Genomic DNA, 236337 nt, shown 5'->3' with positions numbered 1-236337 from the left:
TTGGAATTCAAAACAACACTAAGCTTGAAAACTAATTAAAAAGCTAAGAACCCAGCCAAATCCCCTGGACTCCATGGTTTAGTTTTAACGATGATTGACTGAACTTTTTGTGTTCAGTGCTTAACTGTTAAGTTATTTTCTTTGCATTCATTACATCTTCTTAAACAAGATTTGTCAAGACTAAGTTACTCAGTGATGGGAAGCGAGATGCATAAAATGTAGTTTGATTTGTCTTGAAAACAGACAGTGTGAATAGTTATTTGATGATTCCATACTCAGATTTGTGTTTCTACTAATCTTTCTTTGTGACTTCATAATGATGATCCTGTAGAGAGCAACAATATCCCTTTCTAATCTAAGGCAAAGGGCCTCCTGAAACTGAGGAGAGTCTTCCAGGGGTGGGGGATGGGCAAGCACATGGGGCTGAGTGCTTCTGCAGTATATGGCTGGGGAAACTGATGTGTGTTTCCAGTCACTGAGTTCTTACCGTCTTCACATTTAATAGACATCGCACACACACGCACACACACGCACACGCACACACACATAAACTTTTTCTCTCTGCACACACACAAACTTTATAAACGTTCTCTCTCAACACATACACACACATGCTAGCCTTCCAAGAACTGTACGATTGGGTAACAGCATTGTTTTCAATTATTGCATTATGGGCAAGGAGACATCTCACATCTGCTCCTTCTTAGCTGTTTGAAATGTCATACAGACCTTGGCCAGCTGCCTTCTACACAAACAAGACAAAATTCAACCTAGTTTGAACATTCAACCCAATGCTCTAACAAAATTTGAAGACATTTTGACTGGAAATGTCTGATGATTATGCAATATCTCTCTTGTTGTACAACAAATAATGTCCATTTTCTTTGTGTGGATGTAGTTTGTTGAACAATTTACCGACATAGGCACCAAGAGGAAGGCTTTAATGAAGTTTCTTTCCATTGCCTAATACAGGTCATTATAGTCGTTTGGTCGCATTGATAGCATAACTTGGTGAAAACAATCTGTTTACTAGTCATGAAGCTGCACCAGATGTGTGTAATCATCAATTTTCAATTAGTTATCATTATTCCTTAATTGTGTATTAATTCCAGGAATGTCTTTGTGTAACTGTCTTTTATTTGCATATCTCTCACACTGTTTGTTCAGCAGACTTCACACTTACATGTACAAGTGGGTGCAGTACCGAGGTTGGCGTTGTTTGGGAAATGCAAAAGATATCGCTAAAAGAGGAACTTATCGGCTCTTGCCTCTCCTCTCCCATACAAATCACAGCACTTAGTCAGAAACCTAGCCTAGCACAAGTGAATGCTGTGTGAGCTATTTTGATGTGTGACGAAACATTAATGAAATAAGACAAAATGTCTGATCTCAATATAGAGACTGCCTCTGGATGCAGTTTGATTGCATAAAAACATTCAGCAGATCTTGATCTCAACATGCCAACTGAGCCCAGGATACTGCGGTGAAGAGTTTTAGGTTGGGTATTCATGTCTGTTAGAATTGAGATAAAAAAATTACCAAATCCGTAAATTGCCACTATACGACCACACCGATCACACTGCTAATACTTTGGACTATCTTTGGACTAAACAAGCAATGACTCCAACTGCACGGCCCAAACTTTAAGAATGGTTTCACACTCATGAATCATTCCACAAAATTGTGTTCATCAAGCACGTCACTGTGCTGTGGGTTTTCTACAGGAATGGGCATGTTTTGTACAGGCACTGCACTAGTTTATCTTAAAACTGCTACAAGGAAAGGTCAAAATTTGATAGGTGTTTGTTTTCACTCAGTTGCCCAGTTAATGCTATTGAGAAAGATTACTTCTAGATTTTTACCATCCAGACAAATATGTAGTATCAGGATGTAAAGTGTTGAAGCCTTGAATTGTTGACATTTTGACCAATACACCTACTGTTCTACTTAATCCAATCAATTCCTTAGTACAGATGTAAGTCAAATAAAACACTAGACAAGGAGATTGAGCAGCCCACAACAACACAAATTTGTATATGCTACCTCACTGTCTTATGCATGCCCTGGAGACTATGAGTATGTGGGGTACAATTGTCTTTGCATATCTAGAATACATGGTGTCCTGATAATGTTTGTTTATTTCTGCTTGCTCGTCACTCACACACTGGTCATAAGGAAGAGGTGGCAGGGGCTGCTTCTTCCTCACGGATCACAGCCTCATCTGGACCACGAGGGCACTGACTCACACTCCGAGGCTCTGACAGTGGCCACAGGCCAAGGGCCACTTGGCGAACAGGACGCTCTGCAGTTCACCTGACTCAAAGCCACCTGCCTAATGACTCGCTGCTCGAATTGATAAACCCAGTGTGAGCGAGTGCATGGAGCGAGCTACAGTGAGCTAAATGGCAGTGCAGCAGCTGTGCTGGGTGCCTCATGTCTGCAGAACACAGCAGGTGAATTGACTTCCATCACAGCAAAGTTGCGCCATGTTCGTTTGCATATGGCCCCATGGGAAGGCTCCGTGCTTGTCAGTTCTCATTGTGACATGTTTGTGTCTGTTAAGAAGGCAGGGAATTTCAAGTGAAATCTGCTACAGAGTTCCGAGAGCCACCCCCACCCACTCCCGCCCACACACACCCCCCGCAATATTGCCTCCTTCCAGGAAGATATGAGATCATTAAGGGCAATGGTGAGACATTATTTCTTCCAGAACGAGCCAAGGACTTCTCTCATTTCTTCTGCCAGTCGTCTCTTAATCCTCCTTGACATGTTTAACAATTCCAGACTGCTCCAGTAACTCCAGTAACTGGACAGTGGCAAGACAAAAGGAGACTCCAAAACTACGAGAATGTGTCTGGAGTCTGAGCCCTGTGGCAAGTCACGGTCAACTGAAGTAATCATGTGAGCATAAAAAAATAAAACGTTGAATAATATATCAGTGTGAAGTTATCTGTAGGCACAGAGATTGAAATTGATTTCTCTGGCCAATAAGGGAGAATCAGCCTTAATAGCTTGGTCATTTAAAGATCTGTTTTGCTTTCACTTTGCTATCGTGCTACAACAGTGTTCTGTTAATGATATTGGACATGGATAAATAATGCAATAGGTTAAATATTGTTTGCAGCTGTTGAATAGTCTGATTTAGTCATGCGGTTTTCCCCTTTGTCATACATCTGAGGCCATATTCAACAAGTCTTCAGCTGCAGAGGTGTGATGGCCTCTTGGACCAATCCCTTGTCATCATAGCAAAAACGGCACAACAGAATGGCTCAACCTAAAATACGAAGGATATTTCTGAAATCAAGTCTGTTTCTGCTGCTCTTGTTTAATTCAAAGGGATTTGGCAGTGGATGTTGTGTTCCCCTGTTTTTTGTCACTAGTGTTGCCAAAATCAAATGTAGGACACAGGCATGAAAAGTGTTCCATGGCAGTGAAGGGGTTAAATGGGATCAGCTGAAGGCATCAACATCAAATTATAAACTCCAGGCTTGTGTGAAACTCATTTCTGTCAGTGTCTCAACACCTGCACAAGATGCTAATTTTTTCTTAACAGCTAAGAGAGGAAGTGTACATATCTGAGTCTGAAAAGTCAGAATCTCAGACTTTTTTATTTATGTTGGACCATCACCAGGTGCTGGTCTGATCCATTTGGAAATATGAAATGCTTTGGAGACAGAATGTTAGTGACTTGGCAGAAGAATTCATCGGTACATCATATAGACCTCTTCCCACAGTCCCACAGCTACAATAAGGGAAGTAACCCTGACTGCACCAAACAAACACTGATTATTAAAATGCACCATTAGATACGTGTAAATCTGGTTGATTTGACAAAATGTGCATATGATCCTTTCTTTAACTTGTCTATGGATAAGAACAGACTATACAGCCTTTTAGAGCATCCAAAATACACAACGCATCATTTGCATTAGCTCAAATCTGACCAAGAGTGGGTGTGTAGTGAATATTATTTTCGTTCTAAATAAATAAATAAAGGGAGAAGAAAGGCGGGGGTCTGATGAAAGCCGAGGCTTAGATTCACGGCATAGAAATGTGATGAGATTGGGAGCAACTGGCATGAGGGATTTCACTCCAGTGTTGAAAGGCTCGGTACAGGGAGGATGAGGGAGAAAGCACAAGAAAGAAAGAGAGAAGGAGAATGACAACAATGTAAGGAGACAGTGTCTACATTCTTGAATGAAATGACTTATGTATTCAGGGTATCAACACATGGTGATGTCCAAAATAAGACCTTTCTACTGTGAAATCATAGTTTCTGGGAGCTCACAGAGACATCTACAGATAACACTTTCTCTTTCATCCAATCAGATTATTTGAACATTCTGCTACTACATCTGAGAAAAGAAATAAGAAACCGGTGCCATTTCAGAAGTGTGCATGTGTTTTCCCCTCTAACCCCCACCTTCAAGCACGGCTCGCAATAAAGGCAATTAGGTGTGGGTGTTGAAGGTTTCCTCCTTCTAAAAATACCCAGCCTGCTGCACTGTGGCATCTTAAAGATAAATCCAGTCGGGACGTTCTGAGCCGCTGAAGCAGCCACACTTGGCTTTGATCTTCCCTCTCAATGATCTACTCCTTCATCTGGCTTTCTCTCAAGATCCTAATGAACAAATCTGTTTGACTTGCTATTTCGTTTTTTAGGACGAGCTGGCTGACCGACTCTTCATCTCATACAGAATGTGTGTGTGCGAGTGTGAGAGAGAGGGAGTAAGTGAGTGAGAAAGAAAGAGAGAGAGAAAGAGGGAGAGAGAGAGAGAGAGACGGGATGAGGTCAGATAGTGAGGGGTTGTGAGCCCTATTTCACATGCAGTACACTACATCATCATCAAAGGACTCACTGTTCACTCTCTCCCTCTTCATATGGCAGGTTGCCAGGGGGCAAAACCTTCAAGGTGTTTGAAGTGAAAACATCGTAGCTGCAATTGAAAAATCACATTAGGTTTCAAAAACAGTCCAATGAACAGAAACCTGTGAAAGATATGGAAAAATTCCCAGTTGATCTATCCTAGATAGATAGGACCCATAGGTTACTTTAGCATTGTACTGCTGTACTCACATACACACACATCTGGACTGGGTTTGTTGTACTATAATGTGAACAATGTGTAGACTACTAGCACAGCTAACAATACAAATACTTAATATATCTCAGGTATGACAAATGTAGCGTAACCTACATTATTAGCACTGTAACCAGCACGCAGAAACACAACGCCTTTTCTGACCATGATGCATTGGATAAACCTTTCAGCTACGTCAATAAATGGAAATGTCCTTATACAAACTTTAAACAAACTAAGGTTAGTGTTATTTGGCTACAGAGTGTCAGAGAGAGTATCTAAGGGTTGTGTAATATAACATGCTATTTAATTATGTTTCTTAGTTGGGATTCTGTGACTAACTGCATTCATTTCTGGTGTTTTATTTTTGGACTCCCATCTCATGCAGATGATTTTGCACACATCTCCTGTCCTGTTATGTATTCAGTCCTTACATGATCTGAGCTGTCTGCCTGAGCATCTCTGGGAGCCCTCTAGGGAGGGAAGGGGAGGGAGGAGATGGCTCGGATGCTGAGGTAAATATTCCCCCCTGATCACAGGCCCAGCCAAGTTCAAAAGGAGTGTGGAATACAACTGAAGACATGGCGTTTCTCTCCAGCCACCAATGGCAAACTCAGCCTGAGCTTTTTGTGATGTCTGCCCCAGAGTCTCAGCTGAGGGGAGGCGTTGTGCATGCCAGTGGTGTCCTGACTGTGCATGCTGGGTATGCAACTCAGTGCGAGTGTCATGGCATCCCCGCAGCACCCTCGTGCCATATGTCTAGTTCACGTGCTGCTGGTTGCAGCATCATTGAAGCTGGGGGAAAAAAACCATACTCGGGCACATCAGATTGCAGGCTGTTTCATACACAATACTTGCAGTCAGAGCTCTGCTCTGTGCTTTTGAATCATCTTTTAACTCATTTTGTCTGTTTTAAAGCTCCATGTAGACATTTTTGTCAATCTCAGCCTCATTCATTTTTCAGTGTGCGGAGTACTAGAGGCATCACACAAAGTAGAGTTCTACCAGTGATGTGAAAAAGAAACGGTGCGTGGGTCAACAGCATGTCCCAACCGAAGGGTCGAAAACATGTTCAATTTTTCTTTCAGCATAACCATCCTTTGAGAATTTTCAGTCACAACAAACTAAATATGTTAAGAACAGGCTCTGTGAGTTCGGCACTCCATTCCAATAGAGATGGTTGCATTGATGAGAATATACATATATCTATATAACTTGTATATAAGTTGTAAGTGCATAACAAGCAGATTGAATTGAGTCCAAAAAAGTCAAATACAATCATGGTTTCATTCTGTAGAGTGGGAGTATGTAAAAGTCAACATATGGTCTGACTTATCTTTGTAACTCCTGTATGAGTCATTTCCAGTAAGATAAACTGGTGCGCAAAGTTCATATCACCAATTTGGCCAAAATGTAATTGCAGTCTTAGTGAACCTGATGTTTCCATGAACTTTCAGGCTTCCAAACAGCCAAACAGCCTATTAAGATATAGATCATATTAAATCAAATATGCTTCATAATTGAAAACAAATGCATATTGATTTTAAGATCTTTTGATTCATGAATCATTTGATTCACTTATGAGAGAGAATGAAAAGGAGTGGCACCTCCACTGATAATATAGTGTGATCAGGGATCACTCATAGCCACATGTTATGCTTTTGTTCTTTCCAGTGTCTGTACTTCTCTACCCAAACCGGAGGAGCTGAACGGACACTTCTGATCATGGGTTGAAAACCCAAACCCTAGAGATAAGAAGCTCAGAGAGCTAGGAGGGGGAAACAGAGATGCTATCTCGCGTATGCGTCTTGAGTTATTTCAGCGGCATGAAGGATAAACGGCAGATATCTAGAGGAAATGCTTGGCATCAGAAAGATGAGAGGGAGCGGGGCAACATTATGCCAGTGGGCATGACACCAAAGGCAGAAAAGCACTGTGCCATGATATGGGGCTGATCAAAGCAGCGTAGTAAGCAGATGGGTTTTCTGCGTTGAGCCTTGAGCCTGTGCCAGTGTAGCAGTAAATTTATCCTGATATGTTGCAGGCAATAAACTATTCACCCACCTCTCCCTTGTAACACCTCCCCTCACCCTGCAACCCAAGCCTCCACTACCAGGCCCTCATGATCCTCCCCATCCCCCACCTTCCTGCTCTCACTTCTGCTACACTTCAGTTTGTTGAATGTTTAACAGTTGCACCATGTTTTCATCCGCTCTCCCCCCTCTGTTCTGCACACAAACGGATGTGAGATGTGTGCAGTGTGAGTGGTTTTGCTGCGAGAATGCTGTTAAGTCTGCCTCAGTGAGAGAGAGAGAGAGAGAGAGCAAGAGAGAGAGAGAGAGCGAGAGACTGTGTGCGTGTGGGGGAAGGGCAGAGGGAGGAAGGATATGCTCCCCTCCCCCAACCTCCCCGCCCCCACACCAGCAGTCTGGGCCGCCCCAGGGAGAGCGCAGAGGTAATACATCATCTATATTTTAAAACCACCGCTTGAGAGGAGGCGGGGGAACTTCCATCTTAAAGACACAGCAGACTCCTCGCTGACCCAAATTCTTCTCATAGTTTTGGGGAGTGCTGGGCAGAGAGACAGCCAGGGAGGGGGGGAAAAAACCCTTAGGGGTGGACCAAACCGTCGAGAGGGAAAAGTGCACAAAAGGCAGGCGTAACATTAGAGATTTGACAGTTTAACACACAGGAACTGGCATTTAAAAGGGCCTTTACTTTAGTTGTAATGATCTCAGTTGATGTCAGGCCCTCTATCTGTAAATTTTTCTATCAGAACTTTCTTTTCTCTCTCTATCCCCCGTCTTTCCATCTCCATTCATACTGTCCAGCTCTCTCTGAGTTAGCTGGGTCTGAAACCTGCATGGAGACCAGTGATTAGTTACCTTGGCAATTTAATCTTCGTGGCCAAGGCTCCACTGTCCTCGAAAAGGCACTTAACAGGTTTTTTTTCTGCCTAAGTGTAAACATTGCATGGCGTTCCCTCGGCTTGCCCTGCTGACCTCCACCCCCTGACACCCAATGCTTTTAGCCTTGCAGCTTGGCTTTGCCACCTTTTTACAGAAAATAAATGGAATCTCAGTGTGTGCCTTGAAGAGAGGCATCTCTGCAACAGCAGTTTCTGCTTTATCCTGAAATCTATCAGGAATAATAGTCAATGGCATCCTCATGATTGTCTCTGTACTACAATGAATCGCCAGTTTTGCTATCTGTGAACCAGAGGTCCCAAGACATTCATTTTTCTGACATATTCTTTTCATCCAAACACATGAGAGTTCAGCGACTTGCTCAACTGAAAATGACCAAGGCAATGCTGACATAAAGAGAAACGCAAAGGTGAGTGGGATTTGGCAGTACAGACACTATTGTCCAATGTGACAGGGCCTCGCAACATTTGGTCACACCTCAAAAGCTGTGCTGAATCAAGTAAAATTACTGTTTCTGTTCCACTTCATCAGAAAAGTTAGTTAGAGAAGACACCCCCAACACACACACACAATATGCGACATTGCAATAATTATGGGGGCTGTGACACTCTGCTATAATCTTAGCACTGATATGAATGAGGGAGCAGCATTGCTGTAGTTCAAAGCAATCAACTGTTATGAACATGAGATTAGTTATTAGTTACTATTATCTTTTGTGTTATCTTTGCATAGTAATCAGTGGGACAGCTTATCATTCTGTTCAGTAGCAATGCATTAAAATGAAAGCAAAATGAACCAGAATATAACTAACTTGACTACGGTCATAGATGTAGTGTATGTTATAACTTATTGCATATAGCCCACCCTGAACCATCACAGTGCTTTTCCTTCCCTTTGGTGTGATTCATGGTACTATCCAGGGTATTTGCACTTTATTTATGTGTGTGTGTGTGTGTGTGTGTGTGTGTGTGTGTGTGTGTGTGTGTGTGTGTGTGTGTGTGTGTTGGTGTGTTGGCAGGCAGCAAAGGTACAGTGTATTGGGGTTTATCATTAGATAGATAGATAGATAGATAGATAGATAGATAGATAGATAGATAGATACTTTATTGATCCTCAGGGGAAATTGCATTGCAAAGACCTGTGGGAGTTCCTCCTCAGCAAGGAATATCTGAGATGATGAGTCAAACTATAGGGTTTTAGGTGGGGCAGCCTTCAAGGCAAACATGCTGTTCTTTTTGTAAAAGGGAAACTGTACTTTCGATTTACTTGGTTGCACAGGAATGCAAGCTGTTGGGTAATTAAGAACGTCTGCAGTGTTCTTACCAACCTCTCACCTGAAATGATGCTTGTTCAGACACTTCAACATTTTAATAGGAACCACTCTGCAAGGGACATTAAGATCTTTCAGAAAATGTATTCATCTGTGTTTTCCCTTGGGGCAACTTGTAGTGTAAAATTATGCAGAAATATACTGTGAAATTCTCACCAATATAAATATCATACGCATAAACATTAAGACACAGCTCAAACGGTGTTAACCACAAAAAAGGTGTGGTTACATCTTTGCTAATCCTGAGCAGACTGCTTGAAAACTATTTGTATGATCCATTATCTTTGGGCAAGGACTCAAACAATTTGAAATGTACATATGTGTGCACTGCGCCATAAAAAAATGCATGGTGGCAAGTGTTAAGCCTGCAAGTGCTGCATTGAAATCTGATTTTAATAAGTCCCTCATCTTTGTGCTCTAGAGTGACTTTTTACTCACACTTACAGGAAACTGGAAACTCAGTGAGGTGACCTTAGAGTGCAGAGTGGCAGGCAGCCAGGAAAGCTTCTTGTGCTCTCCATAAAAGCACTGATTGAAATAGAGGAAGTCGGCAGGCTGTCTTTTGACTGTGTGGTGGGGGAAGGGCTGTGGTGTGTGTGTGTGTGTGTGCGTATGTGTGTGTGTGTGTGTGTGCGTGTGTGTGTGTGTGTGTGTGTGTGCGTATGTGTGTGTGTGTGTGTGTGCGTATGTGTGTGTGTGTGAGAGAGACGGCGGGTGGAAAAAATACAGAAGTGGGGGTTGGTAGAGAATGGAAGGGAAGGACGTTTTTTTTCTTTCACAGACCAGACTGCCTTGAAAATGAGTAATAAGAACTACGCCTTGATTGCATGCCTGTGCAGCTACAGTCTCATATTGCTCTGCAGGGGAAGAGAGTTTTTTTCTTTAATGTGCTTTCCCCTGAAGATAAGGAAAGTCTATATCATTCTTCCCAGAACATTTTTAGGTCTGCAGTCTTGCATGCAGAAAAGACATGTTTTTATATGCATGACTAAAATAATTCTCTACGCAAAGAACTCCCTCCTAGTCGCCCACTTCCCCAGTGTCCCGCCTGTACTCTCTCCCTGTCACCCTCCAACACTTTTCCTTTTGGCACCAGCCCACTCTTTTTTCACAGAAACTACAGCCACTACGGATCTTGATTGGCTGCCTTCAATGAGGATATTGTGTGAAATGAAAAAAAGAGGGAGCGGGGGAGAGAGAGAGAGAGAGAGAGAGAGAGAGTGAGAGAGAGGAGTGAGAGAGAGAGAGAGAGAGAGAAAGAGAGGAGGAGAGAGAGGGAGGAGAGAGAGAGAGAGAGAGAGAGGAGGAGAGAGAGGGGGAGGGGAGAGAGAGAGAGAGAGAGAGAGAGAGAGAGAGAGAGAGAGAGAGAGAGAGAGAGAGAGAGAGAGAGAGAGAGAAAGAGAGGAGTGAGAGAGAGGGAGAGAGTGAGAGAGAGAGAGAGAGAGAGAGGGGGAAAAATCTGCTTATCAGCACATTTTACAGTTTGTTGCTAAGAAGAAAAAAGACCATAGGGAAAACACATACCCAGTTGAACTATGACAACTAAAACACTTTCTCTCCTACATACACACACACACAGACACACACACAGACACACACACACAGTGAGTAGAAAAACAGGCTTTTAATACGGTGGTAGAGTTGAGGCCTTTGGGTGTGTGGAGTATTCTTAAATAGGATGTGGCAATGGGGAAAGCAGCTCTCTGGGAGTCGTGTGAAGTTGGAGTTGGACGGTGCTAATGCTCATGTTGGACAAATGTGAAGATAAATGCCAACCTGGGGTACGAATGAGTGGGAATAAGATGTCTAAAAGTACGAGGAGGTGCTAACTTATAGGCTTTTACATTTTCTGTATAGTTTAATAGCAAGCCATGCCCTGTTCCAGCACCTACCGTGTCATATGAATGAATGAGAAGAGTCATGAGTCATACTCAGTGTATGATGCATTTCATATAATGGCATTACTGTATAATTATACATGCATTATAATGTGTAAAATCAACAAGCATAATAGGTGAAGACAAGCAGAGATTCATTACATCTACTGTATTACATGTAAGGGAAGCTGAGACAGTTGGTATAAAACATATCTTTTTTCAAAATATATCCCCTTAAGTACATTTAATATGATAATTTTTATTGAAATGTTTAATTTAGCATTGTTTTATTATTTGTTGCTTATATTTTATTATCATTTATCTATTTACTTTCCTTTTTTATTGGTTGATAGTTTTGTCTTATTTTCTTTTTTGTGAAGTGTATTGAGATCATGTTGCATGGTGATACTCCACTAACCAACATAAATTGATTGATTGATTGATTTAGAAATGAACTGCATTTTGCATGAGAAAGTATCTTATGCACTGAATGAAAAAGCTTCTGCGCAGATGGCAGGAACTGTTTGATAGCTTTCAGGTTTTGGGGACATATTGTTCCCTTTACAGTGTCTGTATGGGAAAACAATAGCCAAAGGAAACCGAGAGTCTCAGAAAAGAATGAACAAAATTAAATTCCAAGGAAGACCATAACAAAATTAAAATGTGTTGTGAGCTGTTGTCGGTTAGCTTGGGTTGCCAGGCTGCACCCTATTCCACTGAGTGGTGTAGGCCTGTCACTCACAGAGCTGGACTACCCTGCAGGGGGTCTGGCAAGGAGGCTGACTCATGGCGGGAGGGGGATGGGCGTCTGGGAGAGGGGAACTATCTCTTATCCCTGACCTTGGTGGCTCACACAAGGACAAAACCTATCAGAGTATGTGTGTGAGAGGAAGGAGATATGAGTGTCTGTACTGCAGACTATCCAGAAATGGAATGGTTTGTATGTGTATTTGTATTACTTTATACGTATCGATCAAAGCACCTACTACCAGAATGTTGATGCTGAAAGGGGAACACCAGTACACACAGGAATGACAAAGTGTGTTGTATTAGTGTGCAGGTATATAAGTGAGGGTAACTGAGGGTATTTAGCGTGCACGGACTGTACACACACACACACACACACACACACACACACACACACACACACACACACACACACACACACACACACACAAATAAACAACATTTTTCATGCTCTTGTCAGAGGTGCCACATCCTCATAAATGTAATGATAAGAGCACACTGCCACAGATTATTCGCCACCTTCTGTCCAATTAAAGGGAATGTAACGCCTGAGCCTCCTGCAGAGCTGTGCTATGGTGCTCATCCTGGCCTCACTCTATGGTGCTCATCCTGGCCTCGCGGCTCCTTTTCCTCTCTGACTCATTTTCCATCGCACACTCTAATTGAACATAAATATGCACACCAGCAACCCACGGAAAAGCGTGGGTGCACTGTCAATGTTCAATCAAATGGAGAAAGAATTAGGAATGTTGCCACTTGCACAGAACAACTCGGTGTGCTTGGCGAGACCTCGAGTGTCTTTCAGTGGAGAGTTGTGGGGAAGGGGAGGCTGCATTTTCACTGTAGTTTCTGTCTGCAATGTGGCGGTTTTTGGTTTTAATCCCTCAAAATATCTCAAGCACACACTGAGCGGCAATGAAATTCATACTACAAGTGTTAAGACCAGTTCCCATGACGTTAAGTTTGCAGGTGCTAAATTTGACTTTAATGTAACAGTATCTGAGATCACATGAGTATACTCTACAAGTCATGGGCCTTTTGCGTGCACTGAATCTGTAGCTGAACTTGCCAAACAATGCAATGTCTTAAGATAAATGCTAGTAAACTTCTGTTTTGCCTTTAGGCTTCAAAAAGAACTACCTACTAGCTGGAAAACAGCATATTTCTTACCTTAGCCTGCCATCACAAGCCAACCCTCTTATGCTACAATTAACGGACCTATATTCTGTAACTTAGGCTATAATTATGGTGTGGTGAGCAGGCAGCGAGGCTGAACTTAGCCTCAAGAACAGAAGGAGCTACGGTGTGCCCAGAAGTGCAGCCAATAAAATGCAGTAATGATTATCCACCTTCACACAAAGCTGGTCAAACAGAGTTGCTTCACCAGCACATGGCCATTCCGCAACTTAAATCAGTTCCAGAGTAATGTTACCAACATCTGCCGTATAGCCACAGCCTGAAATCCATGTCAGTGTCTACTGTCTACTTCATATACAGGTCCAAAAAATGTATTGCAAATATAGATTCTGACTTTTGAACGTTCTGAATATACTCCAATTATTGTCCACTTGCATGTACGGTTCTTTTGATATAAACAGGGTTTCTGCACATGTGGGAAGTAGGAATCAAGCATGTACCACACATATGAATGTTATGGTAAAAAGAAGGCCATTATTACTTAAGGGATACTGGTAGTTAAATATCTTAGCTATTCATAGATTACTATGTATAGCTAGCTATACATTCAAAGATTACTACTATTAGAGTTCATAATGAAACGCAGTATGTGGAAGTGCCAAATTGGGTGAGGTGCTTGTACAATTTGTAAATTCACAAAATCTAAGTAAATGCCATGTATATACATATACCTAATATTTAAATAGCTAAATAGGTACATTATGTAACCTTGTTTTTTCAACATATCGTAAAAACGCCATTCTCTATATGTGGCCACCCTACATATTATATATGCATGCACCTACTGTTCCTGTAACAACTCAACTAGAGATGTGTACAACATGTATGCTCTGCTATGACATTTATACACACAGTGTGGCTTTGTGCCTAAGCTGAGTCACCACTCCCTGAATAAAGCTGTGCACCTAGAATACTGTACAGAGGGCACAATGAGCCTCTCCATAATAAAAAAAACAATGCCTGTCTCTATTAGTGTGAATGGAATCGGTGAGCAGAGGGGCACACGGCGCTGCCACATTCAGCTGCTGCTGCTGCATGCTACAGCCCAAACGTGGCGTGCAGTAGGGTTGGAGGGCTGGGGGGAGGCAGCGATGATGCCTGCGCTTTGTCTAACTGCCTGGATACAGCTAAGCCAATAAAAGCCACCGCTGTTTCCCTAGCAACAGCATCAGTGAGTGTTCCGAGTGAAGCAAAAATATGAAGAAAAGGAGAGACAGAGGCTGAGAGAATGAGTGACACCTCCCCTCAATAATCAACATGATCAACATTGGCTTCAACACATGACTATTATATCACTAACAGTTCCATTGACACTATCTGTTTTCTACCCTGAATCCTAATCACTCCAGTTCTTTTACACAAGGGGATGTGTTTTCTTTAAACCAATGTTTTCAGCAGTCTTTCATAGGAGGGAGATGAAAGTAAAGGAGTAAAGGGGAACATGGATGGATGGATGTTAGGGGGTTTTCAGTGCCGGAATCAGATGGGGCCAAAAACACAGCTGAGGAAGGGCTAATGACAAGAGTACACACTCACACAGCTGCCTGTGGAAATTGTGTGTGTGTGTGTGTGTGTGTGTGTGTGTGCACTGGGGGAAAACATAGCAACCTGTGGCTTTTTCAGGAGGAGCACTGTCAATCCAGGCTTCTGAGAATAAAGCCTTGGAGGGGCTCTATGGATGAACTCCATCGCTTGTGATGTGGTGGTGGTGTAACATCCGTCACCAAACACAAAAGGGGAGAAAAAACTACGGCAGAGATATTTCTCAACAATGACAACACCCTAGCTGAGAGTGACTGTTTCTAAAGCTGTTTTTGCATATGAACTCGGAATAATGTCCAGAGAATCAGGTCCATTTTCTGGAGTTGCCTTTTGACACCTGTAGCACACAACACAAGAATGTCTGGGTCAGAACCCGCTCACTAATTTAAATATTAACCTAAGGAATAAGAAGTGTAAGAATTGAGGTAAAAATATCCAAAAAATTAGCTACACGCATCAAAAGAATGAGAAGAAATAAGGGCGATGATGTAATTAAAAAAAATGACAAGGTATAGTGCTGCAGAGATATCAACCTGAATTAGCATGCTAAATTACTAGCCACAGCCCGACAGGTATCATAATACCAGTTTCGGCCATGGGAGGCGGTATGCGGGCAACATAACCGCCAGCCAAACTGCAATACACGTTTGTCAGTTGTTACTTTAGGGTAGACCAATTCACTTTCTGGAGGTATACTGCCCCCATCTTTTATGGAATGTGGAGTATGAATTGATTTTTTGGCGGACATTACACATGGCACCTTTAAGTTGTGTTCCTAGCTTGTGGTTACCAGGCTATGGAACTAAACAAGCAGGCTACCAAGGGTTACTTCAGTCGACAAAACGTAGCTGAATATCAGTAACAGGTTTGCAGTTGTAAACATTTTCTTGCTATCAACCAGCTAGCTAGCTACGTAGATAACATACATACATGCCTATGTTCACATTTCTCTTGAATTGTGCTGAATTAAATTTGAATTAATGTGTGGGTGTTAGGAGGTTGTGCTATGTATAAAGCTATATATATAGCTTTATATATATATATATAAACTGAATTTGTGTATATATATAAACTGTTTGTGACAAAGTGTGAGTGAAGGCAACATGCAATAAACAGGACTTTTCAGAGGAAGATGGCAGGGTCATGTCCAAGTAATGCCTGGAGCAACTGATCTGTGCATCATGATCAAGATTAGTTTTATGTACCCTTTGAATCATGATCAAATCTAATCGTTCGGCCACAACATTGTCTGGTTTTTGTGATGGAACAGATGTAATAAATATTTTGGCCACTGGTGGAAACTCTGGTGCTGTTCGGAGGCTGCCATTGTAAAACATGCAAAGCTAGACTACATCAGTGGTCTAGTAGTCATCAGGTTTTAAAAGTGAATTGTTTATATTATTTATAATCATACACTTCTTGATAGACCTTATTAAACTAAGATATCCAATACATTAATTACTCATGATCATATTTAAGAATGAAAAATATTTAGTAAAATGAAATTACAAAAGTGACTTTGAATCATAAAATGTAAACACACTCTATACCAATTACTGAGACTAACAGACCAAACATGTTTTCTATTTATTTTCTCTTTCTTTTAAAACGGAAACGGAATTCAGTGGCCTCTACACTTATTTTGTGTATTGAAATAGTATTGAATTGACAAGCATGGCTTTGAACTGTACTTCAATTTGTGTATTGCTAGACCAGGTCTGCACTATTAAAACATGCTATATGATACACATTCCTCACATTCCCCAGTTGCCAAGTAATTTCTTTGCTTCTTTGATTAATAAAGTATATCTATCTATCTATCTATCTATCTATCTATCTATCCTGTATTATATTCACATATCTTATAGTTCATTTCAAATGTAAATTCAAAAAAGACAAATGGACAGATGTCTACAGAAGAAATTACCAGGAAATACCCTGAAATTACAGGCAAGTGAGTGTACATTTAAATGAATAGCCCTATCAGCATTTCAGTATATGCTTTTGAAATTCAAAAATATTGAGAAAATATAAATATAATGCTAATATATAAAACAGTGTTTGGCCATAAAACAGTGTTTGGACAGCACAAGTTACATAACGAAGAGACAATCAATAAATCTGTGATGCGAGTGGTGCGAGGACACATGTGTGATACAAAGTAGTTTGGTTCTTCCACATACTGAACATATCTCCACACAGAAACAATAAAACATTCCACTGCAGTCAGGCTCACAGTTTAAAAATAAACTCCCTGGCCAGTGGTCCTTGAGAAAAAAGCAGCCTTCAAACTCAATCTCTCCCACATAACAAAACAATGTACTTTTGTGGGAAATAAGGCTTTATAGTACACAAATGCTGCAAGTGATATTTAATGCAGAAGTAGCAGTTCAACTCCTCACCACCAAGAGCATGGGTCAGATGGTTATAAAACAACAGGATCCAAAGTGCCTCAGAGTGCAGCTTCCCAGAAATGGACAGGGATATTAAACAGGAAGCTATGCCTTTTGGAATCAACCATACACCAAATGCAGGTGGTTGTAAAATAATGCCACAAACTATTTTGCTCAACCTGGTTCTCCACACATTCATTTATTTGTGGCTTGGCCCTTTAAGCTTTTATCACATCTTGCAAGAGGGCATTAGGGTTCAGTGTGTATCAATATTACTCTTCTCGCTATCTCTATGTCTCTCTCTCTCTTGTTGGTGCTTCACTGTCTGGGAAATCCCTGATGAGCCGGTGGCTCTGCCGTGCACACGTGGACCATGCACTGTGGTTCACTCGAAAGAGAGAAAATGTCACGCAGTGTCTTTAGTGAAAGTCGATACCACACCAGCCTGCCTGCCTCTTGCTCTCCCCTCCCCCTTCACTCTGCCCTCATCACACCAAACACTGTCCCCTCCCCCACCCTTTTGCCTGCAGGGAGTGAGCGACTGAGTGAGTGAGAGAGTGCGGGAGGGAGGGAGAGAGAGAGTGGCGGATAGAGAGACAGAGGAAAAGAGAGAGCCCTTTCACCTACATTTCCAGAAGGGCAGGGCCTGCCTGTGCTTGCCAGGCAGCACTGCAGCAGAGAGGAGAGATTGTGTCTAACAGTCTCACAGCTCCCCTGTTCACCGAGGATCTCGCCCTGTCCCTGCAGACAAACAGGGAAACGTGGCGCTGAATGCCCGAAACGTCCAAATGGCTTTGACTGAAACAGCACAAAAGCTCCCCTGGCCCTCCATTTCATTCTTGGTAATCCTCACTGGTTGCCTTGTCTGCTGCTGCCGATTTTGTAGGCAAACTGCCATAGGACTTACGCTCACTGCAGGGTTTTGCTATGATAGGGTAGAGCTTCTGTTGTTGCTGTGCAGTGGGATTTAAGATGACTGATACTCTCACTGTTTAAAATGGTCTACCAATACTTACGCGCCCATGTTATTCACAATCAGTATGCGACAAAAACAACATATTCTGAAAGTGAGGCGACAACTGCCACTATTGAATCATCTATACAAGACACAAAAGAGGTTTGAAGAGTGAAGAGTGTTTATGAAATTCCCATTTTTCTGTTATAATCCGTGGTCATATCTGGGGTATATGAACAATACGAGCCAAGCTCACACGGTACAGAATGTGTGTTTATATACAATATCTCAGGAACATTAACAGTCACTGAATAAACAGTTTCAGATGATACAGCTTGGTTTTCGAGAACTTCAAACAAAAGATACTGTCTACAAAAACACAGATTGGCCAAACACTCAGTGTACTCTGTACCCTGAAACCTCCTGTCTTGCATCAAGCTGACGGGAGAAAACATGAAAGTTGAGGTTCAATTTTCTATTACCTAACAGAGCTGTAGAGGTTGGGGGGGGGACGATTTGTTCAAAAACACGCTGTTGCCTAGGCAACGCTGTCCGGTATTAATTACGCAGCGAGAGGGCACAGAAGAGCTGAGACACAGCAGCCTGCAGTGATGCTCCACTACTGTTCTCCCTCATCTGATGGCTTCATGAAGCTTTGAAGAGATCACACCAGGGGCAATGGACCTTCAGAACACACACACACACACACTGCTCAATTCTAGGGAAAAGAACAAAATTACTCTGGAAAGAGGTGGACAAAGTTGTTGTTATCACACAGTCCATGTGAATCTGCGGAAGATTCACATTGAGATGGCCATTGTGTAAGAGCATTACAAGATCACAGTTGATACAAGGTTGTCAAGAGTAGGTCGTAAGGTCTCCTTTCTGCTTTAGTTGTCAGAAAAAGATTGTGAGCTATTTTAAGGGTTAGTCCCTGAGTAACCACCTCAGACTTCATTTTCACCAGTGACAAGTTTTTAAGACGAAAATCAGAATTTGTATGGTCTGTCTATCATGAAATTGAGTTGTGGCTATCAGGCCTATTTGATAACTATTGATGACTCTGACCATACAGTATCATCTTTCCTATACTGCCCTACAGATCAGATGCTCAAAATATTACCTCATGTTTCATTATTTTTTATTCACAATGCTACATGTAACAGTCTGGCTTAATGCAACACCAAAGCACTTTTCCTCTGTCTCACGCAAGGTATTTGTTTATCCAGCACCGGCTTTGCAAATAATGATGTCCACAGACAAGGTAAAGTATGTTGCATGATTTTATGAAAGTATGATGTATTGCGAGATCAGAAGCAAGTCAAATTTGTAGTTTCTTATGTCTCATTCCATCGAATTACAGATCCGCTACCTGATCTGGCAAACTTGCATAGTGCGGTTATAGCCGATAGAGGGTTGCGAAGCAAATGCAGTGCTGTTCACCCTGTTACTTGTTGATGAACCACTGAAACGATTTTGGAAACATTATTTTAAGTTACAAAAATTATGTTGCTTTAAATTAAAGTTAAATTAAAATATCCTCCCATGTCATGCATTGGGAAATCTATGCATTTCTCTTGATTTTAATACATTTTCAGAAGTACACCTCCTAACATTAGCTCTCTCTGATTACACCTCTTATATCACAACCCCTGCCAAGCTAGTGAGACCCCTCAATGCCAACCAGGGAGTGGCTGGTCAATTATTTATGAACTACATGTATGCTGGAAAGAGGTATGTCTCTGCAAGAGCCACCCTTAACCATACTAAAAAGCTCTGGAACCCAAGCACCTTCAGTTCATCTGATAAGAGCATTGCCTTGCCTCAACACTTGTCTTTTGGCAAGGACAAGTACAGTCCATGGCAATCCTTGAAGATAGCAACAGTTACATACTAGATTTGACAATACAAATAAGGTGTTATTTAACACATTTAATCTTGTTTAAGCTAGTGGGAAGAATTTCAGGAGAGAGATAAAGCATTGTAGATCCATAAATAGGTATTCGCGGCTGCAGATTTTGAGAAGTGTAGGCGGACAGTGTTGCTCCATGGTTGGTGTTTTGTGTATGTGTGTGTGTTTGTGTGTTTACATAAGAAGAGGAGGTACACAGAGGAGCTCAGTTGGCTTTCTATAAAACTGTAATACAAGCGCACACCAATGCCACAGAGTAGTATTCAGAGTTTGCACACTCTCTGACCCATCTACCATAGTGACGGTGTCTAACCACCCTTTCTCCACCTCACTGATTCTCATTGTGGCAGAAGTGTCTCTAAGCATTAGGTTAGGATGATGTGAACAGCCTCCTGAAATCCCATTCAGCGCATTGTTCTCACTGAGGCTTTCGGAAAATCCACTTCCATAAATGGATTAAAACTTCAAGCCGTATAAGGACAATAGCAACATTACATAACATACATTACAGAATATGTACACACACTATTAATACACACTACATATGGTACACACATAATCATTTTATTAGATTAACTGAGCAGTCTGTCTTATGCAAGTTCTGCATTAAAAATATGCCCATGTGTAAGACTGCTTCACCTGCTTTGCACCTGCAAATGTTTTCAACTCCAGCCTTCGAGCCTCGTTAGTCCTGCCACTGATGTAGTGATGGACTGATGGAGGTGTGTGTCTCAGCACAGCAGCAGCAGAGCTGTTTCATCCTGGCATGCATTTTGCATTGCTGCTGGAACACGACACATTATGTAAGAATATGCTCAGTCATAATCATGCTCCTTCTCTGCAGTTGCTAAATACAGACCACAGCCACAGGCTTCTCCAACACAACGTAAGGAAACAAACACGTTTGGTCTCAGCATGCAACCCATGAACTATCATGTCAAAGCCAGCTGGAGGAAATGCTTATGGTTTGAACACAAAGATGTTTTTTCTATACATCTATACAGTCAGGCAGTGGAGACAATGTTCTAATGGATGACTGCGAGGGGAGGGTTGAGGGGGGACTATGGTTGGAGGCGTGCTATGCCCCTGAGTCCACAGAAAAGCCTCAGGGAGTCATTGTTGATCCTCGCAGCCAGTGGAGCAGGTCATTACGACATCAGACAAAGGATGATAGATGGTGATCAGCGCGCTGGCCGCTCCGTCCTCTGCCCCTGCATTCTAAACAAATACACTGGTGGTGGTGACTCAGCATTCAGCCCCAACCCCCCACCGGGCCTCAATTATTAGAACCCTGATGGAAGCAGATCCTGCCTGCAAATAACTAGGACTGCAGGCCCAGCTCAACTGGATGTTGGACGATAATTGAGTCCCCTGTAGCAGAGCAACTTCACAGGGTTTTCAATCATAGAAGCCCAATGCTGTTAGGCCCACATGGGTTTGGATAGATCAAAGGGTTACGTAGTAAGGACTTTCTCAGTAATGATTTATACAGGTCAAACATACCACTATGCATTACTTTTATCTGCCACTGTAAGTGAATATGCAGTTTAAAGTAGTATTTAGTATTATGTGGACAGCACTTAACTCACTTTATTGTGTAAAGACAAGGTTCCAGAACCTTAATCTTAAGTGCTTTCAAACATAAATGCACAAATTGCACTGCAGGTCATTATAAATGAACAAATTCTTCCCTTGAGAAGAATATAAATTCTCTCAGAGAAAGGCGTCACAGAAACATTGCAGTGCTGTGACATCATCTCCCCAAAAGTCTATTATCCCCCATTACCTCAGACATGGACCAGCAAGTTACTGACGGCTCAAGTTCAGATCAATGTGGGCCGGGTGCTGCAGCAGCCTCCCAGTTCCCAGGAATGTACTGGCACACCATGTGGCATCTGCTGAGGCCAACCTCCCCGGCCCGGACTCCTTAGAACACACTGTTTTTCCTGGCTCCTCCATTTTTTCCGAGCTCGAGAATGTCAAACAACTGCTTGCCTGCATGGGTGCAGCAAATCCAGTGTGAACACTGAGCGCATAGGATATCTTTTTACCCCTTTGATCAAAGATGAAAAGTTTCATTCAAAATGGAAGGAAGAACACTACACACCATGGAAGCATAGAAGATATGGATTATGTGTAAAATGAAACTATAAAAGCCTGGTTTGATAATCATTCCCTTGGAGTGTGTTGGATCAGATACACAACAGCAGCCACACCACACACACACACACACACACACACACATTCACACACAGTTTACTATTAAAACTGAATTGCCTTGGGGTATAGGGGAAAATTGTATGTTACCGTAGAGGTAAACATTTTCAATAAGGTTAAGGTGTTAGGAAGAAAGGCAGTAAAGATAGCACACATATTTTGCATTACATCTTTGCCACTGCCATTGCTCATTACATAACATACTTCATATTCAACATGACCTCTGCCGAGAGGAGACTGCCTGCTGCTGGCTACAGATATTACTCAACAGTAGGCGAGCAATTCATCTGCTGTGATTGAAAAAAAAACTTACTATAACTATAGAAAAAGAGAGGGACTGGCAGAAGGAGGTGATTTAAAAGAGAGAACGACAGAGTCAGAGAGGGAGAGAGAAAAAGATGGAGGGAGGGAGAGTGAGAGCAAGCAAGTTCTCTCCCAGGGGTTGTGTTGTTTATGGCAGCATAGAGCTGCAACTAGGAGAGAGAGAGAGAGTGGCAGATCCACAACAAAGCGGAGGGGAGGGGCGAGCGCCAGCTAAACGGGTTTCTTTGTGCTCAGTTGGGTTTTGATAATGAATGCTGACTGTATGCAGGGGTTAGCCAAGGCCACTTTCCCTCAGAGGAAGGGAAGATCGGCTGTGCCGCTTTACAAATCCAGCCAACCATTCCACGACCTGCTTACATAAAGAAGTCAAATGGGGTAGGAGATACCTCAGCGTGGCAGTACAGCAGGTCAGGAGGGGCAGCCAGCTCTGAGGTGAAGACGACGTAAATTTGGTCTGAAACATCTAATCATGCAGTATGGGACCTCATATGTGGTTTTAGGGATTACCGTGGGGAGGTGGAAGTCTATTTTTAAAATAGCAAGGTGGCAAGACTGCACCAGTCATGCAGTGTTCCAACAGTGTTTTGATCATTCATCTTTGATCATTCTTCTTTTTTTGTACTGATTTATATGCAAATATATGAACTATATTTGAACTTCCATTGGTAATATACAGCTCAGCAAAGAGTTTTGGGCAATATCTAGTGTTAAGCATTGCCAACAGTCACAGCATTCACCCAATTAGCGATTGTAATGTTCAAGTCAATGTTTCTTTGGTCTCCAGGAAAAGTTTTTTAGATGTCTCAAATAGCTCAGCTCTACGTAAGCATCAAGCAGAAACGCTGACAGCCACAGCAATTCATTTCTGTAGGACATAAAGATTGCCAGGTTTATCCCTAAGGTCAACTCATCATCACTTGGCAGACTCAGATGGTATTCTTGGAATGTGCAGAATAATTGGATTGCTTAGAAGCTGTGGCTGGACACTGTATTATATCACTGCAGTGGTGTCAGGCCAATATCTCTTGCAAATGTTTAAATTCAGGTTTAAGAATAACTACATGTCAATTCTGAATGCAGATGCAGGAAAAGAAGTTCTCTACCATGCATCTTGTCCTTGAAAAAGCAGATTGTAGCATCATTCCAATAGCTGTTTTTCATTGATTCATCTTTAAAGCCATCATTTTGTGTTCAGTTGCAGTTCAAAGTTGTTATCTTCTCTAATTGGCTAACTAGCACCTCCACAAAACAATGGGGTACCACTTTTGATCGATGCCATTACTTCTGCCGCACGGTGCTGCATGTGCTATCTGAAGAAAGTAAACGACACTTCTCAACTTCTCTACACCCCCTGCTTCTGCTCCTACTCTTTGTAAACTGTCTAAAGTCTAACATGGTCTTCCCTTGGTTGCTCAATAGTTGTTGAAACTCAAATTTCTGCTTATATATCTATAAAATATATATATATATATATATATACATTTCACAAAAATATAGAATATGTGTTCTAAAACCACACTCATCTTTATATTACAAACTTATGTACTTCTATATTTGCATATTTGCACAAGTATACGTCTGCATGATATTGCACATATGTCTACATTTTTACCATAGTGTGCCAGCGCGTGTGTGTATCTGTGTGTACATTTGTAAATGTGCAGTGCACCTGTGGGCATGTATGTATGCATTTGTGTGAGTATGTATCTGTGTGTATATAAGGACTTGTGCGCTGTGCTTTTGTTTATGCCCCTGTCTTTCAATGTTCCAGGAAATATCGGAGAGAAACCAATCGTAAGAAACCCCATTCAAGTAATCTGAAGATGCATGCTATCTAGGTTGTAGGCTATTTTTAAACCTGAGCCCTGTTTATTAGATCCAAATTTTTACTAGGGACAAAAATGTTGAAAATCAGTGGACACTGATTCAGTGAAACTGAATTCCACCTGGCCAATCACAACCGATTATCCGATATGAGATGGCCTTTACACAACGACAAACATAACAAGTAACGTAGCAAATGCTATATGTAGACTGAGGAGTTAGGCCGGTTAAGAAGGGACAGATAAACGCATCTGGACCTGTGAAATGTGTAGACTCACACAATGTAGAGATTTTTATTTCAAACTCTGTGATGAGTGATAGAGCTTGTGTGCAGATTGAAGTGTCCATAATAGTAAACCAAGCATATTTTGAAAACACTGTTGCGCACATCTGTATCCATATATTATACAAAGCCGTATCCACAAAAATATTAAAAGTGTAACAGTTCTAACAGTTTGATGTCTTTTTACCAGTCACAAATACTACTATTCATTAACAAGGTCACAACATCAAGGTTGACACAATCAGCATAAGGATTACGTCATTAGCAATGGCATGGTTATACTGTACATGTGGAACAGGTCAGTGACCAGCAGGCATGCTTCAAAAATCCATCATATGGAAATGGGGGTTGAAGTTTTTGCTGTAGTCTGCACTTCCTCCCAGACTGACGCTGTGCTCACATACCGGGAATGGATCTGAGAACACATTAGTTACAAGATAATTGGTTCATGTATGAACCAGAAAAGATGGCAGATGTGTGATTAGATACGCAAGTGAATTATCCAAGGGGTGATTAACCTTTAGAGGCAGGATATGAATTCCTTTTTCTGCTTAGCAAATGACTAAACATCTGACCAGCATTGTGAAACTGTACCATGACAGTTATCAATGAACCGTTTTCCGGGAAAACTTCTCACCTTGTGATTAACTACTACCTAACGAGAATCACTTTGTACATGTCAACACTAGTAGCAGGGGTTATCAGATTGAAAAAAATGAATGTTCCACAAAAAGCCAGGAAGGGAGGAGAGGTACATTATTTAAAACCGACATATGATTCTTTGGCTACTTGTTTTCTGTGACTTGTGCTAGGAATAATAAGAGGCTAGATAGCGTTTGAAGGGGACTGATCACAGCATTTTGTGCTAATGCCATTCTTTTTGGCTGTGGCCATGTCAGGTTCTGTTCATCATGGCTTTCCGTTTGTCTTCATTACACGACTGCCCACTCAAAACACAATGAAAATGTCTGAGTGCCCCATGCCTAAGTAACGTCTCTGATTCCATCTCTCCATAACTGCTTTTTTATTACCCAGCAATGGGCCTCTCCATGCACCAGTATGTGCTTAAAACACATTACCATTCATCATTGGAGATGGACTCATGAAAACAAGCATTGTAAGAATTAAAAAAAAAAAAAGAAAAAGAAAAAACAACAATCTCATACCTTTGTCATCACGGACACAGCACTCACACTACAACATGGGGAAGACTGCAAATTCAAAACAGAGTACTTAACCAAACACGGGCAAACGATATATCAACTGGCTGGAATGAAAGGCGGCCTTTGTTGTCGATCTTAAGTTTTCACAATTAGATTAGTGATAAACAATATCAATGCCAGCTGGCAGAAAGGGAGACTAATTTTACCATCTGCCAAGGAAAATTCTGGAAGGTCTCCAGTAGACTTTAAAAAGGCAACCAAACAGCCGCAACTATATGTGAGAGGGAAAGGGGCAATGGAGAGGATGGGGATTGAGATGAGATGGCTGGTTGGTACTTAAATATCAAGGTGTAATAGAATGGCACCTCAACATCCTGTAGATGCAACACAGCAGAAGGAAGTGGGGAACTGCAATCAGTCACAGGGTTTCTGAGGCTGGTTTTGGTTTTGCTGCCTGAGTGTGGAGATGGTGAACATGGAGAAGTAAAGCTTACAAATCTGTTCTTTGTATTGCTCAAGATCTGCGTCATCGAAACTACTTTTGTTTCCCAGAAATAATCACTGTGCCTTGCACTTAGTATAACGATTTTTCCAGCCTGAAAGATTGCTCACCATGGGGACCCATTACTGGGAGCCAGGGTACATCTGACAAAGTAGTGTTTGTCTTTTTTGGAAGAATTCTCTGTTTCAAGTTGAGGCAAGCCCATCAAACGCAGCAGAAAAAGACTGACTTGTTTTCTATGTCTGTTTCATGGTGGTTTGAGCTAACCTGACTGGACATATTTTTATAGGAGAGAAAACCCCAAGCCTGACAACAGCAGCATATAGCATGACCTCACTGCCCACAAAACCCACCAGTGTCCTGCTCCATCTGGCAGTCCACTGTATGTGTGTGTTTGTGTGGGTGTGGGTGTGGGTGTGCATATGTACTAGCATAAAGCCTCTCCTAAGAGACACAGCGTTTGACCCAGTTAAAAGACTATATTAATTTTGTTTTTATAATTATGGGTTATACAAACATAAATCATACACAGATGCTGAGATATTGGAACATTTTCAGGAAAGTTTTGCTTTTTGGATATCACCTCATTGATTTTAATGCTAGTGGGCTTATGCCAAGTCCACAGTCTCCAAAGCCTTTCATTCTTTCAAGCATTTCTTTCATTCAACGGGGAAAATAATTATTTCTCTCTCCTCGCTTGAGCAGGTCTCTCTTTGGATGATGTTCACTGATATCATGTTATGGGTACTTTCACTGATATACAGTACCTCAGTGATGGCTAGAGGGGAGCACAGTACTGGCAATGCTCCCTGATCGCCATTGTGTGTGATGATGTAATCAAGCTGGAAAAGCTAGCAAGCATAGAGTTATTCCCTCTGGTATCTAGATTCCCCAGTCCAGAGGGGGGAGGGGCAGACGGCTAAAGAGCCAGACAATAACCTCTCTGTTTTGCTAAATGGTTATAGGTCCCCAGTGGATGAGACCTCTAGATCAGCTCTCTCCTTCCCGTTGCTCAGACGATACATTTATCACACAGCCTGGAGAAGGAGTGTCTCAAACAAATACAGTGTGATGAGCACAGCATTCATCACTAGGCTCAAAGGAAAAACAATGGTGTGGTGCAGAAAGCAACATCTTGGTGCACATGAGGACTTAAAGAGTCTTCATATGACTGATAGTGGTCTACATTAGCTATTTCATGTGTAGGTCATTACCAATAACACAGCTGAGTTGCTCATAAACAGAATAGCTGCTGTGAAGGTTTCAATGTAATCTTAACCTATATTGGCAGTACAAACACAAATTATATACTTGACCAAACCTTATATGTTTCACTTCCTAAGCAAAGAAAATGCATTGGTTTAATCCACAATCATGTCTAGTTGCCTGTAGATCTTAAAGCCTTTAACATGGTTTTGGAAAATATGAAAGTGGAAGTGGTTTGACATTTAAGAGCTGGAACAGTTACGAATTTTACATTTGAACCATGCAATCAGGGAGCTCAAACTGCGTAGCCAGATCACCCACTGCATTGTGATAGATCTCTATCTTTACAGTTGATAATGACATTACTTGTTTGGATGGTTGAGGTAAAATGACAACCATCCATTGGGAAAGTGAGCATTTATCAAATAATGCTGTGCCTCTTCAAGGTGAAGCTTCAGGGCTGAACTGGAAAGTGTGAAAAGGCATCAGTGCCATCCTCTCATCTCTTCTCTCGCTGCAACAGTTTGCCAAATCAAATGGCCAAAACTCTTTTAAGAGCTGTGCAGAGAGAGCTCAGAGTTGACCTTGATGTTGAGGTCAGCACATCCTCGGGCGGTTGGGGTGAGGTGGCTGAGAGGGGGGCAGCAGAAAATCAATCTCAAATGTGGTGGGAATCAATAACTGAAACAGAATGCTAGAAAGTCATGGCAGGCGGGGGTGGGATGCTTCATGCTGTCAGCCCGCTGAGGATTCATGACAATTACTGTCAGCGAGGTGACCCATGCAAAACAAGTATACAGTATTAAACACGTTTTGGAACAGCATATCTACATTGTAGAATGTACAGCAGGAAGTCCTACTTACCTCTTCTGAGTCATATCATCTGATATTATGTCACTTGCGTACACTTTCTATTAGCCTTCATATTGTAAAAAGGACAAATTATTGGGCTCTATCAAAGCCGGACAGACATTGCACGATACTGGCCTGGTTTTAGCCCCAATTTAGTCACACCCGAAACACCAAATTCCCGTCTTTTTGTCGTGCAGATTGAGCAGACTCATAACACCCAAATAGTAGAGTAACAATCAATGTTCCAGCTCCAGTCCAATTGGATTGGATTTCTAGCATGGTAGATTTTGTTTGCTGTCTTGCAATGTGAGCAAATGTATAACATGAGCACAGTAATTGTGACCGAGCAGTGTGAGTAACCACGCGACTGATAAAAAACGCAGTGTCTGCCCAGCTATAAACGTTATGCTTTTATATCTATCTTAGGGAGGATATCTTTTCAGTTATTTATAGGCGAGAATGTCAATCAAAACCAGACTACTATACCATACTTCGTTGCAAAGATTAGCAGCTAGCTTAATGTGAAAGGGGTTGCAGTAGTAGTTCAGAATTCCAATGAAAAAACATTCAATACTTTCTGGGAGTGTTTTTCAGGGTAGACCAATATGAAACCTCTCTGGTTATACAATATTACACTAACTCATTTGATTGAGTCACCATTGAACCACGCATACATTTTTAAGCTCAATAGATATTCTGTCAAGTAGGCTTGTACTCTGGTACTATAGTACTCTTGTCTCTGTTTCCAGGGAGGTATTCCAGAAAGGAGGTGTAACAAACACTGAGATAAACTCTACCCTCTAGGTTGTCTGAACCTGAGATGACTAAACCTGAGCTGTCGGTTCCACAACACCGGATACGAATTAGTTCAACCAACCCCGTGTTGGTTAATCTAGAGTTGTGAGCGTTCACGGCGAACTTATAAAGAGTCTATTGAGAGTCGAAACCATGAGTGAAAACTAAGAGCACCGTATTTTTCAGAGCAGCAGCAAGTTCTCTTTGAGGCTTATGAGGAGGAGAGAGCTGTAATAACGAAAAAGAGCGCCTGCTAAGGAACGAGACCTTGCTTGGCTTGCTAATCGCGTAAATCTGTAAGTTTAGGATAGCCTATCAATGTCAAAAGCACAATATTAAATACATCAGTGGACATTACATATCGACTGCTTTGTATAATGCTTTCGTAGACTACACTATAAATTAATCTATATCCTTGTCACTGTTTGAGTGCGCCAACCCACGCTGGCACTGAAATCTCTCTTAGGCTATTTTAAAGGAATACGCCACCCCTAGGTGAAATTGGGTCACTCCCCGCAGTCCCTAGAGTTGGATGAGTGAGCCAAAACGTTTTATAGCCGACCCAGCCACTGTCCTAATCTAGAAACGGCCCGGTTAGCTTTAGTTAGTTAGCATAGTCGCTGTAATCCGGAGAATCCAGCTAGCATGTCGTTGCAAAAGTGAATCAAATAACTCAAGATTTTTTATAATTATTTCTCGTAACCTGTACATTCACATCGAGTACAAATATCAATGCAAATTAACATGAAGGGATTTACTAGACCAATTTAGATTTGGAACTATTTTCGGGCATAGCACCGGCAAAGCACCGCTGCCAGGCGCAAAGACATCACGCAGCATCTGTAAACCCTCAACTTCCTGGCAATACACCAGCGTGACTACCAAGTTCTTTGCTACTAGGTTGACACTGACAGGTGGGCTTTCTCTAAGAGTTCTAATGGCGATGAATATGGAAGATTACACGATAGACGAAGATGATGACTTCGACTACCAAGATCCAAGACCCTACCTTTTCGAACCTGAGTTCACTGAAGAGGAGTTGCGAGCTTTGGATCTGGGAAGAGAGGACGTTGTGACTAGTCAAGGCGGGTCGGATGAGAGAACGAGGGCAAACACGAACTGGTGGTGTGAGTGTGGAGTGTGGAAAAAACCATCGATGCCAGTATTTTATCCCACTCTGCACAGCATAAACACTCCATTTCAGTCGGCATGGGTTGGCACACTCCACACTCACACCACCAGTTTGACTGCGGGGAGTGACCCAATTTCACCTAGGGGTGGCGTATTCCTTTAATGTGGGTTCTGCTGTGGGCCACGTTAAACTTTGTTTGCGCTACAGCAGATCAGGGTACGGGGTGATGAGTGTTGGAAGGCATGGGTACCTATCTTGTCCCCCAGAAGATACCCATCAAAATCTCCTGTAATCGCACATAGGCCTATAACATTTAAGTTAGAGTGTACACATTAATTAGCCTACAGGGATCTGATAATATTCCCATAAGGTATAACGCACCCTGTTGAAATTTGTTGCTCAAATTCCCGGAACACCCTGGTCATTTCACCTCCACGTTTGTGGTAAGATATAGAGCATCACATATCATCTGGTAATTATTCCAATAAAATTGGGTTTTAAACATCAACAACATTAAGAGAGCATCCAAAAATAGTGGCCTATAGCCTATCCATTAGACCTACTTGGAAATGTATGCCGTAGAAACCTTTCCTATTGACATGATCTGCCTTGTTTATGGATGGCTCTTTAATGTGAACTTGCATCCCATCAATGCAGCCAAACAGGTTTGGAAAGCTTGAAATAGCCCATTAATGCCAATTAATTGAAAGCTCACCAGCAAAGATAATTTCGGTGCAAATTTGGGGAAACTTAAAACAAGTGATGCTGACCTGCTGACCTGATTTGGTGAAACTCCACTTTAAAGATCCTTGTGCGTTTGTGGCCAGGAAAATGAATGAAGTTGCGCAGAAACCGCTTTAACGCAAGGCAAACTTTACGCACCGATCGACAAACCGTTACTTTGCTGATATGTTCTGCATCTCCAACACTGTACCACTTTCCCAGTCACAAAAAAACAGAGAGCGAACGCCAACGCAAATAATTTGGAGGGAGGCAAAAAGTGTAGGCCTATTTAAAAAATATTTATCCCAATACCATCAGGATTTTTAAACAAACTAAGGGACACATACCTGACTGAGCTGCTATTTTATGTATTTAAACTTATTTATTACTTTTCCATCATTTTTTTAAATTACTATTTTAATTACATATTCAATGTGTCTGAGATGTTGTCTGTAGGTCCATCTGTCTTGTCTGTCTGGTGAGCCAAGGAAAACTTTCCACCATGGGAGACATTAGATTTATTCTATTGTATTCTATTCTAATTGAGGGCATTGCATATTAAGGATTCCAGTGAAAAACAGTAGCACTCTCACAAACAACTCTGTTTTGGTCTTATCTTATCACAAACATGTTGTGGTCTTATCACCCTCTCTCAGTTAATAGTACGGATGATTTGTGCTTCTATATCAATCGGACCTTCCTAAAAAAGAAGAAACGCCATTGTGTGACAAGTAAGCAGTGGCCTTGTGGAACGTACATAACATAACCTGATAACCTGAACATAACCTGAACAAAACCTACCCCCTACCAGGTTAAGTTCAGCCTCAGGATGTGAACGTCACCCTTGGAATTGGCTACCCTAGCATTATTAGATTAAGATACATTTAGGCTACAAAGCAAAAGCAATGAAAAATAACTACAATTTACAGTGCCCTTTGCCTGTGATCCGTCATAGCAGATTTTTGTTACAAGGTAACCTATGTTATCATAGTGACTTACAGTACATAGCCTGATCATTTTGGAAATGAAATCCCAGGTTTACCGCTTATCTGGGTTAACATACCCAGATATGCCAGTAAACCCGTTTTCTGGAATACCCCCCAGATCATTATTTAAAGCCAAAATACTGATCTTAGTAAACCCTTTGATAAACAGATAAGTGATAAGCACACAACACTGTGAAATCAAACCAAAGTTAAATTATGCATTACCGGTACATTCATTTTGCATCCTTGTTTGGATGAATCAAAAAGAGTCCCAATAAGCAGACAGATACAGCTTTCCTTTTAGAAATTGTGCTTTAAACATTCTGTCTCCCCCTCAGTAAAAAACTGTATTGAGAGCTGAATTCTGATAATCTGTTTTTCATGACCCTCATTGAAATCTTACATTTCCTGAAATATCTAATCAGTTTGCATCTTTTTTTTGTCTCTCTCTCTCCCTCTCATGACCACTCTCTTTATCTCCTAGTGTCTTCCCAATGCCATTCTACAAGCAAAGAGAAACCAAGACTGGATTGAGCTGCCTCTCTTCTGTGAAGGCGTAGAAATCAGAGCCGAGTCTCTCTGATAAGTCCTCAAGGTCTTGTTGTTCTAACGTGGGATATGAATTCCCTTATACGTAAGCCAAAACATATTTTTTTTAAAAGCTATGTGTGTGCTGGTCATATAATCTCTCTCACTGTTCCAAGTTTAGAAATGCTCAGGGCTATGAATGGTGTGTTACATAGGCTGAGAGAGAAGCTCAAGCAGTTTGAGCCACAGGCTCAGGCTCCTTTAGCCTGAACATACAATATTATGTCATGGTGAATTCTGTCATTAGGGCAAACTGCACAGATGATCATCATGAAAGCTGTGCAATGCCAATGTCCCACAAAGCCACATAATATGCAGTAAAAGAGAACCTGCCATTTGAGAGACACTCACTCTTGTTAGATATTAATAGTTAACAACTGAGATAATAGTCATTTGAATCCCACGATAATATTCCATATATTATCACACAAATGGAAGTGCTGCTACAGGGCAAACGACTGACTTTGAGTGTCATAGTCCCATTGTAGAACTAACGGAAACCCATGGTTGAAAAAAAAAAAAAAATGAAAAGAACTAGTGAAAACTATTTATAGACTGATAGGCAACATATAGACAATAAATTATGAGCTTTGTCATTCTTTTTGCTCCACTTACTAAGCCTCCTGTAATCATTCCATCTTTTCACAAATGTTGCCAAGCAGCAAATTAGCAGTTTCCTTACAGATGGCTGAATAGCCCTTCTACCTGTGTGCATTGTAGAATTGCTGTAATGCTCTGTTAAGACCTGTAATGGCAGTTCACAAAGATGAATAACTGAATTATGTCTAGGTCTGAAATATTTTTACCCATATCCATGTGACAAAAAAGGAAAATTAGATTATATGAAGCGTAATCTTAAATTGATACCTCTAATTTAAAATCTTTCAATCCAAACACAGTCAGGTAGCACTTATAAATATTGCATGGCACTTTGAATATTGGTAACCTATTTCAACTGAAGTAAAATAGTAAAGCCTCTATCTGATATGCAGGGGAATGAGATGCTGTCCAGGGAGCCGAGCTATGGTGCTGTCAGATATACTGACATAGAACAGTGGAGTGGATGTTAGAAGTAAGCCTCAGGAAAGAACCCCTCTGTTCCACACTCCAGTATTTTGGAATGATATCTGCATAAAACATGCACAAGACTTAGAGCTGCAGTTCAGAGGAATCTTGGAGATAGATTTTTGGCATGGATGTTTACCTAGTTGTTTACTACTGTAAAAAGTAAAAAAGACATCTACAGTATAATAGAATTGGGCTGTTTGCTGCATACTGTATACTCAATAGAAGTAACTGGTATATATGACATGCTGCGAGTGCAATCGATAGAGATTAACAGCAAAGGCTATACCACTGGAAGACAAGGGGATGGATGTCCTTGACCCTGAGTTTGAGGGCAAAAACGGCTGCCAGAAACTAAAGACGCATGCATACTGTTACACAAAAAGGATGCCCCTGAGAAAGCAGTAAAGGTGTGGTAAAGCCTGGCCATGAAAGGTTTGGTTAAAGTCGGGGGATATCATTGCAGAGTAATAGAATAGGACAGCATACCATACTAATAGGACAGCATACCATACATATCCTAGAGGCATAGGATACTCCAGGTAGTACAGAAGAATAGACTCACTGCAAAAGAATATTCGGTTCGTCTCACGTGGTGTTCAGCATGAATTATGGTAATTTTTGTGTTTCTTTTATGTAACTCTGGGAACAAAATGTAGGCTGTGTTTAATGCTGTCACTGCATCTACAACCCCAGCAGGAACAAGGGAGTGAAAGCCTGGTTGGCTGAGCACTTAGTCATCGGGAGAGAGTGGACATGGATTAATTTATCTGCCAAATGTGAGGCTACTGGTGACTGAACATGTGTAGATGGGCTAAGGCTACCGGCACCTCTCTGTGTGATATGTAAATGCAATATGTGTGAACAGAAGGGATAATTAGCCTGCATGGATGAGGAGTGGTTTGAGAGATTGGGAGATATGTTTATATTGATGAATTAGACACATACAGTAGATCCACATAAATGCAATTTCTAATTGCATTCTGATGTGGTCATGTCCAGAGTCTTTTTGTGGTGGCTCTGCATTTCTGTTGTAGTGTAATTATACTACAAATAGCAGGAAAAGTTATTATGGAGCATTTACAGAATGGATGAATGGATACAAATATGCAGGTATAATTTGCCAGTTTTTTGTCAGTCGACAATTATTTGTCAGATAGATAAATCAGAATTGGGAAGTGATAACTTATGATTGGCGCATGCAGATTTTTCCTGTCAGAGAAAACATTTTGCCACATCTATATCCAAAATTCATGCATCGGTAGAAATGTAAGTTATTGCAATGTCCTTTCCACCAAATTTCCACCACCAAAATAGAGTCCCTAGTGACATAATGCAAACCTCATTCTCAATTGCACCATAACATTTGTTTTTCATGTACAATGAAAATCTGGTCAGTGCAGTTGTGTTTAGACTTGGCACAAGGGAACATGCAGAGAGAAAGATCTGGGCACCTTGTCAGATGTCAACACTGACCCTGAAATCCCCAGCAAGTCTCTTTGATTAAATCTGCAAAAGCATCTCCCACAGAGAGGTAGACAATCTATCTGGGAGCCAATGGTGTCGTGTGGAGATACAACCTACCCAATGATTCCTGATTCTGACAGAATTGTTGGAGAAGTTACTGCACACAATCACAGGGAGGCATTGTGCTATTATCATTCTTTCTTTTTTTGCAATCTTAAAGGTGCAGTGAAAAGTTTTTTGCTAACAAACATAAATAAACAGTTTTTTTGTTCATTTTCTTTACATTTTCTAGACTCAGAATTGAATAACTTCAAACAGCATGTACTAAGACATGACAATATTTGCATAATAAACACTGTGCATAGGCTGTGCTCAGACTATATCCGCAGAAGTAAGCAAATATACATCTATGTTATAAAATAAAGACCTGTCTGTAATACAAGTCTGCCCCCAATAAAGGCCTGCGTCTTCTTCATCTGAAATAAGTAACTGAAAGCCCTAGCCCCGATTATTCAAGGAAATAGAGTAACTGTCAACAACAACAAAAACTGGCAGTGCCTATACATTTGTTTAAGAATTTCTACTCTGTTCTGCGAGAATGCTTAGTACCCATAATATACCTTAGTATGTTTTGTTGGGGAAGGATGAGATACAGAAGGAAAGATAAACAAACACAGTCGATGACAGATGAGTGGTGGCTGAGAGCAGTGGAAACAGATCAGAGACAGACAGGAACTGCAGGAAAGAGGAAATGGGAAAATAAAGGAGGCGGGCAGAAAAATAAACAGACAAACATGAAAAAGAGGAAGACAGGAGCAGTGAGAGAGAGAGAGAGAGAGAGAGAGAGAGAAGAAACTGCATGATCCAGAGTGCTCAAAAAGCCATGCACATCTTTACTGGAGTCAGCTGCAGCAGATTTGACCTGCCTGCTCAGCAGTGGCTATTTTTAGCATGTGGAAACAAGCAAAGCTGGACTAGGAGTACTGCAGATAACAGGCAAATGTATGACTTCTAATCTCCCATTACAATGCGGCTGATTGCACTCCAAATGGACATGTCTCTCTCCCTCTCTCTCTCTGGTCTCAAATTCCTCTTTTTGCTGCAGTGTTCAGTGAGATGTTTTTATTTTATACGACATTAAATATTCAAGCATAAATCCTGCCTGGAAAATGATCATGCTAAATTATACAGTCATTCCTTTGATCACATGATACAGCATCATAGCAGCTCTACCTCTGTGAGCCTTTCCAAGTCAACTGTCAAGCTATCTGGAATCATTTGTAAAATATTTCCTTGGAACATTTTTTCAGAATTTTATTTTTCTTTGCATAACAGAGACCATTACACAGCTGTGTGGTGTTGGCCTAGAACCCCATTCTGACACTTGGAAGAGATATTCTAGATTAGGCTAGGCTAGACTTCTTGCCTCTTTACTGGCAAGCCCAATATCCGTGGCAAGGTGGCAGGTTGGAGCCCAGGGAGGGACTGTGCCCTTTGCCATTTAGAGGAAATCTACATCAAAACAGTGAAACATCACTCTACAATACTGAGTAATAAACATTCATGTGGGATGTAGAAACTTACAGTAAGCAAATGAGCACACTTACATCATGATAACTTTACATTATGACCTATGTCATGCTAAAGTTTTATAATACATCCTGTAAAGACAACCACTCATTTAAAATACAACATGCAGATAAAATGGCTATGTTCACTAGAGCTCAGTGGTGAACATATGGGAGCTAAGCTTGTAGCACGGAATGGTATTCACAGCTACAGAACCGCACAACCCTCAGGGTGGACTGTGAATATTAATAGACCAAACTGACAGGTGTTCAACAAAACATAGGTGTACTAGATTATTAGTCAATCCAAGATTAGGAGACATAGGCTAAAACAATGAGAGTACACACACTCCCAAAACAAGCGTTCAACCGATGAAGGAGCCTTGATGCATCTGCTATCACTCATTATTTTTAGCTGTGGCTTAGTGGATTACACAACCCCTCTCTCTCTCTCTTTCTGTGTGTGGGTGTGTGTGTGTACATGCTCTACTGATTCAGGCTGTCTCTCATCTCCCATTAGCCACGTCTATCCTTGTCCTCCTCCTCTCCTCTTTGTCTTCTGTGGCTTCAGTGGCCAGTGTCAGCCATGATACGCTCCCAGACACCTCCGCCTCTCCCTCTTTTTTCCTCCCTCCATCTTAATTACTCTAAAATAGCCATCAGTAGGAACAGAGTGGTAGACATAATGTGTAGGCATGGCTGCGCTATTATTTCTCGGAAGAATCTCCCCACTCTCTCCCTCTTCTCCCACTCTCTTCGAAGGCTGCAGTCAAAAACAATGTTTCCAGAAGTCACTCACCATTTTCAGGTTCAGGGAGCAAGAGGCTTGGTGAGACATTTTCCCCTGCTTGTCTGTCAGCTGCTCACAATTGTATGTACACACACAGGCTATATGTTCAATGAGGTAGTGGTTAGCTCACCTAACCTGTGCTGAGGGTCAGTGATTGTCCATGTTTCAAGGATTCTAGTATTATTTACATTTACAATTAAAAAGAAAAGAAAGGGATGTGGCAAGAGCAATAAATGGGGTAATACCCCAATTAGTACAAATTGCCCTAGAGACTATGAAGGTCAACTTTAAATGCACTACACAGCAGACGTGGATTCTGTGAAAGTCCTGTTAAAAAGTATTTATATTAACCTATTAACCATATCATTTATTTATATCTGGCAAAAGAGAGCTATAGGACCCACATTTTTCACATTTAGGTTAGTCACATGGTGACACTAAATGCATTCAAAAAGGTGCCGTGTTTTGTGTGGTCTAATTAGACAGGATTATTTTTAGAGTTGGTTTAAGGTGAGGACTAGCCTAGAAATCTAGACGCACCCTAGCGGCGGCAAATTAATTTGCTCAGCCTGTACGTCTAGTATCAAACCATAGGGATTTCTATTGGCTGACGCCGTGGACGTCATCCAATCACAGCCTATTTTGTTAGAGAGTCTTAAGGCGGGCTTAACAGGATAACGACAGTCCTGCGACGGTGAACAACAAGGAAGGTGGCTATGGCGAACTAAGAGCGGTTGTTTGAATCGGCGTTGGCCAACTTTGGAGGAGTTGGACTTGTGCTTTTCTTTGAAAGTTGAGCAACACAATGCACTTAAAAGGGAACTTGGCAACTATTTCAACGTAATAAACCCGTTTAGAAATCATTTGGATGGTTAAATGACCTGTTCCGTAAAAATGGTGACTTTCCTGGCGCTTTAGCGCCCCCAGGCGGAAAACCAACCTTGCAACATTGAGACTACCGTCCCCGAAAGAGAAGTGAGAAACAAGAAACTCGTTTTAAATCGTGTTTTTACCTTGTAACATCGTGAACCAAACTTATGCTAACCGCTCGCTAGCTTGTAAACAAATCCATGTGCTTTATCGTTACCTTTTTCCACAGTTTGAAATAGCATAATGCACAATTTCTCCAGCAGAGGGGGAAATCCTGCCAAGTTTCCCTTTAAGTCATTCCTTTCGAAGAAGGATGTATTTTCCGTTTTGCCTAATCGGATAATGGATATGGTCAGAAGCTGGCCTATTGCATGCCTAGGCAGTTTGAAAGACAATTCTCTGCCCGCCTCTTGGATTAAGCAAGGTGAATGGTTCAATTCCAGACTATACATTTCAATGATATAGGATGGCCCGCCAGGCTAGGTGAGGACATCAGTGTAAATATACTTCAAGCAATAACAAAATACAAGCATTTATAATGTGGAATATGCCCTCCCAGAATTGTCATACGTTGTCACTGCCAAGTACGTATAAAGGTTTAACTTTCAATATTTCCCTCCCTTTACTTTCTGACCCCCTCAATTTAACTACCACCATTTTTGTTGGATGCAATTATTGAAAATAAACTGTCAAAACAAATCAGATTTTGGGAGATCCGTTGTAACATTTATATGAAATGACTATCGTGAGAAGATGAAACTCAAATTCACTTGCATGGCATCACTTCATGGAAACAAAGACCATTCACGTTGTGCTTTCTCCACTGTGACCATTGTGCCTTGTGGAGTTTCGACAAATATCGCTTTTATTTTGTGCAGCTACTCATAACCTCAATAATAAACACCTCTCTTGCAACTGACATCACCCCTGCGTCAATCTCCAACTAGCAAAGACACTTGCATCTGGTGCCATTTTGTACTACTCACATCTGGTTTGTTTGGAGTTGAAGCGGAACGCGGAGTGCCTCCCCCAAAAGTCCTAAGACATAGCCTTAACTATTCCAGTGCTAAACCTTACATTACATTACATTACATTACATTTGGCTGACACTTTTTTAACCAAAGCGACTAACAACATGGTAAACAGTAAGTTTTAGAACAATTCTCACAATTTTAGGACAGTTTAAAAAAACACATTAGAGTACAGTAAGAATAAGTGCATCGGTGAGTGCTGTATTTTAACAGTTACTTGTCAGTTTAAAACGGCTGGTGAGTGCTAGGATCAGTAAGACTTGTTGTAAGTGTTGCTATGAGAGTAGATGTTCTCTAAAGAGCTGGGTCTTCAGGAGTTTTTTGAAAGTGGAAAAGGATGTCCCTGCCCTTGTAGGAACTGGCAGTGTGTTCCACCAACGAGGAACAACAGATGAGAAAAAGTTTGGATTGGCTTGAGCGCACCGGTGGTAGAGCTAGACGCCGTTCGTCAGAGGAGCGCAGCGGTCTGGAGGTAGTGTAAGTCTGTATGAGGGCATTCAAGTAGGTGGGAGCAGAACCGGAGACTACTTTGTAGGCAAGCGTTAGAGACTTGAATTTGATGCCTGATTTAAACCTTAAAATAACATTAGAAAATAATAGCAAAAAATAATCAGCAACTAATATTCGATAGATAAGATAAGATAAACTTGACAAACAGAGCTGAATTACAGTTGTCTGAACATTCATATACTGCTGCAAAACTACCTAATCAAAAGAGACTGTTTCAAAGGTCGAAGTTGAGGGGTTCCCCTGGCAACAAATATGATTCTAAAAGACATTTCCACAACAGACGAAATGTCACACTGTGCGGGTGAGAGGAGATGGTAACAGAAATGTTTACTTTCAAAGGAATGCAGACATGACTAAACCTAGCGCCAGGTTTGATACTGTTGAGAGCCCCACACTAGTGTTTAGTGAACATTGGTGTAAATATGATCATTCTTCCCAATGATTTAAGAACACCATCAGGTGCTTTGGCAGACTGCTTGTAAGTCCACAGATTGGGTGATAATTATTTTACACCCTGCACATGATTCATCATTTTTATTGCTCTTCCAGAAATTACATTTGAAAAAAAAAATGTTTATAAATTACCATGAGCTGCAGCTGGGTCTTGTATCAACATTCCCCCTCTTTATTTGGGATTTTATCAACCAAATACAAATCAATGACCAATGCATCATGTAACTACAAAACAATCATAGAAATGATCCTTTTCTCTCTTCACACACACACACATACACACACACACACAAACACACATACAAATATCCGATCTGACATTTCATAGCCATTACAGATTCAGATCATTCATCCTGCTCAGGAATTCCCACTAGGTCTTGGCTGTTGCTTAGATTACTAATGTCAAGCAATTAACAATGCTTATGCAATGCCACTGCAAAGCTGACTCAATATACAGCTGTCCTTGGCACACTACCAATATACAATATATGTGGCCATTGCAGAGGTTCAGATGAGGTTGATAATAAATTAATGGATGGGTATCTTTTCCAAAAAAAAAAAAAAACTACCACAAATCAAACAAACAAAAAATTGATAACCTACACAACAATTTGTGCAACAAATATGCAGTCTTTGCTATAATGGCAATTTAATGAATAAATGTACCTCAGCTGATAAGATATGATGTGTTGGCTGCCAATATAAATCAGTGTCAGAAGAATTTGTCTAGTCATTTAGTAGTTATGTACCTGCTTATACAAAACAAAACAGGAAACATTATGACAGAGAAGAGTGTTCTTTGTTGTGGCTACACAAGCAAAGCCAAAGTGCCATATCTTTGGAAAGATTATTTGATGTAAGAAATTCTCCTTAAGTGAGTTTGACAACACTGTCCCACACAACATATTCTATTTCTTCTGGACCACTCAATTCTGTCAGTTACTTTATTTTGCCTTGCCTGTATTACTCTACTGTAGCAATGCATGTTTTGCTGATTGTAGTGATCACTTAAATAATATAGTGTGCATAATTTACAGCAAGCCTGTCCATGTTTATGCTGTTCTCTCCTATTATTGCTAAGTTGCCATAGCAACACTTACAGAGTTGGGCTGAATGTGGTGCGTTTTAGCTGTCAAGTGCAATAATTCTTAAACAGTACATTGCACCTGTCTTCTCTGTCTGGTTCTGTACTTTTATAATACTATTACTGCTGCTTTGGTGGTTTGGGCTGGTCTACTGTCATTCCAACACAAAATATTCACCTTTTCACAGTGGCAATTTAAGAATTGCACAAATGCATGAGTGTCTCCCTCTCATTCACTCATCCCAAACCAACACCAAGTCTCAGCCAAAGCAGTGAGTGTCATCACAACACATGTAGGAATTTCAGTTGGTATGACTGACTCTGAAGAAATAAATTAAATGACACACCTGAAAATGAATATGCCATGCTGCCTTTTTTATAGAGACTAGATCATGATTCTTCATTCTACAAATAGCGAGGTCTGCTCTTCTGTGTGCATCCAACGTCTTATGATTTCAAATTGGGGGCCAGTGTATGTTAATTTGAGGTATCCCTCGACCTTCGGTTTACCTCAAGATTACGACTTTCATCACACGACTCCCTTTTCACTGATGTGTTCATTTTGGCTCAGCTGTCAATCAGCTAGTGCAATGATGTGAATTTAGAGAATAAGCCTACTTCAATACATGTTTAAGAGATCAGTAGTAAAGGTTAAATACTATAGGCTTGGAAACACTAAAAAATGGGCTGTAGATAGAAAAGACAGTGCTTCCTAATATTTCTGCATCATTTCCATATCCAAGATAGCTTCAGCGAAAGTTCTACTAGGAAGACTCGTAGTGTAGCTTATTCCTCCCATGCTTACACGGAGCCAATCTTAGCTTTGCCTACTTTCGGGAAAGCCCTGCAATCTGATCATTCACTCATTCAATCAGCGCTAGCCTATAGGAATTCAGCGGGCTCTTTAAATATGTACTACCTAACACTGCTTCTGCTTCTCAGCACGCTGACTTTGACGCCCCTCCACCTCCTCCCTCCAGCCACCTCTGCCAGCAGTCCACGCCCATCGCACGGTCTGCCTACCACATCATCTTCCTTCAGCCACCGCCACCAGTTGGTCCCGTCGCCGTCGTGGGGGTAGGCTCCCCGCCCTGCCTTCATCCATCGGCAGGAGACGAGATCCGCCATCGCTGGGACGGATCGAGACGGGCCTACGCCAAAGACTGTTACCTATTCAGGACTCTATCATGCTTGCATCCAAGCCGTTCCTTTACTAATTAAATTGTTAACTGATTCTATTCTGTCTACTGAGTCTTTCTGGTAGAAATACCAGTTACATTCCGGCTGAGAGCAACTACCATCAAAGCAATAGATTCCAGAGCCTAAAACACAATTTAATTTTATGAAAAGTGAAATCGTCATCATTTTTTACAGTTCCCTTTGCTGCAATCACAGCCTGAATTCGATTTCAACCCAATGCTACTGTACATCAACATTGATTTATTTGATCCATACTCCCTCACATCTCACAAGAAGTGTTCACTCTTTGATTTGCTGTAAGGACTACATAGTAAGCCTGTAAATCCAGCTAATTTCAGGCTATGCTTTGCCCCTTTGGACTTGAGTTGCTGTGATGAACAGATGAGCCTAGTCCTGGGGAGTCTGAAAGATGTCCCCTCCTCGCTCTATCAGGCAGCCAAAGCACTGACAGCAATAAATGAGAATAGGAAATCAATGGTGGGCTGAAAAAAGCATTAAAATGGAAGTGTGCCAATGGCCATTTTAAGACACTGATGTTCTGGAACATTTGAGCCATCCACAAGGTGAGGAAGAGGAACATTAGAATATTAAATGAATAAAATATGACACCTCGGGAATGTAGCCAAGCCCGGAATGAAGAAAAATGTGAAGTGCACTCTTGTACCAGAGTGAAAGAGAGAGGCTTGGCAAAGCCAAAACCAGGGACAATTTACTGCCTGGCCTGTTATAGCGTACCTGTGTGTTTTTCGCCTACTCCCCTGTATATTTACAGAATCGTTGTTCCAAAGAATGTCTGAATCACTTGCTTTGTCCTTGAATGTGCAAGCCAGTGCCAGAAAAGTAAAGTTTGCTTGCTGTGAAGAATCAAACAATTGCAGAGAGTTGCAAGAATAGAGGCACTCTTAACTGATGGGCGTGCTTTATTGTTTTACATTATACTAGTGCAGTGTCAGCTAAGCATTCAAAACTGAATATTATATTATAATACATTATAATAAATGTGCAGTGAGCAAAATTTAAGCATGGCTGCATGTGACATTTCAAAATGACGTAAGATTAACAGCTGTTTTGAGTTAAGGCTATATGTTTAGCCTGTTGAATAACTTCATGATAGAGAAGACCAACCATTTTGTGGAATGACGCACTATTATGAAATGTGGGACTCAAAATCAGTCTCTGGTAGCCTATAAGTGACATCACACTCTGCCACTCATTGCCTGCAGCTGGTATTGCTTTGCATGTGTGGCATTCTGAAACATCCTTAAATTTGGGACCATTATCGCTTGTTTCAATTTGTGACCTTGCAGTTGGAATTGTTGATTGTTTATTCAAAGTCTAGTGGCAGTCCAAAGTAGCTGCCCTGGGCTATTGTTGGCTTAGCCTATTGCACATCACTTTTCACATCACACTGCAGCCTAGCCTAACCATCTTTGTTGGCGTGTTGTTGCAGATCCGCGGAATCATTTTATGCAAGCAAACTGCATACAGAGGCCTTTTTTTTATTGTTGACATGATAATCATCCAAACCTCTTGCATTTTGACTACCTGTGCCGTGCATGATTCAGTGTTACAAAAGCTCCAATTCTATCCTCTATGTCTCTGGTCCTGCGCTGTACTGTATGTTATGCCATAGTAATGTTGCCCGCCCCTGGCACATGCTTCCGTGACTGCTTCCGTTGCATAGTATTCAGTCTGGACCTCAGCCTGCGCTATCAAACCAAGTAGCAAAGAAGTTTGCCAAGTGTTAAATAATGGTGATTCTCTGCTAACTGAACATAGCTCTGAGTCTGTGCATGACCACATGGCTACATTTCAGCCACATGGATTTGGCTGTCTGGTTATTTTTTCCATTCCCATTAGATCTTATATAAAATCAGTCCCCATGGCTATTGGAAAATGTTAAGGGCAATTTAACTAAGCCAGCCATTTAAAACCCAAACTTCTAAAATGCTAGAATGTCAAGGAATGTTGGCCAAAGCATTGCATTCAGCATTGCAGTGCTTGATGCGATATGCCCACTAACTGTGATATGCGGTACTTATGTAGAGGGTAATTGGCCGCAGTAATCATTCTGTCTTTGTCGACGAGTGAGCTGACGCTTTCTTGTAGGACTCTGAGCCTAATCGAAAGTGGAAGAAAAACATCATCTGAGAAACGATGCATGCACGCTCGCTGGTATTATTCATGACAAAATCTAGTGGAGCTGATTGGTGGTGTAGACAGTACCAGGATTTTAAACAGAGAGCAGCAACTGACTTACACAAAAGAACTGTCCAACAAGTACTAAGGAAATGTACTTGTGAGACTCAGCTGCAGTAGTAAGTCATATGGCCTGTGCTATTTCATTCCAGGAGAATCTTTAAATGTAAAATAGACAGTGGAAGCTATATAGAAATATACTGCATGTAAGTCTTTATGAATGGCTTGTTATTCAGAATGTAGAGGCCACTTGGCTATGACATGATGAGTGCGCAGAGAACTGACACATATTTTGCCGTCTCTTTTTCAACACCCCAAGGTCGAAATGCACAATATAAAAACAAAAAACATTCCAGTGTTCCATCATAATTGACAGTTTCACCATGAGAAATTTGCAGACTTGTAGAGTGGTTTTAACCATTCCAACCTCATTCTGATATCAGATCTGCTCATGTGTCACAGATTTAAAATTAAAGATGGCCCAATACAACACAACATAAAAGTTGAATGGTTGACTTCACCACACTACTATCTTTTGCATCATTCTTTGGTAAAACATGAGTGAAATCACATTCATTCTCTTCATCATCTATGTTATTATGTAATACACATCAAATAGATGTCTATGGCAACATCTGAAACATACACTGGAACAGCCATAAGGTGTTTCATAAATGAGCATCATTGCTGTGACATGCACCAAGACATTCGCCCTGTTAGCACAGAGGCACAGGATAGTTTTACAGATTCTATTTTGAAATGCAAATCCACAGTGAGAACATACAGTGTGAAAATGGCAGAGATGAAGCGTTCTGTCTCACACCCTATCCTCACTTCTTTTGTTGGTGTTATTCACTGACGACCTCACAGTGAGAAAGCTTGTGAATGTAATGCCAGTTCTTTTCTACCCTTTATTCTATGTTTATTTTAACAGACGGTTTTGTTCCGATTCATTTTAATAAAGGGACTACATGCATTTAGGTGAATATGCCAGTCACCCACAGAATTCAAACTACCTGCCAAACACAGTGCATCTTCTCGCATGCTGCCAAAACAGTTCTAACCCGTCGAGGACTCCACAAGACCATGTCCTGTAATACCTAGCCCTAAGAGGTTAGTAGCAGATTCTTTAAGACCATGTCCTGTGGTATCTAGCCCTAAGAGGTTAGTAGCAGATAACTTTAAGACCATGTCCTGTGGTATCTAGCCCTAAGAGGTTAGTAGCAGATCCTTTAATCCTGTAAGTTGTGAGGTGAGGCCTCCATGGATCTTCAACACATCCCACATAGTCCTTGAGCCAAAGTCTCATAGTGATTTTGGTAAGGTATATACTACCCTAGAACTATATGTGATAGCAGTGCATTTGCGGTAGCTTTTTGTGTTTTATCATGTTTATGTCCATTATATGTCTACGCAGGGATACATTACAAAACTCTTTATCATGTTACTCAAACAATTCTGAACATGTTTTCAGGGTGACAGGACACATTAGGCCACTGCTATGCTTTTGTACCTGGTCAGAGACAATAAATAGGTGGGTGGTATGTCATAGTAACATCCAGATTTATGCTAGGACAGGGCCCAAGGTATCCAGGGCCCAAGGTATCCTAGGTAACACTGCCCCGAGCATCACACTGACTCTGCCAGCTTGCCTTAGTGCTCCCACTGCGCATCCTGCTACTATCTCTTCCCCAAGGAAATAACACACTTGCACCCAGATGTCCACATCAGTGTCATTTTAAGCACTTTGGGCAGTGGACAGGGGTCAGCACAGGCATTCTAACCAGACTGCAGTGACACAGCCCCATACATGGCAATTTAGCTAGTATATCTTCTGTGAGATTAGACCTCACAGGTACAGTCTTTGCCTCCTAGGCACATCAATGAGCCATGACCCTGTTCACCGGTTCCTTCTTTGGAAGATACCACTGCATATCATGAACACCCCACATGAGTTGCTGCTTAGGAAATGCTCTGAGCCAGTTATCGAGCCATCACAATTTGGCCCTTGTCAAAGTCACTCAGATCCTCACGTTTGCTCATTTTTCCATTTTCCAACCTCGAGAACTGGCTGTTCCCTTGCTGCCTAATATATCCTACTCCTTGACAGGGGCCACTGTAACAGGATAATCAATGTTATTCACTTCACCTGTCAGTGGTTTTAATGTTGTGGCTGATCAGAGTATGCATTCAGAACTTGGAACCTAAGACCCTTACATTAATATTGACTAGTTATTAGACAATAAATGATTACATCTTCAACACATTACGCACATTGTGAGTACTGAGTAAGAATATTTGTCCTGTTTATATTCCTGAATGAATAATGAACCTTCTAATGCAGGGGTTCTCAAAGTTTTGATTGGTGAGGGCCAATTCAGGAACCCAACATTGAACTGAGGGCCGCCAAAGGGGTGGGGGAGAAAAAAACCTGGAAAATAAATCCTATTTGTAAACATTTTAATGACCAGGTTGCATCTCTACAGTTTACAGTATATTTATTGCATTAAACACATTTTAATTCATAACTGAGGCTAAACCTGGCAAAACTTGTGAAAATCTTAAGAAAAATTGCAATGCACACACAATCCCTGGGGTTCATTACCCTCAACAGACTAATGTGGGATTTAACAGTCCTGTGTGCAGTCCATTTCAAGTACAAGCTTACCAGTATTTAGAACAAACAGTCTCAGTGTGCCTTGCTTCTTATCAGCATAAGCCTTATTCAGGGCCAATTCCAGCTACCAAAGCACCACAGGAAAACCTGACGACCACTAAACACCACTAAACGGAGATTCATTCTTTTCAAAGCACACAGTACAGTTGTACAGTTTTAACAGTTTTACAGATGTTATCGCGGGCCGCCAGAAATGTTTCCGCGGGTCGCCATTGGCCCTTTGAGAACCTATGTTCTAATGGCTCACTCCTAAACACATTATGCTGGAAAGTTTGAATTTACTGTTTATTATTAAGTTAATAGAACATGCTATTCCTGTAGAAAACCCGTAGCCCAATTACATGCCCACAGGTAGGCCTGCTTTAACAATAGAATGATAGGGGGGAAAGCATTCCAGCTAAGCATTCAATAATGAATTATTGAGTATTGAGCTATTATATTATAATAAATGTGCAGTAGGCAGAATAGAAGCATGGCTGCATGTGACATTTATTTCCAGATGCAAGTAGATTTATAGATAGATACAGCCTTCGATGCAGAATTGTTTTAAAATTTTAGATGGATATTTACAACACAGCTATGTGTGCTAGTATTGTAGCCTACTGTATATGCTACCCTCTGCCACAGTAACATTTTAAATTATAAGTTCACCCTGTTGGCAAAAATGCTGGCCAATAGTCAATTTCAAATAGTCAAAATATACAATTTCAACAACTGACTTTACTCTAGATGACCGATCAACATGAAACGCTGCATATCAATTCTGTCTTATTTTCTTATTATTTTATTTTTATACATAAAAGCAAGCTCCATTTTGGTCAGCCACTTCAACAAAGTTTAGAAAATATATGCTGATTTCGGACAGTATTCATCTTGGCACAACAGAAATTCTACATAGTCTTTCTGTTGGTTGGAATTCACAAATATACTTACATCAAATTATAGATATCCAAAAACACCAAGCTTCTATCAATGCATGCCAACAATAGTCTAGTCGTGATTTCATGAACCCAGAAATGTTGAGTACCCTAAAGTTTTATTGCAGAAATGTCATCTATAGGCCTAGTGGGTGGAATTCAACTTGGTTGCCTAAAGTTGCACTTTGGGCAATTTGCATAATTAGCATAAATAGGCAATTAAGGCGAGGCAGTACAGGTGAATAAGGTAAAAAACTTAAATAATAGATATCACCATGAAACTTTCTGAGTTGATTACTTATGTTAAGATGAGAAAAAAATGTATTGCATGTTTTTTTATATTTTAATGTTTACATATGCAAATGAGGCCCTATCTCATTAAAAATGCTCTAATTTGCATATACACACAAAAGCAGATAGTGTGATAAAGCCAGGCTCAAAATAGTTTTTCCAAGGTAAACACGTGTACTTGGTTGGGTGAGTTGGTGAAAACCTTTAAGAAACTTGGTAAGGAGGCAGTGTTGACCTATGGACAGACAGATTAAGAAATGAAGTGTGCCATGCAAAACTAGAAAAGCACTCCGAGAGTGCAGACCTCCGCCAAGCGAAAACATAACCGCCTCCTGGATCCAGACGGTGATCCGGATCACTCCCAAACTTTTTGAGTTATCTTGCGAACAAACAGATGAACAGACACACAGACAAACAAACAAACCCCGATGAAAACATAAACTCCTTGGCAGAGGTAATAACTATATAACAGCATGCACACTCACAAACCCACAAGAACTATATACAATATGCAAAATAACTATATCCAGCATGCACACATACACAAATGCACAAGAACTATATACAAGAACTATATACAATATGCAGCGCGCGCACGCACACACACACACTGTAAACTATATAACTATATACAGTATGCACACACGCGCTCACATACACACACACACACACACATATTTAACAACAACCACACAATCCCACTCAATAGCCTTCACCATCTTCATCATTTCTTTCCTCATTCCCTTCAGTCTCATCATCTTCTTGATCTTTATCTGAATGTAGTGTGAATGGGTTGCAGCAGTGGACCTCACCCCCTTCACACTTGCAATAGTCAGTGCAACTGAGACTTGCAGCATGGCAGCTGCAGTTTCATTTGCTGCAGGCTTTCAATGTGCTGCAGCTACAGCTGGTGACATCAAGCAAATTTACTGGAGCCACTGCATGAATGGCAAGAGCGGACATGACAGCCCCTTCACTAGCAACCTCCCACCCAAACTGTGTGATGTCTCTGGCCTCTGCAGGAGGCTCTCTCTGACCTGCAGCCTTCCACAACATGACCTGAAGATGAGCATGCAGTATGTGCAGCATCAGGTTGTCATCTGTTGGAGGAAGCTTTTGAAGCTTAGGAGGCTTTTTGCTGCGACTGTAAATCTGGTAGCGAGTGTTGTTCATTGAGACCAGGAATGGTATTTCCTAGGAGTACTTTCAGCGCAGATGTCTTACCCTTCCCACAGGGATAGGAGGCAGTGTCACATCCCATGGGAAGGGTAAGACATCTGCGCTGCACTGTTATTAAACCAAATCCCTTATTGTTGTATGACTAAAATAACTGTCACTAATTTCTCCCACACTGTAAAAAAAATATTTCCCTTGGTTTTATCTTAACTTCTATTCTTTTGTCAAGTTGACTGTGATTCACCACTATTGTTCAAATAACTTAGAATTCGGTGTTATTGTCCCATAAACTAGTGACACAGTTGATACAAAGCAGTTAGGTATTATGGGTAAATGCTACTTTCCTGTTTATAATTCTTTTTTTTCTCATTACTGTTTATTGTGGCTTTTTTGGATTTGTATGAGGTAGAACTGATAAACAAAATCACTGTGTAAGAGTTTAAGAGTATTGTCAGGATTACCATTAAGGTGAAGACCATTATTAAAATATATAGAATATTTTAGAAAGTAGACATACAGTATCTCCTTTCCGGGTTCAATGCTAAATTGATTACTTTCTCAATTAGCTTTGACCTGTCCACTTGGAGGTGTCACGAAGTTGGGCACTCAATGCTTACTTGCATTATGTGTCTGTGTACTTCCTCCTGGGATGGATTTGATTTTCACCTTATGTGGTGGTTCTTGGACCTTATCAGTTTACTATGCATATGTATTTCAACTAACGATCATATTTTGAAACAACATGTAAATGAATCAAGTTAACTTGCACACCTTTTTTTACAAGAGTTAATGTAAACTTTTGTTGACTTGACTAAGTAAGGGAAGTTCATTTAAAATAGGTGTTATTGTCAAATTAACTCAAAAACGTTAGGCAGCAGGGTAATAAACCTTTTTAAGTTAAAAGGGCACATTATTTTTTACAGTGCATTTTTTGTGCAAAACTCCTACAATGCATATGTTTGACAGGGAACATGGCAATTGCTCTTAACACCTGGAGGGTTTAATATTGTTTACACATTTTGGGTAGCTAAATGCACGTTTTAACCTAAAGGAATTGACAAAAAGCTAAATAAACCTAGCCCCATGTTGTTATTCCACTGGAGTAGAAACTCCTTTGGTCATATGTATTACAGCTTCAACACACGCTTGTTATCTAAGCATTGGTTAGTTTTTTTAATCTGGCATTTGGGGAATATTACATGAGTGTCAGTGACTGATGGGGCACAGCACCAGACAAGAGCAAAAGTGTGTGGATACCCTTTTGCTGTTACAGAACATTGATGTCCAGTCCCCCAGACACATGGTGTGTCAGAGCAGAGATTAAACCGTCATACCTCTGGGAGATCTCTCACCGTCAGGACTGAGGAAATGTGTCTACTGATAAAAGCTCTTGTCCTGCGGATTTGCAGTGGAGGGGAGATGAATGGTGAATTCCCTCACTGAGGCATCATGGGTAGCTGGGCGTCCAAGCCATGGCATTAGCCCCCTGCTGCGGCGACCCCATCATCCCCAGCCAAGTTTACTTTCTGCAGCCCCTCAGCAGACTGCCAACAGAGCAAATCAACCCAAGTCAGCTTAGCGATGAAATGTTGAAGAAAACAGAACCCCAACTGCACTTGGCGAGACCATTTCATATTTTACATTGTGTGCTTTACCACAGTATGATTTCTTAAACTTCAAAATAAATCGATTTCACTTCTCCTCAAATCTCTTTTATGAACAAAATAGGGACGTATTCCTAAAATGTGATTTCATCTAAAGCATTCTATGAAAAGGCTCTGAACACAAAGCGCTGAATTCCACAGACACAAAGATTAGCTGTCTCCAAGTGCACCATGTTACATTTTCAGGACTCTTCAAAGTATTTGCTTGGCGGGTGATGGTGGGGTTGGGTGATTCCTGTGAAGCTAATGCAGCAAAGCAAAAAAAAAAAGAGCAAAGCCAAGAGGCATCCTGCTTGTCTGAATGTCTGTGTTCAGGCATGGAGTGAACTCTGATTTAATTGCATATGACAGATCCAGGCCATAGTTCTGCTATCATAAAAGAGCACTGAGTGCTATTGATCCTGGTATTATTGCAGGAGCTTTGCTGGCTGCCCCTATTAACAGTCAGGCTCTAAAAGCAGTGAGGCAGGAGCAGAGTGTCGGGGGTGGCGGGGGGCGGCACTTGAGCCTGCTGGAGAGCAATGCCTCCAATCTGAGACGCGCTCCAGGAAGAGAAGAGAGGGGAATTCTTACATTTGATTGGATTTTCCACTGCACTCGCTGTGACATCAGCGCTGTATGATTACGACGCTGCAACATTGTTGCTAGGGATTCATTCAAATACTTGAGGTATTTATAGAATCCCTTCCTGTCAAAGGACATTTGGAATGTAAATACTAAAGAATGCATTAAGCTCTATCTAGGTAAAGTTTATAAAAGAGCCATTCCCAGAGAAATAACGCATGTCGGTTCACTACAGCTCTTTACATGACATTTACATTGCCAAGATATGATCTCAATCTGCCAGTATCAACACAAGCATAATTTAGTGGCTGTTGCACCAAACAAACTAAAACCAGCATAAAGCAGACCAAGGGATCACCCACTGTGAAATAAATACCAAGGTGCTGCTACTGACCCATCTCTTCATTCATCTCACTGCTCTTGGATTCTAATGATTCTGGTTTGCTTTTTTATTTATGGGAACAATTCCTTACCATTATTGTGATGGCTGCGGCCAACAGTTTGTAATAAATCCAGCCAGCAATGGACAAGCCTATGCCTAATGAATACCAAATCACTGCTTATCTAAGAACTGGCTGCTCTGGCAAATGCTACCTTGGCTCTTGCAGCTCATCATTGTAAGTACTAGAACATGTCTGGCATTTCTATCTTGTCTTTAAAATTCCAGATTTCATCCCCAAGAGATGGATCCCTCAACATCTCTGGCTGATTGACCTATGCCTATTTGATTTAAATCTCTCTGGTAATTACCAGCGTATAATCTTCTAATCTCAACCTAAGACGTGCTACCATGGCAAGCAGTTATAAATCTCAAAATGTGGCAAAAGCCATCAGCGGCGGTTAACACTGTGTCCCTCAGCGTATAGATTCGCTTTAAGGCTTAGAGGGGTATAGTGCAACCCTCTATGCTGTGCTCTTTATTGTGCAGGGCATAAAATTTGACAGAAAAACAGCCATAAATCCAGTTGATACTACACTAAAACCCCCCTCTGGTGTGTTTCAGATCTGCAACTCAGAGGGCTGTTTGGGAATCGGAGGGCTAAGCCGTGTGTAAAGATATGGGGGGAGGGGGGCATAACATGAAAAAAGAAAAAATACAGAGAGAGATCAGGAGTGAACTTCTGTTGGGGAAATTCAAAACCTTCCATTGTCCTGCAGGGCCTCTCCAGATTACTCAGCCATTTAATGCCATTCCTGATGTATGCCCTTACATAACACCCAGCACTGCCCGGCAATGTCGACTAAAAATACTCCACTACAGGGTGGCTCTGACCTGTTACAAAGCATTGTGGGTACCTAGCTGCAGGCTATACACTATCTGTTTACAGTGGAAAATAAATAAACTTTTGCATAAAACATTGTAAACTCTGTAAATGCCATTGTTTCTACTGAAACGGTTGAACACTTGCACATGCAAAGTCGTTGTTTAACCATTTGATTATAGTGTTGTTTGTCAGCAGCCATTCTTATATCCTTTATATCTGACTGATTCTGTCATGCTATGAGGGTTTGTTCGTATGTCATTCCATGACATGGCTGAAGTATCTGCAACTGCTGTGACCAGTTAAACAGAGAGAGAGAGAGAGAGTCTCAGTGGAGAGGAGCACAGTGCTGCTCAAAGGCAAGGCGATTAGTAGCTCAGAGGGAAAGGACAGTACCAGAATTCCTCTCCCTCCACACCAGACAGACTATTGTCATGGAAGAGTGCACACACTTATGGGGGCTAGGCTCCGAGAAGGAATAATAGCCCTTTGCACCATGGGCTAAAATACAACACAGATTGAAGGGTAAAATTGGTTGGCCGTTAACTCACACAACTACATACGCTTGTGTATTAAGATGATTACAACCAGAACAAAACTATGGGCTGTAATGTATGTGAAAAGTTCCTCCGTGCATACTATGCGAGGTAAGCATCACACTGCATGTATGTTATTTTGCTACTGCCCCTCCTCCCTGAAAGAGGATATCTATGTTTGTTATCCAAGTTCGGCAGAAAGTACTTTTTAATTCCGATGTGTATATCAGATGTTTGGTCCGTCTCTACACCACAGCAATTTTTAAATGTAAACACATTATTTAGGGCTTTGCTGATCCCAGGAGCTGTGCCAGACTACATTCTGCCTGTGGACCACATTTCTGAAGTAGACGTGATACTAGTCCTCAGCCAATTATAGACTTCACAGGGCTCCATGGGCTATTCCTGGCAGGTACACTGGAACGTTTCTGGAATTCCAAATTTGCTTTGTTTTTATTTAAACAGATATACACAGAGCCATTCATTAGGTGTGGTGTTACATTCAATTATTCCACACATTTTCATCAGTAATGTTTTATGGAAATTGTTTAATTTTCACTCCACGATCAGTGGTTTAAAATGCATTTACAAGATTAAAAATAAATGCTACCCTGTCTTACTTCCCTAAACATCAGCACACCATTTCTCCGTCAGTTACAGCCTTGCCTTTGTGAGGGCTCATGGTCACCACCAGAACAACTCTTCAACCAACTCTCCAACCACTATGCTTTCATAACACATATTTAGCCATTGAGTTGTGCTAATTTCCAGTGACATTTAGATTAAAGCTCCACCCAATTGGCTTTGGTGTTGTACAGTAAACCTTGACTAGATCCACAGTGACTTCTGTGTCCCCTCTGTCCAGTTTGTTAATTCACAAAAACAATTTGATTCCAGCAGTTATCTGATTAAAATTCAATACAAATGACATGGGAATTAAGTGTCAGGCACAGCCGTCTTAGGATGACAAAGTTGCTCCAAATGTGTGAGAGCAGACTAGCTCTGGCATCATTAACCACCATCTAAGCTGGATCTCAGTGTTTGTATCTATAAATAACTGGATTGTATCTATAGATACAGATATGGATATAGCCTAGAAGGGTAAACAGGTGATGTGTGTATGTGTATAAAAGTGTACTGTAAGTCATATTCTTTTCATTTGGAACTGCGACCAATGGTTAGTAATGCAGATGGTTAGTAGTGGACATGGAGGAGGAGGAACATGACTTTTTGGAGCTGTTAAAAGCAATTAACCAATTTTGACATGATGTCGATGTTTCAAGCTGGACTGGTGCAATGGGATTTATTCTGGCTCAGCTGAGACAAATAAATAAAGAGTGAAATTTACCTCACTGTCTGGCACAAATCACCCTTAATGGTGAGCTCTAACTAGGCGTAAGATATACGATAATCATTCTTAATGCGATGTTGTCACATGCTAAACTGAATCGAGTCCAACTCTAGTAAAGGGTAATTGGATCATGCCAACACAGGCATTCCTTCTCCTCCAGGCTCCACACACACAGACATTTCCCTTCAGACAAATCCTGAGATGTTTCCTTCCATGTGCAAATAATTTTGCTGTTAAACTTGAATTATTCCACACACCCAAAACTAATCTATTGAAACTCTACTAAAATAATTGCATGAGACTGGGTCAGCATTGAAATTCTATTTATGTATAGTATTTTTGACAATTATTTGAGCCATTGGTTTCTCTTCACACCACATTTTGGAAATTGTTGAGGTGAAAAAAGGAATCAACATGCAACTGCACATATGCAGAGTTCAGCGACTGAAGTGTGGTGGTGTAGGAATATTATTAGTAGTAGAAGTAGTAGTAGTGGAAATAGGCACCAACCAGGCCAGCACTAAACTCCGAGTATTTCAGGCAGTAAAAGCCCCGGTAAGAACCAAACTAGATTGTGTTCAAATCTACACTCTACACACCTATGACTACTGAAAAATATAAGGTTAATTTATCAAATGTTATTTTGAAGTATTAAAAAACATTGTTGTTTTAGAATTTTCGAATGAAAGGGTTGGTAATTGGTGGTTTTACGATAGTAGTGGCGGTAGGTAGTAGTAGTGGTAGTGGTAGTAGTAGTAGTAGTAGTAGTAGTAGTGGTAGTAGTAGTAGTAGTAGTAGTGGTAGTAGTAGTAGTAGTAGTAGTGGTAGTAGTAGTAGTAGTAGTAGTAGTAGTAGTAGTAGTAGTAGTAGTGGTAGTAGTAGTAGCGGTAGTAGTAGCAAAGTCCTTTTAGGCAAGTCCCTTCACGCGGCGGCCATATTGCAACGCTTTTTGGGCACTTATCGGGCATCTATTTCGGCAGAAATGCGCGTGAGCAAGGCTTCACGACACCAGTCTTGCTCCAGCGGCGAGATCACAACACATGATTGGCACGATGTCTTCACAACACACCACATGATTGGCTCAATGTGTTCAAATGTCGACGTTTTGCCGCAGAAGGGGTGTGATATGCGTAGACAACTGCCATATTGGCGTTACCAACTAACCCCATGCATTTCTATGGAGGATTTTTTGAGTACTGTGTCTCTGGTAGTAGTGGTAGTAGTGATAATAGAAGTAGTAGTGATAGTAGTGGTAGCTGCAGTCTTACAATGTTCAACAAAAAATTGTCATGGGACAATAATACAAAGCATATTCTATAATGTCACTTCAGTTGGATCAAGTAGGCCCATGCCAAGCATTAGATGATGCATACATTTACACTTTCACAGTAAGTCCTTTCGCACTTACACGGATTAGATCATCACCCAAATGATTGTGAACTATTTTGGTCTGAGCAGTGAGAAAAACGAGACAGTCCTAATTGCTCCTTCAGCAGCACCGAAGAAAGTTTAGGGTTTAAATCTCTCATTGCCAAGTTCTATTAATGGTGTCATTTTTTAGCGCTTTCATCAATTAAACACAGATGAGCGCAGTGAGGGTTTGTCAGATCGTGTTTAGTTCTCTCATACTTCCTGTCTTGACAAAGGTGAGAAATCCCAGACATACCACCTCATCTTCAGAGACAGCAAGCAATAGAGCTGGATGGTGTGTACTGGTTACACCTCTCACAGATCCTAGCTTACACCCTGTTCTCCATTTAAATGCATGCCAGCATACAGTAGTATAGGTCGATGAAAGGTGTTTTGAATATTTATTCAGTCTTTTTATTTTGTCAAAATGCTCCTAAGAATAGGAGAGATGATGAAACAGTGTGTGTTTTAATACATTTCTCTGAATCTGTATCTGTTACTTTTGGATATACACTAGATGTTCACATAACTACTTTTAACTATTATTTTACTATTTAGTATAGATCCAACCTTCCTTCATACCATTTCTTCCAAGTGGCCTCACTGGAAAACAAACTTTGATGTTTTTGGTTATATATCAAACCTAATCCATTCACAACTAAACTCAGTTTTAAGCAAAACTCCACAATGCTCCTGTAAGCCTCTCAAGAATACCTGAATATTAAACTCATCTGTCGGATTATGGTTCAGGCCATAGGTGCCAACACTGTACCCTGCACACTGAGTGCCAGAAGCTATTTTTCAGGAGTCAATATGGAAATACTTGTCTTGCAGTCGGTTGAGCTCCCCAAAAATGTTATCATGAAAGGAGAAACACTGCTGAGAATTGGCATGCTGTTCTACAGATCCCCTTGTCCTATCTCTGCTCAGTAGATAACAGGACTTCAGAATCCCTAGATGTCAAGGCATACAGAAGCCCTTCTTACAGAGGCAAACAGGTTCAATCGGTGCCCTCATCTACCCTCATTAACCTTATTGCACAAACACAAATGAATGACAGTAAGGGGCAGCAGACCATGTATCTGTGAAATTTGACGATCTAAAACGTACAGTATGTGCATTATAGGAACACGCCGACACACCGACGTAGCAGTGCTTCGCCTGAATGTGAACATAGTACCAAGTATGGCACATGCTTACAAAATGGCAGTGTCTCATTTGACATTGTTATTTGTACGTACGTTGTAACAATACAAATCACAGCATGTAAATAGGAAAATGTTTGAGTTATTTTGTTAGTGCATGATCTGACGCACATTTTATTTTTTAGAACAGCTTTTTCTTAGTCAGTTTCAGTGGCATCAAAATAGCAATGTGTGATCGATGTGCGGGATGATAATGATAACTTTGTTTGCCACAAACTAGCAAAGACAGTATAGCTTCGTGCCTGGCGCATATAACCCACATAAATATAAGTATATATACTCTTTTGATCCCGTGAGGGAAATTTGGTCTCTGCATTTATCCCAATCCGTGAATTAGTGAAACACACTCAGCACACAGTGAGGTGAAGCACACACTAATCCCGGCGCAGTGAGCTGCCTGCAACAACAGCAGCGCTCAGGAAGCAGTGAGGGGTGAGGTGCCTTGCTCAAGGACTTCAGCCGTGCCTACTGGTCGGGGTTCGAACCGGCAACCCTCCGGTTACAAGTCCAAAGCGCTAACCAGTAGGCCACGGCTGAGATGCAAGAGACACATACACACAGCACAGTCTCATGTGTGCCATAGTTATCGGACAAACAGAATGGTATAAAGTAAAATTGAGCAACCATATGTTCATCTTGAGGTTGCACGGCAACATAATGATTTTACTTTACACATGCAGGCATGGCTGCACACTTGCAGATGATGGCCTGCAGGACTTAGAGGTGCAAGGAGGTGAGAGCGCTAAAGACCTTAAATAGGTTAATGATAAGGGAGTTTAAAGTCAGGCCGAGGGTGGTCATCTATTTTCAGAGGATAGCCTTGACAAATAGCATTACAGAGGCTCTCAGAGGTGGAGAATCTTCAAATAGCTCTGTAAAAGGCACAGCATCTGAAAAGGGATTTGGTTTAATATTGCTTGCAGATTTTATAACACAGATATTGAGAGTAAGAGAAAATACAGGTCACTGTAATTAATGGTTACAGGATGTTCTTTGTTTTTGGAGTTCAACACTTCAAATTCAATCTTTGTATTACTTGGTGGCTACAAAGGACTTGTGTATTTTACAATATGGTGGCATTATTTGATTAATGTCACCGTTCACTACACATATGCATTGCATATGCATTAAGGCAACATGAGAAGTATCCTAAACAATGTCAAAATACTACTTATAAAACTCACTCATTTGGATGTAATCAACTGACCCATAAGCTATACAGCATTAAGAAGTATAAACACAAAGGTCTATGGTTTCTTTTGTCTTTCCTCTAAAAATCCTCAGTCTATTTGTGCGAGTTTAAATGCTGATCTGCTCTGATGCTGGTGCCGTTAACGGATCAGAGAGGGAAGGGGGTGAAGATCGGGCCTATAATGAATTCTGCAGTGCCCTTGGCCAAGGGAGGTGTCAGCACTCTTCCGTAGTGTTTTATGTGTGTGTGTGTGTGTGTGTGGGAGACAGAGAGTAAGTGGGTTTGTATAAATGTGTGTGTGTGCGTGTGTGTGTGCCTGTATGGGGGACAGTGTCAGAGAGGCAGAGAAGTTACAGTGCACTCCCAATGTGACAGTCCCTGCAGGTCCATTAGAGCATCTCAGGTAACATACTGTGACACAGCTCAGTGACTGGGCTCTCCCAGAAGGCTGTGCGTCAGACTGCTTCTGTTTCGTTTCTTCTTCTCCTACTCTTCCTCCTCCTCCTCCTCCACCCTCACTAACCCTCCCACCCCCACACTCCCACCTTTTTTAACAGCTTGGCCGCCACTGCCACTGTGCATCATAAAAATTGCGGCGCCAACGAGTAGCCGGAGAACATTATCAGTAATTACTGCTTAAATGAGACAGGGATGAAAAGTGCTCTCTCACTGGAACACTGTGTACTAGAGCAGTTATGGAATAGATAATGGAGCCTCATCATCACAGCAAAAATCACTATTCCAGTCAGCGCAGAGCCCCTGTGTCAGCCCCCAAAGCTCAGAGCAACAACGCTGGTTCCAAACATTTCTTATGGCTAATTGACATGGATTAAACTAACTGTATTATGTTGCCCTTTCCCGTGTTTATTTTATTTTGGAAAAAAATCACATTTGTTAATGCCCACTTGTAAACAGATTGGTTAAGAAATGTGTAATATTTCTGTGGTAAACCAAGTCCATCATTGTGCCTAAAACAATAGAATGTGCTGCACCTAGCAAGTCATTTTTTCAGTAAAAGCAAGAGGGGCCCAAAGGGTGAACAAAAGATTGTTTTCATACATGATTCACAGACAGCAAGCAGTGCAAGCCCATCCCACAATAGATTATAGAAATGAAAAAAACTAAAAAAAACAAGCTGAAGGGTGTATGCTTCTTTACCAGAAAATGTTTAGTCGCGGAGTACATTTACAATATGTTCTTTCTAGTAGAACCACTATTTTTATTTAAAGACGTTCTACACTTGCAGTGAGCCCCTTTGGAGGTTTTATTGGTTTGTGCTGGCAGACTGCACACACACAGCAGTGTGGGCACCACACTCTGGCACCACACTGCCCTTCCGAAACAGCATTAGCGTGGGCGTGCAGAGCATGACGAGGGCCGGGAACACAGGAGTCGGACCACAACCCAGGTGGAGAAAGTACTCTTCTTCACACTAACTCATGAAGCACTATGCCAGGATTGCACACATGGGGAGTGTATATGGCAGGGGTTACTAGGCTACAGCGATGAAAAACAAAACCACAGCAGTTGCTTTGTCACAGGTCTGAAGGAAAGGCGATCTGAACGGGAGCTCTCTTTGCTCGCCTACAGTACGTGACAAGCTATCCTGCCACTGTCATTAAAAGTTAAATACCCCAAGGTCTATTCAGATGTTAACGCCGAGGGACACGAAGGGAGTCAGCTCTGCATCTCATTTTCAATTTCCTGCGAGAGCGATAAATTAATAATTCATGGGATGATCTTCTCACCTGCGAGGTTCTGCTACACAAACAATGACAACAATGCATGGTAGGCAAAAGTGGAAGAGAATAATGTGTTAAGAAGATAGAAGAAAACATCTGATTTGAAGCATGACACATTTTATAATATGGGCATTATTAACTTCCTCTGGCCCAATTTTCCTAAAAGCATTTTTAGCATGACGATCCCATGACTCAAAACGAGATTGAGACATTCAGTCAGGACAGTAATTTCAGGGTGATCGGTTACAATATTCTGCTTCAGAGTCCTGATAATTAACTCAAATTGTTTATTTACATTACACAATTAGAGCATCACTTCATCTGATTACCAACAATGCTGAAATTCTCAGTATTTTTCCATGATATCAATTTTCTTCCACCCCCTCTTGCAGTATGCGGCCACATAGGAAATGTTAATGGACAGTCTTGTGCACTCATCAGCATTGCAAATATTCATGCAAATAGTCTTCATAAGGTCGCAGAAAACTTCCGCAGCAATGAGAATTAAAATCAGCTTTATGCCCCTCATCGAAGATGGCTGTCCCTGCCTCATTATGTAAACTCGGCATGTATTCTCATCACCGGATCGTTGTGGAGACTGACACTGAAATAATGACAGTGCACATTTTTTAAATCGAGTGCGCGTCCAGAAAATTATTCATCAATTCATGGCCCCCAGTGTCTAGTCAGATAATCACTTCTACACAATTTCACAAATGTGTGGGTAAACATAGAATTGACAGTGCAGGTTGTACATGTCATTTAAAACAAGTGAAGACATCTTTGAGGTAAACAACCTAAATCCATAACATCTGCACTTTTTTACAATTATGGATTAATATATCATTTAAATTAACAAACAAGGTTTCAGGGGTTTTAAAGGAAGGAGGACACAGCAGCTAGAACTTGAAGCATAATCACAAAAAGCAGAAGTAGTAGTGGTAATGGTTGTGGTAGTGGTAACAGTAGTTTAAACAGAAGGCTGGGCTACAGAATACCGGTTCACTTTAAATCAACCGGAACCAACTTTCGGTACAGGAGGAGACCACTGCAAAACACTACTGATGCCACTTTTGGTGCTGTTTTCTTTTTTTTAAAAAGACTCACAGTGTCTGAGAGTGGCAAACAAACAGAAGAAGAGATTTACAGACAAAGTGAAATGTTTCCATAAACTTGTTATGCTATCTAATATTTTACTGTTCGTTGTTAGTTGAAATGAGAACTGATTGGCTTTTCTCTCTCAAGCAAGTTTGGTAATTACGTGTTAAGTAAGGGATAACAGCCACCGAGGTGCCCTGCTATACGGAATTAATGGACGGGGGGGGAGTCAAATAACTCCCCAGCGTCCGACCGAGTCCATTCATTCCGTATAATAGGCCACTTTATAAGTAAGTATAAGTATAAGTATATATACTCTTTTGATCCCGTGAGGGAAATTTGGTCTCTGCATATATCCTAATCCGTGAATTAGTGAAACACACTCAGCACACAGTGAACACACAGTGAGGTGAGCACACACACTAATCCGGGCGCAGTGAGCTGCCTGCAACAACAGCAGCGCTCAGGAAGCAGTGAGGGGTGAGGTGCCTTGCTCAAGGGCACTTTAGCCGTGCCTACTGGTCGGGGTTCGAACCGGCAACCCTCCGGTTACAGTTCCGAAGTGCTAACCAGTAGGCCACGGCTGCCTGTAAAAATGTTTATCGTAAATATATTCATGTGTATAGGCTTTAGTGTAGGCGACGCGTCCTGATGTTAAACTATTTGCTGACCACAAGACTTAATGACATATGGAGTCCCTGGGCCTCACTTGGGGCCAAATCTCTGTCCCAGAGTAGAGACTGTGAGGGATGATATGGTTGCCAGATTTCATGATTTGTCACTCGTGGGAACCATTGATTTCAGCCTACTTGCCAAAACAGTTCTGCAGTTATTTACTTTCACTTTTGACTGACAAGGGGTTACAATCGAAAACACAGCCTTAACTTACCCCAATAATGTCCGAATGACTGAATAAAAATATCCTGAATAACTTGGGTGTATGACTATGACTTGCATCGGTGATTATGTTGCTCCAGGTGTAAGATAGGGCCCAACAAGTTCAAATTTTTTCGTTGAGGGCATATTACATTAGTTTTGAGATCGTTGTTTGTATTAGCAACAAAATGGCTTATAGCTTGTAGTAGTGGGCAAGGAGCCACATCAAAATAAATTGCTATTTTCAAACTACTACCACAATACCCGTACACTTCGGTGGTAGTGTGGAGAGGGTCCCTACAAACAAATTGAAGTATTATAAACTGTATAAGTGTACAGAGGGGTTATAATAAGGGCTGCTAATGAGGTCAGTATATAACCTTCCTTCATATTCCAGTCGCTTCAAATCAGTGGGCGACTTCGATATTTTGCAACGCTGCACTTATCTGGCGGAATGTAATGCATGTTTACAATACAAACATGCATCACATTCAGCCAGATCTGCCCAATGCTGCAAGAAGTCGAATGTGGCCTCCAGTTTCTCTAATCACTGGCCAACTGCTACTGTTACAGATTCAGACAGAGTTTACCAGTACCAATGTCGGTTCAAATGTGAACAGTGCTCAAAAGGGCTGTAACGATATGCAGTTCGAAAACGAAATCGCGACACCCATATCCACGAACCTGTGTCGCGGTGTGAAAAGGCAGAACCGCGACACACCCTTTTTAGTATTTCACGCAGTGTTTTGCAGCTTACGCGGCCGCATAAGCAACACACATCTCCCGCTTTACTTACCGGTAGTTGTCCAAAAATATAAATAAAATATAATTTCATACCTCTCGTTGCTTTCATTGTAGACTATGTGTTCAACTTTACCAAACAGTATAGAAGTAAACCCCCTCTCCTTGCCCCGCTCTCTCAGTCTCCCTCCCTCTCCCTCTTTCGCTCAATGGACACATGCGACTCGGCCAACACAATCCAAATAAAACATGCACAATCGTGAAAGCAAGGACGCATATAAGACGACTAGCTAAATTACTATTAAATCCGCTTAGCATCATTTGCATGCTGCATATATTTGTTTAAAACTATTGCATTCAAGTTGACTGATCATCTCAATACCAATGTTTCCCAAAAGGGCCTGTCCCAAGGAGAACAAGTACTACCTTGAAACTTAAACACACATGGGGAAACTGAACAGTCCAATCAGTAGACTATGATAAGCAGCCAACTGTGCTACTTTGTTTACAATATTTCCAGGCCTCAACCAGAGGTAGAGTTGTAATAGAAATAGTAGGCCTAGGCTATAGGCTAATCTGCATAAAGTGTGCTGTCATAAATATCAGACATTCAGTATTCTCTCTTTTTATATCAGGATATAAAATAATACAGATGTATTATATTGTAATCCTCTGGTGTTCTAAGGTAGGCTATTAAAATGTTATTGTTATTGAAATGTCTAGCACCACCCCAAACTACCCCCAAAAAAAAAAAGAAAAATGGATCGAACCGTGGTTCAAAAAACTTTTGTGAAATAAGTGGAGATAGATAAATGAGTGATGGGTGGGAGTATGTAATCGAAACATGAGAATGCTTCAAGAATTTCCCTGAGCACTGACACTTCCTCTGAATAAACTGTACCCTGCAGAATGACAATGATACACATAATATAACTGAACTGCGTACTGCAGTTCTGGTAACCATAGAGACAGAGAAAGAAAGTACATAGAGAAATAAAAGAGGAATTGATAGGAACAGCAGCGGGGTCACCTGAGATGAAGCTTGCTATGGTTTTATCTAGAGCTGATACATGTATTTGAGTCATTCAAATAGACCATACAGACTTGCAGTTCAGCACCAGCAGTGAAGAAACAGCCAGCCTTCTAATCAACTTAAAGTACACAATGGAGGCAACCAAGGAGATAAAAAGAGAGATGTATACCCTATTGATGCAGGTTACTATGTGTGTGATACTTGCATGTGTGCATATGCTGAATGCATTTCTTATTGTTGGCTCACATAGTCTGCATGGTGATTGCTGACTGTCCTGCCTTGCGACAGCTGCTGCTACAGTAGCTGCTGCGTGAGGAGCCTGTAAATGCATCTAGTGCATGCACCTTTAAAAGCTTTCAACATCCCCCAGGCTCCTGAGATGAAAGGTCTATCCAGCTGGTGGTATCCAGCGAGGAATACTTATTTGGACCTTAAAAAATAAGGTGGTGTGTGTGTGTGACTTCCCTACATATAAACATATGTGTGTAACTTCACTACATATAAACATATGTGTGTGTGTGTGTGTGTGTGTGTGTGTGTGTGTACAGTATCTGTGTGTGTGTGTTTGTGTGTGTGTGTGTTTGTGTGTGTATCTGTGAGTGTGTGAGAGTGTGTGTCTGATCTTTTGCTTCCCTAAGACAATCCAGGCAGCGATTTAGGGGGAAAGTAGGTCATCCACGCCAGCCAGAAATTATGCAATACAGGAAAAATGCGGCTTTGGTCACCCAGGAGCTGTGAAAGACGACAGTTCACTGCTCTACAGCAACACACACACACACACACACACACACAGGCACACACAGACACACACACTCCAAGAAGCAAGCACAAGGCTGAAACAACAGCGAGACCCTGGCAAGGAGACCCAGAAAGCCTAAAGACCACAGAAGTATTTATGTGACAAGGCCATCCGTCCCCGTGCTGCCAGAGAGCTCTGTGGCCAGACTGTGCTCTCTTCAGACAGCACACAAAATGAAGGACTGGGGGTGGGAACAGGGTAGCAGTTGGGGAGGGAGGGGGGTGATCTGTGCCATGCAATAGGAAGCCAGCGTCTCAGGGGTGACTGTAATTCTTGAGCCAAGATTGCAACAGCACAATGATAAGTGAAGTGGGTCTATGCGCCGTTGCCATGGCAACCAGTCACATGGCTTCTGGGAAATGCCAGCGTGGACCCAGCGTTATTACATTAGTAGCAAGCAGCCCTCCTCTCTCTCTCTTTCTTTCTCTTCCACTCCATTTTCTCTCTCCCTCCCACCATCCCTTTCTCAGTGTCTCTCTCTCTCACATAAAAACACACACCAAATTTGTCTCTCTCTCACTATTGCTCTCTCACACTCACCATCTTCCTCTCTCCTCTGCAGTCCTGTCAAATTTATTGCTGGCCATGCCCATGGAAAAATGCTCAGCACACGAGTTGTATCGTCTGGTAATCAAAACTGACACAATCTATTACAGGGATAAAAATGCATTTACACTGAAGAAACACACGCAACACCCTTCCTCACACAAATTTATTTTCATGTGACGACTGAATGTTATTATATGCAACTAGATTCATATCAATTCTAATCCAAAGTGTTTGGAGGATTTAATTGAGAGGGCTTGTAGGGTGAAGAAAGGAGAGTAAATGCCCACAATTAATAAATGTTTTGTTGCTGTGAGTGATTTCATTTTATTTTTCTATTACATTTTCTTTATCTTTCAATTTATTTACATATTTATTTACATGTTTTTGTTTTGTTTTCCATTATTAATTTGTTTTTGTAATGTTTATATATTGTCTTATTGTCATCATTGATTGACCTAGTGTCCAATGCATAAATAAGCACATTGAATGATAATGACAATGATAATGCTATATTAAAACTTGAACTTTGAACTTGAACACACACAATTACACAGAGAGAGAGAGAGAGCAAAAAGAGAGAGAGAGAGAGAGAGAGCAAAAAAAAGAGAGAGCTCACCAGCCTGAGTGTACACTTCACCAAAATAAACTCTTCAATTAATAAATCATTGTCTAATTATGTCACCCTGAAAACTAATGGATGGTGCCTGTCTGTGGAGGTTAGAGAGAGGGCCACTGAGCTGGGAGGATAAATTGCATAAGTGGTCATGCCACTTAACAAATGGCAGTGATTATTGCTCTCTACAGAGTCTGCCTTGATAAAGTCCCTTTAATAAGACAGTTGTTGTCATCATGATGCTGTGGTTTGTTTGTGGTCACAGTAATCTTAAAGCCAAGTCAAATGGTTTTGCATGGACTGGCTTGCTTTGGACTGTGCTGCTGCTCTTGGATGGATGTACACTTTTCATACCCATGGTAAGAAGGAGAAAATAATAGCCTTCGTTTAGAGATATATCATTATGCAAATATCAGAATTCCATTGCAATTACTATGAAATGTGTTTTGTTACTAAAGAAATCGCTTTCTTGGAATGTTGCCAGAAATCCCAACAACCCTTATGAACAGGGAGACCAGTCAACTGGCATGGTTAGAAATAATATACCTCAAGGGCTAAGCACATCACTGGCAACAGTAAAATGGCATTTCCTTTGTTTACAGAGCTGGAACATCCATGATATATTTTGTGTTCTATGGCGGTCGAGAGTCTGTTTAAGTGAGTAGCACAGACCCCGGGCTTTTCTCTCACTGAAGGTGGCTATCTGTGTTCTGTGAATATGCGGGTTAAGGAGCCCCCAGCCCCCCTGCGCTCTGCCTGCAAGGACTGGGCCTCTCCTCGTCCCTCACTATGTTTTACAGCGGGATGGCAAAAGTGATAGGGAGGCAAAATCCATCTTGCTGTCATGGAGCCTACAGCTGTGTGAGCTGCAGCAAAACACATGCATGTACACACACACACACACACACACACTCAGACACATACACTCACACTGTCTTAGTAGGCTTTTGGCAATAGGCTTTTTCACAACAAAGAGCGTGACTGGGTTGCCATGCCAACAGGACAGAACAAAGACTAACAGCATAATGCCAGCACTAGTGCAAGATATTCCACCTACAGCTGCTTCTAAGCCACAGGAGACAGTCGATCCCTTACTGTGCTATTGCACAATGAATGAAAGATAAGGACACCCTTACTGGTTTGAGGAACATCTCCCTCCCAAAAAACGGAATATATTTCATCCTGCCTTAATCGATAAATGGAAAAATGATCCAAAAATCATTTGAAAATCCAAAATCATTACAAATGTACTGAACTGAATGACACTTTTCCAAACACTAGGCCTATTCCCTTATTTTCCCCACATGCTGAAGATGTAAACTTGCTGTCCAAAACAAATGGTTTTAGCTTTTCGTATGCTTCTGTGCTCAAAGGAGGCTTCCTCCTCTGTCTAAATCACTATTTAGGTCATCCCTTTCGGCTGTGTCCAGGGAGACATGGCAGAGAGAGAGAGAGAGAGAGAGAGAGTCCAGCTGTAACCCTCACAGCAGGCTGGTTTTCTGGCCACTGCCAGGACTCCTACCACTCCCGATGCTCTGCTTCCCATTGTCAACTCATCCTTCTCACTGGCGGCTTGGCATGCCTGCATCTCCTTACCAGCCCACCCCCCCATCACTGCCAACCACCATGGCCAAGAGCACCTGCCAGTCCCCAGCCATGGCTGGTGCCACTGGTGCCACCTGCTGCAGCCCAGCGAGTGCCAGATCAGCACTCAACGCCCTGGTCTCGTGGGACCCTGTGCTGTCTCAGCGGCTCCTTTGTTATTTAACAGGTGACAGGCGTGGCCCGCCGACGGTGGAGCCTTGGGGAGCGGCTGACGAGTGATGTGCTGGGTGAGGTGTATGGACAGCAGAGAGAAAGGACTTCCAGCTACAAGCTGCGTTGATGGAGGAGATACTGCTAACATCCCAATTGCTTTGATCAAGCTCTTTAACATCCTCTGACACAGGGGTGGCACATACACACACAAACGCACACCAACACATGCACACATACACCAACACACACACACACGCACGGTGAATTATACACATCCTTCTCACTGTTCTTTTCTTGACAAACTGTCTGTATCAGATAGCCAGGCTATTTTTATCACTGTCTCTGTCTTCTTCCCCAGTAGATTCACTCCAGGGGGACTCGCAAGGCTTTTTTTGCTCTCCCCTTCCTTTATTCTTTAAGACAGCCAGCAGGGATGCAGAGGCAATGCTTGTCGGTCTGATTGTGTCATCCTCCTTCCGTCTCCCTCTCTCTGTCTCTGCTGGATGGAAAGACGCACTGGATCCTGATGAAAGTGGCCAGTAAGTAGGGCGTTGTTGATGTTTTCTCTATTTATTCCTCTCAGCTGCTCTAAAAATGTTCTGTTGTCACACTGGTGGCTTTCCAAGTATTCTTCAAAGCACAAGATAATTATCCAGTCCCATGATTTAGCATTTACTCCAGTCACACATACACACACACACACACACAGAGAGAGAGAGAGAGAACTGCTGAACTAGTTGCTATCATGTGATTTATTCTAAGCGAATGGGTAACAGTAGAAGTTGTTAAGTGCAGGGCAAACCCATGGCGGTTCGTGCTGTATACAATGGGACAAACCACAAGAGGGTATAGAGTTTGCCACATACGGGGCAGGAGGGCCCCTTCAGGGAGCTGCATAGTACGGCCCCCTCCCCTCCCTCCTGCACAGAAGACTGCCTGGCCACCCCCATCAGCCCCCATGCCTCTTAACTTAGGCCAAAAGATCCCTTTTGCTGAAAACCAAGCCTGGCCATATAAGGCTCGGATAAAAGCCTTGCCAAGAAAGAAGAGGTGAAAAAAAGGAAAAGAAAAGAGTGTTTGCGTCTCTAATGCTGGCCTACTCATTTCTTCTTCCATGCTCTGTATCTCTCTGTATACATACAGTCTGTAGGTCTCCATTTTCTTCCCTCTTTCTCACTCCCCCCGTTTCCCTTTTTCAGGAATGCGCTTTGGTTTCGCTGCTAGTAGTCAGATGGCTCGCTTGTACATGTACACCTCACACACGTAAACACTGCAGCTCCCTGGGCTCCTCATCTGTCTTGAGATTCCAGGCACTTCCTCGAGCAGGCGTGTAAACAACACTGAGATGGAGAGCTCTGGACTCCTGGGGCCGCATGGCTTGTAGCAGTGCAGTAGCAGTGCCCATAACCCGGCACTTCTCTGACCCTTATACACACATACACACACCTCACACACGCACACACACACACACACTCACACATGCACACTCCTCTCTTCAATGCTCATAAAACGGCTTCATTATTTGCTTTTTGTTTGCTATTTAAAGCTTTTTTAGGATGACAGAGGATCAAAAGTTAGCCTTAGCGTAGCTGTTGACAGTACAGCTATAAGAAAATGTTTCTGCACATGGATGCAGAAAAGGTTTTAATAAGCAGAATAATGTCCAGTCCAGGAGGATTCTCTTGTACAAAGCTCAAAGGACATCACAAGGATAGAATACTTAATCGGGTGGATCTAAGTAGCACCTTTTACAGCGTATCTGGTAAAACAGGCCAATAACTCTCTAATTCCTGCATGCTGCAACAGTGTCCAGAAATAACTTTGCAGACTGATTTGGTGGACAATATTATTCACTGTCAAGCCTGTGATGCTGGTTTCACCACATGTATCTATGATTAGTCAAGCTCATCAATGATTGGCTATTATTAGAAACTACAGTAGATCATTGTGCCACAATGTATCTTTCCACACCACCACTGTAATGTCAACAACACTCCACTACAATGACATTTTCCAGAGACAAACACGTATGATACATTCCTAAAGGTAAACGCAAAGCTTAGAAGGCACAAAGGTATCAAATGAGTCCTTTCAGTGGAATGTAAATGAATTACAAGCAACTATGTAACTAGTAGTAGTATGCCATGGTATGAAATAAGACACCAAAGTAGACTGGACTGTGACATGTGTTATCACACAATGATGCCCCTTTTCACCATTTCAATCTTATACTCCACTCCTTCCTATGAATTTGAATGCATCCGTGGTCAAAACCTTCATTTCAGAGTAACCACAGGAATAGAATTTTCTATTAAGTCGATTCTCTCAACTGCCCTGTTTTGATCATATGTGGGAACATTGTAAATCAATGTTAAAGCCGTGTTTTTTGAGAGTAGAAGGCCAAACCAAAGCGAGTATATGTGAAAAGGGGGGAAGGGCGATGAAAGGAGAGAGAGAGAGAGAGTGAGTGAGTGAGTGTGTGTGCGGTGTGTGTCTGTGAGTGGGAGAGGGAAGTAAACACAAGGGCTCCATCCACTGTCTTTTTATGGAAACAGAGACCCCAAATGGTAATCCGCTGAAGTGCAGGTTGCTCTGTACTAAAGGACTAATAAAGATGATGGAGAGCACTATGCATACTGATATATCTTCCCACGTTATATAAAAATAACCCATGACTGCACATGTCTGATGTTTGCTGTAATTAAAGACAACCACTGCTTACCTTCAAAATGATGTTCATTTTCAAATGGGCACTTTTAGGTGATCTTACATGAAATGTGTTGATCCATTCATGGTGATAGCAGATAGTGGGAAACAGGGACGCTGAGTGTTGAATGGTCAGTTTTAATCATGTCACACACAGCAGGCGCCAGCAGTCTGATTCACGTCTCAACTGGTACACCTAGTGGTGGAACAGGCACAGGGAAAAGAGAAGACTCAGTGCCACCAAGTGGTGAAAAGGTGACATGTCAAGGCGTCACATTAATACTGCACTGCTCTAGGAGAAACGGAAGCTGATTCTTCCAGATCATTTCAGGACCCCCTTGCCTATGCATAAACATGTGGAGTGTTCAGTACCTTCAGCGGGCCAATTGCTGAACTGAAGGATTCACAAATGTGGTCACATTATCAATCCCTTTCACATGTATAACGTTACTCCACTGTGGCTGTCTGAATCCCAATTCCTTCCACATCCACAGCCCTTGTGTAGGTTCAGTATATGCATTTAGTGTCATTTTGGACAGAATATGTTTCCAACATCTTATATTAACTAACAGTGCGTAAAAAGCAGTAGTACCCTGAGTGTGTTAAAGCAGTAGTACCCTGAGTGTAGTACCCTGAGTGTGTTAAAGCAGTAGTACCCTGAGTGTGTTAAAGCAGTAGTACCCTAAGTGCCCTGAGTGTGTTAAAGTAGTAGTACCCTGAGTGTAGTACCCTGAGTGTGTTAAAATAGTAGTACCCTGAGTGTAGTACCCTGAGTGTGTTAAAGCAGTAGTACCCTGAGTGCGTTAAAGCAGTAGTACCCTGAGCAGTGACTCCTGTCAGTGTTGGCCGTCACTCTCACTGAGACAGGATACTGGGAGGAAATGAGTGGTGGGACGGAGCTGTGAGTGGTGGCGCAGTGGAGTGGTGGCGCAGTGGGCACTGCTCCCTCCAAACAAATGGGCTGCTGCTTCCTTGTGGAAAGGAAAGGAAAAACCCCTGCGCCAGACATGCTCCCCGAGACACGAGATGTACAGCACACACATGCGAGACGCGTGGAGACAGGGGTAAGGAGATGATCTTTTCACTTGGAGAAACTCTTGATTCTCTCCTCTGTGACCCTCCAAGTTGGTTTCATTTTACTTTGTTAAACAATCGAGTTCTTTTGTCTGTTTGTGTCTCCCACTTGACTGAACACGCCAAACCTGTGCTTAGCAACCAAATGAGAAGGATATGATTCAAAGGCATTTAAAACAGACTACATGATAAGGATCTTACTATATTAATTCAAACGATGAATACAAAAACAAATCAAAAGGAGATAGCCAATTCTATGTGGGATTTTATACTTTAGGACCTGATACTTTTGGCCATAGCAGTGCATGATCTATTACTAAATACTACATGATAGAGTAGGCTTCTACTTCTAGTGTACTTTTCAGTCCTAATTTTCTGTTCAATGAAGGGGTGCTTAACAAAGGCAAACATTTTTAATGTCATTTTTATTTCTAAATCAAAGCCTGCTTTTCTGAATAGGCCTGCAGTACCAATAGCTCACCTCTAGATGTCTAAGTCAATCACACCATTGAACTCAAGTTCAAACTGGTTATCAGAAGAAAATATATTAAGTTCAAAGCTGTTCAGAGACATTCTCGCTCAGTGCTATGTTCTGTACAAACAGTAGATTAGGCTATTTAGCTCATACATGATGATTCAGTATTTCTTTTATAAAATAAACTGCATGCAATTTTACGGTATAAAGTATGTTAGACTAACAGGCTAACCTCTGTAACTTGAACTGGTCATATAACTCATGCTATGTATGTCTGTGTCTGTACACCTCTAACTGCAGCAACTGGATTATTCCTATTCATCACTTACCAACGTTCGTTTCCCATTCATTCTTATGATTGTATCTTTTATTCATGATCACAATTGTATGTATTTTCTTACAATATAGCCTATAACCTTTGTTTATAGCACTTTCTTTGCAAAACTTTGCTTCTAATCTACTCTGATTAGATGATAATTCTGCTTCATTGTGCTTCATTGAGTACTGTTCTGTAGTGACAATAAAGTTGAATGTACTGAAATCTGATCTAAATTCAGACAACACTAGTAAAACTCATCTTTCCTGACTATTTATCACAACAAATATCTTTAACATAATCTAACAATTAGCCTAGTTCTGGAGCCCAGGTATTTGGTTTTTCTCATGTCTCCAAAATATTTACACAAATACACATACAGACAAGCACACGCCCCCAACATAGGCTACAAATGCACACAGCCTGACTAATTTTAAGCATGAGGGAGCGAGTGCCTATGTCTATTGTGCCTGTCACTCTTATTGCACCACAAGCTATGTGAAACATTTTGAGCACAGTGGCTTAAGTGAGGAGTTAGCAAGGCTGTGCCACCATTAGGTTCTCTCAGAAACAGGCTTAACCAACTAAGGCAACAGAACATCTACAGGCAAGTTAAAACAACTCCTGACAGCCATACTCTTCATCTGGTGATGGGATTATCAAGCAGCAAATGTTAGGCAGAATAACGAGAAAGCCAAAGGTAGGACAATCACAGAGGCTTTAACTTGCATTCGCTGTTTCAACACCAGGTTTAGCTAAATCAATGAAAATGTACACAGCATGAACTCTACATGGCAGCAGCCTTTTGTCATGTTCAGGCTACTGGATGTATTGTATTGTTGTGGACCGACTTGGCTTGCTGGCTGTTCTAGAACTATTGTTTCTGGTCTGCCAGGATCTTCCGTTACCAAAGTGCCCATTTACTTTGACAGCAGTAGGTAGGAATTTGGAACACTATTGCGTGTGTGTGTGTGTGTTTGTCTGAACCAAAGAAATAGAGAGAAATGGAGGCAGAAAAACAGAGGTAGAGACTATGCTAAAGAAATTATGATTGCCATGCAAAAACAATATGTTGTTTCATTTCTAAGTTTTATTCCAAATGTTACAGTGAAAGTTTACATTTTTCTCCATTGCATCTTAAATACCTGCAGAACCACCCTGTGTGCAAATACCTCTCTGTCTAATCTGTGGGCCTCTTTGAGGAAGTGAGCTTCACACAACATGGACTCTTGTTGCCCTAATTTGAATTATGGGAAAAGTGCAAAGTGCCTAGCTAATTTAGGTTGGGCCACATCAACACCTTAAGCACAAATATTGATGAATCATCTCAATACTATTACATACCACATGATAGCTATAATTCATGCACAAGAATTCCACTATTTGACAGACATTATTACACTTTGCCCACCATTTTAGATAGGGCCCTCTGTGTATTTCCATATTGACTGACCTTCACTCTGTCTCGTGACACACACTGAGGATGGACAAGCCACCTCTGACTTGGTGACCGACACGGGATATGACCCTTGCCCTTTGACCTCTCTAAACAACAGACTCTGATCCCTCTGATGCCATACTCTAATTTTGGCCTTGTGAGTATGGTCCACACAAGCACAGCGGGCAGTATCACTAGCACTCACCCATTAGCGCTTTGCACACTAGGGACTCAATGGGACTCCAGCCGGTGAGGATATTAGCGCTCCATCCAGGCACACGCATGGTGTGAATGAATGGGTGTGTAAATTTAGCTGGTGTGTAAGGTTTGCCGCCCATTGGCTGGCAATTAGGAGATTGCCTGTTCATCCTATGAGGATGAAACATTTAGATGACCTCTGAAAACTGATATTATTTTGATGTCTCTCCTTTATACTCCCAAAGAAGAGAAGAACCTTGAGTTGAATGACATTACAGATGCTGTACATTCTTAACTCTGTTTAATCCTTCAATCACATTGTGGCATGTCTAAGGACATACTTTAGGGTAGACTGTCTCCAGATAATGTTTGGATTAGATCTGATCCAACATCAGTTTACAAACTACCTGAGGCCTAGTCCACACTATCTGACATCTTTCTCTACTGTACATCTGGTCCCTGACGTTATCATACAGGCTTGCTCTGGCAGTGAGCCCAAGGCTTTGTGGAATGGTTTCATTGAATGCTCCATGGCAACATGCCTTGATATATCATCTAAATTCCTTTCCAGAGTTACTGTGAATGACTGTACAATGACAGACAAGCTAAAAGTACACGTCAAAAGGTAGTGTCATTGCTTGCTTGACAGGCTCAATCTTAGGAGGGGGACATGACAGTAGAGTCTGACCGTTAAATCGGTGTGCCAATATTAGATATTTGCCAATCTAATATCCGATGCCGATACTGAAATGAAAGGAAAGGAAAGCCTAAATCTGATCCTTCATTTAAATGACCAGTATTGTCTTTCCAGCTTAAAATTATGTCCAACAGTAAAATAATGCTGTGTGATGGAGGCTAACTTTATTTATTGTAGGCATATAAGCAGAAATTGGGAATTGGTGGTCACCATATTTCTCCTACTTTATAGTACACGTGGCCTCCACTTCCCCTTTTAAACACAAATTATGACCATCAACTGGTCTTTTCAATGTATTTCTGCACAGAACCACTTACGTCAAGCGGAACAAAATAGGCATCCCCTCTATTCTCTAGCTAGGTCGCAGTTGCAGCATGGTTCGAGGCAGAGTGGCTGCTGTAACCTGTTAACATGGGAACCGGAATGAAAATCAACACGCAACAGAGCCATTCCAGAGACGCGACGCAGGCAATAAGTTCAAGCGTCATATTCGACTATGGACATTAGCTCACATTATGAAAAAAAAAATTATTATGAAAAAACACTGTTATTTAAATAATAATAATCAAGATCTGTGAACAAAGATCTGACACTATTATTCATAATAATGTTTTCATAGTTTATTGTATAAGAACCTTTCATTAGAATACCAGATAGTTAGGCCTATTTATTATTTGTCACCTTGTACATTTTTAAATTGTATTTGTTGAAAATGAATACCGCCGATTTGTCGTTCATCGATTTTTGGAATCAAATATTGAAATCGGTAATAATCGGTCGGGCTCTACATGACAGACAGATGGAATAGTCGTATCTTCATCTGTTAGATGAGTCTTGAGACAACTGGAACAGGAGTGTTCTATGAAGACTATGCTTCCGCTATGCACCTATTAAATGTATATCCATAGCAAGCCCTGAAAAAGCACCTAAACAATCACTGACAAAACTTGTAACTTCCTGCCGCTATTCCTGTCGATCAATATCAATCATTATTGGCCTTACTTAACATACTCAACACCATCAATGATGAGGATAAATAGCCTAATAAATGATATCATGAAAGTTGACCACACATGAAATATTTTCAAAATTGTAAGACCTGGTGTACAATATTATATGTAAGACCATGGTAATACAATATTAAAAGCTACTTGTGCAATAAAAACTTTTACAGGTCTATACTCTTACATAATCTAGTGTTATATTCATAGATTATGTTTCCACAGCCTTGTTCTACTGCCATTTTAGTCCAATGCTGAATGGCAAGCATGTAACCTCATCAAACATTTCCAAATGACCTGCCCAAGACCTGCCTATAAAGTCCCAAGAAGTGATGACATGTGTTTTTTGTTGTGGCGCTATATTGGGAAGGGTGTGTAAATAACCAGCGCGCCCTTCGCTGCTAATCAAGTTTTTAGATCACAATGGCACCAGGGGGGCCTACTGGATGCCACCTGATGGACCAGGCCAGACCATGCCTTCTCAGAAATCCCTGTTTTTAACAGTGGGAACAAGTGCAGCCCATCATTTGACGGTCTTATGTTACATTGCACTGCCAGGGGGGGTTGGATTCCTCAGGCTCTCCAGACCACAGAACTGGCAGATGAGCGCATGCTCTCTCACCCTGTTTGGTGCCAGCTTGCTGGCTGCCATCCACCAGACTAGCACCGCCATTGAGGGAATCCTCCTCCGCGTCTGTGAGCATAACGGGAATGGACTGGTAACCACAAAGTCATAATCATGCTACACAGCTCGAATGAGAGGACATCAAGTGACCTTTTAGAAAAGCTGAATGAATGGACTACTAAAAATAACTTGCCAGCCACTTGAAATGAAAGTATATGTGGTCATCATGGTTTTCATTGCAAGGACATGCAATGTGTTTGCAACAGTATGGTGACAAAAATGGTCACCATACTGTTGTTGTCGTTGCTGATCTGAACTGTATGTAATTAGGGGGCAATCATGCTTCATGTTCTGCAACAGCACATGAAACTAACCATATTAATACAAATATAATGTGACCATTATGTCTAAATATGTGTATAAAAAAAAATTATGATTTAATCATAAGAAACTTTGATTAAAAATTGTTGCAGCCCTACTACAGAGTTAAATTATGATCATCCCTACAAAACAATACTCAGGAATAAGCTCATACTCATAGACTGCATTTTGCTTAATACCTATACATTTCATGCCTACAATAAACAATGAGGAAATTTATAATCTTAAATAAGATTAACCTTGATTAATCATCTCAAATTGTACATCCTTTGGTGAATGGTGACATATCAGTAATGGGGATCATTTTGTTGGCGATATCAGCAGTATTCAGACAACAGCTGTGTTTTAATCATGTTCTGTGTTTAACCTCTGCCAACCTACAACCACTGCAGAGTGGGGTTAAACACCTGAGCAAAATCATATCTCAGAAATCAAGCTTGGCAATCAAGGATAGACAACAACTTGCTCTGCCCAACACCACTACTCTGTGATTGAAACAAGAGAAACACCACATGTGATCACCCACTGCAATTTCATCTGCTAGGAGGGTTGCTGTTACCGCAATAACTACAAATCGTCGGTAGCCACCAGCTTGTAATAGCTTTGCAGTGAGCTCAGAGGAGACAGAAAGGACAGGCAGGGCATCTGTGGTGCTTCAAGGGGATTAGGGAGCCATTTAGCAACATTGGTTTAACACTTGGCTTCGCAGTGTTCCCTGAATGTCACCTCACACAGGTATGCCTCTCTTTTTATGTCAGTGATGCCTTTTTACATTGTGAATTTCCAAATCACAATGTAATTGTAAGCTTATTAATTTGTCAGCCTGGTGCTGCCAATGCCTTCTCGTTTGAAAGTATCTCTCTTAAATTATCTCGGTAAAACTTTTCATTGATGTTATCGTAAAGATCATGCCTACTAGGCTATTACTCATAAAATACTCACAATATGGATATGGATATATGAAAATGCAATGACGAAATTACCTCTGTAAACCTTCTTCTTCCTTCTGTAGCTTCTACTAGCTAAACTAGATCATGCCAACTCAATTTTACTACAATCAGCCAAAACATACTGAACCCAAGAATTCACTGCATGAATAATGAACACAACAAACTAAAAGAAAATGCAATGGCTATGCTCTCTAATATGCACAACCAGATGTGCCTCACCAGTATTTGCACCCATCCCATCATACTGTTTCAGGAGTGGCATAGCCCGTCTGCAACATGAAGCTTTTGTCAGCTGCATAAACTAGCTGTTGCATATTGGCTCCTTGCCCTGATTTATCACTGTTGTTTGAGGCCCATTACACGGCTGCAGCAGCGCCCTTCCTGAACAGGCCCGAGTGTTGACTGTGATTAACAGTCTGCTGAGTGGATGCCTGACCAGAGGCTGGGCCACAGGAGCAAAAAAACAGACTTCACATTTACCAATTGATGGCTGCTGTCGAAAAGCATACACCTACAACAAATGAACACACTCTGATGCTTTCTCAAAAAACAATGCAAACCGGTAGATTGTGCAGACAGAAGTGGTATGTGGTATCAACCTTCTCTGGTCGTTTTGTTGGATTTTATTTGACTGTACAGAGTGGGATTTAGTTCTACTCAATCCTATCAACTCAATACAATCTTTGGAGAGTCATCAGCACCATTATAAAAATATGTTATATTACAATATGATGACCATGACCATGACCAGTAAGTAAACAACTTCCAAATATTTTTTAAAGATAATCTGAGTGACAGAAAATCAATACCAGGAAGTAGACAATAGAGCCTGACCTTAAACAGCCAAAAGCGATGTAGTGGTTGTTAGCCTTTCCAACAGTTTTGACACCTTTGGTCAAGTAATGAGTTTAAGCTAAACATTAGTAGACATTCTCTGATAGGCAGCTGTCTTGAAGCTGTTTACATAGGGGCAGCAACTATCTATGTTAGGCAAGTTATAGCTACATGTAACTCAGCTAGTAGTATATTATTAGCAAAGCGCCAATCATTAGCAGTAAACACTTTGTGCTTGGATAGATGTTGCTAACAATTGTTAGTTAAACGTTGTGATTATAAAATTATAAAATGTGAGGGGAATGATTTTACATTACCGGCTTTTGAGAGACAGCTTTGATAAATAAACCTAGATAGTTTATTGATTAAAGATAGTTTAGCTAGCATTTATTAGCTAAAATAGTCCAGAATAGATTTGTCTCGATGCACTAACAAATAATTGCTAATGGCCTTATCTGCTTACAGTCGTAAGTTATCCATTAAGGTTATGTTAACATATAACAATAGGGTAGGCCTACTGTAATTGTATTGTATGGCACTTTACCAGTCACTCCAAAACGGTAGCATGCTTCTCTTGCACATTGCCGAATGGTATGTTGCCAGCTGTAAACCAGAACCACCTGCTGCCTAAACAAACAATAGGTAGCACGCACTAGCCTCTAGGTCTGGTTCTTTGAATTTGCAGTGTAGTCAGAGAATGTGGTATAGTCTAGTTGCATCTCCCATAGGCCCAATAGTGAACCCAGAAATGTTGAGTAAAGGTTTATTGCAGAAAGCTATCAACATGAAACTTTTTCAGTTGATTACTTATGTGAAGATGAGAAAAAATGTATTGCATGTTTTTTTCTATTCTAATGTTTAAATATGCAAATATATATCTCTCATTAAATATGCACTTATTTGCTTCCAAACAAAATCAGATCGTTTGATAAAGCCAGGCTCAAAATGATTTTTCCAAGGGAAAACACGTATACTTGGGGGTCTGAGTTGGTGAAATTTCATGGTGATAGCAATAATTATTTTTTTTTACCCTATTCACGCTTTAATTATCTTATTTTGCTAATTATGCAAATTGCCCTAGGTGCAACTTTTAGCCACCAAGTTGAAATCCATCCACTAGGCCTATAGATGACATTTCTGCAATAAAACTTTAGTGTACTCAACATTTCTGGGTTCAAGAAAATAGACTAGTATGGAATTTACAGTATGGAATTTGCAGTGGAACTTTTTGGCCTACAGTCCATCAACACAGCTAGGCTAGGCCTGTCTTGAGATACGACTACAAAGTACTGCTGAACTCCTACAGATATGCATCCTCAGGATTTTGGGTTGTATTTGGTTTTGTTAATTTTTAAGTATTTAGAGTTATTCTGAATATAACACTCAGATATTGAAAAAATATATATATTTTCAGTAGCCTATACTGTAGATGTAGAAACTGATGCATTCCTAGGCCTATAGGCTAATTTGCTCACAGCATGTTTTCAAGATGGCATATTGTGGCCATCTTCACCATAGTTTGAAAAAAAGCCCTTAGTATTTGGAGCAGAATTTTCTTATTTTGTGTCATTAGTCTTACTTAACTGTTTGATTGTCCCAGACTAACCGTATAATTTACCAGATGAGGACCAATCTGGAAGGTGTATTTTTAGCAAGCTGATTTTTAGCTTTCAATGTCTGATGGTAAAATTAGAGGTTACAGTCAAAAGGAAAAAGGGCTTAAACAATTGCAATTACCCTAATGTAACAGTGTGGGCTCCAAAGAAGTCAGTAATTCAAACAAATATGTAAGTGCCTATGGTGGTCTTTTAGTGCACTGTGACATACGTCATGACAAGATGATAAGATAGGCCTACTGTATCTCCTATTTGAAAGCATGTTAGAGGGTGCTGACTGGTGTTGCTGTGTTCAGCCCTCATTCTCTATTCACCCAGTCTGTGGATAGCTCTCGCACTTTCCCTGTCATTACAGAAGGCAGTGGTGTTGGAGTCTGTCCTGGTCTGGGGGGGAGAACATGGCTATGTGGTCCAACCCTGCTATTTATGGCACACAAATAACTCAGGACACTTGTCAAGAACACCCATGGATACAAGATTCCTCCTACTCCCCCCAACCCCTCCCCTTGCACACACTGCTCAGAATACCCCTGCTGTCCCAATGGTCTCTATCACACGTTCAAAGGAGACAACGTGGTGTCTGGTTGTAAATTACATGTTTTGAAATCCTTGGAATGTTTCTTATGCTCGCCGCAGAGCTTTGGTTAACACAGTGGGTATGGATACATGGACAGTTGGCTTTCCTTAACAAGGCTGTTTCAAAATGAATCCCATCAAGACTATTTCTGATTTGAAGTAATAATTTCATACTTGTGTAGCTGTGGCAAGTGAGAACGATAATAAAAGCAGGATAAAAACAGGATAAAATGAGATCTAAATACTATAAAGAATATTGCTATAAAACTTTTACATCTTGCAATTATACTCATTGCATAACAGTCATGGTTAAATTTGGTACAACGATAAACACCAACCACAGAAAAAAAATAGATGTGCAACACCAACAACACTGTTCCCCCTAAATACAGTAAACTGCTTCTTTAAGGGAGTGCTTAGACAGTTTGTGCTTTATTAAAAATTGAATAGAATGGATTTGTTCATATTAATGTGACAGTGAATGGGCCCGTTTGTAGTAGTTAATGTTCAATTAACTTGAAATTACTGGAGCCATAAAGTTAAAAGCACCACTTTGAGCCATTCTAAAAACAGAAAAAGCTTTGAAATCCTGGCAATTTGTTAGACAGTTTGTTGAAATATTGCTACAACCTGCAGTTTAATTTGCTGACAGCTTAACGTGCTACCCCCCCACACACACACCCCATCCCCAGTCTAAAACTTTAATTACATTACAAAATGATCCTTTTTGTGCGGTGATTTTATTTTTGTCAACACAACCATAGATGGGTTTTAGACTGAAATGCTAACACGTTACAGTAAGAGGGTTCCTGTACAATGAGATGGATCCCTTGTTTAACAAAACTGGCATAAAGGGATTCAAACACACCATTCTGGATCCCTCTAAATGAATTCAGTATCCTCACACTCTTCAACTATAACTCTATGCATTTGACAGGTCCTCAGTGAGGTCTACTATATGTTGAAGGACACATGCCTATCCTCACCATAAACACCTTGTTTTCCTCCAGGTTTATGTTAAGATTGGTGAACACTTTGCCCCCGCTTTAAACAACTCTAAAATTGCAGCTCCCATATATGCCAGGGTCGACTATGCCCTCTTAAATCAAGGTGGTAACAATGTTAAGGCATGTGAAGGCCTCTCTTTGTCACCACCCACTGCTTTTGCTAACTGTGTATTCCCTGCTGTCTCGTGAGCGTGTGTTTAAGTTTCACAAGCATGCCTGTCTGACCACCAGAGGAGAAAGTTTCCATAATAAAAACCTCATTAGAGTAATAGACCTGAAAGTGCTTTCATTAAAAGATAATTTGCTTGATAATGACAGAACATAGAATACTTGGGCTTTGTGACATTTCAAAACAAAACCCACACACATCCAAGTCTGTTTTAATGCAAATTGATGGAAAAGAGCCTACATCTGTCCAAGTGCATTTGACTACAAATCTCAATCTATAGTCTCTCTGAAGCCCATTTGCAAAAATATAAAAATATGAAACAGGCTCAGGAATTGCTCATGCACTAATCGCTAAATATTTCAATTCATTAATTATCAGCATCATTGAATCAGGTTCTGGAAATAATATCTCATTAATCTCCAGCTATTTCCCAAAGAATGAAAACACTCTGGTAATTGTCATAAGGTGTTTAATAGACTCACTAGTCTATATGAGTGCCAGGGGTAGTTTTCTTGGCAGGTTTGCCTGTTAGCAAAACAACAAGACCTATCATCATTAATCTACTTAACCAGATTGTATTAAAAAGGAATGGAAAATCAATGTAAAAAGCCAATTATGCATCTCAGGTAGCATTTTACAATGACTTTATCTTGTATGTGATATATTGATCCATCGATAGCTGATTGGTACATAATGAAGCTTTGTGTTTATCTGCTCTCTCTCTCTTATCTGCTCCTAGAGGTGCAGGGTTCAGTAGTCATGCTGCCAAAACTGAGGATGCATTTATTGCAGCTTATTTCATCCTTGTGGACACGTTTTTGTTTGGTAAAAAAAAAAAAAAAAAAAGCATTTTATTTAGACCATATTTAACCTCTTTAGCATATGCTGTCCTCTTGAGTTTACCTTCCTTGCAATTAGTGAAATAATTTCATGCAAGATTAGGCATGTAATTATGTGTTAAATAAATGGGGTAGGGGGATTGCTCGGCTAATGAACATCACATTACTAATGCAACTCAATGGATTCTGCACTGTATAACCTAGGCTATCTAGTGAGACTTGCTAACATAGTCAACTTACCAATAAATGAAAGCGACCATGTTAGCTGACACATGCTCATCTAGAGACCTTTATGTGGATGTTATGGACACTGTGGCTTTTTGCCAATGCTCCTCATCCATCGTCAGCAGTCTTTCCAAAAAGCACCAAGCTTTTTTAATTAACTGAAGTACATTGCACATGAAAGGCCTATTAATTACCGTCTTTATATAGAGAACAGCTACATTCAGTGGAGAGATTTCCTTTTTTCAGTTACAGTTGTAGCAATTTTCCTGATTGCGGATCCTTAGTTTGAGTTATTGTTTAAGATAAACAGGAACATTTCATTAAGATCCTCTTCAGTTGCCAGGGCACATTCAATAGTCAGTGGTGGCAGGGATGAACTAATATGCCCTCATTTCCATAATTAAACAGTCCATTGAGCTTAACACCTGCAAACATATACTGAGGTCCCTTGTTAAATAGAAACACTGTTTGAAAGAAAAGGACATTGTCTCAATGAGAAAAAACATTTAATTTGAATCACTTTGGCATACTTATGGCCTACACCTCCAAGTAGGCTGTCCCCTGCTGGAAGGTGCTTATCACTGATCATATCCTAATGTTTCAGTAGGCTTCGTTGTTTGTTTGTTTGTTGCTTGATGTTTGGAAATAGCAGTCTAGAGACTTGCCACTTAAGATGATAAAGGATTGCCCCCCAAATAATGTGCTTCCAGATGAGTAATGATTGTTGAGGAACCTCTGCAATTAAATGTCAGTGAGGATTAGTGGCCAAGGTGATAATTTGCATCAATTGAGGCTGACCTGTCCAGATGTTTTCAAGACCTCTCCAGGTGCTACTGTCTGTTGGAATACTGATAAATAAACAGCCTATTTGTTTCCAACAAGGTCATTACAAGGGTAGAAATGTGGTAGTAAATGCAATCCACCCCCCACGCCCACCCCCTCCATATTTCCATCATACTGCATCATACTATTGGGATATGTCTGCACACATGACCCACAGATGAAAAAGGAATATAAATGACAACTTCAGCTTTAGCTCCACAGACATACCAGGATCCGAGAGTCTCCCCTGTCAGTCATCACAGCAGACGCTGTTGGGCCGACGTCTGCTGAGACATTAGGAAGATGTGGCCAGAAAGAGCCTCATGTCTTATCTGTGACATCCAACATGCTCTACAGCAGGCAAAAGCAATCTGTGCTTTTACTGGGGGTTATCGAAAGCACTTTATCCTCAGTGAAAAGTGGCAAAATGACAGCTTCCTCCGGCACAGTGGTGAGGAGCAGGCTGTCATACGTAAACAAATAACTCTGTCAGGAAAGCAGACACTTGGTAAATGGAATTACATTGCCACAAAGCCAAAAGCATTATTCTGAGTAGAGAAACAGTTATCTCTTGAATATGTACATGCAATGCACAAATGTTTGCTCTTATCTAAGTGGCAAGGAACGGCTTTTAGAGCAGCAGGGGCTAATTAAATGTTTGCCAATAGTCACTCATGCACAATGCACAAGTTTTTCCAAGCTGGCCCACCCATGAACACAAGCGAACACGTGTGCACACAAAAACTCTCAATTAATACAAGGAGGCCGAATGGAAAACATTATCCAGCCAGTGAGCGCTGCCTTGGCACATTGCCTGCATACGCACAATACATAAAGATACTGTTAATCACACCCCACCTCCTCCTCCCAAACACCTGTGTCACAATAATGTTATAGGCTCTTTGGGAAGACCATTCACCCAGCAGGGCAGGGGTGGAGGAGTGGTGGCTTTGAACAGCACCCGCCTCACACCATTTGAAACGTTGGAAGGGATCAATGTTGTGGCGAGGGTCTGTTGTGCCGGCAGACCTCATCATTATTCCATAGTCCCCACAGCCCCGCCGCCTATGAATAGGCAGTGGCAAATGAGAAGGGGCAGGAAATGAGGATGCATGTGATGTGAAGCGTGCGGGCTCAGAGACTGCCACTCATTCCATTCAGGTGGTGGGGGCACCACTGCTTTCTGCCCCTCCCTCTCTCTCTCTCTCTCTCTCTCTCTCTCTCTCTCTCTCTCTCTCTCTCTGTTTCAGTCTCCCTCTCTGCATCCCTCACTCACTCTCCCCATCTCTCTCAACTCACACGTGGAAATGGCACTGGCACTGCTTGCTCTCAGTCGGAAACAATAGGATGACCAGTCTGTCCAACACTTCTCAAGAGCCCTAACTTGCCTCGTTCTGGTAGTGCTTGTTGTCGGCAACTTAGGAACATTGTCTTGGAAAAACTGAGCTCGAACCCCATGTCTTAGAGACTCCAGTGGTCTTCACTGTTGTCCACCTGTGTGCATGTGTGTGTGAGAGGGGAAGAGCACTGGACGGCACAAAGGGAGGAGCAGGATCGGGGGAGTTAAAGCTCACGGATGCCTGACTGACCGATCGTGCTCTCCTCTCAGGACCTTCCAGCAGCACCAGCAGCCTTATCTGAAGCCTTCACTGAGCCATAGCCACTCTGGAGCAGCAGGGAGGATGTTCCTATGGGCTGGAGCCAAAGGCGGCGCTCAAAGAACAGGACATGAGGGAAGGTATGGTGGTGATATGCTCATCTTTCAGATAGAAGTGCATGCAGACAGGATGGAACAAATGGTGGTGATGTTGTATCCATGCTATGATGTGTAAGAATAGAATAGAAACCACAGTGGTGGCATCATGACAGTGATACAGTGTTTTAGGAATGGCTTTAGAGGTGAGGAGAGGGCAGGTCATGAGAGAGGGTGGTTTCATAACTAATCATGCTCATCATGGGAATATGAGACTGCATTTTCATACTGTATTCTTATTGAAGCCAAACTTTTAAAGAAACTTTAAGTGGTGCATAACATGGCAAATTTGTTGTATACAAATTTGTACATTTATAGTTATAAGGCGCATAAAAAATCTTTCCTGGAGTCATGTACAGTGTTTCTCACACATTTGGTTTTTAAAAAGAAATAAGCAATTGATGAGAGTTTTAAAACACCTACAGTGCCCAACTGTAATGAGTTATGTACTCATTTGTTGTTGATAGTGATCAAACAACTTTGTGTTCATCAGTGTTCATCAGTCTGTCACATATTTACTGATGTCTTTTTCCTGAGGAGTGTTTACATCCATCATTACTTCTAAGGAAACATTTTGTTCTGTTTGAGGGACAAATGCATGATTAACTTTATATTGTATCCATAACCATAGGTTTATCTTTGTTGTCATTTTCACATCAGACACAATTACAATACATTGATCCTATAATTATCACTATCAAATGTGTGTCTATATAATATGTAGGGATGTGCATATAAGGTGGTTTTGAGTTGGTGTGTGCAGGCTGGTGTGTGGTGAGCATTCTGGCACTTAATGGCTGCTGTGCATCACCTGGGTGGGTGCTCCACATTGGTGGTGGCTAGTGAGGTTCCCCCTTCAATGTGAAGCGCTTTGAGTGTCGTGAAAAACGTTATATAAATGTAATGTGTTGCTATGTTCCTAAAACATAATGTCATATGTCAGGACAATATACCAAAAGATCCGTGAGTATGACATCTTGGACAAGAGGAAGACGGTGACGGCTCTGAAGGCAGGAGAGGACCGAGCCATTCTGCTGGGCCTGAGCATGATCCTATTCTCCGTCATGATGTACTTTGTCTTGGGCATTACTATGGTGCGCTCCTACTCAGACAGGTATGCCAGACCCCCCCACCCCATTCCGCTGTGTCAAAACACAGGTGTGTGAAATCAGCCGATTATTGTACTTCACAGCGTGCCAGCGTGCCAATTCCCCACTCATGCCCTGCCAGAACACTATTAATATAAATAGCCTAATTTGTTGCCCACATTCTGTCGATCTGTAATAGAAAGCGGACACACTTGGCTTCAGAACCTCTCTTCTGCTGCACCCAAAACATATCGCTGTGCCAGGAGCTGAAATTGGGAATTGTTGAGCATGCCCAAATGATGCTGACCTCTGGCACACTGGAGCAGGTTGTGTTCTTGCACCAAATTGTCTTCAGTGGTAATTAAAAAGCCAGCTGAGCATGGGAAACTCTGAGCTAAACAAGAAGGGTGACATTAATGTACCAATGAGGGTGTACAAGAAGGGTGACATTAATGTACCAATGAGGGTGTACAAGAAGGGTGACATTAATGTCCCAATCAGGGTGTACATGAAAAAGAAGTACCTTAAGCCATAAACTTAGCCACCCTAACACTGCTTGGTGCTGCTTTAGAGTTAATTTCAGGAGTTAATTTACCAAAAGAGATAAGCTCCATTTTAATGAATTTTCATTAATCATTTTTATTGGGAATTTCAGGTAATATCAGTCAAACTGAAGTTGGGTTGTTTTGATTATTTCTACTTAATAAAAGCAATTATTATGGAATAATTATTGGAATATTATGTTGTCACTGGGCAATGGGCAACTAGTTATTATAAAAAAATATGTAACATGAAATTGTGGCAGAGGGAGTTCATGAGGTAGCAATTGAAACTATGTGATCACTGATTCAGCCGACAATAACTGACCTAGTGCATGCATGGGTCTCTATTTCCCATGAACATCATAGAGTCTCTCATACACAGCATCTCATATACAGTGGAAACAAAAGAGCACCAGATGTTTCACTTTGAGATTGGATGTGAACAATGATAACAGCAACATAAAACAAACCTTTGGCCTTGTTATCATTTCATGTCATTTACGAGTCGAGTCTGTAAAATATACAAGGGTGTCATCTGGCTAAGCAGGTCAGTGACTTTCCCTCTTGTCTGCCCTATGCATGCTCAGCGTGTGGACGGAGGAGTCCAGCTGCACTGTGCTCAACTCTACTGTCGTGGCCGAGATTAACTGCACCTACAGCTGCGGCTCCGAGTGCTGGAAGAGTTCCAGGTATCCATGCTTACAGGTGTTCGTCAGTCTCAACACATCCGGCCGAGTGCTCCGGCTCTCCTACAACGAGGAGGCACAGGACTCCAACCCCGAGGTGAGCAGGAGCCTGTGGCTGACAGGTCTTTCTAGAACTATCTAGATCAAATTAAGGTGCTGATGTAAATCTCAAAATCCTCAGCAAGCTTATAAATAGTGTTTTGTATCCGTAGTTTCTGTTGCGCACACCTGCATGTGTCTAACAGTATCAAGTGTGGTGAACAAGTGATGGAGATGTTCAATCTGAAATGCAAGGTATTTTGAGATTTATAGCTATGCTTTATAGCTGTCTCCACTACTGCTAATGAATCACATTTACAACAGTTCAAGACCTTTTCATGTGTCAGCCATAACAAAACAGCTAATAGGATTGTAGGATTGCTGCAGTTACATCTTGGTTTCTGTAAGTGGCGTCAGAGGTTATTTATTGTCATGGCTCTCTCTGTCCCTGCAGTGTTTCTATGTTCCCAAGTGCCGCAAGGATCACACTACCATGCACTCAATGGTCCTGAACATCTCTGAGAGACTGAAGATGCACCAGCAGGTGCCTTGCTACTACGACCCAGGCGAGCAGCAGGACTCCGTGCTGCTGACCAGACTCTACGGCCGCGGCGCCGTCTTCCACTCCCTCTTCTGGCCCACGTGCATGTTCGTCGGGGGCACGCTCATCATCGCCATGGTGAAACTCACACAGTACCTGTCCATTCTGTGTGAACAAATCAGTCGGATTAAAAGGTGAGAGACAGACGTGATGACCGTGACTGCAGACTAGATGATCCCTTATTTCCTCATCTCAGGAAAGGTGGACAAAAAGGAGCTGGTGTGTGCTTTTTTATTTGGACTCATGATGACTCGCTCAATGAGAGGAGGATAAGAGCAAGAGAGATGTCTCTGACTGATGTGTTTCTCACAGGCTTGGTCTCTCCCTCTTCGAGGCTGCACGCCACAGAGAGAGAGTTGCTTCCGTTTCCAGGCAGAGACGCAGTACACCGGTCCTGGATACAGTGTGACAACTGCTTGCAGTGTCCAGGGCAGAGTTGACCTTCCAAATCAGCACTCTTCAGAGAAACATGCCCCCCTCCCCCAACATGCCCCCAGCTCCCAAAACATCCAAGCACCTCTATCCAGCCTGTTTTGATTTGAACACTTCTATAAACACTACATTCACAACACAGATTGGATGGAGCCCAATTGTACACCGAAGAGCAAAGGTCGACACAAGTGGCCAAATTGTGCCGCTCTGTTAACATATGTTCCCTGTCTGGATGCACAGAAACCTCATTCCAAGCCAACACTGTGGGATACCGCCTAAAGTGGAATCATGCTTCCTTCTAGACAATGTGGTGTAACTCTGAGCAATTGTAGTTGTCTGGGTGGCGATTCTAGACAAATTCCAGTGATTCCGTGCTGTGTGCTCTTTTTTCTCTCTTTTCTGAGTGGCAGGGGGTTGCAACATGACACATATCTTGTGCTCATAAGCATGCATTTTCTTAAAAGTAATCTGTAGTTGAAAAGAGTTGCCTAACTGATGCATATTTTATTAAAACAACTCCTGTGCATCCTGACCAAAGCACTGCATATCTTTAAGTTAACCATTGGTTGCATTTTTGCTTCCATAGTAGCAATCATCAGTTGCAGTCAGTCTTTTGAAATGGATGCTGAATCACCTGGTTATCTGTTTTACATGAAACAGTTCTTGCCCTCCTTAATAAAAAAAAACTTCTACAAATAAAATAGACTACTATTCATCAGTTTTACACAGCCAGTGTTAACATGTTTGGGTTTGTTAGAGTTTGGTTTGTGTGGTGTTGATGAGATCTAATGGTATAGCATGGCGTTGTTCGTAGACATATGAATTTTTATGTTTCTGTCAACGAAGCACCAAAAAGGGACTGTAGCTTTACTGCTGAGAAAGCAAATGTGAGAACCTGTGAACATGTCCCGTTCTCTCTTTACTGGTCTCTCACGGACATATGTAACTTAGGCACAACATGACAAGAGTTCACAGTCTGGGAACAACTTGTAAGAACTGTAATTAGAAACGTGTTGAAAACCAAACTAATGATGCTCGTCTGCAGGCTTTTCCACTAGGACAGTGACCTTGTTCTGCATGTCCCTGTGCTGTAAACCCCACATTTTCAGTTACACTTTGAGCTCTGTCTATCCCACCCATATTAAGTCCACATTTTACTGTGGGTGTCTCTCTTTTTTATACAGTCTATGTCTCCTAGAAAGACTAGCCTATACCAGTGATGGGGTTGTTGGTTCCATGGCCAAATGGGCTCCAGGTCTTGTGTGATATTGTCCCAGAGGTATTTGTTATCTGGATAAAGCAGTCAATATACTCGCGAGCCATAACAGTCTTGTGCATGCTACTCCACATTTGATGCATATCTGAATGAATGGCAATGATATGATTCCTTTGTGTGTGATGGAAACGGTGGTTCTCTCTTTTCTGTTATGGATGTGTAATTAACGTGCATTTATGTAATGTGACAGCTGGAAACCAAGCCACATCTGGACCAGCCATTTTGAATTTACAGAAACCTAAAATAACATCATTGAGATAGAACAGTTGTACTTGTACAAAACCCATTCTGATTACAAAAGCATCTCCAGGAGGAGTCTGTTTCCACAGTTGCGGTGAGGTGGGTTTGCTCAGGAGGACTTTCCTGCAAGGGCATCTTTCAAAGCCCAATCAGCTGACTTTTATGTCATAGTGATTCTGCTGAAGCAGAGATCTAATCAGTCGCCACCCTGTCATCATATCAATCAAAAAAAGGCCATTTTGACCATGTACCGTCTTTTTATGTGATATGTGATTAAACAGAGAGACAGAGACTGCTGGATGCTGTCACAAAGTTACACTATTGGAGCCTGAGAATACAATCTGCTGTGATTTTTTTATTGATGGAGGATAAATGTGCATTCTTATGGAGCGAGATGCACTCAGTAACCGAGGGATGGGGGATGGGGGTTGGAGAGGAGTGGACGGTGGTGGTGACCATGTAACCATGCAAATCACCTCATTATGCATCCATGTAAGAAGAGCTGCTGTGACCCGGATCAATGCCAGATCTGCGCTAGATCTGGCCATGGAGTCAACAGGACATGAGCAGAGAGCACAACAAGCCACGTAGAAGCCCAAAACAACCGAGAGCAGAATAACAGTCATTTGTGTGTGTGTGACCACAGAGCCGGGTGGCCATTCATTTACACCCAAATGAGCAGCCTTGGCAGTAGCAGCACTGACAACCAGCATCTCTGTGTGTAGGAAACTCTCACTTCCTGCTGTTCCCTAGCAACAGAAGAAAGCCCTGGCCTGGCGACTACTTGATGAATGTGGACTTCCTGTGCTTTTAAAGCGCAGCTGTGCTGTTTGTTTACCAGGAACATCTGCAGAGCATGGGCGGAAGGGCTGTAGAAATGGACACAAATGGGCTGAATTGAAACACTTGAGAAATCCTAGGGGGAATAAGTCTATGTGTCATGTACTAAAACTGTAGATGTGTATTTATGGTTTATATCTGTGGCCTCTTAAGCTATGGTTAACATTTTTCAATTTCACAATCCTGCTAAATCTTACAATAGTCTTTTATCCTCAACAACAGAAAAAGTCTGTCACAATATCAGCCAAAGCAAAACAATCCCAAATATGTAGTGAAGAGCATGATACCTGTTGTAAAAATCTCTTAATGAACTGCTGCTTAGATACCAGAGGACTTTGGGTCAGTGGCAGGCTTTCACTGGATTTGTTTGTTGACTTACCAATCTCTGTTGTCATGATCTGAGGGTCTGGCTGGTAGTTTTAGAGATGGGGGGAGGGACTCTCATATTGACGTCCAGAGATGATGTGGTGGTGAGTGGCGACAGAAAACATTTGAATAGAAACATAAGTGATTGCAAAATCAAGGTAAGGTAGGTACAGTAGGTGCCAGGAATTCAGACTGCTATTTGAATGTACAGTGCAACAGAATATGACTCATAATCGATAACAGCAGGTAACAGACAATAATAGATAAAAGTTTGACACCTTAAATGGTCTTGTATGAGTAAAAACTGCGTCATTAAAGATATCTGACAGACTTGGTGTGCTGGACCATGAGTACCTGAGCATTTCACTGATGGTCTAGCTCCCTCTGGTGTCTACTGTTAGGTAAAGCACACTTTAGTGAACCAATATATTACGGTGGGTTGTAGAGTTTAAGTTGCTGAAACCTGTCCCTATTGTATGTCCCTATACCATGTTTCCACATTAAGTATACAGTGCATTTGTTGACGCTTTAAACTTCATGTGAAATTCTTCTCAGAACTTTTTGTTTTATTTCTCCAACCATTAATCAACATGCAAGATAAAGATGAGATAAAGTAGGACAGTATCATGAATAATAAGGCTGTTTGGTTAGGTTGTCCTAGCAGGTCAGTTTTCACAATGAGATGCTTCTCAGATGACTTCATTTTCTCAGAGCGTTTCCAGTCAATTCTCATAAGATCTTAACCTTACGTGAAATTACCTGTGGACCATACCTGAAATTATGTAAGTTAAGATGAACCAATTCCAGTAAGTGAGCCCTGATAATTCCTTCCCTGGCCAGCTGCAGGAAAACTGCATAGTACTGCCTTTACCACAGCCATCCACGCGGGCCTGATGCTTTACTATATCGACCCAGGAACTCAGAGAGGCGAGAAGTGAGGGTGTCCCATTGCATGTTTGCACTTTATATTGTTGTAGTGGACTCATTGTCAGTTTATCAGTCAGTTTTCTTTTGTCCCTGTAGGATTTAGGGAGTGGGTGGACACACCCAGTTGTGCTGTTGATAGTGATAGAACTGAATTCCTGTAATACACAACATTTTTTATGATGAGGAGGCATGAGGGTGATACTGGATATTATGACTACACAACACAGCCTGGCATGAGCTCACACTCACCAGAAGAGGGAGCTAGAGCTAAGGAAGAGACTCTAACCCTAGGGAGATGGCGTGTGTCTATGTGTGTTTGTAGTGAGGGTGGGGTGTCTGTGTGTGGGAGTGTATTGGAGTGGAGTACTCTACACTAGCAGCTGTCACACTCTACACTAGGCTCTCTCTTTCTCGCTCTCTAAGACTTGGCCCTCAAGTTTTGTTGCTGTTTGTAAAACAAAAATCTCCCATGTCCTCTTTAGGCCTGCGGGTGGACGACGTTGATAAACAGAGAGGAACACCGGTCTGTCAGCTGACCCCCTGTGCTCACAATGCAGCCCACACACTCCCGCTCCCTAGAAGCCTTGCTGCTCCAGGAGGGGTGCGGGTGGGTGGGTGGAGAGTGTCCTCGCCACGGGCAGATGATCCCTCAGCATGATAACACAGTGATGAAAACATGCATTCTTTCCCCCTTTCAGACTGTTCTCGTGATAACGCCAGCCCCTCCTCTCCCAACCCAAACACACACTCAAAAACACAGTCCTGTACGCTGCTTCCCTAAGTGTATCCACATCTGCTGATACTGTGACATCATTACTCTCAGCAGGACTAAGCAAACAGGATGCCGCAGACAGGCGGCTTGTTCTCGTGAGTGAAAACATAAACGCACAGCAGACAGACAAGAGCACTGACATTAAAATATAGACACTATCAGAGCCAGGCTTGAGGAAAGAACAGAGAACTGACACAACTGACACTACCCACATCATTATATCCCATTAGCAGACACACAGTTATTAGATTATCATTTTTTTATTGAAATATTCATTAGATATTACATATTTCATTTATTTAGTTTTCAAAATAAGTCTTCCGATACTCTCCAATAAAGTCATCATTATTATTTTGTAAATATACATTCAAGACAGTACCTTATAAGTTTTTATTATTTTTCTCTAAAAGAAAGATTTAGCTAGCTGAGTCAATAATCCCTTTGTTCCAGCCACTGTATTTCACATCATCTATATTGCACCATGAACACTTCTGCCTTCCATGGGCACTATTGAGTGTTTTATATATGGAATCATCTTGTCCCCACGGCATCCATGAAATGACATGTGGGCTGAGAAGGCACTACAACTATCTTATTTCAATGTCTCTCCAAAGAAAGAAAATAAGCAACATTTCAATACTGCTTTGAAAAGAGAGGGAAAAAAACAAGAATGATAGAAAAACACTCTGTGTTCCAAATGACGACGCAGAAGAAGTTTTCCTGGAAATAGCTGTTATTCATCCTAGAAATCCTCACTGCAATACCAGATCAACGCTGGGGCTGTTCTAGTGGCAACCTCTTGGGGCTGTGCACGGTAGCCATCACAGCACCCTCTCACCTCAATTCCAGGCGTGATGTAATGGCCAATTGATTGAACGCACTGTGAACACATAAAAATGGATGAAAAAAAACAGTAACTGGAAAAAACAACAAAATCTCATATGGCTTATGAAGCAGGCTTATTGGTCTGCTTAAATCAGCTCCACTAAAAATTACAAGGACAGCAGAGGGGGGAGCACTGTCCTGTGGGTGACCAGTGGGAGCTGGTCTGTTTCCATGCGGGGTCACCACTTCCTGACCGCGTACTCCACAGATGTGCTGGTGACCATCTCACAACAGGAAGTGCCTCCTTCATTCCGTAAACCAGACCGCTTGTAACCAAGCGCTTGAAACAGCCCCCGGCACAGGAACAAAGACAAATCTCTTTCAGTGTTGAGCTTACTGGACAGTTGGCATGCGGTTAAATAAATAAAGGTGCTAAGGGTGGCTACGGCAATGCATTCTGGGACCTTGGGGGGGGGGGGGGGCACTTGCTTTGGGAAAACAATCTGTACCACAAAACACACAGGGGAACAAAACAACACAAGTGAACACTGCGTAGCACATACACATCATACTGCAAATGACTTCTGTGGTTTGACTTCCCAGAAATGTGCAAACAAATGTCACAAACATGTAAAAGTGGAAACGGCTGGCATGCTCTAGGTTGAGGCATATTTCTTGAGCATTTCAGAAATAGAGTTAGGCATGCAGAAGAAATAGCTCATCAAAAAATCATTGCGAAATACCCCCAAAATGCTTGACCTCAAGGGATACAGTCTTGGCCAACAATAGGGGCAGTGACACAGTGAGTGGACAAATATGTCAGGGACTCTACTTTGGCAGAGTGATACGGTGGCACAGTTGTTAAAACATACAAAACTACAAGAAGTGACCAACGCTGTACACACATTTTCAAAATCCTTAGCCACCTGTCTAACATCTACACATATGTATAGAAACTCTTAAAAGTGTTAGGATGAAAAAGATCCATATGGCTGTTCAATACATGACACCACTGTGTCACGATTACATTCCAAAACCTTGTAAAAACTGCACAAAGCTATTAGCCTACTCATAGTAATATAAATGCCATAGGGTTAGGATTATGGAAAAAAAGTTTAGCATTGTCATTCATATCATTCATTTTAACCAATATGATTGTTCATGGTATCAAATGACCGAGCTAAAAACCTTCTAGAACCATCTGCCACGTCTTGATTACTGTCTGACACATTTTGACCAGGGGTTCCTCCAGAGCTCCCTTTGTAAACATTTTATCGACATATTTACAAGACATTTAGATACAAACACCTCCATTTCATAAATAAAGGTAAAGTGTCAATGATTCATTACCAACTACCTCGTTGGTTCTTAGTACAGCACAACTACCTAGCCACCACCTCAACCAGTAGGGCACTCTTCAACATCCTATGGATATCACAAATACTCAGTAGGCAGCTACACTAACACACCATGCAGACAAATCTAAACTCACATACTTAACAGTACACTTAAACAAAACATTTCCTTTAAATATATATATATATATATATATATATATATATATATATATATATATATATATATGTGTGTGTTTGTATTTATAGATATATTAAATTAAGATGATAAACCTGATCAGGTTTTTCAGATATTGCACAATGAACCTGGGGGTGGAGGAGAAACTACAAAGACAGCTAAAAATCCCTCTGACCTATCAAAACTGAAATGTCCCTAAGTAGTGTCCAACTACTCTAGATGGCATCTTATCAATTGATAATGCCTGGAACGGAAAGACTGTAATGTTAGCAGTTAGAAGTTAGTCCCTGAACAATACTCAGCGCTGACATTTCCGTCCAGAGTGTTTGTCAGCAGTGCACCAGGCTGAACGTGGTCTAACTATTGTTGAACAGTCACTGAGCTGAGAAGATCTCACAGTATCTGATGTCATGTTCCCGTAAGCAAATCCACATGGATCACAATGCTACGCTCCTGTGGCCCTGGTGTTAGATACCACACATCCATTAATTGCTTTTCTTGGAGAGTCTCGTCACAATTATTAAAACTTTGGTAGCAAAGCTAAGTGCTGAGCTGAGAGAAATGGAGGACTTAGAGTCACCTGCACTTTGGGCTGCTTCATTAGCTTCTCCCAAGGTTTACTGCACTAAGAACCTCCCATGCACCCCAGCCAGCCAATCACAACCAATCTCACCAACTAACTAATCTTCGCTGTGCAGTGGCATACTTTCAAAAAAGTAGCACACACAGAAAATATACTCCAGGTTCTTGTAATTCCAGCACGCTGAGCATCTAGATGGAGGTACCTTCAAATAGACTATTAAGTCCGTTGTGGCTACAGTGTAAACACAACAACAAGCAACGCAAGGGAAGAGTGCTGAGGCACAAGAGAACTGATCGGCTGTCAACACTGCGTGTCAAAACTGGCCTTGTACATCGGAACACTGCTGGTCTTCCTCTTAATTTGTGCAAAACAAATGCAGATTGCAAAGCTGCTCTTGCTGTGATTTGTCACAGGGTCAAGTGGTGAGCACAATTTCAATTGCTCTTACTGATGACTGATGCCTATCAACACAGTCTCACAAAGGATACAGGGATCCGATGTCTTGGTGTTTAGAGAAGCCATCCCTGTTGATACGGAGTGGTAATAAAGTGCTGATGCTGCACTTAAGAGTCGACACCTAGCCTTCTCTGTTGGCTTCATGACACCCACGTAAATACATCAGTAAACACACATGATAGTAAACATACATGAACTGCAGCTTTGGGTACAAGAATGTGCGAATAACTTTTCTAAATAAATACTTAAATAAACATAACACTACTGCATTAGTTACAGCACATTAAAAACCGAATATTAGTCTCAAAAGTGGAATGGAGAAACACGCTTCACCTCTCCAGCAACCAAAATAACCAAGCACGCACACTCAAACACGCCACCACACACACACAATCAAGGTTTTACCCTGTTCCCTAAACTCCCCACAATTACAGACTTGTTCCATGTCCCTGATCCCACCATGTTAGCACACACACACACACACAAACACACACACCCATACACACACTGAGCTAGAAGCCCCTCTAGGTGTATCCCAGGGTCTCCATCTCGCTCCGGTAGCGCTGCTCGGACACCTTGCTCTTGTGCTGCTTGCTCTCCAGATGCAAGCGAAAGTCGGCCTCCTCGCTGGCCCCTGAGTTGCACATGGAGCAGTAGAACTGGCCGCTGGGCGTCACGCACATTGCCAGGTCACGTGGGATACGCTGCCTCGGCCGTGGGTTGTAGTAGGGCCCTGAGAGGTAAACACAAATACACACATCCACACACACACGCGCACGCACGCACACACACACACACACACACACATGCCACATACAATTAAAGGATTAGGAAAAAGCAGTTGTTCAGAAGTGAGACACCATCATGGTTTTTCTGTTTGAGTTTTCAACAACAGGCCCTGATGATATGAAGAATAAGTACATCTGCTACTCTCCGTTCCCCCACCCCACCCCCACAGAGACGTGGGCGAGCTTAACGCTTCTCATCAGCTCAGCACAGAGCAGCGTGCACTGATGAGTACAGATGCCCCATGCTGGAGGGCCAAGAGGAGCATCTTCCGTCACGCTGTCACAACTCCACATATCCTACGACTGCACACACACACACACGCGCACACACACACAACTACACATTCATCCCATTAGACATAAAACAGAGCCTGATGAATGTGTTTGCTTAAATCAAGGGCTAACGAGATGTGCAGAAGTTGCTCACAATGCTGGAGGCATCTGTCTGAGTAGACACTAAAGCAAGTCTTATTTACGGGGAGGAAATCATGCACAGCTATTTCTGGCTTTGTCCATTCGGAATATTATTAAATCAAAGGCCGAGTGGACCTTAGGAGATAATATGCATCTGGGTGTGTATTTCTCTGTGCATGTGTGTGTGTGTGTGTGTGTGTGTGTGTGTGTGTGTGTGTGTGTGTAGAGTGAGGCTGTATGGTATGAATCGTTCCAGACTGGGAAATGAAGTGGAGTGGGTGGAGGGAGTTAGGCAGTGAGTGAGTGTGCGTGTGTGTGCGCTTTATAGGCAGTGGAGCGTAGGTGTGTGGGACGACAGGAATGGACATCAGTGTGTCCGGTTGTTTGCATGTGCATGTGTGTCTGGAAGTGCATTTGTATATGTCTGCCTCTCCCTCTCGGAGTGTCTTCCTGAGTGACTGTGTGTGTGTGTGTGTGTGTGTGTGTGTGTGTGTGTGTGTGTGTGTGTGTGTGTGTTTGTGTGTGTGTGTGTGTGTGATTGAGATCTGCCATCTGAGCGACAGGTGTGACGTCTATGGCTGACTGGACTGACGTGGGCTGCAGTATCACTTTACAAACTCCAAAGCCTTGGCACCCAGCCTGAATTTAGTGAGAGCAGCGAGAGCGGCTGTCCAATCACACGCACGCACACACACACACACACACACACACACACACATACAGAGTCGCCACAGCCAACCCTCAGTGAGGCTCACAAACGCACGCAAACACACAGACACACACACACACACACACGCGCACACACACACACACACAAACACACACACACAGAGTCGCTACAGCCAACCCTCAGTGCGGCTCAAAAACACACACACAAACACACACACATACACACGAATGCAGTGCTGCCTGTCACTGTCTCTGTCCTCGGTGACCATAGAGAAAAGCAACAACCCCCTCCAGCAGCTAGCCTGGACAAAAGCACCGCAAAAGCACTGCAACATATGACTTACATTTGCTACAAAATAATATTTAAATAAAATGATGCTTCTACTTGACTTTGTCCTTGTACACAGGGTGAATAGTGGGAATACAGCCCTGCTCAGCTGCTCAGTTAGGCTTTTATAAGGCATCTATGTGAGAGATTATGGCTGCTATTTATACATCTATATTTGATTGACTAAAATAGATGTGTGCACCAGCCAACTGATATATATGTGTCCTACAGTAACAGTACATTTAGTTTGGTACTGTTGGTGGTCTGGGTGTTTTCAAGAATGATCTATTCTAACTTTCTAACACTCACCCAACAGAAAAAAAGAGACAGTAAGTCGAAGTAGATTGAAGAAAGTAGAAGATGAGATTGAAGAAAGACTACCTTAACATTACATATACATACATATGAATACAGCATCAGTATTACTAGAAAAAAATTGACTGAGACTCTTTACTTAAAAAAAACGTCAACCTGCCGTGTCAAGACATAGTGAGTGTAGGTGTGGTGTGCTATACCTGGTATGGATGCATGTGTGTGTGTGTGGGTGGAGAGGGACGTCAGCCGTACCTGGTATGACAGGAGGTGCATGTGGTGCTCTGCGGTTCTTGATCAGACGGAACTCACTTCCTTCTTTCCTAGTCCGCCTCTGGCCTGATTCACACGACTCTCTGAGGGACAGAAACACTGTCACTAACCTCCAGAGATGATCGCTTTACCTTAGTTTAAAGTTAGTTACACTACACTAAGGTTGCCTTAGTTTAACTGGACCAAACTCAAGTGTGATTAGTCCCCTCTAGCCCTGCCCCAGCTGCTGTCCATTCACATTACATGTCAGTTTGTGCACCTGGGTCCATTTGTCATAAACACAAGCTTCGATCTACCAATCACTTGGCGATGCCACAAAAAATAACATTTATTTCCTGGTTTTGGAACGGATTAGCCTAGAAATCTAGACGCACCCTAGTGGCAGCAGGCTAGTCTAGCAACTCTCCGTTGGCTTGCAAGCTGGAAAGATTAAACTTCGATAGGGCCAATCACATCGTGTAGAGACGTTAGGCGGGCTTAACATAATGATTGATGGCAGAGTTGCAATAGTTCGGCTTCAATTCCCTGCTACTTGAAAACAAATTAGACGGATGTTGCTGTTGGCGAACAGCGTGACACGAGTTAAGCTTTTTTTAAGTTGGCAAAAGTTTGAACTAGCCAACTAGCTCAGCTGGTGGGAAAACGCATGGGACTCATGAGTTGTAGCGCTGTCCTATTGCGTGCAGAGGGAATTTGAAAGACAACCGATTATCCTGCCCCTCGGACTGAGCACTGCGAACGGTGAGTGCCCAGACCCTAGATTTTAATGTGGGTCTGGCTCGTCAGGCTAGGAATGGATAGCATTCACACCAAAGCGAACCGCACAGGAGTTCTGAGTTTTAGCAAACCGTACCCCAGACTCTTTTCTCTGTCTCTTTACTTTGGTCCGGTCTCGGGTCTGCACCCGAGTTCGATACACTGCATTCACATTATCAAAAAAAACTGTGGTCGGGTCCGGACCAAAGTGTCTAGCGTAAGTGTGCCCTAAGACACTAACTGCCTTTGCATACTTATATAGGTGGTACTTCAGAAACATACAAAGCTACTTTACATTCCAACAAGACAAGTCCCTCATGAAATTGTCCCATAAGATAATATCAAACTGTTTCAAGCCATGGAGGAGGATGTAGCCTCCTAATCTAGCATTATCACTTCCACACAGTGATGAACCCCGTCACATTTACATGAAGCGGCCCCTGAGCTTATCAGTAGAAACAGGTCTTCAGATAAACCAACACATCCAAACCTCCTTCTCTCTTGGTGCATTCACTCAAGCACAAACAAAGAGCAAATTGGATGGACGAGGCCACACACAAAGGCCAAGGAAAGTTATAGGTACCAATGAGGTTTTAGTATCTTTAATGATTGAACTGCATGTTGGAGGGCCTGGGAGAGAAGGCATAAGAAGAGAGAAAAGGAGAGAAGAGGAGAGAGAAAGTGTAGACTCACGAGTAGCTGGTGCTCTGCTGGGCCTCTGCCAGGCGCAGTCGCTTGGCATGGTTCTTGCCCTGGTAGTGCGCCTGTGCCACTGCAGGTGAACTGAAGGATGCGTCGCAAAGCTTACAGTAGTCATTCTCTGTGGCCAGTATCACCCGCCCTGCGCCCTTAAAGGATACCGGCTGGAGAGAGAGAAAGACAGGGAAGAATCAGTAAGAATCAGTAAGGCATCCTTTAAAAAGGATTTATAAGATTATATTGTTGATCATAAGAACTAATAATATGACACAATAATAAAGAGTAGGAGACATGCAGGAAGGACTGAAATAATGCAGGAGGGAAGAGAAACAGTGTAGTGCTCAAAGTTTGTGGAGAAAAGGATCTCTGATGGTCACGTTTTCAGTTCTACCTTCACTACTGGACTGCCATATAAACATGACAATATTGCATTCTAAAGGATACCCATGGCACACTGCCCAAAATATTGTCCTTCAATGTGGTATATGGCTTTAGACTTTGACAGTAATTGCTTTGTGACTGCACTGTTCTGACATACTACTGTATATCTAAACAACGCTCACAGTCACAAACAACAGGTTTGTGTTCTAAAGTGCTTTACCTGCTTACATGTGGCACTTTCTGTTGGTGGGGTTGAGTTTGGTTGCTGGGAGACGGGCTCTGCTATCTCAGGTATTCGTATAGGAGGAGGCTGCTGGCTTCCAGCATAGAAATTCCGCAGTTTCTTGCTGTGGTTTTTTCCCTAGAACAAAAGATCGCAGGGCAATTACATTGTAATTACACTTCACATTCCAGAAGCATAATGATGAGATTCTATTGTGCCTCGGACACAGCAGGCCGCTAAAAAGGCCAAGAGCGCTGCCGGCGCTAATTGAGTGGGAGTCCCCACCTGGTAATGGGCTTGGGCCTGCTGCGCGGAGTTGAGCGTGACGTTGCACAGTTTGCAGTAGAGCGGCTTGCACAGCTCCTCCAAGGTGGCATCCTGCTCCGAGCCCCCCGTCTGGCACTCCTCTTCCAGGGGCCTAGGGCCCGGCACGGGCACGGGCAGCGCAGACACCGGGGGTATGGGGGGCAACGGGGGTACCTGCGGCGGGCTATGAACCATCTGGAGGTGGGGGTGCGGCTTGGCCGGCATCGCGCTACAGAGGGGGTAGTGCAGCACATCTGGCGAGGAGAGCATCACAGGCGGCGGTCCGAAGGGCTGAGGGGTGGACAGCGGCCGGAAGGGCTGTGCTTGTGGCTGGGGCTGGAGCGGCTGCTGCTGCTGACACATCAGACTCAGAGGAGTTTTGGGAACAGACTGCAGGCCTGAGGGGGAGGACAGAAGAGGGGATGGTGACGACGTGGGCGGGCAGAGTGAGAAGCCAGCTACCAGCTAAAGGAGAAGAGGCTACGGCTTCGTCACGACTGCTGGAGGACCCGCAAATCCTCACAGAAGATTAAACAATTGCCACAACAAAAGGAATATGCTGACATTTCTGTGTTGAAATCTAAATGGAAATTTACCTTGAAGTCACTGTCAGTTGTGGAGTTGTGCATGCATATTAGCTGGGCAAAGCACATGCCTGCTGTATTGGGCCCACAAACAGACCAGCTTCCTTCTAGTGCTATGAATTCTTTCTTCCCAGGTGCAAGTGAACTGACTATCTTCTATAATATATATATATTCTTTATACTTTTCATCAATACTCTTCAGGAAATGGTGGATGATATGGTGTGTGTGTGTGTGTGTGTGTGTGTGTGTGTATTTATTTGGGCAACATGTGTGCTCCAGAGGAGGTAGTCAGCTCAGCTGTTCCTTTTTTCCATCCAGTACATCATTTCCAATGGAGAGAATAGACAACAATGATTCAGTCCACTAAAATAACCTCCTGGAAGTGACCCCTGGGTTCATTTCCGGGTGCCAGTCGGGTGACATTATTGGAATGGCATCTCGAGAGACTGAGCCCAGCATTAAATTCCAAAGTAAGACCACCACTAATCAGAGAAGCAGGGGAGGAAAATGCACAGCATGTCTGGTCAATGGCATCAAACCAGAAGTTAAGCATGTTATAAACCTTACACTTGTGAATTGTTGTTGTAGTACTGGCATTGTTAATGTAAAACATGCAACATGTAGCATTGTTAATGTGAAACATTTACAATATATCGCTCCAAATGTAATTTCTCTTGTTCTGCTGTAAGATGAACCTGATATCACTTGGTCATAAGAGAATACCATCCCAAAAATAGGTATAAGGAGGTCCTAGCCTACATAGTCATTGCTCAAGGTCAGAGTTGCAGTCCTACTTTCCCATCACGGCCACATACATTGTTGCTCGAGACTCAAGAGTTTTCTTAGAACCCAATATTGAGGCCAAAGTCATGAAAAAAACTTTTAGGCTACTAATAAATGCAAAATTATTATTGAAATAATGAATAATCCTCAACTCACTCAATTAAACAGGAAACAGTTTGAAGTCTCTAAGACTTTAATACATGTGTCTTGTGACGCACAAAAGACAACTCAGACAGACAGGTATTTGTTACTTGATGAAAAGCAGGTTGTGTTACATGGCATGCCATCTCAAGACACTGTCTTTGCATGGAAACCGTGCAGACCACGGTATGCCGTTGTTTAGCCACATCAATAATTAAGGAAACAATGCTTAAATTACAAGCATGGTTGGTCTCGATGCGCCACGTCCACTCATTCATTGCTCAGGCTTTTTGCATCTTTTGTGCTGTGATTTTTCACCACATCACAGGTGGACTTGGAGCAGGGCAGCCTTACCTCCTGTCACTGTCTTAGTGATTTTACTTTTCACAACTGCATCAGCATTAGACCAACCGATTGGACCATGGTCATGGTTTATAAATAATACATTGGCAGATTATGCACTTCACTTTCTTCTGTTTTTACACAATAGTCCAGAACTTCAGAGCATATTTGAACATAATGTGATGAAGGGCAACTATGTATTCATGTGTTAATTTGAAATGTAGGCCTTCATTTCATGTCATTAACATCTCAAATCCTTGTTACACGAAAACACACAGAGAAATTATATTAATCAAAGGAACCAGAATACTTTATCCAGCACTCAATCACTAAAAGTTAATCAATCACTAAAATAAAGCTTAATAATTGTAGCTGCAGCTGTTGTTTACAGCTGTGCATTTTTAGTTAGTCTAGGTGGAACATTCAGTCAGTTCCAACACATTTGGAGTCTGATGCTCACCTGACGTCACTATCTATAGAGTCGAAGATGTCTACAGGAAGGAGTCACTGGATGTAAAAAAATATATATATAAACTCCTCACCAGATGATGATTTTCATTTAGTTTAAAATAAACATGGAACCGCTCATATGATGTTTTTGCCATATGAAGTTCACGGCTCCTGCACCAGTAATGCTGCTTAGTGGTAGGCGCAATAGTAGGCTATGTAAGAAAGCCTTAGAATATATGCTACTAGTGTATGTTGTAGAAATAAATGTAACGTTAGCGTAATGCCAGGCAATTGGCTAACATCTTGCAGCGCATCTATGCATTCGCTGTATCATTGTCATGCACTAACAAATCATAACGCTGTCTTACCTGTTATGTGGGGGAAGTAATGGCTACTGTTCCCATAGCTTATATGATGTGAACTGTAATTTCTGCTGTAGTCATTACTTTGAATTACAGCATCCTTGCTCTTCACGTTCATCGCCATCTTCACCGCATCCTACAGGCGAACTTCTTCCAGCTCGCTTCACAGTGCAGACCGTGCACTTTGGAATAGGGTATGTGAAAAGGGCGTGAATTTTTTTCTAAGGACATCAAAGATTAATTTCTTGGTGTATTTCCCTACCCTATTGATTTTAACGAAATATGTCTTATTATGGATCGACTACATCCTATCTGCAAACGACGCTAAAAAAATCATAAAAAAGAAATCGACTCATATTAGACTTGGCCCCTTAAGTTTGGTACAGTCCGATTTCCCTAATGGTTCAAGCAAACTCCTCACTGTTTACAGGCATAACAATTTTAGATTTTGATTTCCGAGTCACGTTCATTAGGCCTATCTAATTAGGCTGTAAAGTAAGCATAGGCCTATTCAACATTCCTCCGTTTAGACTGCTAGACTATTGATGTATTAATAATTTCCCCCTTTTCAGTTTTAGTAAAGCATGCCAATTAGGCCTATCATAGATACAATCATATAATAAAAAATACCTGAAAATAGCCTAGGCTAGGCTATAAACTAAGCCTAGGCTATATTATTATTTTTTTTTAAAAGAAAATATATTGCTAGTAAACTGGTAATTTCGTTACATTTTGCTCTCCAAACCCCTTGCTGAAGTATTTTTTCCTTAATTCAAAAGACAATCTGATTGCCTTTCCATTTATGATGCTGGGTCCCAACCATCTGCAATGGAATGGGAGGAGTTGATCAATAAAGTAGCTGTAGGTTGGCAAAGTAGCCCACTCTAGCCAAAGCCTATCAAAACTCGCGGGACAGTCGGTTTCAAGAAGAATTGGCGACGCTTTATCATACCAGTGTAGGTGTAGGGCTTCCTCTGCTGCGGCTAACTAGCGATTGGTTGCAAGCCCGGATTTAGCTAACACCATTCGTGTTTACACTTGAACTAATTACAAAACGGTTTATATGACAGTTAGTTCTACATGTGGTATGCAATGGGGTCGATGTGTGGGTCCATGCAGTCTATTGGATTTATCTGTAATGCTTGATTTCCACGAAACTCCATGTCCAGACAAATGGGAATCGTTGTTGCTATGGAGAAGCTGCGACTTCCAAGATTGGGGTAGGCCGTAGCATCGTATTAGGTTTGCATTTATGACTGAAGAAAGAAAACAGATAGAGGATTACCCACTTTAAATAGAGAAGGTTAGTATTTAGGGAGTGGTGACATGACAATATTTTTGTGCATATGGTCGCTGACCACCATGATCTTGCAGCTGTGGCTAGCTTCTAACTAGCATAATTTGATAGCTGGCTATCTAGCTATGGCTACCTAATGTCAAAGAGTATAGAAGCTAACGCTAACGTCTTTGCTAACAGGAGCTATCAATTATTTGCATGGCATTTTGTTACTTGCCAAGTTATTTAACGTCAACCCTCCAAAGCTTCACCGTTAACTAGAGCTATAGGAGTTATGGCAATGGGGTTTGAGCTTCTAGCCGTACTGTTTTTGCTACATTGATGTTAAGAAAGCTGGTCTGAGTTTAGTTTCTGAAGATCTTAGCCAGCCAGCGATAGCAGAGCATTTTAGTTCTGCCGTAAATGGAGCCTAGCAATCCTAGCATAGCAAGCTAATCTTAATCAAAATACTCTGTATGGCTTTACAGTCAACGGTACGGAGGCACTGATAACACGACGATTTGTCATCTATCATAATGCTGTTTGACTGCTCACAACATAACGTTACATTTAACTTGGCTACCAATATCCTATCTACCCAGGATTGTTTAGTTGTTTCAGTTTATTGTAAGTTTAACACCGCTAACGCAGCGGCACTACAGCTGCTGTTACACCAAAGAGGGCTTCTATACTCATTGGTTACACCAAAACATCCACTAAATGATGTAGCTAGCTAGCATACCTTACTAATCATCCCGTCCTTACATATTAAAGACAGGTGATTCGTTTTCTGTCCTAACCGTTATTGTGAGTAGTCGTTTGTATTAAATTATAGGGTAACGTAAGTGTATGACAGATTAACGTTAACATCGGTGAGTAATATCTGCTGTAATGTCGAAGTCGAACCTAACGTTTGCGTGGGTCGGCTGAATGTAACAAACAATTATTTTTGCAGAGCTGACATGTTAACGTTATTGCTAGTCAGCTAACGTAACGCAGCCTACTTTAACGTTAATATAACCTAAAAGAGATTAGATAACTAAACTGAACTAGCTAACGTTAAAGTGGGCATATGCCGCTTGAAATCAGCAAGCGGTCATCAACCAGCTAAATGTGGGCACTGTGACAAGATGTTTGTCAAAAAAGACTATCTAAATAAAAGTTGATCAAGATAATGCATGCATATGTTAACTTGTAAGGTTGTTTACGCAAAGTTGAGGCAAACTTGCATGTTACTTTTAGGTACTTGGGTTATCTGATGTAGCCTAATATACTACAGATGACGCCTCACCTGGCGCTTGACTGAACAGAGAAGGGCACGTTGTTGATGGCCAGAATATGAAGGCAGATACTGTACACATATTTTATCAAATGACACTCTACAGAGCAACTAGTATAAGTGTGAGTGTCACATCAGGCAGGTGATTCAGTTAATCCTACAGGACATAGATAATATGTTTATGAAGTGGTAAACTGGAGTATTGGCATTGGGCTTGTAGAATATGGTGTCGATACTGATAGTCATTACACCCATTTATTGTGTTGTTACTGAGCAAGGGGGAAAGGACGAGTCATCCTCTTCAGCATCCAGTGCCAAATGTTTTGGCTTCCTTTCAGTGGGGAAAGGCCTGGCCTCTACTAGAACTAGAAATTCTTGTCATAATACAGTGACTCACCTAGTGAGTGATGTCTTCCTGGAAGGAGGTGACTGGGACACAGGGACAACATTGTTGTCATGTTTACAAAGCAGTTGTTTTAAAGATTTGATACAAAATGCCTGTGTTTGGTATGCTCTTATATGATGAAATATCAACGTCAATATGGTGTCTTATTTGTTTATTTGTTCAGAAAATGCTAATTTCAACATGTGCCCTTATTTTTGATGGCCTATTTACCCATTGGTCTATTTTCCCTTTTTTTCAACAGAAGTTAAGGATATATTTTTCCTTCGAAGTAAAACTGTGAAGATTTAAGGAACATGCCGCCCAGGCCTTCTTCAGGGGAATTATGGGGCATCCACTTGATGCCCCCGAAAATCCTAGTGGACTGTCTGCTGCCCAATGGCATGATCCTTACCCTGGAGTGCCTCCGTGAGGCCACACTTATCACTATCAAACATGAACTGTTCAAGGAGGCACGGAAATACCCGCTGCACCATCTTCTGCAGGAGGAGACTTCCTACATCTTTGTCAGTGTTACCCAGGAGGCAGAGCGAGAAGAGTTTTATGATGAGACCAGGAGGCTCTGTGACCTCAGGCTCTTCCAGCCCTTCTTAAAAGTAATTGAGCCTGTGGGGAACAGGGAGGAAAAAATTCTCAACCGAGAGATTGGTACGTTTCCTCCTTCCTCCTTTCTCCATTGTAAACACAAACACATCGACTATACATAGGCTAATTGTTCATTTGGCTCACATGTTGAAAATGCAAGATATGCTGAGGTTTTTCCCATTCTCTTTCAGGTTTTGCGATTGGCATGCCTGTGTGTGAGTTTGATTTGGTGAAGGACCCCGAGGTCCAGGACTTCCGAAGAAACATTCTAAATGTATGCAAAGACTCTGTGGAACTCCGAGATGCCAATGGCCCTCATAGTCGGGCATTATATGTTTACCCTCCCAATGTGGAGTCTTCGCCCGAGCTTCCCAAGCACATCTATGCCAAACTTGACAAAGGTAAGAAGTTAACGGAAAGACAAAACCATGGACCCTTACACAAGGATTTTACGCTATTCTTGGCTGATACTATGTATGTTTATAACGATGCTCAAACAGTATATGGTCCATTTTTACCTTCTTTTAGTTTTTCTCCCTGTAATATCTACTCGCTCTTCATTCTTCCAATGTCCTGAATTACCAAGATGTCCTTTGATGACAAGATCAGCCTTTGTTTTTATGCATCATTCATTAATGTTTTTCTTTTCTTGTAGGTCAAATAATTGTGGTAATTTGGGTAATAGTCTCCCCTAACAATGACAAGCAGAAATACACACTCAAGATCAACCATGACTGTGTGCCGGAGCAGGTTATAGCAGAAGCCATTAGGAAGAAAACGAGGAGTATGCTGCTTTCACCCGAGCAGCTGAAAATGTGCGTGCAGGAGTATCAGGGGAAATACATCCTCAAAGTGTGCGGCTGTGATGAGTACCTTTTGGAAAAATATCCCCTCAGTCAGTACAAGGTAAGTACTCCAGTGTACAGTATATCATTCAAGGCTAAATATACAATAATATTAATATTCTTTCATCTGAGGGTGAAATAATGTAGGACTGCTCTTTCTGCTGGTTTAATAACCGGCTTTACAGATATGTTATTACCACAGTGTATTTGCCATTTCACAAAATGTATCACATTCCCATAGTCTTCTAACTCTTAGTAGAGAGGCAGAAAAAACAGAGGATACAGTATGGCCATGGTCAGCCTTGCAGTAAGGAACCTGATTTCACTTGTGTGATATATTTGGGTGAGGAGGGGCCTGTAATTAAAGGAGAATTCCGGTGTGATATTGACCTAAAGTGTATTGAAACATGATACCGAGTGTGAACGTATGTCTCATAGCCCATCTCGGCTTGTCCCCTGCACTCCAAAATCTGGCGCTAGTTAGCTGATGCTACCAAAAGCTTTTTCAATAGTGGTGCTTCGGCATCGGGCTAGCCATGCAAATAAATCACTGTTTTACACCCATTTACGAGGCTCAATGTATCTCCACACTTCATTGGTAGACTTCCGAGGGCCCTGACATTTAAAACGAGACATTGAGAACTTTGAAAAAGCACTGGTAGTTTACTTACAAGACGATTTATACAGACAGTATCTTCACAAAGTTTAGCGTTTGCAGCCATCTTGAATTTAGTCACGATATAAGTCGAAGTTAAATCCAGTAAGAATGAACAGGTATGATATAAGGGATCAGATTCCAAAAATAATTCAGTGGAAATGCATGGATTCCAGTTTCTTCCAGTAGCAGCAAGCAGCAACTGGAATCCATGCATTTCCACTGAATAAAAAATACAAATATATTTGGTTATATTTTAGTTGTTCGGTTTACAGCTTGCTTGAGTATTTGTGGTTAGCGCAACTTTGTAGTAGTCTCGAATGCTACGTGGTTGCTCTGAATATTGTACCATTCATTATAGAAGGTCATGGAAATTCAGTTTTTTGTCAGGTCATGGAAATTTACATTTGACTTACAGTGGGAACTCTAATACTGCTCATTAAACAGGGGCCAGCAGAGTCTGGGGAAACCTGTACAGTAGAAACAAGCATTTCTATTGCGGACAAATGAGCTCTTTACTGCTGAATCACTGGCTGCAAAAGAAAATATCTCATCTACTGGTCTAGAGATGGAGCCCTTTGCGGAAACACACGGAGTGCACCGAGTACTTAGATAGATAGATAGATAGATACTTTATTGATCCCCATGGGTACTTGCTCTTGCTTTGTACTTGTACTTGTACCATGAGTACTTGCTCTTGCTTTGTGTTATCAGTTGCGTCTTCATCAGTAACACTTCATGGTGGCCTTTTGTAACTGGCTGAGTCTGGGTTGCATACTTGCGTTGAGTAAGAATGACTGAGCCATTCTCAGAGTGTCTCTACAACCTTGGGTACTAAAAAAATCAAAACGAAAAATCAGTAAAAATACCCTCATGGTTGGTTTAAGCTTGTGCTTGCCAGTTACTGATAGATGTTGACATAGGTCTACTAATTTCTCATGAGGCAAATGTTGTCATTTGCCTTTTTTCTGAAGACTTAACCTGATGTGCCTTAAAAGAAGCACTATGCAACAATTTTAGCAAAAATGACCTTAATTATGCAGGTTGAGAGTCGTTCTGATGGTTCTACAACACTTTCTGCGTCGTTTGGTGGGTGCTTCGCCTCCTCCCTATCGCTTCTCAGCTGAAAAACCGAATATGCAACTTTCTGGACCTGGCCCGGGTAAGGTCCAGAAGTATCCAATCGCGAAACGGAAGTATCCAATCGCGCCTCGAAAATGTAGTCAGATTGTAGTTTCGAAGAAGACTGCAAAACGGATGCCGATTTGGCTTTGTTGCTGTTGAAATTGTAAGTAGCCTACCCTTGGGTGAACCTCGTCTTTGTAATGTGGTTTGATAGTCTCTTGAACAATGTGTTTGCTCGACCGTTTTATTGTGAGCCCTGTATGTGTTTAGCGTGGTTTCTTGATGGCTAGCTCGCTAGCTAGTGGGGGTTTAGTGTAGCAGTCACTTGCTACTGAAGCTGAAGGGGGAGCTGTGCAGTGAAAAATGCGAGCCCAAATCCGGCGAAAACCCAGAAACGGCGAAGGAATAACCAGACCTGCATAGTGCTTCTTTAAAGCCAACATTTTAGGCAAAACGTATTATATGACGTGAGGCCACTTATATTCTTCAGTAGGGAAACCTTTGTTTTGTTTGTGTTTTTTTGACACAGTTTGGCAAGGAAAGATTTTAAAATGATCCAGCTTTGGATCCACATTTGTGTTCAGCTTGTGTATTTTGTCCAAGTTGGCTAACTTGAATGAGCTTAATTCATAGTTTTGATCGTTGTGCTACTTAGTCCTTTGAATAGACTAACTAAGCAAACAATGGCAACCGTGAAACAATCTTGTGGGTCCATTTTAAAGGTGCAACTCATGGTTGTGTTGTGAAAACATCAACATTTTTCTACACTTACAGAATTACATTAGCCTCGCCCCGCCAGCCTGTATCTCAGCTCATTTTTATCTCACTGAAATACTAGACTGTCTGGATCAATGATTTCAAAGTGAACGCAGTCTACGGCCATTATGATGCTAGGGTTGGAAATATTTTCGGTTACACTTTACTTGACAATGTCGACATAAGAGTGACATGACACTGTCATGAACGTGTCATAAACAAGTCATAAAGGTTCATGATAACATTTCTGTCATTAAGTGTCATTCGGTTTTTTGTCATAACAAGTTAGGGTTAGGGTTCATGTGTTCATGACGGTGTCATGTCACTCTTATGACGATACTGTCAAGTAAAGTGTTACCATATTTTCCAATGGAGAGTAGACTCTCTCCACACAATTAAACGAAGTGAATGAGTCTGGTATTATCAAGCTACTGACTCATAACTGTTGACAGTTGTTCCTGTGTCATCTGAGCATGTAGATACTTTTGGGGTCTTTTTATGCATTGGCTTAAAATGTAGAAGGGTCTGACATGTGAACACAAAACAGAAACAACATAGTTAAAGTGCATGTAATACTTGAAAATACTGTTTATTTATTATGCACTCATCATTACACATACATGATCGGAAGCAATTTCATTTTGTCTGCTAAAACAAAACAACAAAACTTCAACAAAATCTGTTATCAGGTCCTATAAGTGCATAGTGATATTCCAGTCTTGTGACATTGTGCCAGTGTTAGTTGTTTTGGAAAATGTGAAGCAATAAACTGACATGAGGCTGTCCAATCTTGCCGTGCCTGTCCTTCACCTAAACAGGTTCAGTGAGGTTGTTTCCATGTTGCACATGGCTGGCCTATGGGTGTGGACATTAAGTTTATCCTCCATGTTTTGATTCCCTACGATCATATCTATGCTGTTTTTAAAAATCTGATGGAAAACATTGCTATGCAGAAATGGAGATAGTAGTTCAGATCTATTTAGGTTGTACGCAATCCTTCACATCCATGAAGTGATAATCTGTCCCAAAACAAAATAAAGACTTCAACGTATCATGCAAAGAGTTTTACAGCAAAACTCATGTCATCTTGTATCACAATAATGTAATTATACAATTTGTTGTTAATAGAGGTTTTCAAAATGCAAACAATATGAATTTCCTGATGCTACCATTATCACTTGCACAGCTTCTTGTGCCTTGGATTTCCATGTAATCCATCATTTCTAAACAAATAGCACCTTGAACTGCTTTTTGAACCCTTTTAGAATTGCTATCATGTACCTAATGCTACCTGGCCTCCTGTTTCTTTCAGTATGTGAGGAGCTGTATTATGCTGACTCGAATGCCCAACCTCATGCTGATGGCGAAAGACAGCCTTTACTCTCAGCTACCAGTGGACAACTTTACTATGCCCTCCTACGCCCGTCGCATCTCCACAGCAACCCCATACATGAACGGCGAGGCCTCCACAAAGTCCCTGTGGACAATCAATGGCATGTTGAGGATACGTGTGCTATGTGCCACATACGTTAATGTAAACATCAGGGACATTGACAAGGTTGGTTTCCCTTTTCAAACAGTTCCATCAACTGATATACATTTATCTATATATTGTGTTTTAAATTGTAATGTAGCTGACTTAAGCTGTATGTGTGCTTAGTGTGTAGTCTAAGTCTGTTGTTGTTGTTGTTGTTGTAGATTTATGTGCGGACAGGGATCTACCATGGTGGTGAGCAGCTGTGCGATAATGTCAACACACAACGTGTACCATGCTCTAATCCCAGGTAATAAACAGCACTTTAGAAGTCTATGTTTTCCAGTTCAGCTTTCGTCTTCATCAGCTGGATGGATGACGGCTCTTGTTAGCATGTTCTTATTTTATGTAAAGCAGTGATGCTGCTCTGTACTCCTCAACCACTGTTGATTCTGGTTCTTTCTATTTTGCATTGGCCTGCAGGTGGAATGAATGGCTGCAATATGACATGTACATTCCTGATATCCCGAGGGCCGCCCGCCTCTGTCTGTCCATCTGCTCGGTTAAAGGGAGGAAGGGGGCAAAAGAGGTAACTGCCTGACGGCCGCTGAGACTAAACAAGACCTTAATTAGGCAGCCGAATAGGTCAGTGCAGGCCAGGGTCTGTTTCACCGTCTTCTCTGCATTGGCTGATTAGTGAGCTCTGTCTGCATGTTTTTTCCCTGCTTAACCAAATGTGGTCGGATTACAGGTTCAAGCTCTCGCTTTTATTACATGGTGTGATTGTGGCAGTGTGGCAGGGCTTGTGTGTAACTGATATTTTTGGAGGAGCAATTGCCCTGAAAGAGTCGCACCCTGGAGCTTGAACGCCTATGTGGTACTACAAGGGACTTCATGTTGAAGTTTCTATTTTTAGCTAAGCTTTTGAAAAAGGAAAAAATAATGATTTGGGTGCACACATACTTCAGTTGCTATAGAAAACTGTCCTCGGTTCAAGAGAGATTGGAGAATAGATGCTAAGCAATAATGGTCTATGACAGCAGCACTTTTAAACATCCCTAAAATAACTTGTAAAGCTGAACAGTTACACTTCCTTATTTGTACAGCACATCTGCCCATTGCATGTCCTATGCTCAGAATATTATGTTGGTGTCCTGGTATTTGCTTGTTCAGAGTACAGCCTCTTGCCTTAAGATGGGTAGAATTACAATATGTTCAGCTGTGCACAGTTCTAGCTAGCTATCCATGTAGCCAGCTACATTTTAATGTGTATAGTCAATGTAACAGCTTTTGCGATTCAAGGACTGTATTTGCTGTCAAATCCATGTTTGTAGCTAGTGAAATGGCAAATAAGTAAACAAAATAGCTTTTTTTATCTGTACTTGTAGCAAGCACGGTTATGCTAGTAATGTGACTGGTTATTCTGCATGGCACAGACGTACACAGAAAGCTCACTCCTGAATTTTCCACTACACAGGAGCACTGTCCACTTGCCTGGGGAAATGTGAACCTCTTTGACTACACTGACACTCTGGTGTCAGGCAAGATGGCGCTGAATCTTTGGCCTGTACCTCATGGCCTGGAGGACCTGCTCAACCCTATTGGTGTCACTGGGTCCAATCCCAATAAGGTAAATGCCCAGCTCACAAAACCCTCACAAAGCATGTCCTGAAGTTCACCTTGCAGCCCTACAATATCTGTTTAACAGGTGTAATAAAAACACAGGGCTATGGCACACCTGTGCAAATTGATAGAATATTTGCCGTGCAGATCCTCATTTGTCTGCAGGTCTATGGCAGCAATGCAATGGCCACAATACAAGCTATTTCCTCAGTCAACGTAGAATTGACCTGTAGCTAAGCCCCGCCCTCCATTGTTACCGTGTGAAAACTCGGATAAACAAACCAGACTTGATTAGAAATACATTGTGGACAATGGCAGCTGGCAGTATATGAAAGCAGGCTTTGAGGATGTTTTGGTCGATAAAAGATTTACTTTCCTCCAGAAGCTATCAAAAGGGACTTAATTATGCTATGGAAGGGTGTATTCAAAACTTTAGAATACATACAAGGTGACAAGCAGTTGTGGCGAGTAGCCATGTAGCCAGCGAGTAGCCGTAATATTTGATGTAGTAAGAATATAGTAGTTGGTTAATGAGCATTTTCATCTTGGAATTTAACAGGGAACCTGTGCCCACCTTGTTGGCTTAGTAGCCTACATTACGTCGAGCTGTTGCAAACGCGAGAGACGTCCTGTAGGCTACTGTTGATGAAAATGTACTCCGTTTTCTAGCCTCTCGGGTTACCGGCTATCAGTATTACACGTCCCCCATGCGAAACGTTTGACCATGGTTATCCGTCGGGTTTTTTTTGAGTTAATAAACTCCATAAATAACCATTCATTTGTAATTGTATGCCTCCTCCCTGTTGTTTCCTATGGAGTTGTCCGAGCTGATGTCCGAGTCTTGTTGAGGCTGGACTGTCATTAGCTCATCAGCGTTCTAAGGGTGGCGCTTAGCGACAGGTCAATTGTGAGATGAGCGTTTTTACCTATGCCGTCTGCATTTCTTGGTTTTAGGAAACCCCTTGCCTGGAGTTGGAGTTTGACTATTTCAGCAGTCCTGTGAAGTTCCCCGACATGGCCACCGTGGAGGATCACGCTAATTGGATCATATCTAGAGAGATGGGATACAATTACTGCCAAACTGGTCAGGTAAGCACATTAGCCAAGGCCTATTTCCATTAACCTGTAATAAACATTTGTTGATGGTCATCATGTTCGGTGAGCTTGTCCACATGCTGCTAGAAGAGAATTCCAATAGCATTTGTCTGTATATTAACTCAGTACTGCCGAAATAAAGTGAAGGGAACGTGTGTCTTTCTTGGTACCATTGTAAGCAGTACTTATCTGACTGCATGTCCTGTAAGGTCTCATGGGATGTGCTTGCTAATTAGTGGTGCCAGATCAAAGAAGAAGATTGCACTGATGCTGATTGAAGCTAGCGTTGTGTGCTATCACTTACAGAGTTCCCGCCTGGCTCGCGACCATGCCATGACTGAAAGTGACATCGAGCAGCTTAGACATTTGTGCAACAGAGATCCACTCTCTGAGATCACTGAGCAGGAGAAGGATTTCCTCTGGAGACACAGGTACCCATACTGTGCGGCTTTCCTGTCTTTGCCATTTACGTCTCTGTGTTTCCTAAGTGCAGAATGAAACTAACTTGTCATACTAGTTCATTCTAACCATGGTCTCACCCCACTCCCTGAGTAGTTGTGTCTGGAAAAGATTGTAGTTGATTTACCATATGTATCCTGTTTTGTCCTTTCAGGCAATATTCTGCGAATATGCCAGAAATCTTGCCCAAGATTTTACTTGCAGTGAAGTGGAACTCGCGTGATGAAGTAGCACAGGTACTAGATAACATTGCTGTCATTAATATTACATTTGAATGAATTGGAAGTAAACTATTTAAATGGACACCAGGCAACGTTTTCGTGTTAATTAATCATCTTCGTAAGTCGGTATATGGTTAAATGACTCATTACGGGGCGAATGAAGGCTCTCTCGCCCGCCCCTACTGCCTGTAGGAAGAATATCCCACTTGCAAGTTCGGTGTATCCTACCCGCTGACCGAAGCAGGATCAGTTTACAGCACAGAGGCAGGCTAACAAAACGCTAGAGATTGTTGCAAACGTGTGTATAATGGCAGAGCCGGCGAAGAAGCAGCGAAAACCCTTGACAGAAGACGCACAGAAAAGGAAAAGAGCTTCAGACCGAGCGAGGGGGAATTTCGTAGAGAAAAAGCATCAGGCTTGCCTGGTGTCCCTTTAAAAGTTAAAGTTTGAATTACTTGTATACTTATTTGCCAATACTTGTTGAGGGAATATACCTTTCATGTCATATTATAAAGTAAACCTTTATTTTGATGACTTGACTAAGCTTGTTATTTGTCACGTTTAGATGTATTGCCTTCTGAAAGAATGGCCAGCAATAAAACCTGAACAAGCCATGGAGTTGCTAGATTGTAACTATCCAGATCCAATGATTCGGGACTTTGCTGTACGGTGCCTTGAGAAGTATTTGACAGATGACAAGCTGTCCCAGTACCTCATTCAGCTTGTTCAGGTAAGAGAACTCTGGAGAAGATTACAGGCTAGTGATTGTGGCTATTGTGGTCATGGTGGAAAACAGAGAAATGTAACCCCCTGCTTCCTTTCATTTTGATTGATTCTCAGATGTGTTTATTTGTCAGTCAGTTCTCACTGTCTAGTTTTTTCTTTGTCACATAAGGTCTTGAAGTATGAGCAGTACCTGGATAATCCTCTGGTCCGATTTTTACTGAAGAAAGCCCTAACTAACCAGAGGATAGGACACTTCTTCTTTTGGCACTTAAAGTGAGTCAGCCATTGCTGTGGAATTTGCCAGGGTGGTCGGGCATTGATAGGAATTTATGGCAGAAAAGAACATTGCTCTTGAAATGGTCACTGAATTTGACTAAATTACTGTAAATTCCTGCAAGACAAGCCTTGATGTTAGATTCTGATGCTTTTCTCAGCAGGGCTGTACAGTGCAACATGTATGTCGCAAATGCAACAAAACAAATCGAGTCAAATCACTTGTGTGTGTGTGTGTGCAGGTCGGAGATGCACAATAAGACTGTGAGCCAGCGCTTTGGGCTGCTGCTGGAGTCCTACTGCCGTGCCTGTGGCATGTACCTGAAACACCTGAGTCGACAGGTGGAAGCCATGGAGAAGCTCATCAACCTCACGGACATCCTCAAGCAGGAGAAGAAGGATGAAACTCAGAAGGTGAGGCCACAAACTGCACATTCTCTTCTGGTTGACGTTGTGTGCGCTAGTCCCAAAGCATGGAATCGAATGAACAAATGTTGTTTTCTTTCTTTCTTTTTTCTTTTTTAAACGATACACCAAGCTGTATTATTTCCCTGGTGAAGTAGTTGTTTAATTCACGTTCCTGATTTGAGTAGAAAATTGCTAAACATTAGATAGATTGCTTAGTAATGGCTTGGGTATGTATGATTCCAAGGCTGTATTTAGAGGTCTATTTACCATCTCATTCATCAAATTAACCCCGGTTCTTGCATTTTGGTCTCATGCCTATCCAGTTCTACAAATGACTGCACATCCACAAACCTAAGCAAACACAAGGCGTTAGGAATACCAACTACACTGATAGTTATCAGAAAGCAAATTCTCCGGGGACTCTGTGCATGCCAGATGAACAGAGCCAAGCAAGCGCGGGACAGCCAGAGCCAGCAAGCACCGGTCTGTTCCTGCTCACTGGCATGCCCATGGCTGGCTTCTAAATAAAGTTCCAGGTCTGCTGCCATCTCCCGAGTCTGCCTGCCCACACACTGGGCTCGGCTTCGTTAGCTGAACTAGTCAAGCATGGTGGCAGCAACGGCAGTCGGGAGATTTGGTTTCCAAGAAGACACAACCCTTGTGCTCCCTCATTGTAATGCAAGTCAAGAGGAACAAAAATGCCTGTCAAGAGACTGCATGTCCATTTTAATGAAACAGTGAGGAGTGAGTGGTGCATTAAAGTTAGCTTAAACCAAGAATTAGAATAAGGTATTATTCCTATGTCATAAATAATGCTGTACTTACATGATGGTCACAAAGGCCAGCTTTGATATGCATGCTTCATGTGCAAGGTTTTGGTAGGTTGTGAATTAAAATGTTACTCATTTTGTAGAATTGATTGTTACATGGAGCTAGGTGTGACACTGACACAGAAGTTGTAATGGGCAACACTGCTAATTAACTAGAATTTGAAAATGTATAATGTGAAAAATGGATTAGAGGCCGAGTGTTATTGGGTGTGTTATCTCCAGCATGTCTCTTTGCCAACATCGGCCATGTGCTCTCTTTCTCCAGGTGCAGATGAAGTTCCTGGTGGAGCAGATGAGGAGGCCAGACTACATGGACGCTCTCCAGAACTTCACCTCTCCACTCAACCCAGCACACCAGCTGGGCAACCTACGGTAAGCACGTAATAAACACATAAAGGGCACATGTGATAGAAGGACAAAAATGCCCTCCTCATTTGTTGCCTCAACATTGTCATTTAATTGTACTCTCATACTTTTGACTAAAATGTCCATAAGCTTCCAGTCAATTTTCATGAATCGTGTGAATGAAATTTGTGTGGAAAATCTCAAATGAAAAATGAAGCTGTGAATAGACAAGAAAATTGTTGGGCTGATTCAGCAATACAACAGACCAATTCAGTTATGTATTATTTGGAACAACGTCAATGAACTTGCATAATTCTGGGCAAGTTCCTCTTGTAATGAAGTTGAATCATAATCGTAACATGATGTAAATTGCAGAGTTTCAAGTGAAGTTGGTGTTCACATTCTTGGCCAATGTCTCTGGGCAAGGATCATTTCTGTTGTGCGTGCAGCCTCAATAACCTAACATCTGCTGACCTGTCTTTAATTTTTAGGATTTGGTTGTTATAGTAGTGCGTAATCTTCTAAGTGTTTTCTCTTCCCCGTCAAACAGTGAAGTGAAAAATGTCCTGTTGTCTTTCTCTTCTCTATTGATATAAACTCACTTAACTAATTTAACGTGACACAAAAATCAGGAAGGCCGTATGACCGGTCCGACTGTATTGACCATTACTGAAATGTCTGTATATCTGGCAGGTTTGATGAGTGTCGAATCATGTCGTCAGCCAAGAGGCCGCTGTGGCTGAACTGGGAGAATCCCGACATCATGTCAGAGCTGCTCTTCCAGAACAATGAAATAATTTTCAAGAATGGAGACGGTAACTTAGCCCTCCTCGGCACCACACCCCTACACCAGCCCACTACCAAATCTAAGTCTAACCCCTCACCTGTATCCTCTCTTTCAGATCTACGGCAAGATATGCTAACACTTCAGATCATTAGAATAATGGAAAACATCTGGCAAAACCAAGGCTTAGACCTAAGGTATTTCATGGAATAGGGATTGCTCTACAAATCCAAACGTTAACCATTCTCCCCAGCTTATGTGAGAAGTTGGTTTTGAACTGATGGTTTGTGGTGTGTTTCTGCTTTGCCTCAGGATGCTGCCGTATGGTTGTCTTTCTATTGGTGACTGTGTGGGTCTGATTGAAGTGGTGAGAAGTTCCCACACCATCATGCAGATCCAGTGCAAAGGAGGCCTGAAGGGAGCGTTACAGTTCAACAGCTCCACCCTACACCAGTGGTTGAAGGACAAGAACAAGGGAGAGATGTAGGGAGATTTCATTTGTGTTCATTTAATTTCCATTCCTACACTATTTAATAATGCCCCCCCCTCAAGTCTCTGTTTGATTGAGAAATATTTGTTTTTGTTATTTTCACTAGGTATGATATGGCCATTGACCTGTTTACACGATCATGTGCTGGCTATTGCGTAGCCACGTTCATTCTGGGAATAGGTGATCGACATAATAGTAACATTATGGTGAAGGATGATGGACAGGTAGGCTCATTGTCTTCACATGGTGCCAAGTTTCCCCTTAGTAAACCTTTTATAGGTTTGCCAGACAGTAACTGTGAATATCCTCTGTTCAGCTGTTTCACATAGACTTTGGCCATTTCCTGGACCACAAGAAGAAGAAGTTTGGCTACAAAAGAGAGCGAGTGCCCTTCGTCTTAACACAAGACTTTTTAATAGTCATAAGCAAAGGGACGCAAGAGTGCACAAAAACAAGAGAGTTTGAGAGGTTTGTGTTTGCTTCTATCTTTGTGTGTGTTTGTGTCTGTTTTCAGTCTGCTGGAGAGAATGCCTCTCTTGTGCTCCGAACCTAATCATTTGGCCATTGGCTGGCCGAGAGAATACCCGCCCAGTGCCTGGAGTGGAGGGAGTGTGAAGAGTGGGCCAAAAAAACAATGGCCCCTTTTATGTTTCCTAACAGGGCTTCCCTGCTTGCCTCTTCCCAGTACTCCCCATTCTGACAATAGTCTCACACGGCACCGCCTGCCAAGTTTCCTGTCTCCCTTTCACACTTCCGTCCTCTATCAGGTTTCCAATTCAGTTGCCCCTGAAAGAGCTCTAAAATGAACAGGCTCATCCAAGATTGCACTGAAAGGTGCACTTTGTCTCCTGTGAGGATGCTATTTGATTTGAGATGGTCTGGAGACTTAATGGGTGGAAATGGGTTCTGTGTTAAACATTAAAATGATTCATATATCTTTTCAATTGATGTCTTTTTGCATATATATATATATATATATATATATATATATATATATATATATATATATATATATATATATATATATATTTTATGTGTTTCAATATAGGTTCCAGGAGATGTGCTACAAGGCCTACCTAGCTATCAGGCAGCATGCAAACCTGTTCATCAACCTCTTCTCCATGATGCTGGGCTCTGGGATGCCCGAGTTGCAAAGCTTCGATGACATTGCGTACATCCGCAAGACTCTGGCTCTGGACAAGACGGAGCAGGAGGCCCTGGACTACTTCATGAAGCAGATGAACGACGCTCACCACGGCGGCTGGACCACCAAAATGGACTGGATCTTCCACACCATCCGGCACCACGCCCAGAACTGAGACGAGACTCTGAGCGCTCACACAGAGTGCGAGCATCCGCAGGTTGAGCGGAGAGTGGACGTACGGTCATACGGAAGGTTGGACGGACGGAACACACACTGCCCCCTCCCCCTCCCTCTGTAGGTTGGCACAGTGGCACACTCAAACCTCATGAACTCGTAGGGGAGCGCTGTGAGCGGCCTACAGAGCACTACACAATCCAGAGTGACCTTTTTTCTTTGTGTGTGTGTTTTGTCTTTTTACTCTCTTCATTCTTTGTTTGTGTTTCTCTCACCTGCAGCATCTCTAAAAGAAGAAACTTTACCTGCCTACAACCAATGGTTCACAGTGTAGTACCTGCCAATTCCTCTGTCTCTCCTCAGTGTTGGCTGCTTATTTTTTGGAATTACTTTCATGTTTGGAGAGACTGGTTGGAGTTGTTCATTCCTTTCATGCCTCTTTGTAAGAAAACTAAAAGAAACAAGCAAAAAAAAAACAGAAAAAAACCAACAACAATCGCCTCTTTACGTTTCAGGAGCTTTGGGGGTGTAAAGTCTTCCTCAAACTTTAAATGCCTTTCAAAATATGCACGGAACTCTGAAACTCCCAAGCGAAACAGGGTATTATTTCTTTTAGCCTGCTCCCCCTCCCCCTTTCCTTTCCATTTGAGGTCTACAACTTGTCCCTGTCAACTCGTGTACACACGCACTAAAAAGATGTTTCTGTGGAAGGGACTGATGTGCAGATGCCCAGCGGCGACACCTTGTGTACACTGCTGGTAACAACAGCATTTCACTGACACCAACAAACTAGGCTCCTGAAAGCTCCCCTAACATGGCTGATCATGCTGAGGTGTTTTTATTTATTTACAACTTTTTTTTTTCCTTTTGCATTTTTCCACCCCTCCCCTGTCTCTCTCGTATTGTGCTTGTTATACCTTAACAACATGGACCCAGTTTATTCTGTCAAGAAAGATGAATGTGCAACTAGAAAACCTGTGCAGTGTAGATATACAAAGCCTTAAATGTAAGTTGAAGTGCAATGAGTGCTTGGTTCTGCGCTCGTGTTTTGGATGCTATAGGAAAGGCAAGTGCAAGTCTCTGGAAGAGTGCTGCTTAGGTAAAGCGCATCATGCGTTTTAGATGACTCGGCTGAGATGAATGTCTGAGAACTGTTGGTTCCTTTTTTAATGCGGAGTCATATTTCATTGTGGTTGGTTGATGGTTGTGATATGGGCAGTCCTTGTATGAAGACAGAAAGGTGCTAAGAGATCGTTTCATAAAAGCAGCATCATTAGATAGGGGTGTGAGCAGTGTGCGATGCTTAAGGCAAAAGGAAACTGTGAAATCGGGATTGAGTGGATTTGTTCGTTGTGTGTAACACTATAGTATGTTTGGTCTAAATAGCTGTATATATATTTAACTGCTTTGCAATGATCCCAACCTTCCTTATGGTGGAAATTGTACAGTGAGATATTGTAAAGGAAAACAGAACAGAACTGTAACTACATTGTGTGTGTGTGTGTGTGTGTGTGTGTGTGTGTGTGTGTGTGCGCGCGCTAGTTAACGGTGTGCTTATCAACTCTGACTTTTATGCCACCAAACCAAAACGGGCGGATCTGAAAAGTCCTGTTGAGAGTGCTAGTGTTATGATGGCATTAGTCTGAGCAGTCTAATCATTTGGTTATGTAACGTTAGGTTTCCGACCAGCTATGGCCCAGTATCAGGAAAATGTACCCCTAAAGACAGATGAGCATGATTTATTAACAGACAGTTATGAACTTCTCAAGCTAGGGTGATTGGTGTATTTTAGACTGCCAATATCCCTATAGGCATACAAGGACTGATGAAATAGGGGTCATCCTCTAGCCCATTTGATGATGTCCATCACATCACCTAACCAGATGTGTGCAGTCAGTAGGAGCTCACTAAACAAATTGTGACAAAGATTTCAGCATGTTTTGAAAAACTGACAAGGTTATTAATGAGGTGAAATCATGCTTTGAGGTAGACTTCAGTCCTTTCAGAAACTTCTCTTTGATCAATGGAAGAAAAGGGCATTTGCTGTACAACCTTTCTGCCCAGAAAATATTTTTTCTTTGTATGAGCCAAAGCCAAAGTTTTTTTTGTTTTGTTTGTTCGTCCTCTTTTTAAGATGGTATTTCGTCTTACCATTGAGAACACAAAGCACTGAAGTGGTCAGGCAAAGTCTCCTCCATGAGGTGTGGTTTTGATCATAACATGCAGAGAAACAGTGTTTGCACAGTAGAATACTACAGAGTGTGTTATCTTCTCAGATATGCTAGAAAGGCACAAACTAGCTTTGTTCGAAGTTATAGAGTTATAAGCTCAGACAGAAAGAAAGCTGTAGTGTGTGTGTGTGTGTGGGGGGCAGTTTACTTTCTGAGGACGTTTCTGCCACTGACAGAAATCTTACAGAAACACAGTAATACAAAACTAATATCCAAATTCATTTGACGGTCAAACATGTAGCTATATTACGAATGCATCAAACATCAACACTTTTCCCTCCAGACCATTTCCATCAAATCTTGAAAGTTTTTGGATTTGATTGTGCAATTCCAGACTTCTTACGCATTCATCTGCGATACTTGAGGGTTAAAAAACATGTGGTTCTCATATGCAGTAAACCAATGAATAGGTATACACAATTTGACAATATTTGGTGTATGCAGGTGTTTATTGCACTATGTAATTGTTTTCCTTTTTGTTTGTTTTTCCTTCAAATGCCTTTTTGTTTTGTTTGAAAGGACACTGACCTTAATTCTCTTGCATGTATTTTTAAGCAATGTAACCAATTGTACTCCTTTACTATATGAAATGGATGGATCAGATGCATTAGAAGCTAGAAATGCTAAGTAGCCTTACTTTGGCCCCCTTTGAAGCCATTAACTGCATGGTTCTCCTCACTCTCTTTGGTGTTCTGTTGTCTGTACAGGCTACAGATCCTCCTGGGCTGGACCCACTAAAGGCCCATTGGAATTATTATGTCATTTTGTGGTTAATACTTTTAAGCCTTTTTTTTTTTTTTTTTACAGCAACTGGGACTATATTGAGATGTTGGACTTCTAGCATCTTTTCTATGACAAAAAAGAAGAAAAAAAAAAAACCTTTCATACTTCAGTTTCAAAATGTTTTACTTGAATTTCATGGCTCAGAACCATCTTTGTATGTCAAAAACAGAGCTGTTGTTGCCATGTGGTGTAGCACTGAAGGTTGGCTTGCATAGGCAGTTTCATACCGATTGTGAATGTTAAAATCTTTTAGGTTGTTTAAGTCGCACTATGGTTAGAAACACTAATGTGTGCCCATTTGGGCCCTATTTTGAAGTAAAACAAATATTAAAATGCATTTGACATATTTGAGGACTTTCAGAAGGTGATGTTGAAAAGCAAGGTCAATATAGGTTCCTGTGCTGTACTGAAATGTTTTCAGTGGTTACATTTCTGTATCATTCTGGAGAGTACTTAGCCATTTACATCTTAAATTCTATTTTCATACATTATTATTATTATATTATCGCCATCACTACTATGACTATATTATGGGCCAAATACTCTTACATACATTCATTCAGCATGAGATTTGAATAAGAAATCCCTATTTGGTTTATTTTCATGTACCTTTTAAAGTTTGGCCTAAGACTGCACTCTAGTAACCCCCTATTACATCTAAATTACTAACCAATAACAGACCCCCATTTTCATTTATGTACTTTCATTGTGCACCACAGTTAACTTGCTTTGTACCCTGTTTGTCTCCAGTATTTTGAGTGTTATGTGACGATGTACAAATAAACATATTTCAGTATAATTATACAGTACTTGAATGGTGTTCTTAAAAGTATCAGTTGTCTCCAAAATGCTAGTGACACCCATAGAGAGATGTTAGGCCAGAACAAGAATGCAACCAGAGTGTTAGAGGGTCTTTGATGCAACTGCATGGATCTTCATCTTGTGAGTGACAACAACTAGCCAATCAGCCAAACCCTCGTGAGGAGGCCGTTACCATAGTGATTTCAAACAAAGTTCATGCGGTGGTAAGAGCAGTCGAGGTAGCGGTAGCATCTATGTGCAATTACATTTTCTTCCCTGTCAAGTGATACATTTATATCTGAAATGTCTTCCAATACGATGAAAATGAAGAAACCCACTCTGAAAGTAACTCCGTAAGTTCAAATGCAACACATTAGTTCTGCGTTGTTTCTGTATGAGTTATAACATAAACGTCAAGTAGCTTTTACACTGTTGTCAACAACAACACAAGTTAGCGTTAACGTTACGTAGCGTTTTAAGTTAATAAAGTGGGACATTAACCTCCATTCGCATAACAAAAAATAGTTGATGCTATAAACGGAAACTTTGTCAACCTTGCAGACAGTATGCATAACATAATGTTCGATCGAGACTCAAACAATATGTCATAACCAATCAAGTCATAACTTAACATGTGCATGGTTTATTTAAGGTCTTCGAGAGTTCTTAATAACTCTACCTCAGGAATACTTCGTGCAAATCATAGTACAACACGAAGTGTCAACGCTTCAGTCAGCCGGAAAAGTCTGTCTTTGGCCGGTGACAGTAAAGTCCTCGAGAAGAGCTCACTACAAACCCCAAAGCATACGGTGCAGGTAATGTTAATCTCTAGTCACTGAAAGCATGGAACCATATAGTTCAGGTTGGATGTTGTTTAAGGATAAACACTCATTCGTCATTCATAATTTTACTCTCTCACAGGTGTTCGATGAGAATGGCCAAGATGTCACACCACAGCCTCTATTTCATCCAGACCCTGGGGGTCTACAACCTAAACAGAGCAAAATCTTCACAGGTCATGACAACTCAGGTGCTACTATTTCAGACTTCTTCTCAACTGCATTCCAGACAACCAATGCAAGTTTTGCTGGGCCCTTTACAAGGTAACATATGTGAAAGTTGCCCCCTGCTAAACTCAGTCACTCTGTAGTTATCCTCTATTTTTTAAATACATTTTTCCTGTGACGGTTGTGGTTGGTTATGGTAAATACACCTCTATTTTTCCTTAGGTCTGTTTTTGGAAGTAGTACAGTGTCTAGATCAAGCCAGTCTACTATGGATTCAATGACTGATGAAATTGAAGACCCATCTTCTAAACGGGATGTGACCATCAGTCTTTCAGGTTAGATTGCTTTTAGCTGACAGTCATTAAACCATTATGTCAGTTACACTGTGTACTGGATGGAACACATTACTGTAGCTTGAATTATTCTTTATTTTATATTATTCTTTATTTAACACCGATGAAGGAATTATTACCTATGCTGTCATGTAGTTGTGGCATGATAGAGAAGCATGTGAAAACTGTCCCTGAATGGTTCTCCAGATGTTCAAGTGAGAAGAGAAGAGGTGAAGGAGCAGATAATGGAGGACATGTTGGATGAGGTGGTGGATCACTACCTCACAGAGTCACACACCATCTGGCTGCTGGACTTGCCTGCGGTGTCTGTGTCTGTGGACTCTGAGGACGCAGAGGTTGTGAGGTCAGCACTTTCATTTAACACAGCTAATGTCTGTCATTGGCAGGTGCTGTGTCTTTCTATCTGCAGCAGCCATTGAAATACCCACAAAGTGTGTTTCTTTTTCTTACAGAGAGAGAATCAATGCTTACACAGAGTTGTGCAAAAATAGACAGGGGAATGATAAGTACATGGAACGGTCAATGCAGACATTCAATGGAGCCCCCAAAAACAAAGAGGTTCAGTGTGAGTCCATCTCCATGGCTGATGCAGGTGAGTCTCTCGCATCTAATCAATCAGTCAGTCAATCACTCAGTTACTTAATCAATCAGGTTTCTGCTCCTGTGTTGGAACAAACACTTACAGATAGACGTGGCCATGTTTTATCATGTGTCTGTGAGTTTAGGTTGCATTTGATGTAAAACCATTTGTTACTGAATTTGCATGGAAAAGCTGTTTCTTGCTTTTTTGTTGTCTTTTGTATGGGTCCAAAATAATGTGTGAAAGCTACCATGGCGACCACCTGGGATTTGTATGACTCATACTGCGGTGGCAGTGCTGTGGGCCAGGCGGCGCAGGCTGCAGATGGAGAGAAGCCTGGAGGCGCCGAGGTGATCTCCAGCCACAGGCTCGACAGCTCCGCAGCCCCAAACATGAGCATGTCTGTCGTCAGCTCCGCAAGTATAGGTGATGCCAGTACACTAAAGTGAACACAACACACACTGCACATAACAACAAAGGCTGACAGTAGAGAAATTCTATGTTATTGAGCTGTTTTTTTATTGATGTGATTTTTAATAAAGCCTGACTTATTTGAACATTAATGAGTATATTGTGGTATACTAAATAGTGCTAAAGAGAGATTCAGTGCAATGATGACAAATGCTATTCTGTTTGGTGTTCTGTTTCAGCTAGCAGTTCCAGCATTCGCATCCAAGTGCAGCCCTACGAGGTGCAGCTGGAGGAAGAACCAGACCCAGAGCTCATCCTCCAGTCAGACAAATTCAAGCTTGACCTGGTGGCCATGGAGAGAGTGGTGCTAGAGAACATCTATCAACCTGTGCTGGCTTTGTATAGACAGATAACAGTTTTTCAAGGTAATATACTGGAGTTATTTTATCATGGCATTAAATAGACGAAGACAAAATTGATTGTTGTGCTGCAAGATAACTGGACTATACAAAAGTAGAGCCTGCATTGTGTTTATGTATAGAAAGATATGTATAGAAAAAAGACCAAAATGACATAAAGGGCAGTTGAAATGTGGATTGGATTTTTTTTTTCTTTGATTAATTAGTGGGTCACATTTTAGTTCTCCCAGTGTGTAGTGGCCTTCTGACCGGTCTGATCCATCCAATTATTTTATGCAGATTTTGAGCATTCACAAAGGAAATCCTGGCAACTCTTGAAATTTGCATAAAATGTTGAAAATTGAACAAGAAAAATATTTAACAGAAGGGATGGATTAACACCTTATTCTCAAAGGTGAAATACAACTAGAGTTGGTGAAAATGGCTTTAATTGTATCAACATAAAGTTTTGTCATGATTTTATAATAGAATATTATGTGTGTCCGTAAAAGTTTGTACAAGTTAAGTTTCAGTCCGCAGCTTCCCGCATCTCCTCCCGTTATCATCCCTCTCCTCCTGTTATCAGTCTTCATTCCTTGTGTGTCATGGTATCATGATTCAGATGACACCCTGCCCATGTGCTAAGACACCTGCATGTCTGTGATGTGTTGTGTTTGGCCCAGACCCTGACTGTAAGCTACAGGTGGCGGTGGACTCGGTGAGCATCACCGATGGGGAGGAGGGCAGACCTCAGACCCCGGCCATGGAGCGCCTCTGGTCCTTCAGCTGTGTTCTCACTGCTGGACGAAACGTTAGCTGCATGGCCTGGAACAAGAAGAATCCGGTACTATGATGCTCATGCTGCATTCATCATTCTAACCAGCCGCCTTAACTGTTGGTCTGTTTAAATTTGCCTTTGGTTTTGCAGTCATATTTTGCTAGTAGAAGCTTTTATCCAGTGTCTAGGGGTATTGTGAAGATGCATTTTGTAGCACTCTTTTTTTGCTCTAACATGTTCTGGATTTGATGTGATTGTGAGTAGCCTACTGGCAAATATAAAGAAGGCTACTGTTTAATCCAAATTGGGGAAATAAGGAAGAAAGAAAGACACTTATTTTAAATTGCAATGGGAGAAGCCCTTTTATTTCTGATTTTAGCTAATCTATGAATATGAATGGGCCTCCTCCTGCAGGATCTGTTGGCTGTTGGATATGGACAGTTTGATTTCAAAGATCAGAAATCAGGCCTGGTGTGCTGCTGGTCCCTGAAAAACCCTAAGGTATCACTCACTGTCAATATGTCGTCCATGTCATACCATACAGTCAATATTACTCTATTCTTCATAATCTGTAAAATGAATTATTAGCCACCTTCTTGCAATTTTACATAATGTATTTAAAGCTAGAGTTTGTCACCATTTAGACATTTTCCAAATGATATAAATTCAACAATATAGCAATGCTATAGCATTTCATAATAATTGACAATCATACAAATATTTTTTTTTATATTTAAAGTCTCTTTGATACACTTGCTCTTTCTCTCTCTCTCTCTCTGTCTTCACAGTGGCCAGAGCGAATCTTTCACTGTGAGAGTGGAGTCACAGCCCTTGACTTCTCTGCTTATAATGCCAGCCAGTTAGCTGTGGGCATGCATGATGGCAGCATTGCCACATATAATATGCAGAGCACAGAAAACTCCCCCGTTGTAGACAGCAGGTGGGGCTAGATTCACTCTTTGGATTTGGGACTTTGTATAGCCATGAAGTCATTTGAAACGTATAACTTACAATGTGTGTGCTGTCAGCATATTAATAACTGGAATTTTAATGTTATACTGAAAGTAATAGCACTGGAAGTTTTCTGTGTATTTATTGCTGAAAACAAATAGCCATAGCCAATTACAGCAGCACATGTCAAATGGTACATGTGTTCTGCAAAACGTTTGGTTTTCTTTTCCTTTACTGACCGAGACCCTGAAGGGAATCATTTTCTCATAGAAACAAAACATGATATTACACATGTTCCATAGTCCCTTTTCATGTGTGTCAAGTCGTTTGTGTTGGAAAAACTCCTATACATCTTCTTTATTCCTCTGCAGTGACTGTGTCCATAAGCATACCAGTGCCGTGTGGCAGTTGAAGTGGGTCAACCAGGAGAGTGGTCTCTCGAGCGACGACAAAGGCGAGAGCCTCATCTCAGTGTCTGCCGACGGCAGGATCATTAAATGGTTCCTGCGCAAAGGACTGGACTGCATCGGTAAAGGGACACAGTTTCTGTCAGCTGACCTCACGCTGGGCTTTGTTTCCATCCCAGGTGTCTGTGGGCTGCTTTGGTCTGACTGTTTTGTTGTTCCTCAGATCTGATGAAACTGAAGAGGACCAGAAATGACAAGCCAGGCAAGCAGGCAGGAGAGAAGGAGAGGAAGACGGAGGCTTTCATCTCCCGACAGGCACCGGGAATGTGCTTCGACTTCCACCCCGAGGTGAGCCTGTAAGCCTGGCACTTTTCAAACTGCAGAGACCGTTTTAAGTGGGAGAGATTTGTACAGAAAGGATGACTGGATGGCACCAAGTGGGAGTAACAGAGTTCCCAGAGGTCATGGAATTTCTGGAATATCATGGAATTTTGGAAAGTCTATTCCAGACATGGAAAGTCAAGGAATTTGATAATTTTTGGTCATGGAATATCAGAGAATTTTGTTGTAGCTGTTTAAAATGTGCTTCCCAAAACACATTACTTCAAATATACAGTACAACCCCAAATCAGAAAAAAGTTGGGACGTTGTGTAAAATGCAAATAAAAACAGAATGTGAACATCTCGTAAACCCATATTTAGCTGCATTATCACATTCTGTTTTTATTTGCATTTTACATAATGTCACAACTTTTTCTGATTTGAGGTTATTTATTGTTTATTAGGTTTACTGCTTGCTTGAGTAGTTGTGGTTAGCCCAACTTTGTTTATTCATTGCCCATTTAGTCATCTTTCGCTCTAAAAAGGTCAAAGAGTCTTGAACACTATGTGGCTGCTCTGAAATCTTTGGTCGGTATATTGTACCATTCATTATAGTAGGTCATGGAAATTCAGCTTTTTGTCAGGGATAGTCGAGGAAAAGTCAGGGAATTTTCCATTTGGGTTACAGTGGGAACTCAGGAGTAAACACGAGCTCTCTCTCCCAGCTTCGTGTTTTGTCCTCCCTCCTCCTACAGTACGTTGCTGCTGTCTTCCGATTTGAAACTTGGAATCATTATTCTGTCTGGACACAAGGCTTATACGGCCACCTAGCTTATTGCAACATCACTCAGAGCCATATGAGATTATGAAGACCAAGCGTATCTACAGTGAGGAGGAGGAGGAGGAGGAGGTTAGTGGATGTTCATCCTCATCTCATCTTTGATTTCTTCTCATCTGGTAGGACTCCAACATTTACCTGGTAGGCACAGAGGAGGGTCACATCCACAAATGCTCCTGTTCATACAACGAGCAGTTCCTGGAGACGTACCGTGGACACAGAGTGAGTACATTTGTCAAGGGGCCATATGCGTTGGCTTAGTCTATGGAAGGGACCTGTTGCAGTAATAGTCTCAGCAGCTGGTGGCTTGCATCCCTCGTTCTGATGTTTAGTGAATGTCACCCATCTGAGTCCAGGGCCCCGTCTATAAGATTGAGTGGTCTCCCTTCTGCACTGACGTCTTCCTGAGCTGCTCGTCGGACTGGACGGTCCAGCTGTGGCAGCAGGACTTCTGCACACCCGTGCTGAGCTTCACTGCCACCCACAGGGCTGTTCATGACATCAAGTGGTCCACCACGTGGCCCACCATGTTTGGGGCGGTCAACGAGGGCAGGGTGGAGATCTGGGACCTTGCAGTGAGCATGTGAGTGTCTTGGTCTGGTTTCTGTGTTGATTAGTCTGGAAAAACATCTTAAAATCATACGAATGCTCCCAGTCCCAGGTGCTTGAGATACCTAGTTTCTTTTCTCTCTGTTCCCCCTCCTCCAGTATGCATATCCAGTGTCTGCATATTTTCTAATCAGACAAAGCACATCTGCCTATATCTCCTCTCTCCCTCTCCTGGCTGTGTTTCTGTCGGGCTCTTCCATAATGCGTGTCCCCTATGCTGTGGTGTCGGAGACCCAATCTGACTTTGTGTTTTCACGTCCCTCCTCAGTCTGGATCCAACCATAGTGAGCCCAGCTAAGCCAGGGGTCAAGCTCACCACCCTGCTGTTCGCCATGGGAACAGAATGCATTCTGGTAGGAGACAGTGATGGACAGGTCAGCGTCTACCAGCTCAGGAACATGCCAGTTAACAACCATCAAGTTAAGGCAAGTGTGGATGTATTTATTTTACTTGTAAAGATATCAGGACAATGTGGTTTCAGGTCTTGTTTTTTCGTTATTGTTTTCCAAATGGAGTTTACAGCAAAGCCCCCCTACCTGATTGTAACCATTAAGAACCTAAAATATTCAGAATAATAATACTAATAAAAGACCTATTGTGTTAATGTATCTTATTACTTTGAAATACACTAAGTGAAAATAAATGTCCTGTTATGCTCCAGAATGTGAGACCTTGCAGGGCTCTTTGTTTTTGTTACGGGACCATCAAATGATTTGAAATTGTACAACATAACATATAAGGCCAAACGGTGACGTTGCATAACAACTGAATTTAATAGACAATCGTGGTTTTACATACACAGAGCATGGTGGTAATAAAATAACGATAACAGACAGAAAGAAAACCCTGACCACACATAACTTGCATGAGCATAGATGTTTCTTGAAAAGTTACGTTAGGGTCTTGGAAACTTTCCAAATGTCTGCATCGCACAGTCTTACTCAACATGAACAGCTTGAACATCACTGACTACATTACATCCATTCATCTATTTAAGTTTTTATAGGCCAATACATTGTGGCCAATTTTGCTAAACATACTAAACATAACACATGTGTTAATGTGTGTAAACTGTCCTGTCAGCAAGACCATTTCAACAAAAGGCTGGGTCAGTTTGAGTGGCCCTTGTCTTTGAAATGAGTCATTGCACATGTGTAAAGTCCCCACTTTAGGTGCTAAATGTGTGTGTCATCCTCCCCAGCTCATGCCCTCAGTAGTTAAGTGGTCTCTTGGCCACCATTTCCCTCTCCTCCTCCTCCTCCTCCTGCAGCTCCAGCCAGAGGCTCAGTAATGAGGCGGTGGGCGGTGGGATCAGCATCCGCAGCCTTATCTCCAGTGCACACATTACGCTCAGTCTGCTCTGCTGTCTCTCCCCCTTTGTCTGGCAGGTGGAGATGTTGCAGGACATCATCAAGTCGTCCCTGGCCAGTCAGCTGTGAGCCAGGAGGCTTGGGCTCCGGTCCAGGGGAGGTTCTGGAGGCCCGTGTGGGGTGGGTGCGGTGCGGTGGCGGTCCAGAGTCTGCCAGTCTGGCCCGGGTCTCCCCTCTCCATCATCCCTGGGTGACGTTAATTGCGTTTGTCCGTCAGACTGCATGACTCCGCTGCTGAATTACAATGAGATTACCGCAAGCAGGAAAGTCCACCGAAAACCTGATTTGTTGTTTTGTATGAAAATAATAACAATAAAAAAACACAACTGCTCCTCTCTTCACATCACTAGAGATAAGAGACCTGCTGTTTCTGTGAGATAGGACATGGTCATTTAAACATGTTTATGAGCCATCGGCACAGTTTCAGGGCTAGATTCAAAGTTAATAACAGCGTTGTGAATACATTCACCAGAACCCCCGGATGACCCAGTGACAACTTTGTTGCACTTCACATCAGTGTCTCCATGTGGAAGGCCAAATGTATTATTCAGTGGAACAAAAACCCAAGCTACAGTAGTGTTTTTTGTGCTACTTGCGTCATGCATCCTCCCGCATAATCAACATAGACTTTACACTCAAATGGTCAATTGGGTTCATAGTTTTAAAAGGGATCCATTATATGCGACTTCCTGGTTTGAAAAGGAAAAAAAGGAAGCGATCATCATAGCTGTTGATTTGACCAAGTGAAGTTCACACCTGTGGCAGTAAGGGGTTAACTGTGTGTCCCTGGGGATGATTGCCAGGCACTCTGTCCAGATGACTGTGGCAAACACCATCAGGCCGGGCAATGTGTGCAAATGGAGCTCATTACTGACACCGCTGATGTGTCTCAGAGTCACAGTCTTAATGACACACCATCGAAAACACAATGCAGGTGTGTGCCACCTGAGAGTGCCCAGTCCTTATCACACTAAAGAGGATAGGTGTGGGGAGGGGGAAGAGGATGTCTGAATAACACCTCTGACCGCATTTCGTTCTATAGTACTGGGACACTCCAAATTGATACAAAAGTTAAGAGTAGCTGTGTCTCGATGAGGCTTATTGCTTAATTGTAGTGGGTTCTTGTATGCAGGACTGGACAGAAAAGGGTGGAGAAATAATTTTCTATGTTTAGACAAAGAGACAAGGTCAGTCAGCGTGCTTGTGATGACAGATGACATGTTTTATGGATCAGAAACTAAACCATTTTAGTAATAACATTACCCTGATGGGGATGTAACATCATGCCATGGCAATAAACAACTGGGTCCCCCTAAAATGTGACACTTGAGATGGCAAACGATTCTGAGCGCGTTGAACCAGCATAATCCACTTGTCCAATTTAGGTAAATGTGACTTGAAAAGACCAGAATGAAAAACGACCTTGGGTCAAATGTGTTTGCCCACATTCTCCTGAAACATGGAAATCCTCAGCAGCTCTCTGATTAGAGAGGCTATCAGCTCAGCTGATCAAGGTCCAGATAAAACGCAGGCCTGGCTGACCATAAGGGCCATCCTCCAGGCCCTGTGAGTCGATTAGCTGTACATTAGAGAAGGTCATGGCAATCATCATATTTAAGTAGTGATGTTAGGAGGCCACTCCCCACTCCAAAAGGGATGTAATTGAATTCTACATGACAGTCATAAAAACACTTATGACCTGATGGGAATCACTCTCTTCCCTTCCCAAATGGCATTGTAAAGAGATGAGCGGAAACATAAACCTGTCAGCCTGGTGAAGCCATGGCAGCGGGGGTGGAGGGTGGTGGGGCCTATACAGTGGGAGTGGGCTTGTCCCAGAGTGGACATCCCCAATATATATGAGGGACCAACAGCAGCACCAGTCCAGAGACCGACCATCCCCACTACATCACAGTCTGACAAGCTGCAGGGAAGGATACAGACTGTGCTCATCAGCTACATACCTAAAGTGCCTGGACATCGAGAGCTGTGGGTGCATCATGCGGGCGCGGAGTCTGCCAGTCCTGGCCTTGCTGCTGCTGTGTGCCTTCTGCACGCTGACGGAGGTGCGTGGCGACATGAAGGCCGTGAAGCTGTGCGGCCGTGAGTTCATCCGGGCTGTCGTGTACACCTGCGGAGGGTCCAGGTGGAGGAGGCTTCTCAACCAGCGAGACCTGGAGGGTGAGTCCTGCTGCTTTGCACCTCGTCATATCTTATTAGTGGACTACTGCACAGTTGTTCTGTGAAAAATAACTTTGAAAGATTTGTCTGTTTAAGAACTGGGCTCATCTGAAAGAGTTTAATTAGTGTGTGAAGTCCCTTACAGTAACCAAACTGTGTAACAGATGCTTGGCATGTGCTCTGGTACAGATGAAAACAGGCCAAGGAAAGGCATGTTTATTGTTCATTTGTAATCCATAATTCATATTTGTGGATTGATTCATTAAATCCCATTTAGTTTTGTCTGGCTGTCATTGTGTAGTTTTTACTTTTTGACCAGACCTTAGAATTGTGTAAAAGTGCATTAAAATACAATAGTAGTAAACATGCTTTGCTTGTACAAAACCCGGTCTAATACATCTCCCTTTGGCTGTGCATGCTTCATCAGGAATAGTCACAAGGAAACATGACTAATATGTATGCACTCTAGCAGTTAGTCAATGGTACAGAAGTATAACGGAGTTGTGGTGTCAGATTACTTTAATGAGTGCATGCCAAGCAACTTGAAATGGTGGTGGGGGGGCCCCGAATCCCTTGTGGTGATTAAACCATCTATTCAATTGGAGCTTCAGCGTGGGGACTTTCTCATGTTCATCTAAGTCTCTGAGTACAGCACCTACTTTAACCTCTGGGATGTGTGTGCCCCTTGCACAAATTTGGTGTAGAAATCTCCCATGCTCTTCCCCAGATACTGTAACATTAATTTGAGGTCAGCAAGACTGTTGATAACTTGGCTCCTGTGATGATGCCTTTGAATCCCAGAGGCTCAGCAGCAGCAGTGAGAGGTCATATGTGACGCATGCCCATTGTGTGTGCAGGCATGTCTGGTGGAGAGCAGAGCAGCATGGAGGGCCAGGGTGACAGTCTGGCTTCAGACCTGAGCAAACGAGACCTGAACCACGTGCTCACCAACATGTGCTGCCAGATGGGCTGTCGCAAGAGCGATCTCACCTACCTGTGCTGAGGAACGGTGGACCCGGCGTCTCCACCTACCACACATCCACCACAGATGTCACCATGCCTCTCTAATGGAGCTCTACGGTCTGATCCAGCACCATCACTTCAGCACCTGTCCACAGCTTTTACAATACAAATGATTTGATTTAGTGATCAATAGACAATTACAGCATGTGTGCTAATGTCAGACTGGGATTGATTGATTGCTCGCTCTGTACAATCATAATTGTGCATCTACAGTCTCAATATTGACAAGAATCAGGTCCAATTCCACAGAGCCACCAATCAATTGCAGTCTGACATTAGCACACATGTGTAACTTTAACTTTAAATAAACTGTGTGATGCTATGCACTGGACATCCTCCACTCCTACATAAATGGCTTTGATTCAGAGGGAAGATACTATACCCACATGCCTATGTGAATTTAGACCCATTATTTGAATCAAAGTGTCAAAACGAAGAATGAGATGCCATTCTGGACTAAATACATTTTTGCTGGTCTTAATGCACTGTATATTTTGCATGCTTTGTCTAATAAATACAATAGCAAAATATGCCAAAAGGAATTATTGAGTCACATACATGATCCATATGCTATCTTATTATATTCAAGCATTGCAAACACTGCTGCTCCATCTTAGAATGAAATACAACAATGAGGAAAACAACTACACATTTCACACACGGCCGTTTCAAGGAATTTGGGGGCCCCAAGCAAAATGGACATGGAACCCCCCCCCCCATTTGGTAAATAGATTATCACGGTCGAATAGTTAGTATAGCAGAGAAACTATGCCACTTTCATCAAAACCTATTACAAAGCAACTGTATAGCAATGTTGTGTCATTAAATACGATAAACAGTGATTCTGGAACAGATCTGCGTCTTCCTTATTCCGTTAATAAACATATTACAGTATGTAACCATATTCTGTCCGTTCCAAAAAAAAGTTGCGCTAACTGTTCTAGTTTGTTACAAGCAGCATGGGCCGTCAGGCAGGTAGTTAACATAAACATTTTTTGCTAGGCTAGCCATCCTGCTGCGACATTACACCATTTGTACGAGACAAGTAGAGCTATTTTATCCAGTGTAATTTATCACTTACCACTATCTTGGTTTTTTCTTGTCATTCTCTTCCTTTCTCTTCTGGCCTCCAGACGCATAACTCCGCTTCATGACTGCCGAGGTTTTATATTTTCGCGGCAGCAGCAGAGACCACAAACCTGAGAGGGGCCCCCTTGAGGGGGATCCCGGTATTGCCGGTAACAGTGTCGTTGCACTTTACTGCATTGGCTATCAAAGGGGCGCTCACAGTTTGTCGTTGCATTTTATTTTTAACCAGTCGTTGTCTTGGGGCCCCTGGCCAGCTCGGGCCCCAAGCAATTGCTTGGTTTGCTTGCCTTCTAGCGACGGGCCTGATTTCACATTTGGTCCAAACCATTGCAACGAACATAAATGTCCTGCACTGGTTTCCACAGCATACAGAGCAGGTCAACACTCTATTCTATGATTTATTTGATTTCTTAGAAGATTTAGATAAATTGGATCATTCTGATTTCGGAAAAGCAACACAACTCATCTGATAGTCACACAGCTTAAAATTGTGTCACAAGTGAAAAGCAAAACCGCAGTAGTCTCTGAGCACAAAGTAATATTCAACAGGGAAAGAACCAGACTACATAAATTAATTTTGTATTCCTTACTTTATTACCAAGAAAATTCACATAACATCTTCAAGAACAGCAAGTAGGGGTCAGTTTGCATCTTTTTTATAAAAGAAAACAAAAGAAAAAAGAATATGGGACATTCAAATGCATTGCATGAAACGTTTGCATATTTAGTATCTCTGCTATGGATATGATGATTACCATGGAGAAGGGGAGAGAACGCTATGCTGTGTGTAGCAGCTATTCTGGCCATAAATCAAGTCAGGGCATATTAATGGATTATAGCATTTGTTCAGTAACCATATTGACTGAAGAAACACCTGTAGATTTTTAAAAGCAGAGCAAACTATGTCAATTAAGTATTCAAAAGTACTCCAATTGTTTACAGAACCTGAATGGCTCCCTTTGTCTCTGTTGTACACAAATATGAATATTCAAATTGCTCTAAGTGCTAATGGCTGATGGTTTTAACCATTTTTAATTTGTAAGAGCAGCCAAACCGCATGGGAATCCTAGAGATTGTTATTGAAAATGGTGAATTTAGTTGTTTTATGTACAAAAAAGTGATGGGTATTAAATCATTCCAAGCATGACAGTAACACAGAACGAATGTCCAAAATGACAGGATGTATGTGTGTGAGCAAAACGAGTGCACCAAATGTATGTCCACCTCAGAACTTTTATTGGTTTGGGAAGAGCAAACTAGTATCTCTGTTCATCGTTCACATGGTTTATACAAACACAGCATATTTTGTTGGGAAGAGGTCTACAGCATTCTGTTACAGCACAAACCCGAACCCGCCACAACCCACACACACACACACACACACTTCCTCTCAGACACACGCATACACACTTCCTCTCACACTCAAGTAACACAACATAAAGCTCTATTTCTCTTCAGCTCATCAGGGAAACATTTCACTTTGGACAGTGGAGACATACATAGCTTCAGCATCTGCCACATAGAACTGCATAACACCATTCATAGGTACAAACCACACATTAGGTCTTCTTTAAATTATATGGTTAGCACTAGTTTTGGAGAGACCAAACAACACAGGAGGATCAGAGAATATGTAAATGTGTAGCAATGTCACACTCTGTTTCGACTTTTAGCCTATGAAGGTTGCTATGTAGCATTATGAAGCACCATGTTCTTTTTTAAACCTTCGTCACGTCTGCAGCAGACTTCCAAAAGTAAATGTCACTGATGTTTGTTCTCAGTATGAAATAGCAGAGCAACTGGGAAGTCCAACAGTAGCACAGTGGGATATTTTGTTCGCACATAAAACAATATTCCTTTTCTCTTTGTCATTTTAACATTTTTTAAAAATACTCAAACTTAAATTCCTTTCACAGGCTTTCCCAGAGTACACACATAGCATTAAATACAAAAAAAAAAAGAAATTTGGTCATCCAAACCGTTCCCCCAAACCTTACTCTTGTCATCTCACAGAGACCATTACTGTATGCAAAGTAAAGCCATGGGTTCAAGCACGGGTGGGTTTTGATGGGGCTCATGCTCCAGCTGATGGATAGAATGCACAGGGAGGGGGGAGCTGGGGACAAACACGTCAGCGTGGATGGTCAAAGCGCTCGCCATGTCAAACAGCAGACAATCCTCGTCATTGCTAACAGTGCACTTCTACTGGATGCAACACTGCTTTCAAAAAGCATGATTCATTCAGGTAGATCATGTTTTTTTTTTTATTCCTTGTGTTTTTTGTTTTTTTTTAACCCCCACCCATATATATATTTTTATATATATTTATATAGCTCAAATCTTCTGTTGCACTTGAGTTAAAAAATTATATCTGAAATAAAGTTAAAAATTATAGCTCAGCATTACACTGTACACAGTTTACCCAACTACACAGATAACAAAAAAAATCAGTTATTTATAACTTTAAGGACCCTAAATCCTGATACCATTCAAAGTCTATTCATATACAGTTCACATATTTATTTTTTTTACAACAAATTAGAATCGTCAATAAATAAAAATAGAATGCTGTCATGTACTCTGAAGTCTAACACTGCTGTTTCAAGAACAACAGAAAGGCTATTTAACAATACAACAAAAACACCAAACGCCTTTAAGATATACATTATCAATTTAAAATGACACTTGAACGTTTTCATGGGAAAATGTTTTTTCTTTTGTAAATATTGCAAGCAGGACTTTGTTCAAAACTGTAGCTGCCTGAGTACTCAGTTCAGTTCAGCTAACCATGAAGACAAACCAACAGAAATGATTCAATTAAATCTCTATGCCATTGTGGTAACACAAACAAACGATTATACCAACATCTCTGGATCATATCGTTATCTACTCTATGAAATCAGAAAATCTGTCCCTTAAATATAAATATGTATCAATTAGTTATGAATTAAACAAAAATGTGTCATATACTATTGTCCAGAACATGTGAGAAAGGCTATTCAGCCTGTTGCTGACTGCATTTGAGAGTGTATTGACTGTATTCAGCCTGTTGCTGACTGCACTTGAGACTGTATTGACTGTATTCAGCCTGTTGCTGATTGCATTTGAGACTGTATTGACTGTATGAGATGCTAACTATTAGTAGAACAACTCTTTTCTTTGCTGGATAGTGACACCACCAATATGATTCCTTGCCGTCACATTTTACTGGATTATTGTCACAGTGATGAACAAAAATGAAAGGTCTTGCAAACTGCAGGTCATACAACTGAATGAACACTCACTGGCTGGGCATCCAGCTTGCTGATTCATGTGGAGTTGTCAGGCAGCCACAGTAAGAGGGTCGGAGAAACACTACACGTCTGACAGAACACAGTCTAACTGCAAAGGAGGGGAAACCAGAGAGGGTCTAACTGCTGCAATATGGATGTTCTGAAATTAATACAGTTTACAAATACAAGAAGTAGTACACCCTAAAACGGCCAACAATTCTATATGCAAGTTATACAACACAATAGAACTGTCCAGTTTCTTGTATGTATAGAAAGGGAGTTTCTTACAGTGTAGGGAGTTGCTATGGTAGTCTGTCCTTGTGTGGGTTTTTTTCTTGTCATTTTTCTTTTCCCGTTTTCATTTTTTTACTTGTTCAGTCCAGAGAAGTGAATCTCCATTGTCTAGATCAGTAGTGTTTACTCGGCCAAATATTTTCCTGAAAATTACAAACACATTTGTTAAACTACCAGAGGCAAATAAACTTTTCATGAAATTTTAACAACATAAACAATCAACAATCAAATAAGCCCATATATTCAAGAATGTAGTTTACAATATTAAACAGCACTACAGTATGACGTCATTATTTGATAATCTCTCTGCTACTCTTTGCCAGCGTACCTGCAGCAAACCTCTTCTTGATGAGGGAGAAGCGGTACCCAGGACCCACAAGCTTGATGTCGCAGCCAGAGAGGTTGCTGCCCTCACTAGTGAACTGCACAGCCAGCGGAGCCGGCTTACTAGGACCCTCGGTCAACTGGAACCTGGCCAACAGGGACCCCACACCTGAAAGAGATGGAGTAGGTCAACATGCAAGCGTGTGCTCACACACACACACACACACACACACACACACACACACACACACACACACACACACACACACACACATATATGTGCATAGTCATTCTCACTAAACAACCAACCAACTAACAAACAAAAACATTGCAGAGAGTGATTGTCTGCAAAGAATTATGGCAATACTGTTTCCAGACACAAGAGGGCACTGCCAAACACAGTAGGAGTAGAGATGACATCAGCTGTTCAGCTTTAGTAATAAAGAGTGTGCATCAACATGATCTGGTCTTTTATGTGGTAAGAATGTAAACATGATTACACCTGATCATGTTTTTTAATGGCAACACATGTTCATTTTTGCAAATACTGGACCTATTCGCCATTGTATTATACTCAGTATTGATCCTTGGATACCTCTGTGGCTACTTGAATATATGTGGACAGAAGGCTTCATATGGTTGGAATGTCCATCAGTGGATGAGGGACTATGGACTGGCTTAGGAGTGTGTTTGTAATTTACCTCCATTCTCAGACTTGAGAGAAATATCTGGAATCTTCCACAGGATTCTCTGCTGCTCGGCATTCCTTAGGGATTGAAATGAAAGAGAATTCATTTATCTGCTCTCCTTTTATCCTGCCGGAATCCCATTCCCTCTAGCTAGTTTGAAGTCTGCACTTCTCAACTCTCATTAGCCCAAATGTTCAAGCGACGGGGTCAAATTCTTTAGTGGAAAACAGGAAAAGAACAACCCCACTCAATGCCAAGGGTATCGCGTTCAGACTTAGTTCTTCAAGGGGAAAGGATGAGTAATAGCATTACTGCCAAAAGGGTCTTGATTAATCTGGTTATATTCTAAAGAGGGGCTCAGGAGGGAAGAGAGAGAGCTACTCCTGACCCACACACCAGTCCTTACCAGGCAGCAGGTGGAAGCACTGCTTGCAGCTTGCTGACGCCTCCGTCCACTGGGATGAGGAACTGGACGTTGTTAAGGGCGACGGCCGTGGTCATGGCGTCTCCGTTGTATTTGTAGTCTATTCTGAGGTCTGTGCTGGTGGGCTCACAGCGCCAGTTAGAGGCCAAGCTCAAAGGAGTGGACTGGAGGCCTTGTGCCGACACCTGACACACACACACAGACACACACACAGTTCACTCACATAGCCTGATTAGATTTCTCTCTATTGATCTCTCATAAAAATACTCTATTCAGCTCAGCAAATGTGCAGAACAAACCAAAAATGCCTCCACGTTAACTGCATTACATTCTGGTGTATTTGACATAGAAATCCAAAGAGGTCTGAGGAGTGTTCCCTCTAGATGAAGGACTGGATGTTAAAGGCAGAGGTCATCACCTGATACTTCAGCATGTCCACGTTGTAGTAGGTGGCCTGTGGCTTTTGCTCGGCCACCTTCTTCAGGTGAGTCATCAGGTTTGGCATGTTCACCCAGAACTCCTTTGAGTTGGGATTGGACTGCGTGGTGTCACTGAAAATGAAGCACAGGTTAATGTGTGCTCACTAAAATGGCTTCTCAATTACAATAATAATAATAATAATAATAATAATAATAATAATAATAATAATAACAACAACAACTTGGACTTATATAGTGCCTTTCATAGTACCCAAGGTCGCTTAACAATGAGGGGGGGGGGCGTTAGGGGTCAAAGGACTTGGTGAAAAGAAATGTTTTGAGGTGCTTTTTGAACATGGGCAGAGTGTGGAGAGACTGTGGATTCATAAAGCTCGGCAATGACAGTGTGCAAGAGAAATGTTTTGCATCAAGACTGTGTACTGGAATTCAAGAATGCTGAAATGAAGGACGTTTTCATGAAAGTGTTGCAGGTTTGTTTCTATGCTTTTGTGTGTGGTGTGTGTCCTGTTCATTTGAAGTGATTATGGGGTGTGTTGCTGTTGGGAAGCAGCCAACACAATGTTGTAAATATGATATCAAACATACACAGTATAAGGTGATGTAATTACCTTTAAAATGGCACATTTGTGTGCACCCGTGTGTGTGTGTGTGTGTGTGTGTGTGTGTGTGTGTGTGTGTGTGTGTGTGTGTGTGTGTGTGTGTGTGTGTGTGTGTGTGTGTGTGTAGGGGAACAGGTGATGAGGAATGTGGTTTACCAGCACAGAAGCTGGGGGTTGGGCAGGACGTGCTCCAGCCGGCTGTAGTTGCTGATGCTGAAGGTGAGCACGGCAGGTGAGGGGTTATTGGCAAAGTGCCGGGTGATCCCTGCCGGGAATGACAGCACCATCTCTCCTGTGATCTTCACCACACACCTAAGAGACAGACACAGGGGGTTACGCCACAGCCAGCAGCCTCACAGCAACACACATGACTACTACTAGTGTGCTTCAGCATCAACTCCTCATTGATCCATTCATCTGTCTGTCTGTCTGTCTGTCTATCCATTGATCTCTATCCACATCCATTGATTCATCCATCTATCCATTAAACCTTGACAGACAGATCAGTGCCTAGCATAAAATCCTGTCTCAAGCACAAGAATGACATCAATAATCAAAGCAGAAGTACAGTATATCCATATCCAAGAGCTGGAACCTCTAGCCCATCTCCATATCTGGGATAAATAGCAGATTTCTTTTAACTGTGAGAACTGATGGTGTGTCCCCTCTGTGGCATTCAGGAGGTCAGTAACAGCAGCAGTGTCCATCACGTGGCCCTCAGTGAGGGTGGGACTTTGGTTGAGGCTAAAGCAGGTGAGCCCGGCTGACAGCCAGCTCTCAGATAAAAGGGCTACTTTGATGGACCTACTTGCTGGGGTCAGCCCCTTTGAAGTACGCGTTGACCGTTTCAGTGAAGGCCGCCGCCACCGGCAGTGTGTCCTGGGCTCCCATAGTAAGTGGACTAGGCCCTCGAGAGCAGCCTAAAGCGTGCGCACACACGCACACAGGCGCACACACACACGTGCACAGACAGACATACACACACACACACAAAATCCAGTCAATTTCACAGTTAAAACATAATTACAGTTAAGTGAAATGAAAGCAACAGAGGAGAAGAGTGTGTGATTGTGAAAGAGTGCGAGCTTAGAGCTCCACAGAAATAGAAAAAGGTGAAGGGAGCCAGATAAAGCAGTGATATAACAGGATCCTGCTACAGTAACAACATCAGTAGGCTACTAGCCTCTGTCTGAGCAACCTAAATGTTTCCTTACTGACAAGAGCAGCATCCCCTTTCACCTCAGAGAGCACTTCACAGCCTCTCCCTCCCTCCCTCCCTCCCTCTGTCTATTCTCCATCTCACCCTCACCCTTCATACTGTCTTTCTGAGTCCTCAGACAACACATGAGTGCACATGACCAAACTAAGGAGAGTGGGAATGCTTCAAAAGAACTTATGAGTGAGACAACAGCACAAACCTGAAAGCAATCCATGCAAGCTTGCTGACTGAGTTATGCCTGGATCTGGCAGTGGAGGAAAACTTTGGGAATATTATATTAAATATCAAAACATGTTACCTTTCTAGTGTTCTACATTGTAGAATTTTGTTTGTAATGTGGCAGTTTCCTTTTCTAGTGCATCTAAGTCATATTCCTCTCTAACTCTAGGCATTTATCCGTTGTCAAGGTTACAATTCCCCTACTCATATCTCCTACTCCTACTTAGAAAAGTAATCATAGACTAGAGATCGGACACTCCAATTTAATCTGTACAATCTATATGCACGCTTTGGGAAGACTTGAAGTGAATGAGCAGACAAACCAAAAACGTAAACAGAGATGTAAACAAGTATGTGTAGAGGAGTAAAGAGATGGAGAGAACCAAAGAAAAAGAGAAAGAAAAGAGTTGCCAAAGACAGACAGAAGGGCCATGCACAGAACAACATGTGGCTCATCTTGAATGATTCTGTGAGAACAGAAGCTGAAAGACAGACATACAAAAACAGACCCACAGGATCAAAGAGCAGACCCATAACAAGAGATGCAAAAAAAGATTAGTGAAGAAATGTGAAGAAGTATGAGCACGAGAGAGACGATAGGCTGCCACCGCATGTGAGGTGAGGGCCAACGGAGGAGTGACGGCAGAAAGGAACAGGAGGAAGGATGGAGGGAAGAAAAGAAAAGAAATGAAATGAACGGGCCGCAGATGGACAGCGTATTAAAGGTGAAAAGTGGCGTGACAGAGCAAGGGAGGCGGGGCGGACGAGCGCATGAAAAGAAGCGAGAGTGAAGAAGGGAGTGACCGTCAGACAGATGAGTGGAGGGGGGGGGCCACACGCTAACGGTACGTCCTCAGGGGCGCCACGTGGACTTACCTTCAAAGGTCAAATAAAACTTGCCTCTGTCAAACCATACGAGGGAGGGCTGGTCATTCTCTGTGTGGGAGGGATTAAGGGGAAGGAGGGTAGGGTGGGATGGGTTGGGAGGCAGTGGAGGGGGAGGGGGAGGGGGACGAGGAGAGAGAAGGACAGTAGCGTGAGTCACACGGCAGGTCTATCGTACGTCACAGTGGAGAGGATGGAGAGGGCCCGGGGAGGGGACCGGAGGGAGGTGTGTGTAGCACTGGCCAAAAGGTGGACAGGAAGTGGGAGTGGCTGCAGGTGGTGGGGCATGATGGAGGAGGAGGAGGGCTGGTCCCTGAGGAATGGTCCAGACTCATCCTAAACTAATATTCTACACTAATACAATGGACATATATCTGTGCTGTATCTTAGTCACAGTCTGTTGCATTAATGAAGCGAGTCTTGTGGGCGATACAACATTAATGCGATTTAAAAGCGTCTGTGGGTAGAAGCAGTGGCTGGAGTATGTTGCGAGGTGTGTGTGTGTGTGTGCTGTGGTGTGTGTGTGGTGTGTGGTGTGTGTGTGTGTTTATGAAGGATAGGAGGGGGCCGCAGGAGATTGATGACTGCAGGAAGTGATGTGAGGCAACAGAGGGCGGTAGAGGGCAGGGGACTGTACTGCCTCTGCTGGTCTGATTCAGCTGCGCAGGAGGGATGGAGGGGAGAGCTGCTGCTGGGGCGACGGCTACACAGTAAACACAACACCGGGTGGAGTGCATGGATGGGGTGGATGGGGGTGGATGGGGGTGGATGGGAATGGATGGGTGGTTCCCGGCACATCGGCGCATGACAAGGATGCTTGGGAATCATGGGTGTGTCTGGTGTGTGAGTGACCATGGAGTGGGTGTAACAGAACTGGAAAAGTACATGTGTGTTTGCTCTGTCTCTATCTGTTTTCTGTTTTCTATTCTTTCCACTCTTCTCTTTTCCTTGTGCTCATCTCCCTTTTTCCCAGTCTAGACGCTCTTTCTCTTTCACCCCCTCTGCAATTTGCCTCCATTTCATTTGCAACTGCAATTCTCTCCACTCTTCTCGATGCTCAGTCCACCTGCTCTCTAGCGTTCCGTCACACTCACTGGCAGTTTGGCTCTACGTCTGTATTCCTTCACTCTCAACCCCTCCCTCCCTCCCCCCGTCTCTCTCACAGAGGCTCACATGAATGCTGAACAGCTCGGGTGCCTCAGAGACTAATTCCCCTGCCAGACATCAGAGACAGGTCAGACATGAGTCTCTGTCTCTCTCTGTGTGTGTGTATATGTGTGCGTGCCTGTTTGTAAAGGCAGGTAGCTCGCCAGCTGAGCCCTGAGCCACTCGTCATGTGTGCGCACGCACGCACACACGCAAGCACACAAGCACACACACACACACACACATACACATTGAGCCCCCAGCACTCATTAGCCATGTGGTCAGATGTGTGCATGTTTCCAGACAAGAACACATGTCACACTGGGGGTCCAGTACATTAAAGGATGGAGCTGTGACGATGCAGACAGCCAGCCATACAAGTCCAAAGATGTAAAGGACAGTCTGTTCACACAAAGGCATGCTCCCATTCCGTCCTTTCCCTTATGACTGATGACCTTCATGACATCCAATCTTTATTCCACTATTATATGGCTGCTGCTTTGTGAGAATGCATATTCTGGCAGCCGTGGCCTACTGGTTAGCACTTCGGACTTGTTACCGGAGGGTTGCCGGTTCGAACCCCGACCAGTAGGCACGGCTGAAGTGCCCTTGAGCAAGGCACCTAACCCCTCACTGCTCCCCGTGTGTCGCTGTTGTTGCAGGCAGCTCACTGCGCCAGGATTAGTGAGAGCACACAGTGAACACACAGTGAGGTGAAGCAGAGTGTGTTCCACTAATTCACGGATTGGGATAAATGCAGAGACCAAATTTCCCTCACGGGATCAAAAGAGTATATATACACATCCTTCCTATGTGTGTACGTTTGTGGATGTGTCTTTGCTCTCTAGATGCACACACATGAAAGCACAAAGAGAGGGATCTATCTGTGTGAGTGAGACCCAGACAGGCTTCAGAGGGACATCTGGCTGAGCTTCCCGGGAGTGTGGGAGGTGGGTGGGGGAGAGGAGAATGGGGAAGTGGAGACCATGACTGGGGTCAGCATCTAGTCGCCCTTTGAACTCTGTGGCTCCTCAGTCAGGACACAACATGGAGAAAAGGCGAGAGTGCTCTGACCCAATGCGATGGCTGCCATCTCTACCACTGAGATGAGACTCGGAGGGAAAAAAAACATCATGGATGACAAAGGCCCTTGGGGCCTGGTGGATTGTGGGTAGAACTGGCCTGTCTTCAGGCCCCAGTGGGTTGTGTGAGACCTTTAAAAGAAGGCATCCGTCCAAGACGAGACCATATCATACCTGCCGGCAGGTCGACACGCCTCTCAAAGCTGGGCAGTTTGTCTACATAAGCGTCATCTTCTGACATCAGACAAAACCGTCAGCCCACACGCACAGGACACGGAGACAAGAACAGAAACAAAAGACAGAAATCATAGTAACGACAATGCCAATCCAAACAAAGAAAAACAAAAAAAATCAACAAAATAACACAGCTGTGAAACGCAGACAACAGTTTTAACAGGTTTCAGAGACGCACAGCACGGACGTGGATGAGTGGCATGGATGAAGAAATACCGGAGAAAGGAAAAAACACAATGAGAACACTACATGGTGGAGCACAAGGGAGAGGTCTCACAAAGACAGCGGGACAGAGGTCCAGGGACCTGCCTCTTAAAGCTCTGCTCATCAGCCCTCCACACACGCACACACACACACACACACACACACACACACCAAACAGCAGAAAAAGCAGCTAGGCACACAGATACACATCTGCAAAGCTTCCTGGAAAGCTTTTTATGAAAAATGACTTCAAATGCATGGTTCACATGGAAACCACGTTGCTAGTGTTTTCAGACATGCAGAAACAAGAGTCTTTGGAATCTATTTACTATTTATTGTCTTAACATCTAATAATAATAATAATAACAATAATAATAATAATAAAAAAAAACAATTCTGGCATTCACTCACATACAGTTTCTACAACCTGAGGAACTAGACATTGGGTCAATCAACATAAGCACCAGACATGCCAGTACATGCCTTAAAGGATAATTCCGGTGTGATTGTGACCTAAAGTGTGTTGAAACATGATACCGAGTGTGAACGTATGTCTCATAGCTCACCTCGGCTTGTCCCCTGCACTCAGAAATCTGGCGCTAGTTAGCCAATGCTACCAACACAGTGTTTCGTTGTGGTGCCTCGGGCATCGGCCTAGCCATGCAAATAACAGTACCTTAAGGAATTTTACCGTTCGACGCCGTGAATTTAGTCACGATAAGTCGAGCGACGAGTACGAACAAACAGGTATGATAAGGGATCAGATTCCAAAAATAATTCCGTAAAAAGGTGAGCTATGAGACATACGTTCACACTCGGTATCATGTTTCAACACACTTTAGGTCAATATCACACCGGAATTCTCCTTTAAGGCTGTTTCACATATGAATATACTACTGTCCAATCAGTGTGCGGAGTGAAGAATTGAGTGTGTGTGTGTGAAAATCAGTCCATTCATTGCTGAGAGGTAAACATGCATAATGATGATGAGGTTCTCAGCAAAGGTACAGCATAGTCATTCAACACCCTTATAAGCTCAGGGCTACTACCCACAGCCATCCTCACTAAAACACTCTGTCCACCAGAACCCATTATGGCTGTACACTTCATAAATACTATACTGGATGACACTGGAAAGGTAAACTTTCTGATGTAGCGGAAGACAAAACATCTCGTGTTAATACAAGATGAATGATTTAGCCTCTAAGCTAGGCCTCCTTAATAGCATTTACATTTAAAACAGCATACAACCTAGCACACACATTAGCAGAGGAAGCTCTTAGCACTAGCCTGCAGCAGCTGCATGGAAAATGAACCCCTATGTTAACACCACATCGACCATTCTTTATTAACAGGAGAGTCGACAGACTCTTTCAACAAATATCTCTTGGATCAGCATTTCCTATCACCTAAATAAAGCCTGCAGAGGACGATTTCACTAGTCATTTACAGAGCATCATAGAACTGCAGAAAGTGATGACACTGTTACTATTATGTACACTTTCTAAGCTCCTCAGTACTAACAATGCCTGTTTCATAAGGTCATCTGAACAGATTGTTATAGAAGCTACCTGTCATTTTTTGGGTCACTGAAACACTAAAACTGATTTGAGATCAGCAGCGAGGCTCACAATGCATCGTGTATACATCATCTATGCACAGAGGCTGAGCAACAGTGCAGAATGAGCAGCAGAGAGAGGGATGGGAAATGGATGCACACCTGACACAGACACGGAGAGCTCTTTACCGACGGTAGGGGTGGTGGCGGCACTCAGCGAGTTGGTGGAGGAGATAGAGGAGGTGCTCTCGGCCCGCGCCAGAGGGGCCATGGGTGGGGGGCTGGAGGAGTGTATAGGGGGACTGAATGGGCGACTCTGGAGGAGAGAACATAAGACATGAAACAAAATGATTAAAGTGTCTGAGAGTTTGACAGTTACCCAACAAGTGTACTATTTTTCGTAGAAGAACAATTGTTTATGTTGTAATCATTTCTTCTTAAAGGAACACACTGATTACAACTGGTTACAACAGTACAATAGCTCCCTTCTAGCTATAGCCTAGACTAGCTATAGGCTAATTGGTGTGGCCCACTTCCAGTGTATTAAGCTAGACTAACAGTGTCAGACTGAGTTATTACACAAACAGAGAAGATAAGGCTATCCTGTTGTGGAACTCTGGGGTAGACAGCAATTAAGCTAATTTACTAAAAACTCGAAGTGTTCCTGTATTAAATAAACTACACTATAGTGCAAATGCTGCAACTTTCTCCACTATACACACTGCATACGACTCTAAACTGCATTTTAATGTCAACAATAAATTGCCTTATTTTCAATAAACCCTTCATGTGCTCATCAGATCTCTAATGTGTTCCTTTTCAGATGACGATGTTGGGATTCTTAGATTATTAGTCCTGGCACATTAACACTTCAATTCCCTGCAGGCTGTCTGCTATGTGCTGTGGGGTGTTGGACGTTGTTGACACATACCACATCGCCCACGCTGGGTTTCCCTGGGGGCAGTTTGGGACGTGAAGGGGGGCGTGGAGGGGGAGGGGGCGGTGTGGGGCTACTGGTGGTGCCCGAAGGCGTGGCAGGACGGGCAGGAGAGGAGGAACCTGTGGACCAATGACACCTCATTAGAATCGTACCAGGTCACATCTTGTAAAATCCATACTCCAAAAATGTCAGACCAAATATAGATATGATGAGATTAGAGTGATCAGCCTACACAGCCTACTCACTTTACTCTCTTGTGCTTCTCTAGGTGGCAGGGATGTACACGTTGATTCATATTCCACAGACTAACATACTAAAACTGCTGTCCAGGATTACGGAGTATGCAGAGGTACAGTATGATAAATATGATTACCCCAAATCCTTTTATTCTATTTTATCCAAAGGATTACCCCAAATCCTTTTATTCTATTTTATCCATGCCTATTAGTCAAAAGAAATGTCTACAGCTCAACAGAGGAGTAAACCCTGTGATCTTGGCCACTGGTCATTTTTACTACTGCACTTGCTGCCAGACCAGTCTGAGCTGTAAGGTGCTTACCATAAAAAACATCCAAGAACCCGTGCTGAATGTGCTCTAGTCTAATTCATCACTGGTGCCACCACTGGCACAGTGGCAGTTTAACACACTAATCGAAGGGCGACCCTCCATCATGCCATGTCAGTGGCCATGTGTAGCTTGCCTTACTGCCATACCTTCTACTCTGGAATGGTGACACAACTTCATAATTAGTCTTTTGTGGAAAATTGTAACAATGGAAATGAAATGCTAGCACAATTTAAGTATAATTGATAACTTGTGCCTTTGTGCGTGTGTGTGTATGTGTGTGTGAAAGGAATCCCTCTGTTTGAATAAAAAGCTCAGTGGCAGCTTGGGACCCCCGTATGACAACAGCTTTCTCGCGCCACTCCACACACACACACACACACACACACACACACACACACACACACACACACACACACACACTCACACACAGACGTTCACACGTCTCTCGTCCAGCTCAACCAGAGCCAGTCTGCTCTCCCTAATCCCACCCACTGCCCAGGTCACTTCACAGCGACAATACATTACTATCGCCCACCGCCTCTCACTGACCGCCGCTTCTCTTGGGTCCAGTCCCACCCCACATCCAACACCACCCTTGGACTCTTGGGTAAATGCAGAGGGGTAACTCTTTCTAGAGGAAGAGCTGCGAGCACCATTGCTCTTGTGCTAAAACTGGGTAGTATGTGCTGGTCTGCTGCAGGTGCTTACTGTTCATCCCATTTGAATAATGTGTTTGTCTCTTGTGGACCACAGTGCTATTAGTCATGGTCCTCAACAACAACAACTACTGTGCTTTTGATTCCAGAGCAGATTGCATTCATTATCATTACATAATGATGCTAATTTTGCTCCTGTGGGGATGGAATAAAGTACCACAAATCTCTGTGTATAATGTGTGATATTGTGGTGGCAGGCTGGTGTATAATGTTATATTGTGTATAATGTGTGATATTGTGGTGGCAGGCTGGTGTATAATGTTATATTGTGTATAATGTGTGATATTATGGTGGCAGGCTGGTGTATAATGTTATATTGTGTATGGTAGGCTGGTGTATAATGTTATATTGTGTATATGGTGGTAGGTAGGCTGGTGTATAATGTTATATTGTGTATAATGTGTGATATTGTGGTGGCAGGCTGGTGTATAATGTTATATTATTGTATAATGTGTGATATTATTATGGTGGCAGGCTGGTGTATAATGTTATATTGTGTATAATGTGTGATATTATGGTGGCAGGCTGGTGTATAATGTTATATTGTGTATATTGTGTGATATTAGGTGGCAGGCTGGTGTATAATGTTATATTGTGTATATTGTGTGATATTATGGTGGCAGGCTGGTGTATAATGTTATATTGTGTATAATGTGTGATATTATGGTGGCAGGCTGGTGTATAATGTTATATTGTGTATATTGTGTGATATTATGGTGGCAGGCTGGTGTATAATGTTATATTGTGTATAATGTGTGATATTATGGTGGTAGGCTGGTGTATAATGTTATATTGTGTATAATGTGTGATATTATGGTGGCAGGCTGGTGTATAATGTTATATTGTGTATAATGTGTGTGGTGGCAGGCTGGTGTATAATGTTATATTATATTGTGTGATATTGGTGGCAGGCTGGTGTATAATGTTATATTGTGTATAATGTGTGATATTATGGTGGCAGGCTGGTGTATAATGTTATATGGTGTATAATGTTATATTGTGTATAATGTGTGATATTATGGTGGCAGGCTGGTGTATAATGTTATATTGTGTATAATGTGTGATATTATGGTGGTAGGCTGGTGTATAATGTTATATTGTGTATAATGTGTGATATTGTGGTGGCAGGCTGGTGTATAATGTTATATTGTGTATAATGTGTGATATTATGGTGGCAGGCTGGTGTATAATGTTTATATTGTGTATAATGTGTGATATTATGGTGACAGGCTGGTGTATAATGTTATATTTGTGTATAATGTGTGATATTGTGGTGGCAGGCTGGTGTATAATGTTATATTGTGTATAATGTGTGATATTATGGTGGCAGGCTGGTGTATAATGTTATATTGTGTATAATGTGTGATATTATGGTGGCAGGCTGGTGTATAATGTTATATTGTGTATATTGTGTATAATGTGTGATATTATGGTGGCAGGCTGGTGTATAATGTTATATTGTGTATAATGTGTGATATTATGGTGGCAGGCTGGTGTATAATGTTATATTGTGTATAATGTGTGATATTATGGTGGCAGGCTGGTGTATAATGTTATATTGTGTATAATGTGTGATATTATGGTGGCAGGCTGGTGTATAATGTTATATTGTGTATAATGTGTGATATTATGGTGGCAGGCTGGTGTATAATGTTATATTGTGTATAATGTGTGATATTATGGTGGCAGGCTGGTGTATAATGTTATATTGTGTATAATGTGTGATATTATGGTGGCAGGCTGGTGTATAATGTTATATTGTGTATAATGTGTGATATTATGGTGGCAGGCTGGTGTATAATGTTATATTGTGATATTAATGGTGTGTGATATTATGGTGGCAGGCTGGTGTATAATGTTATATTGTGTATAATGTGTGATATTATGGTGGCAGGCTGGTGTATAATGTTATATTGTGTATAATGTGTGATATTATGGTGGCAGGCTGGTGTATAATGTTATATTGTGTATAATGTGTGATATTATGGTGGCAGGCTGGTGTATAATGTTATATTGTGTATAATGTGTGATATTATGGTGGCAGGCTGGTGTATAATGTTATATTGTGTATAATGTGTGATATTATGGTGGCAGGCTGGTGTATAATGTTATATTGTGTATAATGTGTGATATTATGGTGGCAGGCTGGTGTATAATGTTATATTGTGTATAATGTGTGATATTATGGTGGCAGGCTGGTGTATAATGTGTATAATGTGTTATTATGGTGGCAGGCTGGTGTATAATGTTATATTGTGTATATTGTGTGATATTATGGTGGCAGGCTGGTGTATAATGTTATATTGTGTATATTGTGTGATATTATGGTGGCAGGCTGGTGTATAATGGTGGCAGGCTGGTGTATAATGTTATATTGTGTATAATGTGTGATATTATGGTGGTAGGCTGGTGTATAATGTTATATTGTGTATAATGTGTGATATTATGGTGGTAGGCTGGTGTATAATGTTATATTGTGTATAATGTGTGATATTATGGTGGCAGGCTGGTGTATAATGTTATATTGTGTATAATGTGTGATATTATGGTGGCAGGCTGGTGTATAATGTTATATTGTGTATAATGTGTGATATTATGGTGGCAGGCTGGTGTATAATGTTATATTGTGTATAATGTGTGATATTATGGTGGCAGGCTGGTGTATAATGTTATATTGTGTATAATGTGTGATATTATGGTGGCAGGCTGGTGTATAATGTTATATTGTGTATAATGTGTGATATTATGGTGGCAGGCTGGTGTATAATGTTATATTGTGTATAATGTGTGATATTATGGTGGCAGGCTGGTGTATAATGTTATATTGTGTATAATGTGTGATATTATGGTGGCAGGCTGGTGTATAATGTTATATTGTGTATAATGTGTGATATTATGGTGGCAGGCTGGTGTATAATGTTATATTGTGTATAATGTGTGATATTATGGTGGCAGGCTGGTGTATAATGTTATATTGTGTATAATGTGTGATATTATGGTGGCAGGCTGGTGTATAATGTTATATTGTGTATAATGTGTGATATTATGGTGGCAGGCTGGTGTATAATGTTATATTGTGTATAATGTGTGATATTATGGTGGCAGGCTGGTGTATAATGTTATATTGTGTATAATGTGTGATATTGTGGTGGCAGGCTGGTGTATAATGTTATATTGTGTATAATGTGTGATATTATGGTGGCAGGCTGGTGTATAATGTTATATTGTGTATAATGTGTGATATTATGGTGGCAGGCTGGTGTATAATGTTATATTGTGTATAATGTGTGATATTATGGTGGCAGGCTGGTGTATAATGTTATATTGTGTATAATGTGTGATATTATGGTGGCAGGCTGGTGTATAATGTTATATTGTGTATATTGTGTATAATGTGATATTATGCAGCAGGCTGGTGTATAATGTTATATTGTGTATAATGTGTGATATTATGGTGGCAGGCTGGTGTATAATGTTATATTGTGTATAATGTGTGATATTATGGTGGCAGGCTGGTGTATAATGTGTGATATTATGGTGGCAGGCTGGTGTATAATGTTATATTGTGTATAATGTGTGATATTATGGTGGCAGGCTGGTGTATAATGTTATATTGTGTATAATGTGTGATATTATGGTGGCAGGCTGGTGTATAATGTTATATTGTGTATAATGTGTGATATTATGGTGGCAGGCTGGTGTATAATGTTATATTGTGTATAATGTGTGATATTATGGTGGTAGGCTGGTGTATAATGTTATATTGTGTATAATGTGTGATATTGTGGTGGTAGGCTGGTGTATAATGTTATATTGTGTATAATGTGTGATATTGTGGTGGCAGGCTGGTGTATAATGTTATATTGTGTATAATGTGTGATATTATGGTGGCAGGCTGGTGTATAATGTTATATTGTGTATAATGTGTGATATTATGGTGGCAGGCTGGTGTATAATGTTATATTGTGTATAATGTGTGATATTATGGTGGCAGGCTGGTGTATAATGTTATATTATTGTATATTGTGTGATATTATGGTGGCAGGCTGGTGTATAATGTTATATTGTGTATAATGTGTGATATTATGGTGGCAGGCTGGTGTATAATGTTATATTGTGTATAATGTGTGATATTATGGTGGCAGGCTGGTGTATAATGTGTATAATGTGTGATATTATGGTGGCAGGCTGGTGTATAATGTTATATTGTGTATAATGTGTGATATTATGGTGGCAGGCTGGTGTATAATGTTATATTGTGTATAATGTGTGATATTATGGTGGCAGGCTGGTGTATAATGTTATATTGTGTATAATGTGTGATATTATGGTGGCAGGCTGGTGTATAATGTTATATTGTGTATAATGTGTGATATTATGGTGGCAGGCTGGTGTATAATGTTATATTGTGTATAATGTGTGATATTATGGTGGCAGGCTGGTGTATAATGTTATATTGTGTATAATGTGTGTAATATTATGGTGGCAGGCTGGTGTATAATGTTATATTGTGTATAATGTGTGATATTATGGTGGCAGGCTGGTGTATAATGTTATATTGTGTATAATGTGTGATATTGTGGTGGCAGGCTGGTGTATAATGTTATATTGTGTATAATGTGTGATATTATGGTGGTAGGCTGGTGTATAATGTTATATTGTGTATAATGTGTGATATTATGGTGGTAGGCTGGTGTATAATGTTATATTGTGTATAATGTGTGATATTATGGTGGCAGGCTGGTGTATAATGTTATATTGTGTATAATGTGTGATATTATGGTGGTAGGCTGGTGTATAATGTTATATTGTGTATAATGTGTGATATTATGGTGGCAGGCTGGTGTATAATGTTATATTGTGTATAATGTGTGATATTATGGTGGCAGGCTGGTGTATAATGTTATATTGTGTATAATGTGTGATATTGTGGTGGCAGGCTGGTGTATAATGTTATATTGTGTATAATGTGTGATATTATGGTGGCAGGCTGGTGTATAATGTTATATTGTGTATAATGTGTGATATTATGGTGGCAGGCTGGTGATATATAATGTGTGATATTATGGTGGCAGGCTGGTGTATAATGTTATATTGTGTATAATGTGTGATATTATGGTGGCAGGCTGGTGTATAATGTTATATTGTGTATAATGTGTGATATTATGGTGGCAGGCTGGTGTATAATGTTATATTGTGTATAATGTGTGATATTATGGTGGCAGGCTGGTGTATAATGTTATATTGTGTATAATGTGTGTGATATTATGGTGGCAGGCTGGTGTATAATGTTATATTGTGTATAATGTGTGATATTATGGTGGCAGGCTGGTGTATATAATGTGTGTATAATGTTGATATTTGGTGGTAGGCTGGTGTATAATGTTATATTGTGTATAATGTGTGATATTATGGTGGCAGGCTGGTGTATAATGTTATATTGTGTATAATGTGTGATATTATGGTGGCAGGCTGGTGTATAATGTTATATTGTGTATAATGTGTGATATTATGGTGGCAGGCTGGTGTATAATGTATATATTGTGTATAATGTGTGATATTATGGTGGCAGGCTGGTGTATAATGTTATATTGTGTATAATGTGTGATATTGTGGTGGCAGGCTGGTGTATAATGTTATATTGTGTATAATGTGTGATATTATGGTGGCAGGCTGGTGTATAATGTTATATTGTGTGATATTATGGTGGCAGGCTGGTGTATAATGTTATATTGTGTATAATGTGTGATATTGTGGTGGCAGGCTGGTGTATAATGTTATATTGTGTATAATGTGTGATATTATGGTGGCAGGCTGGTGTATAATGTTATATTGTGTATAATGTGTGATATTATGGTGGCAGGCTGGTGTATAATGTTATATTGTGTATAATGTGTGATATTGTGGTGGCAGGCTGGTGTATAATGTTATATTGTGTATAATGTGTGATATTGTGGTGGCAGGCTGGTGTATAATGTTATATTGTGTATAATGTGTGATATTGTGGTGGCAGGCTGGTGTATAATGTTATATTATTGTATAATGTGTGATATTGTGGTGGTAGGCTGGTGTATAATGTTATATTGTGTATAATGTGTGATATTGTGGTGGCAGGCTGGTGTATAATGTTATATTGTGTATAATGTGTGATATTGTGGTGGTAGGCTGGTGTATAATGTTATATTGTGTATAATGTGTGATATTGTGGTGGCAGGCTGGTGTATAATGTTATATTGTGTATAATGTGTGATAATATTATATTGGTGTGATAGGCTGGTGTATAATGTTATATTGTGTATAATGTGTGATTGTAGGCAGGCTGGTGTATAATGTTATATTGTGTATAATGTGTGATATTGTGTATAATGTGTGATATTATGGTGGTAGGCTGGTGTATAATGTTATATTGTGTATAATGTGTGATATTGTGGTGGTAGGCTGGTGTATAATGTTATATTGTGTATAATGTGTGATATTGTGGTGGTAGGCTGGTGTATAATGTTATATTGTGTATATTGTGTGATATTGTGGTGGTAGGCTGGTGTATAATGTTATATTGTGTATAATGTGTGATATTGTGGTGGTAGGCTGGTGTATAATGTTATATTGTGTATAATGTGTGATATTGTGGTGGTAGGCTGGTGTATAATGTTATATTGTGTATAATGTGTGATATTGTGGTGGTAGGCTGGTGTATAATGTTATATTGTGTGATATTATGGTGGCAGGCTGGTGTTGTTGTACTGGTGGCGCTGGCACTGCAGACGGGACGGGGACTCACCACTGCCGGTGCCTGCAGCTGGAGGGCAGGGCCCGGGGGACGACACCACTGCCCGGTATGTAGGGGGTGGGGGCGGGGGAGGGGTGGCACGGCTGGCCTGGCCGGCATCTTTGGGCGAAGCACTCGTCTCCGTCAGCTCGTCTTTCTGTTGGTTCCCCTCCGGACTCTTGAGCTCCTCCTGGCTCAGGACGAGGGGCGGTGGGATTGTACGCGCAGCCGTGTCCGGGGGGCTCGTCGCAGAGTCCAACCCCGCCTCTAGAAAAGGGTCCGGCGGAAGGCCAGGGGGGGATTTTAAGGGTGGAGATTCTGCAGATGGAGGAGGAGAAGGAGAAGAGAGAGGGACTATATCCTCAGGTGGTGGAGGAGGAGGCGCCGGGTCCTCTGGTGGAGGTGGGACTGCAGCAGGAGCAGTGTCTTTGGGTGGGGTTTGAGCTGCGGGAAGGGGAGGGGCAGTCTCCTGTGGAGGTGATTGGACAGGTGGAGGTGACTGTGGGCAGGGCTCCTCTGCTGGGGGAGGGGAGATGGGCAAGGGTGGAGGAGTGGGATCTGAGGCGGGGGGAGGGGAGGTGGGTAAGGGCGGGGCCGGCTCATCAGGAGGAGGTGGGGATTTGGGGAGAGGTGGCGCAGGTTCCCCAGGTGGAGGAGGCATGTTGGACGCCTCGTCGCTGAAACAGACCCACTTGTCTGCGACCTCTTCCCCAGACTGAGAGCCATCTTCTGGGCCGAAGATGTTGTCTAGATCTGCAATGGACGGCTTCCGGGACCCCTCGTCCTCCTCTCTCGACACATCTGATGTAGACGGTGACCAGAAACCAGCATATGGAGAGACACAGTTGGCAGTGAGAAATACGGAATAGAGAGGCAGAAAGAGAAAGAGGCTGAGAATTAAGAAAATGAAAGCACAGGGGAAGAGAGAAAGACTGGTAGACAGAGAACTCAAAGAGTGAGGGAGAGACTCTGAGAAAGCCAAGGCATTGTTATTGTTTTTGGGGGGAGCAGCAGAGTGGAAGGTGGCTCTCTTACCGGTAGCGTCAGCTGGGGGAGAGCCACACGGAGGGGGGGAGGTCGGCACATTCTTGGGAGGGAGTGGAGGTGGTGCTGCAATGACATCAGTGCTGCTGAGACAAGCTCTCATCATCGCCCTCTAGTGGCCGGAGGCCAAGCCTACATTACTCAAGCTTTGGGGGGAGGGGGACATGACATGCCCACAAACTCATGCACAGGCTAGAGTAGTAAGTCAACAAGCAGATGCAACGAAATAGAAAGAGGGGGAGAGAGAGAGAGAGAGAGAGAGAGAGAGAGAGAGAGAGAGAGAGAGTTGGGAGATAAAGAGAGAGAGAGAGAGAGAGAAGGATAGAAAGAATACAAGTGTAGTAACAGATGAATGCAGACAGACGTGAGAGAAGACAGTATAAAAGCAAGAGACAAACAGACAGCAAGCGGAGAGACAGACTCTGGCATGGGATGGCCAGCTCAGTCACAGTGGCTCTGAAGCAGGTATGGCTTCCACTGAATGGCTTTTCTGGGCTTTTGTCGCATGAGATGACTTATTAATGGGAGCTTGGGGGGGGACAAGTTAACATGACAACACGCATTCACAATAAGGACTGGCGACGATCTCTCAGCCGGAGCAGGGCTGGGTGGGGGGGGGGGTTCTTGATGGCTTTATGGAGAAGCAGTCCATGATTCCGTGCAACCGTCACAACCAGACAGACGGGGGGGCCGACAACAGGTGGAGGCAATGAGTTCCACATGAGCAAAGACTTACTTCCTGTGGGAAAGGGTCTGGGCAGAGAGGAGTCCGCATTTGAGTTGGATACGGGTGCACCCCACACCTCAGACTCATCTATCACCGCTACGTTTGACCAAACGATTAGTGAGAGAGACAGAACAAGAAGACACAGGCATGGGCGGATTAGCTTAGTGTTAGGGGTTAGGCACACTTCAGGAGACGGAAGCTGGTGTTACGTAACCACAGCTCAACGTCCTTAATCAACACGCTAGCCATGGGGGTTGAGGGAGGCGCGAGGGGGGATGTGTTGGTAGAGGGATCAGCCTCTGAATAGATCAGGAGACTAGAGAGTTCCGAGAAAGGCTACCAAAAGGCTGTCACTTTCTTTAATTCCCTGCCATCTATACACAGAATAAGATAGTGGAGATAGTTCTGTCATAATCTTTCTGGGAAGCTGTGATATTAAACCACGAAAGCTTTTTACTCCACAATGATTGGAAAAAAAACATTTGCTTAGAACTTACAGGACGATTTGTGATGTAGTCAAGACCCTTCTAAATATGTGGAACTCCACTAGGACACTGAGTGACATTAAATATTCATCTTACGCAGGTAACAGGTAGCCCTCCTGTTCTTGTGGCTGGTCAAAAGATCCTCTCTGGGCCTGTTCTATTTCCTGTTACTCTATCTGACAGCCAGGGGGAGCTACACAGTGTTTACCAACGAGTGAGCCCACTGCTGCCACCCTTCATGAATAACCACTGAATATCCCCTGCAACTGAGAACCTGACACAAGCCGGGAGCTCACAGCAACATGACAGACTCACATAAACATAAGTGAGAGTGCACACATTGTACCTAAAACCAAGTGCTCACAATCATCCACATTCACAATCACATAGGGGTGTAGTGATTCACATGTGTCCTGCCCACTGAGACATACTACATTTGTGGACAATAACAACATAAAGTGCATGATATTGCAATAGATTTCACCTATTTGATCCAGATTACCTTCACTTTTGATTTCATCAAAGGCTGTGTCCAGTGGAGGCCCAAATAAGGCTGTAGCATCCTCTGGTACTGAGGGTCTCTTGCTGCTGTGGGGTTGGAGCAAAACATACAATGAAGGCAACAAACATCCAGCACACACAAAAAAACACTACTTCTACTTACTACATCTACTAATTCAGTCACACGCAATGCATTGACATCAAGACATTTTTAAATGTGAATGTCTCTCCTGTGCCTAAGCCAGCCAAATCCTCACGTCCCAGAGTGACACAGAGGAACACCGTGGCAGACTCTGTGAGCTGTGATGTGATGTGATGCAAGCCTCTACAGTGTCTCTACAGTGTTAGATAAGAACCCGACAGTCCTAAAATAGAGGCTACAGAAAAAGGAGTTCAGAGTTTCTGCACCATTTTCTGCAACTACTTATTATGAGACATTTATTTTATCCGCAAAAATAAATTCAACCCAGCTGCCCAGTACTTATCTTATAAAGACATTCATGTTACTTGGCAACTCTTTCAGCTTGTTACAAAAAGCACACTATGCAAGTTCTGTGTTCCTAAAAGAAAGTACCAAAATACTGTATGATGAGATTGCAAAATCTTGAGGCCACATTCTTATTGCTCGTATCATGCCGCATATGCCACTATTAGGCTTTTTTTTGTCCTGGGGCCGCTTATTGGACTAAACAACCAATGAAAATGGCCGTTTTAAAACATGGAAGTGGGGGTGCAACCCTGCACTGTTATGGTGGGGTGTTGGCTGGTACCTGGGTGGCTCTGGGGGAGGGATAGGGGCAGGAGATGAGGAGGGGGTCCCCTCTGGGGCAGCAGCTGGGGCAGGCGTCACCGTGGGAACAGCACGTCTTGGTCTGGCAATTTCCTCACCTACGAAGACAAGCATCACAACATTTATATTCAGCATCTATACCCTAGGTATGGGCAATGCGGTATGTTATTGATTCCAAACAATCTAAATGGTGTTTATTAACATAATAAAAAAACAGTAATTCAAATGATTTATCCCAGGTTAATATGCAGTGAACATCTCATTGGTTTTAACACAGATAACCTTGCGCACGCACACACATGCACACACGCACGCACGGAAGGACAACTTATTAAATCAAATGACTACACAGAGTTAGTCTTCATACTTACTAGATGTATTTCTTTTCAATAGACCCTGGAATGAATACAGAAAATACATTTAAAATATTTATGCTTGAGAATTGAAAATGCTCTGACAAACATAGTTTACAAAGTGGAAGTGCAGAGTAAATACGCTCTTATTATCCTCCATTACATTTATCAGCAATAGAATGGATTAGAGTTTCATGACACACTGAAAAACAAGAGCCTGTCATCTAATGAAGGTTGGATGATGTATGGCCTTGTGCTAATGTCGAGGGGGAGGATGATCTACGTCAGTGGTCCCCAAACTTTTTCTTCCGAGGGCCAGCTCACTATGCCTGGCTCCAAGAGAGGGCCAGAGACTCGGAGTAGTTCTATATCAGTAACCATAAATAGCTTAGTGCTGTGAACAGCAGTCTACCGTAGTTGAATATTCTATTACATTTAGTCATAGGCTATTGCAATTTAATACCATTGTTAGCTGTGTTCATATTGTCATCATGCCATATTAGTGTAAAATTAAATAATACTAATAAAAAAACGTTTGCATTCCCAAAAGTAGTTTTAAGTTTTATTAAAAAATGTATGAACTCTGAATTCTGTGTCTTTGCATACACAGCTCAAGTTGTGAATATCCTACAAATAACTTAAAGTTATCAAACTATGAGAATTTTATGAAGTGCTGAAGTTGTCTGAAATGACCACCATTCTAACTTTCAGTCACCTGATGAGAACTTTGTGAACTCTTTGTATGAACATTTGAACGAGTGAATAAAAAATAAAAATAATTATCCCAGAAAGTCCCAGAAATATGAATTGAATAGAAGTTAGTTAGTTATTAACAATTAATTGATAATTTTTATATCAATTTTATAATACTTTGAGCACTGATGCAGTCAGCATAGGCCTCTTACATTGTTTGCAGGTAGGCCTACATTTCATTCCGTTTTCGATGGCAAACGCAAAACAGCGCCAAAACAACCACCAGTGGACAAAAAGAGTATTACATGTGTACTGTTAAGACTCGCCATAGAGAATGAATGGGGAAATTGCGGAGGTTTTAGTTTGACGATGTTGTACTCCCGTGCGGGCCGGATGATACATACTATGGACATGTTTTGGGGGGCCACCCAAAATGAGGTGGCGGGCCGTAGTTTGGGGACCACTGATCTACGTCCTCATGACTACAGAGAAAGCAAACAATAAATTTGCGCACAGACGTGCAACACTGAGGTATTGTGCCGCATCAGTTTGCATTCACTCAGAGCTGCACATGTGTGCAGGACAAACAGTGGCAGCACTGCTGGCTGCACATGTGCTTGCTTGAGACAGAACCTCTAGATTTATGCCTTTGCTCATAAAAAGCCACATAAAAAGCTGAATCAGGTGGCCATCTTAAGGAAGGTGTTCATTTTTTATCCACATCAGAATAACATGTCTCACACAAATGCTGACTATAGTAGTCCCTGATTATTCTCTAAACCATGGGCAGGTGGTCTTGGCAGGTACTGAGGCATACTTACTCATCACTTATTGACAGCGCTGTGAGCTGTGTGGGAATGAACTAAGGACCCTACAGTGACTAGGTTTTTTGGATTCTATAGTGCAGTACAGAGATACAGAGCAAGAAAGACAAGACGATAGACATCAGAGAGACAGGGTGCCTGAATGTGCAACACATGCTGGTAAGTGAAAGGGCTCCATAGCATGAGCATCTCTTTCTGTTTATAGGAGTTGTCTGTGCTATTGTGACAGAGTCTTGACATAGTTGAGATACAGGCAGAGAAACAGAGATGAAAGAGGTGGAGTTGTCTCTAAGAGGGCCACTGCCATGGATAGAAGGCATGAACTGAGAGATCAAAGAGTTGTGAGCAGTCGGAACTGTGAGAGTCCTCAAATTTTTGGGGTTGTCCCACTGTCTGCAAAAAGCTGGGTGTAGACTCCTTCGGCACTAATGACCAACAATCCAATCACTGCTTCATGAGCCAATCACAGCTTCTCTTTGATGTCACAGAACTCCTCAACCCCACCTACTGTGAACAGAAGGTGCAGAGAGACAAAAAAAAGAGGACACTTACCGGACTACGTCTCTGTGTTCAGCATAAAGGAAGAGAGAAGAGACACCTGGTCAGAAAGTGACAAATCAGTAAAGCAGACCAACAGTTTATGTCTAAATGACCACCAGCACAATGTTAATCAAACGCACTGGTTGTAGGACTGGCAATTAAGATCAGCATTCTTGTTGCTGGCCCCCATACAGACACTCCTATTTCCTAAGTTGTGACCATTGGTGTTAGGAATTCCATATTTACGCTTGCAGTTACCATTTGGGTCTGACTTAGCAACTGTATGGCCATGGCGCACAAACACAAGCAGTGATAAGGATCTATAGATGTGTCTGAGAAGGTTTAAAAGGAGCCAGAGTGTTAGCCTGCACCAGTGCCACCTGCCAGATCCCCCACACACCCAAACCCACCAAAAGCCCTTCCTAACCGGGAAAGCGACATTTAGAACCAGAAGGAAATATGAGGGGTGGGACAACACCTATGGACAACACATAGTGAAGCACTGACCCAGTTAAGCACCCTTATTGCAAAACAAAATTGTTTGACAAATATATCCATTAACAAGCACCCACTTCAAAAACAATATAACAACTGCATGATGGGATATAAGCAAGAGAGTGTGTGTCAGTTAAATAGCAGTACCACTGGCGTAAGGTGCTGGTTAGATTTTTTTGTGCACTTGAGAAATTAGGGTCAGACACCAAATATTCACTGATCTGTTTCCAATTCCCTCTTCCCATCTCAGTAGAATGATTGCAGTGGGAAAACATGGCATAAGAAGATTTTGTCATATGACACACCACAGTAAGGCTTTTTCAGACATACAGAGCAGTGATTCATCACACCTTGTAGGAGGAAATGTGCACTTTGTGGCTATATATTTGAGCAGGTCCTAAAATGCCACAATTCAGCAAAAACCTCTCATATCCACAACTAAACTACGTTCTCTTTACTTCCTCTAATGTCAGCATCTATGAGAGCTCTATCGGTCAGAGCTGACTCCCTTGGCTCACGCACTGCCAGGCTACAGCAGTGGCCACTCAGACTGCATCATCAGGGTCCTCTCCAGGGCACTGAGCCATGACTGATTACCGTGATGTAACTAAGGGCGGGCTGTGCCATCCAGAGGCTGAACACGATTGGATTAGCCAGCTACGCATCACTTGCCACCACCAACGAGAGCTTGTCTGGAAGAGAAAGGTACAATGACCTCTTTCTACCAAAAGCACAAAGGCACCAAGAATCACATCTTGACAAAAAGGCCCAACAGCGAAAGGTGTATCAGAATGAAATATATCAAATATGGTCACCAGAACAATTTTCAATGTAGCAACTGTATAAATGAAGGCTGGCCATCATAGAATTTGGCACTCCGTTACACATATTTAACAGGTTGATAAGTCATCTTTATAACTTTCAGTGACTCAGTAGAAATTACTATCACAATAGTTTCATCTGCTGTTGAAATTACACCTAGTTAACAAATGAAATACTTTGTGCCAAGTGCTTGTATAAAGAAAAAGTACCCCGTTTGTTCATAAGACTACCGTTTAAGCCCCCAGTTTTTCCTGGAACTGAAGGTTAAAGGGAAAACGGAAAGAATGATGGATGGATCTCTTTTCCAAACCCTGCACGCTGAGAGGATTTATGAAGGAACTCTGACATTGGTCCCTGTGGGAGGTTACAGCTGAGAGCTATTACAGAAGCTGACTTCCTCGGAGTTATTACTTTAGGAATTTCTTATGTAAGACACTGAATTAATATAAACAATATATATATATATTCCACACTCACAAACATTTGGACAGTGTTTGGATACACCACCAAACAAACACTTACTAATTATAAACAACACTAAATAGCATACAAGTCAACACATACAGCCTCAGTGGGCCACACTAAACACCCACACATTCCTATGCAGGCCCACACACAAGCTTCAACAGCCAGTCATGTTCAGCTAACTCAGCCTGCAACACTGTGTCCAGGGAAGGCTACAAGAGTAGCCCGACTAGAGGCCAGCTGCTATAACCCTCAGTCAGGTTCAGTCTTGGGCCAGCAGCTCTGGGCTTACAGCTGACCCCTGAGTCCTTACTCACCTCTCCCCTCACTTACCAAACCTCACCGAGCTCGGTCACTGAAAACATCATCAAAGTAGAATGGTACAAGCTTCCTCAAGCTTCCTGTACAATTCTACTGAAAATACAATTGGGTGGGAATTATGGCTGAATATTCATTCTAGTCTTGGGTTGAATTTATTTCTTGATACCTGATGTATGATTTATTTATTTTAATTCTCAAAACAAAATGTGTCTCGGAGAAAAGACATGTGTTGCCAACATTATATAAACAACACAGCATAATTTAACACCAGGTTAAATCAACCTGAACTAAAAATGTTACTTTAAAAAAATGATTGTTATAGCCTATTCCCATTTAACACAATAAAGAAAGCATTTAACAACCCACAGACAGAATTGCATTTTAACAACACAACTGCACTTCATTATAGCACATCATGTTTGTCATGTCCCATTTAAGTAAATGCCCAGTGTGCCATATCAAACTGAGCATGCAAAAGAAGCAAAACACTCTCTCAACATACACACATCATAAAAAATCAAAATCATACAGAATGTACTGTAGAGGGTTCTCAAACAGGCTACACAGGTGCACAAACGAAACCCATGAGGAACCAAAAGCCCTAACCAGAACAGCTGTGCACACTGTGTTCCTGATGGAGGAGGAGGAGGATGCAGGTCCACATGCTAATGGGCAGTGAACAAACACACCTCAAGGGAGAGGTGAGAGTGGAGGACAAGAGCTTACCGGACTGCTCCGCTATAGAGGCCAGCATTAATAAAAGACATATGATGGAGGGAGAGAGAGAGATAGAGAGAGAGAGATGAAGAGAAAGACAATGAAAGTGAAAAGGAGGGTGAGTAAGAGAGAGAGAGAGAGAGAGAGAGAGAGAGAGAGAGAGAGAGAGTTGAGACTTTATTAGTTTTTTTATTATTACTGATTCATGGGACTTATTAGAGGTGATTATGACTGATGTGTAACAACAGACAGTTCAAACACAAACCATCACACACATTAACATGCACACACACACAAACACACCAATGTCATGCTTCATTCTCAAACCACTGACATAGCAATACACACGCAGCCTCCAGAGAGGCCCCCAGCCCACCCATCCACCTGTGCAGCAGGTGTGCTGTGCTGTAGGTATCATGGGACGGCTCCTAGGTGTGCTGTGCTGTAGGTATCATGGGACGGCTTCTAGGTGTGCTGCAGGTAGGGGGTGGATGAGTGGCAGCCTCATGGAGAGCTCTGGGCTGTGGCCAGTGTGTTAGTGTGTCTGTGTGCTGAATGGGAAGCAGCCTCTTGTTGGGCCTGTGATGGATGAGCACTTGTAGACAGACAGCAGGCTTAATAAGAAGCAGGCTCGGCTCATGCATTAAACATCACCCACCCATACACACACACACACACCTGCGAAGCCACACCTGGTCATTCCCTCACAGGAGAGAAAGGCCTGTGGGTCGGTACAGTTTCTGTTGAATGCCACTGCAGAACCTCTATAGGCTGAGCTTTTCTACAGGGGTGAGTGGACTATGAGTGTGTGCTGCTGGGTCATTGGACATTCAGGTTCATTGGACATTCAGAGAGAGAGAGAGAGAGAGAGAGAGAGAGAGAGAGAGAGAGAGAGAGAGAGAGAGAGAGGGAGGTATGGTGATGCAGAGAGAAGAGAAGGGGGGGAGAGTGCCAAAGGGACCGTGTGTTCAGTTTAGGGGCCTGTTAACCTTTGCTCTTCGCCTCCATTCTCTAAGAAAATTTCAAGTTCAATCCATTGCCATGGTTACCATGGTAGACACAAGTTGCCATGGCACAGGGTGACCATGTGACTCCTGTTGAATTCAACTTCAAATGTGAGGAAGGCCAACACACCCCACTGCCAGTGTGGGAATGTGTGTGCGTCTGGGAAGGTCTCTTAAGACAAGGTTATTGGTACTTAGGTGGTCAGTTGGGCAACATTTCTGCACACACTCCGGCATGCATCACAGTGTGTGTGTGTGTGTGTGTGTGTGTGTGTGTGTGTCTACAATGCTCTAAATCCCTCTTTGTGTTGACTCCTTCCCCCTGTGCTGTGCACCGCTGGCCTGTGATTTAATTCCACTGAGCACCAGACTTATGTCACCTCGCTCAAATCCACACTGTGCACTCCGACAACGCTGCTGCTCACTGTACTCCCCGCAACAGTTATCCAACAGCAAGACATTATCCAACAAGAGAGCATCAGACAATTCATACCTTCATATCGGACATTTATAATGTACCAGACGCTCTATTCAAAGTGACAGGGAAGGTATACATTACGGATACGCTGCCCCTGGTGCTCGTGATCAGCAGAACAACTGATCTGCTGTCCCAATAAACTGTGTGAGTAATAGGGCGACATGGAGTGCGCCTCAGAGTCCCTTAGAAAAGATCATTTCGGCCCCAGCTGTGGCGCAGCTGGCTGGGGCACCTGCGCCGTGCGCTGGCGACCCGGGTTCGACTTCCGCCCCGTGGTCCTTTCCGGATCCCGCCCCTGCTCTCTTTCGCATTCACTTCCTGTCACTCTCCACTGCCTTATAATTAGAGGCATAAAAAGCCCAAAAATATACTTAAAAAAAAAAAAGAAAAGATCATTTCACACAAGGTGCTACTAAAACTGCAGTGTGAGTCAGTAAGACCCTGGGTTCTGTTTGTGCCAAAGAAACAGACACTTTATCTGGAACGGTATTATAATCAGATCATGAGCAGTCCTCATATTATCTTTTGTGATAAAAACTTAATGAAAGACCTTTAATAGAATTCCAGATGATTAATTTAAGCAAATCAGATGATGAAATTTGGCTAATTAAGTTTTGGGCAGCACAGAATGAGCGGAGGATTTGAAGAAGCTCTGGGGGAAAACAAGCAAAGTGGGCCAACGGTCTCAGAACAGGGGAAATGCGCATACACACGCACAATCACATTTTTACAGCCCCTGGGCACAATGCACCGGATATTACTGCCATCAAACTCCAACATGAGCCACAAATCTCCCTGATTGGTCACCGCCTCACACGCGTGGCGCTGGAAGCCTGGCATATTTCATCACGTCTCCAGCCAGCTGACCAAGTGATGCAAGATTGGCCAGCCACGCTAACTCCATCACACTCGTTCCATCACCTTCTTTGCAGGTACGCCGGCGTGTGTGTGTGTGTGTGTGTGTGTGTGCGGATGGTTGTCCCTCAGGTGTGTTCCGGCGGCGGAGCTGCTCCCCCAGTGAATAATTCAGAGCGGGCTCTCTATCTGAGCAGCCTCGGCCTCGCCTGGACTCACCCCGCCGCACACACTGGACTGCTGCCGCTGCCGCCGCCGCACACGCACGTCACCCTGCCTACTTTCCGGGGTGAATTATTAACCAGGGCCGACTCCTCCCGCAACAACCTGAGAAGGGGGGGGCAGGAGGATGGGCACTGGACGTGCTCGAGTGCAATCCAAGAAGGGTGTGCTTGACCAAGAGGGACAGAGGCCAGTGCAGTGGACTGTGAAAGTGAAGGGGAGCTGAGACCCATGCAAACAGCAGTACCAGACCTCGCTAGGGAGGATGGGGGTGTGTCGAAACAGGATTACATAGGTGTGTGTGTGTGTGTGTGTGTGAGGAAGATGAATGTGACAGAGATATATGGGTATTCTGGAATGAGGTATTACGGCTGGACATGTCTGAACTCGTGCAGCATGTCATGTCAGACTCTCAAAGCTGTGTACAAATGGTCACTGTTGTTGTCCATGGGAACCTCCTTCTCTGGCCTGAGGCCTTCTGTATGTTACGTCACAGAGCGGATGTGACCTTGCTTGGGGGTCAACAAAAATCACAAAGGGTCTTGTATGTAGGCCATGTGTTTGGTACTCCCCCTCCCCTTTTCTCTTTGATGCTCCACCTCAAACACACACACACAAAGCTGCGTCTGCTGATGCCAATGCCTCAGTCTGACTGGCCCTCAGGACGCTTGCATGGTCGGCACAGTCGCCGCGAGCAAAAGCCGGCCGAGGATTCACTACATGGGTCTCAGCTTGACTATCCACACAGCATCTGGCTCAGACCCCAAAATTTCAATTCAATTTCAATTTATTGTGCTTATATAGCGCCAAAACATTACACATGTATCATGGCGCTTTACAGAATGTTGGCAATCAGAGAAAAAGAAAAGAGGGAGAAAAGAAAAGGAAGAAAGAAAGAAAGAAGGAAGGCCCATGGGTAACAGGGCGCAGGGAAAAACTCCCCTAGAATTGAGATACATATAGGAAGAAACCTCGAGCAGATCCACGACTCAAGGGCCTGACCCATCTACCTAGGGTCAATAATGACAGTAAGGTCTGTAAACAATGACAAATGCATATGACAGTCAGGTGTGGAGAATAGGACATGGTGTTTAAAGCACCTGAGGTGAAAGTTACAAGAGGTGGGATGATTACGTATCCGGTATGATAGAGCATTAATCATGATTCAGTGAGAGAAAGTGCAATAGTCCGGCGTCGGAATTGTCCAGGAAAGAAAGTTGTCAGGGGGCAAGTGGTGGGTCAGCAGACAGGCCAGAATCCGGGCAGAGTTTCTGAAAACCAAGAGATCTGCATACTCCATCTAAACCAGATGCGTGGCCTTGTGTGTGCACTGGCCTGAGAGAGAGAGAGAGAGAGAGAGAGAGAGAGAGAACAAGAAACGATGGCATACACTCCCCTGGAGCTAGCGGACTGTTTGTCCAACAGTGACAGTGGCATAGACTCGCGGCGAGTCACATCGCGTCACGTCGCGTCACATGCCCGCTGTCCCGCCATCCTGTGCTCATGTGCCAAGGAGCGTTCACGTGGCACCATACTGAGCGCAGTGAAGTGGATTACTAGCAGCCATCCACAGTCATGTGAACACGCTCGGAGGCTCGTCTGACGGATGGATGAAGGTCCAAAAACCCTCTCCTCCACCCCTCCCCTTCCCGCCTCTTCTGCCAAATCCCCCCACTCAGCTTTGGGTAAACAAGACTCAGAACGCCGTCAGCACAGCGAAACATCCCGCTTTATCCCAACAAAAACACTGCTTGGACCGTGCTTTCTGTGCCGCGTTTGCAGTGAGTCGTTCCAAAGAACGCGGACGTCGCGTGTGTGTGACGGGGGATGTGGCTTTCGTCAGACGGCGGTTTGGTAATGGAGGCAGCGAGGAACAGTGAGGTCAGGAGAGCATCCAAAAGCACAATCCTCGTTTCCCAGGCGATGGGGTCATTATGGAGCGCGGCTGAACACCACAGCGGCTCCACACAGTGCCACCAGGACTGCAGCTCAGACTTAATAGAACGCAACAGGCTCAATATGACACGCAGACCTTGCAGACAAACAAAACACTATAGAGCACTATACACAGATTGTGAAAACTACAATGAAGTGATACACACTGCACAAACGACATGCAAATCACTGCAGGACATATGCATCCAGAACCACACACATACACATACACACACACACACAATATTCCACACATAGGGTATGAATATGATGCCATATAGGAAATTATATGACAGCTGAGGGACATGTGGGTAATGTTGGCAGGTACTCACCATAGGAGAGGGAGACAGAGCTATGTTGCCTATGGAGGCTTTTAGTTCATCTACCGAGGGGGCCGCATATTCGGCTTTGTCTGCCGCCAGCGGCTTGATCTTGATCTTGAACTTTGGTCGATGATCTTCCTCTCCCTCTGACTCGCTCGAGGAGAAGAAATGTGTTGTCTTGGGTTTCGGGGATGGTGGTGCCAGAGTTAAGGCCAGTAGTAGAGCTTAGGCTTGCCTTATAAGGTGCTACATTTAACCTGTTTCCAGCATGTGTACATTTGAACTTACTACATTTCACAGTCTTAGAAATATCCAAACAATACAGGAAATACAACTATTTCAGTATTAAAGTGAAAAGCTGATTTCTCTCTAAGTTGACAGGTAGCCCAGTGAACATGAACCCTCTTAAGCAATGATGGAGGACATATCCCACTAATTCCCTGCTCAAGTCGAGAACTACCGCCCTGTCTCACTACTGCCTTTCCTATCCAAAGGCATTGAACCAGGCAGTCTCCAAACAGGTCTCTGACTTCCTTTCACAGAACAACCTTCTGGATCCAAATCAGTCTGGGTTCAAAAGCTGCCACTCTACCCGAAACGGCTCTGCTGTCTGTAACAGAAGCCTTAAAAGAAGCCAGGGCGACCACTCGGTCATCAGTACTCATTCTGCTTGACTTATCGGCTGCCTTTGACACGGCACACCACCTCCAGCTGAACCTCTCAAAAGACTGAACTGCTGGTCATCCCAGCTAAACCTACCATACACCACAAGACATCAACATCAAATTTGACTCCTGTCTGTTTCAATTGTAACCAGGACTGTAAGAAATCTAGGAGTTGTTCTTGACAACCAACTAAACTTCTCAGATCATGTTGCCTCAGTCGCCCGGTCATGCCGTTTTGCACTCTACAACATAATGGAAAATCAGGACTTACTTGACTCAAGATGCTGCCCAACTTCTGGTTCAGGGAATAGTCATCTCGCGACTTCGACTACTGCAATGCCCTCCTGACAGGTCTCCCAGCCCTTGCAGTGAAACCACTTCAGATGATCCAGAACGCGGGGGCGCCTGGTCTACAACCAACCCAAAAGGGCACATGTTACCCCGCTCTACCACCGGTACACTCAAGCCAATCCAAACTTTTCTCATCTGTTGTTCCTCGTTGGTGGAACACACTGCCAGTTCCTACAAGGGCAGGGACATCCTTTTCCACTTTCAAAAAACTCCTGAAGACCCAGCTCTTTGGAGAACATCTACTCTCATAGCAACACTTACAACAAGTCTTACTGATCCTAGCACTCACCAGCCGTTTTAAACTGACAAGTAACTGTTAAAAACAGCACTCACCGACGCACTTATTCTTACCGTACTCTAATGTTTTTTTTTACACTGTCCTAAAACAGAGAATTGTTCCAAAACATACTGTTTACCATGTTGTTAGTCGCTTTGGTTAAAAAGCGTCAGCCAAATGTAATGTAATGTAATGTAATGTAATTCATCCCACTTTAAGCAAGCAACCAATCAGATGCTCTTTGCCCAAGTCCATTAGCTTCAAAGGGCTGGGCTCAGGATACCCTGATGGACATGCATCTGGACATAAAGTGGGTATGCGCACAAGCAGATGAAATGCCTTTGATTGCCATGACATGTGGATCAATTCAAATCCAATGAGCTAGTATACATAGCAACTTCACCCCCTAGGACTTATTGATTGTATTAGACATATAGCGCTTGGAAACAGATCCAGTCAACTATTAACTGGGCCACTGCCAGTGACCACAGTGCACCCCAATGAGTAGGATGGACCCCCCAGGGCGGCATGGAGTTACAGTGAGACATAGGTTAAAGGCAAACAAATAAAACAAGAATTCTATACAACCAACTACTGGTCCAGTATGGAACCCATACTGTAAGGGCCTACTGTTTAGCCTATATGGCAGAAGGGGTAACTACTGTAGCTGCCAAATTGATAATATAGTGAATGAACATATGCCTAACATGGAACAATGCACAGCCAGTCATAAAACTATATTTGACCTAGACGAATTTAAAAGCCATTTCAAACAAAAGCTCTGATCAAATAAAAATAAATGTTTACCGTTAAAATATTTAAGCTGAACTGATGTTAAAGAAAAGCAATGCAAATGCTGCCATCTGTTTTAAAATCAAAACAGCCATAAAAAGTTTAGTAACCAGTTTAAAATAATCAAAATACTCAATGAAATCATGCATCAATAAAATAAAATAAATCCAATCCATCAGGTACTGATTCAGGCTTTGACCTGGGTGCAAATACACCCTTACAGTTGAGCTGTTGTATTTTGCTATGCCACAGTATGCATCTGAGTAAAGGATATCAGCTTCGTCTTCGGGCCTGAGGCTGTAACCTTCATCGTCCACCTCAGGGGAGTTCTGGAAACCAGAGAGGATTTTGGTAGTTAAACACCATTGGGCATGTATCATCATCCACAGACAAACCACAGCATTTTTCACTATTGAAATGTGAATCCGATAATTTATGTGCCCATGTTAAGAAAAATTTTATGATCTGGTGTTAAAATCGTTGAAGCAGCGTGAATTCTGTTTGTCTGGCTTAAATCCACAAATCTACAGAACCACTTACATATCGCTCCCAGTCGATTTCCCCACAGAAGCCGTTAGGCGCCCCATTGGTCTTTTTCTGTGGCTAAACAGAATAACACAGTTTTAATAAAACCTAAATTAAAGACTGACTCACAGGTGTAAACATTCAGACAACATTTCAAATTGATGAAAAAGGTTCTAGCATGACTATTCTACAGTCAGCTACGTAGCTACATAAGGCTGGGGCTGCTTGTTAAAGACACTACACTAGAGGGGTAAACTACGTTTGCACTGCAGTACCGATTCAATCTCTTGGGGTTCCTTGATGGTGATGGTCCATGATATGGAAAATGAAAATAAAATGTGGTATTATTCACACGTTTGAACAAAGTCATATTCTAGATAGACTGATATCTGAATCTCTGTTTGACATTCCTGTATGCTTGGGATACTTGTTTGACCAAGGGTGTGTGGAGAGTACTATCCCAGAGCACTCTGTGGCTCATTACAGAGGTGTGTGGAATGAAAATGAACCATAGCAATCAGAAGGGCTATGGGGAGTCCTACTTACATCTCTGTCTGGTGACCCCCTACAGAGAGCAGAGAGCAGAGAGGGGGGGGGGGGGGGGTTGTGAGAAAGAAAGAGAGAAAGGGAGAGAGAAAACAAAAAATACAAAAAAGAATGTTCTTTAAGAGCCACTTAACCTCCAGGCCTACACTTCAACTTCTCAGCACTGAACTAAATCTCTGAAGCAGCAGTGCTTCAATCATTATGAAGGCAAATATTCACACACCCTTTCCCATGCACACATACATACAAGTGCACGCACGCACTTTTAAACTAAACCTTTGTATACACATAAACACTACTCATACACACAAAAACAACCTAACTCAACAAAACAACCACAGGTGGCAATTCCCAGAGAATAGTGAAGTTGTTCACGGCTGAGTTACAGAGGCATGATAACACAATCCAGTGCCTCTCTAATAACACTCAACACTCAAACAGCCGACATGTGGCCCGTCTCCCTCAGATGGGAGGAAAGCGCCTCTGATGATGCATCATAGCAACAGCCAGCTGCTTTATTAGGTTTGCACTGTCTAACGGGTAACAGGAGAGGCTTTAGCAGATATGGCAAAATAGGCCATTTAATACAAGAAAGCCTCATCCGTTTAAAACGGTTTCAGCAATCAAATCATTGTGAGAGTGCACCAGGGTATTCAAGATTGGGCGGCATGTTGTGTGTTTGTTTACACTGTGTGTGTGTGTGTTGCGTGTGGAGTGATTGATGATCATGGCGTTCACATTGTGTATCAACGTTTGCAAACCGATCTGTAAAGTGTGGCATTGTTTAGCGTCACCAGCCAGGGCAGACACACTTACGTGGAGTCATTGTCTTTCTCTTTCTTCCGTATCCCGAAGGCCTTCCTGGTACGCTTTTTCAATCCTGAGAGGAGAGCGGAGAAAAGCCGGTTAATGCATGCTCCTTCACACTTTTCAATGTGGGCACACATACAACACACACACACACATACAACACACACACACACACACACAAACAGAGAGGAAAGCAGCTGCACCTGCTACACTGAGAGGTCCAGTTCCCTCCCCCTCCCTCTCTCCCTCTCAAGAGTGTGATTAGGCAGACATATGGGGCCGCTCAGGCCTGTGCGTGCTGCAGCAGAGGCCCAGGAGGAGAGGCCATTCACTGCACACCAGGCACTCTAGCAGCAGCAGCACCCACTCCACTCCAGGCTGCTCATGCTGGCTACACACCACACAGCACAGAGATCACTACGCCCCTGTTTCCACTCAGTGACATGGAAGAAGTCACCATCATCATCACGTCATCACCAGGGTCAGCTCTACGGCTCACCTGATAGACAGAGATGGTCTGAATAACCCCAAAACGTACAGGTCCACAGAGGAGACTAGGAATATTAGTGCAGCCATTTACACACTGACTCATGTAGAGAGCAGCAGCAGTGATATAGAACAACCTTTTAAATCAGTGTTAAGGCATCTTCCCATCAGTATTCAGAGCAAGCAACAATTCGCTGGGTGTGTTACTGAGAAGCCATGCATTATTCATCAAAGAACTCATTTTAAAGTGGGAGGATCTTGAGTTCCACTTAGGAGCAAGGAAAACTGAGCCGCCCATTTGGACTGTGGCCCCACCACACTAGACACTCCATCAGAGCCACCACCTGTGCCCCCATATCACACAGGCCTTGCCCATCAGCTAGCAGCCAGCCTAAGCTCCAGATGAGGGTGGACCCAGGCAGGGCCACTGCTGATGTGAGGCTGTGAGTGTGCTGGACGTCATTACTGACCTCAGCAACCCACCTCCCTATCTCTCCTTTAGGCTACAAAGACCTGAAGAGAGATAACATCCCTGGAATTCGTGGAGGAAATTAGACTGCCCAGATCATCTCAGGGAGAGTGAGAAAAGAAGGAGTCTCAAAGCTGAGTGTTTGTGTGTATGTTTCTGTGAGAGAGTGTGTGTTTGATGTGGATGAGGTGGCTTATCTATTGTGTTGGGCCTGAGATGCAAGAGACGGCCAGTACCAACATTTGATCCAATCTGATAGCATGTAAACGGATACAGAAGCTTAAGCCACAGAGACTGTATGAGTGGGGAAGAAAAGGCGTAAACAAGCAGAAGAGCTGGGGGAGGAGACAAGTGAAGACATGAAAATGACAGAGACAGAAAAAAAAAATTTAAAAAAAAATAATCACACACGCACACACAGCCTCTACAAATATATACAGTATGCATGAAATCCTCTGTGCGACAGCTGTGTTCTACCCTATATCTGTAATCTATATCCTTATTGACCACAAATGTTAAGCAAAACCTGGAAGAGTAATGAATCAGCATTTCGAGGAGGTTTGAAACCCATCCAGTGCCCGATTTCTTCATTGCTGAATGCCACAATGAAAAGCCCACCTGACCACCTCTGACTGGGCCACTAATGACTGGCTGTGAAAATAAACCAGCAGCATCGGCGGGCCCTGGATGGAAGTTAATAGCTTAATGGCTTCCGTGTGCGTGGCTGCGGAAATGCTAACGTAATTAGTGGGCGCTAGTGGAGGCGCAGTAATCTCATCGAAAGGGAGGCCACAGGATGTGTGTGTGTAGAGGACTATGAGAGTGTGTGTGTGAGTGTGTGAGTGTGTGTGTGTGTGTGTGTGTGTGTGTGTGTGTGTGTGTGTGTGTGTGTGTGTGTGTGTGTGTGTGTGTGTAGAGGACTATGAGAGTGTGTGTGTGTGTGTGTGTGTGTGTGTGTGTGTATGTGTGTGTGTGTGTGTGTGTAGAGGACTATGAGAGTGTGTGTGTGTGTGTGTGTGTGTGTGTGTGTGTAGGGGGGGGGGGGGCAGTGGTGGCGAAACACAGGAAATGCACAGCAGCAAGAACAGGAAGAGAAAGGGAATGAATACAAGGTGCCCCCCCACTCCCGCTCGCTGGCTGGGGATTGAGAGAATGTTGAACCAAAGTAAATAAAAGCAGTTCCTTGTTTATTTAGGAAAACTTTCTCTTTACTTCTGCCACACACACACACACACACACACACACACACACACACACACACACACACACACACACACACACACACACACACACCTTACCATGCATGCACAGGGCCACGGAGTATGGTACTGGTTCTAGTATTGCTCAGAGATGAGCAAGCATTTGAAGACTGGTGAGGCATTAAAAGCTTGGAAAAGGAGGGCTGGGAAGGTTCACTTGGAGCCTCCATTAGTGCAGCACAGATGGCCTCACGCGAGCCCCACAGAGGCATCAGGGCGGAGATCAGAGCCTAGCGCGCAGAGACGCCCGGACATCTGCCAGGCGCCGTCATATGGGCCGTGCTCAGCTCGGGCTGCCTGGCACGTGGAGAACGCGCCACGCCGGCGGGGCGCTGCGGCGATTGATTCCCGACTTACAGATGGAATCTTCCAGGTCCTCGGGAGCACCAAGATAAAGATCTGCCACTGTACTGAGCGGAGCCTCTCGAGGGCTGTGGGTTTACAGTGCAACCAAAACAAACATTGCAGATTAACGAGGTGGAGTCTGCTCGTATTGTTTTTCTATTATTGCTATTTGTTTATATGAAACATAAACAGCCTCATATCAAAAGCTGATCTTGTCCTGCTCCAACCCAGGCTATGACTACGCAAAACATCTCAGTATGTAGCACGCAAGAAAGAGGTAAAGTGAACTGCATTCACACTGCGCTCCACTGGCTGTGCCACCATTTTATAGTTCTTAGTGAAGCTTATATTACTGCAATTATTTGTGGCATGAGAACATAACAGAACACACTGCAGGCTCACATTTGAAAAACATCACTAGCACACAGGAGTCTGAGAGGAGGAATCTGTGGCTATATTGCACATGTGAGTGGTGGTGGTACTGCTGCACCGATGGCTTGTCTGGCTAAAACATAAAATGGCTTCGGCAAGCGCATGAGTCATCTGAGGCTGCTGAGGAGGAGAGAGGAATCTGGTGCACACACACACACAAATATACTACAATAATGTGACACAATAACACTCCTTTGCTAAGTAACCCCTAACCTTGCTCACACCTATGGACGGAGCCAGGCCTACGTAAGCATTTGCATCAGACAGGCACAGGAGGGAAGTGACTCACGCGGTCACATTCACCCTCTCAGTTTGGGTCCTCTCATCAGCCCTTCAGTGAGCTGATGGGATTTCAGACTCCCTGCTGCCTCAACAATGAGCTCGCTGATGGACCTCAATGCCTCAGTGAGCCCTGTGTTACAGTGAGACAGTCCAAAGGAGAGGGAGGGAGGGAGAGAGAGAAAGAAAGAGAGAGAGAGAGAGAGAGAGATAGAGAGTGAGAGAGAGAGTGAGAGGGGAAGGGTGGGAAAGCGATAGCAAGGAAGGGGGAGAGCAAAGGAAAAGAGGAGAAGAAAGAAAGTAGAGTTTTTTGTACAACCTTCTATATACTCCAGTTGAGATGGAAGGAAATGCTTGAAATAAAAGCACATGTCAGGAAAACAACATTTGGCAGAAATGTTCCATAATGGCCACCAGGTATCATTACAGTGTTTCTATGTGTATGCATATGTGTATTTTTGTGTATATGGGTGTGCTTGATTACATATTCTGGACGTTCGTTTGTGTGTGTTGGCGCACCCTGCCTTGTCCAGGTGGCTATGCCCAGAGTGATGCTCACACTTCCCCTTTCCCCTCCCCCACACCTTAAACACACACACACACACACACACACACACACACACAGTATAGTGTGGATGGATGCACTCTATAAAAACACAAACTCATATTCCCCTACAGCCAGTGACGAGCACACTGGTGAAAGTGGGTCACTGGGAGAGCAAGCCAGCTCTGCGGATCGGGAAGACAATGCGCCGCCACGGAACACGGAGACAAAAGGTGCTCCGGATTACAGCAACATGCGGGACTGGACATGGAGGGGGGAGAGAGAGAGCCCTTAGCATCGGTCATTTACAGCACCGTGTGCTTCGCTCTCTTTATCTCCATCCCTAGCGCTTCGCACAACTCCACCCTCTCCACTCTCTCCACCATACGGTGCCCTGTCTCCTAAAATGTTCTGCGTTCCCATCCACGCGGTCTGTTTTCCCCCATCCCCCCTTTCCTACCTCTCCGTCTGGGTTAGAGGATCGGAGGAGGTCTGTTAAGGAGGGCTTTTATCCAGGGATTACATCCCAACTGTACAGGGATCGGACTGGACCAGGCGCTTAATCTGCTCCTTCATTTATCATTCTTACACCAAAGCAGGAGGAAGCCCTTGACCTCCATATTGTTTTTGATGTCAAATAGTCCTGTACTGGGTTCTCTCTGGTTACAGACTCAAGAGGCTCGCTTGCTTACATCTGCAGATGTCATTTCAAAGCAAAATGATTGCTGCAAATAATCTGAAATCAATTCAACATTACATATCACTTTACCTATCCAGCATTAATAGATAATATTAAGATCAAATTAATAGATCATATTAATGTATGTGGTAAATGAGCCACCACTAGCACTGGTGAAACTCCACTCTACAGACATGGGCTCTCTGAGTTGTCTTGCCGTCTGAGAGGGATGACTAAGAAATCAATAAGGTCTTAAATAAATGTAGTTCAATGCTTGCCTGACAGTTGGCTTGGATCAGGATGACCACCACGGATTAAGCCTTTCCTTATCCAGTCAATCTAGCATGAAACATGCCATCCAGCCATTATCACAGTGCAAGACAGAAAACAGAAAACAGAGAGAATCTCTCCCTGAACACAGATGAAGATGAAACACTTCAGGTTACTATTATGCAACAAAACACGTGAAATACACGTACACATACACACAAACGCAATATGCAGTCATAAAAAATACATCTAGCAACACAGAAAAAAGTAGTTACACAACATTATGAATGCTACACTACAGTAAGTACACATATTCACACACACGCACTCACAGACGCAGAATAGAGGAAGCATTGACTAATCTCCCTTGCTGTCTGATGCATATGTATCGCAGGCTCAAGTTGGCATGGCAGATTTACTTAGCTGGGGATTAATGTTTAGCCATCAGTTCAGCCTGACTGAGTGGAGTGGGGATATTAAGCCCAGAAAGAAATGGCAGCCTGAAGCATCCGTCTTGCTTTAGAGGGTCCTGTTCTCACACACTCACCCCAAAATGTGTCCCCCAGCCACACAGTAATGACCAGTGTTTATGGCTGCAGGGTATGAGCCGCTGGTCAAGAGTCAGGATGAGTGATCGCCCTCCTTATTTACTGGAGCTGTTTAGGCTGGTTAAACATGCACCTACTCAAGCACACACAGAGATGACAAATCAGCTACATCTGCAGGACTCAATATTCACACTCAATATCCACCACATTTCTCAGCAGAAAAAAAAAAAATCTAAGAAATATGAGCGTATCGGTGTGGAGTGCTAGCTCTTTTCAAAAGTTAAATACATCACCTGAGAGACACTATTTGTACACTAATGCAGCGCCATGGCAGAATTATGACAGCAACAAAGCATTAGCTATGAGACACAGGCCGTTTCCACTTAGACAGTGACTTTCTCTGTTGTCAGCAAGGGCTGGCACGTAGGCCTACGAGCGCTCTGTCCAGAGGGAGAAGCAGCCTGACATAACTGTTCAATTATGCTGTGAGAAGGGGAAGCTTGTTCTTCCTCCATGGCGTGTGGTCTTAATGAAAAACAAATTCATTTAGTTCCCTGGCCTCTTCAGCATTACTGAGCTTTGCCAAAGACACCAGAGTCTCTGGGCCCGGCCTGTCACCTGGGTGTATCGATCCAGCAATCCATGCTGGCTTGTCTGACGGGAGACCCATGGCTTTTTGAAAGCTCTGAATGTCTTTGCTGTAGACTAAAGGACAAGCAAAGCACAGATCAGAGCAGCACATGGTCTCTGTGGAGTGGTGTGGGCTGCACAGTGATGCAGAGCATCAAACAGCATATTTATCTAGCAGCACTGGAGCCTTTTATTAGTGTCTTCTGAAGGCTTGAGAGACTTGCCTGGAACTGGGCATGTGAATTCATTGGAACTTCAGTCGGTTTATACGTAGATCATGTTGCTAAACCAATTTTATTCTAAGAACTGTACCTCTACAATTTACACTTTGGTTGGATCTATTTGACAAACTCAAACTACTTTAGAACATATTCTTTAGACTTCATTCTCCTCACAATGATGTGATTCATTCCCAAGAAAAACAATTTGGCCATTGTCTCTCTCACACAGCCATTCTAATACCAGGCTACGCAATCAGCCCTTTCCGATCAGTACAAAACAGGGGGATGGAGGCTGTGGATGCGTCAGCGCTGAACTCACAAAGATGACTCACACGTGACATCATCCTTTCACAGACCCTCAACACCAGCGCCACGTAAAACCACTGGTCAGCAAGCTCATGTCTGGGTACATTAGTCTCCAACTGAAGTTGGTTCCTTAAGTCACCAATAGTGTATGATAGAGAGATGGAGAGAGAGAGAGTGCAAGAGAGATGGAGAGAGAGAGAAAGAGAGAGTGCGCAAGAGAGATGGAGAGAGAGAGAGTGCGAGAGCGAGAGAGAGAGAGAGAGAGAGAGGCAAAGTTATGTGAAGGATATGAAAAGATGCACATCAGCAAAAGCCAGGAGATTGGGTCTGAGCATTTTCTGGGAGCAATTATAGAGAGATCAGTAATGTGATGACTTCCATAGAGGCATGGCCCTGTGGTCCGCCCTTACAGCATGAAGCAGTCAGAAAGAAATGGCCATAGAGCAATGCCATCCAGCCCCCATACACAGAATGCTTATATAATCCATCCTTTGGGACACCACTTTAACTGACTCAAAACACACCACCAAGGTTTAGAGTTCATTGAAATAGGAAGACAGATGGTTTGCTATGATGTTTGGAGATAAATATTTGGAAGTGCACTATAGATTCTGTACTGTGTGGAATTTGCTGTATTTACTTCCAAAACTCCCATTTGATTAAGCGAGACACACATGGTGTCGATAGGCATCTAGTCTAGACACATACGTGGTGCTAGTGGTGTAGTAGCCCTTAGTTGGCACCGCGCCAGCTTTCCCATTCTGCCCATTTATCACTCATGGTGCTAAACCCTATTTGGAAAAGGTGGAGCTCACTTTGTAACTTGGCATGAACTTGCCATGGTAAGGACAGAGCTGATGCAGTATACCAAATAAAATGAGATTCTATATCTAAATCAACATTCTACATCATTACAAAATCATTTTGCACACTGACAAAACAGATCAGCTATACAAAACACTGACACAAAGTTATAGAAACAGAACCTGGAATTACAGATGGAAAAAATAACATTTATCTGCTTCCCTGAGGAAATAACCATCAATATGAATACCATTTGATATAAAATGCAAATATCTATTATCCAACTCCCAGGGCACTCCCGGTCCTCTTCCTAATGAGTACACACTCGTGGTGTTGTGTGCGTATTGTGCACCAAACTCCAGTGACCACGCTAATGGCTCGCTGAGCAGACGGCTGATTTGAAATGGGGATGCTAATGTGGAGCCAATTTCATGGGCCAGGTGAACGTTCATAGAGTAGGTGCTGCACAGCAGAGTGCATGGGGAGAATGCCTGAGCTAATGGTGCTGCATGAATACATTAGAGCAAAATGATGAAAATATTTCTATGGATTCTGAATCTCTGAAGATCTAATCTACTTTTAACTCTCAGCACACAGTGGCTCAATAAACTCATTTATTATTTATTTAATCACCTATTTAGCTGAGTTAATTAGGACAAGCATAGCCCTGGCTATTTTCAACTCTGAGTGTGTCTGAGGCAGGTGTCACAATGGACTTGGCAGCAGTCAACTGATTAAAACAACACATCAATGTAGACTTGGAGTCCAGACAGCTAGAGTATGCTCTGTGAATATGGAGTCCAGACAGCTAGAGTATGCTCTGTGAATATGGAGTCCAAAACAGCTAGAGTATGCTCTGTGAATTTGGAGTCCAAACAGCTAGAGTATGCTCTGTGAATATGCAGCCAAGCATCCAAATGCAGCATTTGGTTTTTCTGTTTATCCCAGATTATGCAGACACAGTGGAGTCAGAGAAGGGAAGAGAAATCCAACATCTCATTTATATTGATGACACTAATGATGCACTGCTTATGATGATGATAAATAAAATAAGTAAGTACCCCCCCCCCACCCCGACCAACACCGCAACCATACACACACATAAACAGGAGCTGGAATAGCCTCTCCATTGACTGTGGTCAGGAATAGTGTCCATCTCAAGGCTGAAATAATAGAGGGCCGTATGGGACAAGGACATGGAAGTGCTTTCCCTGCAGCTACGGCCACAGACCCACACAGTCTCCACTCCTCTCCTCTACTCCCTTATGCCAAGGGCCCAGATGGCTTGCCAAGGCAACAGCCAATCAAACTAATGGCTCTGCCCCAGACAATACAGTATGTACAGAAAAAGCTTAATTGCTACTAAAATAAATACCATTTTGTATTAGGACTGTTAATCAATATACATTAACAATACACGGTCAATCACATGATGCTATTTTAAAAACATTCAAGGTTTTTAAACCTTGGGACACAGTGAGTGAATGTGTGTGTGTGTGTGTGTGTGTGTGTGTGTGTGTGTGTGTGTGTGTGTGTGTGTGTGTGTGTGTGTGTGTGTAAATGTTTGAATTTAGTATAGTAGTCCCTAATCCAACATCCAAATATGTCAATAGCTCTTAGAGAGTGCCATTACAGTGAATGAGCATTCCTTGATTATATAAAAAAATATCTTTCCATCTGCCTGTCTGTTTCTGTCTCTCTCTCCTTCTGTATGATTCACCCTCTCTCTATCTTCCATGCTCTGTCAGTCTGTGTGAATGTTTTTTTTTGTTTCTCTGTCCAGTCCGTATTCCCTGCCAGACTAGATAATGAGGAGATGGGTGTGTGGATTCCTGTGGAACAGCAGCCACAGCCCCATGCCTTTAATCTCCCCTAAACACCCCAGACTGCAATCACCCTGACTGGGGCGGCAAAAGGGTGGCACCGCCAGCGTGCGGCCATTAAGCGTTATGGCTGGAATCCGGAGGGGCTCCTTGTGGGCGCAGCAGATTCCGCGCTTCGACCACAGGCCACAGAAGATGCTGATTGGGCGTTTTTGGCGAGGGAGGAGATGAGCCTGGTCAGTTCCCTCGTCTAGAACACGGCGCTTGGGTTGTATATAGCGTCACTAATTGCAGCCACACCCTGTGTCAGTTAAAGGGTAAGTGAAAGCTGTTATTAAAATGACTACGCTGGGCTGAGCAGAATGCTTCACCAGAAATGAGGAAACCTAACACCGACGTCAGCTTAAAGCGCCTGCCTGGGATGTTTGGTTTCCTCTTGCCATGGCCCTACAGCATGACTCCTCCAAAAGAAACACTCACAAAACAACCCAACTGAAGCAAAAATACAGGCATGACTAAAACCCACCATATTGTCAGCAAGCCCTATCGTGGCTGTAGAGGACTCATGTATTTGCCCTCTAAAAGGTAAAGAGCACCAGAGGGACGCGGTGTGACCTGAAGAGGTCCGGCACGCTGTTTTCCATCCCAAAAAGGGCTCCAGCCGCCTGCGGGCCCAGCTCCTCTCCGCACGGAACCCTTCCTGCCGCTCACTGAGCCGCGTCCTGTCAGGAGATCGGCTCATGGCATTTCAGTGAGGCCAAACAATGTCAATGGGACAGAGGGAGCTCAACACGCCACGGAGAACACGAGAGCTGCTCATCAGTTTTCCTGTTTGAAGAGTGCAAGATGTAGTTCTTAGTTTTCAGACCTAACCTAATGATAAAACGTTAAACTTTGAAAATACCTGGTTCTTCATGTCATGAGTTTGTTTTCATATTGATGTCCAGGAAATTTAATAAAAAGCAATGCAATAACTAAAACAGTAGATCAAATATGCAGAAGATGTATGACCACAACTATTAAAAAAACAAGGTTGTAAATCATGCCTTCATTATATCAAGTCAAGAAATGTTTTTGTTATTGATAGCCATGACTGGATATTGCACTCTTAAAACCACATTATGGCCTTGTGTTGGAGACATTGCATGTGAATGTGAGTAAGCAAACTGATTTCCACCCCACTAATGACAGAATGGAAATGTTGAAGGAATATAGAAGTTAGAATTAAATATAATGAGATTACCACCTAATGTTATGTTTGGGGGGAACCAACCTGTGAATAATATCTGAGGAGAAGAGCAAATTTGTTCAGAAATTGGCTTTTACAGGGTTGTAGCCTATCATCATTAAAAGTCAGCAAGCATTTCCACACAAGCCTCTCTCTCTCTCTCAAAATCAATGAATTCTCTATGTTCTAGGGAGACGTGAGCTCTCTAATGAAATCCTATCTCGGCATGAGTCATCATCATGTGTCAAATAGGGACAAAGTGCGCAGGACAGAGTCTCTCCCAGGGCTGGTTATATGAGGCGCTGCTGATTCAGACCCCTCCTGCAGCTTCCACACCGCATTACACCTTCTGCGTTACAGCACTGGGGCCTCAATAACCATCTACCAAGTGCCCATAAAGACAGAAATGGCACTGGACGGTCCAGTCAGCCATTAAAGTGTCATACAGTGTAGTGAGGGACTCCCGAATGATGGACAATAAAACCAAATGGCTTCCTTGTAACAGCCAAGACAAGACTACAACATGGCCACAAGGCTACATTTAAACATGGAAACGTTCAACTGTGACAAAATGCAAGCGACTGTGTGAGATATGAGGCTTGTGACCGGAGTGGATGAATGAGTAATGAGGTAGCACAGATGAGCTTGCTAAGCCTCTGGGCTAACAAGCTAACACGCTAACGGTCCCACTGAGGCTAAGAGTAAAGCCTCTCAACTCTATGAGGTCTACCATTGGCGTAACTACAGAGCCCACAGCCAATGTAGATGAGTCACCGGCCTTCACATACATTCACGGACACCAAGATACAGGGAGAACATGGCAGTGATTTCCTTTTTGCGCAGTCTTTCCGATGCTCCCTCCCTAAGCCTCTCACTTGCTTGCAAGCTCAGATCCCTCTCATATTCACACTCTGAATTCCTCTCTCAGCTCAGATCCCTCTCATATTCACACTCTGAATTCCTCTCTCAGCTCAGATCCCTCTCATATTCACACTCCGAATTCCTCTCTCAGGTCACAGAAAACACAGAATCAGTAGAGCCAGTTTCAATCCATCAGTCCTCTCTGTGATGCCACTGTTCATTTGCAAACTGCATTTACACAGGACCCTGTGAATCCTCTCTCTCTCTGTGTGTGTGTATGTGTGTCATAAATAGATAGAGTAAGAATGAGTGTGTCTGATGATGATGACAGCTGGATTGTCTGGCTAAAAGATGTCCCCCATACAAGCGGAGAGGCTCTCCCAGAGATTCACGACACAAACATCCCAATAGAGCCAACTGTCATCACGCTGGAAATCTGGAATATGCCCCACACTCCATAAAACACTCCGGTGCACAAACAACCCAGCCATGAAAAAGGACACATCTACTCCCCACTGGGAACAAGTCAAAGAGTGGCAACATTTTGCTGCTTTCACTGCCATTCAAACCCTCAAAGAAGCTGGCAGCTGATTGACATGACAAATTAATATCCATGAGTAAATTGAGTCTCTCTCTCTCTCTCTCTCTCTCTCTCTCTCTCTCTCTCTCTCTCTCTCTCTCTCTCTCTCTCTCTCTCTCTCTCTCTCTCTCTCTCTCTCTCTCTCTCTCTCTCTCTCTCTCTCTCTCTCTCTCTCTCACTCACACACACACACACACACACACACACACACACAGTCAGTTTCTATGTCCATTAACATTAACACACAAAGGCACTCATACACAGAGACACACACATAGAAAAACACACTCACACAGAAAAAAAACAACAGCTGGTCACTGAGAGGTGAGCTGAAGATTCCATAAATACTTTGGGAGGAGGCTGAATTAGTAATAGGGGGATTAATAAAACATAAACAAATGAAATCACCCATCCCCTGGGACCTCCCTCTCTTTCTCTTTTGGACAAACAGGAAGCAGCAGAGGTGTGTGTGTGTGTGTGTGTGTGTGTGTGTGTGTGTGTGTGTGTGTGTGTGTGTGTGTGTGTGAGAGAGTGAGTGAGTGTGGGAGAGAATAGATTCTCTGTGAAGAAAGGCTTAATCAGTGGTGTACATTGTGAGTGGGCGCTGGAGGAAGTCAATATTGGACTTTATGAGCAAATGGTCACTGTGAAGTCTCCTGCACCTCTATGATTCCAGTCACTGAAGTTTGCACCATGCTGGCTGAGTACGATGACTGCATTTCAATCTGGCATAAATGTTACAAGACTACTGTACGCTCACCAGAGATGTCTCATCACAAAGCATTCTGGGAAACTGGAGGGCAACCAGTTGGCATTCATAACTAGAGGATGTAGGTTTGGCACACAGCACAGAGCATCAGCAAAAGCATGGATGGCAAATTCAAGCAACTTTGAGGAATGAGGAATCAATATTTGGCTGCAGTTTATCTGTCCACCCCCCTCCACACCACTCTCCATGGGCCCAGACATGCCCTGGGTACTACTTTAACACTCAAACCCCCCAAAAAAAAAAAAGTAACTAAGTAACTTTTACTTAAATTACATTTTAAATGAACTACTTTTTTACTATTACTTGAGTACATTTTTCAGATCGGTTTTTTTAACTTGTACTTCAGTAATATTTCATCAAGGTATTGGTACTTTTACTTGAGTACAATATTTTCATACTTTTTCCACCTCTGGTCACCTGACATTTCAAAATTCCAACCTGTTAGTAAGCTAGGGTTTGCTGTTGCATACAACTTCATTTCAATTTGAAACAAATACTGGACTATGTTTTTTTTTTTTTTTTTTTAAAAGCGGCTAATTTAAATTGTGAATTTCCAGAGTGTGTTACTCCACACTAGGCAATCGACTCCTCCGGACTTTCCCCTAAATATGCCACATAAAGACCTCGGGATACTTCAGTTTGGCTTTAGGACCCTCTACTCACTACCACGTAAGTGTAATGTTGTTTGGAACTGTAGAAGAGGTATAAAAATAGTGTTTTGTAGCAGCGAAATAACATGCCCTGGTCACTTCCAGGCTAACGAGTTTTGACTAAAAACGGTAAAATCGAACTTTCTCAAAACACATCCAAATGACATGATTTTGATGTCAACTCAACGTATGTACTCCCAATCATCCGTAAATTGATCTAAAGTGCATTTTACTCTGGATAATTCCTTTAAGCAATCACAAGGCAGAAATGCAAAGTCAAGTAATTTTAATGAAACTACAGTATCAATACAGCTAATGAAAATCAATACAGCTAATGAAAATCATTTCAGATCTTGTTAGTATGATCTTGTTTAGTATGGCAGATTCTGTCCTCATGCATCCGCACAGACAATCAAAATAACGAGCCATTTCCATCATCCAAAGTTTGCTCTTGCCTGTATGTGGGTTTCAGATGTTTTTATACAGTCTTTAAGGCGTACTAGACCTGAATGTTTATTTTAACTTTTAAAAATATACAGTTGGTTTGCACGAGAGAGAGAGAGAGAGAGAGAGAGAGAGAGGGAAAACCAGTGCATGTGCAGTGTCTAATGGAAGATTCGATGTCAGATTTTGCTTTCAGCAAGAAAAGTGTAGCAAACCCATTGCCGATGATATAGATGCTTAAGGACATACATGGACACATGTGTCTAGTGTTTATTGCCATCTGTAATATACTACAACTTGGTGGCAACCAAGTGCATTAAAAACACAACAGCAATGTGCCACACACAACTCTCTATTCGTCTATGAAATCTCATCTTGGTTGTCTTCAGTAATCATTGTTCACTCTGACAAAGGCCCCTTCACCCCGGACAATGAGGGCATCTTCTGATTGCACTTCACTGAGCAAGAGAGAGCGCCCAATCACAGTAAATCCACCATTCTCTTGGATGCTAATGGAATACTTCTTTCCCTTCACACACACAAACACAGTCCACACAAAAGGGCACACACATACATCATTTCCCCCAAACTCAAGTGAACCCATCAATATTGAAGGAATACTTTTAAACTCAAACCACTGGTATGGTACAATTTGGAACCACTACAGGACACACACACACACACACACACACACACACACACACGTTTCTGTCAGCATTCCCTTGCCATGTGTTCTGGTCTTCAGGCTTGAGTCAGGTCCAACAGTGCACTTGAAAGCACTGAGAGGACTCCTACACACTGGGACAGTGAAGCCATTTCCTCCCCAGGCTGCCAAACTGCTCCGCTACTGTTGACTTAAGCACTCTGCATGATGCAGAGCGGCCCACCCTGTTAGGCGAGACCCTACAACCACGGCAGCCACACAGCATACCCAGTACAACCAGGGCAGCCTCTAAACTGAGGTGTAAGCATTATGGTAATAGCTTATAATGAAAATCATGTCCTTATTCATCTTATAACAGCCCCAATTTGTCTTTCACCACATCCCTTCACAAGACCAGCAGACAAGCCCTTGATCAGTATGTGTGTGTGTGTGTGAGCTGATGAAACTAGTGCAATATGAAACAAGTGCAACATGGAAGAGATGACATTCATTTACCTATTCATGTTCACCAGTTCATCACTTGATTATTAGCCAACAGTGTAGTACACACACTGTAATGATACAGACTATTAGCTACACACACAGATCACCGCATGCCAATTCTCTCAGTAAACTAAAATGTTAACGTTTGTGCAGAACATTGCATAGGTGAACGCAAATGAGCAAACTTTTCAGATTAAGTAATGGCAGTGTTCACTGCAGCAATTACACCGTGTGAAGAGATCAGCAGTGTGATTTGTAATTACAATAGTACCATGTAATCAAATCCTCAAGTGCAGTCACATTTCATTTGAATCTATGTACTGTACTGCTTACATGAGGTTTAGTTTCTTCAAATGCACAGAATTGTATTTCCTTTGGATTTAACAAAGCATTGTGCCCTAATTCCCTCTATCTCTAGAAAGCTGATCTCCTTGCTGGCTGTATTCTTGGAAATGTATTCTCCATCTACACTCCTTCACTTCAGTGTGTGCAATGTTGCCCATGCTCAGACTTTAAGGCTAAAAAGTTAGTACAACAAATTCTGCTTCCTGCAGCAATAGCTTCTGGGGTGGGGTATGGCTTGAAAGATCCTTAAACTATCCACAGGAAACTATCCACCACCGCCTCCATTCAAAAGTGTGTGTGTGTGTGTGTGTGTGTGTGTGTGTGTGTGTGTGTGTGTGTGTGTGTGTGTGTGTGTGTGTATTGTACGCCCCTCTCCTAGCAGCCAGTTGGTGATGTGCCATCCAGCCAGTCCACCCAACCCAGGAGGAAGTGAGTGAGTCAGCATGGTGGGTCCATCTGTAATACTGGCCATCTGAAACAGACCACTCACTTATGTTTGCACAGGCAAGCCACTTGAGCAGGTGCTCATGTACGATTAGCGAGTTAACTTTGCAAGAGATACTCAGGTGATGAGCTCCCAACACTCAATTACTGTTTAAAGGCCTGGCTTTGGAGTGAGTAGCTTTAAAGTTGTAAACATGAAGAAATACCCACACAACGTCATATATGCTCCCAGAGTGGTTAATTTAAGCTACAATGTTTCGACTAGAGGTCTTCGTCACGTTAAAATGTTGTAGCTTAAAAGGTGCCATGTGTAAGAATTGAGGTAAAAATATCCAAAAAATGAGCTACACACATCAAACGAATGAGAAGAAATAAGGGCGATGAAGTCATTTAAAAAATGACAAGGTATAGTGCTGCAGAGATATCAACCTGAATTAGCATGCTAAATTACTAGCCACATCCCGACAGGTGTCATAATACCAGTTTCGGCCATGGGAGGCGGTATGCGGGCAACATAACCGCCAGTCAAACTGCAATACACGTTTCTCGGTTGTTACTCTAGGGTAGACCAACTCACTTTCTGGAGGTATACTGCCCCCATCTTTTATGGAATGTGGAGTATGAATTGATTTTTTGGCGGACATTACACATGGCACCTTTAAATAAACTCTGGGAGCATATATGACAGTGTGTGGGTATTTCTTTATTTTTCCATGTTGGCTCATCAGCCTTATACCAAGCACCTGTTTAATTTTTGTGAAATGTGCGTGCACTTTTATTCAATGATAACTTTAAATGATAGCTTTAAAGCATGTCATAATGTACCATTTGAATGAAAAAAAAAAAAAAAAATAGTATCCTTAATTATTAAGTCCGTGTCCATTTTATACAGAATAACTAATGTACTTAGTGTTCTGTGCCTGAAACCCAATTGATAAGACTGATATGGCATTTGGCATGTTGGGTTTACAGTTGGGAATAGCTACTTGTAGTAAAATGTATTCACACTGATCTAAAACCCTTATGTGATCAAGTACATCAAATGGAGGAGAAGTCGCACAAGACGAAAGCCAGTATCATTTAGCATATATGCAAATATGTCCTACATAAACCGTGCACAGATGTGCTCATGTCAGGCAGGACGCATTAAACAGCTGGAGATGATGTGCCATATAGAGTGAGGCTACCACACACACACACACACACACACACACAAACAGAGAGAGAGAGAGAGAGAGAGACCAAGAAAACCCTGGTTTCATTACAGTAGAAACCTGGGTCAAAAAACCCAAGGTTCTAAAAATAATACTAGGTAGAGGAGCTGGCACAAACATTGGGCTAACATGTCCCTTCCAAATCCCAGATTAAGTCCCAATGGTAGGAGAAGAAAAGGGGAATAAAGAGCAAGGATCCTTTGCAGATTGATGAGGCCAACTGGCTGTCTGGCTCAATCAAAATGCACCCTCTTCCAAAGCATTTTTCTAGTTGATTTAACAGGTGCATTTCTCCGGTTTGTGATGAGGTATTATTGTACCTCATTTCTGTTGATTTGGCTTCTTTTTTGCACATTCTAGATTATTTGTCAAATACTGAAAACAATCAATCAAGTTTGACATGTGTTTCATTATTAACACACATCTATCCGCATGTTTGAAAGGCAGCCCATGGCCCCATGGTCAGTGATCATTCTGGCCTCAACAGAAAGTCAGCACATTGAACTGAGGCTGTCCTGTGCTAGCGTGCAGAAACAGCAGTAATCTATGAGATCTAGTCATAGCATGGCAGCAACATGGACTTCCTCCCTCTTCAAACCCTCACTCGATAAGGAAAGCATCCTCGGGAGGCAAAGCAGACACTAAGCCTGAGATTCAGCAACTGCTTACATCCCCCTAAAATAAAAAGCCATATGACATTTCAAGTCATACCAGCATATGCCAATCATTTGTGAATAATCACTGTATGGTGGACAACCTTCAGTGAAATAAAACTAGCACACACTGACTAACATGACTGCCTGACTAAATCACGCTACATCAAACCTCAAGGTCAAAGACCTAGAGTTCAGCTTGGAGTGGACCAGAGGTTTCCCCTCAAGACTCCACTTTCTGTCTGCCTTCTCTCCCGAGTGCTACCGGTCACTACAGCGTGCTCCTTGGGAAGGGCTTAGAGTCCTATTTTACACCATCTGATAATCCAGACACCACTGAGCACGAGGGTAAGCCAGCACGAGTCGTGTTCATGGAACCTTACCCCTGGGTCACGATCCTTTACGGCCCCCAGAAAGCCTGCTCTTGTTTACATAAAACGCCATCATCAACAGTAGTTATTAGCATTATCAGTACACACACACACACACACACACACATAAATCAGAGCCACTTTTTCTCCCCATAGGCACTCATTCAGAACATATCAGTATAGCAGAGTGTATTAGAATCATCATATGTAAGTGTTTGGCCTGACAGAAGTAAGTGGTTAGGAGGCATAAAGACAAGGCATTTTAAAAGCTCTTCTCTCTGCTAATGTGCAATAAAAAGTCGCGAGTGGATTGTGGTGTAATACGTCTCATGTTGTTTTGTAATTCTGACACACATAAAACAAATGAGCACAGTGTCCAAATGACAGCTGACAGCTCACCCAAGCAGACAAATATGAACCCCATTGAAAAGAATACCAGTATGCAAAATGCATGGAAAACAAATACCTGTCAGAATCCCGCCATAACCTCATTCAGATTGTTGCATTAACCATTGGCAAAGTGTACATGTAAATCAAACCAAATCCTGATATTAAGAATCAACACCAGGGCCAATCATTAACGCATGGTCCATTGTGCCGTTACAACAGTGCAAACAAATGTGACACAGGCCCAGCAAAAGAGAGAAAGATAAGATGGAGAAAGACTCCTTTCATAATGTCATGATTGGAATAAAGGACAGCAGTGCGTCACATGGACACACACACACACACACACACAAAAAGGTCTAAGTTCTTAGTCTTTGCCAAACACACACAGCCGGTCGGGCACTTAGTGTGTGTCAGTATTTGTAACGAGGTACAGCAGCCCTAATGAGAGCGTAGGGAAGCACATGGAGTAGAGGGAGAGCAGAGGGCGGGCAGACAGCAGACCAAATAGGCCTGAATAATGACATTACTCATGCTGCAATAGCAAGACATTTCACTTGCTGTGGCCTGGGTGCTCCTGCTTACTACACTGAGCAAGAGAAGGAGCTACATCCATCAAATGAAACGCCACAATCTCATAAAAAAAAAATACACGGCAGCAATAACTAGCACATTTCGCTGATAAAAGCTTTGATGCTGCCCTTCATAAAAATAAAAAAAATCAGGTGTTTGGGAGGCCAAGAACATATTTACACAAAGGCCAGAAATGCACTTGGATTCCCTGCCTGCACAAAGGATGTGTTACATAAAAGCCTGAGCCAGGAGTCATGCGTGTGAACGCAACCGAGCATCCATTTCCCCTCGCTGCTGAAACACCACTGACAGACCCATCCACAGGATATCACACACACACACGCATATACACACACATATACACACACACAGAAACCCTCCTCGACCATGCTAAAACAAACAAATGCCCTGAAATACATAAAACATATACATGCCTTTCTGATCTAAGTGAGTGAGTGAGCGTGTGTTCGTTCATACGTGTGTGTGTGTGTGTGTGTGTGTGTGTGTGTGTGTGTGTGTGTACACTCAGTATACAAAGAGAATTCAGGCAGGCAGGGCCAGCTGGGTGCATAAGCCTTACGGCACAATAAATCCAAATAATCCTTTACCACAGGGGTGAGAGGAGGGGAGGAAAAAAAACAGCAATTATCCTTGCCGTTATTGTGTTTGTGCATGGGTGTGTGTGTGTGCGTGTACGTGTGTGTGTGTGTGTGTGTGTGTGAGCATGTACGGTAGGGTGCGTTAGCTATCTGTCGGCGCATGTGTGTGTTAAAGATATCCAGGGGCACCACTCCTCTGCGGGAGTGACATGCAAGTCACCGGAATGCAGGCACTCAAAATAGCTAGCCAGCTTATGGCACTTAAAGCCACATTACACACACCCACGGAGTGGAACAAGGACAGTATCAGACAAATCACACACACAAACACACACACAATAATAAAAACATCAATGAATATTGATGATGAGGAAATTCAGCCTTACCTTCCATCATGATTGCAGATTTGCATTCCTCTATCTCCAAGGAGCCTGAAACGAGAGTGTTGGGGAGGAGGAGGCCCCAGTTAGCGGCAGTAGAGACACACAGACAGATCCGCCTCGCTAAACGCCACTAAGCTCCCAGACGCCCACAGCCCCCTGGCAAAAACACACTCCCCCAGTCCATACAGCACGGCCAGCCAACAGGAGAGCGAGAGAGAGAGAGAGAGAGAGAGAGAGAGAGAGAGAGAGAGAGAGAGATGGAGGAGAGGATAGAGAGAGAAAGAGAACAGACGGGCCAATGCTTAGGCCATGGATGCTACTACTGCTACTGCTGCTGCTGCTGCTGCGGTCGTTGGTCTAACCTACACAATCAGCAGAGGATGCTGAGGGAAAAAAGCTACAGAGGAAAAAAAGACAGAGAGAGAGAGAGAGAGGGAGGGCGGGAGAGAGTGGGCGGGAGGCTTCATGAGGTCACAGCAGCATCTAGCCAATCAGAGGCTGCATGTTCTGCATCACATGGCTTTCAGCTTACATCTCCTGACACCAGGTCTCCAGAGAGAGGCAGACAAATACACATCCAACACAAACAAACACACACACACACACACACACACACACACACACACACACACACACACTCCCCCTGTGCTCTCCTCCCACCACACACATTTGACACATGGCTTCCTCCCCCCCCTCCACATACACACGTATGTAGCCCCTACCTTGTAATACTGCAGTGTGCCGTGTACCTCGCCAGGGTAGAAGTGAATGAGACTAATGATCTCCTCTGCTCCAGAATAATATCACGGTCTCAAGAAAGGGACTGTTCATGCTCCATGCAAGCACGCGCACACACACACACACACACGAAACATACATAAATACACCAACACCCAAACAGGCTACAGACTGTGCCTTTGCCTCGCCAGGGCTTGGAGCTGCTGCCGTTCTCTGAGTAGCTCTAGCTGTGTAGCGGATCCAGGTCTGTGGGGAGAGATGGCCGTGTGTTTTCACATGTAACGTGCTAAGAGTGTGTGCCCGCTCTGCTCTCCCCGCCCCTCCCTCTCCCTCCCTCCCTCTCTCCCCCTCTCTCTCTCCCCCTCTCTCTCTCCCCCTCTCTCTCTCTCCCGCTCATCCGTTTCCCTCCCCCTGCCTCACTCGCCTCGTTTGAGTGTGCCTTTGCTTCGTGAGGTTCAGCTGGCAGCTAGTGAGTCTGCGCCTGCATCGCTCTTTCCCCCTCCCTCTTTCCCTCCCTCTGCCTGTCCATCTCCCTCCCCCCTCACTGCCCTCCTTCAGCTGGGCAGGGTAATGTTACCAGTGTGACGTCAGCGTGATTGATTGTCATCTCAACCATGAGCACCATGAGGCAGGGGGAGAATGAGAGAGAGACAGAGACAGACACAGAAAGAGAGAGAGAGAGAGAGAGAGAAAGGGGGTGGCTAAAGCTGGTGATTAATTAAACATGAAGGTGTGGATCAGTGCCAATGGGCAGGATGGGACAGGGATGACCACTAATCAGGCTGAGACAAAGAAGCAGAATGACACAGGGAGACACGAGAGAGAGAGAGAGAGAGAGAGAGAGAGAGAGAGAGAGAGAGAAGACGACGAAGGAAAACACCAGTATACCAGTGTAGAATGACAATTAGCTACTGATGTTCACTCAGGCAGTCCAAAACAAAGACAGTGCCATCAGCGGTAGCAGCAGCAGCAGCAGCACCATGGGACTGATTCATATGATAATGCTCAATTTGCTCTATGAAATACATCTTGTAGAAATCTGGTCCCTTTGTTTCAATTACTTATTGCTTAGGTGTACCATATCTACTGTATATTCTTACATTTGCATTGCAACTATACAACATAGTGCTACAGTACACATACTTCTGTCTACAATCTACAAATGAGAATACATTCATGACATTTAATTTTACACTTTAACTCATACCAGAATCCTGGTGTTCACATTATTCATATTATTATTAATAATCAGTCATATCCTTGTACTCTTATTTTACACTGATTGATCTGATGGAAGATCTATGAAATGTTGGATCATATACCATCCAAAGAAACTCCATATTTGATTATCTAGTGAGATGGTGTTTTGTGGTCTGCTTCATGTTATGTTTCAAGCTCTGCTCATGTGCTTTGGCGTGTGTTTCTGAGATGCCATCTAATCTGCCCCTCCTGCTCCAGCAGCCCTGCAGGCCCAGCGCTGACCTGCCAGGAGACGACACCTCGGCCCAACTGATCCAGTCAAGCACAGTCATGCTCTGACCCATGTGAGCTTTTTCTCTATGGCTCAACCCCACACTCATATTATCTTGCTCTCCTGCTCTTCCTCTCGCCTATGGCACCATCTAGTGGTACTAGCAGTCATTGCGGTTTTGATTATTTTAAATTTATTGCTTACAAGTGGAGATTGTCCTCTGAAGCACTGACGCTGATTTTTACCACTTGAACAATGGAGCCAAAAAGAGACAGAGATTTACATCAGACTCAAGAAAGACAGAGATAGAGTTTATGGTATAAATTATCATATGATTCTTATATCTATAAATGTACCAGTCTTATAAATATACCAGTCTCTTATTTGCGTATATCCTGTTCTTCGTTTTTTCTCAACTCAGTCTTGATGAGTATGGTACTACAGAGCCCTTCTAAGAGGCAGAGACACAGTCCTGTGGGTACACATACAACACTCAGTGATGCATCTGTCACCTAGCCCCATCTGCATGTGTCAGCCAGATGACCCAAGCCCTTCACACCAGGGTAGCATGTTAAACACACAGGCCCATGCCCACCCACCCCCTCTCTCTATGCAAGTCATTTGTACATTTGCTTTGGTGTGAAGGGGAAGACAAGTGCTGCATTCTCTGCTCAAACTAGCCACATGACCCAAATTAGCATCTGGCTGACCCATTTTGCATGTATTCAAATCTGGCACTGCAGATAGATCCTAGAGAATTAGCGGCCTAAGTAGTTGATCAAGGTGCCTTTACTACTGACGCAGCTCCACAGAGAAAAAACAACAAGTGAACTAACTCTGTACAACAAGTCCTACGCAAAATAACTTCAGGATTGACAGTAGACATATGCTCATTTTGACACATCTGCTCTTTTGTATATCCACACGGAACCAACACACTGCAGTTACCCAGACACATACAGACTAAAGAGGTCTTCTTACCGGCAACAATCCGAAACCAGCCTGTGACGAGCTGCTCAGCCATCTACAGCTATCTCCATGGGGCGACAGAGGCTCAAGCAATCCGCACTCGAGAGGTGGATGGGCTGAGGAGTGGATGGTGCAGAAAGAGAGCTGAGATGGATGCTAAAAAAAAATGAGAGAGAGAGAGAGAGAGAGAGAGAATAAAAGTGTAGTAACAGATGAATGCAGACAGAGAAGACTGGAGAAAGGGAGGGAGGGAGGAGAGGTGCAGATATCAGAGTTCTGATAGTGGATAACTGTTTCAGGGATTCTAGAGGCACAATTTCAGAGACAGAGACAGTTACATGTGTGTGTGCGCGGACACACTCACACACACACACACACACACACAGTAAAACAGAGAAACTAGGGAATGGCTAAAATGTGATTACATTTAAAAAAAATAACTGATCAAGGGACTTTTATTTATTTTGCTCAGTTCAATGTCTGTATTGTCTGGGTACAGCAATAAAACAAACTAAAATCTATGACGACATGCTGCTCAAAAAAAGAGACAAAATGGCACCACCTACTGGTGGACTTATGCTACTATATTACCTCTGTGAAGAGGTGACAACCTAGGAGTTGTGAACTAATCGGAGAGGTCACTGAGCTTGGTTTTGACAGTGAGGGTCTGTTAAATGGCATGATTATGCAACACCTGGCTGTCCTGAGATGTCCGTGGGCAGGGACCATCTTTGGCCATAGGAGATGCTGCGCCATTTCAGGATCAAATTAAATGAATCCAATACCCTGACACATGAATGCACATTTTAATCAAGTTACAGCAGTGATGCACACAGTAAGCAGCATTTGAAGCAGACTCCTGGTCAAGTCACAGTGTGGGTATTAACAACATGAACAAATCAGTCAAACCAAACCATTCCATCCTACTAGAAATACAAAATAAAAGTCTGATTTCACTAAAATTCACCTAAATTAGTGTAAAGATAGGCCACCTTGAGTGATTTCAGTCACACCACAACTGATATCATTCCATCAAGAAATTAATGCCCTTCACAAGAACATGAAAGCAAACATTGTTTATAATGAAAGGGTCCCACTCCCAACACCTCTATTTATTTAGTTTTACAGCCTGAAAAACACATTGGGTTTGACAGCATATTTTGCTGACAGTGCATGCACACTGTGGCCAGAGCAAATTCAGACGCACAAAGTGGTCAGGCCGAAGTTAATTAATAAAAGACAAATAGATCAGAATTTAACACTGCTTACAGTGAATACGAGTTGAACAAAGCCCAGATTGTGGTGAAAGATATAAAAAAATGTTACATGGAACATAGTCTTTTGACAAAAGGTCTGTTGAGAGAAGACCTAAAACCAAGCGAACCTCACATATGATGGATGGTTGTTATTCTCTGAGATTATAGGGCAAACCCTTGGCATCCTCTAGACCAACCTCATGTCTCGGGAATGACCACCACGGTTTCCTTGTGATGTCATGAGGATGATGGCAGAGAGGTTTTCGGAAAGCATACGGCAATATTCCAAAACCAACCCTCCTTTTATTTAGTTTTGGATTGTTGTAGCTGTTTTTTTATACGATTTTTCAATAGTGTGTGTGTGTGTGTGTGTGTGTGTGTGTGTGTGTGTGTGTGAGTGGGGGGTCCAACCTGTATTAACTAGTGAAATGGCTATGCTGATAAAGCATTGATTCCATGTAAAATGTCATTTTGTGGGGCATTTCTGTGGCAGAATTCTGGTTCAAAATGAGAGAGCTCTCTATTGCTCAGAGGTTAACCCCATCGTCAAAGACCTTGGCTGGACTGTGGGATAGGGTAGGGCAGAGCCAGTGCAGCTGTAACTACAGATATTAAACACATGCATCAACACGGCCATTTCCCCACACAAACAAGCCACTCACAGAGGAATTCCACTGGTGGCCCCCGTCTATCCAGTCCTCCATCCAAACCAGAGGGCTGTGCGCTCACTAGCTGCCATCTTAAACTGAAGTATCCCAGCACACCATCTTACATGTAGTTTTTTTTATTACAACAGGAAATAAATTACATGTCTTTGGTCAGTACTTGGTGAATTTGTTGCACTCTACAGAGACATATAATATTTTCACCTTAAACTACAGTGCAATCCTGTGGAAATCTGGCCAATCGGGTGGGCAAGATGTGCCAATCAGTATCTCTACTGAAGCCCATGGCTGAAGAGTTGGCAGTGCTGGAACGCAAATAAGATTTAGACCCTGTAAGACGAACCCTTGCTATGTGTCGGCTGACCATGTCAAGTCTACCAACAACATGAATGACTGCATTGACCATGGTGGTCACATAGACGCCCGTTGCCATGGTGACAGACGTGACATTCCAGTAGTACACAATCAGTTCACATATTCCACTTGTCTGTCTTGGCGTCATGGCAACAGCCGGTCCTTAGCCTGACTCTGTGAATGGAGAAGTCTGCTTGTCTAACTAACTCGGTTATTGTTTTGTGTCAACACAAGAGGAGACAATGTCTACCCCAGCCTTTCCGACTGGCTTTTTCCTACAACTGCTAATACATTACAGCTCAATTGCTATAGGCCTACATCAGGTGGTGGGGTCCAATATTTGCCACTTATCACCTGCTCCTAAAATAAACTGACATTCTGACAAACTGGGCCTGATCCAACACATTCATTTCAGATCATTAATACATAAACCACCTTTTATACTACATTTATCAAAATACAACACAAGCAATTTTATTTATCTCATTTCTCAACAGGACCAGCTGTCCGTATAGCCATCCTCTACTCTGCTAATTAAAGACACCATTCAGTTATTAACACTCTAAACATAACAGGTAGCACAAGGGGTCAAGTTTTGGTTTCTTAGAATCATGCTTATTGGTTTCCTAGAAGCATGCTGAATGTCAAACCCATCAAGCAGTCACAACAAGAATCTGTTTTTCTGTGGATGCTAAATTTATGCATCACTCAACAACTAGCCAGTGCTAACACACACACACACACACACACACAGATACACCAGCCAAACACCAGTGTGACAATCTCTGTCACTTTGGGCATTAAATGACACCCTAAAAAGGATCACCAAGTACTTCATGTGCAGTACTGGTTGCTCTCTATGATGTGGAACACACACACACACACACACAGACACTTGTCTGCTTGACTGAAGGAGGTCATAGCATGTCTGCTGCTCATTCACCATCATCCAAGATCAGCATAAATCAATCTGTAAAGATGACTTGTTATTCCACATACACATAGGCCATGGCTCCATGTCAATGGTGCCCCTGTCCAGTCAATTTACAGGGCATATTAATCCCACCATTTCCTGCGAGATGAAGACAGACTTCGCTGTCATCATCATCATGCGGCTACTTTAAATCCTCAAAAAGTGCTTCCACTCCACAGTGTCCATGGTGACGGCAAACATCCATGTGGGGAGCTGGCCGGCGGCACGGCCCTTCATGCTGCCCTGGGTCTGCGGCACATCCACAGCAGCCGTCACCCCGTGCTTTTAAATGAGGAAAACAGATGCTCTCGCTCCCTCCCTCCCTCCATCCCTCCGTCCGGGTTTGACCTACTTTTTCTGTCCCTCTCTTCTCCAGTGGAGGGCAGAGCTAGACTGCAGGAATCAACAAGCAGTGAGTGCGCACACCTTCCATGTCCCGTTTGATCTCCGTCCCAGAGCTGAGGCTGCGACACAGACATCATGCCCAGGGCTACTGGACACAGAGAGGGCACTGACGGAGCAGAAAGGAAGGAACTAAAACACATCATATTCACAATGTAGTACAACAGCAGTTTTCCCTTCAAGGGTTATTATATAGGAGAGTGGTGTTGTCTTTCAAGTAAAACGCTACGAGAGCATGAGATAACCAAAATCAGCTAAAAGACCCCTACAGACAGCACAGCGATCAGATCCTCTCAATCACGATCACACACACACACACACACACACACACACACACACACACACACACACACACACACACACACACACACACACACACACACACACACACACACACACACACACACACACACACACACACACACACACACACACACACACACACACACACACACACACGTTTCCCCAGGGACTGACTTGCCAGTAGAAAAGACAATCACACAAAGTAGGATTCTCCCCATGATGAGATATGCTTAGGAGAGCTAGAATGCAGTCGGTCTGTGCCCAACTCTAAAAGCAGCCAATAAGAGACACAAACAAAGATAAACAGCAGTGGGCAGCAAACCAGGGCAAGAGCGCACACAACCTAAACCAGATGCAGCGGCACACACTAAGCCACACATTTCAATGAAGACTCTCATTCCTCTAAAAGGGCTGAACTAACTAATCTAATGTGGCTTTAACTTCACATCACAGTCAATCAATCTGATCCTCTGGGCTTTGGGGGAAGCGGCCCACATCAATAGGTCTGTGGTTCAGGCGCAGTCCAGACATCCAATCATGGGGCCCAGTCGCTGGCAGCAGTGGACGTAGCGTACAGCTGCAGAGCCGTCCACCCGTATGGGCAGTATTGTATGGAGGGAGGGACACCGAATGATCCGTTTGATAAGACTCCCTGATTACAAAGAATGCATTTTTCACTGAATACACGACACGGGTGCGGTGTATGCTTAGAGAAATCCATCATCTTCATCCCGGAACGTGCATGGAAAAATCTGTCACCGTACACTCACTGATCTGGATAAGAATAAAAACTTACATGGAATGACCCAACATGGCTACTTTGGTCTTTGGTTAAAAAGAGAACTCTTTTTGTTTTGAGTCTCTTCACTCAACACCAAAACACAGCAACATGGTATGAGGAAATAGATCCTAATTAGGCTAAAAGGCCTGGACTACATAAAAATGCTTTTGCCAGTAGGGGAACAGGAATTGAGTTAATGAGGGTCTGAGTGAATGTGTGTGAATGAATGTGTGTGTGTGTGTGTGGCAGAGGGGTGGCTGCCCGTGACAGTCTGATGAGGGCTTCACTGGGCAAACAGCACGTAGGCACAGTAGAGTAGCAGACAGACCGGGAGCTAATCTCCTGGATCGCGTCACGTCGCAGGCCACCGCAGGAATCTCGCCCTGCTTCTTTGGGTCGCTCCCTAATCAGAATCCCTCATCAACCATCACCCAGGGCAATGAGGAGGGTCGCCGCGGAAATGCAAAACGTGGGGCCATCGTCTGGCCCCGTGCAGGGAACCATGCGCCTTTCTGTGGAAAGCCCAGTGCAACAGGGTGAGCAGGCTTCGGTGATTAGTCTCATCCTGGAATCTAGTCAACCGTTAAGAGACCAAAGCGTCTAAATATGGACATTAAAGTAGTCGAGGGAATTGTGGAAAGCCACTGTTTGGATGAACTAGCTCAGAATGCATGTCTAAATTAGAGTAGAGCAGAGTAAATGATGATAAATCATAGACAAGCATAGAAAAGTGGTGGTGGCACATTATCCTGTAGTTTCCATGTATAATTTGAACATCTTTTAGGTAAAGAATCCTACATGTTAACTGATGACCCTTCAATAAATTCTAGTCGTCAGAACCGCAGAACACAATAAAACAAACATTTCTCTATCATTCATTTCTTTTCTTGAGCTTGTTTTGTGTCCAAGATTAATATCTACATTGTCTAGACCAATAGACGATAACCAGGGGTCCACCCAGCTGTTTCAGAGAAATGCCACATTGATGCTCGTACTCTAATGCAGTTCAAACAAGTGTAAATCTTAGCTGTTGCCAACAATTCGTTCCCCTGCATATTCTAGATCTAGATAAAAAGTTGAAGTCAGTGCCCTAGTTTCATAAAGGTAAGGGACAAGGCTTACATAGCAACTGCTGGTTTCCACAGCAACTGCTTCTGCTGCGGAGATGTCTCCTGTTTATTAAGCCAGTCCATTCCTAGAAAGACTATCCAATCTTCACTCTATGATCTGCAGTCTACAGTATGTGTGTGGCACAGTTTGCCCTAGTTTTGGTCAGTTTCATCTCAGGGCCAAGTTGTGTGGAGTCGCATGTAATGTGGGGGTTGAAGCCCTGTCTAAACAAATTTGGAGCCAAGTGCCTTTTCTCAAAGCAGGAGATGTCAGGAGAGAAGGATACTGGTGTTTTATATGCTGCAAGCCTATGGAGAGAGAGACAGAAAGAGAGAGAAACAGAGAGAGAAACACAGAGAGAGAGAGAGAGAGAGAGAGAGAGAGAGAGAGAGAGAGAGAGAGAGAGAGAAAGAGAGAAAATACAGAGTGTGGAATTGTGAGACTAGAGGGGAGTGGCAGTAGGCAAGAGTTCAGATGCCGTAACCCACTGATGTCACGTCATTGTTATTCCTCCCATCTACCATGTCCACAGGGAGACTCAGACCTAAATAAACAGAGCCAACTCACTCCGCGATCAGCAGCACATCTCCAAACATCTCGCCACCACTCCCAAACCACCGCCACATGGCCCCGAGTGCATTTCTCATCCTTTCCCCCTCAACTCTGCCCCTTAGCAACACATCCCATGACACTCTTGTGAGGTTTCTGGAATCAAAATGAGTCCATGCTGAAGGAGCACAATGAGAACCAAACTAAATCAACCCCCCTCATACTCTCACCACTCAATTTTCCTTCTTTATGTAATAGCCCATTCTTTGTAATTTGGGTTGCGCGTATGCAGTGACGGTGCTTCAGCACTCCAGAGGCAAACGAGTGACGCAGTTTGTGGCAGGATGAAGGGCTTTTTTTGGTCTCCATTCATCAGAGCTGCAACCATACCTGGGCCCGCTTCCCTGCAGGCTAACTACCCTAAGCCTGGCATCCCACAGTACAGATAGGGTCACCCTGAAGAGGCGTTTCAGCCCTTCTCTCTCAGGCGAACGAGCACTGAGCTAACGCTAACCTGGAAAAACACAGGCGGCAAGAAGGGATTGTGAAATTGGGGCACTCCTACACACTCTCAAACGTGCGCACATCAGAAAAGAGCTGCCGGGATGGAGCCACTTCGCTTTCCCTGCCGGTAGAACAGCAGGAGAGAACACGTTCAGGATCCAGCAGCACTCCCAGCCTCGCAGCCAACACATCTTACTCACCACCAGAACAAAATAAAAAAAATCCCACATCTGTCAGACTGCATGTCTGCATGACGCACTACCAGACCTCAGTTCACCCGCAAGGGTTTAAACGAGCCCTAATCCCCACTGTTCCTAGATCCTTGGCTGGGTAGAGGCTCAGCTTCAGCGACGGTGCTTTTCAAGGGTGCTCTTCCCAAACCTCCCAGTTCTCCTGTGGCCTGGATTACTCACTGGTTTTGACCTGGGTGAAGAAAGGCCTTGAACATCCCACAAGCTGCTGGGAGTAGCCCGGTCTCATAAATAAACTAATGATATGTCAGGGGACTCTATTGTACTTGTTGTAAATGTTGTACTGTACCTTTTCCTGAGGAGTTTGTCGAGAAGAGCTCCACTTCCTCAGAAAATGGGACTATGTCAGTCACTCCCAAGAGTGTGGAAGTTAATGGAAAACATAAAACTCATGTACTGGACATGCCAGAAAGAGGAGTCATCAGGCTCAATCCTAAAACAAATGGCAAGGGACCCTCTTTCCCTTATAAGAAACCAAATTCCAATACAGCATCCCAACGCAGCAGATCAGCGTTCTTATGCACCATTACCCATTTCCCCTGTCCACTCTCTCTCGCTCCCTGTGACTCACCGTGTCCCTATGGAGGGGGTATATCTGCTAAGAGCGAGTGCCTGCCCTGCATGTGCACCACTCTGAGCCAAGGCTTGTTATTGTTTGTCCACATGGAGGCATGAACCCTCACAGATCCAGGTCAGCCTAGCGATAGGGTGGGGAGACGGGGAAGGGTACCATACCTAGAGCTCCTCACGCTCTCTCTTGAAGGTTGGTTGGTTGGGTGGAGATTTAGGAGGTATGCAAGAGTGCACGCAAACACCAGCAGCTGTCCTCAGTGGGCTATGACAACCAGGTCATCAGCATGAGAGCAGTGACGCCAGTCTGGGATCAGGTACCCTCAGCTATCCCCACCAGCCGTCCAAACACACACACACACACACACACACACACACACACCCCTTGCCAAACTAGACCCAAATAAGACAAATCAAATGTCAGCCAACATTCTACGGAATTTCAGACTTATTTACCTAAGTCTGCTGATGTCACCACAGCTAGTATGTACCAGCAACCCCCATTACAAATCGAAGAAAGACTAAACGGTGTATTTCCTCAAGACATGCTGAGGGTGTTCTAATAATACAGTACTGCTTGACTGCTACACTGAACTTTCTCAAATCCAGAAACCACACAATACCCCTTGGAGTGTGCACACACACACATACATGCACACAAACACCCATCTTGACAATGTCTTGCGATCCCCCAGTGCCCTTTGATGTGGTCCAATAGCAGGGTTGTGCAATAAATTTTAACCAGCTGCTAGATTCCCTCCAGTGGGTGCGAGTGCCTGAATCACTGCTTTGCTAACTTCACAGAGCACCCCACCACTGGCTCAAGTTGGGCTTATGATCGTGCATCAACTGAAGAGAATGGACTAAAAAGAATTAACAAAACTCTGTCGTAATAGACAATAGCCCATCAACTAGTCCCACTGACATCAGATTTTACACAGTGCACATTTTATCACCTAACAGGTGATATCGCCGAACAGGAACTTGTAAAGACTTGTTGTTTGGCTGCAAGTAGCAGCAGCCAGGCAGACTGTATGTGCATTTACCTTGTGAGTGGGTAGAACCAAATAGGTCTGAATCAATGAGGGTCATAAGTATCACAGCAGACAGCCCATCCCATGAGAAGACAAATTACACATGTGGATCACTCCCAGGTCTGTGACTCATGTAAACCCACTGCACGTGACAGCAGAACCAGCAGTGAGACAGATGGCATTTTTTATTTAATCTGGCTTAATGAACCTCAGGCACCCTCAGTCATTAGTGCATCTGTACGTGATTCACAACCTGTTTCACTATTGTGCAGTTACCATCAGTCCAAACACTTCCCCATTCTCAGATTCCCCCCCATTTGTCACATAAGGGATCTTTCCTGTGTAGAAGTCCGATCCAAACGCCACCTCACCCTAGGTTTTCCCCAGCTTTGTCAGCCAAAAATCTTGATGTACACAGCCCTAGGATGACTCCCTCCAGTTCCCTCATGTGCTGTAGCACAGTGACAAGTCATCAGCAATTTCAAGGGGGTCGACCAAGGGCCTGCAATCCACAGCCAAGCCTTGACTGAGCTCATTCTCCGTCTCACGACAGCTCCCTCCCTCCTCTCTGCTCTCTACACAGCTCGTCATCCCATTCAATTTATCCTCTCCCCCAAGCAGCCAAAAGTAACATTTCTTTAAACATCATTTTTTGTTTATTACAACTAAATGCATTATCTGCGCACCTTGCGTTAGCAAAAGTTGCAATTAACGCCCTCTCTTGCAAAGATATCAATTAAAACTGTAGTGTAGTTGCAACAACTGTTGCGAAATAATTTGATTTCCCTTTGATTTAACTACATCCTAACTTCCATGTGTATGATGTATAGGCTAGCCTACTGTTATTGCTTTTCACGCTTCATTTCGTAGGCTATCTGGTAGGCTTACAGTCGATGGGTGTAATCATTCAAGTGCCTCTCGGAGGAATAGTATAGGGTAGGCTACCAGTCGGCACATTAAACACACTAGGCTACTTCTATCAAATGCGTCACACTTCTTTGTAGCCTACACATCTGGAAACAACATGTTTGTTTCATTCAAAATGTAGATATGAAGTGAAACCCTTGTGACGCCTTCAAACCGCCCTGTTGCATAATTTCGGAAGACCGAAAAGCCCTCATGGTTTCGTTAAGCGGCCATTATCGACTTTCGTTTAAAATGACAAATGTTTAGACATTCACACAAGTTTGTAAAAACATTAATGTCTGCACAAAGCCTGCACAGAGATCGTTTGTTAACTTTACGCCCTCCTGATTTGCACATTGTGCTTGCGCAATATAAACACGGAAGCGCCCCTTTGCGTCTTACTAGACTGAGTACTTTGCCAACTCAAATAAAGAAAAGAGAGTTATAGTCACCTCTCTGGCATCGGGTCAAGTCTTCTCTTAAGAAAAGTTAGTTTGACCGCGTGTCATTCAACCAAACGTCTGCTACCATGTAGACTGCCCCGACAGTTAATTCGATGTATTCACTTCATAAAATGGTCAATAGTCTAGCGATTCTCACTTGTTGTGCCTGTCTGTCTGCCACAAGCAGGAGCGTGTGTGTGTGTGGACGTTCAGTTACTTTTCCTGCATAACCACATTCACAGAATTCACTCAAGGTGAAGATGTTCAAAATAAAAACATATCAGTGTCTCGCAACTGACTTTCGGAAGAAAATGTAGATAAAGTGGACTATGAGGTAGAGAATGGAATGGAGATCTGAATATATTTAGGCCTGTTCTTTAAAACTCGGATGAAAGAATCACTACAGGGAAATTGAGCACACCTGCTGTTTTTTTCGAGGTCTCAAACACTTGTTTAATTACCTAAAAAATATCTGTTCTGCATAACAGGCTCTTACACCTTCCTAAATATCATAACAGATAATGTCCAGTTTTTCATTTTACCCTTTAAGTCTCTGACAATTATGTATTCTTTTCATTGTACAGGCTTAATTGTTTTTTTTTCCCTATCACTGATCATTGATACATAATGATCAATATTAAATGTTAGAATTACATAACTGCTTTCTGCCTAATATGTCTAATCATCAAGCAGTCTGTCTCATAATCAACCTTTCCCATTGACACAGAGTGTGTCATTGCCAGCATTACTGAAACAAAAGAATCAGTTTAATTTGCCATGTGACAACATAGCATGTGGAATTGTCTGTGGACTTAATTATAATATTGTACATAAAAATGTCTCCGTGCAGATATGTTTCAGCATAGTGCCTTCTTCAGTATGTTCTTACGATATTTAAAACATATAAACAGTTTGTATGACAAGAGGAAACTGTGAGTCCATTTATCAGCAAGTCATATGTCCATTTATCAGCATGTGTGCGTCACTGCAGGGATATCTCATGCACACAGCTGCTGATTTCATCTCTGTGGTAGCAGGAAGGCTCTGTGCATGTGTCTGTAAGCATTCTAGCAGCATAGAAAGGAATAAACCAAGTACAGAAAAGTCACAAAATGGAGGAGCTGTCTGTTTCAGTTCATCTCCCTCCCTGACAGTTAACCAGAGAAAGTGTGTGTCTGTTTGATTGTGTGTGTGGTGTGTGTGTTTGTGTGTGTAGTGTGTGTATGACTGAATATGCAGCAGAAAGACTGAGAAAAAGAGAGTAGGGGAATGATTTGGTCCATATTCAGAGAACCTTTGGTCCTGTCTTGCCCTGGTAATGCATACTTTAATCCCGTCTGCCCCTTCCTCTCAGCTCCCTCTCTAATGGCTCCTGTCCTCGCATGTCCCTGTCCCGCTGTGAATCTGCTGACAACGGTCCATGTGAGGCTAGCCACACGCTCCACCCAGCAAATGTCAGAGTGCCTTTGAGTTCCTCAGCCATGGCAGCAGCACTGGCAGATTCATCCTCTGGGGAGAGGGAGGGAGAGAGAGCGAGAGAGAGAGAGAGAGAGAGAATGAGAGCTCCCCTTCCATGTTCACCCTTCCCTGCTGCAAGCTTCACTGCATCCAGAGGACTACCAGCACTGCCATTCTTACTCCCACAGCAGCTTAGCATTGCATATGGGGCTGCGTGGGTGGAAAGAAGTTTGTGGAAGAAGTGCATAGAGGAGGGGGGGGGGGCATTTTAAAGCAGAGAGAATTTGGAAAAGAGAGAGCTCTGCAATCCCATTTTGAAAACAGCTCATGTTGCCAGCAGCCAGAGGGCAGATCCCGTACAAGCGGGCGATGGGCCCCGCCTCAGCTCTGCTGGTTCAAGCCTCTAATGTTGTCATGCACACAGTGCCAAGGAGACCCTCAGAAACAGAGGAAATTTCGAGCAGGGTCACTGCAGCAGCAGTCAAGCGTGGCCAGCTCCAGACAGATGCTCCACAGCCAACCAGTGAGAAACTAACGGTGACCGACGACCAACTGAGCCTGAAGAGCTATTTATGTTCGGCCTGATGATGCCGTGAACCCCATCCAGAAGAGGGAGAGAGGGCTAGAGACTGGGTGGGAGAAATGGGGAGAAGTAAGGGCTACTGGGGGGTAAATCCCTTTTGTGCACACAACCCAAATGATTGTACAGAATGTGTTACACCAGGTAACTCCTGCAGTAACACACTAAATAATGAGCCAGAGATCTCCAAGCACAAGAAATGAAAAGAGTGACGAATGGATGAATCACAATTATGGAAATCTATAATATAATATATATATATATATATTATAATATATAACTGAGTTCTCCCTTATGTGCTAGTTGAGGTCTGACAGCTTGCTGAGTTTGACAGGACCCTGGACTAAAAATGCGGTGCTTCCACATTCATCTGAAACTTTCCTAGAAATGCACCATAAAATTGTTAATAGTCGTGGTGGGTAATTGAGTCTGCAGTTGTTATTATTCAAGCTGTGCGTCTAGCAGTGAGACGGGCGAGTCCGAGCTAAACTGTGGGGATGCCTCATAAGGAAGGCCAGACTAGACCAGCCTTGGCTCCAATTCACTGCAGACCGGGGCTCGTTTGAACACGTCGCAGACTGTAACCTGCGCAAAAGACCTTGGCTCGTTCATGGCAAAGTGATCTCTGACTGAAAGAGGAGAGCACTTTCTTCAAGAGAGACTAGACATTACTCACATCATTTCATGTCCAGACAGACATCTGGACAATCTATCATACATCTGCGTTACTGGAGCCTTAGTCACCCTCACTGTTCAGAACCTAACCTTGCAGGGCAATAAACATGGATGCACATTTATTGTTCAAACATCTATTACATGTATTTTACCACACAATCTGAAATGTCTTTGGGTGGAATGTTTGACCCTCATCCTGTGGAAATGGTCTAGATAGAAAATATGAAAGAAAGAGATAGTTCTTCTGAAGGGAAGGAGAAGAGAACTACAGTAGGAGAGTAGGCGAGGGAGAGAGAGAGAGCGTCACCAACCTCTTCTCCTAATTGGTCAGTTTAAAAATAGATCCGGCTGGAGATCACCCTTCCTGATTTACTGTCTTTATTTATAAGAGTAATATTCTCCAGGGAGGAGTTACGAAGTGTGAAAGTGTGTGTCTCATTATATGTCCGCTATCCACACCATGCACCATACACCAAGAACCACCCCCACTCACCCAGAAACTGTCACCATGCGCTGGCATTTGATACAGCGGCCTGTGAGTGGATTTTTGCGAGCGCAGCGGCATGTAAATGTGGTGACGCACAAGTGCGTTTCAGGAAGACGTGGGGGGACATGGGACGTGGCAAGGGGTGGTGTGATTACGCACAAGGTTCGAATACGAGTCAAGGGAAGGGTGGCGATAATAGAGGAGGTGGGGGCCATGCAGGAGTCAGCGAGATCGAGCTGGCATATTTGGAGGACGAGCTATGCTAAGCTACACCTCACCGTTGATGCGCCTCTCCCACAGCACCTGTTTATACTTAGCACATGACCCATTACTGGGATGCCTCCACTCTGGCCTCCCATCGCCCATTGACGTCAGGGGGCTGGTTAATCATAGCAGCATGCAGGCCAAGAGGACATAACCAGTCTCAGGGCCCAGTGGCAGACCCAGTGTTAATTCCCTATACCTGCTCAAAACCTTCAAGGGTTTTTAGAGATTTAGGACACTAAAATATGCATTCAGTTGTTTTTAATTGTGACAAAAACAAATGATGCTTTGTATGAACAAATCAGAGCACGAGCATTGTATGATATACTTCCCATGTTGTGATTCATTTCTTCACTCTTATTTAAGCATTTAAAGCTCATTTCAAGTTTATTGTACCACTGTAAAATAGCTACAGCTATTGCACCTCAAATAATTCTTTCATTACTGAAACATCTACTAAGTGAAAGTATCACATCCCACTGACCATATTTCAACTAATGACCTCAATTAATTTCTTCTTTCTGCCAAGATACCACTACCTCTTTTTAACTGGTAAGAAAATAGATGACTTCTTTAACCAGAGGGAAACACATTTGTGGTTGAGGGTAGAAAGACTGAGTATAAGTGTCCTATTATAAGATAATGAGGCAGCAAAAATAAAAGCTAGATGATGAGACAGCTGAGGCAGCTAAACCGAAACTTTATATTCAAGAGAAAATTATGCCGCACGTGTTGGTCACGATCGTCACGCCTGCGTAAGCAGAGGCCTCGTGAAATGGACTTGATCCCCATCTTCATTTTCCACCAGGGTGGAGTGGCCATGGGAAGTGAGTGACAGGGGGAGGACTGAGAGGAGGGCGCCGCAAACAGCAGTGGAGAGATGACTCAGCCCAGGCCACCCAGCTGCAGCTCGGTCCGGTGGGCGGGAGGGAACTTGTCATTAGGGGTAGTGGCCAGAGCCCTGGCCTGGGGCAAGCATGGTGCTCAGGAAGAGCCCAGATGACTGATGTAGTTTTCATCAAGGAGCCTTGGCTACATGGAATATGTTTCACTCATTTTAAAGGAGTGGATTTGCATACTGTTCTATAGTTTTCTAAGTAGGCTATAAAAATGAATATGGTTATTTTGAAGGAAACCTTAATTACCACCGCCAATGAGGTTGTGTTTTTAGTGATGTTTGTTTTCCTGTTTGTTTGTCTCTGTGCAGGACTATCTAAAAACAACTGAACTGGTTGAACTTCATGAAAATGGTGGAAAGGTCTATCATGGGCTAAGGACAGGACGGATCCATTACATATTGGAGTGACTCTGACCCATGGGGCAGGTCAATGGATTTAGTTTCATTAGTGTGCTAATGTTGCAAGACATGACATTTGCCCTTGGTGAAGGTCTGGACTCTCAGAGGGTCATTCGAGTTTTTTTCTTTCTTTTTTTAGTTGACTTCAGGCATATCTACAAAACTCATCAATAAAGTATTGTGCTATTTTATTCAAAAATTAGGTCATATTTGGTAGTTATATCTCATTTTCCATCTCAACCCCATGTTCATTCACAGATTGCAGTGATGTTAGTGAAAAGGGAACAGTTACCTCACACGCTTTACATCATCCCTCTGCCTGGTGGAGGTGACCTGACTAGCACTCTGGCTCACATCAAACCAGCTCAAGGTCAGGAACACGCACGCACACACACACACACACACACGCACACACACACACACACACACACACACACACACACACACACAAACACACACATCTTGCTTGCTTCCTTACATAAACCCAGTAGCCCCTGAGGAGGGTTGGAGATGAGGGGTCGCACTGACAGTTAAGCACAAACAAGCAAGTCATTCAAGGCATCAGGTCACCAAAGGGAAGCGTCATCTTGGAGGGCAAAGGGGAAATGCCTGACTCCATGATGCAATCTGGCCATGTCATGGAATTGTGACATTGATGCAAGGCACCACTCTTACAAGGCCCCTTGCTCAACCAGTAAGTCAGTTTGCCAAATGGACACGCAGGACATCTGGTGTTCTTGACCATGGCACTTTGGGCACATACCAGCAAGTCCTTTGACAGTGGTCTGGTGGAACTATTTATTTGGGTGGGGTATTTTATGTGAAGTATTCAGCATTTGGATGGATTGAGGATTAACCCTGATCCCTGTTGTTTAACACTATAAACTATGAATTATGTGTCTAAGCACACAGCACAACCCATCTGTCATAGTTAATTCCCTGTGTGCTTCTTACTTAAAAAGTGTGGACAGAAGGCATGAATGTAGTTCGTTTATGACATACACAAGAAATGTTTTAAGTTCCCCACAGTGGCTGATCAACAACCAAGCCTTTTTTCACATTACACACCATGACGTGAGATTAAATGACAATGCACAAGTGGCTAGTGGCAGTTGCAAATGCGCCACATGTTGAAAACAGAAAAAAACACGGCATTGTGAGCATTTCACTGGAGTTATCAAGCAAGCACCTTTCTTCATCTGTGTTTTGTTGAATTAGGCCCACAACACCTCCAGAAAGCATAACAGTGGTGTCTGGCATCCCGCACCCACCTTCCTCCACAGTCATGATGGGTTGGGACATTACAAACACTGACGTCCACAAGTACCACTCCAGAAAGCAACAAGATTTCACATATCTCTGAGTCAATTCTGGCATGACCCCAAGTAATCTGTGAGAGCCTCAGCCATAACCATTGGCTTACCTTAAAGCTCGTTTCAGTGATAGTCCTTGAAAACCAAAATCTAACAAAAGCGTTGTAATTAAAATAACCCCACATCATCACATGTGGGGTTATTTTATTTTTAGTTATATTAGTTAGCCTAAGAGCTGGTTTGATTTGCATTGAGAGATGATCTTATGGAAAGTATGCCAATCGTGAGATATGGTAAAGGGTATGTGATGATGTGGGGTTGTTTTAATTCCAAAGGCCAAGGGAACTTTATCAGGATGTATAGTACTCTTGATCCATGAAATAACTGGCCTTTAAAATCTGCCTGCCACTTTGGGAATTCAACATAGGAGTGTGAATACTTATGCACCCTGTATTTTAATAAAGAACATTTATTTATTTACGATACATTATTCATTCACAAAGAAAATTGGTGTCCTTAAAGGTTGGATTTGTCCTCATTTTTTTAATGAAGGCATTAAGATCCATTTCCAAAAGATTATTGTTTTATTCCTCTTTTTAGTCAACTTTAGCATGGGGCTGAAGACTTTTTATAGGCACTGTAAGTAAGACTGTTTAGGGATCACGGCCCCTTTAAATGTTCTGAACGTGTGACGACGTTGAACCCTACGCCTGTTTTGTTGCTGGACCGTGGCATTTTTGATTTCAGTGTTTTTCCTATGAAAATAAACGACACATATAATTGTGTTCAACGTGAGAAATTGTCTCTAGTGATTTACTGCAATTTCAATACTGGTGACCCCGACGTGATCCTGTGGGTGATGCTGGGCATCAGGACTGCGCCAAAGGAGGACCTAGAGTCCTCATCCGCCGAGCTTGTTTATGGACAGCCGTTGCGGGTCCCAGGGGATTTTGTTCCTAGCACCACGGTTCCTTGGTCTGCTACTCTCCAGCGGTCTACTCTACAGGACAATGCAAGGCTTTTCGCACCTGTCCCTACTTCCCATCACAGCCTCCCTCAGTTGCACATCCCCGCTGGGCTTCAGACGGCTGACTATGTTTTCATTTGCCACAATGCCCACAGGGGACCGCTACGCCTGCCCTACGAAGGCCCATCCCATGTTTTGGAGGCAGGGGACAGACATTTTGTGGTGGACATGGGCGGCAAACCGGAGCGACTCACAATTGACCTGGCCCAGCCCTCACGACGTGGACAGCCTCCAGCTCTGCCTCCACCCCCTGCTTCCCTCCCTCCCAAGCCTCCCACACTCCATGCCCCGCATCCGTGTCACGACAGTCACGACCGCAGTTGGGTCTCCTCGTCCTCCAGCCGTTGTGGCTGGTTAATACGCCCACCTCCATTGACTGTTTGATTCTTCTTCGTCGTGTATAGTGAACATAATTCACCTTTGTTATTAAGTGTGGTTCTACACACAGTTGATTGTAAACGCAGCACTTTGTTCTTTGCATGGTTCTTCATGCAGTGATAAATGTAATATGTCATGCATGTAATATGCTGTCCTTAGTCACTTCATGTAAGTTGAGGGATCGCGGCCCCTTTAAAAGTTCTGAACGTGTAATGACGTTGAGCCAAAGATAACTAGATGTACCGTATAGCGGTACAAAATATGACCGCCGCTCAGTCCTGTACATCCATTCCGCGAAAATAAATCATATTAATGAATTTGTCTCCATCCCCCATTCTTGAAACTTTTGTGTATGCTTGTTTGGAATGTGTGTTTGCGGGCCGCACACAAAGTAGCCTACTGGCGCTGCAAAGGTGAATAGATTTGTAGCACTTGCCAAAAAAATTGTAGCATTGTTATAAAACCTTTAAAATCTCTAAACAATCACAAGTAGGGCAGTTCATCACAGTCCATCCATTGCAACTGGACTGATGAAAGGTACACTTGTAGGCTACATTGTATTTGGGAAAAGCAGAAGGTAGCAGCATAATGTATTTATTTATTTATTATTAAACAAAACAATCCCTGTCAGTTCCATGCCGTTTTCAACAGCTATCAAGAAGAGAGGTCAGGTCATGGATTTTTGTGAATGTTTCTTCTTCTACATATGCATAAGTTTAGTCATCTAGTTCATATGATATTCAGCTTTATTGTCAATGCACCAGTAGTCTAAAACAAAATGCCGTTTTACCCAGTGGTGCAAATAACAACATGTCCAAAAGGGCCTTCATGAAATGCGTTGCTAGACTGTCACACATTTTAACGGGCCAAGTTGAAGAGCTACTGTCCGTTATTGTTTGTGAAAATAATATGCTGATTCATGTTCCCTTGCATTTTGCAACTATGAGGTCCATGGTTAGGACTTCGCCAGACCAAGCTCAATCTTTTAAGAAATCGAAAAGGAATCGCCGGCAGATCAGCCTGAGTTCACCCAGCCTAGTCCATGGTAGGAAACCGATAGAAATATTGTTTAATTTTATGATTGAGATATCTCCCCCCCCCCCCGCGATGTGTTCGCCCCCGGTTTCAGAGCTATTCTAAATGCAAAAATGCATAGAGGGAGTTATGACAAAACCGTGACTGTTAACAAACTATAAGCTAAGGTAGGCCCTATTGCTAGGCCTATTACACAACATAAATTGTCACTAGGCTATGCTGGCGACCCAAATAAAATCTCTTTTGGGAACCAATGGCTTACAGTATCAAGCGGACTTAAGCTGCCACCTCTTGGCTTAAAAGTTAATAGTTTTGCATATCAGTAGTAATACATTTCACGAGCTGTGTGAATCACGAAAGTTTACACTTCTAAATGGAACCCAACCCACTGTACAGTAGCTCAAGGTCTGTGACTAAAGCAGCCATTATGAAAGCGTTATCAATGTTTGGATACTTCACACACACATGTTTTTTAATCGCATGGACTACAACTACCAAGCTGGAATCAAGGCCCATCGACTTCTCTCACACCCTAAACACGACTTCAACAAACAAAAGCCGCCTCAGTCTCGCTGGTATAGCCATAGGCAAAACTGTATCGGACCGGGTGTAACGTTGGTAGGCTACTAAATCATCCATCGCAAAGAATGTTTTTTGTAGCACGTGCAACAAATATGTGTAGGTACAGCCCTGTCCTAGCCTAGAAATCTAGACGCGCCCTTAGGCTAGTCTAGCAACTCTCCGTTGGCTTGTGAGCTCCAGAAATCGAAACTTAATCAGGACATTGAAATCGTGTATAGACTCGTTTGGTGGGCTTAACATAATGATTGATGGCAGAGTTGCAACGGTTTGGCTTGAATTCCCTGCTACTTGAAAACAAATATCCTGTTGCGTCCTATTGCGTGCAGAGGGAATTTGAAAGACAACTGATTATCCTGCCCCTCGGACTGAGCACTGCGAACAGTGCCCAGACCCTAGATTTTAATGTGGTTCTGGCTCGCCAGGCTAGCCCTGTCCTAGCTCTGGAAGCAAATGTAATTTGCTGCCGCTAGGGTGCGTCTAGATTTCTAGGCTAGCCCTGCCCTGGACACATCTCTCAACGTGCACTCTAAAACATTTGGTTTAAATGGAGATCATCACGGGTGTGTTAATAATTCTACATTGCGGCGAGTTGATACAAATTATTCACTTTGACGAATTTATGTAGTTTCAGTCCTAGTTACTTTACTTTGAGCCATGCTCTTCCTTACTTGAATCACCTTTGAAACTAGATGTACCGCATAGCGGTACAAAATATGACCGCCGCTCAGTCCTGTACATCCGTTCCGCGAAAATAAATCACACTTCAATTTGTCTCCATATTTTACTCCATCCCCCTCTCTTGAAACTTTTGTGTATGCTTGTTTGGCATGCCTGAGTGTGTGTGTGCGGCTGCACAGAAAGTAGCCTGCTGTGCTGAAAAGGTGAATAGATTGTAGAATAGCCAAAGAAGATGTAGCATTGCTATAAAACCTTTAAAATCTCTAAACAATCACAAGTAGGGCAATTCATCACAGTTCATCCATTGCAACTGGATTGATGAAAGGTCACTTACACCTGTAGGCTACATTGTATTTGGGAAAAGCAAAAGGTATCAGCATAATGTTATTTATTTATATTTATTTATTTATTTATTTATTTATTTATAAACAAAAACATCTCTGTCAGTTCCATGCCGGTTTCAACAGCTATCAAAAACAAAGGTCATTTTTAGATGGATGGATTTTTTGTGAATGTTTCTTCTTCTACATAAGATTTTAGTCATCTTTAGTTCATGTAATACTTTATTGTCAATGCACAAATTAAGTAACAGTAGTCTGAAACGAAATGTTGTTTTACATCCAACCAGTGGTGCAAATAACTGACATGTCCAAATGGGCCTTGATGAAATGCGTCGCTAGACTGTTCATACACATTTTAACGAGCCAAAGTTGAAGAGCTGTTGTCCGATATTGTTTATGCAAATATAGGCTGATTCATGTTCCCTTGCATTGTGTAACTGTGGTCCATGGCTAGTCTGGCTTTCACCAGACCAAGCTCAATCTTTTAAGAAATCAAAAAATAAATAGCGGGCAGATCAGGCTGGGTTCACCCAGCCTAGTCCATAGACACCCGATATTGTTTCATTTTCCGATTGAGATATCCACGCTCTGGCTATTCTAAATGCAAAAATGCATCAGGGAGTTATGACAAAACTGTAACTAACAAACTAGATCCTAATAGAAAGCTGTTAGCTTCCCTAAGCTACAGGTAGGCTATTAAGGTAGGCCTATTTACAACATAAATTGTCAATAGGCTATCCCAGCTAACACATGACGTTGCAGCAACTTCGCCATAAAGTTGTCATTTGGTCACCGCGACATTACCTTCTGGCTACGTTGTTGCAACGTCACAGATACTTTGCAAGACAATGTTGTCACTTGGTACCATTAGTAACATTGCAGCGACGTCGTGACCTGGTCAGCTGATGATGTTGCAATTTGGTACCGTTAAGAACGGTGCCACAACATTGTGATTAAGTCAGCTTGTGACATTGCCATTTGGTGCTATGGGAAACGTTTCCGCGACGTCTGCCTATGACGTTGCCATGTAGTATTGTGAGTGATGTTGCCACAACATCATGATCAGGTCAGCTGATGATGTTGCCATTTAGTATCAGGAAATGTCCCCGCGACGTCAGCCAATGACGTTGACATGTAGTATTTGGAGTGATGTTGCCACAACGTTGTAAACGTGGGTCAGCTGATGACGCTGCCATTTGGTATTTGGAGTGATGTCGCTGATGACGTTGCCATTTGGTTCTGTGGGAAACGTCCCCGCAACGTCAGCCGATGATGTTGCCATGTAGTATTTGGAGTGATGTTGCCACAACATCGCGATTAGGTCAGCCGATGACGTTGCCATTTGGTGCTGTGGGAAATGTACCGGCGATGTCAGCCGATTACGTTGCCATGTAGTATTTGGAGTGATGTTGCCACAACGTTGTAAACGGGTCTGCTGATGACGTTGCCATTTGATGCCGTGGGAAACGTCACCACGACATCAGCCGATGACGTTGCCACTGTGAGTGATGTTGACCCAACGTTGTGAACTGGTCAGCTGATGATGTTACCATTTGGTGTCATGGGAACCGTCCCTGCGACGTCAGCCGATGACGTTGCCATGTAGTATTGTGAGTGATGTAGCCACAACATTGTGAACTGGTCAGCTGATGATGTTGCCATTTGCTACCATGAAGAATGGTGCCACAACATCGTGATCAGGTCAGCATTTTACCTATTGGTCGGTGGATGGTGCAAGTTGGATGGTGCAAGTTCATATCAACAAAGAACAAGAATCAAAGGACAGGTTTGTGAGATGCAGGATACTGTAAAAATAGAGGTACAAGGAGGAGGAAGAACAAAAAAATGCAAAGAGCAAAACAAGGTAGTCATTTCTACTTGATGTTTCCTGTTTTGAGGCGAAAGTTTGATTTTCAAGGAGTCAGAGGTTTTGTAAATAGTGCTTGTAAATAGGGTTTTGTGTTTAATGCTTTAAGAAAATGGAGCAAAGTTTCCGAAATTGTGTTTTAGCAATTGAAAAAAACTGTAATTGTTGTCACTTATGTTTACCAGTATGGATGACGTGCAGAATTTCAGAATGTGTTTTGAGAATGCGAATGTGTTTAGAGTTTTGCTGAAAAGTGTAAGTGGGATCTGCAAATTGTGTTTTACCATGTGAAATGGTTTAAGGTATTGACAACAGACTGAACAATTAGCTAAATGAGTTCAGGCAACTGAGAACCTTCTTCAGCCAATGGGTTTTAGTGTTTTAGCAACTGAGAAAAACTGAAAAACTGTAAAAAGTATTTCATAATGAGGGGGGAACTAATGTAGCCTAAGGTGTCTCTTATTTCATGTTGAGGTTTGCTTCCCAGCATGCATTGCAAGTCAGTTGCCTCGTTTATAGGCTATTATTGTTATTGATTTTGAAACAATATGGTTGAAACAGTTTAGCTTAAGCTCAACTCTTACTGATTTTTTGAACAATAAATTGAATAGTTTTTTTTTTTTAAAAAAGGAACCGTGGATGTGAAACTACTAGTTCTAACCCAGTATAAAAGTCCAGCTGACAATTCCAATGTATATCTTGTTGGAGGACATAAGCCTGAATGGTTGAAAATCAGCTACACACATAAGGTAAGTTCATACATAGACTGTATGCAATTAATAGCAAAATGGATAACCATGAAGATGGGATCTGATGTTACATAGGTTGTCTCTCTCCCACTGTAACAGTAATATCACCCAGATGAAAGCATTCGCTGTGCCTACAGGTATTAATTGGCCTATGTACAAGTGCTGTAAGAAGGGTAGTTGTCATGTAAGGCACATACTATAATTTTATTATTGTTGCGGTTACGGATTGGCAAGTTACGTTGCGGTTACGTAATGAAACCTTTCACTTGCGACTTTGCCGCAATGTTGCCTGCAGTTGTTGTTAAGGACTGGCGACGTCGGTAACTTATGTTACGGTTACGAAATGGCACCTTTCAATTAAACGTTGCTACAACAATGTTGCAGATACGGATTGGCAACGTTGGGGAGTTACGTTGCGGTTACGAATTGTCATCTTTCACTTTGCATGTTGTGGCAACGTTGCTAAACAGGACTGGTGGCGTCGGTAACTTACGTTACGGTTACGGAACAGCAACTTTCAACTCCACGTTGCTGCAACGTCACCTGATGTTGCAGTTACGGATTGGCAACGTTGGGGAGTGACGTTGCGGTTACGAATTCTCACCTTTCACTTTGCATGTTGTGGCAACGTTGGATACGACGTTGTGGCAATGTATTTTGGGTCATTCAGTTACATTGCAGCAACGTACTCGCAACGTAACTGTGCTAGCTGGGATGCTGGCGACACAATTAAAATCTCCTTTGAAAACCAATGGCTTACGCCTTACAGTATCAAGCGGACTTAAACTGCCATATCGTGGCGAAAAGTTGTAAGAAAATTCACGCAGCTCCATGAGTCAAGGAAAGCGCGAATGAAGTAGCCACTTCTAAATGGGACCACTACACAGTAGCTTAAGATGTGTTGCTAAAGCAGCCATAATGAAATGAAGGTGTCATTGATACCACACACACGCGCTTTTTTTTAATTTCACAGACTACAACTACCAAGCTGGAATCAAAGCACACGATTCCCCTGTCACACACACCCTGCACGACTTAAACAAAATAACAGGCTGTGCCTCAGTCTCACGCATGTATAGGCAAAACTGTATCAGACCGTGTAACATTGGTAAATCTTCCATTGCACAGAATGATTTTTTGTAGCACGGCAACAAATGACAGTCTAAAGATACAATTACAGTGCTGCTATCAATTTGCTTGGTATAACCGCATTTATAGTTTTCTACAAATGCAATCAATCAAATTGGCCTCCATCCTCAACCAACGCTAACGGTAACATTACCTAGGTCCTTATTGATATTATAAGATTAACGTATTCCGCAGTAAAAAACCAAGCATGTCCGATAAACATCCTCAGATTTATTTCGCTTCAAGAAGAAATGGAAATTACATTTCATGTGAACTTCATCCTATCCTTATTAGACGCTCTCTGCGTAAACTATTGTAGGAATCTTCCATTGTTTTTCTAACCCACTTTTAACTTTCCAACAAAAATTACGCTCACTGCAACCCATGCGCCATCTAGTGGACAAACGACTACTGAAATACTGGAAATGCAAGCCATGATGATGATGATGAATATTTATTTTGGCTTTTTTTTAATCCTACTGAATTTGTAATTATGTATCGGCCGCTCTAATACCGATAGTATGGGTGCCTGTGTGTGTGTGCATGTGTATATGCGTGCAACCGCCATCTACAGGCCAATGAGTGTACAGTCTCAAATGTACAATATAACCCAATTTTTAGACCCCCATGGATGAAATTCTACTCTAAACTTGCATACCCCAGAGAATGCCAGGTCAATCATACACATAAATTTGCGCAGTTCTGAACAGGGGTGCAAATCACAAATGAGTGATTATGGTCAGATTGATGTGGGCCCTGAGTCCAACACATAGCATAAAAGATTCTTTTCATCCTCAGTGCCACGTAAGTTCAAAACTGCTTTTTATGTTCGGGGCTCCAGCATCGGGAGTACCGGGATCTAAACTTAAATTTTTCCGTAAAAGTCTAGTGTGGGGCTACATACCCACCAAATTTCATGTGCCCCGGGTGGTTCGGGTGTTCCGGTATCGCTGGACCAAAAATTCAGGGAAGTAGATGACGGGAAAAAAACTTTGACAATCCCTTTATATAAAAACAAAACAAAAACAAAACAAACTTTGACATCTTCTATATGATCGCTTCGGGCTAGCTTTGCTAGCGGTCATAAATAAAGGATTGAAGTAGCCAAATTATGATGAATATTTATTTTGGCTTTCTTTTTTTAATCCTACTGAATTTGTAATTATGTATCGGGGTATTCCACACCGACAATGGGATAGTATGTGGGTGCCTGTGTGTGTGCATGTGTATATGTGTGCACCGCCATCTACAGGCCAATGAGTGTACAGTCACTCAAATGTACACATAACCCAATTTTTTTAGACCCCCCATGGATGAAATTCTACTTAAACTTGGCATACCCCCAGAGAATGCCAGGTCAATCATACACATAAAATTTGGTGCAGTTCTGAACAGGGGTGCAAATCACAAATGAGTGATTATGGGCCAGATTGATGTGGGCCCTTGAGTCCAACATAGCATAAAAGATTCTTCATCCTCAGTGCCACGGTTCAAAAAACTGCTTTTTTGGGGTTCGGGGGGCCCAGCACGGGGAGGGACTAAAACGAAATTTTTCCGTATTAAAAGTCTAGTGGGGCTACATACCCACCAAATTTCATGTGCCCCCGGTGGTTCGGTGTTCCGGTATCGTTGACCAAAAATTCAGGAAGTAGATGACGGGGAAAAAAAAAAAAAACTTTGACAATCCCTATATAAAAAAAAAAACAAAACAAAAAAACAAACAAACTTTGACAATCCCTATATGACCGCTTCGCTAGCTTTGCTAGCGGCGGTCATAAATAAAGGATTGAAGTAGCCAAATTATGATGAATATTTGGTTTTCCTTTAATCCTACTGAATTTGTAATTATGTATCGGCCGTTCTAATTGCCGATACCGATGGTATAGCGCGTGCTGCAATGAAGTGTGTAGCGTGTGTATTGTGTGCACCACCATCTACAGGCCAATGAGTGTACAGTCACTAAATGTACACATAACTTCATTTTTTTAGACCCCCCCATGGATTCTAACTTACACGAAACTTGGTATACCCCCAGAGAATATCAGGTTAATCATACACATAAAATTTGGTGCAGTTCTGAACATCTTAACTGAAGAGAGGGGCGATTAAAGCAGAATGATATTGCATTTTCATTTTTACCGGGGTGCAAATCACAAATGAGTGATTATGGGCTAGGTTGATGTGGGCATAAACATTTCTTCATCCTCGTGCCACGGTTCAGGTAGTTATTTAGGAAAAACTGCATTTTTTGGGTTTTGGGGCCAGTACGGGGGAGTGGCCCCGTGACCAAACGCCAAACGATTTTTTAAGTAAAAGTCTAGTGGGGCTACACACCCACCAAATTTCATGTGCCCCGTGGTTCGTGTCCCGGTATCGTTGATAAAAAATTCAGGAAGTAGATGACGGAAAAAAAAAAAAAAAACTTTGACAATCCCTATATGACCACCTCGTCATAATTAATGCGTTGCAAGATGGGTCGTCCTAGTTCATGTCTATGAGGGCAAAGTGGAGTTCAGTCAGAGACGGGCTCTGGTTCAGTCCCTGCCTGCACAGGGGCATGTCACTGACGTATGACTGACGTTTGAACGCCTCGGTTCCACGCCAGACAGAAGCCGGAGTACAAAATAAACTTGGTGTACACCTTCATTAATGTTGTTTTCTCCCGACTGGAGGGTCATACTGTCACAACATTCTCCTGAAATGGGGAGGAGGGTTTGGAGATCATGATACCGTGTCCGAAATGTGCATCCATTGCTCAGAAAAATAAGGATTTGACAAATTCTGGGAAATTCTTGGATTCTGCCATAGACCTTAATGTTAAAAAGGGAGCCCGATCACTGCATAAATGGGGGATAGTGGCCCCCCCTCGTGTGAGGCGTGTACTACTGCTACCCTATTTGCATACATTTCCAGGGACAGGAAATAGCCTCTCAGGAAGTATCTTCGTAATCAACCATCTTTGGTTGAGCCCTACACCTGTTTTGTTACTGGATAGCGCCATTTTTGATTTCAGTGTTTTTCCTACGAAAATAAACGACACACACATTTGCGTGCTCAATGTGAGAAATTGTCTCTAACGATTTACTGCAATTTCCATAATATAATAATTTGGACAGACAGTGTCAACTGCATGTAAAATATTGAAAAGGTGCAGGATTTATATCACTCTTTCTGATTGGAGGATAAGATATGTTTTTGCATTCTTGGCGTGACTATGGCCATCTACCTGGCTCCTCATCATGATACAGTGCTTTGCAAAACTACTACTAGATAATCAAATTGTATATGATGAAAAGTGGCGGTTTGAGATGATGTCATGTTGATGTCATTTATTTTTTATTTTTAAAATAAAAATAATATTAGTTTAGTAATAATAGTAAGATTTTATATGTCATGGTTGCTGTATACAGTTTGTGGAGAGAGGATAGGACCCGATAGATCCCAATTCCTGAAATGAGGACGAAGGTGTAAAGTTACGTTACGTTTACGTTTACGTTTAAGCCATTTTAAGGCCAAGAAGGGATTTTGAAATACTATAGAGAAACAGAAAAGAGATTTAGGGGTGTAATAAATAGTTAGAATCCATCTTTAAGAATGTCATCAACTGCAATGATTTACTGATGATGTGACTACCAGTGAGTCTGAGACTGAGTTATAAGTCAGGACCAGGAGGCGATCAAAAAAACTGATCTGCCAAATCCCTGGTGTTGACACAAAAAGGCACAGAAATAAAGAGCCAAAGAGGAGGGATATATATATATTCATGCTTTCTTTTTTAATCACTTCATAGAAAAGTAGTTTCAGATTTTATTGAACACAATATACAATATTATACCATACATTGTGTGAAACACTGAATATCCACCTGCAACAATGCGGGATTTTAACAGACATAGAAAACCCTTCTGTCATGCAGATAGTGCTAACTCGGGCTAATCGTTTGGACACAACTTGGACCAAAAGATTGAACATAGATTGAACAACGTTATACTGACAATTTGAATTTCAAAACTGCTAACAAGTTTGGTCAGAAAAAATAGTTTCACATTAGCACAAATAATTACAGATAATCACATTTTTGTAATATATCAATTCACATTGGTGCTCTAGAAATAATGTGACATGCTGCCAATATGTCCCCTCAGTCTGACTGATGTGGAGCGTGTATATTTGAGGAGATTGCCTTTTTCATTTTCAACCTGTTTTCAACCGAAACTCTATCAGCAGTCTGCATTCAAAATGCGTTCTTGGACATGCTGGAATGCCAAGCAAGCCTGGGCACTTCAGCTTCCTGTCTTTGCCTAACACCGAGCCACTCTGCACAACACCACTACCTTGGCCAGCATTGTGCAATTCCAGCCTCTGGGTAACTAATGCCTTTAAATGCTGCTGATCGAAGCAGTCAGACATTGTGCGATATATTCATATAGATATATATATATATATATATTTATTTATATATAAAACAAAACAATATATTACCAAATAAAATAAAAAAAGAAATTGGACTCAAACTCTGAGTCCACTACACATGTAACACCACCACTCTCCGGTAATGCAAGTGCATATAAATTAAAATAGATTTACAATGAAACATCATTCTTATTTACAGCCTAGAATAATAAATATACTGTTATAAACAGCAACAGGACCGATGTGAGCTTGATTGACAAACCGGACAAAGTTGAAAAATACATGGGCTGATGATTCATATTGGGTTAAGTCTTTTACGCGAATACACACCCAAACAGGCAGACACACATGCACACTGTGCTGTACACGTCCACACACGTCCACACTCACTCTCACTCTGACACACTCATATACATACATATCGGTGACAATTCACTTACTTCTGTTTGAGTGAATTAGAGTTGGGTAGTTAAAGTACCATGGAGCATGAAAGCCACATCGAATTTGGATTGAATCATGACTTATTGTCACTGGGAATAAAAGACCTCAATGAGGTCCAAAAAGGAAAAAAAGGAAACTCCAGTATTGAACTCTAATCTCTCTTTGTTAACAGTAAACATATAAAAGTAAAATGAAACTAAATAGAATATTTCTTTAGCATTAAAGGTGATGGGGTTACTTACTTGATTTCAATTTCTAGATTAAAGCAAAGTGTGATCTGTAGTTTCATTTCAATGTCTTGGTCAGTCTAGTCCAGGGAAAGCATAAGCCAACACATGATAATGGCATGAGTAACAGAAGCTGTTATGAGAAGCTGTTATGCCTTTTTTTAGGCAATTTCCTTTTGATGGGAAGACAGCTGCCTGTTACCAAACAAAAAGTCTGCTCTGACAGTTAAGATTTGCTCGGAACCCTTTCATCTGGATGATGATAGAGGATTCTGAGTGGGGCAGCAGGACTTGAATCATAAAATTTCAGGGGAGGGAGGTTAGCATGTGTCTATTGTGTTAGACTAACAGGATGAGTATAAAATGGAGGAAAACTTTGAAGTGAAAATGACTTTGGCCTGACTGACGCTGAAGTGCAGATTACATGATTAGGCCTACCCCTCCCCAGCCTCCTGCCAGCTACTGATCTCTGCCAGTGTTTTTGTTGATTAAGGCTTTCCATGGTACTGGCTACTGGATCAATTGGGGATACTTTGGCAGTGTGTGCATTACACAACACTTCTGACAAATCAGATGTTTGGGGCCTTCATTTTGAACAGGCAATACGTCTGCTGACAGAGGTACTGAATTATACAGATCTCTACACAAACACAAGTATTGTGCACATATGAAAACACAAACAAAACAACAAAAAGGTGACAGAAAGTGCATGTTTCATGGGAAATTTTTGACTTTGACCGGTTGTTTGATGTTTGGATTATTCTTAATATTGCCTAATATCGTAGGAAGACACAGAGTTCTCTTTTTCTGCTGAAATACAAAACAATTCTACTCTGAAGCTGTTTTTCCTTAGAAAACAAAAACATTTCACATACATTTTTACTAAAGTGTGTTCAATAAATAAAAAAGACTCTTAAAAAGACAATAGTAAAAAAGGCACACAAAGTCTGTAGACAAATGGTACAGAAAAAAGTAAACAGTTTCTGTCTTTACAAATAACGTGTTTGTCAGTAGTTCATTTTGCTACCTCCTGACATCCCGTTCGCTTGATAAAAAGTCACTTGGTACAAAAAACATCCTTTCTTTCAGTAGTGTCAACACGTCTAACGCTTGTCTGAGTGAAAACAAACGTCATTTGGTTGGCCCCGATCCTTCATTTTCCCCAAGTCACCTGTCAATCAATCAGGTCCAAAATGTCTGCAGCATTTTTTTCCTGAGAGCTCTGTGGTCGTTCCCACAGAAACTGTCCATCTCTGGCTCCAAAAGCAAGTGCATGGAGGGGGTGTGACTCTCACCCCCACCAAAGGGGACTCAAATAGACGCCCCCCTTTTGGGCTTCTCAAAAAACATTGCCTTTATGCAAGATTTCCTTCCCTCTTGATAAAGGAAAACGTGAAAGACCCGTGTCGGCCATGTTTAAGTGACTGACAGGTAAAGAGCAGGTCCTATGTGTCCACGGGTGAGGCGTCATGCGTGACGATCTCAATGTGCGTGGTGGCCGGTTCCATGGGCTCCTCCCTTTCCTCCTCCTCCCCTTCCTCCTCCTCCTCATCCTCATCACCCTGACTCTGCTCATCCTTCTCTGTCCCCTCTGAGTCCTCCTCCTCCAGGGTCATCTCAAACTGAAACTTGTCCCCCGTGCCACCACCGACGCCCTGGCCCTCCTTGTCAGTCTCATAAGGGGGTGAGGGGCTCTGAGGGATCATGCTCTGGTACCAGTTCCTGTTGTCCTCCAAAGTGTCCAGGATGTCCTGTGCATCGGGGTGGACCAGGTCTGCCCACGTCTCCCACAGAGGGTGTACGATGTAGTCAATGAAGCCCACCTAAGCAAGCACACAGGAGAGCACAGTGTCAATAAAATGGCATTATCACCAAAGGTGTAGAAGGGTGCTCCTCTAATATAGTCCACACAAAGCTAACAAAGCTAATTGTTCATAACCAACTGCCATTGGAGTGGTGCTACTGAAGGCTACGGTATGCTAACCTGAGACTTCTCCACAGATGCCGTGTGCTTGTCACACATAGGGCTGATCTCCATGCCCCGCTCCCTCTCGCGGTCGCCCTGGTGGAAGAACTCGTCCATGATGCGGTCGGTCCACTGCCGATACAGCTCCAGGGACTTGGTGGGGTTGCTCAGGTCAGCACAGTGCACCATGTTCCGCAGGACCTATTCAGCGGAAAAAAAAGGTACAAGTGGTCGTTAGATGAGCTTTGATCTCAGAATGGGTTTCACATTCAACTTGTTTGGAGTGCCAAACTCTGTGGGAAATGGAAAATGCAGCGAGAGAGGAATGAGAGGTGGTAAAAGGGAGAGGTGGTAGACTGTGGTCATCACAGCAGGCAGTGATCCTAATGATCTCAGGCTGGTTCAGTGTTTCACAGAACATGAATTAGTTCAATTAGTGTAAGCAGAAGTGGAGAAACATCACGCTATCTGACAGTCGAGGTCTCTCCAACACATCCACACACACATGAAGAGGAGTAGGCGATGGTTACCTGTATCCTGTCAGTGTAGTTGTCGAGAAGCAGCACTCCAGAACTCGTCACTTTCTTGGTCTCCACCATGGTCTTCAGGTCTGCCAATAAGCTCATGTGCTTGGACATGTCTGTGGCCAGTACCTGAAAAAGAGCACAGGCCAATGTAAATAAGCAGCCTTGGAATTCTCTGATTCTAGAATGCTGTGTGTGGTGCGAGGCCGCAGGGGGCTAACGGACGCTGTCTCAGGCTCAGGAAGGCTCACCATGTCGATGACCATCTTCCTGAGGGACTGCCTCTGCTTCTTGGTGAGGTTCTGGAAGATGTCGCAATTGTCTTCCTGTAGCAGCTTAAAGCCCACGGCCAGATGATGGTTCTCCAGGACCGACTCATCATTGTACATGAGGGCCAGCTCAGAATCTGCAGATGATTACAGAAAAGGAAGTGAGCTCACTACAGCCATGATTCTGCCAGGACATTAAACCAACACGAGGGAATTGCCACGATGAAGAGAAGGTTATGGCGAGGGCATCCCGACTCACTTGTATTGATGAGGAACTGGTTGGACACTCCTGGATGGTCCACATCATGGATGGCAGCAGCGAAAATGGCAGCGAGGATCTCAAGGTCTGTGAAGACGGCCTGCGGAAGAACAAAACAAGGAGAGGCTTTTAACTTTAAAAAAAAAAACATTGTCTCGCCAAACAAATGCACTGACAGCAGAGAACTAATCCCAGGCTGTTGTCCTCCCAGCGGAGCCATTAGTATTCCCCTGGCCAAGCACAAGTGCTTTACGCAAACACTAATTAAGGCATGATTAATCGCCGGCCGAGAGGAAGGCCTTACTGGGAGAGAGGGAGAGAGGCACTTTGATGCTCCAAAATGGCAACTCGGGACTGCTGCTGTTAAATATGATGGATGGTGCTAGCTGTGTAAAATGAGCCACTGGGTTTGCTGTCTTACTCTTTACTGATAGTGCTTTGTAGGAACTAGGTGGCAAGACAAACAGTTTTCTATAAAAGCGGCATACAGTACATAGGGAAAACTGGGACATGTAAGAAAGGGAGTATTTATGTAGAGACTAACCCCTGAGAAAGTCTAGATATTGACCTGAGGATGGGTTTCATATGTTAGAGAGTTATGTGTTACATGTATTACAAATAGCCCAGTAGGACAGAGACAGCAGGCTGTTGTATGTGTGCCACATGTGTGTGTATGTGTGTCCATCTATGAGAAGTAGAGGGTTGGCCCTTACGTCTAACGCAGGCGTTGAGAGCAGGATGTGTGTGGACTGGGCCACGTCGGCGGCGTGCAGGCTGTTGTGGTAGGCCACGTCTGAATGGTAATGGTCCTCCAGCGTCATCATGTAGGCCACAAATGTGTCCGCCGGGATCTTGAATGTCTTCAGCAGATCCCTCTCCTGACACACACAAAAGGACGCCATTTAACAAAGGTCACAGACAGCCAAGGGAGCAATTCTCTACTCTGATACATACGGGAATCTGTCTGTGTATTTGATATTCCTTTCGTGTCGTATCTCAGGGCTGAAACTCACCTGGAAAATGGCGTACATGATGCAGGTGAGAGGCCGGTGGTGGGAGTATTCTGACACGGTGAAGATGTTCAATCCCCATTTATTTAGGTCTTCAAGTTCCTGGAGCAGGAAGAGAGAAACAGTTAATTTATGAATCAAATATCCCCCACAGACTCCACTGTCAACTTTCAAAGTTCTACCAACTTGTAAAACAAGTATTCTGTTAAAATACTGTATATCAAATTGCTCATCCCCCACATTCACAGTTATATAGTAAAGTTCAAGTGAAGTTGGAGGTGGTGATGCACACCTCCTCTTAGAAATCAATAAGGTATGAAACCGAAGCTGAGGCGAAGCCTGCAGCTGAGGCACTCTCGGTGTGAGTCAGTGGCGTACCTTGGCAAGCAAGTCCTCCTTGTCCGTCTTAACTCCAAAGCGGGCGATCACGGTGCAGTTGGAGAGGCTCGGTCCGTGGGACACCTTCTTCACACCACTGATCTGAGTCATCAGCTGCTGCTTCTTCTTCTTCTCCCGAGCCTTCGGCGTGGGTGAGGGGATCTCCACATCGTTCTGCTTGTCTGCGTCAGAGAAGGGTCGAGAGAGGGAGAAAAGAGAGGAGATCAGTCCCCTGCGTCTTCGTTACACCACGAAAGCTTCATGGTATATCGGCACGGCGCTAAGTATCGCAACTCATTACAGCCACGTCTCGCGAATGAGCACCACAGACCCCTATGAGGCTGGCTGTTCCGCAACACTGTTGGAAATCTGAAGGTAGCTGTTATTGTCCGTGGCCAACATCTTTCATGTTGGATAGACAAAAAAAGCAGACAGAACGAGAAAAAAAAAGAAAAACGGAGCCTGTATCATGTTTCCCGATGTCCAGCCTCTGTGCAGCTGTCGCGCAGCCCGGCAAGACAAAAGGCCTTTGTTTGAAATCGGGTGGCCAGGTCTCCTCTTTCCCCTAGTGACGTCAGTAGAGAGAGCTGCTGGCCCGCAGACCAGGCCCAGGTGTGCCTGGGGGGAGGGGGGTGGGTAGTGGGTGGGGACAGGATGGGGGTGGAGGGGTCCCACCTGCACCACTGACTACAAAAGAAGGGGGAGAGCTAGTGGGGAATAAATTAGGACTGAGCTCCATTTTAGTTTGATTTCGCTCCACCTCCATGCGAATGGATACCTTGCTCTCCTTCCCAACTTCCTGCCCCCTCTCTTCTTCCCCTCTGCCCCCCCACACACACTCTTGAAAAGGTCATTCCTCGGAGAGCACTGGACACCTACATTGCCGTCTTAGAGGGGGCCTTTCCATTCTGCGGAGCGCGACTCAGTGTCTCTGCTGCTCCAGTTTAAGGGTGGATGGAATTGCGTTTCTAATCTTCCGCTCGTCTCATATCCTCTTGCCCCGAGGGCCGGCGGTATCGTGCGCAGGAGCCTGGCTCCCAGTTCCGCTGACTGCCACAGCACAGCCATCCTTATTCAATTACCAGCGCACCAGCGCAGATAACGACCCCCCCTCTCTCTGCCTCTCCGCACCCGCGCTCGCTCTCGCTCAGCCTCCCCAGACTCTAATGGATTGTGAGTGATAAAATGCGGAGTAATGTCACATCCCCAACCTGGAGATGGGAATGGTAGGTGATTAGGTGTGGTGGAGTGGAGTGGGGTGGCGTGGGGTGGCGAGTTCATTCATTATGGTCATTATCTTGTGCTTTCAGTTCTTCATTATTCAGAAGACTGGCTCATCATGCCATTATCGCCAGTGATGTGATAAGGAGAGTAATCGCTACGTCTCTCTTTCTCTCTTGTCTGTTTGTCTGTCTCTGACTGCCACTCTGTCCAACTAATCAGGGGAAACACAACACCGTGAGCCGAGGCAGAGCCCATGTCTTTGTCAGAGCACAGTGGAGCTCCCCAACGCCTCCCTCACAAATCCAGATAAAACAGGAGGAATCCATCCGTTTCAATACCCCCCCCCCCCTCTCTCTCTTTCTCTCTCTCTATGTCTCTCTCTCCCTCTTTTTCCTTCTGGTCTCTCCTGGTTTTTTTCCTTCGCCGGTGTAGCGGTGGAGGCATGATGCGAGCATTCATGTGTGAGTTCCCATGGCATGTGTGGTGAGAGACAGCACTGCGGATGATTCACTGCGCTTGTGGGGGCAGCAGCCCCATCTCTCTCTCTCTCTCTCTCTATCTCTCTCTCTGTTTTTTGCTCTCTCGCTTCCCTTCTTCCTTTTCATCACCCCTCTTTTTTCCGCTCTCTCCCCACATCACATGTCTCCCCCACACCAGCACTTTTCTCTCATAAATAATGAAGCCACCTAAAGTGCTCTCCATATGGGCTGAGGGGAAATCCAGCTGCTACGACAGTTTGGAGGAGGTAGCAATGCACTGGGAGCACACACACACACACACACACACACACACACACACACACACACACACACACACACACAGTTTGGTGTGTAGGAGTGTGTTGGGGCGAGAGGCTCTGGCACTGGAGGGGGGCTTCGCTCTGGTCAAATGTGATCTCATTAACTGTGGCTCTGGCTCTCAGCTCGGCTGGGTGACCAAACCAGAGGGACAGTGTGGGCAACACACGTGAGCACAGGGGAGGAGCACAGGCTGAGTCCATCTGCCAGATGCACACACACTCTTAAACACACACACACGCAGATGCACACAAGCAAACACACTCCCATCCACGCCTGGAGGGAAGCTTAACAAAGCGCAGAGCGAGTCTAAAGGCTTGACCCCTAATGACCAGGCACAGGCTGTAATGGTCTATAGCTGATCATTAGGGCAGGTTCCTCCATGGCTGCCACTGCTGCCTGTTCCTGCATCATGCTCATTAAAAGCTTTTCCTCTAACGTGCTGTGTGGGTGTGCCCATGTGTGTACGTATGTGTGAAAGTACTCTATGCATTTCTTGTTTGTTTGTGCGTTTTTTGTGTGCGGGTTGGGTTGTGTTGTGTTGGTTGGATGTTGGGGATGTTTTCATGTGTCTCAGTGGGCAAATGTACTGAGTGAGTAAAGAACTGCATGTGTTTGTGAATGTTCCCGCATCTGCATGATCAAGCATGAGAGAAACGTATGGGGGTGGAAGTGTTGGGGGGGGAAGACTTTTTCTTAGTCAGGATGAAAACTGACAGGATGGGGGATGAGTCATAA

General features: G+C 42.8%; 7 protein-coding genes across 22 annotated transcripts in view; 4 read left to right on the top strand and 3 right to left on the bottom strand.

Moving 5' to 3' along the window:
* The first annotated feature begins 71880 nt into the window (after window positions 1-71880).
* On the top strand, window positions 71881-91189 carry si:ch211-247n2.1 (calcium-activated potassium channel subunit beta-2). Of its 5 annotated transcripts, none has more exons than XM_048253718.1 (6): window positions 71881-72017; window positions 85806-85934; window positions 86893-87063; window positions 88167-88362; window positions 88759-89039; window positions 89218-91188. In XM_048253718.1, exons 1-6 carry the CDS (start codon window positions 71980-71982, stop codon window positions 89312-89314), a joined length of 912 nt encoding a protein of 303 aa, XP_048109675.1. In that variant the 5' UTR covers window positions 71881-71979; the 3' UTR covers window positions 89315-91188. The 5 variants fall into 5 exon arrangements, with proteins under 5 accessions (XP_048109675.1, XP_048109676.1, XP_048109679.1 ...); XM_048253722.1 differs by lacking the exon at window positions 71881-72017 and adding an exon at window positions 73387-73518; XM_048253721.1 differs by lacking the exon at window positions 71881-72017 and adding an exon at window positions 77779-77893.
* A 2870-nt stretch (window positions 91190-94059) lies between these two features.
* zmat3 (zinc finger, matrin-type 3) lies at window positions 94060-105625 on the bottom strand. 2 transcript variants are annotated; one of them, XM_048251723.1, is made up of 7 exons: window positions 104974-105625; window positions 102284-102702; window positions 101996-102136; window positions 101389-101558; window positions 99922-100022; window positions 97731-97888; window positions 94060-94638 (listed from the first exon to the last, which is right to left on the bottom strand). In XM_048251723.1, the coding sequence occupies exons 1-7, from the start codon at window positions 105089-105091 to the stop codon at window positions 94501-94503; spliced, it is 1245 nt and encodes a 414-aa protein (XP_048107680.1). In that variant the 5' UTR covers window positions 105092-105625; the 3' UTR covers window positions 94060-94500. The 2 variants fall into 2 exon arrangements, with proteins under 2 accessions (XP_048107680.1, XP_048107681.1); XM_048251724.1 differs by lacking the exon at window positions 94060-94638 and having other exon boundaries at window positions 96176-97888.
* A 120-nt stretch (window positions 105626-105745) lies between these two features.
* Window positions 105746-125750, top strand: pik3ca (phosphatidylinositol-4,5-bisphosphate 3-kinase, catalytic subunit alpha). Of its 4 annotated transcripts, none has more exons than XR_007194517.1 (22): window positions 105746-106187; window positions 108170-108573; window positions 108702-108911; window positions 109166-109416; window positions 113204-113449; window positions 113590-113675; window positions 113849-113954; window positions 114843-114995; window positions 115943-116077; window positions 116390-116514; window positions 116697-116778; window positions 117329-117493; window positions 117659-117762; window positions 118005-118176; window positions 119266-119372; window positions 120039-120160; window positions 120248-120326; window positions 120442-120612; window positions 120726-120843; window positions 120936-121087; window positions 121668-122057; window positions 124976-125750. XR_007194517.1 is itself a non-coding variant. In XM_048251721.1 (21 exons), the coding sequence occupies exons 2-21, from the start codon at window positions 108222-108224 to the stop codon at window positions 121936-121938; spliced, it is 3207 nt and encodes a 1068-aa protein (XP_048107678.1). In that variant the 5' UTR covers window positions 105746-106187; window positions 108170-108221; the 3' UTR covers window positions 121939-125750. The 4 variants fall into 4 exon arrangements, 2 of the variants coding, with proteins under 2 accessions (XP_048107678.1, XP_048107679.1); XR_007194516.1 differs by having other exon boundaries at window positions 122219-125750; XM_048251721.1 differs by having other exon boundaries at window positions 121668-125750.
* A 210-nt stretch (window positions 125751-125960) lies between these two features.
* dnai4 (dynein axonemal intermediate chain 4) lies at window positions 125961-134106 on the top strand. The gene is made up of 17 exons (XM_048253530.1): window positions 125961-126105; window positions 126405-126567; window positions 126674-126855; window positions 126982-127094; window positions 127299-127455; window positions 127565-127704; window positions 127939-128118; window positions 128343-128528; window positions 129185-129345; window positions 129694-129780; window positions 130068-130219; window positions 130602-130759; window positions 130861-130985; window positions 131920-132018; window positions 132153-132379; window positions 132674-132830; window positions 133794-134106. The coding sequence occupies exons 1-17, from the start codon at window positions 126056-126058 to the stop codon at window positions 133842-133844; spliced, it is 2388 nt and encodes a 795-aa protein (XP_048109487.1). The 5' UTR covers window positions 125961-126055; the 3' UTR covers window positions 133845-134106.
* A 1576-nt stretch (window positions 134107-135682) lies between these two features.
* insl5a (insulin-like 5a) lies at window positions 135683-137509 on the top strand. The gene is made up of 2 exons (XM_048253531.1): window positions 135683-135956; window positions 136814-137509. The coding sequence occupies exons 1-2, from the start codon at window positions 135776-135778 to the stop codon at window positions 136957-136959; spliced, it is 327 nt and encodes a 108-aa protein (XP_048109488.1). The 5' UTR covers window positions 135683-135775; the 3' UTR covers window positions 136960-137509.
* A 1130-nt stretch (window positions 137510-138639) lies between these two features.
* sgip1a (SH3GL interacting endocytic adaptor 1a) lies at window positions 138640-210447 on the bottom strand. Of its 3 annotated transcripts, XM_048253357.1 has the most exons (28): window positions 208896-209212; window positions 200144-200287; window positions 196957-197001; window positions 177217-177280; window positions 176401-176419; window positions 176130-176150; window positions 175870-175932; window positions 175604-175658; window positions 173254-173441; window positions 168437-168448; window positions 165620-165631; window positions 163569-163593; window positions 163178-163295; window positions 162409-162494; window positions 161431-161517; window positions 160686-160760; window positions 159663-160451; window positions 151589-151716; window positions 150820-150973; window positions 148836-148895; window positions 146425-146484; window positions 144919-145030; window positions 144267-144422; window positions 143490-143622; window positions 143054-143256; window positions 142660-142724; window positions 141963-142127; window positions 138640-141777 (listed from the first exon to the last, which is right to left on the bottom strand). In XM_048253357.1, the coding sequence occupies exons 2-28, from the start codon at window positions 200184-200186 to the stop codon at window positions 141758-141760; spliced, it is 2958 nt and encodes a 985-aa protein (XP_048109314.1). In that variant the 5' UTR covers window positions 200187-200287; window positions 208896-209212; the 3' UTR covers window positions 138640-141757. The 3 variants fall into 3 exon arrangements, with proteins under 3 accessions (XP_048109314.1, XP_048109315.1, XP_048109316.1); XM_048253358.1 differs by lacking the exons at window positions 168437-168448; window positions 208896-209212 and adding an exon at window positions 210242-210447; XM_048253359.1 differs by lacking the exons at window positions 200144-200287; window positions 208896-209212 and adding an exon at window positions 197676-197962.
* Window positions 210448-227843: 17396 nt separating this feature from the next.
* The window catches only part of pde4ba (phosphodiesterase 4B, cAMP-specific a), a 159275-nt gene continuing 150781 nt past the window's right edge, over window positions 227844-236337 (bottom strand). For all 6 annotated transcript variants that reach the window (XM_048251448.1, XM_048251449.1, XM_048251450.1 and 3 more), the window contains 8 exons: window positions 233579-233760; window positions 233204-233302; window positions 232904-233068; window positions 232191-232290; window positions 231914-232068; window positions 231669-231791; window positions 231157-231339; window positions 227844-230995 (listed from right to left, as the gene is read on the bottom strand). In XM_048251448.1, the coding sequence (XP_048107405.1) occupies window positions 230618-230995; window positions 231157-231339; window positions 231669-231791; window positions 231914-232068; window positions 232191-232290; window positions 232904-233068; window positions 233204-233302; window positions 233579-233760 (1385 nt within the window). In that variant the 3' untranslated portion in view covers window positions 227844-230617. The remainder of the gene's footprint in view (window positions 230996-231156; window positions 231340-231668; window positions 231792-231913; window positions 232069-232190; window positions 232291-232903; window positions 233069-233203; window positions 233303-233578; window positions 233761-236337) is intronic.

Source organism: Alosa alosa, chromosome 9, assembly GCF_017589495.1.
Source record: "Alosa alosa isolate M-15738 ecotype Scorff River chromosome 9, AALO_Geno_1.1, whole genome shotgun sequence".
NCBI classification, from domain to species: domain Eukaryota; kingdom Metazoa; phylum Chordata; class Actinopteri; order Clupeiformes; family Clupeidae; genus Alosa; species Alosa alosa.
Note: the sequence above shows the minus strand (reverse complement) of the source record. Positions and strands in the feature narration are given on the sequence as shown.

Excerpts from the sequence above, each read along its gene's own strand:
- si:ch211-247n2.1 (XM_048253718.1), top strand. The coding sequence starts at position 71,980 with ATGTACAGCACACACATGCGAGACGCGTGGAGACAGGG. Across the intron at positions 85,935-86,892 it reads AGAACAGGACATGAGGGAAG|GACAATATACCAAAAGATCC; the intron begins GTATGGTGGTGA and ends GTCATATGTCAG. Across the intron at positions 88,363-88,758 it reads CACAGGACTCCAACCCCGAG|TGTTTCTATGTTCCCAAGTG; the intron begins GTGAGCAGGAGC and ends CTGTCCCTGCAG.
- zmat3 (XM_048251723.1), bottom strand. The coding sequence starts at position 105,091 with ATGGCGATGAACGTGAAGAGCAAGGATGCTGTAATTCAAAGTAATGAC. Across the intron at positions 101,559-101,995 it reads AAAGTGCCACATGTAAGCAG|CCGGTATCCTTTAAGGGCGC; the intron begins GTAAAGCACTTT and ends CTCTCTCTCCAG. Across the intron at positions 100,023-101,388 it reads CAGCAGAGCACCAGCTACTC|AGAGTCGTGTGAATCAGGCC; the intron begins GTGAGTCTACAC and ends TCTGTCCCTCAG.
- pik3ca (XM_048251721.1), top strand. The coding sequence starts at position 108,222 with ATGCCGCCCAGGCCTTCTTCAGGGGAATTATGGGGCATCCACTTGATG. Across the intron at positions 114,996-115,942 it reads CTGGGTCCAATCCCAATAAG|GAAACCCCTTGCCTGGAGTT; the intron begins GTAAATGCCCAG and ends TCTTGGTTTTAG. Across the intron at positions 120,844-120,935 it reads TGGTGAAGGATGATGGACAG|CTGTTTCACATAGACTTTGG; the intron begins GTAGGCTCATTG and ends TCCTCTGTTCAG.
- dnai4 (XM_048253530.1), top strand. The coding sequence starts at position 126,056 with ATGTCTTCCAATACGATGAAAATGAAGAAACCCACTCTGAAAGTAACT. Across the intron at positions 126,856-126,981 it reads TTTGCTGGGCCCTTTACAAG|GTCTGTTTTTGGAAGTAGTA; the intron begins GTAACATATGTG and ends ATTTTTCCTTAG. Across the intron at positions 132,380-132,673 it reads TGGGACCTTGCAGTGAGCAT|TCTGGATCCAACCATAGTGA; the intron begins GTGAGTGTCTTG and ends GTCCCTCCTCAG.
- insl5a (XM_048253531.1), top strand. The coding sequence starts at position 135,776 with ATGCGGGCGCGGAGTCTGCCAGTCCTGGCCTTGCTGCTGCTGTGTGCC. Across the intron at positions 135,957-136,813 it reads CAACCAGCGAGACCTGGAGG|GCATGTCTGGTGGAGAGCAG; the intron begins GTGAGTCCTGCT and ends TTGTGTGTGCAG.
- sgip1a (XM_048253357.1), bottom strand. The coding sequence starts at position 200,186 with ATGGCTGAGCAGCTCGTCACAGGCTGGTTTCGGATTGTTGCCG. Across the intron at positions 160,452-160,685 it reads TCCCCCAGCTGACGCTACCG|ATGTGTCGAGAGAGGAGGAC; the intron begins GTAAGAGAGCCA and ends CGTCTACATCAG. Across the intron at positions 148,896-150,819 it reads GCTCTCCGTGTCTGTGTCAG|AAGATGACGCTTATGTAGAC; the intron begins GTGTGCATCCAT and ends GTCTGATGTCAG.